This window comes from Pomacea canaliculata, linkage group LG2 (genome assembly GCF_003073045.1).
Source record: "Pomacea canaliculata isolate SZHN2017 linkage group LG2, ASM307304v1, whole genome shotgun sequence".
Classification (NCBI taxonomy): Eukaryota; Metazoa; Mollusca; class Gastropoda; order Architaenioglossa; family Ampullariidae; genus Pomacea; species Pomacea canaliculata.
In genome coordinates, this window is record NC_037591.1 from 35,661,265 (window position 1) to 35,949,622 (window position 288,358).

Here is a 288,358-nt window from a genome sequence, read left to right on the forward strand (position 1 = left end):
TAAGTCACAAGGGAGTAAGGATTGAGGACAGGAGACACTCACTAGGTCACCCTAGAGAGAAAACCACCATCTGTCAGATTCAATCTAATGTACTCTCGATGAAAATCTGGCATAGTGTGCATAAGAAAGCAAGAAGCCACGCAAGATCCCACCAAAGCCTTGGCTCCCTGGCATCTGCAGGTTTTAATCCCTGTCTGTTGGTTAAAATTGGGCTTCGCATCTCCTCCTCCAAGTCTACCATCACCCACCTCCACCGCCATCATCACCCCCACCACCACATCCGGGTTCCTGATCGTTAAGAACATCATTGACTGTGAGTTTTACCTCCATCCCTGTAACGTGGCAAAGTTAGATATTTGAGGGGAAAAGATCGAGTAGGCATCTGTCATATACATTTTAGAAAATTTTGACCACTGTCGGATATTCAAACACAAGGCTAGACTCAGATAAAATTTGTTTTGCAGGTTTGATAAACACACACTTTTAATGCTTAATTTAATCTGGCATCTAACAAAGGCTTTTCACATTTGTATTCTTATAAACGTGTGACATATCTTTTAGGTCCGTCCGTCTGTCTGTCATTTTTCCTTCTTCTTACTCCACTCTCTCTTTCTCCCTCTAAAAGATGAAAGGGAACTTCCTCATATATGCTAAAATCTCACATATTATCTCGCTAAGCACAAGATTTTTCTGGTTTACTTTAAAGAATATCATTTTTACTAAACACGTCATCATCGATGTTTGCAGGCCTGTGTCAGCTGCACCCTTGTTTACCAGCTCCAGAACCACGTGAGAGCTGATGATTAGAACGAGGCGATTTCCATCCTTAACAGAGCACTCATCTGAATGAAAATCCCGAAGTCTTGTGGCCAGAAACCCGGAATTTATAATGGCGTCTGATTACAGTTCTGTGTTTACCCTGGCCATCCTGTGTCACTACGAGGGGACCGGGAGGAACACTGGCGGTGGTGAGCAAGTCCCTCCAACAAAGCGAGCGTTTCCTTGCGGAAGAAGGCGTATGGATACATGCCAAAAACTCGTGAGTGCTACTTTTTTCTTGATTCTAAAAGTCTGGTTTTCCTTTTACCAACGGTATACGTACGAAAATAGATATTCTTTAATCCTGGCGACCACAAAACTTGCATTTTTTAATTTTAAACCACAGGTGTCAGATGCGGGCAATAAATCATCGCGGGAACAGAGAAGATTTTCAGTGAATTTTTTTCTTTTCTGGGTCCGTGCATGTTTTATCAGATAACTCATCTACCTCTCCTGAAGACTCTGTGGAGTGCACAGGATTTATATGACGGCCCTCTTTTCTGGGAAAGACCAAAAAAGGTGTAGACCGTGGTATTGCAGATCGATGCATTTAGTACTTGTTTTTAAAGTAGAACAGAGGTGATTTTAGCAGGTATCACATACACCTACATTTTACTAAATTAAAGTACATTTTTATTCACATTTCCTGCGGAAAGCTCATTGTAGCTTCAGTTAGAAAACTGAACACTTACTGTTACAGAGGAGGTCGCATATTGCAGGGTTCAAAACCACAAAACAATAGCAAGGATAACATTTTGCATGGCAACTCATCCTAATTTAGGCATCGTCACTTTAGACACTCCTTCCTCCATTTTGTCCCCGCTCAGCTCAGCTCTGGAAACTTTCAGAAGAGTTTCATTGAGTTTACTGACTCTGTCACCACTTAATTCCTAGAAAAGTGACTGACACGTACTCTGACCAAAGTCCAGCAGCCCTGGACACCATCAATCCATGAATTATTGACAGCAGAACTTGGTTGGAAAGAAAGGAGAGAGAAGAGGTTTTGTGGACAACATAGCCAAAGTCGGAGTTTCACCTCTTAGAACAATAGACTAAATTTGACTCGGTATTTCTTGGTTAAGAATATCACGATCTTAAAAATTTCCTTATTTTTTCTGCTCCTGCCTTTTTACCCACCCTGGAAAGAAAGTGCAATAATATATGTTTACACCTGAAAACCTATATGGCATAACTTCATCTCCATCACCAGCTCCATCTGCAGCTCTCTATCATGTCGTCCCTTTCTCTCGGTAATTTTTAACTTTCTGATATTTGTGAAAAAGGGCGTGGATGAATTTTTAACTACAATCTTGTCATGATCGAAAAGCGTCCCTTGGGAGTACAGATGATGAACATCGCAAGAAACGTGAAAAACTGATATTTTCTCACACAGAATCTTTTTGTTTCTACCGAGCTTCTGAAGGAGCTTGTATTCTTTGTCATTCAACACCGAGAGTGCTGTGGGGCATAAAGTGCCACCGGGGGTTTGAATACAAAGGATGAATTTTCCATTAATTCTTTTTGCGAAATCTTCTCCATGTGTAGTTTCTAGGTTGGAGTAAAGGTGCACGTCAACTCTTATTTACTAAAGAAATCTTATTATCTTAATATTTTCTTTTACTGTAGAAATTTCTGTCTTGTTTTTCTCTCTTTCTTTCTCCCGCTCGCCTTTCTTCCCTCTCTCTCCCTCCCTTTATTTTCTGTACATGGCTTAAATTTTATATCAGGTACATATTTTTTTTATCTTAACGACCTAACATAACCCTGTAAAAACCTTTCTTTCAATATTCGAACAAGTTACAAAAAAAAGAGTTTTTTACTTTTTTTCGAAAGAATAATCCGCTGGGATAATCTTTGATTTACTTGGTGCTGAAAGTTCACGTCTAGTGCGATTGGCGGCAAAGAAATCGAAATGGGTTTCTCCACAAGAATATTGGTCCCTCTTACGCCCTCGTTGGAGCCGCACGTCTATAATGTGTTAATGCAAAAGGAGGCGCGACACAGACTCGAAGGACTGCTGCACGTGTGACTGGACACACGTCATGACCACTGGGTCCATTGGCAGCAATCAGAAGGCGACGAAGCAGATTACGACTTTCGGAAGGACGGACGGAGGTGGTGCGAGGAGGGAGCGAAGGACAAAAATGCTCTGGACAAGCTGGTACCGGAGCGACAGCCAACTTCCGGTTCTCTTCGAACCTTTAGTCTCGTCTGAGACCATTCGAATGTATCCGACCATCGGCCGAGCGACGATACCAAGACCGATAACCGCGGTGGTCTTGCCAGTAGGGGGCGCCCCTGGACAGGCAGCATATTCAGCAAAGCGGAGTCTGCGAAGAAAATTGAGTTTACGGATGAGCGACCCCGCTGGCCTGCAGGGACGTGCAAGCGGGCCATGAGTAACATCATGAGTGGCCCAGCCCCGAGCCTTGCAAGGACCCGGTGAACTCTGCGACTGAGGTCTCGACTTCCCTTCATCCACCCTTCCTCACCTTCTTACCTTCCACTCCCTGCTTGGTATCTTACCTTCGATACGTAGGTTCAGGGTAAAAGCCCTTCTTAACCGAGCAAACACACTTTACTGAAGTTGCATGTGAAGGTCTCAGGAGACAAATGTTCGGAACATTTATTCTTTTTATTTATTGCTTGCCTATCCAATGGAATTTTGGACAACCTGCTAAGTTCGACTTTGTTTCTCAATACAATGAAACTTTGATGCAGCTCGGAGGCTTCACGCTCAAGCACTTTGCTGGGTTAAGAGAGGTCTTAAAAGCTGAGACAAAAGGGTGAAGAAGAGCAAAGCACGCTCCCAACACAACACCCATGTCCACCTGTGGTAATCGGAGTAAACTCTTGTTGTCTGTCGGCGTCTTTATTTACGAACTATCGACAGGTAACTGTCCCTCCCAGCTCAAGATACATTACCTTTTTATAGGTTATTCGCCACAGAACTTCATAATTAATTTTTTTCTGTCTAACATCCACACGACAAATAAAAAAAATAGCAATGGCTTGCCTGACACCACCTCAACCTGCATGTTGTGAAACCATTATTAATATTCGTGTTATTTACCTTACATCCTTTAAGAACAGAAAAAACACGCGACATTCTTTAAAGGTTGCACAGCAAGTAACACAGAGTTCAAGTGCAACTGGAACTGCTTTTAATTACGAGCATAGCAAGCAAAAAAACACTTTAATTGTGATTTCAAACATATTTAAGATGCTTTAAAAGTTTTAACCGAATCGGGTATGAAATTGAGCCTAACATTTCTGACAATTTAATCGAACATGGCACTGATCTTAGTTTGTCACAAAATAGCAGTTTATTAACGGGCAATGGGGTAGAGTAGCAGCAAATATATATATATATCTCAATTTTTTACTTCTGACGAAGTACCCAGTGCGAGAGTATCGAGGGTGCAATGAAACATTCTCATAACAATGATAAATCTTTATTGAAATCACAGAAAACGATTTTTTTCCTATTTGCAAAACACAGGTATTCCATGCTCGAATCGTGCAAACAGAACTAGAATCAGTTCCTGTCAGTGGGGAAACTATGTATCTACTCAAAAGGTATACCCCGGATGGACGAAAAAGAGTTCTGCGCTTTGTTTAACCTTCAAACCTGTTTAAAGCTTTTTTCTCTCAAATCCCTTGCAACAATGTCCATCTGTTGGCGATTATAAACTACTTTCACTTATTTGACAGGCTTATCCTTCTCGATCAAATTATTTTATTGCTAAAATTATTTTGCTCTTATTCATTGGACTGCAAGAAAATTCTGCCATAAAAGATTTAATAAATATGGAGGTTTTTTCCTTTTTTTTGTGCCTCCTTCTTGGACTCCTGGAAGGTGAAGCACGGTACTGAAAACGTCTTCATCGACCAGTTTCAACAAGGAAATCTTCCTTCGTCCTTCTTTGAAGATTATGTTTGCTGCTTGTTTGACAAGATCATATTAGTCACGCATGACATGTCATGTTGAAGCGTGCAGGAAGCTCAGCATGTCATGCGGAAAGACTTTTAATATGAAACGTCCATTTTTAAAATAATTAGTAGACGGACGGCTGGTGAAATTTCATAAAGCAATTCCTGAATTTTTCACTACATTTTTTTTTTCAAGTAAACACTGTGCCCCTCACGTGAATGCATTTAAAAGCTATGAACTCTGGGATTTTCTTTAAAGAACGGTGGTCGTCTGCGTGAGTCCGGTTTGTTTCCCTTTGTTTGTGGCAGGAATGGATAGAAAATTAATGGAAAATTCCACTTGGGTGGAGTGCTTTGCCCTTGCTGTGGGCTTTTCCACGATTCGGCTGAAAGTTCTTGTAGTGATTTCACTACCTTGATCGCGTCCATCCTAATCAGTTCCCAAATTGAATGTGAGATTTGACAGCAGATAGATTTTCATTGGATTAGTCCGCGCATGGAGCCCAGGAGTTCTCTTAATCACTGGTTGTACCATTCCATAACAACAACAATCCGAGAATAGCGTGAGAGTTGTGGAAACTGATCATTTATGCTCTGCGTGTATTTATGCATTGATGGACGGACTGATGGATGGACATTTCGGGATTAGACATGTGAGAAAGTTCTTGTCGCCTGAACGGTTCGTGCAATTCTCTGCCCTAGTATGCCATTAATGCCATAACAATATTTCCCATAATGCCATCGCCAAATATGCCGTTTCGCTTAATTTCTCCTTTTTGTGTCTCTGATTCTTCCCTCTCACTGGTTTTTTTTTCACAATTCGCTCTTTCGCGAACACAGCCTCTCTCTCTCACACACAACCTCAACGACACTATGATCCATCTGAATGTCTTTTTCTGCCATCTTGGTCTAGTCTGAAAAAAATAGCAGACAAAAAAGTTGAGGATACGTGTTTTGTGTTTGTTGAACTTATCAAGAGACAATAGTTCGTCTGGTAGCTTCTTATCTGGACTATGATGAAAGACGTAGGGAATCATGGGAGGCAGGGTCTCTATTGTCTGGAGACTGGATGCTGGACATTGCGTTTTTCTGCCGAGAGCCAGGAGTCGGGTCTGTCCTGCTGACAGGTGTAGGAGTTTATGAAAAATGGCAGTCTCAGATCGTGTACAAGACGACGGACGAGGATGGAGAAACTTTGTCAGCTTCAGATTCTGTCTCATCTGCCTTCTACTCCAACCGCCACCGCTGTGCACGTCGTAGGAATAAACTATTACTGTTGTATGTATTCGTATATTCATCATCAGTCTCTCCACCCCTTTCCCCAACACATCCACCCACACGCAGATGTGCAACCTCATGACATATCATGTCTCATCGCCACAGCAGCCGTCAGAACTGACTAGCCCTTAAAGATCTATTAAGGCGAAATTATTTATAATCACTGGGTAAAGGTCGGTGATACGTTTCGTTGGCCATAATTTGGGTGAATGCCGCTATCATTACAGACATCACCATGAAGTCAAAGACTCAGGGTTAGGGTTAGGACGTGAGGATTGTCATCGACACATTTACGTTCTCTAGGTCAAAGCTAATGGGAGAGCTGGGACCATATGTTAATTAGATATGTCAGTTGAAAAACGTGATAAGAAAAGGGTTTCACCTTACTGGACCTTTCATTACCAAGCATCTGGGATTCTGATGAGCCGTGTCCGTAGCAGCGTGCAACCCCTCGTTAGTGCTCGGTGACACGACAGATACAAACCCAAGTCACTGCTAACAGTCACGATTCGTCCCCAGCGTGTTGAGGGGGTTCCTTTAGTTCAAGCACCGCCTCCTGAAACTCTGGACGTCACGTGCGTCACTCACTATCCCCGTCACCTTGGCTGTTCAGACGACTCGTTCCGAACACGTCACATGACTTTCTGGCATTGATGAAGAATCACACCCTCTCACAGACCATCTCACACATTGGCAGACTTGTTATAACAATGCTGGCAAAGTTGGGATGAGCACACATCACGCACATCCTTAACTGTTCTCGCTTTCTGTGCGTGACTTTATCACATCACACACTTCTAAGTGTTTGAATTGGATTGAAGTGGGTAAGCGAAGTGGTAAGAACAGAAGGCAGGTTCGATACCCTCCCAGAACATAGTATACCCCACCCCCACCACCACCCCAAAAAGAACAAAGAGAAAAGTCAGTGAAGCATAGAAACACGATGCTTATAAGGGAGAGAAGCGCGGTCTCGACAACTTCATTCCCCAACGACCGAAAGGTCATCAGAAAATCGTACCAATTTTTTTATCTTTTCCTTCAACCGACAAGGATCGTTAGATCACGTGTTAGTAAGTGTTTGAATCAGTGACGCACCTTTCTCGTATCCTTCACACCCACCTTCTCATCTGCAAGTCGCGTCACCCACCTTGGTGCAACTCTTTGCACCAGCATTACTTCCCTTGAATGGCTTCTCGCGTTACTCGCAGACCAAGGAATCCCATTCCCGAGAAGGAAGATTTGGCGTGCTGTATGATGCATATAATATTTTCACAGAAAGGATGTGATGAAGGAGACATGTAAGCCGCTATGTCCCTTGTCACTCCTGCCTGTCCTTCCATTGGCTCTTACAGTTCTGGACTTCTAGCTAGTCCTCGCAAGAAATGCGATGGAAAAAATCGAAATCCAATTTCGCCAACAAACGATTTCCGTTTTCAGTTGAAAACTTTTCCAAGTTAGGTTTTGATTTCATTTGCTGTTTTTTTTTTCAGCACATTGTCAGTGCCAGTCCAGCCTAATGTCAAGCCTTCAAGTACACGCGCTCGAACGAACACACCTGCATAAATTTGTGAATAAATAAGTATATATGTTTGCGGCTTATAACAGACACATGCATGTACTTACCACATACCAAACACACACACACACTTGCACACACTCTTTCTCACACATTCTTTCTCTCTCTAACCATCCCTCCTTCAAGAAAAGGCAGCAAAGCCGACTGTGCACACAGGAAACTCAACGCCCACAGAGCTCGTTCTGTCATATCATATCATGATACCATATTAACAAGAAATCCTACTGAGGAATCATTCGCAAGAGAAGTAATAATGCAAAGAATTTATAAAGAATCCCTACTTTTTTGGATTCTCTTTCCCCTGACTGGGTCGAACAGTATTAATCAGGGCTCGCTGGAAAATTGAAAAGACCTCCACTTCACGCTCACCCGCAGCAATACATTTTAAGAGGGAATTTTCATAAATTTCCCCCTTTTCTTTTTTTTCTTAACTTGTGAGAGCGTTGTTTCGCCCATAATTTTGGTTTTAGTCGGAGCTGATGGGATGGTGGGAGCAGTCTGTCAGAAGGTCCGCATGACCATCGCTGTTTTAGGCACACTCGTCCCTGTCTTTCGTGTCCTCAGACTACAGATGCAGAATTGTGTTAGTTGTGAAAGCATTTGTTAGTCCAGAGCACAAAAAAGAGAGATGGATAACCACATCTATACATACATAATAGACATTTAAATGTTTTTGATATTTATATTTTCCCGCTTTATTTATCTCTCACTCGCTCGCTTGTTTACTTGTTCATTTGCTCATTCGTCCACTCACTTCACACCTCTAACCGTTGTGTATGCCTGTATGTGTACTCGCGTGTGTTGTATTTCTAAATAGTTCACTTAAATGCCGTCATGACATCCACTTCACAATTTATTTGTAAATATCATTCATCTAATTCTATTACCTGTTCTATTAGAAATGACAAACTGCGAAACTGGAAGATCGCCCCGATCCGAACGTTTGTCCCTTCCAGCCTAGATAGATGTCAGTGACGTCACCTATACCCGTGATGTTCTCAACGACACAAAAAATGGCCACCACCAAAGCAGACAAGATGAGTACTCTTCTCGGCTAAAAGTTCATGTACAGGGTTATCACATTTTGCTGATAGCTGTGATTAGTCTCCCCTAACTACAGGTTTCAAGCGCACTGACCCCCTTCGCCACACCGGAAGTACGTCATGCTTCTCGTGCCACGAGAGTCGCGTACCTTTCTGGACCTCTCTCCCAGACACTCTTGGCTTCTTGAAATGGCGAAGGAAGAAACAGACATTATCTGCTGCCTGCGGTTACAAGGAAGGATGATGGTCTCTGGCGTGCACTGAGAAGAAAAATTTACTACAAAGAATCATACTTCTGCCAGTCCAACAGTTATGTCTTGTCCAATGCCGGAAATTCCGTAGCCAGCGGAATGTGAGCCAAAGAGACTAAACACGACAGTTGGGATTTCTCTCCCACCATCGTTGTCCTGACGTGAGGTGCCATTCCAGCTGCAACGACCACAGTCTGCTAGGCCTTCATTGGTGTCTGGGTGAGAAAGCGGCGGAAAGACATCTTTCAGAAAGCGAATAAAGCAACTCTTGCTGCCTGGACTAAAGGCCGACTACCCTAACGGATTGAATGTGCTTGATTGAATGCTGTACCCTGAATGTGGTCCAGTTGTCTGCCCTGACTCTTGACGTTTCGGTCTTGGAGAACCAGACTGCTTCCAGCACAGAATGCAGAGTGTGAGAGAGAGATAGAGAGATCAATTTGGGCATGAGCATGCACGCACTTTCACTTAAATATTGGCGACTAGAAGCATCTGCATGAACGATGATCTGGATGTTGGATTGAATCTGAACCTATGATCAACTGGTGTGTATGTGCGTGCGTGTGTGTGATATATATATATATTTGTTTAACTAAATGCTTTCATAAATTAAATTTTCTCGAAGCAAAATATTCTCAGGTTGAAAAAATTCATTACAGCTGCCTCAGCTTCATAACTCGCTAATTATAAATAACTCCTCTCTCTCTCTCCCCCTCTCTCGACTTTTTTACCTGATAAATCGCTGTCAGGGAGAATGTACAAAAGTAGTACCTCTATGTGCCTTCAATTTAATATACATACATTTCTAAACAATTTCTGTAGAAATCAATGTCCTGAGTTTCGCTTTCAATTCTGATTTTTCCCTCGCATGCTGAAGATGTCACAAGAGAGTTTCAACTAATACTGTCTTCGATGTTGTGAAGCGCCAGCTTCTATGGTAGGCGTCGAGCTTGTTGATAAAAAAACCCTTGCTTGATATTTAAAAACAAAAAAAATCTGCTTAAATCGCTCGGCGAACACTTGAGACTGTCGTCTTGTGGATGTGTGGCTGATGGCGGGGTAGTTAACACAGCGAGTGACAAGGGCGGGGTACATTCTGTCAAGTAGACTTTCTCAAAGAAATTAGTCAGGATTGTCATTCTTGGGTAGATTGCCATCTTGAGTAAAATAGTTTGGGAACTAACCGATGAAAAACACTGGTTCGTGTTTCTGATATGAAAGGTTAATATTTCTACCACCCAGTAAAAGCTGTATTTGTATTAAAAGATACTGATTTTCTCGGCTAACTTAACGAATATTTTCTTGACGGTGCTCAGAACACTTAATATTTGATTGTTTTTCTGCGGTGTAAATAAGAGCGAGCTTTCATCACAATCAAAATTTTTTATTTATATTTTTCTGGGGGTGAGTATATCATATCAAAACATGACATTTTCCCGCCAGACCTAATTCTCTGTTCCCACTAGTTTAAAGAATTGTGAATTTTGTTGTTTGCACTTTTTCATTTCGTCTTGAACATGATGATAAGCATGAAGATCCGACAGATGACACTTTCATTCGATTATAGATGCAAAGGCAGTTCGTTCAATAATCGTCGTCTGCTGGCCTAGACGCAGACGATGAAAGAGTTGGTCACGGACTCGCTGTTTACCGACGACAGCGAACTTTGGTCCGTTTGGAGGAAGCGGACCGTCGCGCCTTTATTCCTCCCTCCATCCTCTCTCTCTCTCTTTCTCTGGAGCAGCCGCGATGACTCGTCGCCCACGCCATCAACCTAAAACAAAGGGAAACAATCTTCCAGACATGCTCGTCTGCAGACATATTGACGGTTGACGTGTACACCAGCTGTGTGATGTCCCTTGGTTCCTGTCAGCACCAACGACTATTTTTTCCAATCCCTGGACAGCGTCAAAATTTTTGAAAGTAATTGAATTAGTAGTCTATCTGATCAACAATCAACAGTAAATAGGTAAAAAAAAATCTGGCTACACTATGATGATCAGTTCAGAATGATCGTTTGTCCTCAATGAGTTTGACCGCCACCTCACCCATCCCAAACCAAGGACTGACCAAAAGTATTTGCATCAGCAGCTGTAACGGACAGGGAAGAAAGAAATACCTTAATGCTGATTCCGTTTACGAACTAACTGATTCAGACCAGGCGTAGTTACCAAGGAAATAAATTCAAGAACAACATACAGCTCTTAAGGTCAACAGAGAATACGAGAACACATGTTGAAGTGCCTAGAGGATTCTCCTCTCACAAAACTAAATGTTGTGATTCTGTTACTTTTCAAAAACTTTTTTTTTTACTTGCAACCTGTAGAACATACCTCATGCGAATATGTTTCTTCTCGTGCGTTCCTTTCCAGTCGCACACTGTTTACCATGGTGCCTTTGCTAGACTAAATAAATTATAAATATTTCTTAGCCAGAACTTGTGGGGTCTTGTTGAGTGTATGTGGGGAGGAGTATTTTCTTTCATTGCACCCCATTAACAAACATCGCAGTCACCAAAATATGTGGGCTGTTTTTGGCCTTCAAAGTCTCGAGCTGCTTATTTATAAACTAATTTCACTTACGGAAGCATGAGTATGTACTTCTATTTGTCCCATATGTAAACACGCGTTTCTCACTGTAGGCATACAGTTGGTACACAAGTAAACATGTTTCTTGTGGGTAAACAGACGTTTATCATTATCTGTATCATTTTATCCTGACCATCATGCATAATCACATTAATATAATCTCTGTATATCTCATTTAGAAATACCAATGAGAATAGATTCTTCAATCGTATTCGGCTTTTTAAAAAAAACCTGAAACCCTGCTTCAAGAAAAAAAGAACAAAACACGCCAAAAGCTGGCCACAACTGGACAAATACCAACTGAACACAAACGTTCGGAGAGTTTTCCAGCTGCAGTTCAAGAAGTCTCACTAAAAAAAAACAACTTGTTTGGGAGTGTGATTGGCACTTCTGCAAGTATTCTGAGCTTATCCCGGCAAGCTGAATTATGGGTTCTGATTCAGATCATCTCCTCATCCATGTTTATCTAGACCTGGGCTGACACCTAAGAGTAAATGGCGGTTTCGGGTCTGAATAGCCTTTTCCCCGCACACACTGCCATTAGACGTCAACCTCGTAAATAGTGGATTGAACTGAAAGATCAGACTAAGATGGCCGAGGGGAAAAAATCTCTAGTTCCAAAGCAGATTGACGGAAACAGAAATTGTCAACTTCTGCACGGACTCCACCTCGTGCTACGAAGATTAGTAATCGTAAACAGAAAATCAAAAGAGTACCGACTACCAAGGATTATTTTCAGGCATCTGTAGTCTGGCTTAAGGATCTGAAATAATTTTTCTTTTTTTACAATATATGCATAATGCAATCGTGATGTAACGGTTTATTGTAGACCAATTCGTGTGAGACCAAACTTGATATATTATGTGTTGTTTTGGATAAAAATGGAATGTTTGTACAACCAGACGGTTACAAAGGGTTAAAGAACTAAAACTTCTGGAGTTTTGCATGACCAGTGTATTCACAAAGTGCGAGCTTTCAGAGTTGATCGTCGGGGTTGTGAGATGTCTTGCGCTGCCGCGGTCTCTGAATCACACTTGTTATAACATCGACAACTCGATGTAATTATAACAGCAATAAGTAACTATAGTTTAGCCACCTGCGGGTGATCACAAGCGAAACTTTATCCCATCGACACCTCTTGATCCTGCTTCCCAGTCCACTATTCTTTGGAATAGGAAGTCCAAGCCCTTGTATTACTTACTCATGCCTGACTGCACGTGGAATTGACTTTTTGTAGAATGTAGTTGCGAAGGACGCGCACGGCTGCATTTTAACGACAGTTATCGGTTGGAAAGAAAGACACTACCAGACCACGAACCTGACCCTAATTCTAATAATATTACGGTGATCGTAGATCATGGGGTTGATAAAAAAAAAAAAAGAGTGCCTGAGTGTTGAATGTGGAGAAGAATGATTGAATTCACTAGACTCTTAAAGTCATCATGAGGTCTAGACTAAAAATTATTTGTATTACTCTCCATTGCAAGAATCAAAATTTGGTTTTGTTTTTATGTCATTTTATGCCAATTTATGTGAATTGTGTTGCACTGCTTTCCAACCTCCCGACCGTGTTTGTCATTCGCCGGAAGTTTCCATATTATGTATTTGATATATCTTTCAAATGTGTTTTAACTTAGATGAGAGTTAAAAACTGTTAAAAGGATGTTTCCTTTGTCCATAAAACAAATTTATCCCAAACTGGACAGCCAAAAAACACATTTTGTTGTTGTGTAATTTAATAAATTTAAATGAATAATTAAAATAAAAATAAATAAAAATAACAAAATAAAATCAAAAAAATAAATTTAATAAATTTAAGTTTAGGAAAATGCAGAATAGTGTATACATTTTCCTTTAATTAAACGTGAGACTGTCCTTATTTCATCTTCTAAAGACAAATACATTTACACTTTGATGGAATTTTCAAAATCTCAATTAAAATTGGGAGGTATATCTCAATATATAAAATTAATGGGAGTTTATGTGTTTTTGTATGTGTTAATATTATCGTGATCTTTATCCTTGCTGTCACGAAAGTAATTATTAATGTCATTATTGTATGTAGTTAATACAGTGACACTGGCATTTAATTAAAAAAATGTAACAGCAGAATATCTTCTTTTATAACCGGTGTATTACAAAAGTTTATATGCGATGAGACTACCACCACCAAGCCGCTCACATTTTCTTCTTCCCCTCGACAAACTTTCTTGAGGTGATTTTGAGCGTGCTTCTACTCTTTTCTACGAGATTGAAAACACTGTTTATGTCCATGCAAATATACCCGACATGCCACAACACTAGCTAAATAGCATTAAGCAGCTTCCGTCTGATTGAACTCACAAGCAAGCTATTACCCACCAAAGTTTTTTATGCTTTAGACATCTTTATATTTCTGCCGACCTTCTTACCTAACCACTCGTGGTTTCCTCATACTTTCCCACTCTCGCCTTGGCCGGAAAGGCGCAATTATCTGCAATAATCTGGATAAACGCCATTGCTTTTTCATGCGAAAGACGGCCATATGCCTGGTGTGTCCTGTTTTGATAAAGCAGCCAAATTCAATTTCCCTCGCCAGTGGAGTGAAATAATCTGGTCAGTCCAGTCCTTTCCTTGCCTCTCGCTTCTGTAAGACCGGTCTTCGTCTCCCCCATGATCGTTTTCCCCCATCCCGTCATCCTTGTTAAAATGTTGTCTCCCCCTGTGAACACTCCCTTTCCCCAACACACACATTCACTCACACTCCCCCACACACACACACCCGACTAATTCTTTTATGCCTGGAGACTACAAAGATTCAAGCACCCGCATAAATTTCACGTTTCAAAAATGCTTGTCGAGTCCTTACCCTGGAAGGAGCAACCGTTTTAACAAAGCAAAGATAAAGTTTTCAACTATTTTTTAAAAGCTGGTTTTTCCTTTTTTCTTCCGCTCCTTCCAGATGCCGTTCACAGCATCACCGAAGCGTTGTTGATACGAATCTTTTCTCTTTTATTTTTTTTTTAGGAGGTACAGCAGCCCGGAATGCCGCACAGGTATTGTTGTGTGGCCATATATGGTTACCAATTTTGTTCGTAAAAAGGACAAAAAAAAGTTTTCTCTCGTGCGAAGGTTTTTACTAATTTTGCTCGCCTTGTCTTGACATTCAAACTTATCCTTGTTGCGTGGTAAACTATCGCCATTGTTAGCTGCAAAACATTACAGAAACAACAATAATAAGGAATTGTTTAGGCAGGAAACATCAGAAATGTCCTCCTCCCACGCTGGGCTTGTGTTTCTCCGGTGATTTGTGTGACCGTGAATGCTTTCGTGTTTTTATCATTTGGCTTTTCTGTAAGGGCAAGGCGTGGGCAGGTGTTGAAAACAAAACTAATCGTGACATTGTGAAACAAGCCTACACATTACAAATCCACTGTAAATAAGAAATATGTCAGTACAAAAGTCTTGCACACCAGAAACTACGAACTATGCGACACAAACTTATCTGCTACAAGTAGAAATAAAACCATAGACAAAATTTCATCTGATAAGGAATTTGTAAACTACTTCGAAAAGTTAGGAAACATTCCTGATGACTACATCTTCCCTAACACTTGGCCTTTAGATGTATATACGGATGTAACTGCTGGTGTCTTGAATACAGATAAATCATCCTTCAGATGTGTATGCTAATTTTACAGTTTGCAAAAATTATTATTATTATTATTATTATTATTATTATTATTATTATTATTATTATTATTATTATTATTATTATTATTATTATTTTGTATTATTTTTATTATTTTTATTATTATTGCATCTGAGTTGTTTGTCTATTTGTGGCCAAATAAATATGTCAAATATCTCTCTCATCTCCCTGTCATTTTTCCACCTCTCGTGCATAAAATATTATTTTTATTCTGTCAGGACAATGCACGGTTGCGTGAGAGCTTGTGTCTTCACATTAGCTGCCTGTGGTGTTCAACAGAGGGATCTGGAATGGAAGAAATTAATTTTAATATAGGGCTTTAATTTTACTGTGACGGGGGGTAAAACAACAAGATAGTGATTTACACCTGCTGTGGGCAAAATGTATGTCCGTCCGTCCGTCCGTCTGTCCGTCCGTCCGTCCGTCCGTCCGTCCGTCCGTCCGTCCGTCCGTCCGTCCGTCCGTCCGTCCGTTCGTCCGTCCATCCCTCTGTGTTTTATTTATACTTGCCTCAAAGCTCTCCCATTAGTTGCAGCCATCGAGGACTGCATTAATGACATTATTTCAGGTAAAAACTTTAGGAAAATATGACCAGCGGCGCTCTAGTGACAAACTTCAGAAAAGTCAAGTTTGGTATTAGTCATGGATATCAAGATTTTCTTTACTTTATTCGACTACTATTACTCTTTCTTCGCTTTCTCCCTCTTATTCTCTCACACACACACTCTCTCTCTCTCCCTCTCCTTTCACACAATATCTTTCTTTCCGCTTGCTTTCTCTCTGTAGAGAATTTTTAAACCCTAGAAAGGGAAATGAAGGAGTAAGTGACAATGCCCTTATCACGACAGAAAGAAGTACTCCAACTGAATTTCGTGGCAAACTAGATTTTCTCGCTGGCCCCGGTGCTTTTCAAAGGAAAGAAGGAGGAGTTGTCAGATGCTTGGTTGAAACCGCGCTGTCTCCACACCATTATCGCCCATGCAGTGGTCCAGTTGCATCCAATGCATTAAAATCTGCATCCGTCACACAAACAAGACACAGGGACCACCCCCCGGTAGTGTACTCTTCTCGCACAATAACTGTCGAAGAAATCCACTAGCGACCAAAAAAAAATAGTAAAACAAAATAAATAAAACAGAAGAACAAGAAGAAATAAGGTCGACTAATATTCCATTTTGCAAATCTTTATGACAAACGAAAAGACAGCACCCAACCGATTATATTTGAATTTCTTTCAGCATCACACAGTGTTGCTGGGGACAGAGGGGATGCTACTGGAGGGGTCAGCCACGCTGTGGCCCCTAGTCAGCATCTGCTGGCATTCTCCTCACGAACTTGTGATAAAAAAAAAAGCGATCAATCCGCGCCTTGCCACAAAAAGTTCCTCGCCCTCTCACCTCTTCCCGCTCCCCTCTTTCCCTTTTCTTTCCGATAAAGCGCAATTACTAATCAATATTACAGAAAATGGGGAGCTGAGAAAATACCGATTTTTGCTCTGATATTCGCTGCGTCAGGGTCAACCAAAAAAACATAGTTTATTCTGACAACTGGAAAGAATGATATTTTTCGAACGATTTTGTATTCTTTAGTGTCACAGCTCTTGAACCTAGTTAAATCCGATAATGCGAGAGGAGTTCTTTCAGAAATAGTTGGTGATGGGACTGCTTGTGATTTGGCTGTTACCTCGGGCTTGATTCTGGTGTTCTTGTCTACATTAATGTCCACATTGCTGGTCGTAATATAATTCGTCTTTATTAATTATTTATTGGCGGCCCGGTGGCGCAACGGTTAGCGCTGTTAGCGCCTGTCACCAATACAGTGAAGGTTGGCTGCCCTGAGTTCATTTCTCGTCTCGGGCATGCTGTTCTTTCTCTGCACGTGGCATCTGTTTACAGGGCTGGCTGCCCTCCGCCAAGGACGGTCCCAAGCCCGGCTGAAAAAGGAGGAGGGTTGGGCGTGGGGCCAGCACCCCCACCCCGTAAAACAAATCCTTGCTACTAAAACATCGACAACAGTTAAGACTGTAGTCGATGGCCTATGCCCCAGGAGGGGCGAAGGGCCTTAAAAAAAAAAAAAAAAAAAAATTATTTATTACTATTTATGATAAAGGTTAAAAATCATTTAAAGTAATGTATACCTTCCTGTACGAGCGAAGAATCAAAGCACTTCACTGTCATTGTATTTCCAGCATACCCCACCTTGCTAAACTTTTGCTAGTTTTGTGTTTTAAAAGTATTGTCTCACCTGACCTAGTCTGGTCGGTGCAAAAGGAGATAAAAATGGATAAAAACATGTCTCTGCATCCCGCTTTCAAACTTCCTGTAAACCATCAAGACATTTTCTTACACAACTTTTTGTTTTCTTAACACAAAATTCGACAAACAAAGCAGGTAAAGCTGAAGATCGCTTGTTTGTTCTGTGGACAAGGGATGTCCTGATGATTTTTTTAGCTGTGACCTTTATATCCCCTACGTCATCATTGTACTTTCCCTTTCCACCAGTCCTTTAAACTAATTCCTTATTCGCTAAATTATTCTGTGCTGCTGCTCATTAAAACATCTCACTGTATTAAATCACATTTCTCACCAGGAACGTGCAGTCCACTGACAACACTTCAAAAGAAACAAAAAAGGTAGAAGCTAAGAAAATCGGAAAGAAAGGACATTTTCTAAAGCAAAGAAATCACTGCCATTTAGTTTTATGTTGCACGAACCACTAATTATCCCCGGTATTTCATCCCAGACCTCACGAATGCTGTGTTATGTCTGCTAAATAAATCATGAAATTACCCACAACAGGAAACTGAAGGCATTTACTTTTGCATCCTGCTTGGTGTTCTAACATCTAACAATTAATTTGCGTGGGTTTCAATATTTCATGCCACTTTAGCAGACGGGAAACAGGCAAATGTCGGGTCCCTAATAAAAGTGTTAAATTTAGTAACTGCCGCCATAGCTGGGTAATAGTGTTAATTTGGTGTTTATTGTAGTAGTCATTAGGGTCGCAGGCACATGGTAATAGGTTTAGTAGTAGTTCAGTGGTTCTTGGAGACTATTTACAATTATTCTCTCAACTAGTGAAGTCCATTAAGTAAATTGATTAATATACAGGTAATAAAGATATTTTAGGAAGGAGTGTAAATTTATATATATGTATATGTATAAAGAAATATTTGTTTTAATGAATCTAGATAAGTACGTATAAGGTAGACTTGGCTTTCATGATGATGATGATGATGAGGATGATGAGGATGATGAGGATGAGGATGTTTCGCCTTACATATGTAAAAAAAAAACATAAATACTGGTGCGGGAACACAGACCGGAAGTAGACTTTAAAAATAAACAATTGTCATTCACTCATAACACATTATTCCTGGGTCCTTTCGATGGTGTCTTTCTCTCTGATTTGTTGTAGCACATCTACTAAGTCGACGCGGTTTGGGCAGAGAGAACATTAATTATCCAGTTACTTGCCCTTCCTTTACCACCGTTTTTCGACGCCCGGGGCACCCATGACATCCGGGGTCATGCTGGCCACCCTCCTCCGCGAATGCTGGAATTAATATCTCGTAATAAAGACTTGGCATTCCCCAGTTGAAAAATAAAACAACACTCTGTTCACCTTTAGAAGGAGAGGAAGTTTGAAGACAGGACGAGTGACAAAAGTAAGTTATCTCCCCAAGCCCCTTAATAGCCCATCCCCCGAAATCAATGAGTGCCATTTGAATCCCTCATGGCGGGGATGTCTCCAGCCCTCCTCGTTTTGTGGTTTTTCCTTTCCCTCTATTTATTTGCATTCTAAAGATCGTAATTGACTCGCCATGCCCAGTAGGGGTTGGTGGCATTAAAGAGTTAATGACAAACTGCCGCTATGCATTCTTTCCTTGGGTTGACAAATTCGCATCATTATGATGCTCTGCTTCTCGTGGCGCCTCCCGCAGCCACCGTTGATTGAGATAAGAAACTTTCTTTCTGCTTTGGTGGAACTAACTTTCGTATCTCCCTGGCGATCTCCTCCGCCCAAGCCATAAAAGCCTTCGCTCTCGAAGAAAGTCTTTAATTCTTCGCATTCTTCTCTAGAAAAGCAAGACTCAACAACACAAACAGAAACCAAAAAAAATTAGAAACATGAGGACAGATAGGTAAAAGGGACAAAACTCTTTTTGTCAAGTCAAATGTGGAAATATCAAGTTATGTGGATTTTGTTTTTACAGATATGAACAACTGTCGCATATTATTCGGTCTAGTAGGCGTGTACAGGGGATGCTACTTGTAATAAAGGTTCTGGGAAATTGTAGAAATTAATCATGACAGGTCTGATATAGAATTCTGTTTCAGCAGACAAAAAGGAAATTTCCAGCAGAAACATTTACGCATGAAGGGAAATGCCGAGGACGAACTTCTATGGAACCCATCATCTCAGCGGGGTCCCTCTGTTACATCACACTGGGACTCTTTGTCTCGGAACGACAGCTCCTGTGTCTGATTTTTGATGTGGATGCTATTATAGAATTAATTTAATCCTTTCTTAATGTTGTGTAGAAAGCTTCGTACTTCCGCTGTGAAATGAGTGTGCATAAATAACTCTCCTTAATAAGCGGTCTTGCACAAACAGTTTTATTTATTCATATTTTTAATGTGTGTATGCGTGCGTGAGTGAGAGTGTATGAGTGTGTGAGAGAAAGGGAGTGAGAGAGTGAATTACAACATGGTTTAATTTACCAAAAAATCGCTTCAGGAAAGCTGTGTGTGTATTAACTCACGAGGTTGGGTGGAGGGGAAGGTACTTACACTCCCATGGTTCCCCGTGGTATGAAAGGAATCCAGCAGGTGTGTCAGATGTTGCTAGCAACCCGGTCTTACTTCTTCTCACTCCCTGAACTGTTTCCTCATCTAAGTTTCTACTGCGGTTGTCTTCGCCAATTGCCTGTTACAGGTCTAGTCACAGATGTTCTGCAAGTTGCTAGACAAGACAACAGACTATCGTCCTGGGGGATACTTTATGACCTAAAGTGATACAATTGATGAAATTGCAGTCACACGTGTACAGAATGGTGTTATTTTTTTTTTTTTTTTTTTTTGGTATTGTGTATGTGTTGACCAGGTTAAGAAGAAAAAAGGAATTTCATGAAAGTAAGGATACATAAAGAAATCTGGAGGTATAGGAGAAACCACACATCCAACCATCTGAACCAGTTAGGAAGTCTACTTGGACATTCTGAAGACTCTTTGACAGCTATACTTTTTCTGGAATAATTTACTTGTGTTCATCACAGGATTACTTATTCTTCGTCACCTTTGTTAAAATCAGGGCGAAGGGTCCAGCCTCGGTCACGGAATACAGGGCTTCAAACATCGATTTCTTCAGAAGTCCTTTTAGTGACGTCAGTCTGAAGTATGGCGACGCCCAGTTCATTTACTGTCTCAGCTCTTTAATTAGGTTTAGCCGTGACTTACCTACTTTCTAAAAGGTTTTAAAAATCTCTTTCTACGCATGTGGATGTCTAGAAGGCTTGTATGTCATTAACGGAGACGGATTATCTTCTCAGATCTCTGGAAAGTCGAATTCTTTCGGTGTTCGCGCTTCTCATTGACAATGTTACTCTCAAAGGAAGCCTTGGGAGCGCTGTTGGAAGCAAGTCCTATATGTTAAATTATCTTGTCGGATAATAGCCTCCAAGAGGACTTCACAGTTGGTCCCAAACAAACATACATTAGCCAATGGGTATATTGAAAATGGTTATATATTTGTATATGTGTTTTTCATTGTATTGTCCCAACAAGGACTGAAGCGTGAGTCCCTGGTATCTTGGTAATATCTAGCGAACCCTCTAGCGCCGTCACTAAGAAATCAAAGAAATGATCAAAGAAAAGTTAGGGATCTCTAAGGTACCTATCTACCTTCGAGGACAACAGCTATAGGCAACTAGAGACCCTTGAGATCCGAGCATGCTCCTAGAATAACTTTACCTCTAGTCCACGCGTGCGACCCCAGGAACAGAGCTCTAACCTTCTGTGCCTTTCCTCACAGGTCCTGATGGTTTATTTTCTGGCGCTGAACCACATAAAGATCCAGACCTTGACCTGAAAATCGATCAGCTCCTGATTAAGCGTTAATGCTGCCTCCTGCCAGACCGGAAACAGCTTGTACAGAGGAAACATTTATCACTCAGTCTTAACAAAACTGGCGCCCAAACAGCTTCTGGGGTTTAGTTCATCTGTCTGCCCTTGACCATCCAGAGCTAGGGCACTGGCTTTTTTAGCAATAAAATCCTTCAGTTCGTTACCCTGTCCATCACCAGCACAAAAGAAGACATTTAGGAGATCGATGAAAAAAAAAATCTCAGGTTAAAAAGACTGGTGCAAAAATGTAAATTAACAGGCTGGTGCAAAAATGTAGATTAACAGTTGAACGGTCAAAGGCGTAAAGAAGCAGAATGGTGAACGTGCATTAAACAAATAACAGCCTACCGATAAATCAGGGAAGGGGTGATGGGCTCAAAGGATTTTTCCACACATAAATATGTTCCAGTCATGGATAAAAGGGGGAGATAGCTTTCACTTTGCAAATATGTTTGGGTCCGAAGGGGACTATGAGGTTCATTCCAATCCACCTTCGCCAACCTCCGTCCTCCCACTTCCGTCACTCCTCCATAGTGCGTTGATCGTTTCACGTGTTTATCGAAATAAACTCTACACCGGGATATCAATGTTTACAAAGATGGGGGTCACTTTGTTTAACGGTGTTAAAGGAGTCGAGTTGCAAATGTTTAATGGTGTGTGTGTGTCCCATTTATTTGGTCCAGGCCAATGTTTGTTTGTAAGAGCAGTGTTTACTATATCAGTTTGTTATTTGACTACCCGGAGGGAAGAGAGAAGGACAAAACGACATTGCCTGTTAGGATGCAGATATCGGGATACAAACAAGAGCAGACAAAGGATTAGGGTATGGAATACAAGCATTATCTCCCCACCAGTCCACCTCTGTAACCTTTCATCACGAGACTTCAGGAACCAATGGAGCGTTGACTGACCAACCGCCAAGCTCATCACCAGGTATCCGCTGTCCTGAACAAGAACACAAGCGACTCAGACCGAAGCCAGCAGAAAATGAGAATCCACGAGACCTCCGTGTGGCCAGCCTCAGAAGCTGATGGGCTCGGGAATAGCCGCAGCATCACTGGTGACACGAGCAGCCGCAGCTGACAGTGATGGATGACAAACCTCCTTGCTCCTACCTTCACCTTTCTACCCGCCTTGTCATGCAATGGGATTACTTTTATGTCGTGAACTCTACAGCTACCTTGCTTGGGTCTGGGTTATTGGCAACATTAAAAAGACAGAAGTTAAACAATCTCGTTGTCTAGAATCTGTAAGTGGTTCACCGTGTTTAAAAGAAGCACAATATTCTTTTTCCTCCGCTTTTTCCTTCATGTGTCCTTTTCTGGTAGTCGGGTGGGCAGGGGCAATTATCTAGACACAACCCTGACTTCAGCTTCCTTCAACTAGACATCAGCTCGCGGCTATCATGCATCTAAATGATTCCTGGTCAGACCAAACTGACCCTCCTTCTCCTCTCCCCTCCTTCAACTCTCGCAGTTACTGTCAGCTCCAGCACTCCATGTCTAGTCTGGCACTATCTACTCTGCCACCCCCAATCTAGTCTGACACTTTAATGACTAATGACTGTTATGATGCTCAGTTAGGACAGCTTGGCACGTTTGACCATATCAGCTGTGCTTTTCATATTAACCTTAACCTCGTTTCTTGTTTATCACATGAAAAAAAGGAAACTAGAAAAAAGCTTCAGTTCGACTCGTGATCTACACCTTAACGATATACTAATGAGATACTAATTTCTAGCCAAGCGGTGACAAATATTACTGCCATTGTTTTCTTCTTTTGAAACTGAATGAAAACCTGACCCGTTGTTTTTTTCTGTCTCCCTGTGGAGGCCATTAATTCGGCGTCTGAGTCTGTCGTGACGGACATCGGGATTGATCAATTCCATGTTGACTGTTCCTCTGTCCCTCCTATTTCTCTTAGCATCCATTACCGGACTTGTTATTGCCCAGTCAACATACTTGTCAGCATGTTCTTCCTCGGAATGCCCGGATAATGAAACTGGACACGTTTCCTCCGCTTTCTAGAATGTCCATAGTTTTGCCGGCCACGCCGAGAGACGATCACTGACCATTGGAATATTGTTTCAGTCGGCCATCTTCTCGGGGTTTTCCTTTCTCCCGATGACATTATGCTACCCACCCCACCACCCTCGCGGATGCTGAGCTGTAGTCAGTGTGTCCTCCCATCCATCCATTCACTTCTGTGTCGGGTAGGGAGGTGGAGAAAGGGGAGTTAAAGAGTCTGGGACTGCACCACAAATAAGGCAATCCTCGGAGAGCGGGGGAGTTGTTGCTTTCCGTTGGGAGCCAGCCACCTTTTTTTTCATCCTTGGAGCCTGGGCTCCCACTGGACCCCCAATTATGTCAAGCTCACAGTGCTGGCAATCGCAGGAACTAGATTAATGAGCTTTCGCGGGCTGCGCGCGGGGTGGGGGCCAAGGGTTACGTGTGTCGAGTTCGAAAATGTCCGACAGAGACCAGCCGTCTCCTGCGCCGGTACGGGCAGCCATAAGATTGGTGGAGAAAATGTGTTTATTTTCAAGGGAAAGTTTTGTGGGTTTCTGGCTAACAGAGAACTTTCCATATTCATTCCTAGTTCTGCTTTGTTTTTGTCGGGTTTTTTTTTCTTTTTCAACCTACCCACTCTCCAAACCCGTTTTTTTAATTATTACAGTGTTATATTTTTTTAAGCTGTCATTGTTAAAAACATTCTTTGAAGATGCATGGTTTTAGTTTTTCTTATTTCTTGTCACTTTTGAGACGGAAATATAAACTAGGTGAAGATAGCTGGCAGGTCACTTGAGCCTCACCCCTACAAAACAAAAGTTTGATGTCTTCCTCATTACCGTAAATCTCAAAACAAAGGAAGAATGGAGGGACATAGTTTGGAAGGTTATGGTATTCGAGTTGCGAATCTGTGCTGAGATAAATAACAACATTTAGGTTTGTTTTAAGATCAGTGATTCTATTTTCAGTATACCTGTAAGCAAAGTTTCAATTTATGTCCCACCTATGTCCAAACGTTAAATCTCTTGTCACAAGGTAGTGTGAGGATCGGTTCTGGGTTCGGATCTCTCCTGGATGCGGTGTTTTTTGTTGTTGTTGGTTTTTTGTTTGTTTTTTTTTTTGTTTTTTTGTTTGTTTGGTTTTTTTTTGGTTTTTTGTTTTGTTTTTTGTTTTTTTTGTCACATCTGGGTTACATCGCTGACATTGGAGGGTTTAACCCAACGTTCGTAGTCATTAGCGTATTCTCCTTCGAAATTCATTCCACTGTGACGTCACGGATTTTATGCACGTTCGGGTGTCAGAGGTCAGCCGAATTAACAAATGGCGAGACTAAGTAAATGTTGACGAATAATTTGCTTGATACATAAAAACATTTACATGCATCGGATCCTAAACCCACGCGGTGCCTGGTTTTCATGGCTCCCTAGCGATTCGGTCTCCTCGCAGCAAATGACTTCGGTTGCCGCTACACTTACTCGTGTTTGTTCTGTCTCTCAACAGCCTCAGCTACTGGCGGCTAGAACTTCAACCAAAAAAATGGCTGCCTACAGCCATCACCATTCCCATCACTCCTCCCTCCGACAAAAAAAAAAAATCCCAAATCGTGTAACTGATCTGTTTCCTTCTTTCTTCACAGCCCGGATGATGACGCCAGTCAGTCCAACGACCAGGTTTTCATCGATTCCTGGACGTTTTGTAACTGAAGATGGTGACTGCAGGACGGACCATATTTATTATGACGACACGTCAAGTGTTTATCTGGCCATCCTGCTCGTGTGAACACATCGTTTGCACCTGCGTGGCGTGCATTTCAGGAAGTCTGATGCGTGTGACCCGGCTATTCGTTGGCTTTCAGGTACTCTTGGAGGCGGAGGAGGGATGAGTTGACTGGTATCGTGCATACTTTCACAAACTGGATATGCTGTGCCAAGTAATGGAAGTCGGCACTATCAACTCTCACAACGACAATGCTGGCTGAATAGATGGATGGATGACTGGATGGATGGATGGTCATCTCGTAATACACAGCTTACATTTTTGTCTGAAAAAGATAGTTTCTATAAATTTGGTTTGTTTTTTTTTATGCCTAGTGTGAAAAACGAAGGGATGGGAGTTGGGGAATAAGAGAGCCTAATAACCCACAGGAGAAAAGATGGTACATACAAGCATTTACTTTGCACTTTATGACATTTAGGGACAAATTTGGAATACGCCTGCCAGATCCGATTGTCCATCGTGTATTAGAAGCAACGTCCAATGCCAAACTTGCTTAGAAAGAAATTTTAGAAAGAAAATGAGGTTTAAAGTTGTATAGTAAAAGTTATCTTCCGGATTTCTTTTCCATTTGCAATGTTGGAGGAAGATTTAAAACAGTATCATTGAAGTTTATGGTTCACCACTGTTAACATTTCTTGGAAAAATGACATTATTCGATGTTACAGAACCGTTTAAATTTTAAATGTCATCCTTCTGGCGCTTCCTGCTCTACTCGTTTACTAACACTCATTTTACATTGTATGCATACTAAATGTATTCTACGATTGAAACCTTGGAATAAATTTTATGGAAAAGCCATAACTCCTATTTTTGTTGAATTTTTTTACCCCAGATGTCCCCTCAAATATAAAGTCGTATTGCGGATTTGTCTTGTAGATGACACATTTCTTTCTGATTACATAAAAATCTCTCTCTAGCCTTGGTTTTACTGAACGCTCGTATTTTAAAAAGAATGTCACGTGCTTAATATCCGATGACCCATCTTGTGACTCACCGGAACAGGATTACTCATCTATCAGAGAAAGTAAAGGCAGCGAAAGGGGAGGGTGTGGTCTGCGCCTCCTTGTGTCCGAGATATTTCTATAATTCACTTACCTTCAAGACTTTTACAGACAGCTGCCGAATGAATTTCTCTCTCCACCAATTATTATGATGACCAAATATCGTCCACCAAGTAGTAGTCAATGCCATGGGCCTTACCCTTAATGTGTGTGGAAGTTCCTGGGTTAAATATCGACAGGAGCACCTCGTATCATGGTAGTCTCCCTTTACTGACGACGCCGCCCATACAATGACACCATGTCTAGAATCGCTCTTCCCACTTAGTTCTCGATATTGTATATGCAGATCCTCATACTTTCCTCCCTCTCTATCTCTCTTAATTTCTCTTTTTTTTCTCTCTCTCTCTCTCTCTCTCTCTCTCGCAACTAAATATGACAACGTATGGTGGAATTACAAAACCCATCAAATTTTGCAACATTTTATATTTGACATATATATATACTCGCGCATGTCGTTGTATAACTGATTTTAACAGACCATCGGCCTACTTCAAGAGGGCAGGATAGCTAATATAACCAAAAAATGTATTCGCATGTATGTAAATGCTAAATATACACATATCTGTATAACATTATGCATAAGAAAACACAGAGAACCTGGTATTAATTCTTTAGAATACAATTGCCTAATATTTACATGATCAGTGTTAGACCTCCCATATCAGCATCAGCATCAAATTCTCCCAAACCAGAAAGCATCGCCTTAATTTCTGGGTGAGGTAGTCGGGCTGTAACCGTGATTATCCTACAAGCCCGCAGTGCCCCCTGGTGTTTGTTCAAAGTGTTTGATCAAACCTTAACGTCCCTTCCACAATTTGCGTCTCCATACACTCGGCGAGGAGACTCTATCTTTAGACGGGTACATGCTTTCCCGAACTTTCCACAATGACTCGGATTACCGCCAACGCTCACCGGCCATTGTGCTGAGAACTTTGGCGAGTAGACGCTCTCCAGAGGCACCCGGATTGATGCTGTGTCTTCCAGTGAGAGATGGCAAATGTGTTTTAAGATAGCATCTAACAGACCCGCGTGGACTCTGGTGGTTCTTCTACAAACACGCCGTAAAATCCGAGGCCTTTGCTTACACGAAGACTGGCGTTGACGGGAAAGAGTCCGGCTGTGCAATAATTAAGGCTCCGAGTGGTTTCAGAAGGTCCTGTGGATGAGTTGTCCTGTGTACAAAATAGTTCGGTGAGGTTTGCAAGAAGGTATTGAATTGTTAGTTTGAGTGTTACACACCCTTCGATGGATTTTCTAACCGTGGCACAGGTGTGTCTAGGAGTGAACTTTGACCGAGGTGCTTACTTGATCTTCGCTGATATTTGAGATTCTGGTTTTTATTATTCTGTCAATACTATTCTTGCGCCCGTACACACACACCCACACACGAACAAAATGACCTATGTTCACATGCAAAGATCTTCGTGCGTACCTATCATTTATTTTCGAATTGGTCTTCGCTGCTGACGTGGCATTACGCAACACCAACCAGCCTTTCCTTGAATAAATCCCAGTTTATTGTGGGTGTATGCAGCTGAATCGTGTAAACAAGCCATGACAAGCTGCGAAGATCATAACTTCGTATCCTTGACCCTTTGGCCACACAAGTTCTTACCAACCTTATTTTTCCCCAGACAATAACAATCTCCAAAAAACGGTTCCTAACGTTTTCTGAGGACAGTTCATGACTGTGCGTGTGCGTGTGCGTGTGCGTGTGTGCGTGTATGCGTGCGTGCATCTGCATGTTTTTGTACATATTAGGTTTGTAAAATGGATGGTCCTTCTGTTTGCGAGTTAGGGATGAGTAAGAGGTCAGATTTCTCTCTAGAACCTTCCATAACTTTTCTTGCATAATTCGCGTACTCCTGCAGTAAATCTAGAAGATTATTGGTTTCAGCCAAAGGCTCGCTATTTATCATGTTTGTCCTTCTCTTTCCCCCCACCTACCCACACACAAGCTTTTTCTCTCTCTTCCTCCTTGTTTCTTCGAGTTGGAGGACATCCAGCTGATGCGAGGACAAACGAGAAGAATGTTTTCTTGCGAAACATCTATCGCAAATGGCTTGAAACTTTTACACTTAATGGATAAGTTTCAGTGAAATTTAATTAGTAAAAAAACTTTGCATCAATAACTTATTTACAGCTTCATCTTTTTTACAGCCGTTTACAAAGAACATTCGTTTGTGCTTTCCTGTTTACATAGCGCGTCCTGTTCAAAAGTCTCAGTCAAAAGTTTGTATTTTAGCCCCCCACTTCCTGGGAAGGCCTGTCTGACTTCATAAATTAGAGTATTTTATATCTTTAACATTTGCCAGATTAGAAGTCTAGAACCAGGAAGATGCATTATGAAGGCTGGCGAGCAAGCACACGTTTATAGACACCTCCATGCACGGGTGAAAAGTGTCACGTGGTTTTAATGTTGTTAGTTGGGTTCTTGGCATCCTCGCGGTACACAGGACTGTAAGCATCATCTGCAATCTTCAGACCTGCACTCGTCGGTTCATGGCGAACTCTTCCGGGAAATGGCATCGATCTTCTGAGCTGTCTCCGGAATCTGGGAATGTTTAAAATAACGCCAAGGGGCTGCAGGATCGATTCCATTCATTTTTTTTTCTTTTTTTTTTTCCTTTTCTATGCCCTTCCGCGTATAAACATGTACAGCTACCCTACCCACCCAAACACACACACATACACACGTATACCTCACAGGAGAGCACACAAGCGGCAGGAGAGCACACCTGATATAAGTATTTCATTTCTCACAGCAGGTAGAGATAAACGTTCAGGAGATAAAACGAGGGATTACTTTGATTGTATCCTCTTCCACCATCATCATCCTCGTCGTTGTTAATTATCTGCACTACCGAAATCAGACGATCACGACACATAACTTTTACCCCCGCCTCGTCACAGGGAAATGCGCTCTGTGGATGATGATGATGGATGATGGATGATGATTGATGATGATGACTTATCGTCTGACACCCTTGGTTGTTATACAGCCACAATAAAGGCAGCGTGTATCAATCAGACAGCTGTAGAGGGACAAGTCTGTGAAACATTTGCAGCAAATTTTATAGTTTCATTCTAAACAAGCACTCGTCCTCCTGGGTCGAAGACAATAACATGTTAAAGGACAGGCACGCAGGAAAGATAACAGCTTCCATTTTTACTCTTTGCCCAAAGATCCCTCAAATGTCATCAATAACTATACATTGCATTTATAGACCTTAGTGAAGTTTTTCATTTCATTTCTCTACCCCATTTCTATGTGGAAAATGATCTTAAAGATAAGATATTAACTACTGTACAAAGTATTACAAAGTAGTTGAGACAAGAGTTGGATGTGGCAATGGTCAGACTGATTTTTTTACCTGCATGACGAGGATGTCCAATCATTTGTAGAATTAATCCACATTTTTATTTTTTCTGTTTGCTAAATAACATTTAGTTCTTGTGTCTCACATCTCTAGGGGGGGGGGGGCTACAACATTAGCTAGACCACCTAGCCAGTTCCAGTCTAATGGACATTTGTAAATTTAGAAAAATGAAATGTTTGATTGGAATGATGCCCAGAGAAATGGTTTTTCCGAGGTCAAAAGTCGAAATGATAAATTTGTACAAATACTTCAAGCTTTGCTGTCCATACGAGTGTCTTTTAGTAAAGAACAGTTGAATACAATTCTACATTCATACATTTAAAACACTGTGGAAATCATTTTTGTAAGCTTTTTGACACCCACGTCACACCTTGATTGAGTTGGTGCACCTGATCTTAAAAAAAAACATTCCCCCACCATCTCTCTCTCTCTGAGTCTTCCCACCTCACATCTCTTTACATTCTCACCCATCATTCCCTGCCTCTCTTCCCTACATTCCTTTAATGTGCCAATGAAGTTGAATGGTCTGTTGTAGAAGTTCGCCCTCCCTGTTCCCTCCTGCATCATAAGCGAACTCCTGCATGTACAGTCTCTGCACATCCTTCACAGTTTCTTTTTGGTGTCAACATTTTTTCTTCCAACAAACTGCATGCCGGGAAAAAACACACCACAATACCAGTCCAGAAAAATGTTTGAGCTCTTACACAAACGTCAGAATTTAATAAACTAAAAAACTTTTGAGAGCTCTTTCGCGGTGAAAACACTGAAGATCACTTTCCTTGAGAATATATTCTCTTGTCGGGCGTGCCTGCTCGGGCAGAAAATCAGGACCATGCAGACAGGTTTCTAATGTGTTCTGATAACTGCTTTGTTCAGGGTCGAATGGTGCATTATTCCGAAGTTTCTTTCAACAGTTTATGAAATTCAATTAACACACTTTACATGAAAATTTTCAAACTAATTTGCACCAGTTCAACTGTTCTTTTTTCTACATGGCTATGTATTTTCTAAATACCCCCCTGAGGAAACAAGTCAGTATTTTCACGCTACCTACTATAATTTATTGTGAACTGGTCTGGGATTCGACCACTAGACGTTCACCCAGTTAACTGAATGTGTTTCCGTTTGGTCAATGAACGGTCTCCTCTCATTTGTTCCTTATTCCTCTTCTTTAACTGTCCACTTGTGACGAGCGATTACGCGCGTGCGTGCTCGCGGACGGACTGGCGGGCGCCAGTAGATGCTATAACTTTTATTATTATTATTTATTTTAAAAGTTTCTCTCGTTAACTTAGGCGGATTTTGAAGTGGGCGTGAGGAATGTTACTTGTGGGAATTTGTTTTTAAGATTGAAAGATGGGGATGGGATAGGGGACTTTTCTTCTGTCTCTGATGACAGGGTATTTACAGAAGCAGCTATTATTGCATACCAATCACAAAGTTCCTTCTAAGAAAGGTGCCGAGACCTCAACACGATACCTCCATTTTTAGTTTCTTTACAAATCTGTTTACGCTCAAAGTTTTTCTTGTGTCAGTTCTTCTTCGACATACGGTCTTCACGATGTGCAGTAATAACAGTATAAGAGACCAGGCAATAATAGTGAATTCGCGCTCATTAAAAGAGTAAGGGTATCACTTTCCCGTTTCGAGATCAGGAAATAATTTTCTCTGCGCTCCGGAGAAGCCCCGGAAGCTGCGACAATCACGCCGCCCACGTGCGCGGGTGTGGGTCAGGGTGCATTCACGTGCTTATTTCCGTGGGTTTGAAATGCACGCTCATGCATGCCGGTGTGCAGGTGAGACTAAAGTCAAACTCCGTCATTAAGTGAAATTTGCCGCCACAACTTTACTTTCGCGCTCGGTAAACACGAGACGAACTCGAGTCGCGGAGAATAACAATGGATTTGGGGCACGCGTTCCAACTCGGTTAAAAAATGGAAGTATTTCAGAAAACAGCTAAATTGTTAGGGGATTACAACTTTCTTAAACCCATAGTAGATTATTCTGTTTTAGGTCGTTGTGTAAGTTTGTTAAAATAAATAATTTTTTGTAAAGTCTTGTCACAGCAAAGAGGTATGTGAAGGTAACACAGTGTGCGCGTGCGTGCACGTGCGAAAATTCTAGTTCAAAAACTGCACACGACTGAAGAAATCTTATCATGATGATGGACTAACTTTTTTTACATTGGACATCTTCTTAGAATTATTCAAAACAATCATAATCTCGGCATTCTTACTCTACAGGCAGAGGGCATGTCAGGAACAAAGACCATGAAAGAAATAAATCTTGTTATTATTATTATTTATTAAAACAAAAAAGTACATAACAATCATCATGTGATCATCAGAACAGTATGTTTTTTCACAAGGATTGAAAGAATACCTGCTTTGCGTAATTTTTGTCCACGTTACTTGAATCCGATACAGCACCAGCGGAATTTAGTCCCTTGTTTTATTCGTTCTCTTTCCGTCCACCATATCTTTCTCATGCAAAGCTCATCCATTTTTTGGTTACTGATTCCCGGGTGGGTTCGTACACTTTCTGCAGATAAAAAAATGAAAAGAAAATTGGCAAACAGGATGTGAGTACTTGAATGATGATCCTGTAGTGTCTGGGAATGTGATGTTCAAGTATGTTTAAATGAATGATACCAGTATGAGTGACATTAACAATAATAAACTGCTTATTTCACATCGTTGCATGTTCTGTTAGTAATGATAACAATGCATGGATAATTGTTTGGTAAGTATTTCTAAAAATGAGTTGATGTGCGTTATGTGAGAGTGGATGGTGGTCATAACGGAAGTTAAGAGTACGGACAGCATGGATAGATTAGGAACCCCTTTCAGATGAGTCAATTTTTGTATATATTTCATATAATTTGTATGTTTAATAAACTTTTTTCTTGGTACTTTGATTCACAGGTCGTCAAGTCTTTGGTTCGGAGAAGACCAGGGTTGAGGGTTTGAAAGCATCATGCCATTATAGTGACTGACTTGTGAACATTGTAACATCCCCTGCAGGATCATAACATCCTAGCGGTCACCCAGGTCCAGTGTTTCAAATGTTGACGAGAAAACTCCTGAACATTGTAACAATCAAAAATGGCTCACTTCTAAAAGGCTTGTCAATCAGTCCTTGAATAGCCCAGAATTGTCCGTTGGTGCTTTTAAAAATTGGCGTCCATTCAGTGTGTCCTGAATGTTCACTTCATTAAATCTTGTGTTTGGTTTGATGCACCTTGGCACTTTTTGGATTTTATTGCTAATGCCCAAATAGTAATCTCAACTAAGGAAATGGTGCCTAGTAGCTTGACCGGGGATTTTGATGGCATAGGATGCTTCTGGAGTAACACAACAAAAAGTACTGAAAGCAAACTGAAATTTCAAAAGTTGTCGCCCAATACGCTAATAAAAGTCTAAAACTACTCAAAAATGTTTTCGACGGAACAATTTAAATTTTTTTTTAAATTTAGAATATAATTATTATAGTGCTTGCGGAGTGTCTTTCAAAGTTCTTTCTCAAAGTATGGCATGGTGTGCTTGCTCCCTTCGTTTCCTTAATGCTCCCAATCCAATTTAAAGCCGCAAAGGTCGGAGAGTGCAACACATTTGATGGACTGGCTTTGTCACCACTTGTAGGGCAGTATCAATCGCAGGTCCAAGTCAGCAACAGCTGGAGTGTAGTAATCTCTGACTACACTCGAGATTTGGCGAGAGCCTCGCGCGGCAGACACGCGGTGGCGTCGCGGCGTCGCGGCGAGAACGACTGTTGATTGTTAGCTTTTGAGATCGTTGACAAGTCTTAGTCAAAGTCTACCCTGCTTGCTGTTGACAGCATGACCGGATGTCATTGATCTTGGAGGCGCTCTCCTCCCTGCACCAGGGCGAGGAGATGGCGGGGAATATTCTGGAACACAGATCGGCGTTCGGATCAGAACAGTAGTACACTGTCATCAACGCTCGTTGATGGCAGGTGCGAATAGATGCTGATAATTAATTAACGGATGGGTTCCGGAAGCTCAATTTTACAGGTTATGTTTATATCGACTATATCTACCGATATCTGCAAAATACTCAAACCATTTAGGTTGGTCTTTAAATAGGGCTTATTGCAAAGTATTTTTTTTCTTAGCGTCCAGCCGAGTATTTCGTCGCCCTCCTTATTTCTCTCTCTCTCTCCTGAATCTCAGACCGTGAGATTGAAGGTCCCATGGTCCAGTGATCGATAACCTTCTCTGTCCAGCAGTCGCTGATTGATAAAGGTCCTTCGGTGGTATGATGTCCGTTGATGATTGAAACAGCCAGGAGTAGCTCTCTTTAGGTATGGTCAGCCCCAGCAATCACACAGTATCTCTGGGGCTCTGAGTAAGAAGCTGACGGCTGAGTTTAGTATAAGACAGAGCGATATTTTACCCCATACAGGGCCCCGGAGTCGGAAGAGCCAATTAAAAGTCTGACAACATTAATGGCAATTAAAATAATGCCTCATACATAATTGTTGAGGATTTAGTCTTGTTTGAATTTAAGGAAGCATAACCTCAAGCCAGCAATAACCAGCCTATTATTCATTATTTTTATCGTCCATTAACATTTTCAGGCATTTGATTGGTTCTTTCGACTCCGGGGCCCGGTATGGGTTAACTGGTAAATTGACTTTTTACCACTCCGGACGGATTGTGTCTTTGCATGAAAAGGCTGATGCAGGGAGGGTCCGTCTAGACCTCTCATTCGATCGTAAGAGATATTTTTGGAGAGAGGGGGGAGCAGCAGTATTTTACAGCGTTTGCCACTAATGAGGCTGAAGGTTTATTGACAGTTTCCGAAGAGGAAATAAAATATAGGAGAGAAGACCTTTGTTTTCTCTAACGTCTTCGTTGGTGCCTCTAAGTTTCAGCAGGGAGAACAGAATTACATTTTAATTTTCCCTCTTTTTCTCTTTTTTGTTCTTTCTTTCTTTATCATCTATCTTGATTTTCTTTACTGAAAGTACGTGGCTATTATTCCCAGAGTTTTGGTTTTGTATTCAAATGTATTTTTCTTGTCAACGAAATATTCAGCCAACCAATAGAAAGTGTAGAGGCAAGTTTTAAAAAAATTAAATTATTGGGGCTCTGTAAATGTCACTCTCGTGTCCACTGCAACTGTCGGCGTAAGATGAAAGAACATCAAGACTTGCTTCAACATCGATATTGTCTGTCTAAATAACAAGAGCAATATTGTCGGGACAACAAAACACGATACACGGCCCCTGTGGCGAATAAATAGTTTGCTCCCCTGATCACCATCAGCTGAAACTCTTGGTCATGTTTTAGAAGACAAATCAAAAGAACGCTCGAAAAGGACATCATTGCTGTTAATTTAAAGATCAAAGCAGGATAGCTATTATGAAAGTAGTCAACTGAAGAATAGTGGAATAGAAATGTTTAAAAAGCATATTATTTACAATAAAACAGGATACAAAAATAAACAGCTTTTATAAAAAGTTTGATATAAAGATGTTGACAGGTAGTGAAGTTTTGAATACGTTTCTGACAGCCTGGAACTAATTTCAACAGTTAGGTGAGTGAAATCACTACGAAGGCTTTGATGGTGCTTGCATGTGCCAAACAAGCTGGAAGTTTCCAGAGCTTTGCTCAAGCTTCCACATGGCAGACGCGAGAGATTTCAGTTACTCCCTTGTGCGCGCGCAATGTTGCCTGTCCTCTTCCTGTATCATCTCTGATTACGAGGTAGTTATCTTCCAGCCTTAGCGAATGATTCCTTTCGAGAGATCTGACCATTTGAAGATCGAAATTCTCACCTGTGCTTTTTTTAAAAAAAAGGTGGTACCTCATCACCATCAATCCTCATCATCGTCTTCTTGTTCGTCGACATCTTATATTGGTTGTTTCCCCGATGGATACATGGTTACCCTTCCAGTGTTTTAGAGTTGGTCTATCAAACTGATGTTGCTAGTTTGACAAGCTGCACCCCAGCTTCCGGTCTGTATCGCATGTTCATGAAAATGGCGTCCATGGAATCCAGGGACTGACGTGGAGCGGTGAAGCAAGGGGAGAGAAGAGCATGTTTCCTCCCCATTCTGTTGATTGGACCAACGTTAGTTTGGAACTCGCAGCTGCTCCTCTCCCCATCGCTGAATTTTTAACACTGCAGGGCTCTACACTCCAAAGAAACTCGCTCCGAAATTGCACGGAAGAGTTTCTGATAAAATCTTCCAGGAACCCTAAAAAAAATTTTAAAAAAGGTGCAAGAACGAAAGTAAAGAAAGGCGCTGGACACTGCGAGGATGCTCCGGATTCGGTCTGTAGCCAAAAGACTCGTGCCAAAGAAATACACTTTGTTGAAGTAAAGGATGTTCTTTCATTAGCCGATCCTTGCCACTAGATTTGTCTTTGCTGCAAGAAGCAATTAGAAACACATCGCGTGCAAACGTGCGACATGTAGGGTAATGGAAGTGGACAGGTGGGACAGGAGCGTGACGCGTTTCGCGAAGACAAATAGCAAACAATTAACATTTTGTTTCTTTACATACACACCCGGAACGCAAGAGAAACACACTGTCTAGTCAGCTTGCCAGTTGTCGAGATACCTTCTCGACATCTTAGTGTAAGTCAGTCTTGTTACCAGCTGCCGTGAGGTTAATTAAACATTACCCAATTCACCGGATTTACTTTGAATATCTTTTTAAGCGAAGAATTCTTGCAGCTTTCCTCGTGTTTTAAATGCCTTCTGTTCTTTCTTATCTGCTGGTATGTCAATCAGATGAAGAGACTGGGTTTTAGAAGAATGGATGCAGAACGCGCATTTTTCAACTTTCTTATGTTTAAAACATTTTCAGGTAGTCCCTGACCTTCCAACCGCTGGGGAAGATGTGAAAGTCCTCTCGTACTTTGGATTCAGCTCTTCGGAAGGCGGTGACCATCCAGTTTATCTCGGTGACTTACCTTCCACCAGCCCTCTTCAGAGTCAGGTACCCACACCACAACTAGGTCGAGTGGAAGTGGGTCCCAAGAATATTGAACTGGATAATATCCATGTCTTTGGTTTTAGACATATTTGATTTGCGGGTATACCGTCCGTTGTGATAAAACTATGTGTGAATGAGATTGACAATTAAAATAGAGAAAAGTTCTATTGATTCCTCTTGCTGAGACAGCTGACGATGTGACATCAAAACATTGTCAACTCTTTCTGCCGTTGAGTTCATCCGATGTGTCATCAGAGATGCTAGAAAACTAAAGTTGCTGGCATTAACACTGGCATTGATGGCATGACAGTCTACGATGTTATAAATAATGTCAGCTGAAAATCGTGGCTGCAGAATTCAATCAAGACACTTTTTTTAAAGGTGAAAAAATAGCATCAGCGCGGATTTTTTTTAATTTTATGAACTTTCACATTTTATTCTAATCTCTGTTTAGAGACATTGTAATGAAATAAATCAGTCATTCTTGCAGAATCGCACACTCGGTGATGTTCGGTATGTTTAAGTTTCAGATTTTTTAGAGTTGTGGTTAATGATGATCTCTTTCTCTCTCTTCCTCTTCGTCATTTCTCTCACCTTGCATATACACCTTGCATATATATGAATAGGTGCTTGTGTTTGTGTGTGTGTGTGTGTGTGTGTCCGTTGCTTTCTCCACGTAGTCTAACACCAGGCCATTTGCGTCTTTCTTTTCTAGTAATTTAATTTCAGAGATGCTTAACACCCAAGGAAGTTTTCCAGACGCGTGGTCTGGAGACCCCCGCGCGGCCTTTCGTCTAAACTGAGTTGTGTTCCGAGTTTGGTCACGGCTCAAGAAGTTGCCCTTTAGTGGCAATTTCACTGTTTATCGTGACCTTTGCGTGAGGGCGAAGACAAAAGAGAAAAACTGTCTTGCATGGTCTCCATTTGCTGAGTTTGCTTCTCTTTAATCATAGGCATCAAAGACTCGCGATGCCACAGTCCTCCTTCTTTGATCATTGTCATCATAGTGTAGTCATCCTTCGACAAGTGCCTGATACTAGTGCCATGAAAGTTCAAAAAGAAGACAATTCGTAGGATAAAGATGTTCCAGGGTTTCATCAACAATTGTGTCTCCCTGAATCCAGACAGAGTGAAAGATTGGTTCATTAAGGTTGTTCTTATCCAGATAAATGTGGATGAGCCTTTGACGAAGTTTGCTAATGTTTTTAAATGTCTGTCATATATAACGACAGTAATTCAAATGCGGAAATAACATCAAAGTTATGGCGTGGGTCAGATAATAAATATTTCTATGACCCAGACAAGTCGCCGTCTTCGGCTTGCTGTCCTTCTGTGGTGTAATCACATGTTCATTTTTTTTTCCCCTCTTCATTTCGTTATCTACCCTTTTTCATATCTCCTTCGCTGGCTGTTGTGTCAAGTTTGAAGTTCTTCCCTGCAAGACACCCAACTATATGACATAAGGCAGCGCCCTCTGTGAGACACGTGGACTTCCGTCAGGGACTCAACAGTCTCTTCGGCGTTTGCAAGGTGACTGCGCATCCTCATGTCTCTCGCGACATTGAAGGCAATAACTTTTCTTTTTCTGTCTGCACACTGTCACTGACAGGAAAAACAGAGACACGACGACGGGGAACTTGGGGGCCTGTGTCAGAAGCCTGTACATCTCTCACAGCACTGCTGTCAGCGATGGGAGCCTTACAGGTAAAGAACCTCAGACAAAGCAGAGACAACGGAGACAAAGACCGACATCTCACGCGCGGGAACAGACAACTTACGATGCGCCTGCGCTGGATTAAGCTACGCATTCGTCTATTTTTCCATTTTTCCTTTCACCCGGGTAGTTCTAGAGCTACCTTTGTGTTCGGAACCCAACGATCGTCACACAGACCTAACGAGAGAGAGAGAGAGGAAAAGAATGGGTGGAGTCTGGGAGGGCTGGTGACCGTCAGTCATTTTCTTCGCTTTCTTTTTTGTTATAACAAAATGTCGGCACATCAAATGTTTCCCGTGCAAATAATGGTACGTTTGGGATTCATTCCTTTAGTTTTAATGCATTCCTTTCCAGTCATAAACTCCTTTAGAAAGGTTTTGTGTACAAAATATTTTGGAGGATATTGAAGTGGCTATAACTTTTTCTAGATGAACAACGGCAAAGCAAACACGACATACAAATGTAACCAACATTATTCGTTTTTCAGGAAACCAAAAACTCAAAACAGCCTCATAAAAGAAAGAAAGAGAGATGTAAGTGTGTTTCAGCAACGAACTGTTTTCAGCCCCAGGCCCACACGCCGCTAGTCACTATCAGTTAAAATACTTGCTTAATCTGTCGGTACAATCTGTCATAAACACACTCCAACCTGAAGGTTAGTTTATAGACATAACCGTCTCTGTAACAACATAACTTTGTATTTAAATATCCTGAGGCAACACTTTCAATGTCTGTAGAGGCTATTTTTATTCTTCTCTATTTAAATAAATACATATATCACTGCATATTTAAGGAGTAAGTTTCTTCGATATCAAGAAATCTCGTGTCTCCATATTACAAAACAGAGAAAGCAGAAGATTCTTGTGGTCAGCTCCAAATTTCCGAACAGCAGACGAGAGATTTGTCAGACTACTTGACTGCGTGCGTGGGCTCGACTGTCTGCTTCTATGGTCTCTGGACAAACAAGATAGACTGATTGATTGACGAAAGGGCTGATAAGTCAGTACTAGACCTTTCTCGGCACTAACAAGTTTGGATCCCTTTCGGATTTTTTTGCCACGACATAGTAATGTTTTTATTTACATATATTGAAGGGTAGGGTCGTGCATCATGTACTGTTTTGGTTGGGTGAGTGGGTGGGTTGGTTTGTTTGGTTGGTGGATTTGCTTGTTGGTTGGTGTGTTGGTGAGTTTGTTTGTTTGTTTGTTTGTTTGTTTGTTTGTTTGTTTGTTTGTTTGTTTGTTTGTTTGTTTGTTTGTTTGTTTGTTTGAGGGAATAGGAGGAGTGCGTTATCAGGGAAAAGGGGAGGAGAAGTGTTCCTACACTTACAAGAGGCTGAAATCTCGTACGACTAGCTACATCTCGCAGTCTTGCCGTGCACTCACCGCTCTTTCACGATGTTTCTTTTGCCGTTGCTGCAAACAGAATCCGGTTTTTCGGAAGAGTAATCAGACAAATCAGTTTACAAACGACTTGAGACAAAAACTGGGAAGCAATTTACAGCCACTCAATCTCTAGTTAATCTTTCATCCCGTTTCGTAACGTTCTGCGGTAAACTGTCCTTCAAACTGACCACTTGTTCTTTAATTCATTTGTCCTCTCTGAACTTCTAACTGATTAAGCCGTCTCCCTTCGGAAATACAAGAGGAGAAAAAAAATCTAACATGCCAGCGACAATTAAAGCAAACTTAGCTTCAGTTAATGCAAAATTAGGCACATCACATCTGGCCAGTTAAAAAAATATTTGATTATCTGTATTTACGGTCTTAGATAAGACGAATCTGGCTCGACTTGAAATGCTACAAAGTAGGGTAAAACCCTCATCAGCAGCTCGAGCCAGCTCAAGGTCTGAGTCAAAATTAACAGTAAATGGGTTCATGGGAAATGAAAAAATTCGTCTTCACCCAGAGGTCTTAATCATCTGCAGCTAGATAAGTGATTATTAACTTGCTTGTAAATAAGTGACCCATTAACCCTCATAGGCAAAAGTGATTGAACAAACTTATACCTAGTGCCCTGGGAAAGACCAAGCATCATTAAAAACTTTTTAGATTGCAGTACTTGATCTTTGACACTAGTGCCAGACAACTCCAGCACTGGCTGAAATGATCACGTAGAGGGCGCTCCTGTTGGTATTGTCGCCAGAATAAAGGAATGAAGAACATAACCTGGTGGCACAGATTTACTGCAATAACCTTAAACCCAGGAATTTACGGCACCTCAGGAAAGCCTTTTTCTCCATGGAACGGGTAGGCGGTGCCAGAAATCTCAAGACTATTATCTAAAGTATTGGGGGTGGAGGCATAACCTGGCAGCACAGATTTACTGCCATAACCTTAAACCTAGGAATTTCAGGCCACTTAGGAAAAGGCACTGTTCTGCATGGGGAGGGGTGGGGATGCAAGAAATCTCAAGACTGCCGGCTTTTTAGCCATCATCGTTTTAGCCGGTTAACGAGATCAAATCATGGGTGGAAGCAGACAGGTTCGACAACTCCCCGAGTCTTTCCTGACGTGCCGTGCATGTAAAATTCGAGCTTGGAAACAAAAGAGTGGTGGAGCTGGGGAAAATTGTTATACTACACAAGTGATTTCCAGGGGTTTTCAGCCCTTCGTGGATGTTATAGTGGACAGCTCCGAGTAATGGGACATGAACATTAGAAAAAAAAAGTGGGTGAAAGAAAGAAAGGTTGACGGGAAAGTATGCCAGGGAGAGAAAGAGTGAAGCGCGGGCGCTTAAAGGCGAAAGGCGAGGATATTGCCTTTCCATCACTGAACACATGCCAATCAGACACTCTCCCTTGTCCCTTTCTTCTCCTGTCTTTTGGGTCGTGGGTTTTGAAATTTGATCGCAGGAGACTAGAAAATTGAATTCCTCCGTGCGTTTTCGTCTGATGGCAGTTTACGTGCCTTGGTTTGAAAAAAATTTTAAAGGGAGACCAGACTTTTTTCAGGGCACGACATTGGCTGTACTTGGCCAATCAAAAAACGTCTTGTTACTGGGTTTTGGTTGAAGAGGACATCGGATGAAACACGTGGCTCCTGAAGCCGCGGTCACTTTGGCTGACGTGGATGCACATTTGGAGTTTTAATGCAAGGACAGAGTGGCCCAAGCTTAATTTAACTTAAGAAACGAAGTTATACTGCCGAGGAAGATAAACGACAGGGTGAGAACTGTAGAGGACAGACGACTGTCAAACAGTTCAAACATGTCTTTGAGTTTGTTACAGTTTCCCTCAGCTCCATGTGTTCGGTTGCATGAAGGCTGTTTTGTACATAAAAGTCTGAAATGCAGCACTTCGCTTGACCCCGACAGGTAAACATTGCAAAGTTCATTGGCTTGCTCAATCCCAGAACTTGTCTCACTGGACTGCTGGCAGGTGTGTGCAAAGCTTCCGGTTTATTCACATTTCAGATTAAGGTCCAAAACAACTGTACCATTTCCTATGATAAAAGTCAGAACTGCATGCACCATTTTGATCACCAAGAATTCCATTTGCGGATCAGCCAAACGCCTTTTGGGCTCTGTCTGGTTGGCTGTCTGGGTGGCCGTCCAACCTTAACAGGGCAGCTTACAGCTTCAATGGGATCTTGCCGGTGTTCTATGTGTGTGTGGTGGTGCTGCATGCGTGCATGAGTGTGCGTGCCCATATCAAGGTAAGGGAGGGATATAAATGGGGTTTTTTTCTTCCATCGTCAACAATATCAGTATTCATTTCAAAGTAAACTGGAAAGTATCTGGCACCCACAACTCTTCCTCCACCTGACACTCTTGGCCTTTCCTGCACACTTTCTCATCATATATTGCTAGGGCTGTCATATCATCCAAACCATCCCCACTTTAACATCTCTTCGACTATTTTTTAACTTTACTAAAAGGAAAAGTTTTGTAAAGAACTTTTGCCTCCCAGCGAGCATCTCACTGGCAAAATCAAGTGGTCTTAGAAATCACAGGATCGAAATCTTACCTTCTACCAATGTTTCCTGCTCAGAAGGACAGGAGTAGACTATTCATGTACCTCAGACATCTTCATGCTCTGACAGTCTGCGACCGCTGCGGCTATTGTGAGAGATGAAGGCAAGCCAACAAAGCGTGATACCCAAGACGAGTTAATTTTGTGAGCTTCGTGTATCGTGTCTGATCGTGCTGCGGTGGGAGAATATCAGAGGTAAATATTCCTTTTTATCATTCCTTGAGAGCAGGAAGGGACCTTAAGTCTGCAGATACTGTTCATTTTTTAGTGATTATAAGGTCTGCAAGGCTCATAACAAATTTTCTAGAAGTATAAAACATTTTTTTCCTTTTCCGTTTATTCTTCTTCTTCTTTTTCTTTTTCTACGTCTGCTTCTTCGGTCCCCCTCTAACATTCAACTGGCATTTCTTTTCTCTCTTTCACGGCAGCCATCTGAATTTGTCTTCCACCACCTCTAAGGCCTGTGAAGATCCGAAAAGGATAAAAGTTCCACCTTCTCTTGTTTTTCAAAGTTATTGCTTGACAACTAACGATCGCATCGTTTCCACTAGCAAAAGTTGTTGTGGTAAAGAAACCCTCACCAGTTCCCCTTTCTAGTGTTACCTCTGCTGAAAATGAACTATTACTCATGCGATGAAAATAAAATATGGTGGTCACTAGTGTAACTAACTGCACGGGTCTAGCCGCCTCCTGCACTTTTTATAGTTTCCTGACCTGCAGGTGACCTGTACGCACCACCGTGACCCCGTGTTATAACCTAACTTGTTTATTGCCGACCTGTTTCACCAACGGATTTTCAATGATTCATAAGTGGATTGCTCCTCTCTCTCTCCTAAGTCTTGTGTAGAAGCCCGAAATAGCGATGCCCCTGGCATGTCTGTTTTATGTGTTGGCATGCGAGTCTGTCTTTTTTCCAAATCAAATCCAGATTTACTACTAGAATATACAGAGAACAAGACGAAAAAATGTGAGTGTTTACAGCCAGACCCGGATCAAGGTTAGGAAGATTAGCCAGGGCACATTCAAAACAAACTAGCGCTCGAGCTTGTTGAGTCACGTGAGCTGTTAGCAGATCATTGCAACTGTAAATTGATGGTTCCACCTGGCTTTAATGCTACATTCCATTCTCAGGCGTACTTTCTTTTACTTCACTATCTGTTAGACATTTCGTTAAATATGTTGCCTACATTAAAAAGTCTATCCTTTCATCTGCTAAATATTTTTCTTTAAAACAGATTTGAATTTATTTCTCAGGCTTCTTCCAGCTAAGCGTTAATTGGGACTGTTGCTTTGATGTTACAAAGAAAAGCAACTTGGTATCCGACACCAGCGAGCAAGCCACCTTTAATAATAATGATGATGATGATGATGATGATGATGATGATGATGATGATGATGATGATGATGATGATGATGATGATGATGATGATGATGATGATGATGATAATAATAATAATAATAAAGTTCGCTTGTATACCCTATGCCCTATGTACAAATTCAAAAAATTATTATTGATCTGCGCGATCTAGCTTGTTCGTGATGCTGCGCGTTATGTTGCTGTTGTTATGAGAAATGACGGAATGACAACAAACAAAATGAAGTACATATGTAGCAGACTGTGTAATTCACGTCAAAGGCCATATCCATACACAGCATGAACAAAACATGGCAGCCCAAATATCAAACAATCCGGAATACACTAAATAGCAAACGCAGTTCCAAGTAACACATCCAACGGACGGCACCGGTCGCACTGGAGCGACGAATGATTTTTTTTCCTTTACTTTCTGAACTGCATTGAAAACGCACCTCTGTCGTGAACATTACTCCTAACAACAATTCCCATAATGCTAGTCGTCACATCCTTCCTTTAGCAATATCAAGTTACTCTCAGCTCTTGTTCTTGTTATTTGGTTCCACTTTGTGTTTTCTGTATTTGATTTTATTCCTCGTTCAGTACGGTTGTTTATTCTTTTACAGCTCATATGTTATTTGTTTGTTTTCCTGTCCCTCGTATGATGTTCATGTTTCCTTCTTGTTCTTAAGCGCTAAAAGCATGCTCCTTAGGAGTGTGAGTATGCACTTCACAAATTTTGCATTTATTATTTTATTTTCTACGGACAAGCCGAATTAGGGGAGGTAACTATAGCTCACTAGTCCTAGGGCAGCAGGTACTTATCTCCCCTAATTCAACCTATAAGCATATTGTAAGTTTTCATACAAAAGTTTTTTTTAAAAATAACCCTTTCCCTCGTCCTAAAGTTCTGAAAGTGTCTTATCTCCATAAATAATTTCTAATAGTCTAACAGAAGTAAAATATTTTTAAATAATATATTAATAATATAAGAGCTGGAGCTCTTGTAAGTAGCCCCAGAGCTGTGTCAAAACTACTTTCTCTATGATCTTTGAGAGAAAAGACAAGTTTGGATCCCTTCTAGATTTTTTTATAATAATAATGTTTTTGTTTACATATATTGAAGAATAGCGCCATGCATCACATACTGTTTCTGTTGGGTGAGTTGGTGCGTTGGTTGGTTGTTGGATTTACTTGTTATTTGGTGGGTTGGTGAGTTTGTTTGGGGGAATAGGAGGCATGTATTATAAGGAAAAAGGGGCGGAGAAATGTTCCTACATTTAAAATACGATGAAATCTCGTACGATTAGCTACCAGGTGCTGTTCGGTTCTAGCAGCAGTCTTGCGATGCACGCACCTCTCTTTCACTATGTTTCTTTTGCCGGTTTTTCGGAAGAGTAATCAGACAAAGCAATTTACAAACGATTTGAGACAAAAAAATGGGAAGTAATTTACAGCCACTCAATCTCTAGTTAATCATTCATCGTGTTCCTAATGTTCTTATGCAAACAGTCCTTCAAACTGACTTGCTCTCCAATTCATTTGTCCTCTCTAAACTTCCAGCGGAATATTTGTCTTTGGTTTGAATTTTTTCCCCAGGCTTCTTTAAGCTAAAATCAAAGCGTTAATTGTGATGTTATAGAGAAACGAAACCTGGTATTCGACACCAGCGAGCAAGCCACCTTTGTTGTTTGTTGTTGTTGTTGTTGTTGTTGTTGTTGTTGTTGTTGTTGTTGTTGTTGTTGTTGTTGTTGTTGTTGTTGTTGTTTGATTTATATGGGGCATATTCACGCTTGAGACAAGCAAAGGAAATGAAGACACGCGGAGGACGGAAAAATAACCAACATTACTGATGACTAATAACAGGCAAATATAGAAAGAAGAATCGGGTAACAAGAACTGAAGGTATGGTGATTCTGCAGAGGAAGACGAGGAGGCAAGTAGCAAACAGACGAAGAAGGGGGTTGAAGAAGGACTTGCATTGTGTGACTGTTGTTAGGAGTCATGCTCAAGTAAGAGTGTGTTTTAGCGCACATTTAAAAGATTCATTATCTTAAGTGTTTCCTAATTAGGATTTATTTCACTTCTCTACTTTTCTATCCGTAAATACGATTTATTCTCTCTTTCTTTCTCTGTGTGTGTCTCTGTCTCTCTGTGCGTGCGCATCTTCGCCCTTTGTAGTGATTTTATATATATATACAGCAAACCTCTGCGCCAGTGTGTCCGTGTACTTGAGACTTCCTCCCTTCGAGAGAATTTTTCCACAATGCTGCCTTCATTACAAGTACCAGACACTTCAAAGACTCATCTTTCTCTTTAGTCAAGAGCCACTCTTACACAAAAATCCTCTGCAAAAGAGGAACACATTATAGTCTATTGCCATCACTTCGAAATCTCTTTGTCCTAGGAATCGCCAGGAAAGAGATTGATGCATCAGTTCTAGTTTCTCAAAATCCCTGTCTCTTGAAGTCTATGATACGAAAAACCTGCAAAAGTCTGTTGTTAAGGGCAACCTTTATACTGTCAGCTGGGAGATCTTGAGACTTCTTTTCAATCCCCAATGGCAATGTACATGGTTACTCGGTTTTCAGGCCCAGACGTTTTGTCTGCTTAACCGTTCCAGGATCAGAGAAGACCCTAAGACAGAAACGACATTTATTGCAGAGTAATCTCTCAGTGGACACATAAATTTGATGAAAGTAAGAAGTGAAGACTGAGTATGACTTTATCTCAATCGTTTAAGTGGCTATTGAGCTACGCTGAATGTTTCTTGACGCTGATTCTTTCTCAATAAACATCAAAACTGATATTCGTCAGAACTTATCCTCGGGCTGGATGAGTATGTGACTGTGTGAGTGGAACGTCAAAAACTGGAGAATAGATTGAGGGGCAGACGAACCCCTGACAGTGTTTCAATGGACAGGCATACAAAAAATAATGTATGTTTATTCAGCACCCACCTAATATTCGCTGCCAGTTTGTTGTTGTTTTTCTTTTCTTTTTTTTTTTCTTTTTTTTTTCTTTTTTTTTTTTTTGGCAGGGGCAGAGGTGTTGTAACGGGATTGCCTCCAGTCACACTATGTCTCTCAAGAAAGGGTTGGATCTGTATGGTTTTCTTTCAGAAAAGTGCATTGCCTGATCGTCTATCACATCCGTCATCATCCCTTGTGCCTGGGCCTGATGGCATGGTCCTATGTAAGTTCTCTGTTCAAGTGGTAAATGAAGGGGTGCAATGGGATATTTCAGTACAAGCTTCGCTCTTACCTTATGGGTGTGGGGTGGGCTTCACTGCTGGATGAGCGCTTCGTGGTCATGATTGTTTAGCGAGGTCCACCGTGACCCAAAAGGTCGCCATTTCTGCCAAACTTTTCAACCTGCTCCATCAGTAGAAGCATTTCTGTTGCACAAGTTTTCTTCTCTTTTGTGCGGATCAAGAATTACATGCACGCAGTGCGTGGGTGTGTGTGTGTGTTTGTTTGAGCGCGCGTGCGAATATTATAGGAAACTTCATTCGTTCTTCTCATCTCAGTTGTCCTTCTGTTTGCCATCGGTGAATTCTAAATGCGCTAATACACTTTTAGGGCTCAATGCTGGAAATAATAAATAATTTCAGAAATTAACGATGTAATGTCACAGCGAGTTGCTCGAGAGGATGTCACGTTTCTATTTCACTGGCCTTTAATTAAGCGATGTTTTGTTTGCTTCTTCCTTTGCTAATGATATTTTGCATTCAAACCACTTCTTCGATTCCAAACCTTTTTAAAATTACGACAGACTAGATTGTTACTGGTCAACTTTTTCCATCTGAGATTTCGCTAAATATTATTGTTGATCTGCCATGCGAAAAACTCGCCTGAAATGGAAAGAAAGAAAATGATTTCAAGTGCTATAATCAGATAATTATAGAATCGTGAGAGCAATCTTTTCTGATTCATTTAATCCGTATGACAAAGGTTCTATTTACATAACCATTTGACATCTCTCAAATGTTGCTGTTCAGTTCAGGGGAAGTAAAGACAACCTTTTTTGTAACCGGCAAACACGACGATCACGTCATCTGATAAAACGTGCAGAACACAGATAAAATAATTGTGGTTACACTGTAATAAGACTTCAGTTATTTTCTTGTAAAAATGAGTAATTCGTTGAGTGATTCTTGAGATTCTCTCTCCCTCTTTCTCTCTTCCTCTCTCACTCACTCACACACAGTACTCGCAGTGCTCAGGAAAGAAGGTTGCTACTTGTGTGGTCTCTGCAAATGCAGGTGCAATGAGGTCAACAGGTCATGCTGTGTTCTTGTGTGTGCAAACAGCAAATTTCTGTAATGGACTTGCTACTTATACAGACAATTACGATTGATTGAGTAATAATGAATGTACATTCACAACACTATGGTCATGGTCTGAGTACTAAGACACGTACATAACAGTATGAACACAACATAACCTGTTGACCCCTAAGCACTGAGAATTTTGAAGCTGGCTCGAGCACTAACTCAGATCGTGACACCGGCATCATCAACTGGCAGAGAAAAGAATAAAGTGCCTACCCCCTACTCTATGTGTTTAGTAATTAAAAGGAGTGGGTGATCAACCAAGTTTTCCCAGGTCATCCTGCTACATGGACATGTTTGGCTAAATTGAGGAGTTGAAGCAGCAATTTTATTGAATATTTTAAACAAATGATTATTGATTGTCACTGGCAAGAATGAAATTATATCATCAATAGCAGTGATATTTTTAATTTTCATAAGTCAATTAAATCTGCGCCAAACAGAGAGATGTATTTCAATTTAGATATTAATTGATTCACAAGAAATGCATTGGTGCGACTTCGATTTGGAATTCAGACATTATGTCACATGCCTTAAAATATTCTGACACTAATATAAGTAAGATCTGCCTTTATGTGTCACAGACATGAAGAGGAGGAATTTCATTTTATATTACGCTGTCCATGTTTGATAGATATGAGAAAAATTGTTATTTCGAAAATGTATAACAACAGACTGATTGACTTTTTTAAAAAATGAAATAATATTGTATAACCTTGGCAAGTTTTTATATTTAGAGACAAAGAAAAGGAATGCTACTCCACGCTAAAGCTATTTTTCATCTTTGTGTATTATATATTTTTCCAAATAGCTCGCCCTGATCCTTTTTATTGTGGCTTCCCTCAAGGCCCAGTTCTGTTTATTCTGTACATGAAACCAGTTTCATCTTGCATCCAGTCTCACAAGGTTTCTCATCAATCATATGCTGATGATGCGCAGCTGTACGACTCCACTCCACCGGCTGAGTCTCACTTTGCTACCAGCACCATAGAAGCTTGTATTAACCACATCAAAGACCGGATGGTAACAAACAAGCTTAAACTCAACGATGATAAAGCCCTCCTATATTCGAGAAGAAGAAATTCATCTTTATTCGTTTTTCAACCAAATCACATCAAGGCTGGCGAAAGGAACATCACCTTTGCGGCAGAAGCTACACAGGCCCTTGATGTGGATTTAAGTGAGATTCCGACAAAGAGATAGGGAAAAAAAAAGAAACTGAGAGGATCTAGAGGAGGGATCAGAAACAGACTGAAGGGTGTTGACATCCATTACCAGCCATCACCCTGTCCAATGTGTGCTTCCGTCAAAATAAACAGGACAAACTATCTGCGCTGTTTAAATTCGATGAGGACTACCGACATTGTGACCTCTTCTGTCTTACTGAAACATGGCTAAAAGATGAGGTAGCATTCAAACTAGAAGGATAGACACCGATTCGATTTGACAGAAATGCACAAGCAGCAAATAAGCAGATTCTAGGCCATTCTAGGGGGGGTTTGTGTTTGCTTGTAAGTGAGAGATGGGCCACGAACTATACAGTACGAGAACAGAATAGTATTCCACATTATGAGATATTGACACTGTCCTTCAGGTCAAATTATTTACCTCGTGAATTCGGCTAAATCACTGTGATTCTAAGCTATGTACCCGGCATAGACTTCTTTAGCTGAGCACATCGCAGACACATATACAATCGAGCGAAGGCTATATAGATCAGTAGACCAGCCAGTAGTTTTGCTCGGGGAATTTAACCTCTGTGATGTCAGTAAGCTGTTTCATTGTCTCCATCAATACATCACATGTCCCACCCACTTTGACCGAACCCTTGACAGGTGTTTTGTTAATATGCCGTTTCAAAGTGCCGCCCGTCGCTTGGCAGATCAGACCACAACATTGTACATCTGCTATCAATATATGAGTCGGCTCGCAAGAACAATCAATCTATTTCGACTGTATTATCCAACATTTTGCGAGTCGTAAAGCCCACAAAGCACCACTGCTGTAATTTTAAGGCAATGGATGCACCAGGTATTGTATGGACCTATACTAGTAGAGCGGACAGTATGCTGTATTTGTCTAATTCCCGACTCTTGTTCCTTTTACTGTACATGCTGCTAACAGCCACCTTTATCACACTTCTGATGCTATTATACTATTATACTATTAGCGCTTTCTTGTGAAACTTAAAACCCAAAATGTTTTATTCAGCAAGGTTGTGACAACTTTCGTTCTACACAAGGGAGGTAAGTCTATTTTGACTCTAGCATTGTCTCCCCTGACAAAAAAAAATAGTGAATAACATTCTGTTAGTACCAGCTCGTAGGTCTAGTGTTCTAATTTGTTTGTAATCTTTGTTGGCGGTTGCATATATATATATACCAAAATTTTTTAAGTGTTAAAATGTGTAATACCTGTTATTTTGTGCTTCAGTTGTCCAGAAATCATGGGTCGATCGTCAAAAGACAAACGTGATGTTTACTACCGCCTGGCGAAAGAAGAAGGCTGGAGAGCACGCAGTGCCTTTAAGCTGCTTCAGATAAACGATGACTTTAACATATTTGAAGGTAATGTGACAAGCCCTTGTGCTACTATCATTGTATAGCATATATGAAAATAACTGACTCGATTGTTCAAATGTCCGAAAGAAGCACCATAGAAAATCACCATAAAATTACTATAGAAATTCAACAGTATTGTTGACCGTCTTCAAAGAGAGAGAGAGAGAGCGATGTAATGTGCAGACAGAATGAGATTTTATAACAGATGCTGCAAAGCTTGAATCATTTATCACTATATAATATCTGTGAATTTGATATACAGCAGTATTTAATATTTTAAAGATTTGTTTTTTAAACATGCTTGTGATTATGCCCAGTTGAAAGCCTTCCTGTTATTTTCAGGCGTTAAGAGAGTGGTTGATCTGTGTGCTGCTCCAGGAAGCTGGAGTCAGGTGTTATCAAAAAAACTAAGGTAAATCACTGTCATAATTATCTGAGAAACTTCAAATGTAGATAGTATTAACATGCTGTTCTTGGATATTCACCACAACTCTTCAAGGGAAAGGCCTCAGTGAATAGCTAGATGCAGTTAGTATAAAGACTACCTTGAAAGTAAACTCTACAAATCTACAATAGCGACAACTGTAATTTACACACAAAAAATTCAGTTACAGAATACTTCATTCAGAATATATCTTTGTCTCCCTCATAGTTCTACGAAAAGATCATATATGAGTAAAAATACTATCTGCAGACACAAAGCTTGGAAAAGTGAGACACAAAGAATGAAATTGATTTCTCCCAAAGCTTACAAAATGCTTTAATACTTTACAGTTAAGTGATACAAAATTTTGACAAGGTTTTCTATGTTTGCTTATTGTCTTTTATCTACTGTTTACAATGTAAATCTGTATCAAAATGAGCAGCTGATGACCACCGCAGCATGGCGTTCAGTGACTCAAAATTTTTAAAAAATCTTTGGTTGGATGCTAAAAATGTGGTTAAAGGAGAAAGAAGTTGCTTAAGAGTATTTGTTCCCTCCCTTAACTGATCTTTTTCTCTTCACTACAATGCCCAACTTAAAAAAAAAAATACTGTGGTACAGTGCCAAGAGATCAGCTGAAGGCTGCATTGTGTATAGTGGCACACTTTTAGTTAATTTTGTACTGTAACTTTCATTTGTAATCATCAGTTTTCCCTTTATGTACTATTTAGTACAAAATACTAAATTATTTTCTTCAGTACATGAATAAAGACTAGATTTTTCTCTTTAGATTCTGATCATTCTATTCCTTTTTTATTCAGAGGGCAGGAAAACAAAGAAGCAGATGTCAAAATTGTGGCAGTGGACTTACAGGCTATGGCCCCTATCCCAGGTGTCATTCAGATACAAGGGGATATTACTAAGGTAAGAAAAGAGAGATGCATGTCTTGTAAATTTCACAAAATCCTCTCAGCTATCCTGCTGATTATAGAAACTAACATATACACAAACATACATAATGAGAGAAAACACACCATACTGCCATAGCTATCCTTTTGATTGTGTAAACTGGTAAATATAGCACCTGGCTGTCCTAGCTGCCCTGCTGATTGCATATAATTATATATATAGAATATGGTATTTCTAGCTATCCTGCCTATAAACTATTAGGTTACCCTCCCCTTCCTCCCTCCCACATGACTGAAGAAGATATCTTTGAGCAATTGCTTCAGCATTAAAGAAGAATGTCTCTGTTAGTTTATTAGGCATATAGTAGACATTGCTTGTGCCTGTTTGCATGACATTCCTTAGATGTTTATACATATTTATTGACTTTCTCTCATCCTTTTTTTCTATTTTGGGGTAGGGTATTTGCTGTTGCCTCAGGTGTAAAATGTATAAGTAATTAAATAACTAACAGACATGAAGATCATGCACTTCCAAATCAGATAAGCACAAACCATATAATTCATTAGTTTAAGGGAGGAGATGTTTCCCCTCATACTACTACACTGATAATTTACTTTGGTAATCATACCAAAATATATTTTTTAAAATTCTGTTCCACTTTTCCTTTCTAGTTTTCATACCTTAAAAATCGCTTTCCTTTAGTTTGCTATCAGCAAAATATATTTATGATCACTTTGCATTTGCAAAAAAATTTACTGTGCTACAACCCAAATCAAAGTAACAAAGACAACTGAGTTGACATCTTTGGACAGCAACATTCATAGTAAATGTGAATAGTATTTGAGGAAATATTTGCTATTCGGTAGACAGTTGAATGCACATTAGCCTTTTTATATTTAAAATGTGTTATCTAAAGGCATAAAAAAGTTTTCTTCTTTGTGTTCATGTTTATTAGACCATGTTGAAAATTATTATTTATAATTAAGTCAAATACATTTCAATGTCAGCACTTCCTTTCACTTTTTCTTTTTAAGTATCAGAAATGTTTATTTATTTAGTTTGGTATACAGCACGTTTACTTTTGCAATATATCTGCATTTGATCAGTGAGATTCTGTAACACAACCCAAAAGAAAGTAGCAGAGCATGCTAAACCCCGTATAGTAAGTTAAAAATTGTTTATATGACTTACTAGTGAGTACATAAAAGAATGTGGTCATTATTTGGCATATCCTCTCTCAGAAATCCACTGCAGAGGAAATTATTGGCCACTTTGAGGGTCAGCATGCAGACCTTGTCATTTGTGATGGTGCTCCAGATGGTAAGAATGTTCATCTTTCTTTTCTTAAATGTTTGCTGTTTGCGACCTTGTTTGCACTGATGTTTAGATCATTGGTGAGTTTTGAGAAGTGCTAGCAACGAATGCAGTCACTGTGGGACTTGTTTTCTCTTCCAGTGACTGGTCTTCATGACATTGATGAGTACATCCAAGCTCAGCTTCTCCTTGCTGTGAGTTGTGACCCTTTAATGCTCAGATTACCTGGGGAGTTCCATACATGCATCTCTCAAATGTCACAATCATATTTTGCAAATATTTTGAGAAATGCTTCTCTTGAAGATGTTTTTTGGAAAGAACAGTTATAAAAATGTATTTATACCTATTTGAAATATCTGACTGAGAAACCTATGATCACATACTTTACTTTCATGGGTCATGAGTCCTGAATCTTTAATGTATATTAACAGTGAGAGTATATAGCTCTTGGTGTGGTTGGTGAAGTAGGGAGATATTTTGACATTTCATGGGTTGTTTTTTTTTTTCAGGCTTTGAACATTACAACTCATGTCTTGAAGCATGGAGGCACATTTGTGGCTAAGGTAACCTTCAGCATACATTTTTTTCCATATCATTGAATTTTTCTGAAAACTGTGAAGGTGTTGTGTTGCTTAGTTTGAATTTATCAGCTTATGCCAATTTAAGCAAAATCATTATTTTACTTTCTTTGATCTTACTTCAACACACTAAATGAAAAACTTTTTTTTTTTCTTTTTTTTAATTCAATCCTGAATATTTCATTTTCTGTGTTTCACTTTTTCTTTCTACTTTTCATACCTTGAAAGTTTAGTCGTTTTTCTATAGTTTGCTATCAACACTAAATAAAAGTTGAGAATGTGTGACTACTTTTTTGTACATTTATATTTATTGAATGTTTAATTATTTGTCTTTTTTTTTTTTCTTCCAGATATTCCGTGGAAAAGATGTTACTTTACTGTACTCACAACTAAAGATATTCTTTCCTCTTGTTACTGTGTACAAACCACGTAGCAGCAGAAATTCTAGTATAGGTGGGTATGCAATATTCCGCTCAAAGGTATTTCGTTTGACTAAAAATCTGTCCAGATCAATTTGTGTATGGAAAATGAAGCTTAAAATGTTCTTATGTTCAGTTGTCTTTGTATCTTTGTTTTATTTATTTTTGAAAGAATAATAGTTTATGTAATTTTACGTATTGAAACCTTCTTCTGATGTTATCATCCTTAACAGATCTACTGTCTTCTGTATATGTATGTAGGTGTGTGAGTAGGTATATATACATGTCATGACATTAATGATTCAACTTGTCTATACAGAAGCTTTTGTGGTCTGTCAGAACTACAGCCCTCCACCTGGCTACATACCCAACATGTCTAACCCCCTACTGGATCATCATTATGGTACAATTTATGGTTTTATAAAATTAAAAAAAAAAAGCTTCGCATACTTATAATCTGACATATGTAACGTTCTAATAGCTGAATTTTTTTATAACGGTATAATATAAGCTTATAAGGTAATCGTATTTAATTATTCCACATTGTGTTCAGGATTCATTAGAGATTATTTCATGAAATTTAATGCAAGAAATGTTTTCTTTTGCATAAAACTTAATTTTATTTAAAACATAATACATATTTTTTTCTGCTGCAGATGTTGACTTTAATAGCTTAGAGGGACCCAATCGTGTGATCGTACCATTTCTGGCATGTGGTGATCTTAGTGGTTTTGACTCAGACAAAACATATCCATTAGAGGTAATATGATGTATGCATTATATATGTCATTACGAGTTCATCATTAGGTTAATTATATATTTGTAAATGAGTTCTTTAATGAACAAATCTCAAACCTTTATGCCCATCTATCCTTTTTTAACTCTCTGGCTCTTTAGTGACTATCAAGGCCAAACTGCCCACTTGGATCCCTCATATTCAATCATTTAATTTTAAGCAAAAAGGAACAAAATCCAAGCATTTAGCTAGGTGACTCACATTTGAGCAGTGTTACATCCCTTAACATAGGAAGACATTAATTTGAAGATTTGAATTTTTCCAGATGTACCTTTCTTTTCAAACATGATGGTTACACAAATGTACGCACAAAGATCACTGGCGGTTTTTCACCATTTTTTTAGCCTATTCCTGACACTAAAGTTGTTTTTCATTATATTATGTTTATTTATTTCTACATGTTGTGGGATCATTAAAATCCACTAAATACAGGATTAGACATTGGAGTAATCATCAATTGTGCTTAAGCCTTTTTTGATTATTGAAATTCTCCTTTTGGAATTATTACTTGATATAGCTAATTTTCTTTGGCTTTACTAGAATGTGCTATCTCACAGTGAGATGAGGTAGGATTGGTTTCTTTCTCCTACCTTTGAATTTAAGTTATAATTTTTGATTTATCCTCCTCTCATGTTTAGTGTTTTATGATTTTTTTAAAAATGCTTAAGATTTGTGCATACCTCCAAAATCAAGGCAGGGTCTTAATCTTTAGGCATTTTCTTTCATGTTTAATTTGCCGTTGTCAGTAACTATTTTTCTTTGATTTTTTTCTCTTTTTTTTAAAGCTTGTGAAAGGTCAAGAGTATTCTTACCATGAGCCCACACAGCTGCCAATCAACCCACCTTACAAAGAAGCATGCTACCTTCGGAAGAATGATTTACTGGCAAAACCAAAGGTTTCTGCAGAAGACAAAGACAAAAGTGCACCACAGCAAGTGAATGTAGAACAGGCATCATCCTCAGACTGTCAAAATGAAAATGATGCAACCAGTCCTTTGTGCTCAAGCTTACAGAAATCTTCACTGCATGCAGAGTAGTGAGGAAAAATATCCAATAAAGTCTTCTGCTGATAAAAAAAAATGGCATGCGCTGGTGTTTCAGGTTGAAAGTGATTTTTTTTTTAAATCTTGATGCACCATGTCCTCTAGGAGGCAGATAGCTGAGTGGTTAGAGCACTGGCGTCTGAACTGAGAGCGCGCTGGTTCAATGCTCAATTAGCGCAGCAAACTTTCCCCAGTCGACCCAGCTGGTGGGAATGGGTACCCAACCCCTTGGAGGTTGGGGAAGGTAAGGCAGTGAGGGAGAGGAGATGGGCACCACCCTCATGTAAAGCTAGCCCTGAGGTCTCTTAACCTCCCCCCCCCCTCCCCCGACCTGAATAGGTTAGAGCAGGGGTGGGCAATTAATTTTCCCAAGGGACCGAATGAGAAATTGGGATGGTTTTAGAGGGTCAGACTAATATAGTTAACTCAGTTTTACCCAATACTGTATATATATATATACTGGCGGGCGGGCCGGTCAGAGACAGGAGGCGGGCCTGATCCGGCCCGCGGGCCGGCCTTTGCCCAGGTCTGGGTTAGACCGTTAGAGGATGACCTGTACCTTTTTTATCATCTTCTCTTCCTCATCATGACTGTCTGTCATATCAATCTTCATTAGTACATTGGTCATCATTTTTTTAAAGGGATTGTAAAAAGAACAAAAACGACATAAGGGGCACATTTGTTTTGTCCCAAGCATCCAATAGTTTAATTTTCATTCCTTCATCCCTTGACTGATACCAGCTGTCGAACAGTCATGCAGGTCCACTGGCACTGGTTTGCGTCTGACATATGCGTATGTCGTAGATTATATGGAATTCGCGAAGAATTTTATAAAGGCGCTAAGCAAGAACCGGGAAGAGAACTCTTCCAGACAAAAAGTAGCCATTTGCTAGTGATTGCCTACCTTAGACCGCAAATGTGATTTGAATTTCGCTCCTGGTACGCTCGAGAGGTTTGTTTTCGGTGATGATCGACAGACTCGTGTGTGTATGTTATATGTTTAACTCCTAGTTAGAAGCGGGCGTATTGTAAAGAATAATATTTATTCAGCATGTCAATTTTTCATCGTTCGCATCTGCCTACCAACACGCTCAATGCATAGGGTAACTGTAATTACTAACACATTAACGTATTCGAAAAATAATTTTGAAATTATAAGTTGTTTTCTGTGTATGTTGCATTGCTGGCGCTACTCCGAGACACCAAAAAAAAAAACCCCACTATTTCCAAATTATTTCGTTTTCTTTTGTTTTCACAAAACTTTCCGTGGAAGAAAACTTGATGTGAACAATGCGTCTACCTGTTTACACAGTGTGAAAAAATATCCTACTGTTTTGATGTTAATTACTTTTGTTTTCAAAGCAGGAAAAATTATCACTTTGTGGGGAACTTAACAGGAAAAATAAGCGCATCCAGCTGGCTTTACGTAAACATTTTTGTTAGCAAATACTTGAGGAATGGTAAATGGTAAAGCTGAATTACTTGCGTATCATGACAGTCAACTCTCAAAACTTTATCAGCTTTGAACATCTCTTACATCCATATGCTGCTGACTGTACAATTTCTTTTTCTAGTACTTTGTGAGAAATGCAGCTCGGCAGACTACAACATTTATTTTATTTTCTCAGCATCTGTCTTAATCAAGGTACAGATCGATATGACTATCATTTTTTTGTTTTAGAAGTCTTTTTATTATTTGTGTATACCCAACAGGTGGCGTGTCACTCTATATAAGCAGTAATCTTATCTTCTTTTGCCATTTCTTGGGTAGAGACATGTTGAGATTGTCAAAGGTAGGAACTTTCCTTGTTTGCATTTCACATTGTGTTAAAACACAAGCTATTTAGGCATGTAGGTTATCATTTTCGTCTCTACCTCAAGTTTTGTTTGATAATTTGAAAACCACTGATTGCAGGCTTAAAACTACACACTGGGAGGCGATTGATAGACCCAAGAAAATGTAAACCATTTACGGGTGTATAAACTGTATATAAAAAACAAGTAAATGGCAACTTTTAATATGTACTGAGGCACTTGTTTTGTCTTACTCTTTAATGAAATGTATTAGTAAATAGGGAAATAACCTATAAAATCCTGGCCTGTCCATTGCTAAAGTGTGTAAACGATAATGATATGCTCTGATGATAAAATGTTGGAAGCTTTGAATAAATCACACTTGTGTGCCTTAATTCTTCCTGCTCTGAAGATTTAAGTTCATCTCCATACTTTTGGGGCCGCCCAAGAACACATCTCACTCGCACTTTATTCACAATTAAGCTTTGGTTGTTTTTCTTCTGTCATGTTTTTGGGGGATGGTATACAGGAGGGTTTTTAAAAATCGAAGGATTTATTCTCTATTATTATGTAGCCTTATAAGACATACCATACTATATTAATTTACAATGGCAAAAAATGTTTCATGATCTCTCTTAGATGCTGTGCATACTAACAGTTTTGATGAATGTTGCTGCACCTGCACTTGCAGCAGTATCTTCCAGTTGTGCTGCACTTCAAGATCCTACAGTGCAATATTTTGATCTTCGTCTTCCAAACATGGATGTGCCAAGCACTTCATTAACAACCTACATATGCAAAGCATTTGAGGCAAATCTTCAGCTACCTAATTTTTTAGATGCCTGTAGATTTACAATCAAGATGAAAAGTTTTGTTTTCATCTTTTCTGAACTGCAGAAATAATTTATATTTATTTGAATTTGCATAACTAAAAATAACTATAAATTCTGATTAGTTGTCCACTTAAGTGTAATGGATGTGCTCATCAGCATTGTTTATTTCAAACAAGTGTTAAGTGCAAGAAAATTTCAAACCATTATTTTCAACTTAAAAAATTTTTTGAAAGCATTAAACAGCATGGCTAACATAAGAGTTGATATTCCTTTTGCTCTCTGATGACCCTACGGTATTCCTATACCAGAACTACCACATATGTTTTAGTTACTGTGCTGCAAAATAGGGAAACTCTCCCCTTCCAGATCTGACACCTATCCACCATCAGATCCTTGAAACATGCAGTAAAAAACACATCTCTTCTATGAGCATTATTCCTAATAACACTTGGTGTGATATAGCCTTAGCTGCTGGCATGGTGTAAAACACTAACAAACCCAACAACAATCCACAATGCTAGTCCACCTTCTGTCCCTTTCTTTTACTTTTTCTCTATAAATCCACTTGTTTATTTATGCAGATTCACAAAACTCTCAATCCTTACTGCTTGTTCCAATTCCTCTTTGCATCTTCTGTGTTTGTCTTTTATTACTTGTCTGCGCAATTCTTAATCCTTCACATGCTGCCCATGTATCTTGTCTCAAGGGCTGAGAGCATGCTCGAGCCTTCATGACCATGATCGTGCACTATATAAATCATGTTTTTTATTATTATTATTTATAATGTAAAGTCAGGTGATTTGTCTGTGTCTTACTGAACAATATTCTACTTGTTCACAAAAAAGTAATGAATATAAATATCTTTGACAACCAAATTGAGACTGGACATGTAGCAGTTTTGTCTCTAATGAACGAAAATTGCAGATTCGTTGATATAAAAGCAATAAATTTTGACTCTGAACTAGGATTAAGTGAAGTTGTTGAAACCCTTTTCTCTTTCTTTAGATTCCTCTTCCAAAAGATCAAGAATACCATGCAGTAGCCTTTGAGCCTCTGATAGCAAACAAGGCTGTGATGCATCACATGATTCTCTTCAGCTGTTCTGGAATGGCAGATGAGGTATTTTAGTTCGCATAATTTATAGTTTTGCTTCATCTTAACCCTCTTAGTGTGATGAGCCACAGTCAGGCCCGTTCTTAGCCCCCGCGGGGCCGAGGCAAAGGGCATGTGCGGGGCCCTCACATAAATCCAGCAATAGCTCAATGCACGAACGTTCATGCGCGATAAATCCTCGGTGTCCAGCAGCCTTCTGTCTCCAAGCGTGTCCAGCGAGAATGTGATATGGCTGACTACACTTCCATATGCCTAGTTACCAATCAAAATCAAAAGCGCGGGGCCCATTGAAGCGCAGGGCCCTAGGCAGATGCCTCGTCCGCCTGCCCCTAAGCACGGCCCTGGCCACAGTCGTGGCTTTGCCAGGAAGCACGGGAAAGTTGATTTTCAATACTTTTATTGCAAAGTTCAAGTTTTCTCCTTTCCAAAAATATGTAGGTTTCTTAGTCTAATGTTTATTTCAGAGCAACAATAATAAAAAAAACAATTTTTACCCACTGTCATCTTCACAGTTTTCAGTTATGAGCCAGTCATTGTAATATATTTGTATGTGTTACTAAAAGGGTTTAATTGCGCCCCCTCCTGCAGCTCTGCATCCTGCCTTTCCTGCATTAATGTCAGTAAAATGATTTAAATGCACAGCACGAACTTACATTATTTGTTTTTTGTTCTGCTGATATGATGGAGCATAAGCTTGAAGGACTGAGTTCACACATCAGTGCAAACATGCTGAGACGTAATAAAAAAATACTGGAAATGAGTGCTTTTTAAGAAAAATTATCCCATGTTTGTTGTTGGTTTGTGGTTTTTTTTTTTTGTTGGTACAAGTAAGGATTAAGGTTCCATCCCCAAGTGTCCACATAGGCAGTGAACTGTAATAAAGTGTTTCACAATGTCCGGGGTATGGCATGTAGCCTGATCTTTTCTTCTACTTTTCACCTTGCCTGATTAGGCTGCTGAGTGGGTAAAGACACCACAAACCTTAGACTTTCAGCTCCTATGCCAAGTACACCACCAGTCTGCGGGGACAGTCTCCAGTTTGTTGTAAAGAAGCCTCACTAAGCATTCAAATATGGCTTGTGGTAGATATATAAGTTTTGATTTTTTTAAACAAATTACACAAACGGTATTTGGATTTTTGACAATTGCATGAATTTTGATAATGGAAGATTTATTCCTTAAATATCATTTACAGCTGAATTAGTTTGGCATACGTGTCGACCGCAATCGCTAGACAGTAGCGCCTGCGCCCTTTTAAATTTTAGATATGTGTTTTCAGATGTTTGAAAAACACCAGTGTGGAAGTAATGATAACCACTGCAGAACATGGATGGCACAATGGTCAATGGGTATTGAAGGGGTTATCTGCTCTCACAATCAAGCTGGTGTTCGCTTTGGAGGCAGTGAGAGTTCTCAACTTCTGCTACAGATCCATTGGAATAATGAAGCTCTCAAGTCTGGTCTTACTGGTAAATGGGACAAATTAGTTCTTGTTAAGAGTAAATCCATTAAATATGGATTATACATGGTCTATTATTATGTATACCTATTTTATACTTATGTATTTAAATGCTGTATTTTTTCCTGAATTAAGCTACTGTCTGCAGTATTTCAGTGTCATGTTATAAATATTATGAAAAAGTTGGGTAGCAAAATATAGTTGGAAAAATTAACCCTAATTCTTACCAAAACTAACTGTACTTTCAAACATAAACATGCAACCTATAAACATGTGTCTAACTCATCTAAACAAAAGCAGTTACAAGCTACAGAATTTGCATTATTGAAATCCTGGGTCAAGATTCAACACCTAATACTCAGATATTAAATGGCTTTTTTCAGAAGTCCATAATATTTTACAAGACTGCTGTTGCAATTAACATGCTGTTCTCAGATAACTCTGGCATGCGAGTATACTTCACCTCCAAGTTGCGTCCATACAACCTTGGCCATGTTCAGGTGGGTCAGCAAGATGTGGAAATCCCACCGGGTGCGTTGCGCCATGCTGTGAGTGGGGGCTGCAGTGGGCAGTGTACTCAACAGCTTCTGCCACACCCCATTCACCTGACATCGGCACACATCCACATGCATTACCTTGGTCAGTTCAGTATCTAACTTGTGTTTGACATGAACTCATTTAGCATAGACATTACTATTATGCAAATTACTAATTGAGCTCAACATTGCTTATTTTGGTCAAACTACCTGCCACTAGGTTTCCTTGTCCACCCTATCTACTCTGACCAGTTTTTACCACTGTGTTGGCCACTCTTACCTGCTTTGACCACTGATTGTGCTGATTTCTGCTTGCAGGTGCAGGAGGTTGGCTGGAAGTAGTCCACAGCAATGGTACAACAACACAAGTTTTGTTTGATGATAGCTACGATTACAACCACCCTGTTTTGCATGTCCTTGACAACATAGTAACTGTTCTACCTGGTAAGATACCTTTTTTTTTAAAAAGTTAATCTAAGAAAGTAGAACCTTATCTGCTCAGCCTTTACTTATTTTCCAATCATCCCTTTCATGTCCTGCTTTTATTCTTTACAGCATTTATTGCTTATCTGCAGAATATAGTTTTATTAAGCTATCAAGCAGATTTTTTTTTATTGCTCAAGATATCATGTTTCACCAACATTTGCTTTAGTACACTCGTGCCTAAACTATTAGTTAACCATGCTTAAAATTAAGTCTTATAGTTAAAAGAAATCAAAGAAAATTCTTCTTATCTTAAATAACATTTTCTTGAAACTAGGCGACTACCTGCGCTTGACGTGCCTTTTCAGCTCAAAGGATGGTGCCCAGAAGAGAACTCAGACTATTTACTTTGGTGAGGGATCTGATGTGAGTGCTCAAGTTATATATTCAGTCATGCCAATAAACGTAATTTTAATGCTACTCTTAATCCTCTCCAGATCTATTTCTATTCATAGGCTGCTCAATTGGGCACTGTCATTTTCTATATAACACCTACCACTATTGTCTCTATGGGCAGTGGTGGGGAAAGGCACATAACTCCATCACATATAGTTTGTTTGCATTATATTCTTTTCAGGGTGAGATGTGCTATGCATTTATTTCCTATTTTCCTCTGGTCCATGGATTTGATCAGTGCCTTCAATTTGATGTGCATGAAGTCAACTGTGCTCCAAATGGATGTAAGAAAATTTTTTATCTAAATCCATTTAAGCAAAACTCTTCATTAACTTCCTGCAGGTAAAAGTTTTTTCTTTTTTGCAGATTCTGAATATTTGTACTGCATTAGTCGGGGTCAGCAAGACATAATCTCTCATTTTCTACCCGCTGCTCAAGAGGCTTGCAACAACCATGAAACTGACATCTCTTGTGATCTTAAGAGCACTTGTGTACAAGCTATGAATTCTCTGTATGATCACAAATGTATGCAGGTAAGCTGCAACTTGTGCACAATTATTATTTCGAAGAACATTTTTTATCGGCTGCAGTATTTATCCAATATGTTTGACTGCATTGCAGGGTCGAATTGGTCACTACTTCAAGACTCGCATCCTGCCATCGTTACCCAGTTGGAAGCAGACTGCTGTTGTACAGGATCATTATATCAAGCAGTGCACTCAGTCGACCATAATGTAACATTTGATAAAGAACACATTTTTTTCCCATTCATTTATCACATCATGCAGTGTTGTCAACAAGCTATATGTACAAACACAATACACACAGAAAATATACATTTTTCTTTCAAAAATAAACTGAACATCAATTTGACAGAAATGCTGCCAACTCCAGAACATAATAGTACATTTACCGACATGATTTCTACCAGCCACACGCAACAGAAAGCATATCCAATTATCACTTACACTTTTAAAAAAAATCACAGGTCCAATAAAACAAATTCATGCTTGTGCGCTTTCAAATCCATCTTTCACACTTTCATTACTAAATGCCTAATACTGAATAGACTTTTTTTGCCACATACCATCTGAATCTACAAACAGCAGTATAACTAACATAGCAGTGTACCTTAAATCTAAGTACAAGGTCCCAATTGAGCATTTTACATTGTTTAAGGATTCCACAAACCATTTCCAACTAAGCGCTCTGTCTTACAGTTTCACTCTCTCCTCTCATTCTTTCTAAAAGTCATTTATGCAAGCTCACCAGTAACACTGCCTGAGATCATCAAAAACAAGCATTGCACGCTTGCACTAGATATACACATTAAATGTGGGGATGACCACAAATATTCACAACTTTACATCTGTCAACAAATCTTCAACACCATCACACTCATGACAATGCATCTCACACTATAGCTGCCTTTTTGGTTCAGTTTTGGTGTTCTGGCAGGGCATTTTCTCCCCTTCTCCTGTCTGTGGGGCACAAAGTACAGTCTACACACTACAATTTATTCCTGCCTGATATGAAATTGCATTGCAAAACAATGTAAGCATCCAATATACACAGCAGTGAAATTCACAACAGCACGAAGCAACTGTGACCCCCCCCTTTTATTTTTTTATCTTTTTTATCAAATCCCTTTTCAGGCTGGCAAAATCCATTTTGCCTACTTGCATTCTGCCATTCCACTAACATTTTGTTCTGTCACATGTTCATCACCATGGAAATCGACAGTTCCTACACCCTTCCTAAATAAAATATAATCCCAAGAAGTGGATTTGAACAGGTAAAACTTCGCCTTCATAATGAAACAAAACCAGAATGGCTTTTCTACCAACAGTTACAGACAAATAAGCTTGGACCAATGATCTTGGTTCTATCTGATATTCTTGTCAAGATTCACATAGCATTGGATCACCATCTTCCTACCACTGGGTAGCAAGTGTCGGCGATGGCACTGAAGAGTCCTTTACACAGTAGTGATGATAATGATGACATGGGCAAGGTCATGAATCTGCTCTACAAGACCTGTGCTGTGCCTTGCCACAACATCCATGGAAAAATCGCATGGCGGAAACACATGGACCACAAATGCAGCCTGCAAAACACAAATTAATTTTGAAATAATATGCTGACACAGTAAAACATGATAATGACCAACTTTATTAATCCCAGTGGCCAATTATACTCAGGAAGTGTACTCGGATACAAAAATAAACAAGTGATAAGGTTGTGAATCAGAGAAACTTAAAACACCCAATCTTATTTATATCTAGACTATTCTTAAGGCACCTACATCATTGCAAAGAACTGACAATTCATCTCTGGTTGGACTGCTGAGGGAACAAATGATTTCACATGCCTGTTACTTTGCGTACAGGCATAGCATACGAAGATCATTCAAAAGTTCTAAGCCTCACCCAGAAGGAGTTGCATAAACAAGACAGTTTTTCAACACAGTCCCCCTTGCATTAATGCAATTGGTCCAATGATGCTCAATCATTGCAATCCCTTCACAGAAGGTGGCATCCTGGACTATCAAAAACTCCTTCACAGTAAAATGGTGACCACATAGGTGGAATAGGAGTTTAGGAAACAGGTAAAAGTCAGAGCTACGTCTGGTGAGTAAAGGGGGATATGGTAGCAATTTAAAGCAACAGTTGGCTGCTTCACCTACTGCAACCTGACAGCGAACTAAAGCATGAGAACAACTGCCCTCAGCTTCCCTCTGAGTTTCAACTTGACTGCTTCCTTCAGTTGAGTTAATTATGTTGCATACATGAATAGTTTTTTTCCTTTTCCGGACAGTCTATCATGATTATGCCTCCAGAAGCCATCAACCTTGCCAACTAACGCTGCCTGCTTGAACTTCTTTAGGGGTGGAGAACCACAGTGTTTCCACTGTTTGCTTAGATTCAGGTTTCAAGTGATCAACTCAGGTTTCATCTTGTTACTAATCTGTGGTAGAAATTCTCAGGGTCAGCCTGGAACAGTCAGAAGTGTCCTGGAAATGTCAACCTTTTGCAGCTTCTGCTCTGGCAACAGCATTTTTTGGGACTCATCTTGCAGACAGCTTGCTCATCCCCAAGATCTCAGTTAAAACTGTGTGGATTGAACCAGAACTAATGCCTATGGAATTAGCTATCCGCTGGACAGTCATCTGTCATCTAAAACCTTACAGTGAATGGCATCAACTTGATCATCAGTGGTTTTGGACAACCTGGCCGAGTCTTTTGTGCTGACCTGCCCTTCTTAACTCAGCAGCCCACTTCTTTACAGTTGCATAGAAAGGGGAGTCCTCAGAAAGTGTCTGTACCATGTCCTTGTAGGTTTCCTTTGGTGTCGTATCTTTTGCAGATACTTTATGACTGCTTGGGCCTCTGTTTTGTCCATTTTTAGATTTGTCAGACTACCCTTCATCTTTGCACTGGCCTCACACGCACCACAAATGAAAATAAAAATATTAGTTTTATAGGAAGTGGTAGTGTGTTACCACAACAAAAATGTTCAGCTATGGTTCTTCTTTCTGGGTGAGGCTCAGAACTGTTTGAATGACCCTCGCATCGTTTACCCAAGTTCAATAAGACAAATGCTCCTTCTAGTACATGTTCTGGTATGGACAAAAATGCAGGATGCCTTTCTGACAATTTGCAATGACTGATAAAAATAGCTCAAAATGTTAGCTTGCAAGTAAATAATTCTTTTTTGCTGCTATGTTTAACGTGTCCTCTAAGTGAGATTTTCTCAGCCAGTGCCTGATTTGCACTGTAATTTTATAAAAGACATCACACTGTTCATCAATAAGGGAAGAAACTGCTGGTACCTTTAGGAATTGTTCTATGAATTACTTTATGAAATAATTAAAATAGTCAACCAATCAATATTTTGTTGAAGGTAGGCAATGAGTCAGCTGATCAAGAATCATGTTTGAGATGGGCCAGGGGATAGGGAATAGAAATATCCTCCCTTATCATCAAAGAGTAGTAATATTAGATTTGATGCAAGAAAAGAATAAAAAAAAAATCATAAGAAGAGTTGGACATGTGCAACAGTCATCTTCATTCCATATTTGTCACATCCGCCTATAACTGTTTTATGCCAGAAATCGCTTCTTTAAAATCATGAATGTTTATACTAAATTACGTTCTCCGAGCCTACCTGCTGTGATCCTGGTTGTGACACGTTTACAATGCCAGCAGCTAATTTGCTGCGAAGGTAGTCAATGAAGCCAATGGTCAGACTTTTAGTCTGTTCATTGACATCAAGTTGATCATGTCCACTGGGCACAGCCAGCAGCAAAGTGTAATCTCTCTCATTCTGAAACATTTTATAAGGCTTTTGTCTTACACACTAGCATAATAAACGTTATGCCTGAAACATGCATCTTCCTTTTTCTCTCCTACACATGCTCCCATCATTATGGTGAATCAAACTATATACATCTATGGGTAACTAGGCATGACAACTAAGGAGAGATTACCAGTTCACTTGAGTTTCTTAGTTCCCAAATAAAAGTTTCCAGCTCCCCAACAAAATTTCAACCAAAAATTGAAGTCAATCCTAACCAAACTCCACCACTATACTACCCTGACCATAAACTCAGCCCCTGAAGTTTGATGGTGCAAGATGTCCACACGCACATGTGTAAAATAACAACTTCATACTAAAAGTCCACCTTTCACATAACTGTCTATAAGCCAGTAAATGTGTATACATTTCTTTTTGTGACTGGAAATATTTTCATTTTCCAACACCACAGAGAAGCAGTATTTGGGCCAGGAGACTTACAATCATGCGCTTGGTCACCCCTTCAAGGTTTGGTGTTTCCAGGCGCATCCTTTGTGAGATACGTAGAGGTAAAGAGGCCCCAGAGATGAGCGGCTGTGGCAGAGCCTGATCTGGCAATTCCCGTGATCCTGACACAAAGTGCATCTGGACGTGACTCTGATCATTCTTCAGGGCCAACATGCCTGACCACACCAATGGGTAGCGCTGCAATCCATGTACAGAATGAGCAAACATTTAAGGCACTATTTCATAGGTTTTCTACAATAATAATAAATTCCAATTATCTTGAACTAAAACACTTCACATTCCTTGTATCATTTGTTTTATTAGTTATTGCCACAGATATTTTCCCAAATTTCATTTTTGTCTACTGAACCATAATTTTACTGAAGCATTAACTTCAATTATTACCCCAAGAATTGGTGGCAGCCTCAAAATGTGATGTCCAACCATTTCTGTCAGTAAACCTCGAGAAGGTGATGGTATTGGTGAAGGTGAACGCACCATTGGTAATGCAATGCCAGTTGGTAGGGGTCCTGATGGAGGAAGTTCTCCTTTCTTAATCAGTCGCTCTGCATCTTGATGTATCTGGCTTGCTGTAATAAAATTTTGGAAGGATCCTAGCACTGCATCTTTGCTACTGATAAATTGATGAGGATGCTGAGAGCCATATATCGTTCGGGGGTCAAATTGTACTCTACCAACACCCATGCCAAAAGGTGGTGGTGGTTGAAACACTTGCATGTCAGCAGCATACAAATGTGGTGGTCTTATTTCTCTATGAGCATTAGGTGGCCCACCTCCAGCTGGTGACACAAACGCAGATTCAAGTGACTGCCGCTCACCTACTTTACCACCTCGGTCCACATAATTGGGACCAGATGTCATGTTAAAAGGTGATGGTGAGGGTTTACTTCCTGAGCTGCCCCCACCTCGTATCTCTGATGATGAACTACGTGAGTCTGGGTCTGCCAGATTAAGAGGTACCTGCTGTATCAAGGATGTTGCAGAAGTAAGACCTAACATCTGACTTTCTCTGTGGGAAGAAAGTGGCGACATTTTGTGACTGCCATCTTGAACAACACGAGCAGCAAGCCCAGCTTCTTGCAAACTGCGCTCCATGCTTTGACTAGGCCTGCCTACACCTGGCTCATGTCCACTAGCAACCCACATCTCTTTCCTGGCTGCTTCCTTTGCTCTTGCAGCCTCTTGGCCTACTGCTGAGGTCCTGTTAGGTCCATCTTGAAGAGCACTGGTACGAACTAACTCCTGGACAAGTGCTACATTTCGGCCATGTTCCTGGGGCTCTCGGCCAGAGCCACTACCACGTGCAACCATGCTGCGCGCCACTTCATGTGCTGCATTGCGTGACATCAAAATCTGGCGCTGCTGATCTACCATGGATCCATGCATCATTATCACTTCATGGGAACTATGTGCAGCAGGCGGTTGTACTGGCCGCAAACTTCCATCATCTGAAAAATTCAGCATAATATAAAGACTTCAATAACTTTTCTGGTGTTTTATATATTTGTTCACTTTATCTTTTTCTTCTTTTTTATTTTTTTTTGTTTTTTGCTGCGCAATGAGCATTCTTCTGAATGGATACATGCGCATTACAAATAGACATCATCATCAATAACAAACCAGCATACTGTTACCTAATAAAGGTAGTGTAGGCAGAATGGGAGAAAAAAAAAGACTTATACAATCCTTGTCATAAAGTGAGGTAAGGAGATAAAGCATGTGCATCAACTAGCAAGCTGTCTTTATAATTTAATCCTTATTTTCCTAACAGTGGAAATACAAGTCTTTAAAACAGTCATCATGCCACTCTAACAGGTCTCAAAACCCATGTCTGGCCTCTCACCTTTGTGATATCTGACAACAAGAGTGGGGTCCTGATGAACTGGAGATGATGTGAGACAGTGAGCTTGGGTGGGTCCTCCTGGTCCAGGCAGTGAGTCCATGGGTCTTATTGGGTTTGGCAAACGCTCAATTACCTGTTTAATAGTAAAACTATGCTGCAGTGTTTTAAGGTAACATTATTTTAAGTTATGCTTTATTCTCAAACAAATCTTTGCATAACAGTGTGCTTTAATTCATAAAAGCTATTGTCACCAGGTAAAACTTGATTACAAGTTTCATGATGAAATGTAAAGAAACATTTAACAAAGAATCAGACAAGCAAGACTTCTTAAGACTGCACATCTTGTCTAAATCTTAGATTTAGTGTTCTACATTTTCGGTGTGAACAGTAAGATAAATTTAAAAAAAACTATGCCAAAGTTACACACACATATCTATATAAACAACTTTCAAGCATGCTGCCCACCTGCCCAACAGGACTAGCTGTCTTGGGAGACAATGAACGTGGCTGGCCTGCAACAACTCCTGAATATAACGTTCCTGCAGTAGAGGATGGAGGCATCTTCGACAAAGATTGATCCTGTAGAGAGCCTCGTCGCTGACCGAGCAGGTGACTTGTTATAGGAGGTGTCACTGATGTTGTGACATTTAACTGGCTGCTGGAGTTAACAATACTGGCAGCACTACTGACAAGTTTGGATGCCTCATGCTGTGCATGGGGTGAAGGGGGTGGCATTGGAGACAATGAGTGTGGGATAACTTGCACCCCATGATCCCCATGCACAACAACAAATCCATGAGGGGCAAGTCCTTGTCGCATTACAGCTGGTATCTGGTGCAGACTTGCAATGTGTCCCTGCAAGAGATGTTCTCGATCGTGACCTTGTGTCAAAAGTTCACTAGGAAGAGAAGGAGGTCGCATATCGCCCTGGTGTGGTGGCTGGCACCCAGGCCTCTCTCTCCCTGCATTTAGTACAGTTTGGCTGCTGTGGGCACTTGGGGGACGTCTGAGGGAAACTGGAGATGGGTTAGGGTCCATGTGTGGCATGACAGGTAATTGTACACTCTGAGGACGTTGGGGCTGCATGGATGACGTGGGTGACATCTGAGGAGGTGGTGGAGTGTTGATAGGTTGCTGCTGCCCTGCCAGCAAGCTAGCACTGGGCTGCATGCCACCAGGCCAGCTTTTGGTCATTCCTGGTGGCTGCTTTGGACTGCTCTGAGCATGAGGAGCTTGCACTAGAGCTGGCACAGGGGGCATGGTGGTTGGCGATGGAAGCCCAGTGTGTGGTCCATGTTTGTGTGTCACAATACCCCCAGCTGAAGAAACTGCTGAGCCATGTTGTCCTACTGTAATCACATTTACTGGTGCACCGGAGACTTTAGATGTTGTGTACCGCGGTTCTTGAGAGGCTGCTTGTGTAAACACTGATCCTGCAACTGAAGACATCTGCTCTCGTGAAACGGGGAAGGCAAACATTCCACTGCGACGACCATGTTCAGTCACTGCTGCTAGTGACACCACTGGCTGGGACATGGTAGTCAAGAGTGTCATGTGGGCCAGAGAAGCCTCTGCACTTCCCAGCCCACTTCTGCCAAAAGTCAATCCTGGCTGTGCTTGAGGTTGGTGATGCTGACTTGAGGGGGTGGTCATTTGTTCAAGGGGTTGACGAATTCCTTCTGGTTTCTTTGACCGCAAATTGAGTTCAGCCATTCCTTGAACTTGGCCTGGAGATGAAATGCCTGACTGAGAAACCTCCACAATTTGTGGTGACATTTTGCTGTGAGTAACTGAAGCAGTTGTAATAACAGACTGCCATGCCGCTGTGGATACAGGAGTTGTCTCCTGTTTAATCTGGGAACTCGACTTTCCACCTGTTGCAGCAGACTCTAGACTCTGAATGCTTCCTGGTGGAAAACAAGATGAATAGTTGTGGGGTAAATTTGAAGACAACTCTCCATAGCTAGCTGATCCAATGTGCACTTCCTGTTTGATTTTGCTAGCTTTTCCATGTAAACAAGTCTCCATGTCCAATTTAACTGCTTCTCCCAACAGAACAGAGCCTACTGACATATCTGTGCCTGACTTGCATGTCAATGCTGGCGGAATACCATATGATTCGGCTTTCATGTCAAGATCCATGGTTGGAAATTTTGATCCTGACATATTTTTGATACCATGAGAACTGTTCTGACCTGTTGAAAGACACAAATGCATTTAGTTATCCTTTCAGTAGCTGCTAATGCAAGTGCAAATCAAAATGTTTAGAATGTTTCCTGCTGTCATGGAAAACTGCAACCAGATTCAAAGATGCATTTTACACAATACTTTCTAAAAATACTTTCCTGCAAGTTAATTAAAAAATAGTAATCTAAGATCACTTGACAAAGAGCAAGCACACATTCTTCTATGCTTTTACTAGACTTTAAATGTCTGTTCATATGTCCAAAAAAACTAGCTGACACAATTTAAACACCAACAAGACATATTATGTCACTCCCAACCTAATCTTTTTGTCCTCTCCTACACTGACACAAAGACACACTCCTTGCTGCTCCACCAAACACAAGCATGTACACTTACCCATAACTGATGTTGAAGGTTTGGAGACAATGCTTGCAGGTGTCTCTGTTTCCTGCTTCCTGTCCCCACAATCAAAGATGCCTTTGGAAACTGCATCAATTATCTTGTCAACATTGCTCATTGAAGATGAGGAATCATCTGAGCCTTGCGCTTGTTCTTCTTGAAGGTCCTTAAATCCCAACTCTGGTGCCTGTGCACGTTGATGGAGATGGGTTGGTGGGCCCTGAAAAGATTCCTGGGTCCTAGCAGCCAGTGGCTCGTTAGATTCTGATATGCGCTTGTTCCTACCACGCACAAGACGCAAGATAGGGCTTGGTTCAGGTCTTTGTTCTTGTTCACTATCTTCAAACTCGTATATATTCTCTTTGGATATAGGCTTGGTAGATGACAACATGTTGGATGCCTTCCAATCTTCAAAACTAGTGTGTACAATATCAATCCCTTCACTTTCCCTTCCTCCTGAACGGCCTTTGTGCAGTGCATCCTCTCTTCGTTTGCCTCTTCCCATCTCTAATTTTTCAAGCTTAACCACTGGTGAGCTGAACTCTGTCATTTTGGGTGAGCCACGTCCTCTAGAAGCTGGTGGATTCTTTGGTGACTGGCCACCTCTAGCTCCTCGTGGTGAAGACCCCGACCTTGAACTGCGTGGAGATGGTATATTCATTCCTAGTCCTCTGTCCATAGCTATGTAATCTGTGGGCTTGCGAGTACGAGTAGATCGCTGTGACTTGTATGGACTTGTGACTGATGCAGAGTTCTGCTGTGCAGGAGATTTATCCTCAGAATCAGACCCAAACTGAAATTGGTTTTTACCACTTCGATCATCCATGCTGGTTGGTGTAACCTGGTCTTCAAGATTTATTACCAACTCAGCCTCACCATAAGAAGAGTCTAAATCAGTTTTCGACTCTGGACTGGCTAAATCATCTTTCACAATGCTCTGCTGCCAAGGAGGTATGACAGGTCCTGAGGCAGCAATAGGAACTGGTGCCTGAGGCTGCAAATCAGCCACTGGGGATGGAGGTGGTTGGTTTGATTTGTTCATTTTCTCCAATACTTCTCTGATCACACCTCCTCGCCCTCGCCTTCCTCTCCCCCGAGAAGAATTGTTGCGGCGACGTGGACTCTTCATAATCTGAGGCTGGTCTTCTTGAGCAGTGCAATGGAAGCTACTGACTGCTGATTCTACAACTAATCCAGTCTCCTCTTCATCCATTTGTGCATCAAAATCATAGGCATCAATAGGGTTCTTTCTTGTCTCAGATCCATCTATTCGTGGTAAATCAGGTTCTGGCGGTAAGTTAGATTCACCAAAGACATGGACTGCTGCAGACTCACCAAAGACATGGACTGCTGCAGACTCGCCAGATGTGTAAGCCTTGCTGTCATTTATAGGCATATCCTGCTGGTATTGGGATGGGATATTTAAGTCCTCTTTATGGGGAGGTTCCTTTGCAGCTTTGGGTTTATTTTGCCTCTTAGCTCTGCGCTGCCCTTTTTTGCTAGTTTCTGGGGTCACTTCTGGATGTGTTTCAGCTTCTTGTGGGACTTCCTGATGTTCTGTGACAGAAAGGGACTCTTCCTGTGCATCTGGTTGTGAAGAATTATGAGGTGCCTCAGATGCCTCTGGGATTTCAGATTCTGATGTCTCTGGCTTGCTCTGGATGGAGGTTGGGTCCAGCAGGGTTGCTGCTGCAGGAGATGTTAAGGTGGCTCCAGTGTTCATAACTTCAGAGACTTCTGAAGGTATTCCAGCCATCTGGATATTTTCTCCAACACCGTATGTGTACTGGCTTTCTTCTTCAAAACCAAGGAGGCACTCTACGGCACGGGCTGCTTCATCCGAAGCTGCCTGCATGGCTAGCTCATCTCTTTCCAATGGTGATACCAATGTGCCCTCCCCATCTTCGATCTGCTTCTGAGCCGATTGTAGGGTGTCTGTAATGGTGCTGGCTGCTTTCTCAGCATTATCGATTTCAGAAATAACTTTTGTTTCACTATTTTCTGTCTTGGTAACAACATCCACACTACTGTCTACAACAGCTGGCTCAGGTACCTGAGGTTTGGAGACAGAAGGCCCTGTAGGTTCCTTTTTGTTTACAACTGCAGATTTTGCTTCTAGCTTTAGAACTGTAGGTAGCTTGGAGTCTTGTGTGAGATGGGGTGAATGGGTGTCCCTGTTAGTTCTAGCCTCTGAAAAAAGAGGAGAGGAATCCTTTAGGATCTCATCCTCAAAAGAGTACCGTCTGTCTGGGAAAATAGCTTTCTTGTCAATCACATCTTGCAAGAGCACAGTTTCATCCCTCAGTGCATTGGTTGCCTCAAGGCTTGATTCCACAGCAGCAAGAGGATCAATTTCTTTGGAACTTTTTCTTTCAGATTTTTCTTTTTTCTTTTTCATTTTCTTTTTTACGCCCTTCTCTCCAGCATTCTGAATCTTGTCAGTATTCAAACTGTCAATGTCGGACTTCTCTCCTAATTCATCCAGTTCTGCTTTGAAGGCATATTCTGGTATATCAATCAGTGGTTTGGGCTTTTGGTCAATAGAGGAATCACTGGCAGTCAATGCTGGTGCCGACTCTGTATCTTTTGGAAATACTGGTGCATCCCATGAAGCTGGTTTTGGTTTATCTTCCTCTGCAATTGGAACAGAATTGTTATCAGCAGCATCTTTTCCATCTGCAAGAGTACCGTCATCTGAGACTGATGGACCTGTTTGCACAGAATCATTTGACTGATCCTTTGACTGTTTCTTGTCCTTTTCTTTATCATCCTTCTCTCTGGAGTCCTCAAGCTTAGGAACACTGTCTCTCTTCTTTGGAAGCACAGGTGCAGGATGACCCCAAAAACTGACAAATTCGTCTTCAGGTTCCATGTGTTCTGGAGCTGCTGGTTCTGAGTCCACCTCTGGTTCAGGTTCTTTGGTTTGTTCTGCTTCCAGTAAGCATGGTTCAAAACCAATTATAGGATGACTCTTTTCAGTGACTTCCTTCTTTTTCTTCTTTTTCCTCTTGGCTTTACACTTTCCAGTATCATCAATGCTAGAGTTCTCAGGTGATGCTTCTGACATCTTATCCTCCACTATTTCTTTAAGATTTTGTTGCTCTTCTCTTTCCATGTCCTCTGCTAGAGTTTGCAGTATAGGTTCACGCTGAGCTTCCTTTGCCAGTAAAGATGATGATGCACCTGTGTGTAGATCAGTCTTATTCTGCCCTTTCTTTTTACCTTTCTTCTCTTTCTTTTCTTTATCCAATTTTGTACCATCTTTCTTTGATTCAGGTACAGCAGTTTCTGTCACTGGCTTCTTGCCAGCTGTTTGTGGCGACATCTTAACTTCGCTGGCAGAAGTAGCAGCAGCCATTTTTTGAGTGGGTGGTTTGCTTCCTTCATTTTCTGGCATATCAGTTTTGCTAGACTTTCCATCTTTCTGACGAGGCTTTTTCTTTTCCTTTTCTGTTTTAATGGATTTGGTACCTTTCTCTGCCTTTACCACTTCCTTAATTACAGGCTCTTCCACAACTTCTTGTCTTGAGACAGCATGTGGCAGCTCTTTCTCACTGTCAGCCCTGCTGAGTGAGGTGTTGTCTAGTCCAGGTTTATGGCTGTCTACCCTTGGCTTCTTTTTCTTGATCACTGTCTTCTCCTTCTCTGATTTAGACTTAGTCTGCATGACCATATTCTCCTGATTTGGAACATCATTATCAACACTCTTCAGCTTGGCTCCTCCCTCCTTTTTCTTATTTTTGTCTTCTTCTTCAACCAATTTGTCTTTTATTCCTTCTTCTACAGAGATATTGCTGCTCTGATGTCCACTGTTTTCTGATGTTGATACAAGCATGCTGTTCTCTTCGTCAGCAATGGAATTCTTATTCTCATTTTTTACAACAGCTGCTTTTTCTTTCTTCTCTTTCTCAGAACCTTTGTTTTTCTTGTCGGATAGCTTTTCTTTTTTCTCAGTAAGGTTGTCCTTACTCTGGGATAGCTTTTGCTTCTTGGCTGGAACTTCATCTGTCTTTTTCTGTTTGACAATCTGCTTTTCATCTACCTTCTTCTTTCTTTTGGTCTTTTTCGAGGGTTCAGCATCCATTTTCTCCACTTCATCATTGGTGTCTTCGGTCATGCTGATATCTGAAGTAATTGAGAATGCAGTGACAGTGGGTTTAGTAAGGATATGTAGGTCAGGAGAATCAGAATCATTAGACTCTTCAATAGACTTGCTCTTTTTCGGTGGCTTCTTTGGCTTGACTTTCTTGTCTGGTTTTGCTGCCACTTTTGGCTTGGATGGTGGTCTCTCGGGCGAACTCTTTTTCCCATTGTCTTCTTCAGAGTCTGAAGACGAATCAAAAATCTGACGGAACTTTTTCTCCTGTGATGATTTTGGTTTTGCTTTGGAGATTCTTAACAAAGCCTCTTCATCTTCCTCAACATCATCATCATCAGATGAAGAAGACAATACAAAAGCTCGCTTCTTCTTTGCTGCTGATGGCAGAGGAGGCTGTTGCTTCTGATTTTGTTTGGGTTTTATTTCAATTCTAGAGCCAGAATCTGAGCTATGAGAGTCTGAATCTAGCGACAAATTTTCTTGGTCACTTTCTTCTGAAGAGCTGTCCTCAAGAATTGATCTGGATGACTTGCTCTTCTTAGCTGAGCCCCGACGTGACTTTAACTGTGTAAGCTTTTTCCGTGTATCTTCTGACACCTCCTTGACCTGCTGCACTTTGTTACAAGACCGTCGCTTAATGGTGTCATACATGGATGTATAGACAGGCTCTTCAAGCATGTGATATGGAAAGTCATCTATCTCTTCTGGTGGCTTCTTTTTGGACTTGGCTAATTCACTTTCCTTTTTCTTTTCTTTAGCATCTTTCCTCTGCTTTTCTTTTTCTTTCTCTTTTTTCTGTCTCTCCTTTTCTCTATCCCTTTCTTTTTCTTTCTCCTTTTCTTTATCTTTATCTTCCTCTTCCTTCTCTTTTTTTTCCTTATCCTTGCTTTTACTTTTAGAAGTGTTTTTAGAAAGCCCAGTTTTCTCATCTTTATTTTTGCTGGATTTGGAGTCTTTGCCTTCTTTGTTAGATTTAAAGGAGGCAGCTTTAGTTGAAGTGCTACACTGTTTTTGATCATCTGCTTGCACTTTCTGATCTTTAGGGGTGTTTAACTTCTCCTTCTTTGCTTCGGGGTTTTCAGCTTTGGGTTTTGCTTCATGTTTATTGTCGTGCTTGTCTCTTGATTTGTTTCTCTCTTTTTCCTTTTCATGGATCTCACTTATTTTCTTGTCCTTTTTGTCCTTTTCTTCTGCCTTCTTTTCATCTTGTTTACCAAGGTTTTTCTTCTCATCTTTGGTAGCCTCTCCCTTCTCTAGCACCTTTTTTTCAGAGCTAACTTTCCTGACAAAAGAATCATCTTTTTCTTTCTTTTCTCTCTTGTTTGCATCATGTCTGTCCTTTGACTTATTTTTCACTTCACTCTCCACACTAAGTTCACGAAGTTTATTTTTGCCCTCTACCTCACCACTAAGGTCTTTTAAAACTTCTTTCTTGCCTTCTTCCCTATGCTTAGATTTTGATTTATGACCATCTAATTCACTGCCCTTTCGATGACACTCTCCATCTTTGCCTTTATCTGCCACATCTTTTTCTTTGTTTTTTGCTTGGGATTCTGCAAGGTCAGAGCTCTTCCCATGAGACTCCTTGCCCTTGGCTTTGGTAGATTGTTCATTATCTTTTAATTTAACTGAATCCACATCTCTACTTTCTCCCTTTACATGGGCATCAGTTTCCTTTTCTTTATATTTATTGTGTGCATCTTTCTTGTCTTTACTTTTTACATGAGAGTCACCATCTTTATTTTTCACAGAAATATCAGAGTCCTTAATCTTTGAGTGTGTGTCAGCAGTTTCCTTGTTTTTGCTGCCATTGTCAGCATCCTTGGTTTTATTGTAAGAATCACTCTCTTTCCCTCTAGTGTGGGTTTCCCCTTCTTTGCTTCGGTTTTTGGAACCCGACTCCGGCCGAACCTTCTCAAGAGCCTTTTGGCTGGAATGGTAATCTTGCCTGCGTTCACTTTCTTTCTTCTCATCTTTTGATGAAGATTTTGTCACTTTCCTTTCTGTGTGAGAATTGGATGATGATGTCTTGGCATGAGAGGATTTCTTTTCTTTTGTCTCTAAATCTTTGTTCGAGGAGTCTGAATGAACTGAATTTTTATCAGAAGCATCATTACTTTTTTCTTTTAATGGCTGTTGTTTTGAATCTGACTTTACTGCCACTGCCTCTGGCTTGATATCAGGTGCAAAGAGGGGATCATGTTTCACACTCTGATCTACAGATTTGCTGTGATTTGTTCCCTTCATAGTCTTGTTTGATTTCTCAGTCTCTGGCCTTGACCTGCTCAATGTGCTATTAGCAGCAGAAGTTGTAGGAGTAGTGACTGTTGTGGCAGTGGAGGAAGTTGCGAAAATGGTGGTTGTTGTAGTGGTGGTGGTGGTAATAGTGGCAGAGGACAATGAAGTTGTAGGTGATGTAGAAGAGGTAGTGGGTGTGGATAAGATCACAGACTGATATGGCCCTGAGGATGGACTGACCAAAGATGCATTTGTAAGTGGAGGCTGCTTCCGTGTCATTTCAAACTCCTCCATCATCTGGAACACACCATCCCAGTGTTTATTACTTGCAGAGTCCTTCTCTGCATTTTTAACAGATGCTGTGTCAATTTCCTGGCCTTTCTGCTCTTGTACAAGCCCTGATGGCACAGGTGATAACCTTGACATGCTTGGTTCAGCTGCATGCAGATGATCTCCAGGTTTACCCAGGCTTGCAAGTGGTCTTGAACAAACTGTTGAAACCACTGAATGGGTTGTAACCAGAGTCTCTTTTTTAGGTAACAGGGAGGCACCTGAAGTGGGATTGTTAGCTGCAGCTGCAGGGGAATGTGTATTGACAGATACTGGTTCTACTACCCGTGGGCTCCTGCTTCCATTGGGATACCAAGCATTCTCAGGCCTAAGTGAGGGCAATGTCTGTTCCAAACTTAAAGGTAACCCCTGACTATCAGAAGCCTGGTGGTTACTAGAGAATGCAATAGGAATGGCTGATACAGTCTGACCTTGAGTCCGTAGATTCTGATTCTCAAAAGATAGGATTTTGGGACCATCTTGCAAGCTGCTGTACATTAGACTTGGTGCCATGAAACATCTGTCTTGTGAGGTTGCCACAAAGGTGCCCTGCTCACCAATATGCAACTGTGAAGATGGCGCAGCCACATCAGGCAGTCCATTTCCTGCAGCATATGGAGACCGCATGCCACCCACACCTGTGTATGTGATGTGTGTCAGCACTGGATGGCGTGGTGAAGCAGCTCCGAGGTTTGGGCTGCCTCCTGGCACTCCCAGGCTACCAAGACCAGGTGAATGGTGTGAGTGGTGAGGACTTGAAGTTGTCACCATCATCATCTGTTGACCTGCCGTTGTGGTAGTGGTGGTAGTTGGTAGATTCATTGATGCAGACGTGGTTACAGGTGGGTGAAAAACTGCAGAAGATGTGATGATAGAACTGTCTGAAATGGCAGATAAGGCTCTGCCAGACAGGCTAATTCCAGGAAATGTAGGCATCTCCTTCACGGCTGCTTTTGTGTGCATTGATAACATTGGCCTGCCTGTTATGTCTTGTGGCAAGGGAGAATCTTCCTTCATGTTCAGCTGGCCCAAGCGTTGAAAATCTTGATCCAGAATGCTTGGCTTGGACAGCAACTGCTGAACTATCACAGACGGCTCAGATTTGCGCTCTGGAACTAAGCAGCCTTGGCCCGACGTCTCCGTGTCCAAACGTTTTCTTATTCGGAATTTAGAATAAAGAGAAGACGAAAGACTGCTTGCTGAACCTGATAAGCCTGAGCCCCCTACTGTTGGGGAAGGAAGAAGAGAGAGATCTGATGCTTTGTTCATTGTGGTTAGTTGCATGATCTCATCTACCATGCGAATCCGATCTTCCAGTGATGGCTCACCAGATTTAGACATTTCATCTTCACTGGTATCAGACAAGCTGTCATCAACATCCATCAAAGATAAAAGACCTGGCTCATCTGGTTTTATACCAAGCCTGCTACTTTCATCATCACTCAGCTCTTTACTTGAAGGGGACAAAGGAGCTTGCTGTTGCCAATCATTCAAAGGAGAGGAAGGCTTAGGTGAACTTTTTTCTGTCAAACTTTCAGAGTTATTGGACTCCACATCTGGAGGGTCCTCACTTACTGCAGGACTGAAACAAGCCTCAGCCTCAGGACTTGGTCTGAATTTTGGGCTCCATGGTCTTTTTTCTGCAATAAACACTCCAGAGGAGTTTGTCAGGAAAGGCTTCACCCCTTTTTTAAGTTTTTCACGATCTGACACTGTTGTAGACACCCTGCTATTATATCCGGTTGTACTCTCCAATCTCTTCTGAAAGCTGTCAGAAACAGAAGTACTTTCACTCGCATTCTTCAAAGGCTTGATCACCTCCTTTGCAGAAGAAATGAAGTCTTTAGAATCAGCACTTTCTGCCTCCAAAGATGGCTTTCGACTTGACAGATTGTTACCACAACCACTGGATGTTTCTAGCAACACATTTCGGCTATCCTTGTCTTTGTTGAAAGTTCTATTTTCATCAACATACAAATCACTGACACTCCCACTGCCATCTTTACGGAAAGGATGCTTGTGCACAGATGAAGATACATCCCCGGTCACATCCTGCAAACCTACTTTCCTGCGTTTACTATCAGATGGACCATTGGAAGTGGTGTCCAACACAGAATCTCCGCCAACATTAGGTTTGTCCAATTCACCACCACCTGATCGTCCTTCACTTGCTTTCAAAGCATTTAGTTTTTCACGGTGTTTTTCTTTCAGCCGTGACTCCATTCTGGCAATTTGCTCCATCTGTTTACGGCAACTCTGCTTGGAATCAATCGTTTTCATCAGTTCTTCCATAGAAGCAGCATCACCTTGTTCAATGGCTTCTCTCACAGCTACAGACTTGGTGGTGCCACATATGCTGGTGCCAAAGTTGCCAATATTGGCATCATCATCAACACCAATGTCACTTGGGAGAACTCCCTCTTCTAACTGTTCCAGTTTGTCTAGCAAGGCCTGTTTCTTGCGCTGGAGGTTAAGTAGGTCAGCTTCACTTACAGAGCCATTTTCTGACTCTGGATGACTTCCAGAGGAACCAGGGCTGCTAAGTGTTCCCTCCAACCCTTTAAGCCGAAGTTTATCTGATTTCACAGGCTTGTTTAGTCCTTTGCTACTACCTAAACGACGATGCTGTTTACGATCAGTCTTTTGCTGGCGTTGGCGTTCTGCTGGAGTGAGTTTCAGTGTTAGGGTTCCAACACTCAAACCCTGATCCGACTTCCTCTTGTTAGTTGCTGAATCTTCATGGATACGTTTTCGCACATTGGACTTCTCTGGCAAACTCACTTCAGAAACAACCTTTGATGATGAAGATGAGGCTGCAGCAGTTGCAGCCTGATTGACCCACACACTTTTGAGCTTTGGTTTGGATTCTATCACAGAGTATGTGGGGGTGTAGTCATTATCATTGTCTTTCTCCCTCGTATAGTAGTTTCTGTAGACAGGTTCTTCTTCCTGAGTGGGTGTAGGAGGAGTCATGGAACCCAAGTCATTGTCAAAACCAACAATGTTACCATGGCCACCATCTGTGAACACTGGCGATCGTCTGCCACGAATCTCCCCAGCATCAGTACTACTCAGTCTGTCCACAATTTTGTCATCTTTATCCTTATCATACTTGTCTCTATAACCTTTCTCCTCTACCATGCGTGTCACAAAGCGTTCTGAACGGTAAGAGTTGTGTTCACTTCCAGGGCTGGAACTACGAGTCACAGAATAAATATCCACTTGTCGTTCTTTTCCATCGTAGCGGTCCAGTGAAACTTCTCGTGATGATCTGTGGGAACGATCTTCAAAGGATTGGTGGGAATCATCTCCACCACGGCGTGGTGAGCTTCCTCGTTCACGTCTTTCTCGCTGGCTATGACCATACTCGCGTAGCTCCTGTTCATAGTCATCCACATTCTTGAAAAATGCACCGGACTGGCTAAAGTCAGATGACTGGCGACTGAAATCAGAAACACATTTACAAAAATAAGGATGTGTCTTGTTCTGTTTTATACACATGAATATAACATGCATATTACATATCCATACTTCACCCATTATTCTGTATAACTCTTCTTTCTTTCATAAATTCGTGGCATATAAACAGAACTTATTTTTCACGAAGTAATATTAAGCACTTAATATTTATTAAACCTTTAAAATCTACTAAAAATGTTTTAGTTGTTCTGCTTATTGCTTATTCAATTTCTTCTCAAACTAAGCATCACATAGAACACTTGAATATTTGTGTCAACATCTTCAACGGTACATACAACAAGCTGAAAATTACTAATTATATTGCATGCAAGAAGTATGAAAACACTTCTGTTAAACTTCTGACAGTGCAAATTTCTAGCTACCTGCTTCTGCGGGCAGGTGAGAAGTCCTCTTGAAATGACCCATCTTCATAGTTCCTACTTCTGCCACGGCTTCTATTTCTGGAATAAGTTGTACCTTGGTTGTTAGATGTTGCAACTCGAGAACGGTTTCTGCAATAAAATACTTGAGTCAGAATCGAGAAAAAAACATCACCACATGTTTTGATGAATCTTAAAACATTAATATACTCCTGTGCATTTATGCTTTCTTCACCCTACCATCTCTACTCCTTTCTCCTGTTCATCTACAAAAGATTCACTCACAGTAATGCCCAGAGTTATTTTTAACTATCAGGATAATCCCAAGAAAGTACTCACTCATCGGAAAATCCCTCCTGAAACTCAAAGCTACGTTGTCGGAATTTATGCAAGCCTCTTTCATCTGGTCTGTCAGCTGATCTTAGTTGCCCAGTTTTCTCCATTTTGTCCAAAAAGTTGTTCTGGCATTCACGGCTAGCAAAGTCAATCTGCAATGAAAAAGACCAAATTTTCTCTTGCAATCCATTGATGCTCTCCAAAATATGTTTGGGTAACTTCTGAGATTCAAATTAAAATCAAGCTAACTATGCTAATCACTCAAGAAATCGGTAATCTGACTAGCCAAACTTGGCTGTACACTGTACACTAGCCAGCCAATATCTAAAAAAGGAGTTGAATTTTCTATACTTACACTGAACACCATGAAAAAAAGGAAAAATGTAATACAAAGAATATAGCCTTAGTGATTGTTGAATGCTAAATAGATCTGTCAAATTTGTACAAATTTCTCATTCATCAAGGTCCAACCCAAATCACTCTCACCAAGGTAAACATATTTAAGAACTCACTCTCTCCCTCATGTTAAAAAAACATAATTAAATTTCTTTTCCTGCAATGGAACTTTCTCTTACCATGATCTTCTTTTTGCCAAGTGTTCTGTTTCTCATCTCAGACACAGCGTACTGAGAATCATCAAGATTTGTGAAGAAAACTAGGGCTCGCCATTTTGACCGATCTATGAAAAGGTATGTTATCTCTCCATATCTTCTAAATACACGAAAAAGGAATTTTTCATGCAGTATCTCAGCCACATTGTCAATCCAAACACAGTTTGTTGGCATGCTCTTGCCAAATCCAAGCTGTAAACGAAAGACACATTATAAATCTACGAGGTGGAGTAGCACTACATTTACTGAACACAGGCTTATTAATGAAAATCTACCAAAACAAGGATCAGTTTCAGTTACTTTGTGTTGCATTTCCCTTCAATATCCAAAAATTAAAGGTCTCATAGCAATAATGATAACACAAAATAGCTCACACCTTACTTTCATTCCACACCATCTGCATTTCTTCATGATATTAAATAATACTAAAAGCAAATGGGCCTTCTAACCTTAATTTTGTTGGCTCCAATATGTTCTCCTTCCATTTCCCGCAGTGCACGTACAACACTAACAATATCAGTGTATTGCACAAAGGCATAAGCAGATGCTGCACCCTGTCGCTTGATGTCAACATCCTACAGGTACACAAGCACATGCAGCAAGTCAGCAGATCTGGCAAAACTACTAAACATTATAATTATCTGAAAATTTTTGAATACTTTTTAGGTCCTACATCCTGTCTCAAGAAATGCAGCATAATACTACTTCCCAACCACAAATATGAAAAACAAATTTATTTACATGTACACTCTCAATTTTATGGCAAAATGCATTTTTTGTCTTGGACATAGTGTGCTGTTGTTTCTTTAAACTTTGCCAATACCCCTTCTTCCTCGCTTTGTGTGATCGATAACTATGATTCCCACTGGTGTCTATGCTCAGTTAAAAAAATAAGAAAAAAGTTCTGCTTCTGTTCAACTATAAGTATTTTAATCTGGTCTTATTCCCAAAGATATTCATGAGAACTACCAAAGACCAAAAAAAAAAAAAAACATGAAGAGACTGGGATGCACATGTGCAATATGACTACTGGCAGTATTATATAAAAGAGGCAGATAAAATATGTGTATACTCACAATAATTTCACCAAAAACACTAAATTTATCAAGAAGATCTTGTACTGTTGTGTCCTTTTCAAGATTGCCTACAAACAGTGTGCGTGTGGCTTTAGGGTGATATTCATCCATGTCTGTCTCATTAGTTCGAATGTCACCATCTTCCACTTCTGTTTGTAAATATATAAAAAAAATATTTCTTCAATATATCTCCTTTTGTCTCAGTATGCAACACAACCAGCAGTCAAAACCTTTGATGAAAAACACCATATGACTGTTGTTTTAAGCATTATTCTTAAACTGATCTTATTTCTTTACACAGAGCACAAAAAATGCTGCATGCTATGGTTTACACAATGCAGCAATCTTATATGGATCAATATGGCAGAACAAAAGTATTGCGCTGGTTAATATTGCAACTACCAGTGAATAAATTTCTAATTTCTCTATTTGATGATAAAGTTGTATACTTAGTCACTACAGCTAAGCTTAACACCATCCATCTCTTTGCAAAGAAGTATGGCATGTTCATAGCCTTGATGCTTAAAAAACTGTGAAACTCTGTGCCAAAACTTGTGCTTTTTTTGGCTCTTAAAAATATCTTTCCTTACTACATTACTAATTTTTGTCAATGTTAATATTGTCATATTCCTAAAGGTAAAGATGAGTATTCTGAAAGTAAATATGAATAAAGAAACAAATTATCTGCTACATATTCCTAGTTTTTCAAGACAGGATAAAGTCTTGCTGATCACGGTTGAAACAAAAAATAGTACTTTTCTTAAATTTGTCAAGAACATTGTTGCTATTCAATTTCTCAAAACACCTAAAACTGTCCTATGGCAAAGACTGTTCTCGCTATTGGTATTACCAATAGAACACAAACATTGATCAGTACACACTGACCTAAAATTTAAAAGGTGTAGCCTTGACATATCATTATCTTATTCTTTCAGCTCAACGAAAATTACATTAGTTAATGTAAGTAACAAACTTACAAGTGGAAAAGAAAATTGTCTATACTTACTGACACCCTCATGAGATGAGACTTTTATTTTAGTGCCAAAAAAGAATTTCCCTTGTGATGCTTCCAAAGCCTTGGCAGCATCCTCGGGTCTGGTAAAAATAGCACACAGAGGGGAAAATCAATAGCTGATGGTAAGGAACTAGCAGGCAAAATTTGTTAAAGGGCAGTGGATGCTAAACAAGAAGGATGGCTACCACCAGTGAACAACAAATTTCTTTACTGTACTTATTGCCAAATGCGTGTAATTAAAAAACTACTTTATCTTCATTACATCTTATAAAGTGAAGTTTTTAACCTACAAAATCAACTCCAAAAATTCAAAATAGAGACTCACTTTCTGAAGCTCACAACAGCGTATCTGTCCCCATTTTCTGTTATGATCTGAACCGATGTCACTTTTCCATGTTTCTTATACTCATGAAACAAGCCATCTCGAAGACTTGAATCTGTATTTGAAGCAAAGAGCCAGTTACACAGAACTGTAGCATAATGCATTTCTTTACAAAAATGGTAATATTTAATAAATGGATCGCACCCTCATACTTCTTTAGAAAGTCTTTTTTTCAGAAAGTAACTTATTTTAATTGCAATGGTACATGTTTACTCTGAAAGTTTCTAAATATCACAAATGTGTTGGATGTTAGACATGAAAATAAATACTAAATTTTCCTTAATGACTGTCTGATATCTGGTTTTTTAGCATAACTAAAACTATAGGGGACATTTTATAAAGTCCTATCTCTAAATTGATAATTTTTCTCTGCAACCTTCATAAGCAAATGCATTTATGCATTTCCAAAGTAACATTTACATCAAGCATTGCACATTACACATCAAGATTTTTCTACACACCTACTTTCTCCACAGCTTAACGAAAACTTTATTTCACTGCATAAGGCATGCATGGAATGAATGTGTGGTCCTAAGTTTTCCCTACTTATAGATGGATGAATATGAAAAAGTTCCTTTGCTTGTCAATGCAAAAGAAGAAATCTACTTGCCACCAAAAGAAAAAAAACCCGTCTGCAGTGAACGAAGACAGTTTATCCCAAACACATTAATACCTACCACTTGATCGTGCAGGAAGACCAGTGATACAGATGCCAAGGGGTCTTCTGTCATGAGGATCATCATAATCTTTTGCTTTGTCTGCTTTGGGATCTTTAATCTCACTGGCCACCGTAGACTTCAGAGTTATAGCTGACTGTGGTCGGCCACTTCCTTGGCTGCTTTCATGGCTGAAATTTATCAGGAACTTTTGATAATTAGTCTCAATTTAATCAAAGTAACTTTAACACAAAGTAAAAGTAAAAGAGTGTCCAATCTAAATTACTATTAAATCTTCATTACAAAAACTATTTATATGAACAACTGATCTTTCAAAACGATTTTTTTTTTTTGGCCAGGTAGGGGGATGGGACCCACACAATTAGTTTCAATAATAATGAGGATATATATATATAGTGCTTTTCTAATGATTTGCTCAGAGCACTTTTCATAAATAATATACAGACTGAATGACCAGCAACCACAGACCTATATTTGCATATAACAGACAATCCTCACTTGTACAACAGATACCCAATCATACACAAAGTAAATTACAAACAAGCGTTATGCACAATCATGGTCAAGACGGGATCACAGTGAAGTTGTCATTCTGAAAAGTAAAGTTCAGGTGGTAAAAGAGTGATGAAGACTGATGGGTAATTCATTCCAAGTTTATAGGGTTTGGTAAGAGAAAGACCTCTATCCATACATCTTTGTAAGCAGGACTCAAAGAATCTTTGTGTCAGGAGATGAGTATAGAAGTCATACAGGCGTATAGATGGGAGTGAGTTCAGAGAGGTACTGAGAACCAGTGCCAGAAAAACCAGAGTAAGTTAAAGTGAAAAGTTTGTAGGCTATAAGATCCATGATAATGCATATATGTTCAGGTGGTCTGCAGATCAGGCAAGCAGCATTATTCTGGATCCTTTAAAGTCTGTCAAGAAGATACTTGTGAATTCCAGCTAAAAGAGAATTACAATAAAATCCTCAAGAGCACAAAGGCACAGATTAGAGTTTTAGTTGCATCAGCGGTGAGGCAAATGGTGCTAATCCTGAAAATTCAGAACTAATCTAGAATGACACCCAAGCTGCAGACAGAGGTGGAGAAGAGAATGGTTGAGTTGTTTACAGAAGAAAGTAAGGGAAAGAAGGATGACTCAGAAATTTCTTTGGACAAGTATCAGTTCAGAGTTTTAGAGTAATTTATCAATTGTTGCAGGTACCTCTGAGATTTAGAATGTGACTTGCTGCTCTCTGATGAATATGTGCGACTGCTTGAAGACCCTGATCTTGACCTTGGAGAACGAGATCGGCTTCTGCTTACAGAGCGAGACACAGAGACAGACTTTTTGTTACGCGTGCTGCTGGTGGTGGACTGTTCTGGAGAACTCCGCGACCTGTCAAAACGTTCCTTCTCTGCAGTTTCCACCTGTGTTCGTGGCACATCTCCATTACCTCGTTCAGACCCATGTCTGTGAAAGCCGCTTCTGCAACAAAGTTAGTCACCAAACATGTTAATGTGGTAATTTTAAGTAAAATATATACTTGAATTAAAATTGATACAAATTACATTCACAAAAATGAGTCAGTGGGCACACAGTAGTAGCTTGATTCCTAAAAAGTGCAAAACATATATATTTTGTATATAGTTGATGTAACCTTTTCCTCAAACTTTCATCTAAGTTGTAAGAGGAACATTTTTTGGATAAAGTAAAAGACTTCTGAAAAGTTGAATGAACTTAAATGCTCCACTTTCGACTTCAAAACATCATCAGTTACATAAGTGGCATCCAAGTTAAATTTTTATTCTGCAAGTTGTCCCTTAGCTATCCTTAACATGTCCTGTCAAGAGAGTTTCATCATACCACTGATGTTGTACCTGCATGCAGGACCAACAGATTGAGGCTGTCCTTTGTTTCAGCTAAGCGACTTTTGAATGCTATTGCGTGCAAATGTAGATCAAATGTAAGCCTCAACCATGATTGTATAAGAGTCTGTTTGGACTCATTGGAGAAGCAGATATGAATGTGTTGTGGTATTTTTGTTTTGTTAGTGTGCTTTCATACAGAGCTGCATCTAACTGCCCTCTGGAATAAATAAAGTCTTATCTTAATCCTTATGACATCACCTAATTTGACATCAGCCACTGCCATCTCCAAAATATGTATAGTCTTTAAGAAATTTTCTGTTCATCAAGATCGCTCTTTGTTTCTTCACCACTTATGTGCTTGAAGCTAAATGGTATACCTTTTATTTACAAAAATAAGATAAACCTTTCAAAACATTCATCTTTTCAGTGTATGACCTGCATATACTCAATCCATGCAGTTTCCAACATTCTACTGAACTGAATTTTAAATGTCCACATTGTTTTAAACAAAATACTGACATTAAATAAATACATATACTTTTTTTTATCAAATTAGTGGTTACCATAATGTATCAGCCAGGTAAACATTTTAAAAATGCTACAAACATAACCTAGACAACATTTCCTTAAAAAAAAAGTAATGCCTACCAATATTTAAAATTAGTTAGCATTGTCAAACTCAATCATCTCTGACACCTGTAAAATTTGCATGAGCCAAAGAAGGGATGTGAGGCAGACAGACAATTCCACTATCTTACTGTACTTCTATGCTACTTCAAAAAAACTGAAAAAATAATTTGGATAGGATGCAATATATGGTGCAAGCTTTACGACTAACCTCAAGGCAGACCATTTGCAATATTTAAGATCTTAAGGATAAGGCACAGAGGAACACAAACATGTCACCAGGGTTATCCACTGGCTCTCAACATCAGCCAGTCCTGTTTTTGACTCCTGGTTATATAAACTCCTGACATGCTTTGCTGCATGTTCCCTCTTTTTGTGTGTGTGTTAGAGAAATATGGTGATATGGAAATTTCAAGGTTGCTTTTTTCACATGGTGGTTTTTCAGCTAAAACTGGCTTATCAGTCATATCATAGCACAAACAGTTACAATAGTGTGATGACTACAGCTGCTCGCACTTGGTACCCTTCACAGATACAATGGTAAATGAACCTATTAAGTCCCAAATATGCCTAAATCAAAACCCAACAAGTGAAAGCATGTCTACTTTTCAGCTGCCAAGAATATGTACCTCATTATTATGGTATTACCAACACTAAAGAAAATGAAATTTTATGTATTTATGTTGCTTGTCAGTTAAAACTGCATTTTCATTTCATTGTTATCTCACGTACCAGTGCTGTGCTTGCCAACATTAAAGTGCTAACTCCATGGTGTTTATATAGGAACCAAACCAAGCAGCTATTAGGGTAAAATAGCTTAATCTACTAAGAAATGTGAAATCATGATTACATGAGATAAAAAATTATTTATATTGATTACATTTATAATATATAAGGTTTCGAACATCGTGCTTAATGGAATTAAATGGTTACTTCACTTTTTTACTGTACAATGCTCAGTCAAATCAAAATAGCTCCACCTCATCCCATCACCTAAAGAAAAAAGTGCCAATGTTGGGATTCTGACAGGATTAAGGTTCCAAAAGACATGGAATCCCTATTATGATACAACATACATATATATCATCTTTAAAGTATCCTGATTGTCAGCCATTAGATAAGTATTCTCACCAAAATCTTGTATATTAATATGAAGACTGCTAGAAGTTTCTTAACTCTTTGCTATAGTATATGTCACAGATGCTGGCTACACATCTTTATTACATGTTTTTAGGACAGTGTACTACTATACTTTGAAAGGTCTAGCTTTGACATTAGACAAAAGAGAATGCTATCCTAGGGAGTAACTGAAGCTATGAGCAAGAAAAGATGGCAATTCAGAATGCAGTATGTCACTGATAGTGGTAGCAATCAGTGCATACATTTTTACGAGCCAACACAATTCAATGTGACCGATGCAACACAGCCTCATGAAGGCAAGATACACTGACACAGGTGAACAATGGTGTCTATAAATGGACCTCAATGACCCAGAAGAAAAAACAAAGAACTTAAAAGAAATTGTGCAAAATAGGGTAAAATACAACATGGCACACAATCGCTCTCACATACATCCATATGCACATATGCATGCACCTACAGGCACAGACAGAGTAGATTCTGGGAAAATAGCACCCAAAAGACAATGCACATATGCATGCAGAGATGGTTAACAATTTACATTAGGAATGTTTCCAAAAGAACTACACATAATTAGAACATTTGCATAAGCTGATATGTCTTATTATTAAGTGACGATGGTCACATTTTTGCCAATTTCCGTGATTTAATTTTTTCAGCACAATCAAACTTTTATTCATGATGGCTGTTGAATTAGCATTATCATAATGAGCAAGCATTTTGAGCCACTTTCAACAAAACATTTTGCATCTTGAACACCTTTGATACTTGTGTGATATTCTGACACATTAGACAGCCACAGGGTAAAGAAAAACAGACATAAGACTCGCAGTGAGAGGACAAAGGACATTTCCTTGCTGGACTGCAGTGCTGATGTATCCCCAGAAATCACTTGAGATTACAAATACAAGAAATAGCGTGAACTACTTGGAGGCAATAAGAAGAATCAGAAGTTCAATCTCTTAAATTAATTTTTTTAAAAGGTTTTACAATGTAATATATGTCATTTCAAATTAGTATAGTCTGAACACATTTAAATCACAAGTCAACTGTCAACAAATGGGAAAGGACAAATAACAGTAGTCTAAAACCTCGTAATACACAAAATCTGGACCAAATCTTCTTCCCTCAGAATCATGTTTTCTATTTAGTTGTTCAGCAGACTGAAGACATGTATCTTTTTTATAGGCTACTATTCCTAAAATGTCTTTAGTCAATTCTACTACTGTACTTGCAACCAATGACCCTATTAATATTCAGTCTTTCTCTTCTACAAGTGATTGAAGGTCTGTGCAAATTCTGGTTACTTCTCATCCACAGCTATCGGATAAAAGATGACACCTGTATTTTTAAATAGAAACAAATGAGACAAGTGAGGACCAGGACTTAAAGTTTGGTATCTGGTTCACTAAGCCTAATCAGCACAAAAGGCTTTAGGTCTGTGATACTTACAGAGACCCATGCAGAATTATTGAAATTATTTCATCGGACAATCATTATCTACAGATAAATTTCATGTTTGTAATTGATATAAACAAATGTCTTGCGCTATGATTTAACAAAAAAGTTGTCCTGGGATAACCATCTGTGCTGAGATTTCATTGGGTTCCAACATCACATGGTAAAACAGAAATCCTGATGTTATGACAAAAACTTTCTCCAAAAAACAAGATTCTATTTCTATTTTGATGAGAAAGGGCAATAATTTTAAAAACAGAAACATTGTTCATGGTTATATGCTAACTTCAAGGCAAAGTTGTTCGATTTCATTCTGAAGAATGAGCATGTCACACCCTCAAAACATACAAAGACCTCTGACATGCTCAGTTCAGTAACATCACAGAGGATTCACTGTTAAAGCAATGCCTTGTTTACAAGGGTTTTATCTCTTGAATCACAAATTTATGTCAGTCTGCTTTTTTAAAAAACTACTAACATTTTAAATATTACGGTAGGAACCTGACAACTAATTTTAATATTTCATTAGTTTGTGAGCTCAATTTATATATGATTATCCTTCAGTGGGAAAGGGCAATGCTTGTTTTGTGTTGCTGCAAGCACCATAGACTGAACAATATAAGTGCTGATAGAGATTTCAATTATGCCATTTCTTGTTTGCAATAGAGTACCAAGTCTTATGCTGTTGATATGGAAACATAAGAAATGTGTCTGAAATGTCATGAATTCTGATGCAAACTGCTGTCACTTTCATGCTGAAGAAAAGTTAGCTCTTCCTATACACAACCGCAAATGCAAACATCTTAGCTACAGCTCAATTGCAAGCATACATCCATATCCAATTAAGTTAAATGTATAGAGGTACCACGGTGTTTGACCAAAATCCATTCTGGAAGGCTGATCCAGTTCTGAGCACTCTTCCTTTCACCCCTGCTTAAAAAATAGTAAATTAAATTGGTTCCAGCACTCACTAACAGCTAACGACTTTGTATTAACTACAGTATTTTAGAATATGCATATGCAAAAAGAAATGTTTTTTTCAAATGTGTTTGGTTAAAAATACAATTTAATCATTATAGTATTATAAATCTAAACTATGTTATTGCTTTTTACTTCTTTCAGTACATCAGGTGCTTTCAGTTTTGTCAATATTCTTGATATACTGAATGGCTAATTCAGATAGACATATACAATTTTCATACTTAGCTATATATTTTTTTCAATTCTATTGCTGTTATGTTTATCTCTTTGATTCACCTTTAGCACTAGAAATTTTCTTGGATGCAGTGACAACTCTGTGTGTGTGTGAACACAGCACCAGGGCAGGTCTTTAGTACTTGAAATCAATTTGCAAAGTCCAGCTTGTCCCCTTTGTTTCACCCTGAAGTGTAACGGGTAAGTGTGACTTCTCATGCAGGTTTTAGCATGATGGTTAAGTGCAGAGCAAGTGGTCTAGAACAGCGGGAAGGGGGAATTGTCATTTTATGCCTAGCCAGCAACTAAGGCTATATCAAGGCAAGGCAGTGATCTAGCAGTGAAACATAATTCATAAAAATATTAGCTTAGAATCAAAAAGTTCAAGTACATCGCAGTTGAAGTGCAGCGATACCACTGTACATGTGAGGCCTTGCAACATCCTGTCCATCTAAGGCTCTAAGCTATTTTACTTGCTTCAGAAGCCGAAACCAAACTGGACATTAAGTGTTTTAGAAATATGTAATATAGACTGTGGTCTGCTCTCCAATGATCAATATATTACCCAATTTTTCTTTTTTAAAAAGTGCACAAATCCATCTTTCTTTTAATTACACCAAACAAAAATTTGATCTTTTTTTAAACATCACACTAATAAGTATGATGCAAAAATGTCTTATGTCAATGTCTGCTATGGCGAAATAAATGATCATCCTGAAAAATGTAGCATTTCCATTTTCAATAATTTTATCATCAGAACTTTTGGTCTCGATGCACTGTTAAAAGTTATTCTGTGTATTATGAACACTTTATAACTATGCAGAACAGAATCTCAAAATGTATAAGCAATTATCCTCATGTTACACTGCACCTTTCACCTGAATGTAATTTTTAATGTCATTTTATTAATATAAAAATAGAACCTACCAACACGTAAAAACTTTTTAAAAGGCATTCTTTTATGGTTGAGAAACTTTTCTCTAGCTTTCCCAAAATTTCTAAGAAAATTATGCAAGTGCATTAATCTTACAAAATGTCAATGTCTAATATTCCTTTACTTCCTTTTACTTCAATGTAAGCAAGGATGAGCTCTACTTCAATCTACTCACCAGCAAGTTTCATCTTCAAAGAAGGTTCTTCTGTAAAGTTTTATGATAATTGACAGAAGAGGACATTGAAGTAACAGGAATTTCTTTTAAAATAGATCCAACAGATTTATAACTAAAAGTTCAAAAAGTATGCCTACTAACCAACATGAAAATGCAAATCTGTTTATTATGTCAACCCCATTATGTCTTCTTTGCTGATTGTGGAAAAATGTAGCACCTTTTAAGGCAGGCATCAGGAGATGGGAGCAGGCAAACAGGGAGAAAGAAAAATCATAAATAGCCAACCCACCCATCTGTCTGGAGCTCAACTGCATCCATGTGTCAAGAGGTCCATAATGGTTCGGAGGTCATGGTACTCCAAAATCTGCTAATCCAATGTAATCTTAGCTGAAATCCAGCAGTCATGGGCTTCAGCTAATCCATAAAAAAGGAAGTACTCCACAGAGTGCCATACCCAGCATTGCTCCTCCATGCATACAGACCTCAACAGATATACCACTGACAATACTTGATTTTCACTTGGTAAATTCCACTTGAGCATATGAAGCAACATTTTCCGATCTTGATTTTGTGATTCTGTACTCCATTAGCTGGGAAAAGAGATGAGTCCAGAAGAGCAGATGTAAATCCATCTTCCACTGCCTAGTAAAAAAATCTCCAGTGTAAAAATCTCCATCAAAGTGAAGAAGGGGAAGCAAGAAGACAATGCAGACTACTCCAAGATGAACTGTGCTCATCAAAAGAAAATGAAGCGTTTGTAGTAGCCCAAGCCCTGAGCTCACCATACTGCAAACAGGGTATTCCACAAAAGGAGCATTATATCCAGCCAAACACTGTTTCCTACTTGATGTAATCCGAGTGAAAGCTGACATGTCTTCTTGTGAAGTGAAATCCATAAAACAAAACCAGCAAAATGTATATAAAGATAAAAATCTGCGAGAAACATAAACTTTTGTCAAGTTTGTGTTGTACATGTTTTAAGTTAGCATGCCTGAAAGGTAGAGACAAAACCAGATATAAAAAAAATTATCGAGGAAAAAAAACTGGCGATTAAAATGTAGGGAAAATGAGGCATGAAGCCAGCTATGTACTCAAAAATGTAATATCCCCCAAAAACAAAATATTACATTTTAAGTACAAATGCACAGATTAGGGTTCACAGTGAGACAGTTATCCACATAAATAATACTCACATGGCTTGCTGCAATCAGACATTTTAGTCTGACAAACATCTAAGTTTATCAAGTCTAGAACACTTCATCCTTCCAGACAAACAGCTACTATAAGTATAAATGTAAAACTTCACATTTAGGGGGATGGAAACAATTTAGCATACACTGTAGCTACAAAATTATAAATCCTGTTACTACAGCCAGTAATACAATTCTTTTACCAAGAAATTACCATAAATGATTATTTTTCTTTTACAATAAGAAGTTACTGCTGTAATTAAGTTCTGAATATAAAGAAAAGCGGTGAAATTACTGTCTTATTCTTACATCTCACCTAATTGCTTTCCAAAAACAGAAAAGGCTGCTGTGGAAAGCTGATATGTTTTGCAATAATTTACAACATGCAACAAAATCATGACAAGTCTGTTGAAACTTACCCTGTTGCTGTCCATGAGCTAGAAAAAGCACCAGCATTATTTGTGCCACCACTAGCTGTACGGTTTACTGATGATGCTGTTGCAGTCCCATGATGAAAACCAGTGCTGCTGCTGTTGCTTGTGGTGGTGGAGGCAGGGGTGGCAGCTCCTCCTCCACTGCTTCCACCTCCAACATTGCCACCCCCACCTCCATTTCCTTGAGATCGAGATGGAGTAGAAGAGGTGGCATCCCAATAATCGGTGCGTAATACAGCATTTTCTAGAGTATGCTTGGAGGTATGAGCCTTGGAGGCTGACCGAATGTCCATGAATGCCACAGTGGCAGTGAGGGTGGTTTCATTGTCCTTTGCAGGCTGCAGCTTAACACTTTGTATCTTTCCATATCTGCAAAAGGAATCAACATCTCTTTTAAACATTATCTGCAGAAGACCTTTCACTGATTGTTGCATTCATATTAACAATGTTGTTAATCCTTCATAACCACAACTTGCTGTGATTGATGCTGATGTAGTGTTGACCAACATAAGCAAGCTGCAAAAGCTAGATTTTACAAGGCCATTAATCATCATGCATTAATCTTTTGATAGCGCAGTAAACATAACAGATCTTCCTTTTGGTGCATTTGGGCTTGCTATTTTAAAGCAAAGACAAAGTATCATATATCATTCTAAAATGGTTTAGGAAGAGTGTGGAAGCATTAGAAATTAGATGCTTGATATCTCAAAACAGTTATTTATTTAGATAGAACTTGTATAACTTGCACTCAATTGCTATAGGATTTTTTAAGGAACAGTGGAGCAGCGATTTTACTTTTCTGTGTGTATTTTTTCCTTACTTTCAATAGTCAAAACTTAAGTTATATGTCAGAAGTCTTAGAACAGTCATACAGTGAATTTTGATATTACCTGCACTCTCATTCATAATCAGGATATGTTGGGGGTTTTTTTTTTTTTTTTTTTTTTTGAGGAAGAATAGTATTTATTTTCCCTTGCCTTTACGACTAAATACTGTTTCCCCTTTAGGATCATAGTTTTATAAATTCCCAAACAGCCGACCACTGCAGCCATCTCCGTAACACATGGGTGGTGACCAGATTAAAGAAAATAAAAAATTGTCTTATCAGTTCAAATACATGTAGTAAAATGTGCACAATTAATGAGATGTTAAATCACTTTTGCATACGCTGGGTTTCTCTTTGGATATTTCACAAATGCATATCTCTGTAAAGCTACAAAAGGTAGAACTGTGCATCTATGCTGACTCTAAGCAACTGAATTATAAGTGTATGTTGGGTCTGCTTGTAATATGCCCCTAAACATCTTATGTCATAAATCTTTTTTTGTGCTTTTGTCATTGCTCTTGTGAAAAAAACGCATACATGGATACATACTTAATCATGTTTTCTGCAAACATCTGTAAAGTTACAGGTGTTAATGCTGTGATGGTTATTATATATTCTGCTTCTTAATTTGAAGAATATTACAGATAAAATCTTCACACTAAATAAATGCCTGAAAGGTTTTCTCAGAGCTTGCTAATATAAAATATGGCGTGGTGTAGCTGCGACTCTATGCTCCATTAGGGGTGACTAGGAAGAAGATATAAAATATGTTGACCCTATGACATCAAGTTAATAATATTTACATATGTTTATATATGCCTGTCTCTTTGAATGTTGTGTGATTTGTGTTACTACAATCCTGTAGCATGAGGACAGAGGCCAAAAACTAAGCCGGCCAACATTCACATATTTATTGTTTCAAGTAACTTGGGTTGTACTTGATAGAGTATTAAAAAAATAATTTCAGTATTCCTTCCAATTAAGCAGAATACTTTACAATGGTGCTCAGAAGGCAGTCCTTCATTCCCCAGATTCTGTAGGAATAAGACTGCGAAAATGTTATACGTCCAGCAGATTGTAACTGAAAGCCACACAACAGCTGTTAACCACACCCATCTCTATGCTTGGTTTCCTTTATTCAAAGATTGCTTTAGGATGCTCAACTTTTTGTGTAAGGTTGCAGTGTACACCTTTGCCTGGCTATTCAGATGTGCCCTGGGGGCTGTAGTCCCACTGATAATTTTTTACCTCTCAACATCTACATTAATAAAGCTTTCCTTATATAATTAGATCCTGCCAGGACAACTAAAAACATTTTTAACTCGATGCCCTAACCATATCTTTGTACAAGATGCTATGGTTTCTGACCTCAGTGTATTTTCTTTCTCAGTGACCAGGTGGATAACCAGGTGAGTGGGAGCGAATGAAGCAAATAAAACTACACCCATATCCTTCCACTATCAAAAGCATATTGCTAATTTCAAGATGATTGCACTATATATCTAAGCACTTTTTTTTTAAAAAGATAATCAAAGATTGCAAAACTCTTCCCACTAATGGTTTTGTAAATGATATAATATTACATCTTTTGCTCTTGTTCAAGTACAAACAGAAGCTGTTTGCCTCTTTTACCCACATATATACACATTACTGCCATGTGCTCACAAAATGAAACACCTTGTCTGCTTAACTAAAAGGTGTCAACAGCTCATTAACTAATTTTTTTTTACACTGCAAATTGTGATGTTATTCTCCTGCCACTGCCTGCATCAGGTGTATAATAGCATCATAGTAACTACCTATGGTTTTCACAAAGAAATGACCCTTTACTACAATGCTACTTTATACTGTAGGTGTCACTAATTACGTTCTGTGTATTAACACCACAAAGATTTTTTCCGTCTGCTCTTTAAATGGCACTGTTTTGTTTAAAAATCCACACTTAAATGGAAACATTGGTAACTGTTTGAAAAAGAGAAACTCTTAGGTGGCATAACATTTTTTTTCTAGAAACACTGTTTAATGGTTTTACTCAAGGTTATTGTTATTTCTCATGCATATGCTCAGTATCTGTTTAATTCAGGCAATGTCAATGGGCTGGTGTTTGCTACATCTGCTGACTGATTTGAATAAATGTTGACTGCTATCTCATACACTATACCTATATGCATTTACCTGAGGTGCACCTGAACAGTACATACAAATGAATTATTTCCAACTAGGTTCAGTCTCCAAAATTTTTTAATTTTACATTCCAACTGCTGATACTTTTTACAAATTTCTCCTCAGCCACTTATAATCTTGCAATATTTTCTTTTTCTGGCTTCTTTTAGAAAGACAACATCTGGATTTTAACTCTGACCTACAAAAAGTTTCCAAAAACACCAAGAAAATTGTGGCTAAAGAATGTTTTAACAAAGGCTTGAAAATTATGCTATATCAATACTGACAAAAAATTCGTGAGGCAACAGCTTAATTTGTAATACAAATCGGGTTCTCAGTGGTGAAATAAACTAAAAAGCAAAGTGTCGAAAACCGGCCCTAATTTAATCAAACAGTATTCTCCTATTGTAGGAGAAAAGCTGATGCCACATCGCTGTCACTGCATAGAATACCCAAGCCTGTGAACTCTGTCCAAAAAGTTGAAATGCTTGCGTATTGCGCATTTGAACCATATAGGTAACGTTCGAGTGTTGTATACACTGTCTTGGTGGAGTGGGGAACGACCTATAGGTGAAAAAAAAAAATCTAGGCTATAGTTTACGGCATGACTCATGCCGCACATGACAAGCCAGCTTGCCTACCCCTAGGCGTTGGCACCTCGCCAGAGAATTTGAACGAGCTGGCTGCAGACGAACGCTATCAATCGCGTTGCTATGACGACTAGATAATTAGAACCGCGAGTAGCCCCGTAAATAGATTATTTTCAGTGAGCTTGCTTGGGCAGATCGTGAGATGGCGAGGCCTCTCCCTGGCAGAATGCCGACACGCCAAGGGGGATTGAAAGGACTGGCGGAAAACTTCCAAAGAGTCCGCGCTGCCTTGGACTTGCCTGGCGGTGCGACTAGGTTTGTTCAGTGCAGAGCTGGGTTTTATGTAGCAAAGATAGCCACTCCGCGGCAAGTGATTCAAAACTACGGGTGCCATTTCTCAACAAACGACCATGACAGAACTAGCCGGTTTCAAAATGGCAGGCGAAAGGCGACGTGAACACAAAAAAAACACACACACACATACTAGTATTTTACACAGCACTGACAGTAACGTTCTTAAATAATATTTTCATACACTAATTTTACTTACGACAATGTATACTCTTTAGTTTCTTTGTTATAAAAACTATTTAAGTTTATTGATATTACAAATCACGGTCTCGAGCAGGTGCTAAAACTCGTGATGCAATTTTTTCGTCTGCTTCTGCTTTTCGACTGGCTAGCTCTAACTGTATGTTCATCTCCGGGCATTGCCAAAATGTGACTGAACACGGAAGGTGATAATTTACACTGGAAACTAATGCTTCGAACTTAGCAAAAAATGCACGAGACCTGCCGCTGAGGGTTTAGTTTAACCTTTCAGCAAAAACAGCTAATCTAAATCTAAGTCTATGGATGGCTTACTGAAGCAACAGAAACCGGGACCACCACATGCCCATGTCATGTGTACAACAATGTGTTATGTGGAATACTGCTAACGGTAGGCTGAAATCGGTTGCACCTCCATAATATGCTGTAGAAAGCATGTAAACGTCGATGCTAACTTGTTTTTAAATATCTTTCCGCAAAGTCGCACATTATTAAGAGTACACGGGGACACAAAATCCCTAGCTTTTTAAGCCCTTCTAAAAGTATTTTGCAAAGAGAGACGAAATTACTAAGCTCTGTAAAGGCTTACTTATCACGAAATACTTCGTAACTCTGTGCAAGAATGCATTCGGTTTGTTTGATATGTGCGTTTTTCCCTAAATCTGCATGCCAGCAAGACGAATGCGTGTAGTTTTTTCACATCGATCGCTGAGCTGCACACGCTGGAAGCTACTCATCACAAGGTCGAAGTGTGGATGAAACTTTCCACGACCGCTTCCCCAAATCCCCCCTCCCCACTTCTATACTTTGGGGGTGGGGAGGTGAGCGGTGACGAGCAGCAAAGTAAAATGGGCGAGAAACTCGCTCTGCTAATCAATAGTGCGGCACGCGGACTTCTAGTCGGCTTGCCTCTTCTGACGAGCTACGCCTGCGTGGTATCCATCCCGTAAAGTGGAAAAAAAATGGATTAGGTCCGGGTGCATTTTGTTGCAGTCTCATTCACCTTTTCCCAACCAAATAGTTTATTTCCTCGCTTTTTACCGAATGCGTTTCTCGTGGTGTGAAGACAAAAAAAATATGCATTCACCATGCTCGCGTTGAAACCAGTTAAATCCAACACGAAACGATGTTGTGTAGTTGGGAGGATGAGGTAGCGAAAAACAGCCATTATGAACAAAAATCAATTAATTGCGTTTGAACGTTGAGCAGTTATATCAAATCACCATCGGCATATCAACAAAACATTTCTTTTACAGTAATCCTAATCGCACGCAACCAACAAAACACTGAAGCATATTTCATATTTTTAGTCAACATGGAGTTTTTAAAAAATTCTGACAATCTTTAAACAGTGAAATTACTGGAATAGAAAACAATCTGTCATGTAGAAATTTTTACACTTTTGGGTGCACCAAAGCTTGATTGCAATATGTCAGCTGACTACAGGCTTGGTCAACTAGTAAACAACACAAAGAAGTGATTTGGTGTCTCCAAATCACTGGTTCTCACACATGCCTGTTCTTTTTTTTTTTTATGAAAATGCTTGCACTTCAGGCCATGTACAAAAAAAGATAAGGAGCTTAAACTGGAGTTAACTGATGCATTTAAAGACAGGAAGAATTTTTTTTAGGTACAATGTAATTCATGGTATTAAAGTTTCTGGACAAAAATCAACAATTTGTCCACACTTTCAGCATAAAAATCCAAGCTGGAGGAAAGAAAAACATTTTTAGGTACCTTGAGGAAGAAGATCCAGAAACAATAGCAACAATTTAACAGCCCCTTCTACACAAGATCAGACAACAAGAGCTAGTACCAACAGACTGGAAACTTGGCCACCTGGTCAAGTTACCAAAAAAAGGAGACCTCTCTCAGGGCAACAGCTGGTGGGGGGGGGGGATCATGCTGCTGTCCATCCCCAGTGAAGTCCTATCAAGAGTTATTCTAAAGAGACTGAAGAAGGCACCAGACAAGAGACTGAGACCAGAACAAGCAGGGTTTCACCAGGATAGGTCACGCACTGACCACACTGCAACCCACTGTATCATCATTAAGCAGTCTATTGAGTGGCAGCCCTCCCTCTCAATAACTTTTGTGGACTTTGAGAAGGCATTTTACAGTGCAGACAGGGGCGTCTGGAGGCTGATGATCCACTATGGCATTCCACCTCAGCTCATAAACATTATTCAGGTGTTGTACGAAGACTCGTTCTGAAAAGTTATCCACAACAGCAAACTCACTAAACTTTTCATAATGAAGACCAGCGTAAAAGAGGGTTGCATATTATCACCAACAACCTTCCTGATGGTCATAGACTGGATTATGCGCAAGACAAAAACACCAGTATCCAGTGGACTTTCAGCAAACAGCTAGGGGACCTGGACTTCGCAGATGACATTAGTCTCCTGTCTCATCGGCAACAACATGCACAAACCAAACTAAGTAACCTAGAAAAGGAAGCAGAGAAGACTGGCTTAAAGGTCAACAAAAAGAAGACTGAAGTGATGAGAATCAACAACAAATAGGAACTTCCAATCCAACTTCAAGGAGAGAACATCATGGAAACAGACCGCTTCATGTATCTGCGGAGCATTGTCAACAAGGATGGTGGGGCAGACAATGGCATCAACAAGGCCAGCCATGCTTTCAACAGCCTACACCCCATCTGGAACTCCCGAGCGTTATCCTTCCACAATAAGACCTGCATCTTCAGCACCAATGTGAAGGTAGTCCTACCGAATGGTTCTGGAGAGTGACAAACACCATCAACAACAAGCTCCAGACCTTTACCAACCAATACCTACACCATATTCTGGGAATAAGATTGCCCGAAAAGATCTGCAACAGCAGCCTGTGGAAAAAAACCAACCAGAATGCCACTAGCCAAGACATCAAAAAGCACTAATGGGGGTGGACAGAACACAACCGGGTCTGCTGGCAAGGTGTTGTTGCGGCCCTATGCTCTTTGAGGAGGAACAAGGACTAAAATAAACTGAGGAAGAAGTCCAAACCAAAATAAGTTTTGAGTCACATCAGCTGCTTCATTTTGACTTGGCACCAAAGACTGTGAAGCCATGGCTGTCTCAATGAATGAATGTTATTTCTATTTCCTTACGTTTCTTATATTTTTCAAGGAACAGAAATCCTGTGATGGTCTAAACAGAATTCTACTATGACAAGCTTGCATAAGAAATTGTAAACCTGATCCCAAGACAATTTCATCAGTGAACACTTATGTTCCACACTTGAGGTGATGACCACTAATGGATATGTTATGTGCTCAAAAACCCTTCCTTGCTAACTGAAAGGGATAGGAAATAAGAAAGCAAACATCTGACCAAAAGCTGTAGTATGTGGATTACAAAGACTAGGGCAGGAGGTGGATGTCTTCTATAATGTCAATGCTAACATCAAGCCATTTTGGAACCAACGAGCAATAATGGAATTGACAGTGTGGCCTAAACTTAAAGTGGTCTAAGAACTATAGTTGAGAACACTTAGCCAACAGCAACAGATGGAATATAAGGTGAAAGGGGTAGTGAGGGGAGTAGGGGTGATAAGTCAATTTGTTTTTAATGCTGTGCCAGCAACTAAGGCTATATCATGGCAACAAATAATAATCTTAACAAGTTTAGGGAAAAAACCTTAAGAGTGATATAGCCATAGGATTCTTTAAAAAGTCAACGCAAGAAATAAACAATATGTAAAAGAGTGGGTCAAGTGTAAAAAGGAGTGAAGCCCAAAAAGGCCACCAACAAACCAAAATGCCATAAGACAGTCATCAGGACATAAAAGTCCTTAAATCTGATGGTAAAGTCCTGTCCTCCTTAAAAATGTAAAGACTATGGGACAGACCTGAGCAAAGAAAACAAAGAATTTTCTGAAGAAAAAAAAACTGCCAACAAATAATCTGGAGCCCAGGACAAACAATCATAACATGTACCACACTAAAACTTCTCCTATACCATGGACAGACTGGAGGTGGTTCACCTCTTAAGAGGTGTCCTTGCGTTGCATATGTGTTACATCAAATCACTAGCTTAAACTCACTGTAACGTACTTGTTTCCAAAACTGATTAACCCTCTTTCCATTTATGTAAGTCATCTAAAAAAAGATTTGCCTTGAGTTGTTTACAGCTGAATGAAATGTTCTTCGGTGCAACCATGGGCAAATACTTTAGCAAATGAACTGAACCATTAACAGCAGTAGGACGCCATCAATTAATACAAGCAATCCTGCAAAGCTTGCAAATTGTAGGCTAGGTGTTATTAAATATTTAACAATATGATATGATCAGTCTTCCAAACTGCCTAATAGTTGCACAATTCACAAGATGTAAAAAACCTCTAGTAGCTAACCTTACTCTGACCAGACCACAATGATTTAAAAACAAATGATTTAAAACTATTCAATTTATACTTTTACAGTTACAGCCTCGCACAACAACTTTGTATTAGACCTGTCTAGTGCTGTACATCAGGTATAATGAAATTTGGTTTGTACTTTTAAAAAAAAAATTATCATGCACAATCTTAACGGTCCAACTGCTAAGCATTCTAAATAACTTTCAACATCTCAACACATTTCTTCATTTTTTTTAATGTAGGGTGCAACTTTTTGCCATTTGTTGCTTTTATATTGCAAAACTATATACGAGTTAAATATTCATGAAAAAATGACCATGCTTACAAGATTTTTTATATTGCAAGTGAAACTTAACTGAATTTTCTATTCATTATATAAATATGATTCATCAATGATGATAATGATCTGCACTTTTGACTCTTTTGTCTTATCAGATGGACAAATGTGGTATAAATGAAGTAAAAGGAAATCAGAAATGGGATGGCAAAACCTGATAAATGTGTACTGTAGGTAAGCTTTTAATGGCATTGTGCCATCTCGCTCTTCTTAGTGATAACTCTGATTTCTTAGCTAGGCTTTATATTTTGTTTTTAAATTTTCATATCTGAGAAGTGTCATTTCAGCTGAACAAATAACCTAAATGATGAAAACCTCAAATGACTTTTGCTGCGACATTACATGCAACTCTTTTCATGAACATTACTAGTAGTTTGTGCTGAGATTATGTTTGACTTCGTCAAATATGTAAATTGATATAGGTCACGTTTCACTCTAATAATCACACTGAGAAGATTTGAAATGGAAGATTTGTTAAATTAGTTTTTAAAAGGTTTCAGCACTACTACCAAAGGATATTTTAACAGTTAATTATAATGAAATGCTACAAGTCTAAGCTTTGAACAATAAACACTGTACATAGTGACCATCTTCATATTTTACACAAATCATACTGTTCGGTTTACAAACTAACTCCTATGTTTACTAATTTTACTGTCAAAATGTGTACTTTTGAGAAATCATTTGTCCTATCCATATGACACAAGACTGCATTCTGTCTTTGCATTACGCAGTGAACGGGAAAGAACACCTGATACAATTTAAAATGTGCAAGTTATTATGAGACTAAATCTGAAACCATCAGCCTGTGGCCATCAGAATAAACAACGCAGCTAATAGTAAATCTGCAGACTTCAGTCATGCATTTTCCTTTTAAACCAATAATCGTGTGATAAAACGTCTGCGACAATGAAAACGACATGTATTTAATTTTTGTACATTAACTTTAAAACTCTGTTAAATATGAATATATTTCTAGCTGTATGTCGAGTGACATTCTGCTTATCATAATGCGCGCACTAGGGACAAGGGGCGAATCTTGTGCAAAGCGGCCACGTTGTGGAAACAACTTAGTTTGATCAGACCTCGTCTTCAGTCGATCCTATGATCTGGTAACAAATTAACTTGAAACAATATAGCACTGCACACTGTGAATGAACCGTTTTAAAATCAGTGAAGTGTACCAGTTTCATGGCCTACGAAAAGAGCCCAACGCTAGCCAAGATCAGAAAAACTTCAAAGATGGCCGAAGCCGCTTGCTCGCAAGAAAAGACGTGCAACTCACCGTTGGAAATGTTGGTTGATAGACTCTTCAGTTGACTTTTCAGGCAAATTTCGCACTAGGAGATACCTTGTTTCTCGTACCATGTCTTCCTTAGCTACATGGCTTCGTAAAACGCCATGCGTATCAAATCTATGAGGAAACGCGCCTTGACCTAGTACTCATCACTGTGATAGCTTGCGAACGCTGAGAATAACCTGCGGGGGATGACGTCATGTTTAGATCCAACTGAGAGACCGCGCAAACGGCTATAGTCCGTTTCATGTCTGCGGCACATGCGGCTGCTGCAGTTAACGGTATCTAAGTGCTACGTTTCTCAAAACAAACCGCCGAGCAAAGTGTTACATTATTCAAGTATAAACAGATAATGTATAAATCGAGTTCATCCTTCTTGCCAAGACAGTGATTTTTAAATGTTCTCGATGAGCTTAATCGATGGCGTTGTTGTCATCAACCCCTTAGTGCGATTTTATCAAAGAAAAGTAAGTTTAGTTCTTTCTCTTCAAAAAATGTAGTCTGGGATGTAGATCACCACCTGATTCATGTTTGTTGCTTACTTCTCTGCATTGCAGTCAGCCACCACTTACTGCACTACCCTAATAAACCTGTCACGGGCTGTAGTTCTTGGCCTGCAGTCTAAATCACATATGACTACAGTTCTTATCTGTTACCAGGTGACTGGATAGTTACCACAATGTTCATCTTGATTTAGCTAGTTTTACTAATATAGTGAATATACTAATATGAAGTAAATAACAGCTTCCTCGTTTGAAAACTCTTCATCCCAGTCTACAAGGAAATATAGGACATATACTTCCTAAGAGGAAAAAAAAGGCTGAAACATACTAGAGTTAAACTTTAGAAAATACACTATATTGCATTAATGCATATCCTAATAAAACTATAAGTAAATGTAATATATCTCTGCAAAAGGAGTATGATTCCAGGTGCTGAATGCTGTTGGCTGCATCTATGATCATTTCTGCATATTTTTGATGTCAATGGGATTAAGGTTCTTTTTCAATGCTTATTAATTTCTATATCATCTGCCTTGCTCATTTTGCATCCTATAATTATAGTCAGTGTTGTCCTCTATCTGTTGCTGACATGCATGAATCATTACATAGTACACATTCATTTTTCAAATGGCAGAATTTTTTATGAATACCATAACTGATCTATAGTACTCACTTCTTCCTGTAATACTAGTAGACACACAGCCTCTGACATGGGAGTGGTCTATACGGTACTTCACCATAAGAATGACCTGCACTTCGCCACAAAACAGCAGCCTGCTTTTCAGAAAATGAGGATAAAATTTAGATCATGATAAACTCTTGAAAAAAATTATGCATGTCTACTTTGGTTTGATGCCAACTCAAAACCAGCAAAATGAACAAATAATTATTTAAACGGTAGTATTTTTCACATTTTATGTTCAGCCCAAGGTGGATTTCATGACAGTGGTCACACTGTTCATTTAGTTAATTCAACTGAAGCATTTGATTAGCCATCTGCATTCCTTTAGTTCCATCCCTAGCTCTGCAGATTGCTTTACAGCCTCTTTCACTTAGCACACTGGCAGACTATATTGATTCAATCCACTGTTGAGACTTGGATAATCAAAAAACCATTAATAATTGATGGTTTGTGGAGTTTCATCCTGACAGAACACATTTCCTTAGAAGTTCTTGCATATGTTTTTCTGCACAACTAAAGTTATTTTTTGAATACATATTTTTATGCCAGCTTCTCAGAAGTAGTTTGTTGGTTAGATGATTCAAGTGAAGCCATTTTAATAATGACAAAGTTCAGTAGAGGCAATTATTGCACTTTCAGTCTTGTCTGTTAGGGATTATTTGGTGACAGTGATTGAAACCTGTAAATTGTTCCCTCATACATTTTTTTTAAATTTTGCAAATAAGAAATGAACAACACATAGTCTTATAAATATGCTTGTTTATATAGCAGCATTAAGCCTAAAACTAGATTTTATTTTTTTTTATCACAAAAATGGATCTGGTGTTTCATAATACTTCCTCAGATATCTATAAAATGATTCTCTATTTTTCTTATTTTTGTTTCTGTCAAAAACTTCTGTGGCATTAAGTTTTAAGGACACTTTTTTCAAAAACATTTTTAATGTGCTTATAAGGGCATTTATGTATAAATACTTAAAGATGACCTATGCATTATGTGTGTGTATGCAAAAAGGAGAGAAAAAGGAAAAGAAGAAATGGGAGGGGAAAATACACTGCTACTAAGCAAGTTTTCTTTCCGAAAAAGATTACCTTTATGAGAGGTTAGTTTAGTTCAGGGCTTTCTGTTGCAAAATATCCATTAAGAACTACCTCATTTCAAGTAATCTCCAGCTTTGTGGCTAAAAAATATGTGCATAAAAATGAAATATGTTGTCAAAGAAGTTGCAGCAATACTAAAGCCCTTTAACTGTTTCAATTACTAGAAATAGTTCATTGATAATGTTAAAGAGTTAACAGTAATAATATAATCCATGGCAACAAAGCAAGAGCTCAGTTGGCACAAATCCTTTACTGATTTCAAACACAACTGCCTATCCTCCCATGTCTTTAATTTATGTTAATTTAGAATTTTAAAATTTTAGAATTCTAGTAACTCCGAAACTGCATTTTAATATCAAATTTTTAAAAACAATTACCTTTTTTCAATATCAATGTTAATGTCTGTTGTTTATAGTTACATTTCTAATTTTATAAGCAAACTGGTAGAAATAAACTTAAAACATTACCAACAATCAAGATTTTTGCCAAATATTTAACTTTTAATTGTAACAGTATTCATGCCATTAAATAACTCAAAACCCTGATATAAACAAACCCAACTACTGCAAACTATGAGTGTTGAAACATGTTAACATCTCTCTAAATCCATATTTTGTTGCACCAAGTTATCTATAAAAAGCGTCTGTCTACCCTAATACATTCCCTGTTACTTAAAATTTTTATTACTTCCAGGATCAAGAGGGTTGGGGTACAGGGGATAGGTACTGTGCTTGATAACTTCCCATGCTTGGGTCAAAAGTGGGGTGGGTGGGTGTACAAGTGTATACATCCAACTGCGTAGGTTTAATATCCAGTCCAGAACACACCGCAGAAAATGACTGAAATGTGTAATCCGGCTGATCGGGTATCCCAATGGTAGTTTTTTTTCATTTAGGACACAAAACAAAATATCTCGTACCATGTTGAACAAAATAATCCGCAAGAGTACTCTCACAACAGTCAGCGAAAGCATTCACCCACTCAAAATTAAGGAAACAGACTATAACGGATTAATCTCTGCTGCTTCGTCTTCGAAAGTCAAACGTTTTGTCTGGGTTTATGGCGTAACATCCACTACACTTGAAACGACTGATTTTTCTCTTCGTATAAACCATGGCTGGACTGATAATCACCGGCGGGCGAATAATCGATCCTGCAAGCGGAATGGACACTGTGGGCGACCTACTAATTCAAGATGGACGTATCGCGCAAGTAGGAAATCATAATGGCGGCGCTAGCGGCGACAGTGGTGGCGCGGGGGTCTCGAAAACTTTGCCCACAACCGTAGAAGCAAATGGCTGCATCGTGACCCCTGGCCTCATCGACTGCCACGTTCACGCATACGAGCACGTGACACCTCTGGGTCTGAATTTGGACGAGAGGTGCCTGTCACGTGGTGTAACAACGGCGGTCGATGCAGGCAGTGCAGGTACGCAGTATGGCAACGTGAAAAGGTGAAAACTTTACTTTTCCGAATAGAAACACCATCATACACGGTCTGTGTTCTCCCATTCTTTAAAAGTCAAAAATATCATCCTAAAATCTATTTAAACTCAGAATATATTATGGTATTAAGCATGTAGCCAAAGACATTTATACGGAAGATTTTTTTTTTCCAATGGTGATCATTCTGCAAATAGTCGACACCCAGGCTCGATGTTCTTATCAGCAGTACAGAAAAGCTGTACTGATTGCAATGAGCAAGAGCTGTATCGATTATTTCAAAAGATAAGTTCAAACTTCTATGCATTTAAATCCATACATTTTTACACATAAAACTTACATCGTTGCAGTTGCATCTATAGAAACATACACTATTAGCATACGACTGAAACAATTATGAAGTGTTAATTTCACGTGTGCAACTATTTTGATTTATTTTAAAAAAATAATATGCAGGTTTTTATAATTCGTGGATAACGGTTTTAAAACTACTCGTTTAGATATCGTTGGTTCACTATAGAAAGCCGCAGGCAACAGCTCTACCGCTGTTCCAAAAGTAAGCTGTAGCGTGCCAAATACGCATGCGCACGGAGTCGAGGTCAGACAACAGCAGAGGGTGGGTAGACGGTACGGCTGGCCATCTGCCAAGCGTGTGGCTTGGCTCAGTGCCAGTAATACGCCTTCAAACTGTAGTGTGAGCAAAGCTCGATGCCTAAAAACCAGCTGGCAAGGTGGCAGTGTAAGAAGTAGTGATATTTTTAGTTGCTGATTGGCAGGATCTGAATAGAGTTGATGCGAGTTTGAAAGGTGGCAGGCTGGCAGCGAAGCCATGTTTCTCGCTGCACCTATGTGTTGTTTGTTGCTCAGAAGTACATTTTGGTGCTCAGCGTTTTGTAAATATCATTAATAAAGAAATCAGTATTAAGTATATTATTGAGGTTGTTGAACCCTCTCCCTCTCTCTACTTATCCCATTTCCTGTCAGGAATCGTAAAGTATTTCAGAAAAGACATTTCTGACATTCATTCTCCCACACGCACAGACTTTTATTGGTCTTAGTTCGTAGCTACATGATTCGGTTAATAAAGTGCTCATCTGATTCAGTTCAGCATTAATTAATAATTTACTGAAATGGCAGGAAAGACAATTAATGGTGATATGAACGATTTTGAAGTATGCATGCATGTGACCTTCGCCCCAAGTGGCTGGTAGATCAGTTCCTGTCGGATTACACCAATAGGGAAATCATCATGGAAAGACATGGCGTTTGCACCTGCAATGAAAATGGGAAGCTCTCCACAGACCTGTGCTTTCAATGACCAGGTCAGAGGTGGCACTGTGTTCCCACACAAAATATACACAAGACAACTTGCACTTCCCCTGATGGCCAGACGGAAAACCAGACTAACCATGTAACATTTGCTCGAAAGTGAAGGAGTTTTCAAGATGTCCCAGTGAGAAGAGGTGCAGATGTTGCTTTAGAGCACCAGCTCCCAGTGGCACTCTTCAAGATTAAGCTGAAGTCCTTCATTGATCCACCAGACAGACCACACCACAAGTTCAATACTCAATACCTCAAGGAAAAGGAAACAAGGGAAATTTATAACTGTGAAGTCAAAAATAAGTATGAGACCATTTCAGGACTGACAGAAGAATCATTGGAAGAACACTGGTCAACACTCGAGAGCATTAGGAAGACAACCTGTACAGATGTTCTAGGGAAGAGGGGAAAAAAACAAGGAAAAGATGACTTCAGAGACCTGGGTGAAGAATGAATCAAGAAAAAGGCTGCAACAGAAGCTCAACCAGTGTCAAGACCAGCAAGAGAAGGAAGGTATCAGAGCTGAATATTGGAAAGCCAACCGCCAAGTGAAAAGGTCTGTCAGGGAGGACAAGAGACGCTTCACCCATGAACTGATAGAGGAAGCAGAGACATCAGCTATACAGGGAAACATGTTGTTCTGGCCTTGAACCAGGCTGGTTCATGACACTAAGCTAGCAGATAGCTCTTGATAACTGTGGCCAAAGCTTGATGTCATTTACATCTTGGTCCTCACTCAATAGGCGTAAAACACCAATCCACCTCCCCATCTCCGACCTCAAAAGAGACTAGTCAGCAGAAACATGAGAACAGAAGACACAAAAACTACAAAACCATGAACCTTTCACTGGCAATAACCTGTGGCTTTTGTACCCTGAATGTCAACAAACACAAAACAGCACCTAAATGTCAACAAGAGGATGCCAAGTCGTTATATCTTGTTCGTAAAATCCAATTTTAAGTTCAACGATCAGTCTCCAGAAAAAGATTTCAAACTTAGCATGGTCTCTTAGCAGTTTGAAAATAGAAAGAAGACTCAAATCATTCACAAACGAATCGTTACAGTCGTAACTAAAAGGGCACTCAAAGCTTCATGGGAAGTGATAATTATAAATGCATCATGACTCATACTAATATTCAAAAAAATGTTGAAAATACTTTTTTTTTATTTTTGGTTTAAGGATCAAGGTTGTCTTGTGACATTAAGGTCATTGAGGAACGAGGTGTTAAAGTCTTCACTTATCTCGAGGCCAGCTTCTTGTAAGGGTGGTGCAAATTTCTTTCTCTCACTGTCTCATCTTCCCTAACCCTTAGTGGCGTCACACAGGGAAGATTCGGACGCCGTTGCTCTAACCAATAGACGAAAGCTAATGAATGTAATTAAAAAAGCAAAGTCTAGTAGCATACCAGATAGAACAACGTGTATCTACCAAAGTTTGAGTGTATATGACTGTGACGAATTGGTGCGAGGAGAAGAGTAGCCCATAGTTCACAGCCTCGGAATCTGGTAGGTTCCCGGGACACGAACTGTTCCTTTGCGCTGGGACTGGTAGCTCCACTCGGCTATCTTGCCCTGGTTATTGGAGATGAGCGGCGGGTGCGTCTCCTACTACGCACAACTGACGGCAAATACCACGAACACCACTGCTGGACTATTTCTCTTGTCGAAGATTCCTGCCGCTGCCCCACAACAGTTGCCCCTGGCAATGGACGGCAGCGACGATTCCAAACAGCAGCGATGATTTGTCAGCTGTCCTCTGAAGACGACCACAACTGGACCTGTGGCACGGTGGGGTCTACCAGCCGCTACCTCGCACTTCTTGCTGCCGGAACACAGTTGGCTCTTTTGCTTGTCACTTGGGAGAACCAGCCTCTTATTTGCACCGCACTCTCGTCTCTATACAACCAGACCGCAAGTGCCAGCAGGTAGTGATATACGTTTTAAACGGAACGAGCCTCCCTTTCTCAGACCTCCTGCCTTCGACTGAAAATCACAAAGTGAAATCTCTGCTAGAACACGAGGGAAAAGTCTCGACTACAGCTCTGCTCTAGCCCATACACTATTAGACCACGTGACCCTCTGATCCGCATCTAACTTGCTCTGACGCTATCGACCTTTGACTAAAGTGACCATATCCCCCTGCACTATACTCAGGTAAACCTAGGACATATCCACCGTCCCTCTTTCTCACGGTCAGCCACCTCAACCTCCGACTGTCGGGACACTCTCTAGCTCCCTCATTCAGCACCGGTGTCCAGTCGTTGTGGTTGTGGTCTTCAACCAGGCTGGTTCATGACAATGGCCAGTATGCTCGAAAGTGCCTTTCGTTGTTTTCATTGCTTGAGAGTGTCGTAAAGGTGGTCCAGCGCGTGTCTAAACGCTCGTGCGACTCGCAGCCTGCAGCCTCGAGATAGGCGCACAAAGTGTGCAAACTCTGCAGGGCGGTGCCAAACGTCTGTAGGTCGGCCTCAGAGGCCACGTACCGATCAAACACATCTTCCGTGACCCCCAGGGGCAGCTGCAGATCTTGGCAGACGTCTTGACTTCCGCACCGTTGGCTTCCATCACGAAGCTGGAGTGTCGGTAGTCGCTGACGATGGTTGTTCTTGTAATGCGATACCACTCCAGCCTCTCTAGGTGGAGGGAGTCGAGCGGCATCAGTTTCCCCACCGCCTTTGCTGCCCATGCTGTATTGTCACAGTGTCCTCCCGACGCCAATTCCACAAAGTGATGCTGCACCAGCGACCGGTAGTGGAGATGATGCCCTGGTCCATGGGCTGTGTGATAGGCGAGATGCTGAGTGGCATGTTGGTCAGCATCATGTCGTCGGCGTCGGCAGCGCATTTGTCCACCAGCAATGACGATGCGGCTATACTGTGACCTCATCGTTTGGTCAGTCTCTTTTAACCACGCCCGCCAGGTGTAAGGGGTCAGATAGGCGTTTTCGATGGCTTTGTATTGGAATAGAAATGCCCAGTTACTTATGCGCCGAGGGTATTTCTTTCCGATGGTTAAGGGAGTGAACTTTTTGCTGTCATCCATGTATCAGACTTGTAGCAGTGTCACATGTTCTTTGGGCACGACAACAGTGGTGTCATCAAGTAGAGTCCCCCGATACAATCCAGTTTCATCAGCATTAAAAAATGTCACTAGGGTGGAAATTGTTTTATATTGTCGGGGAAACCTCGGTAACCCATTTGTCTGTGCTGTTTGCATGCTTTTTATCAGGCTTATCCTCTTGCTGCCTCTTGAACTTGATTCCGTTTCGTTCTTTTCACCGCTCCAGCCAGCCGACCGCAGTCTGTTACACCAAGAGTTTCTGTGAAGCTGTTGACCTCTCCATCATCAAAAAGCTTCTGACCGGCAGCGGTAGACTTAGAGCTTAGCTGAACCAATGGAGGAGAGCTGCCTCGACATTATTTGTCTTTCTGGTCTGTCTGCGTATTTGTTTAGGGTTGATGTTTCTCCAGTCGTCGATGGTCTGGTCTTGTTCTTCGCTATCTGACTGGAATGCACGCCATAGATCGCAGCTTTCGCGTGTCGGTATTCTCTTTACCACGTCGACTCTTTCAGCCAACGAACGACAGGGCCTTCTGCTTACTTGATGTCACCATGATAGTTTTCACGTAGCTCTATTCACTTCTCTTCACATAATATTCATGTGATTTTGGGCAGCGCCCAGGGGATGATTCACAATGATACGCTGCTGCCATTTTTACAGCGACAGATGCCAAGTAGGATAAAAGTATGGGAGTCACAGTATGGGAGTCACTAGCAATGAAGCTTGTCACTGTCATGTGAAATCTCGACCACTGCAAGATCCCAGCGCCAGTGCTTGCAGCCGAACTATCCATTTAGACCTACTGATGTGCACGTGGGGGCATGATGTTGCCTTCTTATCGCCGTGCTTATAAACGAAACCCGTAGTCGTTGAGCTGAAAGGACACATGCCTCGATCTGCGCATCAACCGACATGCGCGCGCAAGTGAACTAGCGCCACTGGGCGGGGAACCAAGAAAAGTAACTCACATAGATGGTGCTGATGTAACAGAAGACAAGTGCATCAGTGGTAACAATAGACAAATGAGACTATGAGCTACAATTCCTCATTGAAAATAACAAACGTTGCATATAAAATGTGGCATGACTATGAATGTACATTTTTGTGCAGATAACAAAACAGTGGTTAATAATGAGTCGGGCAAATGAGGCTTTCTTTTTCCTCCATGTTCATTTTATTTCTGAAAAGCTTCACACGATCGAAGATAGTATCTATTATTTAAATGCATTCCTTTTTTAAGGCTGATTGCTTCATGTTTTAAACAAAGATGACATGCACCACTTAGGCCAAATATACAGTAATTTAAGTTTGATAAAACCAAGACAGATAAAGATAATGTTTTAAGCTATTATTTTACAAATATACACATAAATACACTCACCTAGAGACCACAGTTGCCAAACAGAGGTGAGGTTAATAGGATGAGTTATGGACAGGAAGCGTTAATGGGTTCTGTAATTGAAAACAGACGCAGACCGAAGCTCATACTCATGAACATCGGCGATTTACTCATGGGTAAAATTGCTAGAGAACTATAGGTGGCTACGTTAACCCAACAGGCAAACTCCCGATTCATGAGTCACTAAACAGGTAAAGTTATCTAACCTACTGACATAGCAGAAAATTCCAGAATAAGGGTGCGATTCAAGCGAAGTGAAATTGATTAAATCTGACCAGATCATGTTCCTCAAATGTTAGAGGACAAAAATACTTATTTTCATTTGGAAACAAAATAAGCAAGAGAAGATGGGGAACCTAACAGCATTATGTCCGTTGCGATATTTAGTGTATTTGTTTTTTTAATGATGTCTGCTACTCACAGATTATAAATCAATAATAATAAAAGATATGTACCAGGTTTCTGCACATTTCTATCTGTACAGTTTATTTGCATGCAGAAAGAGTCTGTGTTCGCTTCTGTTGAGCTAAATCAGTCCCCTCCGCGTTTACCCTGTATTACAGAAATTTATTCAAAGAGTCCCTCTTCGATTGATTACCGGCTGGTAAAACAATTCGGGTAGCCTGTCCTGAGTTCATGAATATTGGGTTTTATTCATTATCAGCGGGTAGCTGGATTACCCAGTTTCGGGTAACCACCATCATGAATACAAGCGGTTGATAATCAAGAGGTTTAATAATTCAAAGGTTTACGGTTTGTGTACAGATTGCAGAGTGCTTACTCAGGTTGTAGGTATTTGGCGGAGGTAAAGCAGACTACAAGTTAGAGGTACCTATGGTCGCAAAACATTTGTCCCATCTGCCCCAAACTGATCGATCTAGGATCAGTGAGTAGCAGATTCGCATACCTCTGAAGAAAATGCTCCTTTCTGTGTGAGTAGACGAGAAGAAATAGCAGGAAGATGATCGTGTCTCAGGTTCCCACCATTAATGTTCTAATCACGATCCCCATTAACAAAATTAGTGTAGCTCTATATCAGATTGATCATTAGACTAATGGTATTGGTGCTGGGGTTGACTTGTTGCCCGTGAATACTGGTCTGTCGTCGCTATTCTTTATCGTTATCTTCCACTGGCACATTGTCTATACCTGCCATGTCTGTATCACGCTGTGTCCTGATGATCAGAGAATGCTATATTTGTAACCTTTTAATATTGTGGAGTAAATGTGCACTTTATTTTAGCGATACATTGACACGTAAACACCTATGTAGATAAATAGCCATCTGCTGCTAAATTCACCCTCACGTGTATGTCTGCACCAGCAAGGTTCACTCAACCCACTGAACACACAACACGCTCGCCTCACTACAAACCCAAAAGAGAATAACACTTAGGTGGTTGCGGTATTTTACTGTTATTCTTCAGCACTAATTACATGTCTAACTTTGCGTGTTGCTGATGTTTTGTTGCAACAGGATGCAGCACCTTGCCTGGCCTGCGCAAGTTCATCGCCGAGGGCTCTGCCTGTCGTCTCTACGCCTTCCTGCACATCGCGGCTCATGGCTTGGCGTCGGCGGGCTGCGCAGGCTTGTGTAAGAACGCGGGAGGGGGAGGGGGAGGGGGAGGGACGGGCCTGGGTGGATGGGCTGGCTCAGAGAAGACTGGGGAGGAAGAGGGGAATGGGGGCTGCTAGCCATTTGTGTTCGACCCGGATACGGAGGGTTATGCGGAGGAATCTCCTTACCGGAGGCTCAGATATTAAACGTATGATTGAATAATTCATATTATTGTAATTGCGCATCTGGCGTTGCTGTGTCGCTCAATATAATGCCAGCACGGGCAAGAGAGAGAGAAAGCGCACATGCTCTTCTGCGCAGATAGCAATCCGAGTTCCACAAAGGGAGCAAGCAGTAAGGGATGCGGGTTCTGTTAAAGATATATGGCAACACGCTCTGCCCTTTGCATGTATTATTTCGAGGCTTTCGCTACAGTTTACGGGAAGGATTTCAAAAGAGCGCATCTCTTTGAGACAAAGGTGGATATATGAGAAGGAGTTATATGCTTTATCGCAACTTTGCTAAATCACGTCTATTTTCTGTGGCTAAATACAAATAAGTTATCTAGAATACACCTCGCGTATCAGAGATATTCGCCGAAGGTGGAATACTGCAACCAGGACCGTTCTTACCCCCCGCGGGGCCCGAGGCATAGGGTATGTGATAATGTGCGGGGCCCTTGACACCACGATCGCCACGGTTGTTATTTAATGAAATGTGCGGGGCCCTAGGCAGATGCCTCGTCTGCCTGCCCCTAAGCACGGCCCTGACTGCAACAAACTATGAGCAGATGTGAACTAGAAAGAACTATATTTAGCTTGTCACGGAAAAGGAATGTTTAATGTGATACCTAGTATAGGTGAAGTTACCTAACCGACCATCACAAACACTTGAACGCATAAGGGGCGGGGAAGGGAAGAGGAGAGTTCGGATACACGGGTCTGGTTCATGTCTTTAATTCTGACACGTGACCGTCCAACACACGTGACGTGTCGTCGGCAGCTTTGATGTTATGCGAATTGCAATAACAGCTGACATGCTGACACTCGATGATAAGATTCTGACGCGCTCTTTTGTTGGTTTTTTTTTTATTTGTTGTTGTTGTAAAGAGCGCTAAAATTCTAGTATTTATCGACAGAAATTTACTGATATTGAGTATGCAACACATGGCCCCTTCACACTTGGGTTCCTGTAGATCATTTTAACAAACACTGGTGGAGTAGTTTACCAGATTTGATTGCAACCCACCCTCCACCAAAAAATCGTAATAACGGCAATGTGTTTCCTTTAAGAACTGTTCAGATCCTTGCTGGCTAAGAAAAGAAAGAGGGATGGAGAACCCTGCCATGGCCTACGTGCTAAACAGCAGTGACATTTGCACAGAAGACGAATCGATACTGCGGGAACGATAAAAGCGCGGCTGCGGTTGCTATCTGCGAGCAGGGAGGGGAGGATGAGGGTGAAAACTGTGGAGAGCTGGCAAATGCACGGCAGCCCATTTCTGGGCACAAGATGAAAGCCATTGCTTCATCGATTTTGTCGTTCGCCATTCTATCCGATAGAGGGAAGAACCGCAAGTTGTGCCATTTGCGACACTAAAGCGTGCCTGTAGATAGTTTGCAACCAGCCAGTCAAAACCGGTTTCAGGCACAAAGAAGCAATGGCTGGTTACGGCTAGTACGCCTGACAAACAGGAGCGGTTTTTTTTTTAAAACCCACTCTTTTCATTCCTTCCCCCCTCCTTTTAACTGTCGCGGCCACGCTGTTCCATTTACATTTAGCTGTGAGGTTATAGTCCTTGTTGTTTTTATTATACGTGGCAGTATCAGATAAAAATCTTTATTTAGTTAACTGCGTTTGGGAAAACGTAAACGAAGCTGTATGCAGATTTGTGCCCATCCAAACAAGACAAAGTTGACATGAATAATACGCGGACGTGAGACAAGACGTTGGCAAGAATAGGCGCGCTTGTGAACTGTCCTCGCGATCCGTCATTAGGTCCGTTCCTGTAAGGGCCGTGTTAGTAGCTTGAAACAGACTATAGCCCTTGAAGCGCCTCCCTTCCCTTGCCCTCTACCCCCTCTTCCCCTTCAGCCTCGTTGTGGCCCAGCCAGAAGTGAACATGTGGCAGCCATACTTTCTCGCGTGGCTTAGTCATCCTAGCGCGACTCAACCCCCCAAGACCCTGATGGTACAAGTTTGTTTCATGCTGAACAGTAATGCATTCGCTTCAGTGTTTTGATAATGTGTTAAAAACAGCATCAACCCTTAGCATTCATGAACACGTGTCTTTATCTTTAAAAATAAAACTCATTTGTTTCGGCGAAAACAAAAATGAGACTATAGCGGAAGTGCCTTCACTGAGCTGCGATCTGTCACAGCAAAACTTTGCGGATGCATTCTGAGCTGTCAACATTGTTCTCCCCTCTCCGGGGGGAAAAGCGATTTATATAAAAAAAAGGGGAAGTGTTTTAGAATTGCAGATCCGCCGAATTGCCGACTTGTGGTATAAGCTGGTGTCACTTAAAACACTGACAATATCACCTCTGGTGAGAAAGACCAGGGATTTTACGATTGCAATTTTTTTCTTCCCGGCAGACGCTTTGGCAGCGAGGTGGCGCAACGATTAGCTCCTGCCACAAATACAGTAAAGGTTGGCTGTCCTGGGTTCAGCTCTCGTCTTGAGCATGCTATTCTTTCTCTGCATTTGGCTTCTGTTTACAGGGCTGGCTGCCTTGACGTGATATAGCCTTAGTTGCTGGCTCGGGGTAAAACACCAATTTCCCCTCCCCACCTTCACGGCATACGCTTACAGCAAGGCCTGTATTTGTGCTTGGGAAGGGTGGAGATATTTCCCAAGCGTTCTGCTCAACCTCTAAACGACATCCCCCGCTGTTGGCCCTGCCAAGATCTCGTGCTGTGGTTCGATCGAAACAGCCAGCAGGAGAGAGAGAAGAAGAAGACAAAAAAAAAAAAACTACAGTGCGTGCGCTGAGCCCTTATCAGCATGCATTGTCAGCACAATGAACCTGTTCAACTGTTTCTGTGCAAAGTCTGCAGCTCACATGGCGCTTGCCAGCTGCAAGCAAAAACAACCTTGAAAGCAAAGCAACTTGTCTGACCACCCTGACTAGAAATTGTCATGGCGGGGCCCAGCCCTTTCCCCACCATCTGCTATCACCTCACAGCTGTGGCGCCACTGCCGGCCGGTCACCATATGCGCGCTGCAGCAAGACAAGCGATGCGCTGGCACACACAACGGATCGACTGTCGGGCTGCAACGACTGGCTAATACAGTCGGGAGCATGGTGTTGCAGGGGTATTGCATCAGATTGGGTGTCAACTGACGCTATCAATAAGTGACAAATGTCATGACACAAGACAAGATCCGCAAATAGGAAGGGGAGAAAAAAAGATTGTGCGTAGAAGTAGCTGGGAAAGCTCGTTCGAGCGACATATGCGCAGGTCCATAAATGTTGCACTACGTCAGGCATGTCATTGCGATCTCAAAAGGCTTGGCTAGCTGCAAACCCGTCTGACAGGAGCCAGTGAACATGTCCTGCCACGTCGAGTGTTTTAGTGCAAGTCTCATAAACAGAATGTTTTAGTCACTGCCATTGTTTCATGAGTGATGTCGATTGTGAAACCATGTCGAGGATCTGTAGCCGATAGAACGGAGAAGTTTTATTGACACAGCTGCTGCCCATTATCAATAAAATGAAGCGGACTTCCCGGTTTTCTCGGAATTCTTATTTTCTTTTCCCTAAAAAAAAAAAACCCTCATCCGTTAACTCTTTTCACAATCAGTTCTATATGCTGAGGATATAAAACCAGCTTGGTTCACCTTTAACAGATACCAAACGCTACAACTCCCCGCTGATAGGATATATGTAAACCTCTCCCCTTTATTCGTATAACAGGCGTGTGCATGTGTACATCAAGTTTTGCTTTCATACAACCAGATGTTTCGGGAGTCCGCTGACTCTACAATCCCGGCCTTTCCCTCCCTCCACCCCACCAAGCAAGGAAGAGTTTTGTTTGAAGTCATCCCAGCCACGCACAGGAACGTTGGCACGACGCGCGTGGCCGTTTGGCCGGTTGCCAGGGGGTCGGTTACTGTTTTGCCTCATGTCTTGGCATCTTGCCAACGTACACAAAAAATAGTGCACACAGTCCGTGCGTCCTTGCTTTATTGCATGTAGCAAGTCGCATGGGGAATGAGACGCCGTGTCGTCCCCTGAGGCCCAGTCTGCATATTTTTGACCTCGAGCCACCATAACAAACATCTACTGTGAACTATAAACCTTTGCACTGCTGGAGGGGTGGGTGGGTTGTCAGAAAGGTTAAACAAAGTGCTCTTTGATAGCTGCAGAGCAAGGGTTAGTATGCACGCATTACATCTGCAATTTCCACAGTTAAGATGGATCATATGGGAGAAAGAATTGTTGTCAAATGATGGGAACTATGAAGACAATCATCTAGTAAAACATGTGGTTAAAATACACACAGAATACAGATGGAAGACACCTTTCAAAGCATAGAAAACCAAGACCTTCCATCCTTCTGCACGTACAAACGTAGCCCTAGTATCCTCCCCCAAGATGTGTAGCAGTTTCTTTGAGATTTAGAGCTAGTAATGGTGAAGACATAAGGTCCTTAGTAGTAATAATGCTCTGCACCAGACTCTTTATATTCTAAGATTGGTTAATAATCCTGGTAGTGTTACTGAAGAGTTGATGGATTTAGTAGCTTTGCGCAGCATCAGCGTTGCCGTCGAAGATGGATGAATGTATAATTTGTTTTAAAAAGTGTGCTCGATCGTGTAATTCTCTCTCACACACAAACTTAAAAATATGGCGAAACTATTTCAGACATCTCGATGTATGCAGTACGTATGCCAAAAGCTGATTTATTATCGTGTCTGTCTGCTTCTCGAACATACTGTGTGCATTACGTACATTTCTCTCTTCCGCAGTGAATGGAGGAGAGTGTGATTCTCTAAACCAGCTGGATGTCGAACAGTGTGTTGAGGCCATTAAAAATAATCCGGATCTGGTGGTGGGAGTGAAGGTGCGCATTACGGCTAGTGTTGCAGACGATGGACGTAATGAACAAGAAAGCTACAGGTGAAACGTTCCTTCATAAAAAGCCAAAACCAAAAGAACACGTCGGTGCGACCAGACAAAATGGAAGCACTGACGGAAGGGACGTAATTTTAATTACTTCCCTTTTCACGTCGTTTGTACCCTGTATACCCCAGCCAAATCTTCAGTTTGTCTTTCAACGGTGACATTTAATGGAAATTTTACTATTATTTTATACGGAGATGTCAACAAATCACTTTGTTCAGCTTAAAAGTCTTAGTGTCTTTTTATGGAAAGATTTAACCTAAGGGTTCAGTTTGGTTGATTTTTTGAGCATTAGAAAGCAAATTTTTGGCTGTAATAGGAGAGCACTTCAGGCTGCCCAAAATGCTGCAGTGCCTCTTATGGTGCATCACAGTTTTTCTACCATACCCAAGGTCAAGACTGAAGGTGGGTATCCGTTTTTGTTGACAGCACCATACAGCCAACATTTGATTGTTAGGGCTTGGCAAAATTGTTATTTTTTTTCTTTCTCCACTCTCAGTATAGTTGCTTTGTTCAGTCAATGTTATTTTTGATAATAAAATCATAATAACATTAAGTGAAATGACCATCATCACAAGCGACCTTGAGATTTAGATTATAGTCTTTTTATTGGTTAAACTAAAACTAAAATTATTTGAAGATTTGTCGAACTGCCACTACTGAAGTGGATGTGGTTAGTTAAGTGTAACTCATTTAACATTGAACTACAATTAAGTTAAACTAGTGAAATAATTAAAATGTGATATATATATGATGTTTTTCAACATTTGTGTAACCTGGCAATTATGCTTAGGAATGAAAAACTGTGAATTGGAGGAACTGACCAGGTAAGTAGGAACATAATGTACGAAGTTACAGAGCTGTCCCAAAATTGCATTGACATATATTTTTAAAGCATTGTTATTTATGCATAAATTTGTTAATGTGTCTAGAATGAAGTATGATGTCTTGCAGGATTTCTTAGCTGCCCTGGAGATATGATCAAAGGAGATATTCATACTCATACCTACCACAACCATCCAGGAGGCATTGTTGATTCCTCTGGCAGAGTGATTCAAGATGTACTGGATGCTAGGAAGCGTGGAGTTCTCTTTGATGTTGGACATGGTGCAGGTGTGTTAAACACAAGGAATATCCTGTTATTGATTGACAAAGAACTAATGCAAATTGACTTTACAAGCACATTTTGCTTTGTTTATTTTAATCTCACTCAAAGGAATAAAGTCCTTGTAAACATCAGTTGTAGAATTGCCACAGTCCATCCTAGACAGTGAGCGGCTACTATCATCTGTGCTGATGTGATCAGGTGATAATTTTTCACTTCAGGAAAGAGCACAACTGGTTAATACACCACCTATATGCAAGCTGTACCTGGTGTCTTTCCTGGTGTTTTTTTGTGGGAATGTAGAAGAATGACTTTCAGAAAGAAAGACTCCCTGCCAGAGACAGATACATATATATTCTCATACAATTTACTGACTGATAGCTTCCATGACTTATATTAATTGGTATCTCCAGGTTCCTTTTCTTGGGATTCCTTGGAGGCTTGTGCTAGAGATGGTTTCTGGCCAGATCTAATCAGCACTGATTTGCATGTTGAAAGCATGAATGGTCCAGCCTATGATTTGACCAGTGTTATGACCAAACTGCTGCATGCTGGTATGCCCTTGGTTGATGTCATCTCTGCAGTGACATCAAAACCAGCAGCTGCCATTGGAAAGAGCAACATCATTGGATCTCTGAAAGTATGTGATTATTCCCAACTCCTTTTTTCTGTCATATTTCCTGACAGTTTCAACAAAACAAATCTTTTTTTAAAAACTTGAATCTCAGCTTATTTTAAGCATGAAATAAGTAATACAAAATCTGACAACAGATAGGACACGAGCAAAAGCTATGGACCATTAATTGAGGAATACAAGATCTTACCAGTGCAGCTTGCTGATAATTTATTTTCAGTTGTTTTTATAAGCTTTTCAAGGTTATCCTCATATGTCCACAGGTTGGCATGGAGGCAGATGTAACTATTCTACGCATAGAAGAATGCAGTATAGAGCTAGAGGACACAGTAGGACAGACAAGAAAAGTCACCAAGAGAATAGTGCCAGTGAGGGTGTTTCGTGCAGGGAAAGAGTATCCCATTAGAGAGTACTGTGAATATCCCAATCTCAAAAGCAAAGCAGAATGTTTAAACAGAGCTAAGCAGTATGCAAAATTAGCCCCAACTTTTGTCAGAAAATAGTGATATTTTTAAACTGTAAAATGAGGCATTTCACAATGGTTTATTTTTTTCAATTTACTGATGTGTATTCAGAATACTTTATTCTTGATCAATATGTCCTCAGTCAGGCTTGAAAAGTGTCATATATTGTTTTGTGTGATCTGGGACAAGTGGGCAGGTATTAACAGTTTTACTGGAGAAAATCAGTGAATATTTATCAGTTAAATGCCTGATGTATATTCAGACTTTTGTTTAATAGCAAGTGCTTGCATTTGTAACGTATTAAAGGTGATCATATATGACAGTTTATGCATATAATTAGTTGGAAATTGTTGTGCAGGAGGCAAGTAGTGCAGTTTTTCTGCTAAACATGTTTGAACTACAAAGAAATTGCTTAAAACATCATTTAAATTTTGTCTGGCAGAATCATGCTCAAATAGTGTTGCAAGAAACTGCAGAAACTGAAAAAGGTTCTAAAGTTGTCAGTGAATAAAGTCCCTTTGCAGCAACTAATATAAGCAGTTCTAAAAGTCAAGGCTGTTTCCAATGTTTCAGGACCTGTTAAGAACCCATACTCTACACCCATTGTCAGATATATAAATTATTAGTAAATCATGATTCATGCTCTAGAGTAGCACACTTATCTTGCAAAGTTAAAAAAATACATTATTCTTTTATATCTGCAGTTTCCATCAACCATTTTTTTTAACTTAGAGATTTCCTTAAAAATAGTGTGAACATCTATCTTTTCTTATACAAAACACCTCAGTAGTATTTTAGCAACTCACAAGAGGAATAAAGAAAGAGACAACGAGTATAACTCCATGCTGATGTTTGCATGCACAACACTACAATAGTTAAATGCTTATTTTCTAGTAAACATAAATTTGTTGAAGTTACAGTGTAATGGTTGCAGATGTCTATAGGCTTTCCTGACATACTGGATATACCTTGCAAGCACATAGGGTTTTCAGTGTGAACAAGTGTCTGGAGAATTAACATCTGATGTGAATCTTCCTTTGAAAGAATAGTGTGAACAGATGTATAAGTATATTTTGGAAAATAATTGAACCTAAGGGGTAGAGTCTTCATTTAAAAGTCCAGCATGAACCAGTGTTTAGCCACACATTTGAGAATAAACAACAACCATTAATACACAGTTGCAAGCAACTCTCTGCCAAGTTTAAAACACATACATGCACAAAGTATACCCAGCAGATCAGAAATGTCCAGCTGCGATCATTACCACATTACAGCACTGTTCTATCTTAACAAAAAGCAGAAATCATAGATATAAAGAAACTAAAATAAAATTAACATTTTGCATCTTTAAAAGCAGTTCTGAATCTCTGACAATAAAGTTCACTTCAACTGATTGCTTTATCACCCACACTTGAAAAAAAAAACTGTCCCCATCAGTCCATTATTTTTAAAAAGTTTAATTATGCCTTTTTGATTATGTACACAAAATTGCATAAAATTATAAAAAATATGCATTCATGTGTAAATTCATGTGTGCATGCATGCACACACATATGCCTGCATACAAGCATGTATGCATGCACACAGATCTTAATTCATAGATCAGCAAAATGCCTTGTCAATAAAACCATTAACTCATCAGTAGAAGGAAGGCACATGAAACGAGGATTCCAAGGCACGCCTTTGGTAAAATATGCTGCAAAGGTCCTCATGAACAACATGAGGTACAACTGGTTAACATGAACACTTTTATAAACAATTCTTCCACTCTGTCTCACTTACACACACACACAGCACAGTACAGCATGTAAAATATTTCTACATTCTACATGTGAGGCATACTCATGATGGGAATCTTCTAGATTAAAGAAGATATTCTGACCTTATTAATTCACTTGTTTAAAAGCACAACTCTTTCACGTAAAAATTTCTGGCACAATCCAGACTTGAAGACTTGAAAGCAATAAAATGGGACTCTGAACTTTGTAATTACACAAACAGTGCAGTCCTGTCTGTGCTTTGGAAGTAAAAGTTTTAAGGCACAATGGTCTACTCTTGTGCAACATATTTAAGATTTTTGTGATTTATTTCAAGATTCAGATTCATCTGGATTTTGAGATCCTGTCTCCATCTATATGCTAAATGATATGAAATGCAATGAGGCAAAGAACTAAAAGTTCTTTATCTGGAAAAATAATTCAGATCTTTCTATGATTATATTTCATCACTTTCTTACAACATGAGCTGTTTGATTTCCTTTGATTCTTAGAATTAGTGCCAGTAATTACAATGGTCTGAGTGATGGTTTATCTTCATCAAGCGTGTCAAAATCATCATCTAGCATCATTGGAAGCACAGGATTCAAGGACAAGGAATGTGAACTATGCTGGAGTTCTCTAAGGCTATGCTCCAAAATATTGTTCTCAATCTGTGGCTCACCCTCATCATCAAAATCATAGTAATCCCACACTGGTGTTTCTGGCCGAGATGATGGTGGAAATGGAGAAAGTTCTAGTGTTGGAGAGCAGCGTGGTGTTGGCGGGCTTGAAGAGGATTGTATCTTCTGAAATGATGCATTGTTAGCACCCTCTAGTGCATATGTTTCTTTTTGCAGCTCTGGAACCTTTCTGAGTTTTGTGACACTTTCATTTGATTGACTTGCTACTACGTGTCTATTCTTAGCTGTCTCTCTGAGACTTTTGCTCTCACTGTCATCTTCAGTTTGCTGAGACACCACACTACTGGCGCCACAACTCTCTTCTGAATTTGGAAAGTTTAACCTAAAATTAGGAACCTTGTCTGGAATTACTTTTTTGCGCACATGCTCAGATACATCACTTCTTGAGAGATCTGCATTATACTCCTCAGAAGATAAAGAAGTCTTCATATCTGAAAATCTTTCCTGTGCCTGCGGTGTCACACTTACATCCTCCAAACCTATCTTTCTAAGACACTCACTTGGAATAATTTTCTTTTTAGATCCATTGCATGGATAGGTTTGTACAGCAGATATACTGACAGAAGATCTTTCTTCCACTGCCAAAGTTGTGATCACAGTATTTGGTGTATTAGCTTTCTTGCCATATTCCTCATCTGATGATGGCATGTCAAGCGTTGTGCTTGAAGATCCTCCAGATCCAACGCCAGCACTGATCACCACTTCTGTCAAATCTTGACCCTTTTCTTTAACTCCAGCGTCATCATCATCATCTGAATCAAGACATAGTGCAAGATGTGACCTGAGAAAATCATCACCACTTATTGACACAACCTCCTCTAGATCAGTCTCTCGTGCATTCTGAACTGAGAGGGGAAACAGGTCTTTATCTGGTGCAAGTCTGCTGGGTCTGGTGTGAGTGTCAGTCCTGTTATTGCTCACCTCCAGCTGCAAGTCTCTGGCACTGTACACACGCATGTTGTTGGGAATAGTGATATTCATGCATGGAATGAGGGGGTATTTTTCACGGATAGGTTTGCGTACAGCCACCCGTAAAGGCATGTGGACCATGGCCATCAGGAAGGTGCGGTGTGAGTGTTTCTGAGTCATGCACACTTCGAACTGCAAACTGCGTTCTTTCACAATGTCAGGTGTCACCCCTGTGTACAGCAGTGGATTAGAGAATCTGTGACCAAAAAAGAAAAAAGGTTTTCTTTGTGAAACAGATTATGTGATATGTGCCTGCATATAGGTGGTGTCTAATATTATTTCCAAAATTAGTTTCTGAATGCAAATAATAATAACAATCCAAGTTTTCAACCAGAAAAAAATGCATGCTCGTGTTTCACTTTTGTAAATCTGCTGGATACCTGTTAAAAATCATGGCACACATGGATGCACATGAACAAACTTGCTTCATTGGCACTAACTGGGAGGGGGGTTGATTTGATGGCTTAAAAAATTGATTCCTTCTTTCCCTCCACCTATAGACCAATCTTGATCAATTCTGGATATGAATTGTGATTCTCTAAAGGGGGTAAAATATGCAAGAACTAGCTTATGTTACAAGCTGCAAATATGAGGACAGGATTCAGGACTGGGGAACATTTAGCAATGTGACAATGTCACACTTTATCAAAGCTAACACTGAGCACAATGGCTGAACTTGTATCCAGCAAAATATAAATATAGATTATCCTGGTGAGGTGCACATATACATCCCTATCACTTACTTGAAGGAGGATGGTGTAAATATGTGCTGGATGCCTGTCTTTGGGGTTTCAGACTGTCTCCCACTGGAGGAATCCACTACAACATCCTCTGTCTGCCTATTAGTCTTCTTAGCCTGGTCTGGGATCATGTAGGTTCTCACAAATATTGAGTAGATCATCGAGATCTGGGCTGATATGACCAAAAGGCAAGAACCAATAGTTGAGTCATGTGTGAAATTTAAGGCACAAATCTTTTGGGGTTTTCTTTTTCCTTGCCAATACTTAAAGTATTCAACTCTCATGAATGTGATAATGTGAAAATCCTTCTATGCCATCTACTGACCTACAGACAGAAATGCTGTTTGCTGTTATTGTATAAAAAGATGTGTTAAAAGAATTATTCAGGAATTATTCTGTACTTACGTGGAGGCAATAGAAGGTCGCTGATCTGCCACACCCGAATTTTCAAGATTCCTCTATGGTATTCGAAGGACAAATGCAGGTAGCCCATAGCTAACAACAAAAGAATGTAGAGTCAGTAAAATGGCTCCTAAGACTTTTCCAGGAAGGCAGAAAATATTGAAAGGTGTGATTTCCTCCCAAACTTACCAATTCTCCAAAAGTCTTTACAGGTCATTTATTGGTATATCCCTCCAGGTTAATATTTAGCATTATATTAGTACTTTAGTTGTAAACTGTAGTAGTATAAGCTTGCTTTTTTTCCTCTCACAGTTTGGGACTGAACTCGCACTGAAACTAGTGCTGTTTTTTAGGTCTGTGACAAAACTTTTTAACACAATAAATGACATAAGTCAACTGTCTGATATGAGACTATCAAAAAGCAGGGACATACAATTAACTATTTGTGCAGCTAAAAACACCAGGAAGCCTAACTCTTGCTAAAAAAATGGATGGAGGACTTTGAAAATTCTTCAGTTGCTTGATTAAAATTATCTGCCTCATCCTCTCTGCTAACATTGAAAAAAACCCAGCTTGTCTGACTTGAACATTTTTAAGTCATGCATGAGATTAAGGCACAAACCTTTTTGAGTTTTCTTTTTCCTTGCCAATCCTTAAAGTACTTAACTCTCAAAAATGTGAAAGTGTGAAAATCCTACACCACCATCTACTGACCTACAGAGAGAAATGCTGTTTGCTGTTACTCAAAGAATTTCATGTACCAACTTATTTTCCTACTACTGAGGTCTCTGACATCCAAGTGGGACCCAGCACGCACTGCAAAAACTGAGTAGTGATCACAGCGACATGCTTACTCGCTGGTGCTGGCACTTCTGGCAAGTGGTCAGAGTCTCCTGGCACTGGACAGTGACTCATCTTCTGCTCATTGTTGTTCTTTTGATCTTGCTCCAACTCTCCTCTGCACCCTCCCAGTTCCATAACTGAGAAGAGAAGAACAATGAAACTATTCAACAGAAACTGGTCAATCTTCAAGTAATTAAAGTTTGAAGACTGAAAATGAAGGAATGCATTCTGAAAGTATGCCTTGTTAGAAGACATTTTTTTTTAGTTTGGTTTATACTTTACTATGTTGTTTCCACCTTAAGGTCTTTTTTTGTCTTAAACACAAAATCATTGACCATTTCTTTCAACTGTTCTGAAATATGGATTTTTTTAGGTGTTTTATTTTTAATTATTAATCAACCAATATGCTAATCAGCTTGTCGTTAAAAGAAATGTTATCCTTTTCAAGGTGATTGCAAATGGAGCAAATGACATACTTAGATGAGTTTGTGCTAAATTATCTTTTTGTTATAAGACATGGAACCTGTAACTGAATTCTATTTATAAACATATGCATCTCATATTAACATTCTACATTAATAGGCTGGCCTACTTTAATAGTCTATGAAGGAACATGTATGCAAACAGATTAAATAACACAGGTGATCATAAAGTAAGGTCATGTATATTTAGCATTACTGCAGCCAGAAACACTGGTCTATTATAGTGAACTTTATCTACTCAACATTAGCATTTTAGTTGTGTTATCATGCAGGCGGAAGTAACTGAAAGGAAATTCTTATGCTCTCCTCCCTTAAACACTCCTAGGGAAAAGATAACTACATCTGCCTAATTCCCTGATGTGAATGCATTTCTTTTAATCTCAGTCCTTACTATAAACTCCATAAATAATATTTTCTCTGCCTCCTCTCTGGCTGACTGTGGCCATTTCACCACCAACTTCGGCCATCTTTCTCAATTTTCTGCCACCTGTAACTTTTCTATAACCTGCTAAAAAACAACTCTGTTCCCTCTTACACTTTTGCCCTCAGCACAAAGAAGGATTAAGTCACAATGGTACACAGGCTGTACGCTACACAACACCAGCTTACAACGTTCACCATATGAACATATCTTTCTTTGATATTAAACTTCTGTGAACAGCATCTTGTCCCAAAACCTCACGCTGTTAAGAAGGGGGAACTAATAATTGATTAAATCAGGTAAGTCCTAGTTGAGAAGCTGCAGGTATTCGTTACTAATTAAAGCCTTGGTTGGCAAATCCTGGCTACGTGTTTTTCAAAAACGCGATTTAAAAAAATGCGCTTGAATTACTAGGCAACATACTGGATATCCTGAAATGTACACTGAAGTACGGAATTTGTGTTGCTTGACTTCATAAGTGCTTATAAGAAACTGCAATTAATACCATGACACACGATGTCGTCTGTTTCACAATGAGGTATACACTTGTCATTCCAGTTGTTGTTAAGAGCTGTTGTAGGTTTTTAAGATGAGTTTGGGTTTTCCCCTCCTTCCCCTTACCTCCATCATACTGTCACTGTCCTAGTACATTCCACTGCGCCGGAGTCAGTCGTGAGGGCCAACACTACTACTGCCACTGCTGCAAAGAGATGGACACGTTTGGGGTACCCGTGTCGGTGAGCGCTAGAACTTCACGAACAGGTGGCAAGTAGTCTTTGCAGTCTGCCGATCGCCGGTATACCTGCTGAAGCTACAGTCGCGATGCCACACGCTGACACACAGCATACGACACGTTGTGCGCACCCTAAAATATGGCCCCAGCTATGCCCATTCACCGACAGCACCTTACAAAGCCAAAAGGTGGCTGTAGTATATCCGATAGGTGCACCTCACTTGACTCTATGGCAGTTTTAAGTGATCATATCACGGCGTACAGGACTTGTCAAACAGTATGCGCGCGCATGTGTGTGACAGACGACTAACGCGATGACTCCATGATCAGCAATATATATATAAAAAAAAACAAACTGGTGTAAGTTATTTTATTGTGATTTTTTCCGTTTTTATTTGGAAGAATACGGTAGAGGGGACTCGCGTCTCCTGTCCGGAGCAGCTATACACGGTGTACGTCGTTGAGCTTCAACCTAAGACGATGGCGAAATGTTGACACGGACCCCTCCTCGCCACAACTCCCGTCCGCACATTGTTTCGCTGGTCTCGATAGTCAATCCGTGTGCATGTGTGCGTACGTTCGCTTGTATGAGACGAGTACGTGTGTGTCTGCGCGTGTGAAGCTTATAGTTTTTGTGTGCGTGTGTGATTAAAAACGTGCCTTCTAGGGTACGCCATTAACTTGCTTACTCTTTCACTCCCTCACATGCCCCCAAATGCCCCGATAAGCCTGGAATCCCGAGATTAAGAACGTTCACTCGATCCTACACCTGCCCGCGGGTCTGTTGATACACGAGACTCGAATAGTTTTTCCAAAGACCCTTGAACTTCATGTGAAGCACGAAGGTTACCAATTAACCCTCGACTGACTGTCCTGCTCTCAGCCGCGCCCTATAGTTAACCCGAAGACACACGTGTGCACCCTTAATTGCTAGCTCGTTATAGCACAAGATGTATTTTTATTGTTTTTGTTTTTTTTAAACACCTAGGCTTGGTCATTTGAGAGTCAAGTTAAGCAATTAGCGACAACAGCTAAGTTGCTAGCCCGGTACGTCAGACCACAGACACTATAATTATTGTCCTTATAGTCAGACCGAACACAGCAGAATCAATCCACAGCACTGTCTTTCGTGTGATACAATTAACCGTGGGATGAAACGGCCCGGAGTGCAAGATCGCGAACTGGTTTGAAAGTGGAGGATCCGGACAGTCAGGTAGGACTGCTGCGAGGGGGATGGGTGGTGGAATTGGTGTTTTACGCCGATCCAGCAACCATAAGGCAAAGCAGCCGCACACAGAGAAAGAACTGCGCTCCCAAGACGAGATCTGAACCCACGACAGCCTATTGTGCTGTCTGCACTCACTGTATTGGTGACAAGCGCTTATAACCGTTGTGCCAACGGACCGCCTCACTGCTGATCGAGAGGATCGTAATGTCAAGGGTTTAAACCTCGTTCTAGGGTACTATTCTCCGCATATGGGACACCTGTTCATAGGGTTTGACGCCGGAGGTTTACTCCATGTACCCGACCCGTTTTCCTTTACCTTCATCGCTTCTGTGCTTCCCGGATCCCCCCAAGTGCAGAACACTATAGGGTAGAAGCATATTAAAATAAAATAATATAGAAGCATATTAAAATAAAACACCAACCAACCATATATAGTCAGCCGCACAAGCTGCTTATCACTAGAGTTACAATCAAATAACAGTAGCAGCAGCAATGATATGGCGAATTAGAAGGCTATATATGGGGTTTGACAGTACGAGTGCAGATCGAAGTCATCGATCCCCAAGCCTCGCCGGGCCAACGACGATTCAATGTCGCCGTAAATATGGATTAACAATGAAAGGTCACGTACATTGAAGATACATAGATTTACCCCGTGTGTGTGTATATATATGGCTTGTGATGTAATCCTTGGGCACCTCTCAAACCCGCGCCAAAAATAGTACAACATATAATCATTGGCCGTATCCACATACACCTAAGCTTGTAATGTTCTAAATTGATGGAAGATTTTTATTCTCAAACTAGCGGGAAAATTGTTGTAAATTTGTTGAAGATAAATAATCAACAATAGAAGGGGGTGGGTGTAAGTAAACACGTACTATACTGAAGAGCGAGGCTACAATAAACAAAGCGGGCTGCATGCGAATACACGGGCTTACGTGACAACGGTACCCGACTACATGACGAACTAAACGCCAACGACAACCTACGTAATGGATGCCAACGACAGTAACAGCGGCGGAGTCTTCGTTCATGCGTGTACGTGTACGTCAGTGTGCACCTCTGTGCACATGCTTATATATATATGCCTCACGTTTCCTTTGTGACAGGAAATGAACTTACCTGCTTTAAAAGCTGTCAGACACATTCTGAACAAATCACAACGCTACGAAAAAACCACCTCCGGAGTTGGTTGTCGGTGCGGCAGTCAAGAACACGACTTGCACTGCACTACAGACCGCCGCACGACACAAAAGGGCGGCGGTTGGCTACAGGTGTTCCCGCGAATGGGGTGGCGCGGCAAGAGAACGCGTTCACATCTCCAGTGCTATATAGTAGCACATATACGCGTCTTAGTACAACAATCAAAGGCAGCCAGTCGTATCAAGCAGGAAAATGTTGTCTGCCGTGTTCACGCTAACACTGACGGGCTGCATGATTTCCGTCAACTCATTACCGAAAAGGTGAGCACCGCGCACCTGTCCCAGAAGCAAGCATATAGCCCCGCCCACCGGGCAGAAAGACCTCAGTGCTGCCCAGGGCCGCTGAGAGCCCTGGGTAGACGGCCTTTCCGGGTATAGTAACCGCAAATTATTTTCCCAGTATATATGTTTACATTTCGATTGACCAAGGTCTGGGCCCCATTCACAGCCGCGGGTCTGGGTACAGCATCCCCCCTCCCCTTCTCTCGTCAGGCCTGGTGCTGTCCCCAGAACAGTTTTCGATGAAGGTTTATGCTGGACAGCTGCCAGAGGTTCGCACAACAGGTGACAAACAAAGCTGCTTGCGCTACAGGTGCGAATGATACTGCGTGCGCACACGCATAATAATGCAAGATCACAATTATGGAAACACGATCAGGTCGTGTTTACAATTTACCGACACCACACCGAATGACTATGTGAGGTTTTTTTTTTTTTTGTAAATCCGTCGCGGAGCGGCATTCAGCTGTGACTGCCCCGCACCGTAAGAGGCCTAACATGGAACCATCATAGGACGTTGGCCCCGATGAAATTTTGCTCCAAGAAAAAATGTACTTATTGATGCCAAATTAATCAACACCACGAAAGTACAACTCGCGAATGCTGAGGACCAACTACATATCCTTAGAAACTCGCGTATGCAAAGAATCGCAAAGAAGAGGTCGCATGAGTGTGTGTGTACACGAAGTTCGTGGTGTAATGCATATCATGAGATAACGTTTCGTCGCCATTCGCCCGGCGCAACGTCAAATCACTTGATAATAATTTACCTCCCTTCGAGGAAAAAAACAAAGACTGTAAGGTAGGCGCACTTGCCTCCCATATCCCTTCCAATTTAAAGGTAAGTAAAAAACCCTTTGTGACAAGCCATACGTTAGTTTATGAATATTGAAAGCTACATCATTAAACAAGCAATAGTTTATATGATGATTTTTGTCTATATAAGCACAAACTTTTGTATGAATTGTTTAAGGTAAATAAAAAGCTAAAGGTCCCCCCCCCCCTTTTTTGGTTAGGTCATTGAGGGGTGAGATGCTAAAGACCACACCTTTCTTGGGGCCAGCTTCATGTGAGGCCACTGCTCCTCGATCTCCTTCTCCCTGCTTACCTTTCCTACACCATGTTTGGAGTCAGGTACTCATTTCTGATAGCTAGGTCAACAAGTGAAAGTTTGCTGCACCACATAGGCATCAAACCGGCATGCATCCAGGTTTGGACGCCTAACAACTTATTAATCTACTTCCCCAGTTTAAAGTATATTTTCATGTGTTTTAAGTATGAAAGTGCAGCGATTTTTCACCAGATTGGGCATTTAAAGAGGTGAGAGTGATGATTTAAGAGCATTGCTCTTAAGCATATATAATATTATGCTTAGGGAAAGAGATAGCCAAGTGGTTAGATCGCTGGGTTCCAAACTGAGATGTGCACTGGTTTGATACCCAAGTAGTGCAGCAAACTTCCCCAAGTTGACCCAGCTGGCAGGAATGGGTACTTGACTCTATAGAGGGTTGAGGAAGGTAAGGCAGTGAGGGAGAGGAGATGGGCACTGCCCTCACATTAAGCTGGCCTTGACAAAAGGGAGATCTCTAACACCTCACTCCCAACAACTTGAAAATGTTAGAGGACAGCCTTTACCTTTTTTAAGTATGAAAGTGAATTCATATTTGCTAATTCTTCTTCACTTTTATTACTTTAGATTTAGGAAGAACAAAATCAAAGAAATGAGTGCTATGAATAAAAACCACACACACACAGTGTGTGCATAAACATTTTAAAACTTACACTCACTCATTTTGTTAATAATCTTTCTGCCTTCGTTTGATGCCACATCGCTGCATGTTTTGCCATCCCAGTTCTTGATATTCACTTTCCCACCATGTTTTATCAGCAACTGGAGACATTCCAGATGTCCTTGTTCAGCAGCCAAATGCAGTGCAGTATTACCATGTAGACTGTCCTGAGTATTCGGACACCCTTTAATAAAAATTTTCACAGTTTTCAATATATAGATATAAATCAAAGTTTATATACAATTGTGTATAATTAACACTCAAAAATATGTTAAGACATTATTACACTTTAGATTTGTAGATACATGTAATACTTTATACTGTATTACACACATATATATATAATGAGCCTGTGACAAAAGTTTGACCCATTAAATGGGTCAGGGGGGGGGGGTAAAATTAATTTTAATATTCTTGTTTTTCTGTCTATATTTCACAAAGCTATGTGTCATGAAGTGTCCATAAATGTAGTTAAAAAATAACTGCTCATCTGGTTTTTATGCAATTGCATTTTTAGTGTGATATTCAGGCGTCTGATGGGCATCATGTATGGACAAAAAAGTACAGCAATTACTCAGGACTACTACCAAGGAAAACCCACAGGACTGGTTCATTAATACTGTTTATTCATACATTTCAAAATGAAATACTTAGTAGCATTGGAAGCATATTTAACAAAAAATTTATTTTTGTCCCATCAGACACCAAACTTTATATTTTTCTCTCAAGTGCTCCACTCTGCTGGAAACACCAAAAAGACAGCAGATGCCTATCAAAATTATACAGCACTATTTATATTGTATGTTTTTCACATAATAAAAGTGTTATATTCCAAGAAAAAAGAAATAGAGCAGATTTGTCCCATGACTCCCATTGGGCTTATTATCTGAAACTAGTTTTACAAAACCAAAGTAATCTACTGTATGTGTTAATGTATGGATGTGGCTGATAACATCTGATTTGCATGGGATATCTGAAGTTACTTAAGAATCACACAATGCAAGAAGACAACATCAGATATAAACAAAACAAGTATGACATGATTTTATTAAAAATCAACATAACCATTTTCCAGTGAAAAAGAGTTGATTATTTTGTCCCCGTGAGACCAGACAATGTACAGTTTGAAGCTGAGTATATTGCCACCTGTAGGCAAATGTAAATTTCCACATCTGAGAGCAACTAAAGACACAACAGTGCAGCAATCACAAAGGCAATAATAAAGCGAGTAACTCTTCTAACATTCAAGAGCACTGAGTTAAAGCTTTGATGAGAATCCTAGGTGCTTGAACTTAACTGCAAATCACAAAGAAATAAAATAAAGTTTAACACAGTTGTGAGAAGTTTATCTGCTCAGCCTTTGGAAAATCACATATTTGGACATGTCACTCTCCACCATCACCTCACCAACCACGTTTCGCAAAAAACTGAAAACCCATCTGTTTCTTTCAAACCAGTCTTAAACTACCAAGAAACACTTCTGTCTATATTTTTTACTTTTTCTGGTGTTTTATATATTTGTTCACTTTATTTTTTTCTTCTTTTGTTTTTTTTCTGCGCAATGAGCATTCTTCGGAATGGATACCTGCGCATTACAAATTGACTTATTATTATTATGCCGGGTAAACAAACACACACACCAATATGATTAATAAATAATAATAAATGCAAAATTTGTAAAGCATATACTCACACTCCTAAGGAGCATGCTCTTAGTGCTTAAGAACAAGAACGAAACATGGACAGTATACAAGGGACAGGAAAACAAACAACATATGAACTATAAAAGAATAAACAACCGTACTAAACGAAGAATAAAATAAATACAGAAAACACAAAGAGAAAACAAATAACAAGGATAAGAGCTGAGAGTAACATGATATTGCAAAAGAATGGGTGTGGAAAAGGACTAGCATTATGCGAAAGGTTGTTAGGAGTAAGAGGTGAGAGGTGCATTTTCCGATTACAAGATTCAGGACAGAAAGACACATTTAAAAAGCATTAAAATTCAAAACAAGTGACTGTTAACATAATATCAGAATGACTACCAGCAAAACAACCCCCAGACCCAGCCCTTTAATGAACACTGTATTGTGTTGCTAATTGTGATTAAGAACCTGCACCACCCGCTGCACCCCCTTCCACAAAACCTAGTAGGTGTCACCTCTGCTTCACTCACTACCTCCACATCTGGTCAATCTGTTAGTCTCATAAAAGGGATGAAGTGGTTGGTCACCCAGTGGCTCTTCATCATGTCACTGCGTGTGGTGCTCCACAAAATGGACAGAGTGACTGCAGAGGACTGGTGATCTGTGCTTGGGAAAATCACCCCGTTGTTCAGTTCGTAGGAAGTTGTACAGGGTACTTAGATGCCACTGGAGCACCAAAAACATTGGCTGCTGCCCAGAAGCTCCAAATGTTCATAGTTGATCCCCTTTTAGAGGATGCCAAAACATCCTTTATGAAGAGGTCCTTATCTCAGAAACCGGAGCCCCCTAACAAAGCCAGTGTACAAAAACTCTACCATTGTTACGCCTGTCACAGCAATAATTTTTGTTTACTAATAGTTCTCGAAGAAGAAATATCCAGTCGTTAACATGTACAAGTTCATGCAGCCATAGTGAGAATGCTGACTATCAGTAGCAAATGAGTAAATTTAATGAGGATCAATAAGTTGTATTGTATCTATTTCTGACGGCCATCTTAATCTTATGGTTGTCATCACTACAAAGTAGAAAAAAGTTAAGGATACAGTGCGAAACACTTACCACATCGCATGTAAAGCACTGCAAGTCGTTATGCGACATCACGTTGCCAAGGTTATGCGAGTATCAAACGTTGAAACGGAACAGTTTCATGACAAGAAAATGGGATCAAACGGTAGTCACGATTGGACAAAGTCTTCCAGTTTCAAGCAAAATTTATGTATTGGTGTCAATCTCTTCGTGTTTCTGTTAACAAATATTTAATAAAATTAGCGATCGGACAACTATTTTTTCCACACGACTTCCGTCGTCTATTAGACAAAAGGGATTATCTCGGTGATCAAAGTTTCCGTGATTTCGGGACAAAGTACCATGAATCCCTTTGGTATGAATTTATTTTTTGCAGGAATATGTTGGCAAATACTTTGTATGTGGAAATTGTAGAATTTTGTTAGGTGAAAAGCTTCACTCCAGCCCGAATGTTTGAAACTTCGGAATGTGAGTAGAAATTACGTCAAACGTGACGCAACCTCAACCGGCCATTTTTTTTTTTGTTTCGTTGGCGATTATATCCGATTCCCGCATTCAAACACACAAAACATGCAAACAAACACACACAGAATGGAAGTATTATCATATGTATCTCCTGAAATCTTTATTCATCCATTGATCGATGTAGATTCAGTTTCAACAATGCAAAAATAAAGATGTAAGCAATCTATGTCCGCGATTGACTGCATGCCAGAGGCATAAACATATATACATAATACATGGATAGAGCTGAATAAATAGAAAAAAATTAGACACTTACCTCCATGAGACAACAGATGATATAAAACATCTCTGTCTCCACTGCAGGCAGCCTCCTGCACCGGAGTCCACTGCAAAATTCCCACGGAATTAACGTCCATGCCCATTTTCAGTGCCGCTAAAACCCCATTCAGGTCTCTGTATCGGACAAACTCATGCAGTTTTGTGTCCATTTTGAATAATATTTTGTATAATTATGACAACTATTACTTATTTAAACTTTCATCTTAACTTTCTTATTCTTATTTTCTGGGTTATTTAATTGTCCCCACTGCGAGTTGTAACTACAGACGCCATACCCTTGCTTAACTTAAAATCAACTTCCGGTTGAAGATAAACGTGGAGAGTTGTGGGATACCTATGGCGGTGTAAATGTGAAATCCGAGGTTCCCCGCGCTGCTTGTGATTATAACTTAATCTCTGTACTGCATTGACATTTTGCTAACTATTGAAAGTGAGAAGGACATTTCCATCAATGTTTAAGTATATTGTTATGGGATTACGAGGTTTCTTTGTGCTTGCAGCGAAGATATGGAGTTTCGTGTGCTATATTTTCAGGCGACAGGTTCGGTCGGTAAGTCGTCGATACTGCTTGATTTTATAAAGTGTTTTATAGACTCAAGTTTGAATAAACTTCACAGCTATAAAATTAATATGAGAATCGAATCCCGGAGATCCAATCTTGTCCATGATGGAATAGTGAATTTGAATTTTAAACTCGAGTTTCTAGTGTTGTCACTTTTCTGGTTTATGAACAGTGCTATGTCTTTAGGTATAAAGTAGTCATCTCTGCAGACTAATGTTGCAGTATGTTCGTATTATTTTAACAATTTGTTGCAGCAGTTAAGAGCTCACGTTATCATTGTGAAAGAAAAACAGCGGTTTGATTAGCAGAACCGTCGAATACTAGGAACAATGCGATAAATAAAGTTACCCCCATGCAAAACTTTGCTTGTTAGCAGAAAGAACGGTTCAGTTGAAAACTTAATGTCTTGAAAGTTTGTAAAACAATTGACAGAGAACAAGCATGAAGTGTGTTTTTATGTTTAATTATGAATTTGACCCAAGTGACATCAACAGTGATTGTCGATACAAAGGAAGAGTGTAAACCAAACAGCACAAAAAATGCATCTTTGTTTCATTATGATCAATCGTGAACAGATGGTAAGATATAATAAAAATATTTCTAATGTCATACATGAAGGCCACATCAAAACTATTTTTCTGTTTGAAATTCTACTTATTTTTTAGACCCGACCCCATCCCAAGCCTTTGTTCTTTTTGATAAAACGCTTCTTAAGGTGGAAAAATCAATGCTCCAAAAATAATACATCGACACATTAGTGAAAATACCTCTTATCTGTTCACCAAGAGAAGCTTACTTGATAGCTGACCTAAAAATATTTGCATCATAAATCTGACCAGTTTGGTCTTTTGCTTTTGTAAAGATTTTACAAATGTTTATGAATTCTTAAGAAACACAGTAATTGAAAAAAAGTTGACCTAAAAACATAAATAAAACTGTAAAAAAATAAAGTAAAATTTTTTACCTTTTTTGGGGAAGGGGCAGAATAAAGAGAAAACCCTAAAACAATGTATATATCTTAATGAAAAACAGTATCTTTTATAGTATATTAATGCTGAAAAAGGGTTAAATGCAGAATTTTATCTTTAACACTTTTCATACTGTGTACAGATTTCCATCAGTTTTGATACACTTGAAACTGTTATTCTGAGTTCATTTCTTAATAAAATGAAGAATATCTTTAAATGTATTGAACTTTTTTGCATAAATGTACTCTCTCAGTTTCTTTCTGAGTATAAAGGGGCCTGTAGAAATCTACTGTATCGTGATGAAGTTTTAGTATATCAGTGTGTGGGCATCACCTTCTGTTGAGCATCTCAATTATCTACTTAAAGTCAAAATTATCTACTTAAAAATGAGCCTTCTTTATCTGGTAAAGCTGTAGTTTTTCCACTGTGTGTAAACACTTACAGCTTGTAGAATCCCAGCCTGCCTGGCACTGCTATCCTTTGAGTCACCATAATCTGCTTTTTCATAATTAGGTACACAAAAATTATGCTTTGCCGCTATGAAAAGGATTGGAAATATTTGGAGTCTGTGAAATATATGTGTATAATTAAATAGTTCCCAGAGTAGATAATGTAGCAGCAAAATTTTTTCTCCTAATGCACAATTTTCTGTCTATGGTTGTGCAGTTAAAGTACATTACCCTATACTAACAATAATAATCATGACTATATAATAGATCCTCTTGGTTGAGAAGTTCATGGCATTTACAAAGTATCTACACACATGCTAAATGCACACAGATGCTTGCACATGCACAAATAAAAACCCAAGCTAGCCAAAGCTTTTAATTTGTTCATCCTTTGGAAATCCATGAAAGGATAATGTTGGATATTTGTAGGCTTAAACTGTATACTGTAGCACACCACAATGTCAATGATAATTTTTTCATTGTATGAACTGATATAATCAAAGAACAATATGTATAAATAATCTGCCAACATCAACCCTAAAGTGGTCTACCATCAACTTAGAGTCAAGGTCACATCCAGACATTCCCCACCACTGCTTTATAATTTACTGGACTGAAATTATCTGTATGATCACTTTCTAGTTTTAGCATTCCTTCCCACACACACAATTTTTTTTTAAGGAGATCCATCTTCATTTCCAGCTTCTTTATGGGAGCACGTGTCTTTCATTCTGGCATCATTATTGCAGCTACACTTAGTTTCTTACTAACTTCTTGTAACATATGGTTATTCATATTTTATCACAAATAACGTTGCAGGATTTTCTGTGGCAGTAATAGTGTAAGACTGGTAAACTCCTCAACCCATCTTCAGTTTTCATGACAACCTGGGTCATTGTATACCATAAACAAAGAACTCTTTAGGTTTTAATATATATATATGAAGACCTTGCTGTGTCATGTTAGTAGAAAGAAAGCAAATTGTTCTTGTTTGTTTTGGCAGGTGGTACAACATCAGACTGTGAAATACGAAATAGTGCCTTTGTCTCCACTTTCCAAGCACAGGCTGAGTATGTTTCATTGTTTTTTTCCTTTATTTTCTTTTTTTCAAATCTGTAAAAGTTTATAATTTAACATGGGAAGAAATTATGGCTATTTTGTACTCTTACATCAAAAGAGAAGGTTCACTTTCATGAACATTATAAGAAACTGTGTGAAAACATTGCAAATAGTATATAAAAAGGCTTTCCGTCTAATTATTTACCTATCATCAAGTAATAACATGAATGAGTTTTATTTTATGATCACATATTAATCAAATGTAATTTTTTTTAACAGGATTAGCTACCAAATTTAAAGTGGGTTTTTTTCTGTGTTATTCTTTGGTAGCACAAGATTAGGATGTTATGAGTATCAGTATTATTAAGAGATTGACTGCTTTTAGTGCCTGAGAGGCAGCTTGAGAAACGAAAAAAAGTGTATTCATAATCAGAGAAAAAAGTGAGAAGTGAGTTTTCTTGGGACCATTGAATTTGTTCTAATATCTGCAAAGAATGTGCCATGTAAACTGTGACGACCCATTAAAGTGCAGGTGTGTCCTCACAGTTTTGGGACATTATTTAAGAGTTGCATTGGACAGTCAATTTAATACTTTGAGATCAGCATCCTGGCACACAGTCTGGCTATGAGGCCTGTTGGGTCAGTTTCCTTCTTGCTGGCCTTAGATTTCAGGAGAGGAAGTATAGGTGTTGGTACATGCATGGAAGTGGTGAATTCATTGTGCCTACAAACAGTTCTTTGAGTTCAGAGATTGATTCATACACTGCTGAGGTCTGTCTATCTGTTGTGAAAAGAAACATCAAAGAGCAATTAATTGTCCAAGATACAATGCCAGTGAATTGAACATGAAATTTTATGTAGTTGAAAGTCATCATTGAACTCTTTTCTGAATTTAACTGATGGTGAACAAAGGGATAAACATTGCTTATTTTTTCAACCTTCCTTTAGAAGTAATGCATTGTGGTCAAGAATGGATTACAGCAGTCGACAGGCAGTCATTTTTTTTCTGTCAAGAATATCATTGCCTAGGCTTTTGTCACAATTGAGTGTTTTCAGGGATTTAGGTTTAAGAGCAGTATAATTTCAAGTACAGCTCTTGTTTATATACTGGACTTTGCTGTTAATAAACTGATTATATATGAGAAGGTTAAAAAGTGATGGCAGGATAGCAGTCTTTATGAGGTTATGCTTACATGTCTTTCAGCTTCTGGCTGAAGGGTAAATTATTGTGCTGAAAAAAGTTGGCAATGTTGAGTTGCCATAGGCCTCCTGAACCCTTCAGAAAGTTGATAAGTAAGCAAACATGAAGATGATAAGTCAAGGACACTCAAAGCACACATATGCTGCTCAATGTTGCAAGATGCTGGGTTGGGGAGTGGATGGGATGATATGATAAATATTCTGCTGGACATGCAGGAACAAATCTGCAGTAATTTGAACATTGGTTTGAAATATGAACATAATGATGCGACATAAAAAGTAACAGTATGAACAATTATTTCCTGGTATGCAGTAAGGACTGAACTGTCTGACACAATCTTTAGTAACAGAGAAGATTTACTTAAATTTAAAAACTGCATATTTTCATTTGCACATCACCAAAAGATATGATAGAAGTGCAGCTATACCGATAACAAAGGTAAATTTGACCAATGTCCCTTGAGTTATGATTTGAATGTAAGACTTTGATTAACTATGTTTTTGTTTTCCTCCTAACAGGTATGATGAAAAAGAAAACTTTAGTCTTGGATTTAGATGAAACTCTTATTCATTCACACCATGATGGAGTTCTACGACAGGTTAAGCCAGGCACTCCACCAGACTTTGTTCTTAAGGTAGCATCTCATTGTTTTACCAATGTAGACAGAACACAATTATGAAATTGGTTGCTTTTTTATAGGCATTTGTGGATATCTTTATATTTAAAAAATTATTTTAAGGCTTTGTTTTAGTGACTGTAAGATGTCCCTGATGTTTGAGTAGTCTAAATCTTCTTCAGTTGAAATCAAAGGTGCTACTTTCGACAGTCAGAGAGGGAAGGTAAAAAAAAAAAACCTGGGTCATGAATGATAAAAAGAGAGGGAAAAAACCCAACCCCAGAACAATTTCTAAAGACAAAACAGTGAGCTGTAAGATCAAAAAGAAGATAAAGGCAGCTAAAGAGAATTGGATCAAGGACCAGTGCCAGACTATAGTGTAGGACAAGGTGACAACAGAACATCCTTACCAAATACAACCATGACAGGTTAACAGTAGACTTAAGTGATTGAAGACAGCAGTGGCCACTTTCTCCTAGAAAACACTGCTGAACTTATTTGTGGACTGAATAATTCAGTGACCTGTAATGCTGGGTACCTTCGTTGACCACAGATGCTAACATCATTCAAAACAACTATGTTAGAATCAGCAAGCCTGCAGACCTACTATACAGGAAGATGTCGAGAGAATGGTATGCAGTTGGAAAAAAGTCACCTGGTGTTCACAACATCTCAGTTGAGCAGAGTGGGGAAGAAACAATGCAGGTCTTTACTGCTGTATGTCAAAGATTCTGGAAACACTACAAAACAATAAGCCTAATCAGCCACCCAGGCAAAGTGATGCTGAAAATAATCCAGAATCACATCAACACCACTGAGGAGGAACTATCAGCAAAAGGCTGAATTCAGACTAGGCAAGAGTGCAGTTGAGGAAATCTTCAGCTGTTGCATTCGAACAGAAAAACATCTACAGCACCCACAGGATTGCTTCCACAACTCCATCAACTTTTAAAAATGGCATTTGACATAGCTTAGCACAAGACCTATGACATTTAATGTGAAAATTCAACATCGATGGTCTTACTGAAGCACTATGTAAAAGTTCAATGAACACAGTACTACTCAACTGACCAGCCTTCAAGGGAAAGAGGTCAGTGAAGAGGAGGACAGAAAAAAATTGGCATGCAAGCATGAAGGATGGGACTGGGTGTTCCATGTAGGACCTTCCCACCGCTGCTCAAAACAGGCTTAAGTGCCAAGCCTTGTCAGCTGCTATATCTATCCAGTTGTTTCTCTCAATGACAAGAACTGGTGGACCAGCACAACCATTTGTCAACTGGTACCAGGCAAGGGATGAACAAACGCATGATAGACAACTTATAAACAACTCTTTCAGAACTATTTTGATAATATTATTCATGAAAGCTAAAAAACACGAATGTTTTCACTGACTGAACAAGAATTATGGAAACTAATGAAAGGAGAACAACTCCATAATTTTTTAACTTGAATTTAATAGGAATACTGTTTTGTTTTATTTTAATTATATTGTATCAGTGGTATTTTGGAAAAAAAGCAAAGCCTTCACACACAGGATGTTTGCTATCAGAACTAGTTAATGGTAAATATTTTAAACAAATTATTTATGTTGAAATAGTAATTATAACCAAAGATGACAGGAAAAGCTAAGGAACACAACCACTGTTCTATGCATATTCAAATTGCTGTCTGTGCTAGGCATATAACTAAGATTAAAATTTTTTTTAAAGAATCCCATCACCTCATTTATTTTCCAGTACAGAAGCCTATGTCTTTATTAAGAAAAATATGTTGCTGAAAAGGGAAACCATACTGAGTACACTGAAGCCAAAAATAATAAGCTTCCATAAAGTTTAACTCACCATTTTGAGTATTCTAAGACTATCAAGAGATGCATAAAATTATTGGGGAAAGTTTAATCTTTTCTTGCTGATAATGGCATCTCTGTGTGTTTCAGGTTACCATAGACAGACATCCTGTAAGATTTTTTGTCCACAAAAGACCACATGTGGATTATTTTTTGGAAATAGTAAGTATTGTGTAACTAACATGGATTCAAAGTAAATGCTTTTTTATTGTACTATAGTTTCTGAGATATACCTCTCAAGGATTTTTTAAGACCTTTTTTTATATTATCAATATCTGATGACAGTTGTAGCCTGAAGAGTTGATTCTGGAAGGGGTTTGGTTTAAAGTTACCCAGAGCATGCTTCTTTCCCTTGACCCTTCCTCCAAATCAAATTGGAAAGGTACAAAGGAGATTATATTTCATTTCAGATAGACGTACATTGTCAGAATATTAATGGCTGACATTTAAAAAAAAAGGTGATCAAAAGGAAACAAAGAAAATAACTTAAGAGATGAGCTATAAAAAGTGGAAAAAAATATGCAAAGGAAATAAACTTGAGAAGCCTTATGAACAAGCAAGCATGAGAGACAGAGCATGCTCTTAAGGTTTTGTGGGGGTGGTGGTGGTGGTGGTGTGTGTGTGTGAGAGAGCAGGAATCAGAAAATTTATATAGTAAAATCAATGACTTTTCAAAATGCATTAGAACATCTTTATTAAGACATGCTACAGTCTTCCAAAATCAGGTGGGAAATCGACTATATCTGCAAAACATAATGAAGTACAATCGACTGATGTACGCTAATAAAGAGACAACCACGTTCAAACAGTCTCCTTCAAAATCTGCTTAATATATTTTACATAATTTCCACAGAAAGTTTTTATATAAAGCCAGAAGCAGAGGGGGCAAGAGGTGGTACTCATAATAGAGATGATGTTTATATTTACAAAGTACATTCATGAAAAGGTTTTTGGGATGTATCTAAGATAGAATTGCCGTAGGGAAGGTCTTATTGAGTAGATTCCACTGTACTGGGGCTGCTTTTATATGTGTTATTAAATTTGCTGTTACTGTTAACTTTTTTTTCTTAAGTTCAATGGAACAATAATCTGCATTGTGAGAAATATGTGGATTTAATGAATTAAAGCCCCTTGTCCTGTCTCTTGGATATCAGCAGTCCTTTTTCGTTTGTCACAGGTAAGCCATTGGTATGAGCTAGTCGTTTTTACAGCCAGCATGGAGATTTATGGGGCAGCAGTCGCTGACAAGTTAGATGCAAATCGTGGCATCCTCAAGCGTAGATACTACAGACAGGTTCGTTCACAAAACTAAAATAACCTATTATACAGTTTGTTAAAGGAAGTTTATTAATGCTACATAATTATACACCCCACTCCCCTCTGTTCAGTCTGCTGAGCTCCACTCCCTTCTACTTGTACTCAATACCTGAGCTCAAACACCTCATTTCTACAGCTTGCTTTTCTGCAATGTCTTCTCAGTGCCACACAGTTCTCATGTGTGACAGAGCGGTCCGGTGGCGCAACGGTTAGCGCCTGTCACCAATACAGTGAAGGTTGGCTGCCCTGAGTTCATTTCTCGTCTCGGGCACGCTGTTTTTTCTCTGCACGTGGCATCTGTTTACAGGGCTGGCTGCTTGCTGTAATATAGCCTTAGTTGCTGACACGGGGTAAAACACCAGTTCCCCCCCCCCCTCTCATGTGTGACTACTCTTAATCAATGAGCAGTCACAAAGGAATTAGACAAATTCCTCAGAATGCTCCAGGGCCATTCTAAAGAGACACAGTCGGATTGGATAGCTTCTGTCATACTCAGTTTCGCTATAATAGCTATAAATTCCTACTCAAAGCTGATAAAAATGTATGCTTGAATCTTTTCTTTTGTGCATATGTGTGTGTTCACACAAATCAAATATTAGTCAGATAGGCTTCTTAGAATTTGAATTATTTAGTGCATTTCTAACTTTGGTTTTTCTGACCATTTTATATTCCATTCTTGTGCTTTAGCTTATAAATTACTTCGGTAACGTATTATTTTTTTTTCTTGTTAAGATTCATTCTTAACTCTTATTCATTCATGATCTGGATTGCATTAGCTGAACCTTAATTGTTATTGTGCACAGACAAAAAAAGACCAATCTTCAAAATAGCAAGATATGAAAGTAGGTTTATAAGCTGTCATTTTTAGTAAGGGACAACTTGCCCAATCTCCCCATATTTCCTGATCTGGTAAATTATTTCGCTTAGAACAGAATATCTTGAAATAATTCTTTTCTCTGCTGCAGCATTGCAATCTTGATTGTGGCAGCTATACAAAGGATTTATCTGCTATATGTCCAGACCTTTCTAGCATATTCATCCTAGATAATTCCCCGGTGGCTTATCGACAGTTTCCTGGTAAGGCTGCTCTTACGTAGGTCAATATATACATATATATTTTTTTTTAAAGAAAGTTTAGCAAAAGTGGAAGTTTTTTACTTTTTTTCATATGCATGCACACTGTGTTGTGTTTGTAAAGATATACTTGCATCCTAAAAGTCTTTATTTGTCATATGCTAACTTTTTCATTGTTCCACATCCATAAAATGCAAGGGGTATTAAGACTCCAACAAAGTTATTAGAGGTTTTTAGATTACCTTCTCCCGCTGATTGATGTGAAAAAACTGTTCTTTTTATGACTGATATATTTTAATGGTTGTAAAACTGTGTCACTGATATTTGATAACGAGTAATGACAAAGTATCTTCTTTCGTGTGTTTGGTTTATTACACAGTGCAATGAGACCTCTGACCTAACCTTTTTATTTAAGTTTTCAGACCCCTCATGCTAAATTGTTTATTTTTCATGCCCTTTGGCAGATATCGTTATATCATTTAGAGCTCTTTTATGTGATTTATGCATGTTTCTAGAAGTGGAAAATACTTCCATAATATCTCTTTCATGTGCTTTCTTTACCTCATGTGTTCTTCTTATATGATATGCTGAATGCAGGCATACACACAGAAACATGGAAATCAAATGATCAGACACAGATATCAAATGATTCTATTATTATTTAACTGCCTGTATAATGCAATTGAGCCATAGAATAGCTTGTTCAGTATGGATGCATAGATGCAATTGAGCTATAGAACTATGAAGATGTTCACATTCACAGGTGTGAACTATAGGGGAAGCATTAAAACAAGTGCCCTGGTCTTAGAACTTGTGTTTGGATCATGGAAATGATGCTTGCTTGAAGTATGTTCTGAAACTAAAAGCTGCCTCTGCTACTAGGATATTTATAATGATGGTCATGATAATGACATTTTTTATGTATGTGTTTGTGTGCAGACAATGCCATTCCTATCAAGTCCTGGTTTAGTGATGCCCGTGATATCTCTCTTCTCTGTCTCCTGCCGATGTTAGATGCTTTGCGGTTTTGCAATGATGTACGATCAGTACTTGGACGCAATTTGCATTTACACAGGACTTGGTAGCATCAGAGATGAACACTGAGAATGAGAAGACCTGCAGGAGTACCACCTAAACCATCACCACCTCTTGTGCTACATTAAGACGTTCACTACAACCTCCCCTACATAGCTGTGCACATCACCACAAGAGCCTACTCTACTTAGTTCTTGTACATAAAAACATCAAACAGGTGCAAACCAGCATCAAGTCATTGTATTGTGGCTGTGATGTGCACACAGTTTTGGGCTAAATGGAGGGAGGAAAGGAAGGAAAGAAATCTAGCAACATGATTTTCATGTTTCAGGAAAAGAAAATTTGCATGCATTCTTTATGTAAGGTAATCGGAATTTTGCATAAAGTATGTATAAAAATTTGCTAGCACATATGTAGGTTTACATGTGTACACAAATACAAATGCATGCAAACATGTTGAAATCAGTCACAACAGAGAAGTTTAGTTACCAATCCAGGTAAGAAGACAGGAGAAAAAGTCAGCAGCTCACAGTTGCACCATAGAAATAGATTTATGACAGTGTTGAAAGGGTAATACCTGTGAGTCACAGCTGCTCCTTGCAGGAGTGTTATGAATACATAGCCTCAACCATGCAGAGAAGAGGAACATGCAGCATAGTACAGAGCCTCCACCTGGTTCAGTAAAATATATAGAGGATTCTTGCACTTCAGGAACCAGAAATATCATTTGTGTGAACTTTGTGAAAGAGATTTGATTTTATTATTATAGGTTCACGCAACAAGTTTTCAATAGCTCGTAAATGCTTTTGATAGCTAGATAATGTGGACTGGTCATTGAGGTTTGGAACCAAGTGTGTTAGAATTGCATGCAGAGTGTAGCATAGTGAAGTGGTTTGACAGTATGTTTCTTAATCCTCACAAACCATTGTGTCTTACTTAAGACTGAGGTTGAACACAAAGTGTGAAATGGAAGTATTGCCATTTGTTGTTTGTGTCGGGAGTGTGTGTGTGCACGCGAGCATGCATGCTCATGCATGTGTACATTGCAGACGGAGTGAGTGTATATGTGGTTGGATGCATATGCTGTTTTTCAGTTATTTTCTTGAAAAAAATTTAGTCATGTACAGAATGTTATAAACTCAAATGACATTTATCATGTTTTAAGAGAGTATGTGTGTCAAAAATGTCATAATGCCTTTAGCTGAACAACAGAATTTATAAAATGTCCCTATTCAGTAATAAACTGTCAGGAATTAGTTTTATGTCTTTTAATTTTTTTTTTTTAAAGACATTGCTGATGGTGAATTTTTTATAGGTTTACCTTAACTGTTCAAGTTTTTTGACAGTCATTTGTCAGCTGCCCGATTTTGGACTATTAAATTTTTTTTCCTTGTAGAAGATTGCAGATTTGTTAAAGGATGTTTTCACGTGTTTGGTTTGTTTTTAAATTTTACCTTGATAGATCAGCTGTATCTACTCCATAACCACATCTGCAATAGTGTGCTATTATTTTTAAATTCAAGAGTGCACTGGTCTGATAAATTACACATCAACATTTATGTCATGTCCTGAATGGGCTACAGTTTTAGAGGAACATGCCATGCCACAGATAAACTAAACAAGGCAAACAACAACAAAAGAAAATGAACTGATATCACAAGTTTTTATTCCAAGTTCGTAAAAACAAGATTATAATTTAAATTGTTCGTGTGTATTGGCAATTAGTTGTAAATTGTTGGATCTAGTTGATTCATGGTTATTCATTTCATTGTGATGAAAATTGTTCAGTAACTCATAAAAAGAAATCAAAAGCTGAAAACTGTTCTTCCCACTCCCCAAATATAGAATTTGCTTTTGTTTGAGGTATCAGAATTTGGTCACACATAGTAGTCTTTTCAAACAAAAAGTTATTTTGAAGAACTTGAAATTTTTGCTTTTTGTTTTGCGTTTGTTTGTGGGAGTCTGGAAGATGTGAAGCTTTTAAAGGCCATTAGTGGACTTAGAGAACCTTTGACGATCATAAATGGTGAACATTTCTGCAGTTGCAGCTCACCACAAGTAAAGTACTTGTGACTTGACAGCTAAGGTGAAGTGTGAAAAGACTGTGACAACAAACTCTCACCTGATACACCTAAAAAGCAGAGATGCTGTTGTGTTTGTTTGATTGTTGTTGATGGATGTTACTCAACGTTACTGTTGGTACAGGGAAAATCAGCTGTGTATTTTGCAACTTCTCCTAAAAAATAATTTTTGTTTTGTTTCCTTCAAAAAAAAAGGAAATTGTTCAAACACTAGTTAGTGCTATTCTGCTTTTGAGCAACAAACAAATCTGGCATGTATGTTGATCCCTAAGTGACAATGGGAGTTTTACATCTTAAAGCATATAGCAGGCTAAATTTGGCTGATTGTTGCAGTGAGGTTTCCCCACTTTTCTGAGAATGCTGGGAAAAACTTGAGTTTATAGTTTTCATGGAAATGTGGAATATAAGATTATAGTGCTTGTGAAGAACTACAGTGGTGTGGGCTGTTAAAAGACTGTTGAGGCTGAAGCCCAAAATGTGAATACATGTGTCTGAAATTCTGAAGGAGTTTATAATAACTGGGACAAGCAGGAAGCTTCTTCCAACTAAGTTTGTTGCATCCTTCATTATGTGAGTCCCAACAGTAGGGGACAGTGCCTCCACACGGTAATATAAGTTGTTGGTCTATTGTTATAAACGGAAATGGTTTGTTTTATGTGTAGTAGTTGTATAGTGGTAGTACTTTCAGTTTTCTCTAATGACATTGGTGGGCTTTTGCAGTATAATAGCAGTAGTATGTGCATGCCTGTGAGAGAGAAGTAAGTGCATTCTGAACAAAGGAACAGATATGAATTGTATGCAATGATTTAAAATACCTAATTATTTTGTACCATATTCTTGAAAAAATGATGAACCTGAGTGTAGTGCCATCAGAATTGAGAGCATCAGTCAGTGCACACACTTGTTATTTCACATTAAGAGAATGTGGGATACAACAATAACTGGGGATATAAGTATAGAAGAGGCTTTATTTCAAGTCTAACAGCCTTGTCTTACAAGTTGCAAAAAATGTGTTGATTTGATGCCTTGCAACAAACATGACATATAGGCTATATTGCAAAATTCTTACATCATTTCCTTGGGTTATAGGTGAATACTAGAAACAGACAGGTGGTTTTTTTTTCAGCAGACTTTTTTGGTATGAGTGGCTTATATTGGTGTTCACTATTGTGCAAGGAAGCAAGAAAATCTCTTTGTGTAGATTTTAACGCTGTTCTGAGATGGTGAAGATTCAAAAAGAATTGTGGAAGAAAGGAGAAAAGTAAATTTTGGAAACAAGTATTTTTTTGTTTTTAGATGGAGTTAAATCACCTAAGCCAGAAAATCCATGGCATTTATTTAGTTGTCAGTTTAAATTAAAACTAGATGCTTACATTACATTTCTGTCATCAAGACAACATGGAGATCTTCGTAAAATCTATAGATGGGTATGTGACAGAGTGACACTCTTTTCATATTATTTCCTAAACAGTAGTAGTTAAAAATTTCCCCCATCCCCAGCTAACTGGAATATATAAATCTTTGATGATAGGTATTTATGTTGATGTCATTTACTATGCCTACAAATTAAGCGATGTGCTACACAATGGTTCTCTAGAGATTTAATCATAAAAAAAATTATTTGCTTCTTGTGTTGAGAAGAAATAGCAATTTAGCCTATGTTCTTGCTATGATTTCTGGACAGTATAAACCTTTTTGCTACTGTTTGGGTGATATTGCTGAAGCATGAGTATAAAATTAAAAAAAAACCTTTCTAGTCTACAATGTACAGAGTCCCAAATGAAAAAGAAAAGAAGGTATCAAATGTAGCTGTCTTTGTGTTGCACTTTCTGCCCTTGTTTTTACAAGAATGGGTGTCTTTTTTTGCTTTTATCATCTCTTCTAGCATTTTCGATAATTAAGCCATGGACAATTTTTATATGTAATTTGAAACTATTTTTCAGCAGAAATTTGTTTTTAGAGTTGTTCATCTTTGCAGCATCTGCCTTCAGACCTATTAGTATGATTTAATGTTAAGAAATGATTGAGACAGTAATTTTTAACTTATTCCTAAGTTGACCAGGAATGAGGTGAAAGGTATACACCAAAAGAACATTTATATAAAACTTATGAATGCATGTGGTTTAGGTGTTATTTAGGTAACATATGTTTTAAAAAAAATGTAATCCCTCTATAACTTCCAATGCTTAATTTGGTCATCATTTTGTTTGTGTGTGTGTGTGGGGGAGAGGGAGCACTTCGTCTGATTGCATCTGAACATAACAGGCAGGCAGCATGTTGTTGTATTCATTAAGCTTTAAATTTTAAAAATTTTAATTTAAAAAATTTTTGAATGTCTGGTAGTCAAAAGATTTTTGGCTGTGAGCGGTCAGTAGAGTTTATGTTACTTTGACTGTCCTATATATCTGCTAAGTAGACATAGTTATTGGCATATGACAATGGAAATACAAAATGAATGAAGACTGATTGAAAGATGAGTTTTATTTATGATAGAGTTTAGGATTTTTTTTCTGTTTTCAGAGCAGTGCAGTTCACGTTGCTGATTAGTGTTCAGTTATGGTGTGAGCGTACATACTTTGTGAGGTTCCTGGAATAGGCACAAAATAGTTCACCAGTCCATGCAATATATGTTATGAAATTTCCAACTTCACCTCTTGGCCATATCACAGATTCCGAGTCCAATGCAAATTTACCTCAGCAGCTTGCCAAAGGATAATATATATAATTTATTGGTTCTTTACAGGATCTGTCAGCCATTAGATATACTGTATTTACTGATTTTGCTGCTAATGGTCACCAGTATAATGAAGCCATGCAACAGCAACCATCATCCCCTTGGCAAGAAAACTAGGTGCTGCTTTTGTTTTGTCATAGTTACGCTGACAACAAAGCAAAATTTCTCAGAAAAATACATCATGTTCTGGCAAGACAGCCTGTCATGTTGATTAGGTGCAGAGTGGATTATACCAGCATGCAGATTTTTATTTCATGCTTTTGCAAGATTTTGTGACGTGCACATTTAAATTTTCATCATTTCCATATTTTAAACTATGTGTAACACTATAGCTACACTTAAAATTATTACTTTAAAATGTAAACAGATGTAGTCTATATTTATGTGTTGCTATTAAGTTTTAACTTGTTAAACTTTGTGGTTGAACCTTTGGAGGTATGCTAGAGAGACTGATCAATAATCTTCATTTTCAAAGCACAAAATCAAGCATAAAATCGTAGTTGACACCACCGAAGAACCTAGGCATATTTTATAAAAGAATTTGTGCACACTTTTTTATGCACTTGTGAGAAATGGTAAATAGTTGCCTTGAATAAAGCCAAGAATTCATTACAGACATTTGAGGGTGTTAATATATATTGCGATAACTATGCCGCTTAACTAACTTTTAAAGGACCGTGATTAAAATCAGTGTAGAATTCTGTATAGATCTTACTCATTAATAACAGGCTGATCTAAGTGACTTTTGGTCATTGCCCGGATATGAAACAGGAGTTAGTATAAGAGCAAAATCCCTGGGATTATTATGTCAAGGCTTATAGTGAGAAAATTTTGAAGCTTAGTTGCCTTATGGTATTTTTGAAGACAGACTTTTTTTTCACATGTGTAGTGTCCCCTCAAAAAAAAAAAACAACAAACCCCCAGCAAACCCCAACAAAGTTTCATTTCTAGTTCAGTTAAGACTTTCGGCTATTTTTAAAATGTTTATGTTAGGCAGGCACTCTTGCATTTGCTAAAGAAGAACTGATCCTGCGCAATCTTCTTTACAGAGTGAGATCCATGTCCAGTTTCTGTACTATATTACTGAAGCCAAATGTCCGTTTTAGTGCTGCATGGTGAGCTTTCATGGTCAATGGGTATGGGAATTTTTCTCAAATGGTATGGATGACAGCTTTGTCTGGTCAGTTCTCTTTAACATTGTACGCAAGTCTTGGTCTTAGTTTTGTGTACGTGCTCAACTGTGCTTTCTTCCGCAGACTAGTTCTTTTTGTGTTTTTTTGTTTTTTAATAGCATTTCCAGCACTTGAGTCTAAGATAGGTAATAGTGTTGTTATGGCCAGGTTTATCAAGATAGGATGTGTTCTTGGTTGCGGTTTCTCTGAGGCATGGTACAGAACATTTTTTATGAAAAAAATAGTAACACTTACCTCGGTACCTTGTGAGAATAACTTGTGTCCCATAATGAACCTCCTGATCATGAATTGAATCATTAGTTTCATATTCAAGGACAATTGAAGCAGCTATGTATGCACTCCAGAAACAAACTTTGGAATTTGTTCAAGGATACATGTGCACGTGCCCCATGTGCAGTGAGATATTTGTGAGCATGACCATACCTGTGTACCTATGTGCATGCATTTTGAGGTAGTGTTTCAGTTATGTTCAAAATTTTGTGAGTTTTTCACAAAAGAAGTTAAAACGTATCTTTTTAAAAGGTTAGAAAATGATATCAGATGATTATTTTGAGTGTGTAGGGTATATGCATGTTGTTGCCTCATATTTTATGTCACAAGGAACAGACTGCATGTGAGTATTGAATTAAGAAAATGTACAGGACATTATTGTGAGTAACTGGACCTTTTAGCCTTTGTTTCAACATAAGTTCACTTCCAAAAGTGGAAGTATGATGCAGCTTTCTTTTTATCCAGGAAGAGCAACATTGTTTCTCTGTAATTTTAAGACTGCTGTTTGCACATCCTACAGTAGTTTGAGACAGAATGTCAGTGACTGTTGTGCACTCTCAGTTCTATAAATACAAAGACAGACCTGAAAGGAATAAAGAGACGATACCACACTCCTACCTTTGGGGTTTACAAAGAAAACTGCTTGGAAAATGTGGTACAGAATTCCAAAAACTTTGTTGGTATTTTGTATAAAATAGTTTAAAATGGTTGATAATCACATTTCACCAGTGAAGTTGTTGAACATAGCGGTACTGCATTTTCAGTGTGTTCTTCAGAGGAAATGTAATACATAGAACCAATAATTTTTGAAAATTCTTAAATAATTGATCAGGTGTGATGTGAATCATTCACAGGAATACTCAAATTTCAAGGTCTAAATATTGAAAGCTAGTCTACTTTATTGTTTGAAAACAAATATTCAATAATAATTTATGGTGGAGATGGATGTATTTCATGAATGTTAAACACTTTCAACAGTTACATAATTTTCTACACTTTGGAAAATGATTAATTATAAATATTTTCTCCAGTGTTTTATAGTGGGCAAAGAACTTTTTAGTCACTATTTTTATCTTTCGACCTAAGCCATTTAGGATTTTGGGGGTGCAATGTCTTTATCAAAATAAAACTTAATTAATGCAGTATTTATGCAGACGTTACATACAGTGCATATAAGTACATTTATATAAGTACATTTGTTACATGCAGCCATAGACAATTCATACAAATTACAATTTAAACAGCTTTATTTTTTTAAAAAAAAACAACAACTCCCATTTAAAACAGAAGTGTCAAGACTGGGGAGATATGCACCTAGCAATACAAGATTTAAAAAAATAAGAAAAAAATGGTTTATTGTTAACTAGGACTGGGGTAAAGGCTAAATAGATGAAAGTATTTTGATTTCATTACTTATTATCTACACTTACTATGTCCATTATTTTTCTCAGGCTCACTAGTATTTGCTTGGATATTTTATATGTTGCCTTAAGGCTGTTTTTTTTTATATATAGTTCCCAAGTATCGCTTACAATTATCTATTATCTCTTCCTAGTTTCCCCTCCCATCCACTAAATAAGTGATAAATAGAAAACTGTAGTAGGATTTAGAATTTTTGTCACTTAAAATTTCATATGAGTAATTTTATTTCGTCTTACAGTTTTTCGATATAATCAAGACCTATATCATTATATGAAACACAAGGAAAGCATGAATGGTTTTTGTGTGTGCATGTGTGTTAAATAACCCTGTCAGCTAATTTATGAAAATTATTTTCTAGACCCCAGGGTAAAGAATGCCTTTCACTGTAGAAAGATTCCTCAAATTCCCCCAAAACCTTCCATCTCATCAATAATGTATGTATGGTGAACATTTATAAGATTTTAAAGAGGTACCGAAATATTTATCACAGTGCACATAAGGGATAAACAATGTGATTCACACCTGTATTGAGAATTGTGCAAAAAGATTCAAAGACATAAACAAGTGCTAGTTGGACACCAAAATTTAGACAACACGGTGCTGTTACACCTGTTCCATTTAATGCAAGCAAGAAAGGGCACCTTGGCTGAACAACCAGCCCAAATGTGAGACAGTGCAAACCTTCAAGAGGATACCTCTTTCCTGACAACCCTGATAAACAACATGCAAATGGCTGAAAATGCACCGCGTGCTTTACAAAATATGCGAACTAACAAGGTGAAAAGAGCACAGTGAAAGAATAAAAGATTCAAGTCTTTCAATGATTACTATGTTAGTAAAATTGTTCAAAAATAGATTTCAGTGTTAGGATGTGGAAGAATAGATAACCTATACAAAGGCATAAACACATGCAAATGATGAATGTTGATTGCATTTACATCCTAATTTGAATAAAACTGAGAAAGTCTGACATGCCTATCTTTATCTAAAGTAAAATCTGACATAAATCATTATTCACTAATGATCCAAAATTTGGGATTGAGTATAACAAGTATACTGTATCCTACTTTCTCATCTGGTCATTATGCACACCAAGCACTACACGTTTTTACCTGTAAAATTAAAAACAGAATTACAAATGAAAAAAACATGTTTACATTGCTTACACATGCCTAAAGCAAAGAAAGTTTGTATACAACCATTTCATCATTTATGCATTCCAGTCATGTTTATGGTGATTTTTTTTGGGGGACACAAGGAAAAGGGTATAACTCACTTAAATGCAGATTACTATGTCCACATTTTATGGGATTTCAACTTAGCACATTAAGAACAAAGAAGATAATTACAAAATCTTCCTTGCATCTGATCTCTCAATATGTTGAGGACCTCAGCACACCACAAACAAGATGAATAAAAGTACCTACAAAGCTGGTCAAAAACAAGGTCATGGCAAATCAGGAGGGAAAGGAAATAAAAATAAATCTGCAAATGACAGCAACAGTCTCTGTTAGAGATCATTAAATCTTGGAATTTGTCGGAACCCTGCCTTTGGCCATTTATCTTTGTGTAAACTACTTTAACGACGTTTTCATGGTGCAAAAAACTTGGTAAAATAATTTCAAACATCAACACTATAAATTCAATGAAAACAAGAACATGCCCTTTACTTTCTGTACAGTTATTTTGCAACCCTAAAGCAAGTTATATCCGTATTTGCACAGCTCGCTATCTGGGCAAAAGCTATCTAGCTATCCAGCCCTCCCTATGGATTCTAAAATGTTGCAACTGTCTTCAAGCTTAACTCTAGTTATGTTTAAGGTTTATCCAACTGAACATTTTTCTCAACAAATTCTCCAGATTTGAACTACATTACCTTGGTGAGATAGAAGCATTTGAACACCAATATTCTTGTCTGCTTTTTATAAACATGATAAAATGCCTAGTTACCATATAAAAATCCAGCGTGGGCATCTAAACATAACAGATGGCAAATTTAGGAATCTAGGAACGTCATCAATGATCAATAGAAAGCAGAGCTACATTTAGGCAGGATGTAACCAAAAGATACCTTCTCTGCTTCTAAACTATTTCTTGTACTCTTTACCAATGCTACCTCATCATCCGAAATGTGAAAAACTTCTAAACAGCAACATTAAATTACAGATATTCATTATTTTCAGACAAATCTTCATGTGTACTAAACATAACTTCTTTCAACAACCTAAGACTAAATTATTAAAGCTAACAAAAAACCTGATGCCAAAAAGTTTTAGGCCCCAAAATGATTTGACTGTGTTGAAAACATTCATTTTTATTTTCTCACACACAATTGTTGTGTTCCTATGAAAACTTAGGTCGTTTAAAGAACAGTTTAATTAAATTATTGACCTGCAGTATCTCTTGCTCCCATGCATTTATCATTTTACTAATAACAACAGCATGTGAAAAACTGCTCTCTGGATTTCTAATAAATATTCCAGACACTTGCACTACTCGAAGCCTTCTAGAAGACGGTTGTTTACAGGTATGCTACAATGCCTCAGGCCCTACTTGAGCACGTATAAGAGATGCATTGACAAGCTAAAATCTAATTTAACCTAATATCACAAAACAGTTTCTCAGAACAGATTCATAGCCCCCCTGCATTCAAAAAGTCACATTAAGTCTTGGCATCTAAAATGTTCATTTCACCAATAGGAAAATGCTTGCCAGGGTTACCTTCATAGCTGGTGAACAACACTAGCACGTTGATCTAGCAATCGGGTAAGCCAAAATGAACAACTATGGCATTTGAAGGAAAGTAGAACGTTCCAAACATGAAGAAATGGAGATCTCAAACTTAACAGAGAAAAAAAGCAAACTCTATCAACTGTTATTGTAGCTTTTGAGACATTTGCAATGCTTTATAACCAGTTGGAAACTGACAACAGTGGAAACAACAAACATTTTTTGGAAATAGGCTTTAAACCTCCTCTCTTCCAAAAAAAGCAAAAACAGACTACAAGCAGAAAATTACTGATTCCTATGAAACTATAACAACATTAAGAAAGAGTTCTTCCAAATACGTTTGCATTGAATGCATTTAGTATACCTTTGGTAATGCATCACAGAATGATGTGCAACCAGCCAGCCAGTCAAATGTCCCATTTGCTACAAAATACTCCTCAAAGCAAAGCCTCTTCCCTTAACAAGTTTACTACAAGCTGAAGAAACATGAACTGCACTGACTAGAACCACCCATCTATCAATAAATGGAGCACAGTACACCTAAAATGAATAAACCCTATAGGTTTCTTATAAAGCAGATGCAGATTTATAAAGGAGAATAAGATAGTTAAAACAGTAAAGAACACTTTCAAAACAAACAAGACTAAAGCTATAAAGTATACAACCGATTCTAACCTTCATTACAGATGCGAGCAAGAACAGTATACAAACTTTGATAGAAGTGAATTTTTGTCCAATAAATTGGCCTACTGCAATATGGCCAGGTCTCTTCAGGTCCCGCTAAAAAGTCCCAAATTAGGGCTGTCATAAAAAATTAGCACTTGTTCAAATGTCTGAAGTCTTCACATTCTCTATCACAGTCTATGCAGGTTTTAAAAAAAAAAAATCACTTTCAAACATGATCAGTGCTAACTAATGATAACAAGTCTTATGGAACACAAGCAACAATTATCACAATCATGAGTGTCATCTAATGAACCTGTGACAGTTTAGGATAACATTTATCATGTCTGAGTTTTGTTCTGCTGACTTTAACTAAACAAAGTAACAAATTATTAAATGGGAACTGGCACTAGGTCATGAAAGGAACCTAAAACTGTCCCGGTCCGATAAATAAATATAAGAACCTCAGTGGGCATGATATGTATACTTCTTTTTTTTTTTTTTTTAGTACACTTATAGCAAGAGCCCATATTCACTGGGATAAATACCAAATGGATGGCTGCATGTTGAAGTGAAACAGACTTACAACATGCTACTTGTATATATTTACAATTTTACAGCACATTTGTTAAGCAACATGAAACTATCAGTGAACAAGCTTGTTTACTCTGCACACTGTGCTTTTTCTTTTCTATCCCAGTCCACGACCTCACAATTTTGAAATCACAGTCAAATGCAATTTATGTTTTCCAAGTTCACAATTCCTTGTGTGATGGAACATTTGGTATAACTTAAAAATCACAAGCTTTTATTCCAACAAACTTGCTAATAATAAGTTTTTATTTCTCTTTCTGGTTGGTTTGTTTCTGGGGATGGGGAAGAGTTAAGCATTCCTAGTCCATATAATAACAAATCAGTCCTGGTACCTCAGAAATGCAATAGTTTATAAGACTGTTTCTCTTCCACATTTAGAAGATAGCCCTGACACTCCTTATATACTATTACATTTCTTAAGAGTGCTATATCATTAGGTTTGATGACATTTTATACCAATATGTTTTGCATACAGGGAAAAATGGGTAACAATGTGTAAACATGAACTCATTAAATAAAGAATGGAGCTCTCATCTTTCTTTGATCACAAAATGCCAAAAGAACTTGTCTTTTGTATGAAGATGTATCCTCTTTTACAAAACAGATCAAAAGCAAAAAAAGCTAATGGCAAAAATGACTCCATTAATTAAAGCTTTCATGATATATGCCAGCTATGGTGTGCAAACCTCAAAGATGAGAAAATAAAATGCTGCCTACAAAAATCAACTTCTTGTGAAGAGCTCTGAATTTTTTTAAAATCACAGTTAATAAAAAAACCCCACAAAAATTAAGAAAAATGTACAGAGTTAAGCTTACATAAAAGTTATTCAAAGAAAGTTTGAATGTTCTCAAGTGCACACCAAACAGCAAGACAGTGAGATTCAAAGATTTATATATATAAAAAAAGAACTTGCATGGTGCTCAGTACAGATCTATACACCAACAGCAGGTTGATCTGATGTCTACTATTTCATAAAATATCAATAAATGTGCATGGACAGAGAGAAATAATGTGAAAAACCCTCTTCTGAGGGCTACAACATATATAGAAATTTCTGCTTAACATGTAACTATGGCAGTTTATTTTAAAATGTCTAGATGTTTTCTCAAGATTTATCCTGTTGTCTTGAACACACAAGTTCTTTTTTTAAAGTAGTGGCACTTCTGGTTCATTATAATTTCTGGATTATAGTTCGCAGAAACAGCGCACTGCTTTTATTGAAAACTTATGCCACATACTAATCTTATTGGATTTTCCTTTTGTGATAAACTCTTACTTGTCAAGATTCTGTAAGTCATGTGAGGTAGATTTTTGCAGTTGATGAACCTAAATTATGCCGATGCTGTCAAGGGAAGTTGCAGCTGATAGGAAAAATAAAGAGTTGAAGTCAGAAACTTAACAGGATTAGATGAAAAATACACAAAAATAAATCAGGGAAAAAAGTAAACACTGAACACTTTAATACATTTATAAAAAATTTGAAAGAATAATTTAACAGGTATGTACCAAGAAATTCTAAACTGCTACAGTGGCACATCAATCAACCAAGAATATACTTTAGTAATACATATACCTTTATAGAAATTTTGATTGCTATTAAAGTTGAACTTCTCTGGCTTACGCAAACTGTATGATGCACACTACGATAAGCAATAAATCTTTAAACATAATCTGCAGTTATAGTTACATCTTGAAGATCTCAGAATTCTTGGCTAGATTTTGCAATAGGTGCATTTGCAATGGCTGCTCACAATGTATATGTGAACATATCAAGAGTTATATTTCTGCATAACAGGAGGATGTGGTGAAACTTCCATAGTGTTTATGTTTTGAAGTAGTTGTTAAAATACTAGCAAAACTTAGATGATATTTTGTTCTTATTTTATACAAAACATTCTATTAATTAAAATGTGTGTACTTGTGCAGGTTAGTCTTTCAGACTATTTGCAAACTGTTTATGAAAGACTTTACAGAACACAGTGACATCCCTAGAGACAGTCAATAGTAAATTGTTAAAACAATAATAAATCTGAACAGGTTTATCACAGCGTTTGATGGATTAACCCATCACAGGAAAAATGGGTGCAAGTCATGGATATACAACAAAAAGGTGCGGCTTTACAGTTACCATCTACCTTAATGAGAAATGTCTCAACAATCACAAGACCATCTAAATTCCACATCAAGTAGGCTATGATAAAGAAAAACAAGTGTTATACAGATTTTGTTGTGTAGTTTTCGTCTGTTTGGTTACCAATTTAAAAAAAAAAAAAAAATCTACTCTGTCAGAAAGAATACAAATCATTTTTGCTTTCCTGTTACAATATTAGGTTTCCCGAAAGTCTATGGCACCTGCGGAAAATTGTTGCACTTTCTCTCTAAACAAGTAGTCATAAGAAATTATTTCCCTCTTGAACACAACGAAGATGAGTCACTCAAATTTTATACTCATCTCCAGTGCACAAATAAAAATTATTCATTTCCAACAAGGAGGGCTATTTAAACTGCTATTTCATGTTTTTATCATGTTAAGCAATCAAAACTTTTTTGTTCAAAAATACAAAAAAAAAACAAACAAAAAAAAAAAAAACAACAACAAACAAAAAATAGAAACTTTTTTTTTAAAAGTCAAGTGCTGTTCAAACAATGTGCATGCATCCACGACAACAAAGTCTTGTCCTTACAAAGAAAATAGGAAAATAGAAATAAATATCTAAGCTCTGTAGATATACTGCAGCAGAGATCTGCTTTAACTAAAAATACTTCTGTTCTAAATGTATTGTCTCATCATCATCATCATCATCATCATCATCATCTCAGGATTATGCCTCAGAAATATCTGCAACAGGTTGAAACAACACCTGAAAAATTGCATTCTACTAATTCTGCACAAGAAAGAGATAGAAAGAAATAGAACATCTTTTTTTGCTAGTCTTTTCTAAATTAAAAAAAAAAAGTCTGTAAAACGGTTTTATATTTCAGTCAGTAATGAACTCTTGTAAAATCTTGTCAATAACCTTTGTTTTTGAAAAAAGGATATGCATCATCATTTCTTTTAGGCCTAAATGTATAGAAAGGAAACCACAGTGATATACAGTACTTAGAAAAGTGAAATCATAAAGTCGTAATTTTTAAACTCTCCTTAGAACTTGTCATGCATGCCACCAGAATGGATGTATATACTGCTGAAAAAAAAACAACAACAACCCAGCAGCAGTATTGGTATGCCATGCATGTTTCATGAATAAGAAGTGTTTGTGCTGTCTATGTTGCTGCCTCCCGCTGACAATTCAGCATCGGCTGGTGGGCTTGCTTCGCATGATTGTTGGCTTTCGTCCGGTTGTGGGGAGCTGGAAACATGATACAATACAATTCAGTTAGCACAATTAGATACTAAAGTTTCAAATTTTATTTATGGTTTAACAAGAAAATAATGCTATTAACATTTGGGAAATGAAACTGTGTTCCTTGTGAGATTATGATTGTCAGAGCAAAAAACAGCAGCAGCAAAAAGATCCTTTCAAACATGATAAAAAGGGAACACCTATTCAGGGCAATAGCTGTAAAAGCTCCTCTAACTAAACTACAGGTTAATGAAATCTAGATTTTTACATTATTTCTATTATCTTTACTACAACAGCAGAAATGGTCATGCATTTTATTGAAATGCTCCATATAGAGAAAAAATATGCTTTTTTAAATCTTGGTTGGAGGTGGGGTGGGGTAGTGGAACAAGAGTAGGAGAGAACCAAACAGTTTCAAATCTGAACTAAAATGTTTCTAGAACTAAAGCAAATTTCAGTTATAAATGGATTACTTTTTCCATTCTAATAGAAAATTATTTTTCAAAACTATCTTTGGTGCCTACACATGAACAATTCTCCATAAGAGGGAGGGGGAATTGCTGTTCTATGCTGAGCCAGCAGCTAAGGCTATTCCATGGCAAGGCAGCTAGCCCTGTAAACAGATGTCACAAGTAGAGAAAGAACAGCATGCTTGAGACAAAGGATGAACCCAGGACAGCCAACCCTCACTATTTTGGTGATAGGCAGGAATCATTGTGCCAGCATACCACCCAATAGTCCATTAGAGGGAGTGGGGTTGTCAAAATATAAATATTAAAATGTTGAAACAAAATAAAGATTCTTTAAAAATAAAAAATAAAATATTAATGTAAAAAAAAAGGTTTTCAAGTGAAAACACTCCTGTAAAAATACACATACGGTACTTTTACCCTTTTGTTTTACTCAGTAGTCTTAATACACTACTCACAGGTAAATTAGCCAAGAATACTAAGGAGTAAGCTGCTAATTAAACACATCATAACATACTGGTCGCTGATGTAAGAGTAATACATTCAAGAAAGGCCCAAAGATAAAGAGAAAAAAGGCTTATGAAGACTATCTCTATGGTAAAGATATCCATTAAGCATATTTTTCTTCCTTGGGGTATGAAAGACTTATAAACCATTGATCACAAACATCCTGAATGTGAAAAGAGTACAAATGTACAAATCTGCTGTCCCTTATCTCCTATGTCAACCTTCGCAAACTCTCAATTGCTCTTAAATTTACTTGCCATGAACTATCACTTCTACATTTTTTGCTTGAAAGGGATACGGACAGCACAATGGTTAAAGTGTTGATACCAAAAGATGCAGTCATCTGGTTCAACACAAATGCAGTGCAGCAGACTTTCTTCAGTTGACTCTGCTGTAGAATGGGCACTCAACCTCTTAAAAATGGTTGGTAATGGTATTACAGGAAAGGAAATTAACACCTTCCTCACAAAAATGCCTGCCATGAGAAATGTTCTGTCTCTAACACCTTGCTCACATGATTACCTTTACCTTTATACTCTACAATCAAGAAGGCTGAGTACTCCATTATCAGTCATGAAGCAAAATTTTATCCAGTTTTGTTACATGACTTTCTTCAGAAATGTGTTCTTTTCTTATTAGCATTATGCAGTATCTGGATTCATGGAAAATGCTAAATTGGACATAAATCATTGGCACAGCTATTTTGAATCATGTCTGTAGAAAACTTTGGGTTATCAGAACGATTATTTCTTACAATCTCTTACATCTAAAAAACAACTTATAAAGGCCCCTATGTTTGCGGACTCCTCCATGAAAGAAAATGAACTGTGTCGTGTAAGCAGATCCACTGGACAAAAATAAATGTGTCAAGTGATGCTGACGTAGGGTCAGCAGCTTTGCCACAGTTCAGAGACATTGCTTGACAATACAATATGGCAGTCTAGTTAAGCTGCATTAGACCTGTACTTTAGATACAACTGTAAGTAAATGATCACCTTGCTCAAACATGATTCAGAATACTAGTATCTATCACTTAAAACTAACGCGCCATTTGACTTGCCTTTCCCATTAAATGATTGAGAAACAGCATCATCGCACAATGGAATTGTTCAGCACATTTTGATTGATGTTTGTTTTCCTCCAGATATAAATATACAAAGAAGTGCACATGAAAAGTATGATTGATGCACATGAACTGAGACCAAATTAATACACCCAAGCAAGATAGCTTCCTTGAAACTGGTTCAAGTTCTAATGGGACTGAAATTTAGAACCTCAATTCAGTTAATTATTTTTTTAAAATAAAAATGAGTGACAACATAAACATAACAGCCACAAACAACTATTAATAATAATGATCATAATAACCAGGAGACTTGATGAGTGCTGTACAACAGCCAAAGCTTGGCTTACTGCACTTTACAAAAAAGACAAACAAGACATGTGCATAGGTCAATACCTACTGAAACACGCATACTTGTGTGCATGAGCGCACACACACAGAGTGTAGGCAATCAAACACCATTAAGAAAAGTTCCACTGCAGAAAGTAAACGAAACAAGTCAGGCAAGCATAATGGACATTTAACTTTAAAAATACACACAGAGAGAAAAAAAGAGGGAGTAGACACATTTGCCATATCTCATAACAGCAGAACACTTTTTGCTCTTCTTTCTGTGTGTGTTTGCACACACATTCTTTCATTTTGGTGATTCAGCAAATACAGTTGTATCACTGGAAGGCACCCCCTTAAGGTTGAGATGAGAACTGAACCCACTACAAATGCTTCTTAAGGTCTTGTGAACAGATTTATCTGGGTGCATTTATGGATATATTTACCTTTTTTTTACCTTACCACACAATATTTACTACATTCTTACAACACAAAAAAGAGGGACAAAAAGAGAATGAGAAATGAGAGAAGGGTAGGGAGACAGACTTTGTTAGTAGATTGACAAAGCAAAATACTTTGACAAGAACATTGCAATGACAACACAGTTTATAACACTATACTATAGTATGAAATAATTGGAAGAAAACATTAAGAAGCATCACACGATATTTTTTGAAAAATGTGAACAGAAAGCAGAAGCACAAGTTAAGCTTGCAAGCCAAGATTCACTCATTAATGAACAAAAAAAAACCAAAAAACAACCTCCCCCCCACCCACCCAAAAAAAAACCCAAAAAAGAAAAACAAACCACACAAACAAAAAAGAAAATTTTAAAAATCCAAATGCAAATGTGCACACATTACTGATGACACTTCAAGATGCCAACAATATGATAAACATATTCTTCATGGGATCCACCACCAAACCTGGTGAAATTGATGTTTTATGTCAAGCCAGTAACTAAGGCTATATCATGGCAAAACAGCCACCTAACCAGGAAATCTAGAAATAAGGTTTCCATGACGCACCCATATGTAGGTAATATTCTGGATGTTAAAGCAATGAAAGTGAAGATAAGTGGACAAACGAAAATCACCAGACAATTTTCTTCCAGATGGCCAAAGTTTTCCTAAGTTTGAAAAAAAAAAACCCAACAACCCACCAAAGCCAACAACCAATTCTAAAAATTACCAAGAACATGAAGCTGATCTTTCACATTTTCAAACATAAGTAGTTGCATTTCTAAAATGGCATATACAGGAAGTGTCACCAATAATGCATGCAAACATTTCACACATGATATACCATACACATGTATGCTTCTGCAAAGACTTTAATTTATACAAATTCTGGTCAATTCCTGATCAAACAATGGGAAATGAAGATTAGATTTGTAGCTAGGAAGAGAAGGATGGAGTGCCTGCACATATAATGCCCATTTTAACTGACAGAAACATTTGTACATGCATGCATCTATATATCAGCATGCCTTGAAGAGAGAAAATAGCATCTGCTGCTACTGAAAAACTACCACTGATGCTTTCACCATGACTTTTGCAAAGAAACAGCAGGCAGCAAGCAGGAGAGAGGAAAGCGGTGTCTGTACCTGTGATCAGCCTAGACAAGGATCTGTGCCATTTTCCTGCAAACACATCACATCATGCAACATGCACCTGGATCTGCTCATGCACATTTACAATCATGACCAGAGCTTTACTAGCAACAAGACACTAGTCAAGGTCATTCATCCACCATCCAGGTTTAGAGATGCATAATGTGCATAAAGTGCCTGTCTGCTAAGTGTGCCATTTCTGATATTTAAAAATACTACACACAAAAATAAACAAAGGTTCAAGAAAAAAAATATGAGATCAAGTGTGAAGAGTATTAAATCCTTTGCTGACATTCAGTGCACAAATGCGTGGGCCCAGTTTATAATTCCAAATGTACAGAGTGGTCAGGATGCTACAATGTAATGACTGTGCAACAACTGATGTTAAAACTAAAGAACCCACAGCACACTTTAAGGATTATTTGCCATGCATTTTATCCCTTTAGAAAAATTAAAAATCTAATCAAATATGCTTTGTTTTACTTGAAAGCAACAGAAAATTAGTCTGCTGAGTACCATGTTGGAGAAGTCTGTTGTATAAAAACAGTTTCCTATATTTAATGATTGCATAAAGGTGCTTATTTTTTATATTAAATTTGTTTAAATTTTGACATTCTTTTTCTATATCACTGCTTTGTGAGACCCTTTTTTTAAATCATATCTGATCACAGATTTCAGATCTATTCACTTATGCTATTTCAACCAGATTTATTTTACTAGAATAGTGGGGGGGGGGGGAAATTGGTGTTTTACGCTGTGCCAGCAACTGAGGCTATATTACGGCAAGCAGTCAGCCCTGTAAACAGATGCCACGTGCAGAGAAAGAACAGCGTGCCAGAGACGAGAAATGAACTCTGGGCAGCCAACCTTCAGTGTATTGGTGACAGGCGCTAACCGTTGCGCCATCGGACCGCTTTTTACTAGAAGGGAACAAAATTGTCGTGCAAAATAACTTCACAGACATTTTCTTCGTTTTTGTGTGTGAATTATTGTAGTTTTATTAGCATTTCTGTTTGAAAACAATAAGCTTTTTTAATTGAACTGTACAACATATTTTTGTATATATGGAGGTATGGTGAGTGCTTGATAAGCTATTGCTGTGATTGGGCTTAAAAGATGAAGATTGAAAGATGGTGATATGAACAGCTAAATCTTTGTCTGATGATTATTCTAAGGTTGTACATACAACTCTTGTATCAACAATGCACGAATATATCTTCATTCTGAAAGTAATGTTCCATTCAGCCATGGACTAGTGCTGACTGGAATCTACTGCATGTAATTTATTTGTGGTATATTATTATATATCTTGGGCAATAGGAGCTATTTAATTCTTAACAGTTTTAGATTTTTTGAACAAGAGGCAAGTAAATGTGATTTTTTTTAAACTATACATCTTCTACCAATAACTTATTGATGGGGTTGTGTTATATTCAAAGCTAGAAATACTATAACCTTTAAATGCCAGCAAAACCATTTTAACAGAATTATGGTGTCTGAGAAAATATTCTTTCATGTAGCCCCACATCATTGCTAAACACTTTTGTGTGTGGTTGGGTAAAATCCAAAATATGGATAGTGCAAATGATAGTAAGAAAAACTACCAATGAAACAACAGGGTCATTGACTTAACTCTGTGCTAAAAGCCTGATACAGAAAAGACATAAATAACAATATGCCTAATTATAAAAGTAATCTGCAATAACAAATAATTTGTACATACAATAGACAATCAGATTCACAAAAATCCATTTAACACAAGCATGGATGGTCAGTAATACACTATCATTAATTTACTGAACCAAATGTAGGCATACAAAAATGCAGAGGACAAAAAATGGGAAACACTGCATAGTTTGGGCACTACATGTTCACGGTTTGTGCAGAACATCTCAAAAAAGTTGTGAACAAATACACAAAAATTTCAGTCACAACACGGGCTGTAATAAACCTACCCTAATGATATGCAATAGATTCCATAGCTCTCTGAGTGCCCATGAGAGAAAACAAATGTAAAGGTTAGTCATGAGAAATGCGACACCTTTCTTCAAGGACTGTTTTAATGAAAATGTATCATCAGTGTATGTTACAAATGTATCTTTGAATAACCTATGCTACTGTCATGCTCAGTCTTGATAAAATATAGTAAAATTTAGAAAGGGAGACCATCTTGTTCTATACCCATTTCCTCTCTGACTTTCTCCTATACCAGTGGTTCTCAAAGACACGTCAGGTAGTCCACGGCTGACAGTCATCAAAGTGATGTTTAAATCGCCAGATATGCTAGTCTAGTATTGGTCTCATGTGTTTTAATTTTATTGATGGATAAATGCTCATTCACATAAAACGCTTGCTTTATGTCTTTATATCACAGCGTGAGCATTGCATCATTTAACTATCTGTTATCCTGAGTGATGAGTGCACTTCCTTATTTTTTATTTTTTATGTGTACTTTGCGAAGTATATAATTTTACGTAAACTTATTACTTTACTACTGTCACAAAAGTACATTTTTTTTTAATTGTAATGAAATGCTGCAATTTAAATTTGAAATTCACGGTACAGAGCCTTGGTGGTCTGCCATACTTTTTACTTTAGTAAAATGGTCTGTGGTCCGAGATACTTTGAGAACCACTGTCCTATACCACTCCCCATATGTGGGTATCCCTCTCCTTCTGCCAACAACTTATCTGGTGTCCATAAACTAGTTCTCACTTCACCAATATCAATGAACAATTTAATATAAAATTTCTTACGATGGCTTATAATAAAATCACAAAGCTGAATCACATTCCAAGAATATATGCAGGTCATGACCTCAGAACAGCCATGGGTTTCCACAGCTACAGAAGAGAGTTACATACACTAATGGATAATTTGAGCAAACATGTCAGCGTGCAAGTGTGTTGATATAAAAAAAGATACAGAATGCCTGATTACTAATTAGCTATCTTGGAATGTGACCTTCATATTAAAAAAAAAAATCACTTAGGTGCACATGAAATTGTTCAGCTTAAAGAGATTATAAAAGTAAACAAGAAGTAAGAGGAGGCAAAATCAAATTCAGATTCAGAAATGAAAAAGAAATCATTTTTTTCTACATTAAATGATCCCAACACAACACTTTCTTGGAAATCCACACATACACACACAAATGTTTAAGACACTAGAACACAGAATATAGATTAATCAGACAGTCTAGTTCTGTAGGCAGTGAAAATTCATGAAGGTTTTGGCAATAACTTGAATAGCTTTTAAAAACACCGTCTCCACAATGAGTAATATCCCCAAGTGTTACTTCAGTGTTTTCTAAATGTTCAGTATTAGGATGCTCAAGATTCTTGATTTTTATTTCCCCTTCTCCATCACTGTCTTCATCTGCCGTGCTTTGATCATCAACTGTTCAACTCCGTTTGGAAGTGGTTCACCTATAGTTATGCTAGAGCTCCCTTTTCACACTGATCATACTTGTTTAAAAATTATTGATTTCTACCATTTTATATTAAGAAGATTCAAAAAATGAAAAATATAACAGACCCTCAATATATTCCTTAGCACTGCTCATCAGCATCTTTCCCTTGAATAATCTGTTTCAGATTCATGCATTCATAGACTAGTACAGGGTTCCCAGGGATCAGGGATGGTGCCAAAAAAGGACCTTAAAAGGACCTTAAAAGGACCTTTCATGCATTCGAAAGGACCTAAGTGACAGTCATCAATGCTTAAGTTTTTCTCTTGTGTGGTCGGAAAGATGTATTATTTATGAATCTGTGGTCTTCTCTATGTTTCTCAAATACATGTATTTCTAGTAATAATAATCAAAGAGTTAATTTTGATGCCTGTCTGCCATATTTAGATTAGATAACTTAAAAAGTGTCCTTAGCGCGCTGATAACATACACCGTTAATGTTCCAAGTTTTCTAGAAATCTAAGTAATAATAATTGCAAAACCTGAAAGCCATTCTTTGGTGTAATACAAAAGTCAGTTCACGTGTCTCTCTCTCGCACACACACTCTAATGGGAAGAGAGAGATAGAAATAGAGCTATGCACAGTAGTACTAGAAGATCAAAGTTCAAGAAAGAGTAAGTTTCTAAAGAACTTTTGAAAAAAAGAGCGTTTTTTGCGAATACGGAAGGGCAACTAGTGTTGTACAGATGTGTAGACCAAACATTTTCTTGTGACTACAAGGAATGCCAAGGATTGGAGGATCAGATGAGGAATGAAAAGAGTGTGATCCTAATGCTAAACCAAAGATGGAATGAGTCGAAACTGTCAAGCATTACAGCCCATTTATTTTTAACCTTGAGATATTATTTAAGCATTCTTATTACACATACATGTAACACATGCAAACATATACATAAACAGCATGATATACTAATACACATAAGATTAAGATTACAAAATGACAAAGCAATCCATCTACTATAAGCAAAAGTTTCATTGATGAAATTCAATTCTTTGTCACCCCTACAGCTTTACCAATACTAAACAATACAATTTCTTTACACAACCTAATTTCCTCTAAATAGTTCTGGTTTTTTAACATGTTCCATAGCATACATGTACAGAATTGTGCAGGCTTATTTAAACTGAAATAAACATTAATTCTGAATGTCACAATTCAACACCTTTTAATTTCTTCCTGTAATCTATCAATGTCTGACTGAATCTTTGTTATCTCCTTCTTCTTGTCTTTGGCTAACAAACGCATGTTGTTAGATCTTTCAATAAGTGAAAACTTTTTTGCTCTTCAGCCTGGAAACTATGTCTGTCAGCCAGTTCCAGCAGGTGTCGTTCTTCGGCACTGGTGGTCTTTAGCCTTTTTGTGAGTATTACCAGCTCATCTCCTAATCTCTTTCTGTGGACCTGCTTTTCTTCTGTTTCCTTCTGCTGCTTCTGCTCAGAGAGGTAACGTTCATACCTGCCATAGGCACTAGAAGCGGATATCATCAGTGGTTTGGAGATCTCAACATTTTCCACCCTCCCACACTGTGAATATGATCAAGAATTACTCTGCGTGCTTTTAGTGCAGTCTGACTAAGATTGTCAGCTACTGTTTCTTTGTTGAATGAAAATCCTCTTTCCACTGTAGCTTGACCATGAGAGAGTAGGAGTAACTGTCTGACAACAGACCACAACACCTGAAACTCTGCTTTTCCAGCAAGGGCATCATAAAACCAACTATCCAGTCTTTGTGTCATAGGGTCAAAAGCCTTACTACCACACTCACCTGCAGAACTGTCAAGAAATTACGGAACTCTGACAATACCTTGTCACAAGTCACATCATCAAACCTTTTCACACCTTGGCAATACAACAAAACCTTTTTCATTTTTTGTATTGATTTGTCTTTTTCCCCCATGGTCTTTGGGTTTAAGAAAGTTATGTTTCTCACTAGGTGTACTTCAGTGGAGATTTATCCTGCAATTTTAGAACAACTGCTTTCAAAAAATCTCTGCATTCAGCTCTGAAGGCCATGAGAGTTCCATCGTTTACTGATGACTGTTTCTTAGCTACAGCCAGTAGTCTATCAACCCTGAAGCCAAGTTCGATCATGCTCAGATTGACATGGTTAGAAACTGTTGCATATATCAACCTGCACAAGTTGGAGGGCAGTTTCACATTTATTAAGTACATTTGACTTGATAAATTTGTGCATCAGATTTTTCATAATGTCATGTAAGTCTAAACAAAGGAAAGGAAGAAGAGGCTGATCAGCTTGGTATTTTCTCAAAAAAGGTTCAAGTATACTGGCAATTAAACTAAAGAAAGCCAGACGACATGAAAGCAAAGGGGTAGATAAGACTCCAGCTTTTACAATATCAAAAGATTTGTTCTTTGGCAATGTTATTTTTTTCTCCATTGCAGCTTTGACAAATTTTTCCAAGTATGGAAGCATAACAATTGCTTTTTCAGCAACAGAATTGTTTTCAAGCCATCGGTGAGCACAGAACTTGGCTGGAAAAGATGTGGAACCAGTTACTTTTATATAATCTTCTCTTCTGGCTGGGCTGTCTCTGAACAAGATATAAGCAGATGTAAGAAATGACTCAAGCTCCCATTGAGAAGCCTCGCACCCACGCCTAAATGCATTGTGCATAACATGGAGTCCACAGCTGCCCACATTTAACAAACCAACATTGTGATTGGTAATCATGTCGTTATTAATTTTCTCAAGAAGGTTTAGGTTTACAGAAGGTCCATCCATAGAAATTTGAAGTAAATTAGCTTGCTTGAAGTTTGATTCGCTAATTACCTTACTGAACTTTTGTTGAAGGTCTATGGCCGCGGAATGACCCAAAAATTCCGAGGTCAGGTAATGAGTCCTTACAGCATTGTCACTCCAGTAACGAACATGGAAATCCAGCTGTTTAGTTTGAGTCTTATGGTTAGAAGATTCATCAAACAAAAGAACATACTCAGGCGACGAATTTACACAGTCCAGAAGCAATTTCGAAAAGTGAGGAGCAAGCCCAAATGAAGTTAGATAACTGGCTTTTGTTTGACCGCACTTAAATTCTGCAGCTACTTGGCTGTCTGGGAACATAAGTCGAAACAGTTCAGCAGACTTTTCAGCAGATCTGAAACTGTAGTGTGATTCCACAATCTTGAGAGTCCACAGGATCTCTGCCTTCAATCGTTCATTGCTCATCACGAAACCTATTCAAAGAAAACATTTAAGTTACCATTATGTCTGTAAACATTATGTTCTGTCTGAATAAAAGACAGGTTTCAAAAAGCAATAATTAATGACATGATAATATAAATAATACTAAACTAAGTTAAAGTATAAAGATGGCAGCATAGTTGAAAATGAAAGTTATTTTCAGCTAACTGATTTAGCTTTAATGTTAAATTGTTTGATTTTAAAAATCCAAAAAATAATGTATTTGCTGGTAAAATAGGATAATAAGCATACATTATTAATTATACTTTCTTTTTAATCTTTCCTGATCAGATGCCAAAAATTCAGATCAATTTTCTGCAGCAAAGCTGTAGTAAGATTCGTGATTGTATAAAACTCTATTTGTAGTTCGAATCATGAGAAAATGAAAATCTCAACTTTTTAATTTAAATAATTCTTTGCTATTTACTGATCTTTAAGCTATTGGCTTCACCGTAAATTAGACGATAGGCTTAATAAAGAGTGGAAAAAAACCGCAAAATGTTATGCACGCTTTAATTTAATGTGTTTTTCTAAGTACCCACATCGTTAACTAAATGAATCGCTAAAGATAAATAATTGTCAACTTACTGGACACACTTGCAGAGCTGGTCGGTGCCGTCTGATTTTGAGCGGGCTGTGGATGTTCTCGATGACGAAAGTAATCAGTTACACAAAAGCGCGCATCTTTCAGAAATACTTTTATTTGCCTTTGGTGTCTTTCGGTAACCATGTGCTGTTTCAGAACACTTTCGCCCATTGATGAAAGATTCAGAGATATTTTGCAGGCAGCACATCGTGCCAAATGTTTATTGCTCGAGTCTTTTATTAACCAATCTTTATACTTGTCTTCCTTTAGCCACTTCTCCTGAAAAGAGCACTTCCCCGGCATCTTTCAAATTGTTAAGCAGACAAAGAAATGTGGTCGACACGACGAGAGTGAACTCGCGAAAGGCCGAAACGGACGTTCCCGCCGCGAGCGAGACTGGGTAGTCATGTGATTAAAATAGCAATGCAGCGAAAAATCGTCGGTATTTTGCGCCAAAGTCTACTCCGGAAATAAATTTGTTGTAATATTTTATCGATAAAAGGACTTAAAAGGGTCACAGAGAAAATGTAAGGACCTGTGTGAGAATTTGAAAGGACCGCATGGCAAATAAAAGGACTTAAAAGGCCTTTTGGCGAAAATTCAATATAAAAGGACTTAAAAGGACCTTGCAAGGACCTGGGAACCCTGTAGTATCACAATGCCCTTCACCTTTAGCAGACTTTATGTAAAGGTTATCATCTGGGTCATCAAAAAGAAATAAAAAACACAATACCTGTCAGGTGCATCTGGTGTTGCTCCAATGGCTGTTGCTCCCTCCTTGCCATCCAGAGACTTGCGCTGATAGTGACTCCTGAAAACAATACAAGGCAGCCTGAGTTAATAGATAAAACAAACGTGCTGCAGCAACTTCCTATATGATGCTACAAACTATTTACACTAATGATGTATACTGCTGTATCCATTTTCAATTTCAGGGGACTCATACACTAAACTAAATCTGGCAAGATCCAGTAAATAACCTGATCTTAAAATGATAAAACTAAATTTCAAGGTTAACATTAAATAAATGAATCAAATAAATTTGTTTGGTTCTTCTTGGACTATCTTTTAAAAACTGATGGTTTTTTTTTTGGCATATTATGTAGCTACTGAGTTCCTATAAACCTGCTCCTTCTTATGAAAGGAGCTTTCTGTGAACATGAGATGCTCTCACTCAGTCTGCTCCAGGCTATTTAAATCTTGAACACCTCATCATGGACATGGCAAATCTCAGTGAAACCTTCTGACCTGCATGTAGCTTTCAACAGTGTAAACTATGAGAATCTTCAGTAGTTTGAAGGTCACTGGTTTAAGACCTGCTTGGCCCATGGCTGGAAAACTCCCACCTACCTACCACCTGCTTTCCAGCAGAAAAGGGAAGCTAGTTAAGCAGGAAAAAGCCAAGTTGGCAGAGGTTTGGGTTCTACCTTTCATCCTCCCATGTTTCAGATACAGTGAACTCTCCCTTATGTTCATTATCCCACTGGTACTCTTTGCCTGTACTTCCACAGAAAAAGCACGGTTGGACATTTTGGACAGACCTACACAATGGGAGGATTTTGTGGTCAGGCTTTTATGGACTACCTTTGCTCTGTCAGTTTTCTATCAAATTTACAATCCCCCATCAGGATTGCAGTTAAGGGACATGTGTGTATCAGTGTGAAGGAAAGCATAGAAGTCAATGAGAGTAGTAGCCGAGAGTTTAATCCCTAAGAGTGCAAGTGAATGAGATTAGTATTCCTGCCATAACAGCGGTCCAAAATGTTTAATAAATATGTTGGTATTTGACAGATATGTTAGTGATTAATATGTGGGTGTTCTACATGTTAGCTCTTTCACACAGAAGTGCAGAGCCTGTATTAACATGAAATTTGGAGGAAAAAAACCCACTTACTCCAGAAGAATAATTTCCAAGCATGGTTGTATGTACCTTAGATGTATGTACCTTAAAGGAAGTGACTTTTACAGGAAGTTTCCTAAATTTTCTAAAACAACCCTCCTTTCACTGCAAGTCGACACATGCCAAGTGATTACAACAAAGGAAGCATTCAAGCTCATAGGAATACTTTATCGTCCAGCTAGCTTTAAAGTGAAGATGAAAGTGAAAACAGCATCGACAATTCTTCTGAAGAAGATTTAGACATTGAAAATAGCAACAATGACTCTCAATTGGTGCATGGTGAGCACACGGATGATGGCGAAGAGAGGGGTGAAGAGGAGATGGAAATCAGTGAAGACTGAGATCATCCTGCTTCTGAAATCAACAATAATAGCAACATCAACAAGATATTTCAGATTCAGATGGTGATTTCAACAGCAGCTGGTGCAAACTTCTCCAAGGATTTCTACCAAAATCCAATTTTATTGCTTTACCTGGCTTAAAGGGCTTGCTGAAACTACCTACCTGGTAAGACTGTAGACTTACTGATCTGTACCACTTGTTTATAGATCAAGATACGGTCAGATCCATAAAGCAACAAACAAATCTTTCGTCACCATGAGTAATGTCCATTCATTTCTACTTGATGTATGACCATTTAAATCAACCACCTGCAGAACAAGACTGTTAAATGGAAATGACCCACAGTTCCCCTAATGAAAAAAAAAAATTCAAACTTTTGTTGGATTTACCTCATTCTGTTCAACTTTCCAAAAAAGTACACTTTCAAGATTATTTCAGGTAGGAACAGTTGATTTTGGCTGATTTTATACTTTTCTTTCATGTCTATTTTGTCATTCTATTTTGTTTAGTTTTTTAAAGTACTTTTTGGGAAAGTAGGGTATTTTCATGCAAAAGGTATAAAAGAAAGAAGTCGTAAGTCAGTAGAAATTCAACCCCACAGCAAACACCTCCCACGTCCAAAGAATAAACACTCACGCACCGAGATATCACACTTTTATAAAAATAAATTACTGTAATTTTAATTAACTGAAACAATATGAATAGTGGTTATTTAGTGATAGGCTGTGCAATTTCTGCAAGGATCAATAAAGTATTATCATTCCTAAGTACATAAGCTGTAAAGGCAAGTCAGGGAATGCATTTCTCACCCTGACTAAATTAATAAGGATGTTCTGCAGTAAATCTGTACATCAAGTTTCCTCCTTACCCTAGAAGCCTACCTGTAACGCTGCTGAATGATGACTGACTGATTGCGTCCTTTCTTAAGACGCTCTGACTCTCTCCGTACACCCTGCATACTGCCACCCGGATTCTTCTTGCGTTTCTGAGCAGAGTAGCTGCGAAACTGATTTTGTATTAAAACTGCTGCTTGTGTCATCTTCTTGTAGTAGGCATACTGAAACAATGTAAGAATGCAAAAGTGGGAAGAAATAATCATTGCTACAAGCTTGGAAGACTCACCCATTCAACATTCATTCCTTGACTGGTACCAACTAACAAATGATTATTCTGGTTTGCTGGGACTGGCTGTTGGAGAGAACAACTGGACAAACAAAGCTGCTTAGGAATGTCTTGAGCAGTTGTGAGCAGGTCCTGCATGGAACAACTGGTCCAATCCTTAAGTTTTCCAGCTAATTTTTTAGAATCAGCTACCCTCCAAGGTACCCTGAAAGACTGATCATAAGCTATCTCTTGAGATCCTAAAAATATAGCGCTGTACGCCCTTTCTATATTTTCTATGTTTCTAAACCTTGAGCCAGGGAAGTCTCACCTGCTTATATCGCCTGTAATAGCTTTGGATCAGAACAGCTGCCTCAATTTCCTTCTGATGCTGCTGTTGTTGTTGCTTGTCACGGTAATGGCGATAAGCATTCTGAATTACCTTTGCTGCCTCATAAAGCTTCCGCTGTTCTTGATCTGCAACAATCACCACAAATGCTTGTTATCTAGGAGCTTGTGAATAGGTCTTCCTCAAAGTGAGAGGTGAGTGGAGTCTTCACAGAAGTGGAGAGTCAATGCCTGTCTGTACTCTACTGTCTATCATTTGTCCAGTCCTAACCTAATTTTGCAGAAGTATTCCTTTTGTTTAGGCGTAGGTCAGAAAGTTTATTAAGGTGGTGATTGTTGTAGGATTAAAGGTATGCAGGCAAGCTATGTTTGTAAGAAAAATAAAAAGTAATCAGGATGGAAAATACCAGTATTATAATAAACAATTTTCTATGTGACCTCACTACACCTTGTGAGTACCTGATAAAGTGAGCTGAGAGAAGTCTTTCTCCATGTAGGTAGCTGGGGCATTGAAGTACTCAGTAAACTCTGCAGTTGTAGGTGGGGGTGAGTCCAAAGCAAAGCTGTATGGACTGTATGGACTTGGCAGACATGTTGAGTCAGGACTCAAAGATGATGCTGGTGTTCCAAAGTCTGTGTATCTGTGGAATTCATTACAACAAAAATGTTAAAAAAAAACTCTTCCAGCTATACACACTGATACTGATTTATATTTTGGAGTTTAAAAACAATATATTGCACATGAACAAGCAAATAAGGTCAGGAAAATTTTACACAAGCTACTGGAATCACATTAACATTCTGAAATACTGGGTGATTCAATAGCTGTATTACATTTACCTATATTCATCAAAAGCCAGGCTATCAGTCATGGGGGTTGAAATACCAGAGTCATCCCCAAAGGATGAGGAAGAAGGACGAGGAGAACCCTGTGAGGGAACTGAGGAACTGTGAGATTCAGAGCGAGTTCTATTGATGCTTCCATCTTCTTCCTCCTCTGTTTTAGAAGGGGAAAGTTTGATACGTTCAGGTATTGCTGCAATGATCTGATTGGCCAGAGTCACCATCTGGTGCTTGGAGTCTTGTTGTGATCAGACAGAAAAATAGTTAAGTCAAAATCATTATCATACAAACATAAAAGCAAAATCACAGTGTTGGTATCCATAAAATGACTTATAAACCAGTATAATGGAAGGCATAACATACCATCTTGCTTGTCTTGCTCATCATCAGAAACATGTTCAACATCAATGAAAGGGCTATCACTTCTAACAGAGGTATCATCTGAAAGAGAGTATAATCAGTGCATTTATCTTGTACAAGTAGAAATTCTAGACTGAGAAGTCACAAAAGGACAAAACTTAAGAGTCAATAATGACGATGTTTCTTCAGCTACTGTATTTGGAAGGCTCTTATGTAAAGTATATCCCACTAGACATTGCTGAATGTGATAAAATAGCCAACCTTGCTTGCTAAGATCAGCAAAACTAGAGCAGTGTCATGACCACAGCACCTCCCCCACCCCATCCTTATTTGGATGCTAGCCTGTCACAGCAAATGTAGTTACCTGTGTACTTTAGAGTAAACTTGACCCAGCCCACAGATTTTGTCTCTGCAAAGTTCACAAATCTGTGGCTCTTGAAAAGATCATTAGTAGGGTCTTGCTATCAACTGTATTTGTCAAATAGCCTTTGTTCTCTGCCTGCTGACCTTATAGCAGTCAGCATTAAGCATAAAAATAGCCCAAATAAAAAAAACGTGTTTCTTGCATGACCACTGCTTATAAATACTGGACGCTGAAAATTATAGTCAATGCAGATCAGATTGACAGAGAATCTTTTCACACACATGCATATGATGCTTATATGTAAGAGAACAAGAATGCATCCAAGGTTACAACAGTTCCACGATCTCATAATAATAATGTATGTTACAAATGTTATTATCACAAAAAATTGCTTCCCACCTGCCCCACTTATCAACCTCTTTAAGCAGATGAATATGGCATCAAGTTCCAACATAAAAAATGCTTCATTAACAAGGACTGATTAAAATTCTTAAAATAAAAAAATGCACAAAATTCCTGTTGCATAAATACAGCAACTAAACACTGACCAGTATCCATTGGAAATTGGCCTGGGTCATGTGGCAAGAGGAAGGTGTGGTCTGCCCTGCCAGCTTTTCTCTTCACCCCTAGCATGTTGTCACTCTCCAAGAAAAAGTTGAATGATGGTGCTTTCTGCAAGTCAGGTACCAGCTCCTCAGACTTGGACTTTATGGGAAAGCGTGGCTCGGAAGATGTGTCTCGAGTGTGGTATGCTGGATGGTCCATTATATTAGCAGAATCAGTCTCATGTGTCAAAATGTCAACAGAGTAGCGTTTACTCAGACCATGTGGTGAAACTGACGATGTGCTTGGGCTGATTACCTGTCATTGGAAAGACCCAAAGTGTGTGACCTGTGCCTTCAACATCTAATTAAAAAAAAAAAATCCAAAAGCAGTCTTTATTTCTTACGTTATTTTTTTAAACTTGTTCTTTCTGCAACTCTTTTTCTGTTCCAAAGGCTGCTACACAATAATGTAATTATCTAGAAAAAAAACTGCTTCTCATTAGCCCCTCTTTACAGCTACTACTGCACCATCAACCCATACATAAACTTAAACTAATCCTGTTGAAGCATCATGCCTTTCTATTGTCACATGTCAGAAGAGTAGAAGTATTCATAAGACCATATTTTTGGTCTTGAGGGCAAGAATGCAAGAAAAGTGCGCCAACCCTACATTTTTACAATCTGTTGTGAAGACCTACTTGTTCACTCAGGCGTCGAACTAGCTTCCCATGATTCTGCATCGCTTGTGGTGGATGGTGTGGAGTGGTTGCCTGAGACATCTGCATGGTTGATGCTAGTTCCAGGTTATGAATTCCTGCCATTTCTGGAGGTTCTACTTTCACTATTTCTGGTGACATTGGCTGATGAACCATTTCAAGGTCTTGGTGACATGGGGAAGATGGTGCCTCTATGCTCTGACATCTGACCTGTGAATAAATAAAGATATCTTCAGCTTGCAGATCCCATAATCTCTGCTATAATCTTGCTAGAATGAGATGGGGAACAAAATATAGATGACAGACACAAATGTTGTTAATTCCACCACTCACATGTTGAATCACTTCTGATTACAAAGACTCAGTAACAACCAAGATCAAATAGTGATGCCTGCAAAAAAGCCAACCTTGGCTGGTGCTGGAGCAGGGGCCTTGAAGTGTGCTTGTTCCAGTTGCTCCAACTGGGTGGCAAGGTTGTGGTGACCTCTCTGGTGAGCCACAGCAAGTGGGAGGTGACCATCCTTGTTGCATACACGTAGCGGCCCTGAATTCCAATGATACAATGTCAAAGCTGCATCTGTTTGCCCTTTTGCACATGCCCACATCTGTAAACAGAAGAGTAAAATGAACTGCTGTTGCTCTTCTGAAAATAAAAAGATATTTTAGACTCCTTTATCCTCCTTTTCACTTTTTTTGGGAGTGTCATTCAAAATCTCTGTATCGTTACTCTGTACCTCTTTTGTCTCAGGTATTTCAATCCCTGTAAAGATAGAATCTGGCTTGTATTTCCTGGCAAATCAATATATTACGAGCATCAAAATCGTACTACTGCACAGATGCAGAGCTAATGATAAAAGGTTATGAAAAGGATGTGCTATAACATGATATGCAGGAATATTAAATAAGTTACCTTGTATTTAAAAAAAGAAAAAGCATGCATCTTTTCCCTGTGTTTTTCCCTCATTCAAGTGACCTGTTATGCTTGCAGGCATTAACTGGTGCACATCTTTATTATAAATTAGACAGGATAGCTAACTTCCCTCTGGTTGACTTCTATAGTTAACTTTTCCAGATATGATTTTGATTTTATTGTCCCCTTTTAGCCTATCACTTCATTTGAATCCAAATTATTCATATGCAGCATCAGTTTAGCAAAAATTGTGAAACACTTCTGCTTTTGACGTTCTCTTTCCTATCTTGACAGGCTGACAGCTCATATTTAATAACAATGGCACAAAATTTCAAGTCAAGCTACTACACAACTCATTCACTTGCTCCCTCCACCTTATCTCTTGCTCTCACATAGAATACTCTTTCAAGTTACGACGCCAAGTTTGCACTGCACTTCTTATGCCTAGTATTTTTTTGGGTGTAGCTACTAGCAACATCTTAGAACAGAGAAATAAACATTCTGGGGCAGTATACACCAAAGAAATATAATGACTAAGCCATTCCTGCCAAATTTGATGGGGATCAGATAAACAGCATATTTTTTAAAAATAATTATCAACTGTTGCCCACCACACTCTGATTATTTTATAGGATGATACATCATATCCTGCCACTGGATGCTGTATTATAAAAATTGACAATGTGTTCCATTTTTGTTAATCTTCATGTTCTTAAAGATATGATATCCACTGCAATTCACTTATAGGGTGAGGAGGTGTTGAAGATGCCAAGTTGTTCATTTTGAATAAACTGTATATATAGCATCCCACAAACATCTCCCGAAATTCACTTTTCATTTGGAGAAGCTGCAACAACTGAAGCCAAGAATTGAAAATGGCAAAAAACAGTAATATTTAAAATTAACGTAATTAATAAAATACGTGTGTTTGGCACTTTATTTGTAAATAATTTTGTTGTGAATTTCTACTTTGTGACCTACTTCCTGAACATGAGCTATCCTATGCTGTACAGTTACCATCTTTTCATTTGAATTTAGCACAAGAAAACAAAAGATGTTTCATAAAAATCACACCATGTAAATGTTTAACAAATGCTCTTTAAAACAGTGCATCACCGATGGTTGTCTTATTGTAGGTTAATAGGTATAAATGTTTAAACACTGGTCAAATGGTCAATCACAGCCATGTGAAATGGCCAAAGCGAGCCATAGCGAGATGCCCAAAATAAGTTAATGCTCAAACAAAAGAAAAATACAAAACTCCAGACTTCTGCACATCAATCTTATAATGTGAAAAATAGTGTTTACAAAACTGTCATCTCACCAATGGTGTACAGGCATGATTGTCAACACTGTGAGCATCAACTTCATACTCCAAAGCAGGACTTGGGTTGTTACTCCTGAGAAGAAAGTATGTGCATGAACAAACACATAGGGTTAACTATGATTTAATCTATCATCCAAACTCTATTATTTAAGTAATAGTATTTTTATAACTCAGCACATTTTGAATGGTGAATGAAAATCAGCATAATGATTAACTTAATAACAGACTATTAATCCTATAATATTTTGTTTGGTGCACTTTCACATTTGGAAGAATTTCATACAAACATGCCTTATAGTTTGATTGCAATCATCCAAGCCTGTTTTTTCCTTGAATTATCTTTACAAAAGATTATTTTAAAATATACCTCCATCTGATCAGTACACTGATTAATTTAGCCAGGCCAAGAGCGGACACTAGATGGAGTAGTGTTAGCCCACCATGGCCAACCTTGGGATACATTTGGTCCAGACACCATAACTGCTTGCTTAATCCTTCAACATGTGCCACCAGGTCAGACTCCTGTATGTCGCAACTCAACACCTGATCATCATAGTTAAAAAATTTCCTTGCAAGTGATATAAAAAAAAGGTTCAACATGATAAACCTATAAAATAATAAAGATCATTTTTTTTAAATTCAGATTTTGTTCTTACTATTTATAGAGACAGATAAAGTTGCACACTTTCTACAGATCACATAGAAAAAAGACTATTTTATATTCCCCGAAAACACAAGTTCTCTTTTTAATAAGTCTGGTGAATCATTTCTTCTTGGTACTGTACCAGATGATATGGAATTTTCAAAGTGTAATAAAATGTAACTGAACTTTTATTATACCTGAAATTATTTGCCAAGACACTGTCTTGCACAACTATGAAGCTGAAGTATTATAAATCAAACTACTTACTTGATCTGAGCAAAGAGATGGGGGTTTTTCTCCTGAAATGAAGCGACGCTTAAGCTCCCCGAGACGATCAAGTAGAAGCTGCATTAGATGTTGACCTGCCAATTTCAAAGGTCATTGACATTACCACGCATTTGATGTGTGTGTACATGTGTAAGCATACCTATGATACCTTCAGGTGCAGGTACACCTATGTTGGCTTCTTCAAGTGAAACATTTACATAACAGTAACAAATTATTACATTTAACTATGCAACACTCTATCCATGTATGTTCTAAAAGATTTCTTTATGCAGGAGAAATTTTCTGAAAATTTAAAAGCAATATGGAAGATATCACTTTAGATATTGTAAATTTCATTTTTTATCTCAAGTTTTGTAATGTTAGTGGAACTAAGCAGTTTAAGCACTGCAAGATGTACTCACAGCTCATGTCAAACCAGTCTGCATGTATATGTACTTCAATCTGTTGGTGGTGCTGTTGATGCTGCCCTATCTGCTGCTGTTGTTTTTGTTGTTGTTGCTGTATTTGTTGCTGCTGAGAAGCAGGTGAGCGAAACTCAAAAGTCTCGCTACTTGAGATGACGAAACCATTCTGTGCCACTTGCAACGTAACTTGCCCAGCTTCATGAGCTAAAAGCAGCCAAAGACACAAAAATAATTTTCTGTAAGTGAAAAAAATATAAAACCCCCAAGAAACACAACTCGGATATAAAATGTTAAGAAAAATGTTTGAAGTAAATCTGAAGGTATCCATGTTTCTTTGACTTCAGAATTATAAATTTTTGCACAAGAACATTCTTTCAATAAACTTATCAAATCATAATAATAATCAGGATGCTTGTATAGCGCACATGGCCAGACTCTGCGCATTATCAGGCCATGAATATGAACTACAGCAGATAGGGGTAAAGTGTTTGACAATAGCATTCTCTCACCACACACACACATGCAGAGACAATCTTAACCATGGACAACGAAGGACTATGAAAATGATGCTACAACAACAGGTATTTCAGAAAGAAGAAAATCTTTAACGCTCTCTTGAAACTTGGATCAGGCTGAATGATTTGGACTAAGAATATTCCAACAGGTTTGAAGATTTTTTTTTTCCTGTCCACCTTGTACCTGGAGCGAAGCAGCGCAGAACACCTGGCTGAATGAGAGTGGCAGCCACATGTTTGCTTCCAAAGATGCAAGTGTATGTAGCTGATGAGACGCACCAGGGACCTGCCACTAGTATCTTTGTGTTTCCCTGGAAGCATTGGGAAATGAAGAAATTACTTCCTTTATATTTGATTTAAAACATCTTTTAGCTTAATAATAAAACACCTGAAAACAATCCTTCAGCTGCCCTTGTATGTTAACAGTAAAGATGAAGCAGTGAACACATTAATGAAAGAAAATCTCTGGATTTGTGCTGCTGCTATGCCCTCTTCTAAGGCCTTCAGTTGCCAAAGTTAACAAAAAAGCTTCTAAAGTCTATTCTAATCACTTGTAGTAATAGGTTACAATACATACTCAGCACTTACAGGAGGATCAGTATTACATGAAGACTATGATCAACACAACGGACAATTTTTGTCTTAATTTAAAAGAAAAAGCCTACAGATTTCTCACTAACATTCCAAGTTTCAATGCATTTCTTTAGTTAATATAAATTAATCCACATTTAAAAGTTGTGAACAGCATCAATCTGCAGCTCACATCTACATAGAGAATGTGCTTCCACTATTATTATTAAAACATGGAAACAATGCATGAACTAACTACTATTAGTACTATTTGTAGCATCAACCTTTTCTGATGGCACCTAAGGGACCTTTTATTGTGCATGTGCTGAATGTCTAGAAAATATAATGGATCTGATGGGAAAATGGAATACTTGATTCCTTAAACACACACAATATTTGTACTAAAGCTTGTACTTGAGAGGGTTGATTGTCCTGGTCATCACTTAAAATAAAAAACAAAACAAACTATATTATAAACATACTGTCCCATTCTTTTTTTTTTTAATTTGGTGGAAAGACATGTTTTTACAAAGCTTTAGTCTTCAGCCTAATATAAAAATGGTAAAGGTAATCCCATTGCCTTGTCAGGCTGTTGTTGGGGGGTTTTATTTTTGAGACGTTAGAGACCTCACTTTTTGGGGGGGCCAGCTTTATGCAAGGGTCTTGCCCATCTCTTCTCCCTTGCTGCCTTACCTTTCTCAGCCCTCTACAGAGTAACGTACCCATTTCCACCAGCTGGACTAGGGGAAGTTTGCTGCGCTACTTCAGTACCGAAACAGTGTGCCTCAGTTTTGATGCCAGTGCTCTAACCGCTTGGCTATCCGCTTCCCCAAGCCCAATATATGTTTAAAGAGTTAAAAAAGAGCAATGCTCTTATATCATCACTCTCACCTCTGTAAAGGACCAGTCTGGTGAAAAATCGCTAATAACAGCTGTCTGTTCCAACAAGTTGTCACCAGCAGAATCTTCACCAAGAATATGATGTGATGGAAAGTTGCCCACAGTAAATAGGCTCCGAGTATTTTTCTGCTGAGCACCACAGAGGCCTGCCACATCACCAGCATTTTTAATATTAATATCTTTTGTCATAAGATGCTGGGCACTGCCACTGTGTACAAGAAGGGTATGTCTCTCTTCAGCTGTTGTGGCAACCTCCCACCTGGAAGGAAGAAGCAAGCTGGCACTACTAGACTGAGTTTCAACCTGTAAATGATTTGGAGACAGTTGAGCAGGTGTCACTGACTGCAGATAGCTGCCTGGGAGAACGTGACCATTTTCACTCACAGAAGGAATCTGTACACAGCTTGTGACCAAGGGATTACCCCCCGAGTCTGCATTAGTTTTGGTGTTGCCACTGCTGCTGCACACAAGGGTAGCAGAGGAAGTGAGAGACAAATGAGATGTGTCCAACTGGGTGCATGAGAGAGAAGCATTAGCACTGCGTTGGGGAGACAGAGATGTTGTTGCAGCTAAGTCAACTGCACACTCATCTAGATCTTGAAGATCAAGAAAAAGGTCCAGGTTGAGATCAGTGGAAGGGAGGGAAGAGAAGCTGCCATCCAAGGTATCACAGTTGTCGCTACTATCAGCAAGTCCCATGTCAATGCCACTGCCACTTGCACCCCTACAGTCTTCATCAACTTGCCCAGCATCACAACCGCTGGTATCACTGCTTGGAGCCAAGGGATTTGCCGCAAACAAAGGAATGTCTTTAGCAGGGGTGGGGTCAGGTTGGGAGGGCAAAGGAACAGTCTGAGGTGCTGAGGCACCTGGATTTCCTGAACCAAAAGTGATTACATTGGGTAGGCCACCAAGTACAGAATCCCTATTGTCTTTGACAATTAGGCTGCCAGCACACAGCTGCACCATGCCGGTGCCACTCTGATTCTGTGTCGGGACACTGCCACCTACATTGTTTAGTGAGGATGCTCTGGTCAAAACCTGCTGGTGCTGATGTGGTCGCTGCTCTTGGGGCAAATCACTTGAAACTTCAGACTTGAACAGCCCTGAAGGGGCTGTCACAGAAAACAATTTGTGGGGCAAAGAGTCAGAAGTTGTGGTAAGAGAGCTAGCAGTGGCAGGCTCTGCTATTACCACATGGGCCTGTTCTGGGCTTGTGATGCTGGCCAAAAGACTAACGGTGGCAGGGATTACAGTCTGTCCTTGTACCTGAGGGCTGTTTGTGATCGTTGTGCTCAGAGATTCTGTAGACACGGATCCAGGAGGATGTAAAGATGGCGATGCAGTCATCAAGTAAGCTGGTGAAAAGGTGGCAAGGGTCAGACTGCTGCTCGATGCTGTAGTGGTCATGTCTGCACTCTGTAACTGCTGGTAGTCATGTGTTACTACAGGAAAATGAAGGTCGTGCTGTGACTGAGTGGAAGATGTGGTTGTTGATGCTGCTGCAGGTTGTTGCAGTGGCTGCTGCTGTTGCAAGCTGTGGTGGTGGTGAACAAGAGTGCTGGGTGTGACCTGAAGATGAGGCGTTGTGGACACACAGCCTTGGAAATGTTGCCCACCTGGCTGGGGCAGACAGATCAACTCCAATTCTTGCTTAGAGCAATTGTGGGGGGTACACTGCACCTGTGGCTGAGCTAAAGGTGTTGATAGGGTTCTGCTGATGCCACCAACGCTACAGTGTGAAACCAATGTTGATGCTGCAGTAGCCATGGTGTTGCCACCACAGGGAAGTGGCTGATGATGAGTGGTGTCCATGGCAACAGGTTTTGCTGTATCATCTTCCTGAGCACCAACCAGCAGCTGAAAAATGGCCTCCAGCATTTCCTCCACCTGTTAAATCCCATCACAAACCACCAAACTAAGAGATAAACACTTTTATTTAACAGACTTATTAACTTACATTAAATAATTGTTTCTGGCAAACAGCAGTGTGCTTAAACCATCTTCTAGAAGAACCCACAAATTAAAGAAAAATTAAATTGCTATCCCCCCAACCAAAAACCAAACCGTAATAAAAATTAAAAGAAATTCTGTTTTTCTGTAATAATTATGAACACCACTATTAGCTAATAAAAATATTTTCTGCAATATTCTACAAACTTAAGTAATTTTCACCTTGTGGTCTTGATCAGGATGAAGTTCTCCTAGTCGACCAGATGCCACTATGACAGAAATAAGATATCTGAATTAAAAGAGGACAGCTAAGGTTAATTTATGCTCAACTTTTAAGCTTTTCGCGGCGCGTCGCCCAGCGGTGGGCGCACAAACGGCTCCTTAGGCTTGCGCGTCGCCCACCGGTGGTACACGCATTGTTGTATTTTTTAAAGACACGCACAACTCGTAAATGAACGAATACACAAGGGAGAAAACACGGGAACCTTTAGGACTCGTTCCTCCAACGATTGCTTCCCTTTAAAGGCTGAAAAATTCAACCAATCAGGTGTTACCTCGTGTTTTCTGCTAACACCGTATAGTTTGTTTACACGTGAGCGCCGCCATATTGTCATTCTTTTGGGTCGCTCGATTTGACGTGGATTTGTACTCAAACAACAGAAAATGAGAAGAAATCAGTGAGTAATATGAAATTCTAATGTATATTCTAATAAAATGTGATATTGTTTTTTACTTTATGCTTGTATATATCATGTAAAAAAATTTCCTTTAATTCGTGACGTGTGACATTCCGATCGGGTTGTGAAATCTAAACAGTTACTATCTTTGATGTGAGCTTACTACAAGAAATCAGAGCCTATAATTCTTGAAATTAACACCACGCAAATGTTTTTAAAATGCTCTTTTAAATGGCGTATCACATATGTTTGTCTTTTTTGTAGTTTAACAGATATAATTTTTTAACACGGGTGAAAATTCGAAAATTTCGTGAAAATTCAATTACACCTACCTAATTTGCTTTGGATTACCTAAAAATTTCGTGAAAATTTAATTACACCTACCTAATTTGCTTTGGATTACCTAATAAGTGACTGTTTATGCAGGATTCAAATGTAAACATTTTTGTTCCACACAGTTCGATCTCTTATTATTAGTTTCAATTGTTTTTCTATCTTTTACAGTTATTTTTTTATGATCTTTTGAAATTGGTCAATTTCCATGCGCTCAGGGTAATGTGACCTAGTAGAAGCCTTCCGCAGCGGATGAGTTAAAGCAAGTTTTCTTCATGGGAAGCCATGCACAGCCATCTGGTAAATGATTCTTGCCAAATTTTATTTCTTAAACAAAGATGGTGAAGGCTAACTGTAAATCAGAATTTTAAAGTGTAAAGATATAGACAAAAGCAGAAAGCAGATATTTTATTTTTAAAAGATCATTTGTGATTACTTTGGCAACTACCTAAATAACTGTATTACAAAACACTTTGTTGATCCCAAGTCTGATATAGATGACTAAGTTCTTTGACACGGTGAATTAAGCGTACAAAAAAACTAAACCCCATTTTCAAAAGAATGAGAAATCATGTAATATGTGTTTTACCAAAGCAGTTAACATCTTACACATTGGTCTGAGTTGGTCGACAAGTTCTTCTTTGGTCCATTCCTTCTTGCGCATATCCCCAGACAAAACAGGCAATAGGCTTGGTTTGGGGCTGTTTGGATGGTTTGGCACATTCAGGTAATGAACAAGCACCACATGGGGATTCTGACAGAAAACAACAAATCTGATAAATGATAAATACATCTTAGCTGCTATTAAATCTTAACAGTATGAGCCTGCCATTTTTCACCTGCTTATTGATTTAATAAGGCATTGTACAACAAAAATTGCTTTCTGAAACTAATACAGCGTTTGTCTTTTTATAATATTTTGGCATCCAAAACAGGAATTCATGTTTTAATTAAAGGCTATTACTTTCCAATATTTAAGCACCCATATATTACTACCATAATGTTCATGAATATTGTATAGTCATACAAATATAAATGTCAGAATGATGATAAAAATGTTGTCAGTAAATTTTCTCTCGCATGTTGATAAAAAGTCATGATTAAACAATGCTTACAGTATAAAATCGTGATAAAACCATCATGGATTTTCAAATCCTACTGACCCGATAAAATGAAAAAAAAAACACCCTGCAATTTAAAAATAAAAAGGAAAATTTGTGTACTTACTTGGAGAAGCCAATAGCATCTACGATGAAAGGTTGGGAGAATGGCAGAATGGACATATGATCCATAGATGCACTTGCAAGAGAGAAAAAAAAAGAAAAATAAAAGGGTAAATTCTGTCTCTATACCAAATGACTTGCCCTTAGTATCACTAGGCCATTACCACTACTCTTCAGTCATATGCATCTGCTACACAGCTAAAACCATTCAACAAGTTTGAAATCTGAGAATTCACAAGAGCCTTGTTACAAAAGAATTTGATCGCTTTAAGTCAGTTTGTTTTAAACAAAGTTAATGCAATTACACAGGACCAGTATTATCTGGAAAAGTTAAATAAGCATAACAGTGAAAAGTATTGATATTTCTACCAATGCTATTCTGTAAAGGTGTTTAATATTACATAGAAAAAAGAGAAGTGATGATCCTTGTATGCAGCCATATGCGTGTATGCTACATGTGCATATGGTCAGACTGGTGCAAAATTCAACAGAAAATCTTACCATCAACAACTCAAAAAAAAAAAAACAAAAAAAAAAAAAATCAAAATCAGTATATTTGTAAGCAGTCATTGTTTTAATGGCTCTAAACCTAGAGGCTGTGAACATAAAATGTGGAAACTTTCAGTCATTTCCAAATAAACAATTTTTTATAATATTTCTGTCAAATGTCAATAATTTTATCACCCATTGTATTGTTAATCAACTGCTTACCTCCACACCTTTCACCTTCAATTTCATATGGTCTTCTCGATTGGTCTTTCCATCCCGTCTCTTTTTCCAACAATAGCCATCTCGCCGGAACATCACTTTCTTGCGGTTGTACATCAAGAGAGATCCACTTGGTGGTCTGCATCATATGTATCACAAATTTGTAACATGAGTCAAATTTTTTTGTGACCCCCTACCCTTTTTATCAGAAAAATGGAAATCAGTCCTCATGGTAAATTTTTCTGCTATGATACATAAGGCATACCATGTACTCAATATTAATTAATGATCAATTCAATGAACTGCATAGTCATTCTCAACCACAAACAATACTAAGCCCAACAGTTTATGTCAAAAATATTAGGCTGCCCATATTAGATCTCTAAATAGTTTCTGAACATATTTGAACACAAAACAAAATTGCATTTATCCGTTGTTATATATATAGGGGTAGCAAAAACATGATAGGAAAGATAACTGTCTAATGTAAACAAACCTTATCCTGGGCTCTAAAAGCAGCCATTCTTTGTGGCGATCAAATGCGATGAGAATAGCAGCTATTTCCTGTATGAAAGAAAGGAGAATGAAAGAAAAGCTTTAACTTATAATAAAATTTTTTTTGTAAACCCCAAGAGATAAAGTTCGTATGTCTTAACATGTCCAAGGAAACCCCCATACTTTCACAACATTAATATATATATATTTTAAACTTTACCAATTTTCTACTAATGGTATGTAGACTTTTGTTGTGAAATATGGTTGCCTCTGACAAACAAGAAAAGAAATAACAATTTTTCCCATGGTATAAATTGAAAACTGCATGCATCTTAAATGTATCACATGCTTATTTTTACACAGCGCTGTCAGTTTGGTGATTATTTGGGTATGTTATAAATCTCTTTAATTTTCTCAGCAGCCTTCTCACTGCTATTTAACAGGGTTCCTAAATGCTTGGTTTGTATATGCCAATGAGTTTGCATCAATATGTGTAATTCACAGGAAATTCTTATCCCTGACATAAGAAATTATTGACACATCTCTATATTTAATGGTAAGCTACTCTTTCATTTTAGCTGAAAGATTAGATAGCCATTAATAAAACCATATAAAACTTCATAGTTTATAACAGAAAAATATAAAATTAGCTCAACCTCATTGGTATTCCAGCGAGTGAGACTGTGTGGAAATTCTGTAGCAGGCAAAATCTTCTGCAACTGGTCTGGTAATTCCACTTTTGATGCATCATCGTCTAAAACATAATAGGAGAAAATGAGTATTCCACTTTTGATGCATCATCATCTAAAATATAATAAGAGAAAATGAGTACTATCTGTATATCTGATATTCATTTAAGTTTTTGCTTAATAGATGTTCACCATTGAAGGTCTAAACTACCAAAATCACAATCACAGTTATATGTTGGTTCAGAGTCCTTTTTAAAGTTAGCTATTTAAATATTTTCAGTCACTAGCAACTCATTCATTCCACATGCCATTCACTTCATAAACTCCACTGGCCGTGCTCTTTAACTAGCCAGAGGCAGCCTGGGGTCACCAACTGAATCTGCTCTTGTTGGGAATGTGTGTGTTGGGGAGTGAGAATATGTGTGTGTAAGAGATACTATTTCAACATGTACATCTACATTATCTATTTTATATCATGTATATGTATATGCAATGGGGTTTGCTTCCACTTTCTACTTACGCCCGCAGTGGAATGTGCTTCCACTCACGGATTCTTCCCAAAAATAACGGTCCGGCTTTCTTACACACCACTCTTTCCCCCGTTACTCCCCTCATCATTTTTTTTTTTTAACCTCATCCATACACACATTCTGAAAACTTTCGTCACTCACACTCTTTCGTCATTCATGCTCTTTCGCCCCTGCACGCACGCTCAGTCCTCCCACTCTGACTACTATATATATATTATTGCTAGTACAAACATTATATTGAATTGCTCCAGGGGATTAATAAAGTTGTATTGCAAAGGAAGCAAGAGATCTCTATAAGAAGGGAATAATACACTGGAGAGAGATAAACAATGTCGACACCATAAAATATATGAAAGGATGAAACCTATAAAATGCTCACCTTGACTATTGTCTGGGGGTGGCTGACTGGTTGTCGGCCCCTCTATGTTGCTCATGGCGCTTCTTAATCCATAATGATTTTCTTTATCACTTCACTATGATAGCATACAATTGTAGGCTTCACCTAGGTGGGAAAACAAACAATTTAAAGGTAGTAGTATCCTGAAAAAGTTTGTCTCTGTCAAAACAACATGCACACAACACACACTGTATGGTATGGTTCACACATAGTCTATCACACATAATTAAAAAAAAAAGTTTCATCTATGGTCATTATCAGGGGTTGAATTCTATCATTTTAGATTTCAAGTGGCTTGCAAACATTGGATGACAGCAATATAAACTAATGAACACACACATATAGAAAAAAACAGCAATATCAAAGTTCCTAAAATATGTAAAACACTTATTTTAATTTCCCCAATTATGAATTACAAATCGACACCAAAAATATTTAACAACACTTATGATACTTCTGTCAATGTATTTCCTTATTTTAAGTTTCTCTGTACAATTTTGAAAGGGAGCATTTTGATTCTGTTAATTCAAGGGTGAAATAGGCCTTAACTGCAGACATTTACTTCTAAGTTGGTGAAATTTGATTATCTGTAAAAAATGTTGGTATCTTACTATGCACTTTTTGATGTTTACTTCTTTTATTCTCAGTGTTATGGACAACAAGTTTTAAACAATGACTATTTCTTCTGCACAGACGTATTTTGTAAATAATAAAGTATTTGCAGCCTTATGCTCAACTGTGGGTGGGAGTAGAATGGAATAAAAAGAAGAATGTAGAGAAAAAGAATCCAAAACACACAAATCTGTAACTTGATCTCATTTACTTTGCATAATAAAGGACGGTAAATGAATTATTGTTGAAAACTCGATACAATTTCTATATTCTTGAACAAAACACTAGGTTTACATTCTTAAAACTGGTATTTTAAACTGCCACATCAGTATCTTTATCTTAAAAAATTTAATTTAAGCAATAACTGTCAACTGCTATTTTCAGTTTTTGAATCTTGTCACCAAATTTACAAATTTCACCAAATCAAATCTTGTCACCGATTCCAGAGAAGCTGCTCTTCTGGGCGTGGTGCAAATTATGGCATCCGATGATATTGGACTGCATGCCAATTTACGTAATGTCTTTCACTACCAATAGCTAAGAAATTACAATTTTCAAACTGTAATGGAACAAATGATGTGGCAATATTTCAGTAAAGTGTCTTAATAATATAATATTCTTACTCTTTTTCGTTTATCCCCAGCAATACCGTTAGTAAATCTTGAATGTTTTGCCAGAAATGGCAACTGTTTACGATGCTGGCCAAAGCGCACCTAACTGCGTCATTGTTGTTGTAATCTAGAAAGATATAGTCTTTAGATTTATAGTAAACTATTAAAAATCCTAATATTTATTCAGAGAACTCTGCCAATAGCATGCATACGCTGTAGTGAGTGGAATAAGCGGTGTAAGTACACCTTACCTGTAAATGCCCACAGCAGACAAATTCTGAAGAGCGCATGCGCAATCGGAAATAGTTTTTTTTTTAAATCCACAGATAAGCGCATATTAACTTTCGAAACAAATTTTAGTATCAGAGGAGCAATCGAGGCAATCTTTTTAACTAAACCGAAAATATTATTCTATAAAATTGTTACAAAATCATGGTGTAAGTTACATCACATCCGCTTTTTTAGAAGCATGGCTGCGTCCTTGGAAAACGAAGACGATGTTCTTGTCAACGATTTATATGCATTACTGAATGTCGGAAAAGATGTAGGTATTGATCCTAATTAGTTGAGGGTTTTCTATAAAAATCAGTTATTTCAAAACTACGTTAACTTTGTCTTTAAAAAGTACATACCAGTATCTCTAATCATGCCGGTGTCCTGTAACGTTTGTCAAACTGAAAGCAGAGAAAGTTTTTGTACAGAATATGAGGGTGGTGCTCACTGTGTAATGAAAAGATTACAAAGATGTTTTTGTGCTTGTATAGCTGATTGTGCCTTTTTAGCTATTCGCTGAATGTTAAATCAGTTCTTCGTGTCGTTCGCCTTGATTACTCTTGGAGACCAGCTCTCGAGATGAAGCTGGCAGTCATCTGCAGAGCGTCCACAGGCCCTTACAGCTTGATGTCAACGGGCACCGGCAAGGCAAATACCACCACCTACAGGCAGAAAGTGTAGCCTCCGGTATGCGGTGGATTCAACTCAACTATTGTGCCCTGTCCTTATGGGGAAAATGGTCTGGTCTAGATAGATGACGGTAGCTGTCTGGTGGATTGCATGGTCTGTGCATCATCAGTGTTAAGATTGACCTTGGTTTCATCCCGCTTGTCTTCAGCCCCAAGGTTGCCTTCAATACCACAATGTGATGGCATCCATTGCAGTACCAGTTTCAGACAATATTCTCAGTGATGCTGTCAGCCTATTAGTGTTGACAGCCTCCAATACAGAAAAGACATCTACATAAAAAAAGAGAGAGAACCTGAGAATCTGAGCTTGCTCTATGTTAGACACTGCCTTCTACACAGATCAAGGCTTGGACTTTGGTTCTGTAGTTCTGTAGTTGAATAAGAGCTTGTTGGTATGGCTAATACTTGCTTTTGTTTATTAGGATATTCTTTTTCAAATGCCATCGGTGGCTGAGCCATCTGCATAAGCCCAAATCCTTAGGTTATGGTTTTAAGCTTTGCAAGTGCCAGTTTACATTGCAGTGTTTGACTTTGGCTGCTATGAAATGTAGAAACTGGTAGAGATGGCAATATGGTTCTCTGTCTCTTCCCAATGAGGAGGATTTTTAGAGGGGATCTGGTTCTGTATCTTAAGTTGCATGGTGAAATCGTAAGTCATACCCTTTCCAAAAAAAGAAAGCAGTAAACAATGTCAGAACTAGAGAACAATAGGCCATTCAGCCACCCATGTGAAGTTATGCTGCAAGTAATGAAGGATTGCATCAGCATCACCACCAAGGAAATGCTAGAGAAGAATAGGTTGACTTCAGACCAAGTATGAGGATGGCTGAACAGATCTTCATCTGTCACATCCTGATAGAGGAGCAGCTTCAGCATCATCTGGATCTCTATCACAGCTTCATCAGCTTTAAAAGGGCAGAGGTGTGACATTCATTGCTAAAATTCAACATAAAGAAGATAGTTTCAAGTCATCAAAGTGCCATATAAAAGGTCAACAAGCACAGTATAGCTGGATTACCAAATGGAAGCTTTCTTTTACATGACAGGTGGAAGACAAGGAACGACTGACTGGCTGACCGAGGTCTGATGGTGGTGTCGTGTGCCAGCAGTGTGAGTAGAAGGTTGCAGTGTTTGTGAGATCGTTGACAAGGATTAAGTGGTTCTCATGCTGCCAGGCTTTGTTTTTTCTTACTTGTCCTAGGTGCCCTATTCTCTTCTTGAAGACTTAACTGTTAAGTCTACGGCAATGAAGAATGGAGGTACTGTTCTAGTTCACTGTTCTTTCCAGAAACCTCTGCTGCATTCCAGTGTTGTGGTAATATGTATTGGTGTTATCTTTGATTTTGGTGGTATGTTGGTCAGTTGCTTTCTTTTCCCTTTCCTTGCTTTACAAGATGAGAGAATCTCCCATTGGTGAGGGTGGACTCCCTTGAGGTGTGGAGCATTGCACTGCACTTCTTTGGTGAATCCACACCATTTCTGTTGATTCAGTCTCCAAGTGTCATAATGATTGTTGTAGCATGGTGTTATGGTTTATCCAGTATGTGCCATGTAGCTCCATACCTCCATCTTCAGCACCTAGAGAAGCATTGGACAAGGGACTGAGGCTTGCCTAGCCTCAGAAATCTATACTTTGTTTATAAATGGTTGAGGTATTTACCATGTGTGCACACAAGCACATGCACACATATATAAGATTTTATCTATGGTTATAACCTGAACTAGTTTATTGGAATATTTTTATCTGTGTGCTGGTCATTTTAGGCAACAATAGAGGAGGTGAACCATGCCTTTCGAAGCCTCAGCAAAATATATCATCCTGATAAACACCAAGATGCAGCTAGAAAAAGGCGTGCTGAAGAATTTTTTAATAAACTGAAGAAGGCTCACGAAAGTAAGTAGTAGATCATCCCTCGTTTCCAAGATCATTTTTCTGAGCGTAAACCAGATTGGTAGATTGTTAAATCCTTGATTTATAAAATTTTTATAAAATCAGTTAATGATTGAAATGATGTTAAATGAAGCAGAAGACTTTAAATCACTCTAAGACAAAACTGTTTGCACGTATGTATCTCTTAACTGGAAATGCATTCTTAATTCTCACAAATTCCTTTTTTTTTTTTTTTTTTTTAAATTTACAGTTGGCTTGTGTTGTTAAGTAATAAGGATTCTCATTCTATCCTCTCATTGTTCAAACATTGTAGGAAGTTGAAGATGCTTCAAGTCTTTCCACTCATTCTGATGTAAAGTGAAATTTCATTATATCCATAACATTTGCTTTTGCATTATCTTACATCCTTCAGAGCTATATTTTTTATTTTTGAATGATGTGTTTAGTTAAGTAGGGGAGGACTAAAAAGGGGTATAGAGAGGGAACATTTATTTCTTTTGCACCATTTTTTTTTTCATATTATCTGGCCAAGGTGACACATATCTTTCTTTGATTTTTAGTACTGAGTGACCAGCACAAAAGAACTATATATGACACTTATGGAGAAAAGGGGCTGGAAACAGAAGGGCTTGAGGTAGGTTAAATTTGAACATAATTTCAAATGTTTTGTTAAATCTCCAGATTCCAAAAATTATTTTAAAAATCACCAAAGAACACAGGCTTAAAGTATGTTCTTACTGTTAATTTCAGCTTTTTTTGTCTACACATTGAGTGGTTAAAAAATGCCTCATTTTGTTTTCAGAAACAATAATAGATTTTTCTTGAAATGCCATAGATTATATCTCGGACCAAAACACCAGCAGAGATTATTGCAGAATATGAAAGACTTCAGAGAGAAAAAGAGGAGAGGCGATTACAGCAGCGAACCAATCCAAGGGTAGGTCCTTAGTATATTGTATGAAATCATACATACTGTCTGTCGGCCAACTGATAAATATTAGATTTTGAATGCCATTCTAAATGAAATTGCATGTTTCTGTCACAATAAGCATCTATAAATCATCTTGGTAGACCTTTTGTTGGAATATCTTTTTGCCTCATGTGTTTGGAATATTTTAAAATAAAAACATCCTATCTAATTTTTACTGTTCAGTAGTTACTCCACTTTTTGTTTTGAGCAAAGGCACAATTATAATATATGCCCTTAATGTTTTTCTTTAATATAGGGCACAATTAGTGTTGGGATCAATGCAACTGATATTTTTGAAGGCTATCCACAAGATGATGGGGATATTTACAGGTAAGTCTTATCCTTTTTTTATGAGGATGTCTGTAGTAAGTGTCATCCCTTTAACAGGTAGTCCTTAAGAAAGAGATTGTTGGGGCAGGAAGAACTGGTATTTACATGGGCATGATGTATATGTTTGTAGGCACAGTAGTTGATAAATGCAGGTGTGTTTGTCTCTATCATTCCTAATACTTTCCTTGGTTTTATTTTTATTTCACCTTGAGAAATGCAAACAGCTGACTAAAATTTATCAAGACTCCTATTGGTCGCAGTTTTACAGTTTTATGCTTGTTCAGTCACAATTTAGTAAAAGTGAAATCGTTTAGCAATGTTATCATTCACAGAATAAATTACCTGTTGATTTGAGCATGATCTCCAGTCAGTACATAGTCCTGCCATGTTCCAGCTGTGGTTTATTTACTTTGCAGCCCTACTCTGAATGTGGAAATCAACAGCATGAGTATGTATCAATCTGTTGAATGCCCTTTGACTGTCAAAGATACAGTCATTATTGGCGGAAATATTCAGACGCACAATGGAACAGGTTCTGGTGCATTCCTTGCAACGTGGCGAAGACTGACATCAGATAAGGGCTGGATGGAGGTATTATAATATCCTCACGTTTGATTTTCATTTAGGTGGTTTCATTTTTGTGTAAGATGAGTGATTAATTTCCATTGGGCTTTAGGGCTTTTGAAGGCTAAGCTGAATCTCACTACTTTAGTCTGCTTTCTTGCTAATTTCTTCACGTCTTGGAGAATTAGAACAGATGTATTAAACTTAACGTCTAACCATAGGTGTGCCTGTCATTCTTTGTCAGCGTTAAGTATTAATGAAAACGGTTACAGTCAAATCTCCCTACTATGCCACCCCGCTACTATGCCACTCTCGGTATTATGCCACTTTTGCTCGGTCCCGACTATAAATTCAATGTAAAAAAAATTTACTATGCCACCCCAGACTCTCGCTACTATGCCACTTTTGTGTGACTGTTAAAAGACACAAGTTGTAAAATTCCGCGCAGTGCTCGACTATTATACTGTATGGTAGTGTGGGACATCGCTGTTAGGTGGGATGGAACATAGCACGCACACAGGAAGGGTGGAGGGTGGCGATGTGGGGGGTGGGTGGTCGCTGGCCGGGTGACAGCCACATGACAGAGGGAAGGTGTGAGGGGGTCGACTAGCGACAGGACGCAGGTGCGCGGATGTGGTTGGGAGGGGTGGAGGATGAAGAGGTGAGGGGGAGAATGAGAGGAGACAGCGAGCGAAGCCGACGATTCTTGAGAGCTTTGGACCAGACCTGGGCAAAGGCCTCCTGTCTCTGACCGGCCCGTCCGCCACTATATATACTATACATACAGTATTAGGTAAAACTGAGTTAACTATATTAGTCCGACCCTCTAAAACCATCCCAATTTCTCATGCGGCCCCTTGGGAAAATTAATTGCCCACCCCTGCTTTGGACTGATGGGTAACTTGAACAAATAAAGCCATTTTTACGAACTATGCCACTCTCGCTACTATGCCACTTTTGCTCGGTCCCGGTAGGTGGCATAGTAGGGAGATTTGACTGTATTTATAAAGGTGATTAGTAAAATATAAGATGTTTTGCAAGGAAATAGCTATAATACTCTAGAAGTTCTTTTAACTCATTGCTTCATCATAAGAGAGGTGTTTTTCTTGTGGTTTTTTTTTTTAGAACTGTTTGTCAGTGGGTTCATGTCTATAATTTGCAGGTGGAAGCTGCAGCAGGAAATGGTGTTGGAGTCAGTTTAAAGGGATTTCGACAAATCACTAGAAGATGGTAAGTGTTGCCCAGAGTTCTTTCAGTTTTGAGTTTAGTCTGACATTAGGTTAGACATGAACTGTTTAGCTTCCATATGGGTACTATCATGATAAGGAAGTCCGTAGAAATTGGCTGTTCATGAGCGGATTTGGTCTGAAGATTACCACCTATTGTCTCTGCATAAGGGCAGAGGATTCTTTTTTTGTGGAGGCAGCTTAGTTTATGTCTGTTTCAGTTTTTTTTTTTTTTTGTTTTTGTTTTTGTTTGATAGGTTGCTTATTATTTTATTCCCATCTAGATGTGCATAACTGAAATGTAATTAAATTTTCCTTGTCTCTTCTTAAATAAACAATTTGTATTTTAAGTAATTTGATATGTGATTCTGTTGAGTTATTAACATTTGTCCAGCCGTTGAGTCCTGGCATTCAATAACATCTGGCCCTGTTTTTGACTGCCTGTGGCTCCTTGCCATCATAAAACAAACTATCCACTCTGTGATAACATGGATGTTCTCGAGCAAATTGCAGTTGAATGATGACAAAAACTGAGATGATTCTATCAGCCTTCAACTATAAACTATGAACTCCCTTGCTGGTTGCTTGACAAGATATAAAGAGCTCAGAATAACACTGCTCAGATTGTCTTTTGTCAGCTCTGAACTTACCATTATGTACCACTTCTCTGTGAGCTTCACGGGTTTCCAGTTTGAGCTTGTCTGGATGTGAAGTGTGCATGCTGTGCTTTCATCGCCTTCATGGTCTGGCCCCAGGACACCTAACGGTCTACCTGGTCACTTAAGTCTACTCAAGCAGGCCTCCCGCATGTGCCTACCTACAGACAAGACAAATTTGAGCATCGATCCTTTCCCATTTCTGGCCCCAGTGTCTGAAGTGCCTTGCCCTTATTGCTTTGAAGCTTTCATGACCTTTCTTTTGTGACTGCTTCCAGTAGCTGATCATGTCCTCCTTTTTTCTACCATCTCTCCCTCCTTCTCTTCTACTCCCTTTGTCTTCTGTAGTCTGCAAAAGTGCTGCTGTATCTCTTTCTTGTGCTACTCTCTTGTTTAAGTACATTAAGTTTATAAGTTCTACTATTATTAATTTTGTTATTTGTATTATTTATTTTTACAAGCCAGCATACTTAAAAATACAAACTATCTAAATGACTTTCTAGCTATGGGACATCTGCCATTGCACTTCATACCACACCTAAAGGATTCAAACCGGCATTATCTACAAGTAAGTATAAGTGTTCGTGGCATTGTATTGGTAATATGCAGAGAAGGTTCAGTGGTTATAATGTGAGATTCATAAGGTAACTTAAAAGCTTACCTGATCAAAGGAAAGTACAGAAATCTTACAACAATCATTGTGAGAAATTCTTGCTTTACAAATGCTTATCTTCAACTGGGGATGATCTCAATGAATGTCCTTCTCTAAAAAACAAAGGTCCGCAGTCATTGCTAGAAACAAATTGGTGTATTTACAGTGCTGGCCTACCAGTTCGACCGAGACATTCAGGGTCGGATTACCTACAATGCTGGTTTTCCATCTAGCATCAGCACAGCCATAGTCTACAGCAACCAGAAACACCATGCAGCTCTTTTGTTTCAGGTAATATTTTTCATTATGAAGATTGTGGCACTGTGACAAAAGGAATGGTTGAAATAATATAAAAGCAGTGTGCGTGTGTGCACGCAACCAGAATAATATAAATATTAACATTTTGAATAATGTTTTGGGACCTTTTGAAAGGGTGTGTACAATAAGAACATCAGTTGTCAGCTTGTAATTGTAGACATTGAACTGCCCATATAATAAAAGTATAGCCTATTAATAAATTGTGAAAGTGTCCTTTCTCTAGCTCCAAATTCATTGTAAATGAAAATGCAGCTTGTATAAGCAGCTACCGTAGTTGTGAATAATTTAATCGCCTCTTAATCTTGCCTCTAATTTATGTGGTAGTTAATGGCAGTACATTTCTATCACACTGTCAAGGAATGAGCTGTCCTCAGTTCAAATGAACAAGTGGGCAGATCAGATAAATAATAGTTTTGTATGTGAGTATATATGCTGCCAAATCTGATATCCCCAAAGAAAGAGAGAGTTTCATAATTATAAAGCTTTATAATTTGAAGCAGCTGATCATAGAATGATTCTTAAATTATTTTCATATTAAAGGGCTTCCTTTATAAGGCAAAATTGAAAGACATGAAATGTCTTGGCATCATTATCATGGCATTTTCTTCTTGTATCATTACTTGTGGTATGCTGTTGAGTTTTTTTTTATTACTAGCCACTTATTGATGAACAGTAATACATGATTCGTACATCATTATGTTCTTCAGAGTAAAACTTCTTTTGCCATCAGTGCTGTCCTTTTTTAAAATAATTAGGCTTTCTTGAAAGTTAAAACATGCATAGATGGTGAAATAATTGCTGAAATTAAAGTTCATATATTAGGGTATCATTTTAAAGTTTTCTTCAGGAAATGGGTTTTCTTCGAGCAAGTTTCATTATGGTCAAAATGTTTAAGCATATACCTGAGGCCTAATTCATAAAGTGAAGATGTCATTACCCGGGGATAAAATGGGGAAATCAGCAGTTACAACACTCTCCAGACCCCACAGATATTGCTTTGCCCCAGGGAATTTTTGTCATTCCTTAACATAGGTAATTGTTGTCCCCTAACCTCTCAATCATTGGGGAGTGAGTGCGCTTTTCGCAGGGCCAGCTTTTTGTGAGGGTGGTTTCCTCCTTTCTCTTGCTACCTTACCTTCCCCTGTGGAGTTAGGTACCCAATTCCTGACAACTTGGTCAACTTGAGGGAAGTTCATTGCATCAGTACTCTAACCTCTTGGCTATCTTCTTCCTCTTTATAAATATGGTCACAGGGGTAAAGCAACTTTCATTGGGTCTTAACTCAACTATAGAGATAAGTCCATGACAACAACTTTCAATAGTTTCATGAATTCAGCTTCTGCTTTATAATTATCTTACTAGCAAATGATTCTTTTATTTTCACGTCTATAGGTTGGGCTGGCTAATACCTACTTGTCTTTCAACTACATTCGCAAGTTTCAGGAAGATGATGCAAAACTGAGAGGGGCCATAAAGTAAGCATGAAATGTTCATGTTCACATGTTTTTTTGTTTTGTTTTGTTGTTTTTATGAGGCATGAGATAATCACAGAATCTTTCATTATAATTTAAAATGTACTTTACTTTATGTAATTGTTAAAATGAGGAAATATCAGAAATAACAATCGTTACTGGTTTACAAATGTGGCCCTATGCTTCTCGAGGAGTAACATGGACTAAACTAACTGGTTTATAAATAATTTTTGGATGCTTTAAAGACTTTAGTAGTGCTTTACATGAGGTTTATTTCCAAAACCCTGTACAATATCTTCTTTTTCTTATCATTGAACTAAACCTTGTCATTTGTTGGAGGGGAATTTGCATTTATGTTGACCTTTACCATTGTTGAAAAGAAACAGAGTCTGCCATAGTAATATGGAGGGTTTCATTGCTGCGTGCTTTACATTCCAGATTTGGGTTAACAGGAGGTGTAGTGGAGTATGGCTTTGAGAAGAAGATCACACAGTTTAGCAACTTAGGTGCTACGATGGTCATAGGCATTCCTTCAGGGGTTCACCTCAAAATTAGGTATGCTGTACTTAAATAATCTTGATGGATTTCGTTAGGTATGCTGTACTGAAACAAATAATCTTGATGGATTTCGTCTGGTGTTGACCTTTTTTTGAGCTCACCTTTAGTAGCTATTCATATCAATCATGAATTGTTTATAAAATCTGAATCTGGTGCATTCATAAAACTGTCCTATTTCAATTTTGTTTTTGTTGATTTGTTTGTTGCAACTAGACTACACAGAGGAAGCCAGACATTTCTGTTTCCCATCCACCTTTCAGAAACAATTTCTCCAAGTGCAATTTTGTATGGAACCTTTGTGCCCATAGCTGCCTTTTTCCTCATTAAAAAGCTTATTGTTGAGCCCTTCCTCAAGCAACAGAAAGAACAGTAAGTTTTTTCATAGTGTTTTTATTGTAGATGAGTTCCTGGCAGCTACAGAATAATTTATTTGGTGCACACTTTCAGACAAATCTGGTGTCACTTAAATTTTTAAGTTAACAAACATGAATGTCTGCCATAAGAGGGCTAAAGGATTTGGCAAAGTTCTTGTTGATACAATAGTTATTGGATAGAAGTTTCTGATGTTTCAGGGAATTGGAGAAGAAACGAGAAGAGCATGCTGATAAACTAGCAAAAAGAAAACAGGAAGCCAAGGCAGCTGTTAGTATGATTTCCAATCTTGCAACGTTTTACATTTCTTTGCATGAGCATATTAATTTGTCTTTCATGCTCAATAATGTAAAAAAAGAGAGATGATGTTTCCATTAAATTATAATTGACATTTGCATAAACAAAAAGCATCTCTGGAATACTTTAATGATAGTTTTATGTGTAAGCTTTCTTTTTGTATTAACAGACTGATCTGATGAAGGCAACAGTGGAAAGAAGCATTGAAGCAGAGGAGCGTAAGATGGGCCTAGTCATCATCAAAGCACTGTATGGCAAACTGCAGGGTTCAGATGATGGGTGGGACAAAGTTTTTTTTTTTGTATTGCTCATCAAAGTTTTAACTGGCTAATTTTATCTGTGTAGTACATTATGTATAGCTACACCAGACATACTCAAACCTGGACCTTGAAAGCTATAATTGCTAATGTTATTTTACTTTATTACAGTGAACTTATTGACAGAGAGTGTATAGATGTCACAATCCAGCTGCAAGCTCTTGTGAAGGATTCCAAGCTTATTGTTCCAGAGGCAGTATCAAAGGTGACCAGTCACAGTTTACCACACTAGTCATGACATTGAATATTTACAGATTTTATTTGTATTTGCCTACTCTAATAGTGAGAATAAGAATATTGCTTTCAAAGCACACTTTGTATGAAAATGTGCAGATCATGCATGTGACAGTACCTATCCTCAAAAAACACAAAAATCAATGATAATGGGGATAAAAGATTTTTGCATTTAAAAAAAATCAGTTGAAAATCAGCATCAACTAAATAAAAATTAAGCAAGTCAGATTCATGGAAGAATGTATTAGGATATGCAAATATTTAATGAGAATATCATAAATTCTAAATTTGAGTTGTATGGCAGTCTGGCCACATCTGACTTGTTCTTAAAAGCCTCAGTGATCTTTTATTTGACAGTTCAATATGAAACATCATTTTCATGGCTAAAATTGAATAAAATCATATCTGTGGCAGAAAAATGTTAATGTGAATTAGCTCTGTAAGTCATTTGAACCATTGTTGTGTGAAGCTCTACCAATATTTTTAAACTCCAGTATTGTAGTGCTGCCTGTTAGAAATAGTGTGCTTTGTATGATATTATTTTTTACATGGATTTCATATGCTTTAAAGCAGTGTTTCTTAACCGGGGTTCGATCGAACCCTAGGGGTTGGTGAGTCAGTCTCAGGGGTTCAGCTGAGCCTCCGCCACGGAGGTCAAGACACACCCGCAATTCGTGATGACACTAAAGAAGGGTTCGGTGAATGTGCATATGAAACTTGTGGGTTCGGTACCTCAAAAAAGGTTAAGAACCACTGCTTTAAAGGCAGACAAAGTGCTTGAGTGGCACATTGTGAGTATAAGAAAGCACACCTGTATGCGAAATATTGTTTTTTTCAGATGAATTAGCTTAGTTCATTGCAAGATACTAATTTTCAAATTTAAATAAAGTTCACTTTAAGAGATCAACACCTTTCAACATTGCTGTTCCCACATTTGTTTTGAAAAGAGGCCATGACTTTATTTCCTATGACAAAAGTAGATTGTTATGGCAACATCTCATTGCTCTGGCTACATCTTTTAATAATATCAGAAATGAGAGTTTAGGTCAATATAAGTGTGCTTTTACAAGAAAACTAATAATAAAGATAAATTAGGACTTTTTTAATGGTAAACTGGTGATAATGCTAAGTTCTCTTGTCAGCAATATACAATCTTAGTTTCATGTTTGACTCACTTTGATCTTTGGAAATCAAACAATCTGTATTAGATTTTTCACTGTGGTAGAAATCTATCTTTCCAGAAAGCCACACCCTGGAGATATTGAGAGTGAACAATGTCTGCATCTGTTGATATATTAAGCATGTTAATATATTCTGCATTTCTTTACAATGCAAGCAGTATACAAAAATTAATAAGCTGGAAATTATTAAAATAATCTAGCAACATGCAAGATTTACTCTGAACCCCCTTTTTAACCAGAAAATGTCGAATTTTTGATTAGGATGAGCAAAGTTCTGTTTGAGGGCCACAGGAAACTAATGGTTTGGGAGCGAATATTCGGGACAATGGAACTTTTTTCAACATGCTGAGCTATCCAGACTTATTTAATAATAAATCAGACCTACAGAGGGTTGACAGTTTGCCCTTTTAAGAACAGACTTGGATGTGGTAGGCATTTTTGTCTGATGTACGAGCAAAAGTTGTTTCCTGTTATAATTTTAATGCTTTATTATTTGCAGAGTGGCCTACCGGGATTTTATGACCCATGTATAGGTGAAGAGAAGTCTCTGTATATTCGTTATAAATTTCGAAACCGGTTACATCAAGCAACTGTTGGTGACATGGAGCCTATACGTTTGCCTCAGCAAAGTATGTACGTTTCTCTTGAATTAGTTTTTAGTTTTTTATGCTGCTCTTTTTGTTCATGTGTATTGAGCTCAATGCCAAGTGAGGAAATGCACAATTTAAGTGGTTTTTATTACTTCAGTTTGTGTAAGAGTCTAGTAATCCTAACAGACTGCTGTTCTTTATTACGATTCAAGAGCTGTTGAAATTTATGTATTTTTGGTTTGCAGGGCATTTAATGAAGGATGAACACAAGTCATGACAAGTGCTGTACTTAAAACTTGTGTGAATCATGAATGCTTGTAAGAATGTCTTCACATACATTCAGAAACAATGGCATTGTGCTTTGTGATCATTCTGCTTGGCAACAAGGAGAGAATGAATGCTAGGTTTCATTTTCCCTAAGGTGTGACAGTTTCTTTCACTTATTGAGAGTACTTAAACCGCGCCTTCTATTTTAATCAAAGCCAAAAGAGGAGTATACTAATGACAAATTTGTTGAAATTGTCACTTCAGAATACTAGAAAGATTCCCTTACTTAATTTCACATTACCTTCGAAAGTTTTGCAAAGCAAGAGATTAGGGAATATGTATGCACAGCAATCATTATTTGTCCAAAACCTGACGGTATTGGGAAAATTTAAAAGACAAGGGGATGTGTAGGCTATAGTGATATTTAACTTCATAATTTATGTTGCATAAGTGTTTATAACAGTCATTTCAAATTTATTTTGTGTGCTTGTGAATGTCTGACACAAGGCAGCAGCAGTGTGTGCTAGTGAATGAGTGTACATGGTGGTCTCTTGCACATGCAAATTCAAGAACAAGCCAGTGTTTTCCAGAACTTTGAACATCTTCATTGGTTTTGAAGGTGGATGTCAAGTAGAACACCCCTGTAAATGTTCTGTGTTCTGTGGCCTAATGTGTGTACAAGTAGAAATGATAGGGTTTTTTGGTGCATGTTTTATTTGGTTTGATAGAATGCTGTGTTTGGAACGTCCCCACCCCCTCCCCCCAAACACACACACTTCCCTGTTTTTGTGAAGGAGATATTTCTTCTTTAAGCCTAACAGTTTTTCAGTCACTTGTTTAGACAAGAACATTATGCTAAAAGTGTAAACATTGATGAAGTGAGAGGAAGAGGTATATAATTGCATCTGCTTAGAATGGCTATGGTAGAAAAATTGTACATTCAGAAAAGAGCTTTTTTATTTGAAGTGGATGACTGTTGTATTTAGAAGCAAACAAATTTTAAAGATGTTGTTTAATTAAACGTTACTCAAATTCATTCACAGAACTTTTCTTTCTTGAAATTGAATGTGAGAATCAGATGGACTGTCTAGCCTTCTAGTGAAACATTGCGGTGCACATCTTCTTTGACGGGCAACACGAGCGCAACATTTTGTTCTTTGTTATCAGGTTAAGTTCATTTTAATATAGAAATTAATATAGAAATGTGTACATAATTATGCTTAATTTTCAAGATTTAAGCCTTCAAAGATTGGCATTTTCCCGTCACTAGAAATTAATTACTTTCCTACACTGGAGAGTTCCGTTGCTCACAAGTAGTATTTCTAGTAGTAAGTGTTGCTCACTTCAACAAATCTATGCATGCCTTTAAGTTAAATGAAAAAACACTGCTCAGGTTTCTTGTACAAGAAGCAATATTTTTTTGGCCCACAAATTGAAACACCTGATTGTGGAATATAGCCCTACAGATTTGAACTTCATATAGAAGGTTTCACTGAAGTTTAAAAAAAAAAGTTAAAAGTTCCATACTGAATTCACTTGACAGAATAGTAAAATATAAAATTTAAGGGGCAACAATTTAGAAATACTGCCCTACATGGCTTCCTGTTTTCTTGACTAAACCAGCTGTGATTATGAGAAAAACACTAATATAATATTTCTTGTGCCTCTTTGTTATAAATATCACCGGAATATGTTTTTGTGATGCTCAATTTTCAGTGATATTCACTCAGCGCTCGTGCAAACCTTTAAATCTTTGTGAACAACAACAAAATAGAACTGGCTAGTTCTGGTCATCTGTTCCTCATCGCTAACTTCACTCTTCTTGATTTCTAATGAGTCGTATAACACAAAATACAAAATACCCATTCTACCTTTCATCCCCTCATTATATAACACATAAATAAGTGCCTTAAACAGTGATGATGTATCAAATATATTTTCATAAGACAGTTTCATTGAAGCTTTCATTTTGAAGCTTGTAATACAATTTCAGATGTTAAATATTTGCCATGAAAGTTTTCGTTACAGATATAAATATAGATATCTACCTAATGGAGTATGAGCAGCTCCATGACAGTTGTTCTTATAAGGTCTGGAAATACATTTTAGTAGCAAGGTCTTTTGCAACACTTTTGAACTCGAGCTTGGGCAGTTAGTAATGATTTCAATAGGTGAAAGAAATGTTGTGTACTTCATGTACACAATTTCCTTCTACAGAGAGTGACTTAAAACAAAACAGATAAGGTATTTCTCTATGCTTGATATGAACACATCATGAAAATGACAATGTTAAAATATAACCCGACTTCAAATTCACACAAAAATGTGCCTGATACCAATCTAGTAACGTTTGCTACGTCTCTGGTTATACCTTTTGTATAGAAATTTAATACGCTTTTTCAACCGATGGAATCTTGTAGGATAAAGGTATGCCAATTCCTTGCCCTGAAATTTCATTTGGCGGGATAAACGTTGCATCTCATTTCCCTTGAAACCAATCAGCCACGGAGGGCCTGTAATAAGGTCACTGGGTTTGACACTGCCATCTCCCAGAATGTCTGAAAGTAAAACAAAATATTGTAAGGCATTACAAATTCATAATACATGTAGCTGGATTCACTTTGTCAAATCTTCTATTTTAAAATTATTTCACAAGTATTCAATAAAGATACCTTTCCTACTCTCTCATCTATCCTTCAACATTTTAAATGACACTCCTAATACACTGAGAGAATTCTACTGTTACCAAATGAGTAGAGGCATATAAAAAAATTATTGTAAAATGATTCTTACCAATGTAATCATTCTGACCAAAGAGGGCTTTTTTCTTGCTCCAAGGATCTGAAAACTTGTACTTTGGAAGGGCTAAAATGGGTTCCAAATGCTCTCCTCGAGGCAACAACCCTTCAAGCAAAATTTTTTCACATCAACTGCATGCATGCAAATATGAACGTAACCATGAAGAGATGACATGATTTCTGGAAGAGAAACACACTAAGCCAACAAATAAATTCTGGTAAGGCAGAAGAAAACTTTCTTTTCAATCTTGTAAAATGCTACAACACCATTCTAAATAATAGGTATCAGTAAAATAACAATCCAAGTAATATTTGACTTCCTTGGGAAAAAGAAACCAAACTAGCTATGGAAATAAACACTGAACACCCTGGGTTTGGCATTTAAAACAAAAAAAAAAGGGGGGGGAGTGGACAGACAATTTACGCCAGCAACTAAAGATCTAGCAAGGCAAAGCTGCAGGCCTTGTAAAGATGTGCCACTTCTTAAGGCAGATTAGCGTGACCGAGACTAGATAGGAACCCGGGACACCCGATTCTCGCTAGATGAAAAGCGCCACCGGAACGCCCTTCAAAAGGGATCCCATGGGGATTTTAATCTTTCTCGCAGTCCTCAAGGAAAAACTTAGCACTACTATATCCAGTTAAACTTTTGAGTGTGTCCATGAGAAATTTGGATTAATTCAAACTGTAAATGATGTCTCGAAGTAATTCTTACCTCCAGTAAAATATTTTGTCTCGTAACCATATCGGCGAGGACCTGGAACTCGGTATGGTGAGGGGGGGTCGTAGCTCACTTTCGTTTTTTTCTCTGACTTCTCGTTTTGAGGTCTAGGTTTGGTTGAAAAGCTACGCATCAACAAACTGGCGTAATTCTGGTTAAACGGAACATGATTTGAAGAAACAAATTCATAACTGTTTAGTCCTTTGATCACATGTACTGTATCGTGTGCACGCTGAACTCCGTTTCCTCCGACAGATTCAAACAGTCGGAGCTGAGCGAACGCTTTGTAAAACTTAAACATTTTTTTTTTTTTTACTAAGCAAGAAAATTTACCAACAACTGTGGTAAAAGAATGATACAAACTGTTTCTCGCCCAGTCAAACCAAAGAAAGTTATAATTTCCACATAGGTCACGAATTCAACAAAACACCTTTACAAGAAACAGAGTGGCCGTTCTTAGCTCTACAAATTCATAAACTGGGAAAGACAGTAGCTTTTAAATAAAAGGCAACTTCTAAATAAAACTAAAAATCTTCAAGAATTTAATAATACTTAGGACAAATTAATAATACAAAATAGCTATGATTTTTTAAGCTTTAAATTTTCACAATTATTTCCCCACGTTTCAAGAAGGGAGGGAAACGAAACGGTTTATATTTTTAATATATTGGAGGCGGGGTAATGGTGTTTTAGGCCGTGCCAGCAACTAAGGCTATATCACGGCAAGGCAGCCAGCCCTGTAAACAGATGCCACGTGCAGAGAAAGAACAGTGTGCCAGAGAAGAGAGTTGAACCCAGGCGGTTAGGTATTGCTGACAGTAAAGAGACTGGACAAGAACTAAATGAGCGTTGTATAGATCCTTCAATGTCAGCCTTTCCCTTAGTGGCAGATAAACCAGGTAGAGCAGCGGTTCTCAACCTGTGGGGCGCGACCCCCTGGGGGGTCGCGACGTGCCTACAAGGGGGTCGCGAAGGTGGTCCTTTTTTAAAAGTTTCTTATACCGGTATTAGTGAAATTAGCTTAGATTGTGTAACTGAGTGGTGAAGGCGATCAAACTCCAAATCTCTTCTCCCTATTCAAGTACACTGTCTCGGCAATGCAGTGACTTCTCACTTCCAAAACTCAAAACACAATCCCCCTCTCAAACAATTAAGCCTTGATCAGGTGAAGAATGTAATTATTGCCCATCTAAACGGACTGCAAGAAAGGTTTCAGCATTACTTCGCTGAAATTGATGTGACTAAATACGATTGGATTCGTAATCCATTTCTGGCTGATCCTAGCACAAGCGGGTTGTCCACGGAAGAAGAAGAGCAGCTCATCGACCTTTCGAGTGACCAAACCCTGAAAATGGTCTTCCAAACAACACCAGTGCCAACATTATGGATTAGCGTCAACGGTGCTTTCTGAGAAAGCAATGAAAGTTCTGCTGCCATTTTCAACTTCGTACATGTGTGAGCAAGGATTTTCAGCATTGGCAGCACTGAAGTCTCAATACAGAAATCGTGTGGACGCAGAGGCTGAGCTGCGAATAGCAGTGGGTACGAACATCGCACACAGGTTCGCTTCTCTATTCAACAGCAAGCAGGCTCAACCTTCTCATTAATCAAAGTGAGTGTCCAATAAAATAATATTTATTAGCACCACAGAATTTGCTTTAGTAAAATTTCATTAACAGTTATACTTCTTGCAGATACGAACTTTGTTCTTCCGTTGTTGATTTCTACGACGCGGCGTTCGAGGTTAGCTAAGGCTTCCCCCCCCCCCTTCCACCGACCTCGCTGGCTAAGGGGGGTCGCGGACGTACCGGTGTTCGTCAGGGGGGTCGCCACAAGTAAAAGGTTGAGAACCGCTGAGGTAGAGGTACCCCATAGGCATAGGGCATATCTCGATCTACACTTTTAGGCGGTTAAGCAAATCGGTGTCTAGCGACCTTCCGACACCAAGTGCGTCCAGTTTGACGCAAACCATAGATTATATATATAGTCTATGCGCAAACACGATAGGACCGACTATAGCGACACCTCCCCAGCCCCTCTAGCCCTGCTGATCCACCTCACTACTATAGTAGGCTTGGGAATAAGATACTGCAAACTTAAAATTTGATTTCTTCATGTGTAATGCTTTGGTATTCTTTCCCCAGATATTTGCGTTATCGTAAAATGGGGGAGGGGGGAGAAGAGAGAGACAAGGCCTCGGCTGCGGGCCCCACCACCAGTTGGTACAACTTACCTTGTAGTGGTGTGGTGGCTTGCGCGCGCCTTGTCGATCCACAGAGCTATATGTTGGCAGGAGCTTTGTGCTAACCAAGGCGAACAGGTCTGTCAGGGGAGAGGCCAGACTAAAATGTTGCACCCTGGCCCTCCAGGTTGGGGGTTTTGCTTTGGGCTAACAACTCACTCATTTAAAAAAAAAAAAAAACTGTTACAGAAACCGCAACAGTACCACAACAAGGGCATGGTCGGGAAGATTCCTCTCTAGAAGAGCTTATGACGCACGCTGATGAAAGCCTTAGGGAAGCCAGCTCGCCGACTTATCTTTTGACCTCAGCAAGAATCGGGATAGGGACCTGGAACATCAGAGCCGTTTGTTTGCTTTTAACGCTGTGCCGGCAACTATAGGGCTTTATCAACAGAAAATAATCTTAACTTTAAAAGTTTATGGACAAAACCCTCCTAGTGATATAACGATAACATTCTTTAAAAGGCCAACGCAAAGAGTAAACTATGTAAAAGAGCGGGAAAAGTGTAAAAAGGAGTGGTGAAGCCCAAAAAGGCCACCAGCAAACAAAAACACCAAAAGACAGTTATCAGGACATAAGATAGTTCAGGACATAAAATTTCTTAAATATGATGGTAAAGTCCTATCCTCCTTAAAAATGAAAAGATTGCTGCCAATGCGACGGACCTGAACAAAGAAAACAAAGAATTTGCTGTAAAAAGAAAAAAAAAAAAACTGCCGGCGGATATTCTGTAGCTCAGGACAATCATAACATTAGACCATAGACAAACGGTGGTTGTTCACATTGTAAGAGGTGTCCTTGCGTGACAGGTGTGTCCTAACAAGGACCACCTTCTCTCGCTCACAGGATTGCATGAAGGAAAGCAGTCGGAAAGACAGGAAAGGGTGGCATATGTAATTAATTTTGGCCCAGTGTCCCAGTGGCGTTGCCATAGGGCCTGAAGATAGGTTTACAGTCTGATGATACTAGCGAGTGTAATTTGCCAGGAGACTGACATGCAGCCTTGGCAGCCTGGTCTGCTCGAACATTGCCTGAGATACCAGCATGGCCAGCCGAAATAAAATTAGTGTCCTTGTTACGATGAATGAGTGCTGCATGAACTTTATGAAACTGGACCACGAGAGGGTAGTCAAAATCATGGAACAAAGAGCTTGGAGGGCAGAATGAGAGTCCTGAAGCAGCCTGTTGCGGTTGGCAGGACGGAACTGCTGCCGCAGCAACAGGGGCACCAAGAGAGTAGAACTGCTGATGTCAACAGAGGCAAGAAAGACACTGATTACCTGGGAACCAGTCTCACCACAGCTCATGTCAGCAAGATTTAACGACAAAGGAAGGAAGATCACCATCATCCAATGCTATGCACCAACAAATGCAGCAGACGAAGAGAAAAAAGACTTCTACAGTTCCCTGCTGTCTCTGCTTAACCGCACACTAAGAAGAGATCAGAAGATCATCATGGGATACCTAAATGCCAAAGTGGGAGATGATAACACCAACAGGGAACTCATCATGAGACATGGCGTAGTGGTGTAGTTGCGGCCTTATGCTTTACTGGGGGCATAAAGAAATAATATCTTTATAAAAGAAACAGTGGTGATGTGTTATTTTTAGTCAGTTCCCAGTGTGGGAACTTTTCTATCAATCACATGATTTGAAGTATACATTCGTGATGTCAGTTTGTAACTCTTTTGTAATTACTGATATATGTTATTTCTGACACTTGGCTAAATCATTACTTAGCATTGTCTTTGCTTTTATAGTTTTAGTCGTTTATAAATAGAGCTTTTGTGATTTTGTGATTTTGTAATTATGCTCTTTTTGTCCTGTATTCATGTGTACAAATGATATTTATGTGCATTTTATTCCTTATCCCTTCAGTTCTTGGAGACATCTGTGATCATTCTGCATATTCATGACATTTTTATACTTATTTGTATAATTTGAAAGCACATTGCTGGACACTATTTCATTGTTATTTGATTTTTTCTCTCTGTATGTATCTTTCTTCTTTTTAACATCACTTCGTCTGTACATAATTCACAACAATAAATCTGAAAATAAAAGTTCAAAAACTAGAACAAAACTACAATTTTAAAGAGTGAAGTCATTTTATTGGGTAAACTGGGAAAAAAATAATTAAATGGGCAGAGAAGTATCAAACTACATCAAGCAAATGTACAGACTCCAACAACTGCATGATGTACTCTTGCATGGAACAGTGCAAGGCTACAAGTAGTAAATATGTAACCATGCTTTTAGACAAGGGAAATAGCACCTTTCCAGGCTAATTCATGAAGGAAATCAGCAAAGCGTCTTTGATATTAATAATAATTTTTTTTGCTCAGAGCACTTTACATACATAAATGCACCCATATAACAGACATGCTCACTGCTACTACAGACGCCACTCATACACCAAGTAAATACAGACATGTCATGCACGCTCAGGGTTACATTGAAGTCGTTCTGAAAAGATGTGTCTTAAGCTTGAACTTAAAGGAGTAAGAGAATCAGAGATACGAAGGCTGACAGGTAATCTATTCCAAGTTGATGGGGCTTGGTAAGAGAAAGACCTTTGTCCACATGTTTTGTGGGACTCCCAGAAGCTTGGTGTCAGAAGAGGTCGAGCGGGTTATAGATGAGAGTGAATTCAGAGAGGTACTGAGGACTGGTGCAAGAAACAGCCGAGTTAATCAAAGTAGAAAGTTTGTAGGCTATACGGTCTGTGATTGGCAGCCAGTAAAAAGAGCGAATGATAGGCGATATATGTACGTATCTAGATGGTCTACAGATAAGTCAAGCAGCGTTATTCTGGATCCTTTGAAATCTGTCCAGAAGATACTTGGGAATTCCAGCTAAAAGAGAATTACAATAGTCCATCCTTGATAGCACAAAGGCACAGATTAGAGTTTTAGTTGCATTGGAGATAGACAAATTGTACTGATCCAACAAAGTTCAAGGTAGACATTTCTGCAGACATGAGAAATATGCTGATGAAAAGTCAAATGCTGATCAAGAATGACACCCAAGCTGCGAACAAAGGAATATATGAGCCGTTTATAGCCAGAGACAAAGAAAGAAAAGGATGACTTAGAAATTTCTTTGGACAAGTAGCAGTTCAGTCTTATCATCGTTCAGTTGCAGTCTGTTCTGAAGCATTCAGGACTTTACATCATCTTTACATTTCTGTATCCCTGTCAGTAGTCCAGGATTATTCAGTTATTCCTCATAAAAAATAAAAATCTAATTGTATGAGTAGATATTTTTGTAACTGTTCTAGAACATTGCTTTCTACCTGGCAGACAATTAACTATTTTAAAATACTTGCATAATTCTCAAATTTATTGACATTTTTGCCGATGTTTTGACAAACTTTTGGACCAACGGAAAACTTCTCCGCATGTGGAGCACTCAAACAGTCTTTGCTCATGAATAGTTGAGATGTGATATTTTAGACTGCGTCTTGATGAAAACACTTTTTGACATTCTTCACAAGAAACCTCTACCTGCCCTTCTTCAACAGAATTTTCCTTCCGCTTCATGCATGTTAAATAATGAATTCGCAAACTTGCCTGACGAGTAAAGGACTTATTACAAAGATGACACACATGTTCTCTAACTGTACCTCCAATATTATGTTGTTCCCTTCTGTGGCGCCCAAGTGATCGATTACTTTTGTAAGACATGGGGCAGTCCTTACATTTGTAGACTCTGGCAAAAAGGTTCCTTTCCTGGTCACATACACTACTCTGGTGTAAGGAAAGTCCCTCTTGAGATGTGCAGCACCTGCCACACTGTGAACACTGAAAAACATGCTTGTCATGTGCAGTTGCAAGATGTTTAATATAATTATTTTTGCCTGCAACACTCACTTCACACAAGTAACACTGATGGTTTTTGTCAAAGCCTTGACATTCATTCAAAAATTTGATTTCTTCAGTATGTTTGTTCAGCTTTCTCGTCTTTTTTATTTTACATTTTGCTGCTTCCTCATTATGCGTCATATCCAAACTCTCACAAACAGAAAGCGGATTAACCTGCTCAGATCTGTGTATCTCTTCATTATTCTCAGTCAAACACAACTCATCATGCTGAGAAATTTGATTTGTACAAGATTCTTGATATTTAAAATGTGATTTATTCTCAGACAGAATATTTACTTCAGATTTTGATTTCCTTTTCTTTTCTTTGCCTTTTCCACTATTGGAACACTCACTCCAAGTTATGGTGTTTTCATCACCATTATGTACATCATCTGATGCACATTTACTTTCTGCCTCAGAGTGGCCTTTTTTGCCATCTGCACATATTTCATTCCTAGATGGATACACCTCCACCCCTCCATTCTGATCATCATCGAAATCTCCAGAGACATTCACATCACAAACATCCATGTCTATTGATTTATGTTTTCTTGTCTTTTTTTTAACAGCATGCCTCTGTTCTTGTTCACTGTCTGCACATAGTTCATTTTTGTTTAACCCTTTTAACTTGTATTTGTCTTTTCTTTGTTCTTTGCAAGCTGATGAATCCTCTGGTACATTTGTGTGTGCTTTGCTATCACTAGATATCTGTAGCATGCTGTTGCCCAAATCTCTAGATACGTGCACATCACAAATATCCATGTCTTGCGATCTAGGCCTTTTTTTCTTCCTTTTTTGCCTCTGTTCTTGATCACTGTGTGCATGTACTTCACTTTCATCAAACTCCTGTAACTTGGATTTCTTTTGTTCTTCTTCTATGGTCTGCTTGTTTTTAGATGAACCTTCATTTACATGATCCTCAGCTACATCTAAGTAAATTTCATATGATGACAGTAATTCGCGATTTTTCTTTTTCTCTCTTTTTCTCTGTTCAATGTCCAGACCCTGTGATGAAGCAAAAAGATCCATACTTGAAGTTGAAAAAGGCTGTGTTGATATCCTGTCCTTATCTTGAGAATTAATCATTAAGCTGTAGTTGCTACTTTGTAGTTCTGCTTCTAATCTGCAAGTAAAAGCACTGTTATAAAAACTGCAGTTTATGAAACATAAACATCAAAACTGTAATTAAAATACTTAAGAAACCAAATGAATATGAAGACTGAAATGCCCTGTATGATTGATTACTTAAGGATTGATTTAACAACAAAATCAATAATGACAGGCAATTATGTTATAATGTTTAAAATATTATTTTAAAACATTCCGTATGAGTGTCATGAACCAGCCTCGTTCAAGGCCAGAAAAACAGGGCCAAAGCTGGTAATAAAACTTTAAAGAGGGGCAGCGGTCGCCCTGGGGTGATACCAGACATTTAGTTGGACGAAAGGGATAAGAATATTTATCTCCCCCGGCATTAACTGAGCCTGGGAATTGTGGCCGCTTATGTAAGGTGTGCCGCAGTCATCGCTTTAGGGGTACGTCCATTAATAAGAAGACCGATATACTTAGCTCGGAGAGCAGTGTTTGTTTTCGTTGCCACCGACTGGACACCAGTGCTGAATGAGGGAGCTAGACGGGTGTCACGACAGTCGGAGGCTGATGTGGCCAACTGTGAGAAAGAGGTAGAGATAGAGAAAGAGATATAGCCAGGTATCACGAGTAAAGCGCAGGGGGATGTGGTCACTTTCATCAAAGGTTGACAGCGTCAGAGCAAGTTAAATGTGGTTAAGAGGGTCACGTGGTCTAATAGTATATAGGCTAGGACAGAGCGGTAGTTGAGACTTTTCCCTCGTGTTCCAGCAGAGATGTCGCAAACTGAGTGATTTTCAGTCGCAGGTAGCAGGTCTGAGAAAAGGAAGCCTGTTTCGTTTAGAATGTATCACTACCTGTTGGCACTTGTGGTTTGGTTGCATAGAGTGGAGAGAGTGTGGTGAAAATAAGAAGCTGGTTCTCCCAAACAACAAGCAAAGGAGCCAACCGTGTTCCTGCAGCAAGAAGTGTGAGGAAGCAGCTGGTAGATCCCACAGCGCCACTGACCCAGTTGTGGTGGTCTTCGGAGAACAGCAAACAAATCATCTCTACTGTTTAGAATCGTCGCTGCTGAGCAACTGTTGTGGAGCAGCAGCAGGGAACCTTCAAGAAGGCAAGGCATTTGCCGTTAGTTGTGCTCATCTTCAAGTAATCGAGGGAAAGGTGGCCAAGTGGTGCTAGCAGTTCCAGTGCAAAGGAACAGTTTGTGTTTTGGGACCCTATCAGATTCGGAGACTGTGAACTGTAGGTCAGGAACGGACCGTGTGTCCGGATGTATGTATATTGACGTAAGACCTAGTTATTTTCCAAATTTACTACTTTGTAACTCTCAATTTCCCAACCTGATGCCGGGTTGCTTTAAGTAGTTACATACATGTTCGGTTTCATATCAACCTAGTTTTCCTTTTCTTTTTTTAATAATAATAACATACGTTGTACAACTGTTTTGTCAGTTGTGTTTGCACAAGCGGGTGAAAGTGTTACCAGTGTGTATGCGTGTGGATGTGCAAATAGGCAGGTGAGGGGGTGTGAGAGGGAGAAAGTCAGGTGAAGTGTCCCCTTTCCCCTTGGGAGAGATAGGCCCATCCTTCTCCCTGCCTCATTTGTCACAGTAAGTTATCTATGAATCTGCACAATATATAAAGATTACAACACACACTCAGGTATTTTCCCCAAATAAACTAATTCATTAAATATAAAAATACAAATACATTTATTTACAATTTCACACAGCATGAATAAAGATTATATAATAGATAGTATGAAACAGACCAACTCAAGGACATCCACACACTCTGTGACATTAACCTGACAATAAAATAATAACATTGGTTATGCTTAGTGTCTGCTATCTACATATATTCCTCTTTACGCATCAGGTTGCACATAAGGCTTCAACCAGAGTCCGCCACCGATGTCAATCGGCTGAAACCAGCTCTAAGTGACCCCATGTCCAGCCCTTTCCTTTCATCTCCCTTTCCACTGCTCTTCTCACTTAGTGTCTGCAGATTCTAAAATTTAAATGCATGTTTTGTGTAGCTAGAAGATATTGACTCAGTAGAGAATCTTTTTTATTGCAATTTGTCATTTTATGAATCTGGTATCGCTGATGTAGAACTGAATATAAAAGAAACACAACTCTTTAATAAATAGATAGCTAGCCTACTGTTCAATATACAATGTTTTAAGTTTTTCTTTCACGAATGAAGCACTAATTTTCCATTTTGGCGGGTAAAAGGAAATATGAATGCGCATACCATTACCAAAGTAGTTCGAACCGCGGACCACTTTACTAAAATAAAAAAATATGGCGAACCACCAAGGCCTAATATCACTGTATCATTAATTTCAAATTTAAATTACCTCATTTGTTTCATTACAATTCAAAACTAGATGTACTTTTGTGACAGTAACAAGTTTACATAAAATTACATACTTCGCAAAGTTATTATTACGATTTTAATGCGATGAATGTAATTGTTTTTGATGAGATATTTAGGTGATAAATATCACTTTGCTGACATAAGATGACATCCGCGGACCACCTGACTTATGCGTGTGGCCCACATGTGGTCCGCGGACCACACTTTGAGAACCACTGCATTAGGGGACGTTGACACATCGGGTCTCGTAACAGGCACATTTAGAGAAGCAAGCATAAACGTTAAAAACAAACAAAACAAACAGTACAAAACATACCTCCGATGATAGCATCACTTTCCCATAGCGGAAGTGCGAAGATCCTTTTGAACAGAAAGGAGAACATTTCCGGTATGATCGACTTGAACAGAGGGGCATATGTCGTTAATGAACTGTTGATGTCCTGGATGATAGGGACTTTTTTTAATCGGTTAGGAAAAAATCCTGGATATCGAATAGCCGAAGAAGGTGAAGTGATTTTGCAATTTTATCTTTTCGATACTTGCGGGTAAAACGGTTTGGGATCACAGATCATAGAAGCATGAACGTATATCCCGTTCATGATAGAAGTGTGTGTTTATAGCATTGTAGAGGCACAAATACGTCTTTATTGTGTTTTTCTGTCATCAAGAGATAAAAAATTTCTTTGGTGGGAGATCTCATAAACAATAAATTACAAAACATCACTCTCGATCACCCGCACAATTACGCATTCAGCCCTTCAACGGCGATTGTCAGAGGCACACCATGATTAGTGCTACATGCTGTGGATATGGAAAATTTGCCAATGTTCTGGAATGCTAAGAACATATCTTTATAGATCTGTACAGATCTCTGGTAAGAAGAACTTCATTAAAGCACATTTTTAAGCGACCAGTTGAATACTTTTAGAATGTAAATATGTGTCTTACTCTGAGAGTCTTAGATACTTTAGACTCCACTCTGAAGAGAGAATTTAATCAGGGAACCTCTTAAAGCTTTTTCATGGATGCAATGACATAGATATGCATTTATTTTTCGTACCACCACAAAGTAACGTTTCTAGAAATTCAAATGGCAAAGTATTTATCAGGCATTCTATTACTAAATGCAAATGTTACTTTTCACTAAGAGTTACTGCAAATTGCCAAATAACTTTAAATGTACAACAAATTTGAACACCAAGAACTCTATAGATAACAGTCCAAAATTTGTAGAACTATTTTATAGTTTTGATGTTTAACAAAATATATTTTAATCTCATTAAAACTCAGACCCAAACAATATTTAAGTGATGTTAAGAGGAAATGTTAAATAGGCCTTAAATAGGCCAGGAAGCCTATGCAAAAGATACCCACTACTGTCAGGGACGCTGTTTTTAGATCTCGCTTTCACTCACAACACGCTCGCGTCCCCTTGCGTATCCTTTCAATCATTTATTACAAAGATTTGTCGTGGGAATGAAATAGAACTTTAAATCAATCAACATTAACTAAATATATACAAAGTCCGTAGGTCTTCCACACAGCGACCTGTATCTCCAACAGTTCTCTTAATGTCACTAAGACGACACACTTATGTCCATTTCAATATACTTCCATCTGTCGTATGTTTTTGAATAATTCATTAGAGTCTTAGTTACACCCCAAATTGCAAGGTCTAGGTAAAATCCTCTCTGCCCCTTGTCCAACAGTGGTGTAGTCTTGCCCACACTTGACTGATATCCACACTCACAAATGATTAGAGGAAACCACATACACGTTCCTATGCTTAATAACAATAATATAGGTGCTGACTGGGCACTTTGATCAACACATGATCCAAAGTGGGCACCACATATATATTCCTGGGGCTCAACACATGATCCAAAGTGGGCACCACATATATATTCCTGGGGCTCAACACATGACCCAAAGCTGGCACCACATATATATTCCTGGGGCTCAACACATGACCCAAAACTGGCACCACATATATATTCCTGGGGCTCAATGCAATCTTTAAAGAAAAACAAAAGACAGGGGCAACAACCCCCTGTTCCCAATAGACTGGTCCGTGACAACTACCTACTACTTTGTGGTGGGTGGGAGGCAATACAGATCCGGAAAACATATAATGGTGCATAAATACTTTTTTCTTTTTAACTTTTGTTTTTTACATAAATGTTACTCTCTTCATATAGTTTTTAGTTTGAAAGGTTCGTGTTAAATGTACATGCAGACATTTTATTATCTGTCCATCAAAACTGTAAAAATGTATAAATTTTGGAATGTTACCTAGCGATATTTGGTATGTGATAGAACTGGAATGATGTGTGAGAAGAAGGTGGTGAAGCTCAAGGGGATATGGGATAAGAGAAGCTGGTTCATGTTTTACTTTTATGTTGTTCACTCCTATAGGGCTTAGTTTGTTGATAATGTGTTAAAGAAAGGATATTGTTAATGTATTGCATAATCAATTTAAACAATATTTAATTGCCTGACTAAAATAAATAGTATTCATTCATTCACTCCCTCTTTCCTTCATGCAGATAGAAAACATACAAGGGCAAACTTTTATTTAAGTGCTAAGAGTATACGCTACACAAATCTTTCATTTATTATTATTATTTACTTTAAAGACTTGCACAGCTGAAATTAAAATCACGGATGCAAAATTACCAGCACAGTAAATTTTGAGGAAAATTCCATTCATGAAGTAGCTAAGTAGTAAAAACCTGCAGGAAATAACTGTCTGGAGACTTATTCAAAATGTAAGCTTTTCCAACATTAAGAACTATGCCAATATATCTGATGTACATTTGACTCTATCTTTTACATTTACATTGATCTTTATCAGTGTATTTTAACACTATAGACAACTCTTTTTTTAGTTTAAGCATAATAAGTACCATGTGCTCCCTTAATATGCTAAATACTGATGGTGAAGTATTAGCTTGAATTAACTGAAACAGAAATTTACAAGAGAGATCTTTTCTATTGTTATCAAAGATCTGGAAGGAAGTGTCAAACAGAATAACCTCTGCAACTGTAATGACAATATACACAGAGAGGTCATATAACATAAAAATTACATACACAGACTACATCAGATGATGATGAATAGTTGATTTTAGAAGAAGGGGGTGCAATGCTTTTGACATATTTTTTTACGAAACCTTCGTTGGCTCATACATAATGCATGTGCGCAAGGATACACACATATATGACAAACAGGACTGAATTGTGTCTATCCAATGCAACCTGGACCATCTGGTGCTTGGAGTGAGATGTTTCTTATGGTAGCCTTTGGCATGAAGTACATAGTCTGTTGCAACCTACATTTTGTTGTGTCATCATCTTATTTTATACACCACCTACTGTGACAGGCAAGGATAAACACTTTATAAGCTAACTTTATTGGAACTGTAGTGTGGGTTGGGCATTTGCAGTATTGCTCAGTTCTTCAGCAGGATTGAGCAAGCTGGGAGCAAATACTACATATCTTTCATCTTGACATATGATGTTCTGTAGATGTTTGCATGTTCTATTGCGTTAATCTATATGTGTTATTATTGTTATTATTTTACAAACTTACCATTTTTTTTTTTTAGCAAGTGTCTATCCAAGTTTTATTAGAATACCAGCCAGCCTACCAACAATAGACAAATACATGATAACAATTTGTAAATGTAGTTAAATCATCCTGTATTGAAGTAAAGAAAAACATAAAATGGCAGTGTATAGTTTAACATCTTTTTTACGAAAATACTGATTTGAAAATTCTTGATTAAAAACTGCAGCATAAAAGATGTAACATATATAATATACACACATAATCAAATGCTTGACTTTGACAATAAAGCCAGCAAATATATAATGTAGGCTTATAATACCAAAAACAGTTGCGGATCATAACATATGCTTTGAACTTTGTATAATTCAGTAAATTCTCTGAGACTGAAACTTATCAACAAATACCCAAATACTACACAAATACATAGCAAGGCCTACTATGGCACAGGTGCTCTATAAAGAATATACATAAATGTACTGCTAGTAATAATGCAAGAAAAGCTTGAACACCAGTTGATTTTCTGCATGTGTATATTATTTTAACTGGTAATACAATGTACATTACAATTGTTACAATGCAATGAAAATTTAATATAGTCTTTGCGATTTATGCTAATCAGATCTTAGCTTACCAGTAACAATACAGAAAGCTCTCTTCATTTTCTAAATGCTGCTTATTTTTAAAACCTGCATGATCTTGTATCTTAAAGTGATCTCTGCGCTTAATAGGTACAGAAAAATGGAAAGACTAAAATGTGTACAATATGCTTGTCTCTTGTTGGTGAAAAGTCAAACAGTTCTTTCGAACAACCTGTTTACTGTGGTCACTGCTTGCAATGCTGCAAGTATCCTGCAAAAACCTTCCCTGCCTGCAGCACACTCCCATCCCTGCATATGCTTAGTGGGCCATAGTTAAAACTGGTAAAGAATACTAGTTCCTGTCTTTTCATACAGATACATCTGCTGATTTTTCACAAGCTTTCTTCTATTTGTTTTTATATGAGAGCTAGGAAATCTGATCACACAACATATTGCAGTTTCTCAAGTCTGAACAGGTCGAAATATGACAAGGACAAGTTAGATTTAATTCCGTCAAGTAGTATGTAAAAATAAAAGTAGACTAGCTGAAATAGTCTAGTTTACCATACAAAACTGAATATTAAAAGTCCCCCCAAAATGAGTATGAAGTATCTAGGTATCTTATAAATAAATTGAATTGTGCTATTAATGTAGGTTTCAGTTGCCAGTGTAAACATATTTGAGAGAATTGTCACAGGTAAACTGCAATAGCAGATGACTGTTCATGTGGAAGTGTATTCTGGGGATCTTGATGACAGATGTTCCACTGTAATTATTTTCACATATATAGGCTGTACAGTAAAGCCCTGCCATACATGACCCATGCATACCAAGACTGCTTGTGTAAGCTGAAATTTAAGTAAAATAGTGAACCTCATCTTTCCTGAACACACACACACCTATCACATATTTCTTCTTACAAATAAGTCAACAAAGAACTCTGGTAATATACAAAAATTCAAGTCGTAAAAAATAGTGTAATAGTAACAAAAGAAGCACACAACCGTTACACTGACACGACTTGTCACAAGTGGCAATGCTGTGAAAAAAATGAGGAGTAAGAGGGGAACAGAGTAGAAATGGTTCCCAGAGTGAGATTTGGAAAAATGCAGCAAGACTTGAAGGTTTTGTGCACATTTAAAAAATATTTCTGTGTGTATATATATATACACAATTTTTATCTGTTTTTCTTGAACTTCTGCTGAGTGCATAAGTGAATTTAGGTGTATGTTTGCTGGGGTCTTAAAGTACATTGTATTAATTGTTATTTGATAGCATTTCAAGGCTTTTTAATGCACATTTGGATGTGCCATTATAAGCAAAGTGTTCTGTCAATGGTAGGACCATTCATCAAAGTGTGTATTTTAGTCTGAAAGGTTAGATCAATAATTTTTTTACTTTCTTTCTATCTTTGAAAGTAATATTAAATTTAGTTATGATAACATGGAAATGAAGAGACCTAGCCAGAAATCAGAAGCATAGTAACTGAACATATTAAAACTTATACGATGTAGATAGCAAGTTTCTGGACAAAATTTTTGGAAGTTGATGCAAGGATGGCACAAGTTTTAGACCTCACAGCAGGCCAGCATCATGTGCCAGTCCATAGAAGATGCTGTCCTTGTCATTTAGTAGTGTACTTGGCTTGTCAAATTCTTTCACTTGTCCATCAGCCAGTACTAAGACTCTGTACACAGTGAGAAGAGGTGAGGATTATAACTTTTCTGCAGTAATGTAAAATGAACAATGAATACCTAACACAAATGCCACTTTCACTTATTAAGTCCCACACGTAAGTTAAAGTTGTGAGTCTAAATTAGGCTTTAAAGAATGTAGTTATTATATGGTTATAATGAATTTTGACTGGAAAATATCAGAGATTAATGAACAAAATTTACCTGAAAGGATAAAAGTCTAGTTTAATTTTCATTTGCCAGGAAACATTCTTAATTGGTAAATTCATTAGTACTTTATGCAGTCGGGACTGAAGTGACAAGACATATGCTGTATAAGAAGCCTTCATCTGGAATACTTTATTTCAATTTAATTCCTCTTTGGGAAAAAAATACTCCAAGTGCCTTTCCATTTTCGTGCATCTTCCAAGTCTCTAATGTTGCAAGTTTGTACTTACCTATCATAGTCCATTATGGTGTTGAGTCTGTGTGCTATGGTTATTGTAGTGCAGTCTGCAAATTCTTTACGAATTGTACCCTGTATCAAGAGATCTGTCTCTAAATCAACAGCTGCAGTTGGTTCATCTAGAATCAAGATTTTTGTTCTGCGTAATAGTCCTCTTGCCAGACATAACAGCTGCCTCTGCCCCACACTAGATCATGACAGAAAACATTTCAGTGATTAAATGTGGGCATCTTTAATTATGTGTCAGATGGCAAACCTATATAATTACACCTGCTGGAAAAATTATGAAAATAAGTTGTAAATATGTATAATCTTGGCTGGTTAATAATAAATGCAAAATTTGTAAAGCGCATACTCACCCTCCTGTTGAGTATGCTCTTAGCGCTTAAGAACAACAATGAAACAAAGACAGCATACAAGGGACAGGAAAGCAAACAAATAACATATAAACTATAAAATAATAAACAACAGAACTAACAAAGAATAAAATCAAATACAGAAAACAAAAAGGAACCAAAGAACAAGAACAAGAACTGAGACTAACATATTGCAAAAGGAAGGGTGTGAAAAAGGACCAGCATTATGGGAAAGGTTGTTAGGAGTAATGTTTACGGAAGATAAATAAGTTGGGCAACAGAACACTGAACTCTTTGAAGGGAAGAAAGAGTGACCTCAAGACCACCAACTAAGAGTGTATTGCAGATATTGTCAGATAGATGGTAAACAATGAGATCAATGTTTATGAGTTAGACTGCACATAGCCTGATTCAAATTAAACCACAGAGCTTCTTAGCAGTAAAGTTGTCACTGTCCTTGAAGTGCACATTGAAATCATTGATAAGAAATGTCCTTCCTTGCAGAGTGTTCAAGAATGTCATGGAACTGATAAAAAAACATGAAACCATTTTTCTTACTGGGTGTTCTGTAAAAGCAATATTCTAGCATCATGAACAATTGCATAGGAATTTTAAATGAGCGTGACAAGTTGACATGTAGCATGCACTAGAAGAAATCACTGTGGAAATACAAACAGTAATTCGGAAATGGAATCAGCATTATAATAACCAGTAAACATAAGAAAACCATATCTGACAGGGACTGCTGTGACTGTGCAGCAACAAAATGATTAATAAGCTGTTCTGGCCGGCTGGTGAATAATAAAATCAATGCAAGTGATTAACAATTAGATCATAGAGGAACCCAATAGTCAGGTCCAATGGTACCACTGCCAGAGAGGTAAGAAAAAGAGGGCAAGAATCAAGGAACATATACACAGAATCACAAGAACATACAGTGAAAACAGAAATATGGTACCAATGATCTCATTTTGAAGAAACAGCAGTCCAGAATGGGGAAAAATAAGATAAAAAAGTGAAGCAGACAAATGCAACAGACTCGGAAGATCTAAACAAAGAGATCAATGGAAAAAAAAAAAAACCCAGCAAAAACCCACACGATGTAGAAAGGCATCACATCTGTTTAGGTAAAAGGACATCATTTTATTAATTCATAACAGTAACTGTGTGTGTACGTAACTTATTTTTTTGTAAAGAAAATGCAAAAAAGTTCTTTATGGATTAGCTTTTGCTTCTTCAGTCCCTTATACATTATTTTTTTTATCTTTAAATTGTCTTTTTCTTTTACCTGAGATGTCGCCCCTCTTCACCACAGTGATATTCTAGACCATCGGGTAACTCCCGCACAAAGCTTATCAGATGAGCATGATGAAGTGCATCCCACAGTTCTCGGTCACAAAACTGGCCAAAGGGGTCAAGGTTCATGCGTAAACTTCCAGAGAAGACAACTGGATCCTGGAAAGATTTCAAATCCCGACACTTTTTTTTTTAAAGTATTAAAAAAATCCTGTAGTGTAGAGAATACTGGCAGAGAATGTATTGTCATAAATGATGACATTTTTTAAGATTTTACTCATTTACGTTAAAGTTGTACCCTGAATAACCAGAATACCTCAAAAGTTCTTGCTAGAAATTCCAAAAGAAAGTGACAGCTTCTAAAGGACTTTGACCACAAGAGAAACGAAGCAAATGCTGCATAAAACATTTGCTGATTACCTGTGGCAGGATGGTAATTCTGGAGCGCAAGTCACACAATCCAAGAGAGCTTATATCAACCCCATCAATACTGATGGTTCCTGTTGTTGCCTCTATTAACCTGAAGAGTGCAAGGGTCAGTGAAGACTTGCCAGCACCCGTTCTTCCTACTATACCCACCTGCAAGTTACAAGTAACAAAATATTTTATTTCATCTATCAAGATGAAATAAAACACATAAAATGCAAAAAACATCTTGGTACGCCTATAAAGAAGAACAGCACAGACAGAAGTTATAGCATTATCACTCTTGAACATATTCAAAATAAAGACTTTTTTCAGACATGAACTCCTTGCCTACCTTTTCACCACCCCTGATATTGACATCAATATGCTTCAATACCAGGTCAAGTCCAGGCCTATACCGTGTAGAATAATTTGCCAATATGACATTTCCATGACTAGGCCAACCTAATCTTGGCCTTACTGATGTCACACGAGGAGCCTGGTAAAAAAAGGAATATTGGGTGAATATAAGTTTTTTCTGCAGCATTATTGTAAGGATTACATTATGGACTACTGTAATTGTTCTCAGCATATTGCTGTTTTGAAAGTAAGATTTTGTTTCTATAACTTAAAACTATTCTAGTGTGCATGATCTGTAAAGACAAGGGCCTGAGAATTCAGTAATCATATTTATCAAAACAATAGTGAATGATAAGCTTAGTTTTCTGACCTCAGTCTTAAGTTCCGAGTATTCTTGCACCCTTTCCACAGAGACAATGTTGGTCTCTAGATCACTTACAGTACGGACAAGCCACTTCAAGGCTTGCGTTATCTGAAAAACAAACCTGTCACTACAAATGGCAGTATAAATTTGTCAAAAACAGGTGACATCAGATGATTTTTTTCTTAAAAAGGAGCAAGAGTTGTGTGTGCATGCCTGGGTGTGAAAAGTTAGCATGTTTTGTTCACGCCCAAGTCAAGCTTCACCCAAGAATTGGGGTATATTTACTGATGACAACCTCTAGACATAATGCATTTACTGTACTGCTAAATATGGAACTACCTCAACCCCTCAAAGTGATGTCAGGGTTATTGTGTTTGAGTCTACAGTGATGATATGAAGTTTGTCAAACTTGTGGCATATCATTTCCTTGTGACAACTTTGAGGTTATGGTCAGTGAACTTTTGTTTGTAAAAGAATTTGTTTTTGTTTCTAGGCTTCACACTGAGATAGGTTTAGTCTTAAATCAGGACTGAACTGCATGAATAATTTTCTTTGACTGTGTTTTGGATATGTGGTAACTAACATGTGAGAGACTCTTTGGTTATGCAGGTAATTTTGATGATAATTTTGAGAGTTGAATAAGAAATAATCATTTTTATTTTGTTATGATAAATTTGGACAGAGCTTACATAGGCAGAATAGTCCTATTTTATTGTCTTTGTAAAAGAATATGGAAGTGTCTGGCTGTATGTGAAAGTGAAGTGTGTACAATTGCTGGGACAAACGTCATTGTTTTTCTGTGATAATGAAACTTTTAATGAATATTTGAAATTTCATTGCAGCAATTTAAAAATGATTCAGAGATAAATAAATCAAAACTAGTTCTACAGGAGCCAGAGTTTAGCAAGTCGATTATCTGGAATAACTGTCACATCAAACCTAACTGACCTGTAAGGCATAGGTGATCGATAAACCTGCCTGACCCCCTGTTATATCAGGTGTGACCAAGACAAACACACTGCTGGCAAAAACAATGCTGGTGCTGACCATTTCTATCCACACTCCAAGCCACCTGTAGAGATTGCATTGTCAGCAAAATATAGATCACTAAAGTTTGCATTCATCATTGATAGTGAGGTAGTACAAAAGTTATGTAAGGATAGTCTTAAATTTCTAAAGAACTACTCCACCTGGCTATTTCACAGTTCACACAGAAGAAGACTACAGCATGTTTTTAAACACTATCCCCTTTCAAGTGTAAAGTAGATCATTACAGTTGCAGTGGCTTTTACAGGTACTTCAGTTTTGCACAACCAGATTTCTGGAGTACAGACAGGATGCGAATCAACAGTGACGTTGGATGAAGATGATGCAGGATAAAACCCACTGGGTATTTAGCTTAGGACATGGGCTGGGTGAAAAATTTCTTAGGCTTAGTCTGTGTGAAGGTCACTGGGCTATAGGTGGCCATCCCTTAGTTACTGTACTTGTAAAAAATAGAATAGGAGGACTGCAGGACTATGCAAAATGGCTTCGACAATCACTGAAGGCTACATACATGCTGCAAATAACTTGTACTTTGGCATTAAGATTGTTTTTTTGTTGGGACATTGTGGGACTGGTAGAGGCCAAATGGCCAGGTTTTTGGGAGACGGCAACTGATGAAAATCACAGGCTCTGATACAGTGGAAAGGAAACCAGACATGAGCACGGCATAAGTTTCCTTGTAGTTGGAACTGTCATCAACTGTACACACACTTCCAGCATGCTGATTCCCATTTGTATCACTGCCAGGCCTCATAATGTCAGCATGTTCACATTCCAACTTCCATTTACAAAGACAGTGAAGTGGAGGAGTTTTGAAAACAGATGGAAAAGTTCATAAAGACAGTACCAAGAAAGGACATTCTCACTACCCTGAACATGGTACACTGTAATGTAGTCACCCTCGTTGTAAACATAAAAAGATGCTACTTTCAATAGCCCAAGAAGTGCTTGGGTTACAAAAAGAGGAAATGAAAACTGTGGATTACAGTTGTAATCCTAGATCTTTGTGATCAAAGGAGAGCCTTGAAAAAAGAGAAGAAAAACAGCCCTGAAACAGTTTCCATGTCTAAACCAGTGAACTATGATAAAAAAGGGGATAGAGGAAGATAATGAGAACTTGATCAAAGGCCAGCGTCAGAGCAGAGAGGAAGAAATGGCACGAGAAAACAGTGAAAAGGCCTATCAACTACTAAAGACTCTTACCAAGACAGATCAACACAAGATGTCAGTCATCAAAAACTGCAATGACCACCCTCTTTTGGATAGCACTGCTGTACTCAACAAATTGGGTAAGCAGCGCCAAAACACAGAACAAGCCCAATCAGTCAACCTAAGCAAAGTGATGCTGAAAGTAATCCAGAATAGCATCAACACCACTTCAGGCAGAAGCACAACTGAACAAATCTTCCACTGCTGCATCCAGATTGTAGAAAAAATCTACAGCACCAGCAGGATCTCTTCCACAACTACACTGACTTTTAAAAAAGAGCTGTTGCATGTGATGCAAGCATTCAACATTGAGAAGGGCCTCATGCAAGTCAATGAAACACTGTACAATAGCTTAGTGTACACAGTACTACTGGATAACCCAACAGAAGCTTTCTTTGACACAACAGTGGGCGACATCAAAGGTGCCCCCTTGTGCTGGTACCATTCAACATTTTTTTTGGAGACCTTCATGCAAGAAACCCTTGACAACTATCACACCTCCATTTCCATCAGTGGGAGGTCTATATGCAGTCTACATTTTGCAGATGACATCATCAATATAATGGTAGGCACCAATGGTTAACTACGAAATCTTACCAACAAACAGCAGAATATAGCATGGAGACTAGCACTGACAGGTCAATGGCAATGGGAAAGTAGACCTGCATGAATGGAGCATGGCTCAAAGAAGTGAGCAGCATTAAATACAGTGATACCTCGGTTCTCGAACGCCTTGACTTTCGACCAAATTGGTATTCGACCAGGAAATTCGAGAAAATTTTGTCTTGGAATTCGAACAAATATTTGGAACTCGAACATCCGAACGTCCGAGTTGAGCCGAATGGCGTTCATTCTGCCCAGCGCGCCTTGCTTGCGTCATCAGTGACAATAACCATCCCCCTTCCCTCCTCCCTCCACATTCATTCCCTCCTGCCATAAAGTTTGGTACAGGTACAGTAAATGAAACACAATTTACTGTACTGTACAGTACATTTTTGTTTTGTTTTTTTTATTTATTTTTGTTTTTGTTTTAATAAATACACTTTTATTTCTTATTTCTTGTTGAGACTCATGTTTTTCTACATATTATATACAAATTAGGCCAGTAAATAGGCATTTTCTGGGGCTTGGAACGAATTAATCCAGTTTCCATTATTTCCTTTGGGTTTCATTGCTTCGGTTCTCGAACAATTTGGTTCTCGACCGTCCTCCCGGAACGAATTATGTTCGAGAACCGAGGTATCACTGTACTTGGAATCCACCTTTTCTAAGACAGCAGCTTCATGGCAGACGTCTGCATAAGGATTGCGAAAGGTTAGGATGAATTTAGCACAGCATCACATTTGCTATTAATTACATGTTTTAAAAGTCCCTTGTACTTCCAATCTGTTGTTCAGATGTGAAAAGTGGACTCTGCTTGTTGATATGGAAAAGAGAATACAGGCATTCAAAAACAAGTGCCTGAGGAGTTGCTCTGGATCTCATACAAGAAATATAAAACAAATGACGTTGTGCAGAGCATAGTTGCTGCCATTGGAAGACACCAGGAACTCCTCACAACAGTCAAGCAGCGTAAGGGGTCTGGTTTGGGCATGTGATCCAGCACAACACACCATCTAAACTGTCTTTCAGGGTATCTTAAAAGGAGGGTTGATGCCAAAATGGATTGAAGAAGAACTGGCTTGCAAATATAAAGGAGTGGATTGGTCTTTAAGGACCGACTCAAGGGCTAACTGGTCAGTCTTGTCAACTGCTGTATACGACCAGTCCCAGTGGACCTGCATAACAATTTGTCAACTGGTACTAGTCAAGAGGTGAATAAATAATCATCTTCCTTACATCGTATGGCTGAACCTAGTCATGCTAATCTTCATAATAAATAATAGTTTAATTGTGATACAGTAGCAACAAATTCCCTTATGGATAAAGATACCTGTTAGCAGTGATGCCAGCAAAATAGAAGACCTGGTTTTTGTCTATTCTCTGCAGACACTCTCTAACAAAACGATTAGTGGCTCCAAAAGCCCGAATAACACTTGCTCCTGATAGCGTCTCACTAAAGTGGTTGTAGATTGGAGAACGTGTCACAGCCTCCAATCGTTTCAGTTGACGAGAAGTTGGCACAAAGAACCGCTGAAAGTTAAAAAAAAATTCTGGCTATAAACTTATTCTCAGTATTTAAGATTTTATCTTTTGCTAAGCCAATATATGTACACTTTCTTTTGGATCATGGGCAGGGAATGTCTGGCCTGCAGGCCACATGAGGCCTGCAAAATCATATGATCTGACCTTGCCAAGGCAACTACAGGTTAAGCGAATCACAAAAACAATATAAATTGTGAGGGACAAGTAAGGAATGTTGATCTCAGAATATCGAGGTTACGCATAAGTACATGATGGGATAGACACATGTACCTCTTGTCAGCAGCCTGACTCTGTGGACAGTCAGTGCTATAGGCAGGCTGGGAGTGTTAATGCAAAGTAGCAAAAAATACAGATTGAACAAATACAGCCGGCTAATTTTTAAGTTGATAATTCTGTATGGCGTGCAAATATATAATTAGTCTTTGGCAGAAAAAAGGTTCCCCACCCCTGTACATGCATGATTTACATTATGCACTAAAGGACAGGCATGCACCCATGCCTGAACAAATACACTTCTGCACACATCTATACTCTCCTTCACATATTCCAGTCCTGGAAAAATTGTCTCAGCCCACAAAAGAAAGAAAATGTTAATCTTTTCAATCAAATAAACAAACCAGAAGAATGTCTTACTTGTAGGGCATAGTATCCAACAGCCAAAGGAAAGATGACAGACATGAACAATGGAGTGGTGATGGAGATGACACACAGGGTGCTCAAAACGGAAAACACGCACATGACAAACATGAAGAAAATCTGAGGTAATGTGTTGTCTATTGTCTCAACATCACGTGCAAATCTGTAAACATGACAGTTTATAGCATAAAAGTCTTTTTTTAAAGTACCATCTTGATATCACTAACTTCATTTAAGCAAAAAAGTAATGCAGTATTGTAGTAGTACCACTGGATGGACAGAACCTCCTCCCTCTTTCTCTGCCCTGATCCCTCCCTCTGCCAAAAAAAGACTAATGTAACAACCAATCAAGGCAACTCTTGAATTAGGACAGAATGAAATTGAAGGAGCAAGGAATTTTGTAAAGATTTAAATAATCTTTCTAATATTTTTTTTCTTGGCTGTTATTACTATCGAGAGCGTCAGCAGGCATAGGTTTTTGACCTTGTGATTAGACTTTCCTTCAGCTAAATATATCCCAGTCTGCAAAGCTAGTGGGTTAGTAGTGGGCTACTTACCCACTGGGGCCCACTACTAACCCACTAGCTTTGCAGGCTGGGATGTTTGCCTTCAGAATCAGAGTTTATTCAATTTCTGCACACAACAAAACAACCTAAGCAACTGATGTATGTGCTAAGCTCCTGATAAAAACATTAGTTCAGTATTATCAGAAACAAACTTCAGTAGCATTACATAAAGCCCAATACAAAAAAACAAATATTAATATTAAAACAGGAAAAAAACTAATGACCTGTTTACAATTCTTCCTGATGGTGTGGTGTCAAAAAAGCTCATAGGAGACCTTAAGACCCGATCCAGCATTGCAGCATGCATATTTCCAGCTGCTTTTACCATTTGTGTGGCAGCAAGCCAAGCATAGAGACTGATGAATACAGCTAGAGAGAAAAACAAGCGAGGTGTAAAACACTTTACCATTAGGACATACAGTTTTACAGATGAAGAATGTCTTTTTTTACTTTTCAAGCTTAATTATCTCAATGATATTTGGCAAGCATCTTATTTTTTTTTTTACTTTTCTTTAAATAAGAAAACGCTGAGCATTATATGTATGTACAGAAACTACTCTTACCTTGTAATGCTCCAAACACCCCATAGAAAGTCAGATAATATTTGTTGGTTTTTTGGACATTCAAAGCTGTAGCATTAGAAGACAGAATAATGGGGTTCTCAGTCCATTCAGCGAGCCAGAAACTGGCATAGATATTGGTCACTTGGTACATTGCAAACAGCAGGAAGATGACCACACAAGACAGGCGTCCAATATGGTATGCATATGAACCAAATACAGTGATCTTCACCTAAATTAAAATACATCTGTGTGATAAAATAATGCTGTAACACGTCATTATGCATCAGAATTAGTTTTAATTTAAGCATAATGTTTTACTTATGACTCAGGCATATGCATCTACATTTGCATAAGATGTCTGATATGAAGATGATGACCAAAATGTCCTGCTGGGGATTTAGTTGTATATCTCAAACAACATATTCTGCGGACAGTTAAAAAAGGTTTAATTTATATGTAGTGTTGGTGACAAGACTTACACTGCCAGTAGCAGCCTGCTCCTCCTCTGTCAACTGTGTAGCAAAAGGAGAAATCATAATGGCGTCACTGGGAGAGTGAGGTGGGAGACTTTTACTTTCCTGAGATTGTAAGAACCTATTTTAAAATATAAGAACATGAAACAAATTGGAATTCGTTTGAAAATCATAAGAAAAAATATATCATATTATTTTAGGACATGTGGGTAAATTCTTTGTGTGCTTGTGTGTGTATGAAAGAAAGACATGGGTAGATGCAAGCACATGCACATTTGCTTATGCATGTCTGAATATTTCTGGATATTTGCTTAATATATCTCTAATGGAAATTGATGAGTATCTGAACTGGTGAAACTTGATATAATCAAAGAAGTTTGTTTATTATTTCTTTAAGATTTTTACATTTTATAAAATAAATCATTCAGAAATGATCAATCAATAATGTTGTTTTGCCTCTGTGATCCAAATGTCTAGCTCTTAACTCCCTTAGTCCTATCTATAAAAGTCAAGGATCTGTAAGAAGGACTGATTTTCTAAAGGTATTAACTTATAATATATATATAATAAAAGAAAATAAAATTCTGTCCAAGCAGATTGTTAACCTTTATATGAGAATGGTATAAATGCTATGTTTGGTTTGAAAAGGTGTTTCAACTTCAGAAGAATTGATGGTCAAAACACTTGCTCATCACCACTGCAGTGAGAATTAAAAAGTACTGGATTAAGTTGTCCACTTGGGAAACTGTGTGCAACACCTGTTCACAAGACTGGTCATTGGGTTTTCTCTAGGTACTGCAGTTATGTCCCTCCTCTAGCATGAAATCACCTCTAGAAGAAAAATCTTTTAAGCAATCAACCGACAAAAATACACCGACAAAAGGCAACCAGACGAATTTGTCTTATTATTAAGTTCAGGTAAGCATTTTGCTATGCCTTAATGTAGAATAGGCACCTGAAATCATTTGTGTCATCTGCAGTTCAGCTGCTCAATCACAGATTGTGTTTGCATGAGTGAGATGTTATAGGTGTGCATATGGATGGTCTAGAGCAGACCTGGGCAAAGGCCGGCCCGCCTCCTGTCTCTGACCGGCCCGCCCGCTGGCCTGCCCGCCAGTATATACTATATATACACTATTGGGTAAACTGAGTTAACTATATTAGTCCGTCCCTCTAAAACCATCCCAATTTCTCATGCGGCCCCTTGGGAAAATTAATTGCCCACCCCTGGTCTAGAGGTAAGATTGCATTTTTTATTTTTGCTTTTTTCTTTAGATTGTGTCACTTCATACTTTTTCCTTGTATCTAGAACTTATTTTGTAATCAGAACTTTTTATACACAGTAATGGAACATATTTCACGTTTCAATTGCCCTTTGGGATGAATAAAGTTGCTCATTGTCGTCATAAAAACAACACTGCTCAAGGAACATAGTTCAAAAGACATGAAAAGGGATTTTTGTAAAGATATGAGGCTATACAAAATGATGAACTATTGCATGACATGATGTCTACACGCAGATAATAAGGCTACTAGGCTAGAAGATAACAAAACCACTAATCACAGCTTTAAGAAAAAGGATTCACATACAGTGATAACAATTTTACCTTATGATGGGGAAGCAGCAAGATAGTCTAGCAGTTACAGCAGCAGAATCCATGCCCAAAGATTCAATACAATGTACACCCATCCCCAATGCCCCAGTAGACCCAGCAGTACAATGGGTACCTGACTCCTTAGAGCAGGGGTGGGCAATTAATTTCCCCAAGGGGCCACATGAGAAATTGGGATGGTTTAGAGGGCCGGACTAATATAGTTAACTCAGTTTTACCCAATACTAAGGTGACCAGACGTTTCGGGGGCGAAAGCGGGACACGTGCCAATGATGGTGTCGTCACCGTCAAAGAACGCAGAAAAAAGTGATTTTTAAAGACAACCGGGACATTTGATCGACTTGCCAGAAAGCCAGAAAGCAGGACATCGGGCGTCCCGCCCGATGAGCAGGCGGGACACGAGGTCAAAAGCGGGACGTCTGGTCACCTTACCCAATACTGTATATATAGTATAAATACTGGCGGGCGGGCCAGCTGGTCAGAGACAGGAGGCGGGCCGGATCCGGCCCACGGGCCAGCCTTTGCCCAGGTCTGCCTTAGAGGGTTGGGAAAGGGATAGGCACCGCCAGCTGAGAGATCAACTACTACTGTAAGCTTGCTATTCATCCAGGTTGGCAGTACTGTGACATCAATCACCAAGGAAGCATTGTGCTATAACCAGGAAGGTATCAACAAACTTGCAGGTGGCAATAACAACACCAGCGTTAAGTGGATGCTTTGTGTTCTATGTGTGCGAGTTGATGGCTGAGGTAGCAAGAAGTAGCAGCAGTGTGTATGGAAGTATAAATAGTAAATGGGACAATGTGAGAGGAGTTAATCTGAATGTGTAAGTACTTTGCTTATGAATGTTCTTTAAACACATACCTTGATTAACATCGTGTAAGTCCCCTAGAGCAGGAAAAGGCAGGGATGGGGGCCCGTGAGCTGACATTATTTTTAACTGAAGCTGGCATTGAGATAATTATATATCAGCTCCTGTATTTTTTATGTTAATGTGGATAGCCAGACTAGGGCACCCTCCTTCCACATGCTCAGTTCTCCAAGGCCAATATCAAGCACTTAAGGAAAAACTTGGAACTCGATAAATATCTTATAATACAATAACTGAGTTCTAACTCGTTTAACAACTATTTATAAACTGAGACCTTCTGCTTTCTCTGGCGAAGGCTGCATCATCACCAGAAGTTCCTCCCTCTGATGTACTGGTGACAGACTCCACATGCTCCATCATCTTGCATCGCAGTTGAAACACTGCACAGAGATCATGGTGTCTACCTGAGCATGCTTTACTGATCTGTAACTGCTAGACATGATTCTACTACATGTGTGACATGTAAAAGTCACAAAGCCGTCAGTTATGTTTTACAATACAGAACAAGAAATTTAGTTGTCTTTTACACCTTACTGCTTAAAATTGACATAAGATACTGTATTGAATAAAGCATTTGCATCTGCTTGAGAATGAAAATAACATATAGTTGAGAACAAGAATGAAGATAAAACTTCCTAATTCGCAAGGAATTATTTTCTATTTTGATACTGCAGTATGAAACTTCTTTATCACCAGATATGGATATTATTTCATAACAATGACAAATTAAAATCTGTGAAACATTTGAGTATTGTCGCTCAGTCAAAATAATATCAGGTGATTTTGTTCTGAATCAGGCCTTCCAACCATATCTATTGGCCTCTTTTATTTGGACTTACCTTCGGGATCATCTTCAGCGTCGGTGTCATCTGAAGTTGACAGCACAAAGTGTAGGTATTGTGCCAAGGGTCCATTACGTCTCATTAACTGCAGATATGATCCTGCCTCCACAATCCTTCCCTCTTGCAGCAACACGACTGTGTCTACTAGTGGTAGCCAGTGTACAGCATGTGTCACAAGTACACGGGTCTGGGGGGAGAATGTTTTCTCTTGTTACAGTTTCAGCCAAAATAGTCAAATTTGGTTCAAAATGTCTTAAAGGTCTTGTAGATTGTAATTTTTGTCAGTGTAAGATACTGTTTCCCCAAATGGAGAGACCTGCATACAAACATGAGGGCTGTATATCTTAATAATTAATAATAAACGATTAATAATTAATGGAGCACCAGTATGTGATATCAGTTTTCTTAGTTTTCAGAAGAAGCCTATCAGTCTGTAGGGGAAGCAGATAGCTGAGTGGTCAGAGTGCTGGCATTTGAACTAAAAGGTACACAGGATTGATACCCAAGCAGCGCAGAAAACTTATCCTAGTTGACCCAATTTGTGGGAATGGATACCCGACTCCATAGAGGGTTGGGGAAGGTAAGGCAGTGAGGAAGAGGAGATAAAGTTGGCCCCAAGAAGAGTGAAGTCTCTAACATCTCACCTCACAAGGATGTGATCAGGTTAGGGGAGGACATTTACCCTATCAGTATGTCCTTCCCCTCTAACTTTAGAAGTCTTCAAGGCCACAGTTGAAGGAAAATTTGCAGAGCTGTACCTGGTGAAATGTGATGTAGACACCCTCGATAGAAACATCAAAGAGGGGCTAATGTCAACAGCCCAGGAGGTTCTAGGGTGACATGGGTCACGAATGACATTCTAGATCTCTGACCAAAGGAAGGCCTTGTAGAGAGAGAAAAGAAAACCCAAAGCAGCTACCAAATAAAAAGAAATGAACTGTGCCATCAAGAGAGAAATAAAGGCATCTAGGGTAAACTGGATCGTGAGCCATTGCCAGGACATAGAGGATGGAATGACACGAGGTGACAGCAAAAAGGCCTACCGACTTCTAAAGGCCCTCACTAAGAGAGATCAGCACAAGACCTGTCATCAAAGACAGCAATGGCCACCTTCTCACAGAAAGAAATGCTGTACTCAACCAACAGCAAAAGTGGGAATGGCCAGACTAGATAGGATCTGGTATAGCCATAAGAAAAGCTAGGTTCACTACCAAGTGTAAGCTGTACAAATCCCTGGAAGTGCCGATTCTGCTCTACGAATGTGATATGTGGACCCTGCGCTCTGAGACAGAAAGAAGAATCCAGGCATTCGAGAACAAGTGCCTGAGGAGGTTGCTACGGATCTCATACAGAGAACATAGAACTAACGACTTTTGTACAAAACAAGATTGCCACGCTTGTAATTCACCAGTACCATTCACCAGACTTTCAACAGTCAAGGCGACGTAAGCTGGTCTTTAGCCATGTGACCCGGCACAACACCCTGTCAAAGAATGTCCTTCAAGGAACCTTAATTGGAAGGTAGCTGATGACGTGATGGCCAGAGAAATAGCTTACAAATATCAAAGACTGGACCAGTCGTCCTGTACAAGACCTGCTATCACCCACAATAGGCAAGAGTGGCGGCCATGTCAGCTGCCGCGTGTATCGATGTGCTTCCCACAATGATAGGTGCCGGTCAAGGGGCAAGTGACTGAGTTCTTTTACAATGCAGCTATCACGAATGGCCTGCATTTAAGTTTTTATTAAAATAAATAATGTTTTTCTTGTGTACGATTTGGGGGAAATGTATTTTATAAATTCTTTTATTATTATTATTACTTGTAATGTGGCACCTCTTATCTTCTGTTAAATTAGAATTATTCCTGACAAACCTTGTGCTTTAGAAGACCCTTGTCACTGATAACATTGCGGAATATATGTTTTCCTACATGACTGTCCACCGCGGAAAGTGGATCATCTATAAGATAAACATCTGCATCTGCATACACAGCACGTGCTAAGCTGACACGCTGCTTCTGACCTCCACTTAAGTTGATACCCTGCAAAAAGAAAACCAGTAAAATCATTTCTTTTGTGCTTATACTCTGCTCATGGAGAGCAAAATATTGACTGTTGTTGCTAGTATTCTTGTCAAAAGGAATGACTTATGTTTTGTTCATTGACATCTTCATTAATGTTTCTTGTTTTCTTTATCATGGTTTTGCTTTTTTTGTCTTTTATTCTGTTTTACAGGCATCTGTCTGAAATAAGATCTTTCACTACTAGATTTAATTGAGTTAAAATTTTTAAACATAATGGGACACGCAGAATGCAGAACAAAAGAACACATGAAGCAACCCCCAAAAAAACAGTGGCTCATTCACCAACCAGCAAACCACCACCACCCCCCGAAAAAAACATTTCATCTTTCATTACCCATTATCTTCTCACACAGACTTGGTTGCAGCATAAGGATATTAACATACCTTTTCTCCTATTTCAGTCAGCTCTCCACCAGGGAGTATGGAAATGTCAGCTGTAAGTGCACACGAACTCAAGACTTTTTTGAAACGTCTGGAATCAAATACTTGACCAAATAGGATGTTGTCCTTCAAAGAGGCATTCTGAATCCATGCTTGCTGAGGTACATAGGCAACATTTCCCTGTGGCCATAATAATGTTCTTTCATTTAGTAGCCAGCAAAAGTTAATAGTTTATTTTTGAAGTTGAACACACAATGTAAGTGGCTAAAGTCTAATGATATTTGGAAAGAATTCAACCAGATGCAGATCAGGTTTGCATTCTGCAGCATAGTGTCACACTGTATGGGTCATTCTGTGGTTTGGAAATGTGTTCCAGAAAACACTGTCGATTGTGGGGATCATCTTCACTCTCTTATTACTTCTGTGATTTAGAATGAATACAAGCTGCCTAATAAATCAAACAATTTTTGCAGTTGTTGCATTTATAGAACTTTAAAAGGGCAGTCAACTGTGGCATGCTGTTTACTACAATAATAACATCTGGCATACTGGGTAAACTGATGTTCATAAGTACTGGCTACTACAATCTGTGCTACTCTTTGGCATTGCATGTATCTATTGAAATTGTCTCACAAGGTTTGGAGCAGCAGACTGGCTGACCACAGCTGCCTGCCATTGTCTGAGTAATAAGAATTGCTGTAATAAATATGAGTTTTTTCTCTAACAAAAGCTTTCTTTTCTGTATTGCTTTATCAGAAAGTCCACAAACCAAATGATCTCTAAGTTCTTTCTGAGGAAATATATCAAACTCACAAGTGGATGCAGGTTTTCTAAGTTTAGCTGCAAAATCATTCACATTTTTGTGTTCAAACTGATTCCAGTTGTGAAATTTGTGGGTTTTTTTTTTGTTTTTGCTTTCTTGCAATCACCAATGTCTTGGGTGATACATTTCAACAACAGTGTCATATGTTTCTGTGTGAGGTTTGTCAGATGAGCATAATGACTACAGAAAGGAATTTCACTTGGCACTGATGACAGACAAAACATGCTCTCATATATCATCCCTAATATCATTTGCTTCAAAGTATATGGTGAAACATTCTACACAACAGTCAAAGTCTTTCACTGATAGATCGAACTAGCAGAGCACGTCTTTTTGGACCATGTTGATTGCATTGAAATGTGATGTCTGTGGATCGAGTCTCACAGGGCACATTCACGCCGAATTCTCACTTCCTCCCGAAAGAATTACGTAACCTGTGTGATCTAAAGGTACTTTTTAGGTAACTATACAAAGATCTAATCGCAAAAGTTGACTAGCTGTGCAACATGTAGAAACTTATATACTTATAAATTAGAATTTTATAAATACATATATAAAATTATAGTTTATAGATTTTCTTAATTCATAAAGAATTTAACCAGATGTAAATCAGAATGTCTGCCATTTGTAATTCCCCAAACGTAATACATCTGCTAAGGGGCATAATGCAGCAATGTTTGCCTGACCTTGACGACCACCTTGCCTCGGAGAGACTGGATTTCGCCCAGCATGGCTGCCAGAAGTGAGGACTTGCCACTTCCTACATTACCCACAACGGCAACTAGCTCCCCTTCTGAGATCTCAATATTGATACTGCAAGTCAGGTTGAATCCACATTATAACAATGCAAACATTGGAAGTATATTCAATAAAAATGGGGCTCTTGATGCACAAGTTAGATTTTAAAAGATGCTCGAATTTATTAATTTGTTCCAGTCGCTCTTTACCTTCTATTTTATATTTTCCTTTACAAATAATTGTAAATGTAAGTTATTGTGGTCACCTGCTCAAGGCTGAATGTACATTCTGACTGTCCCAACTGAAGTGACCTCTTTCAATTTGAATGGCTTTCTCTGAAAAAGGCAAGAAGCTTGAAAGTAAAGTGTGTATTGGGCTTCAAAACATAAGAATTTTAAGATACACTAAACACAAGATCAAATTATAGTAATGACTGCAAATCTTTACATATGATATAATTATTCATCATATAGTTTACTGCCAGCTAGTGTGTTGTCTCCTCGAGTATACAGTTAGATTAATGCAGAATTAAAAAAACTGTTGCCTAAAAGTATTTAAAAAATATCAATAACTACAGAACTGCTGAAAACAACCATTTCATTATGTAGCATTACTGTTAAAAAAATTCTTATGAGATGTACACTGTTAATCATAAGAAGTTCAATGAAATGAAACTTATTTAACAGGTTGAAATGTGGAAGGGCATACTATATCACCATATTGATGGAGAGTAGTAACTTAAAGCTGTTATTCTTTTATTTAAGATACATAAATTGTTATTAAGGGTTTTGAATAAACTGTTACTAAGGGTGAGTATAAATTGTCATCAAGATGTATAAACTGTTTTGAGGGTTTGTATAAATTGCTATTAGGATGTATAAATTGTTATTAAAGGTTTGTAAATGGAACTAAAACATGCAGTACACGCCTCATTTTCTGCAATACAGGTATTTTTTTAATTTTTAACTCATTTAATATGGGTGTATTGATGCAGTTGAGCTTTAACTATGAAGATGTTCACACTTGCAGGTGCAAACTGTATATGAAGAGTTAAAAGTAGAATAAATTGAGCATGAAATGTGAACATGTTTATGTTGTAACTTCTTTATTGTTACTAAAGCAGTAAGTTCCAGTAGGGTGTTTATTAGACGTAAAGAAAGTATCACTAATAATTATGATAATGATGTAGCAATCCCTATATTTTTGTTTCCACTATCCTTCTTACTACATGTGTTAATATTGTACCTTTCTCTTCCTGACAAAATAACATTTATCTGCTTTTTAAAATGTTTTCCTTAGACTGACCTGTCATAGAACTTTTGCTGACAAGACTGGGATCCAGTTCCTCTTGTTTAAGAAACTTCTCAATGCGTTTAATGGATACTAATGCCTACACACACACAAGTATGATTGCAGTGGGCACTGAAGAAAAGCATTATGTTACTATAGACTAAGTAGATGAAAGTTGCTTGATCAAACAGAAAATGATTTTCCACTTTATCTGATGCCAAAATTGCTCAAGAAAATTTTTTAAAGTCCACTATGTTCCAGAAAATGTACAAGGTTTTTGTAGCTGGTTGAATACATGGTCATTTCTGCCATCATGAAAAACTATTTAAATATAAATATATTCTTAAAATTAAATATATTATGTCATAAACTTCAGTACTGCAGATTTTTTAAAACAAATGACAAACCACCACTCCCCCTTCTCGGAAAAAACAAAACTAAACAATAAAACTTTGAAGCTTATCAGTAATACCTGAGCAGTAAAAGAGATCATTTCTGGAATGAATGAAATAGGAAACTGCAGGATGTTGAACAAAGATAGTGTGACAAATGCCTTGTTGGCATCAAGCCTTGCCTCTGGATCACTTAGTACGTAGGTGGCAAACGTGGCTAGAGTGACCTTCAAACAGTCAAAAAAAAAAAATACCCATGTCATTGACAAATCAGAAGATAATTACACATTATTTTCTCAAGTTCTTTATCCTTTGATAATAGAAAACTTGCACGTATATTCTTGTGACTTACTCACTGTCAGCCAGGTATAGTCTCAGTTATACTTACTAGATATGGTGCACATGTCCAGATGAAAATGCTGAATGCATTGAGATGTGCCACTTTACTTAAAACTTTGATTTCATCTCTGCGGATGTTGAGCACTTTTTCCTCAAATGATGTCTCCCATGCATACAGCTTTAGAACCTAAAGATAATATAAGGAATTCCTTTTTACAGGTAAGAAAACTGTGATAACTGTACTAAACCTAATGTGAAGAAGTTTTAAAACAAAATTATTTAATGAATATTCCACCAAATCCATTATATAGGAACAAGCTAATTCATGCATTTACAATAGGAATAAAAAGGTTTAATAAATAATTAAAATAGCTAATAACATTTTTAAAAATGATTCCATGTGAGTACTATAAAAATAATATGATGAGAAAATGACTTGGCATATAAATAGCATTAAGCAAGAACACTAGAACAAAATCAAACAGATTAACTGGCTGTAAGTCTGAAGAATAATTTTACCCCCACCCCCCCAAAAAAGAGCCAAACCCTTCAGCTATTTCAAGTAAAAGGCTAGACAATCAAACTTAGTTGTAAAGGATGTTTCTGACTGAAAAGAACTGGTTAACATGCTGACACTTAAACAGAGAAAAATATATATCGGCAGAACACCAAAGACATCTGTCTGGAACAGGCAAAGACGAATTGTTAGGACATAAAATGCAAAAGTTTTTGTAAGTCTAAGAAGCCCCCAAAGTGAATACAGGAATTAAAAAACAGATTCATAATGTTGCAGAGATAAGCAAGCAAACATAAAGGTAATACCTTGATGCCACTTAAGATTTCATGTATTAGTTTCACACGACGATCTTTCCACTGAAGATTCTGCTTCTGCAAGTTCTGTTGATGGAATGCCAGATAGCCATTAACTGGCACTAGAATTACAAGAAGCCCTACTCCAGCAAGCACTGACAATCCAAGAGTGTCCCATAGTAGATATACTGCTAACATTACCTGTAGCAAGGACAGATGGATAAGACAATACTGCCAGGAGTGTGTGCCTATGAAGCATGAAAGAAACACTTGGGTATGCTAAAGTTTCCATTGACATGTACATATCATGGTAGTGCAGATACAAAAAGTTCAGCATGTTAAATTCTAAATTGTTCAACACATCACCACAAATTTTTTTTAGCCATTCTCAGATATGTTTGACAGATTTATTTTTTGACAAATATGAGTAAATGGTGTAATGAACTATGTGTTGGCTGTTACACTGATTCATTTTCATGTTATTTACAGTTAGCTGTTGTTTCTTAGAATATTTGCATGACCATCCACACTTATTTTAGGAAAAAAAAAGTGCCTGTGAGGCTTGTTTAACTTCAGAAACTTTTTTTAAAAAAAGTTACTTCTAGCTATTATGCTTACATTTAACGGTGAGTAATGTATAAAGTGCCTAAATGAGTCTTGAATAAAATTTAGGTATTTCCAAAGGAAATTATGATGCTGTAGAGCTTTCGTAGAATAATTCTTTGGTCTTGACCTTTTGCTTTATGATAAATTAACTATTTTGTACTTTTATTTTCTTTTTTTCAGCTGAAAAATGTTTGGTGGATGTGTTAATATTCCTTCTGGCAATGTAGTTTCAATAACAGGGGAAACTTTTTTGTAAAATGTAGGACTTGTGTACTTGTGTATCTTCTGCAGTCAGTTTTCCCTTTGTCCACTCAACTCACTTGCAGTGGTATGGACCATACCATCCAAGTGTAGCTCATCATATCTTGAACACGCTGACAGTCCACTGCCATCAGGTTCACCACCTCTCCAACTGTTCCACCTTCCTGCTGACCTTTATTACTCAGCAGTAATGACTGCATCAGTAGCAGATGGCACAGAAAGGAAACCCTTCAAGGCATTGAGTCAAACAGCTTTCATGGTCTAACTACAGTTAATACACTAATACACTACAATTTTTTCGTAGAATTCTGTTGCAACTACTGCAAAAGAGCCATGGATAAAAATATTCACAAACTACATCAACAATGATTGCAAAAAAATGCACTGATCAAGCAAGTGTTTTTTGGTTATTGTAGCCTACATTATTTTATTTATTTTTTTACTATTTTATCTCTGTATATCTAGAACTATTTTTCATGCATAATAACTATTCATCTATGGGTGCTAAAATGTTAGCCATATCTCCTTTATGAAGCCCAGGTTGCCAAGTTACCACAATGAACCAAAAACCAATCAGTTAATTGCAAGTCATACACTTAAGTCTTATGAGCAGCTATGAAAAAGTCACTGTTGCTGTTTCAAGTGTAACGATCCTCCAGATATAAACCAACCTTTTTGTAAATGGTGGACATAAGGGCAATTTTCATGCGCATACCAGTTGTCATGGCAATGTGGTAGTGCTGATGATAAAAAGCAGTTTGTGTCCAGGATGCTGCCAACATGGCACTTGCAATAAAAAAACCCTTCCATGGCTGGTCATATGGTGTCTGGATGTGCTTGATAAAAAGTCTGTAACACATCCATGGTAGCAGTTTTCTTAAAAATGAGAGGGAAATTTTCATCAGTCATTTGACATCATATAATTATATGACAATAGATAGCTACTTGTACACAAAAGTATCTCTTCCAATGAGAACGAGTCACCATAAAATGATATGCAAAAACTTCAATCTAAATAAAACTGCACAGATATGGCAGTGTTAATGTTCTGACTAAACATGACTCACACATTGCTGAAATGCAGCAATATGAGCATTTCAAATAAACACTTACCACACTTACCCAAGCAAGAGTGGGCTTATGTACTGCAAAATGTCTGAGAAGAACTTGCACATGTAGGACAGCATGACATCAGTACAATAGGTTCTGATCAGGACATGTGTTAAGCTCCATCTAATATTTGGTCCTTGAACTGTGCCTGTATTTTGTGACTGATGCTGCATTTTGTCTACTGACCTGAAAGCATTTACATCAGTTTGTTATGACAATAATTATAAATTGTACATAAAGATTTACAAAATAGAGAAAAAATATATTTTAGAAATAAATCCAATCAAGCATATTTTTCATTTTGTACCATCATGTTTCAAGAAAGAATGAGTTAAAAAAAAAGGCTCATGACTCTACTGCTTGACAGGATTTACAAGTAACATGAAAGGGTATGAAGATGCAGTGTCATGTTTAAAAAAGTGCATGTTGTATATGATAAATATGAGTAACAGCATACGAAGAATTAAATTAGCAGGATCTAGATTATTATAAGAAGTTTTAAAAAGTCAAACTATTCTAAAGAACCATCTTGACCATACCCACTTGCTCTCTGAAAGCAGTAGGACTAAGACATACTGTATGCTGATCCAACCTGTAGTCTGAGCTTGGTCCATCACTCAGAAGGGGTACAATTTCTGTGGCATTTTCATTTACATCATCATGACTGTTGCTTCTCATTCTGGGTACATTTTTCTTGTCATCCATGATTGCATGACTTTCGCTTTTATACGGTACTGAAGGAAAAGAACTGTAGGAGTCCCTGAAATAAAAGGTGATTTATTATCTTATTTTTCCAAATGTTTGTTCAAAGAATAGATATTGGAGCGCTTGAAGTGAGAAAATAATTACGTCTTGCAATATGAGGGTTGGAAACAGGCATCAATCATCCTTGTAAAATACATGTATAAGTGTGCACCCCATTTTCTTTCTCAATAGCACACACATATACACACACAAATACACAAAGCACAGTCAAGACCCGACTTACTCCCTGAGGGATAAACACATGCAGCACACACACACACACACATCACCTACATGCATACACACACACCATAAAGGCTACAAAGACCTAACTGTTTATCCATTCAAAGACACATGCTGTGCATGCACATGCAAAACAGATAAAAAACCGATAAAGAGATAAAGGATAATTTACCCATTGGCAAAATGGTGGCTTTTGTGTGCTTTTGCAGTAATCAATGCCTCCTCAAAAGCTGGCACAACCGAGGTGCTCTCATCACGAGGATTCAGAGACCAAAGGTCATGAGCCTCTAGTGGTCTCTTAAAGCCAGAGACAATCAACCTGTAGTCCAGACATCCGCAAATATTGAACAGGGAAAAAAAAAATAAAACATCCATGTAGGTATTCTGATTCAGTTAAGATAATCCCAATGCATTTGGTCATAACCTACAGATAGTATTTGCAGTTTGCAAGTGCTTTTTTCCCCCCAATTTTCCAGTCAGAATATCTACTTGTCTAAAAGAGTGGAAACAAGTGCAATCTGCACAAACACACACATATATATATCACATAATATTTGTCACTGACAAATATGAAAACGTCACAAGCAAGATATTAGGGTGATGCATTTGGTGTAAATTGCGAACACATGCAGTCTAAGTGTTTATATGCTCATGCATATGTTCATTTATTGACATTACACACCTAGACTTGCAATCACATGAAACAACATACATGCATGCACACACACACCCATGCAACATTTTCCTGTGCTTACATATGTGGGCAAGATGCCACACTCACAATTCATTTTCTAAATAAAGTTTGCCTGAGAAGGTGAATAAACTGATTAAAACTTTTGCCCTGGACTGATTGCATAAAGCCACCATAAATTTTGAAGTGACTTCCTCTACCCTTGGACTATAGATCCATTTTCAGTTGCTACACTGTTTGCACTTACTTTGCCCTTGAACTGTACATATCATTGTGTGTGTGTGTGTGCATGCATGTTTGTGCATGAAAAGTATAGAAAGGCTGTTATGTAACCTCTGTGCTGCCTTTTGTTATCGTAAAGGGCAATGAGCATATTCAAGAAATTGCATGATACAAATGTACTATAATAACATTTTTAGTCACCAGAAAGTTTGAACTGTCTTACTTTGTCATCCATGAAAACGTAAGTTGTGAGAGAAATGTTGCCTTAATTTCCGGACAAGCCTGATGGGAAAAAATTTAATAAACAATATACAGTGATACCTCGGTTCTCGAACGCCTTGACTTTCGACCAAATCGGTATTCGACCAGGAAATTCGAGAAAATTTTGTCTTGGAATTCGAACAATATTTGGAACTCGACATCCAACGTCCGAGATGAGCCGAGTTGAGCCGAATGGCGTTCATTCGCCCAGCGCGCCTTCCTTGCGTCATCAGTGACAATAACCATCCCCTTCCCTCCTCCTCCACATTCATTCCTCCTGCCATAAAGTTTGGTACAGGTACAGTAATGAAACACAGTTTACTGTACTGTACATTTTTGTTTGTTTTTTGTTTTTGTTTTTGTTTTAATAAATACACTTTTATTTCTTATTTCTTGTTGAGACTCATGTTTTTCTACATATATATACAAATTAGGCCAGTAAATAGGCATTTTCTGGGCTTGGAACGAATTAATCCAGTTTCCATTATTTCCTATGGTTCATTGCTTCGGTTCTCGAACAATTTGGTTCTCGACCGTCCTCCCGGAACGAATTATGTTCGAGAACCGAGGTATCACTGTATATATATAAAGTCATTGCACCCCTTACCCAACTTTTCTACCTTAATCAAACACCGGCAGAAATTTGACAAATTAGCTTAACTGTTTGGCATTATACTTATATCTGACAACCACACCTACTTATGCTGCCTTACAGGTCTCTTTAGGGGACATAGTTTTGTAGTGAGGATAAATTGTTTGCCTGGGGCAAAATAAAGAACTCCAGGAAAAGCATCATTTCCAAAGTTATAAAGTGGTGCCCTGACTCCTCGGATACTATTTCATGTTTCTTTACCCCAGACCACCTTTACCACCGCTTTATAACTCTAGCTCCAGGACAAAACAACATCTGAGGGAGTCTGGACACCCTTTTCTAATTTTGGAAACAGGAAGCTTGTTTCTTAAGTTACCCATGTTGCCCAAGTGAAGTGATCTATCCTTGCTTCATAATACCACCACTAGAGTTGTAGATTTCTACCTTTTCCTCTTAGGTGTATCTCTTCTAGACTTTAATGAATCATTTTATCATTATAGAGCTCTCTGTCTCTGTTGACTAACAGCTAACGAACCTGGTAACTAGAAGATGTAATTGAGTTTCAGGATTCTGAGACTAATCAAAGAAGGACTTCAGTTCATATTCTTGCACAATTACAAACTGCAAAGAAAGCATATTTTTAATAACGAGTTCGAATAAGCTATGTTTAAGTGAAGCTCTCTTACTCCTGAGTGCCAGTTTCTGGGAACGTCTGCGAAGAAAGCCTGCAGGAAAAGTTGAATCAGTGTGAGGGCGTAGGACAGAAGAAATATTGAAAAACGAACTATATCTTCTTCTGGCATCTGAAAGTAAAGAAAATAATGCTGTAAGGTATTTGTGTGGTGCAGTTTTAGCTAAATTGTGCGTCTATAACAAAAGGAAAGGCAAAACTGTTTGAATATGCACAGAGAGAAATAAACTTGTTTCTTCAGATGTAAAAATTATTCCATCCTCAAAACTGTTCTCAATGTTAATAAGGCCATCACTTTCTAACACAAACACCATTATCTCACACACACACACATATATACCTTCACACACAAGTACACACTAAATAAAATATGCTGAAAGCCATTAAAAAGCACATTATTTTATTCATTGATACATCGAACAGAATGATTTGAAATAGTCAACATAAAATTTATAACAAAGTAAATAAATTCTGTTACAAACCTATCATAATTTGAACATCAAAGCTTAAAAAGATAATAAAATAAAAGAGAAAACGTCTATGGACGTAGGACATTATTTACTTTCAACATGATGTAAGAGTAGAGAGGCACAGCATCCAGAATAGATAACAGCAGCCAGTAGATGAACAACACGCCTGATGTAATTACACCTTACATCGCTCTATCTGCGTCAGTGCTGCTGCCAACAACTGAAAAAGGAATAAGACAAATAATCCAACATTACAACAGGTATAGCAGCTGAATGTTTGACAACATTAAAATCTTTAAAGGCCTATCATAAGGCTGACAACGAACAAATTAATTAAAGTTACACTTTGTTTTGACTGACGGACATTGTCACAACCTTTAATTCACACCTATTAAGTCTCTAACCCTTCTTCAGCACCATTGTAATATTATTCACGGCCAACAATGGTAGTGGCGCAAGAAGATGCTCAGCTTTCATATTTTTTGGCTCCTCAGTTTTTTTCTGAGGAGGCGCTACTCCCCTCTAACCTTGCCCCTCTGGTTCCTACTCCATTGCACGGTGACCACGTACCCTAGCTACTGTAGTATCAAATAATATATTATATATGGTTCGCTTGCTTGTCCCCTAGTTCCCTTCTATCCCCTCACCCACATTAACACATTTCCCTACATCTCCTGAGGGAAAGATAAAAACAAGAAATAACGTCAGCAATTTATTACCTCTGACACTAAAAAAATCGCTTATTTAATATGCGCATTAAAAAGCGTTTTCTTATTGTAACTCTAAGATGTCCAAGCGAGTGACGTTAATACAGAAAGAATAAAACCCTTATTTTTTTACCGGTTATTTTAGGTCTACAGATGGGAAACTGACGACCTTTTCGCAGACTTGACCTTAGTCGTAATTACTTTTTATCTTCCGCAAAGGCTTGTATAAATTTCATCCTAATCCTCTGTGTGCGCACGCTGTTGCATTCTAAGAAAATAAGCTAATATGTATACCTTGGTCTGTCACTCCCAGTGACTCTGTTCATTAATATATGTCGTACCCCTTGCAAATGTATACTCTCCCACCCCAACCACTGCGCATGTTGTTTTACGACCTCGTCTAAGTCACTTCCTGTCTCTTCCATCTCAAAACAACAGATTTTTTTTTTAAGAAAGATGAGCAAAATCGAATCATAGTATGAGCGCATTGGAGGCCATTGTTTGACCTGCTATGATCCTCGATCGTGATCTGCTGGACTACGAACTTGTATTACTGGACTGCTTTTTTTTTCCAGTTAACTACTAAAACGAGGCATGAGACTACAAAGCTTCCGATTTATTTACATTTCAGATTAATTACTAAAACGATGCATGAGACTACAAAGCTTCCGGTTTAGTCACAGTTCTTTTGTTTAGGCTCGCCGAGACTAACAGCGGAGAACTTCGCAAGAGACTAAGCGTTGGTCTCGGCAGACAGATGGCTGGACTGTGTTTCTCGATAGGTTCGTGGCTGCAGCTGATCTGTTGACAAACAGTCCTTGTTTCCACGACGCCATTTTCATCTCAGTCCTGTTTCTTGATTGTGTACATCGACGGCGAGATGAAACATGTGCAATGTGTCAAAACTTTTTGAGGACTTGAGGCAAACTGTCTTTTTTGACTTCCGGAAGTGTATCCTTAACATTCTTGATCTGTTCTTGCTAATGATTTATCCGATGACAAACAATTGCAGATTTAAACTAAATTTTCGACGGTCAAAATATGGGGGGCAGCCGTCCCCTCGAAACAGATGCTGAGGAGGCAAGAATGTGAAGGTCGCTCACTGTCGGCATGGAGTTGTTCACGACCCACCTCCTTCCAATGTTAAACATCTATACATTTTTATACGCATCACTGGAAATGTGCCGCCAGGCAGCACAGACAAATCTGGTTCTCCGTTTTCTTCTCTCTCTAGGCTCCCCCCCCCCCATAATTTTTACATTTATTTTAATTTCATAGACTTGTTGGATACTTTATTCGTTCAGTTGTTAGATATAACACTACACCCACCCCTGTTCCACGCGTTCCCCTTTTCTTTCCTGTCGTCTTGGTTAGTTTCTTCAATTTCTCCCTATCATGCTTATTATTGTTGTTATAACAATTAATATTATTTGTAAGAGCCATGGGGTTGCTAATAGAATTGGGATATGGCGCTATATAAATAGCTTTCACTATTATTATTTCTTTCCAGCGGTATGACGATAAGTAGTGAGAAATTGGGCAAAAAAAAGTCGATGCGCATGTTAATAGAATTCTTCTCTGCTGTGACAAGTCTACTTCACTGTATGTGTCGGTCAGGTCCGTTCTTAGTCCCCGCGGGGCCTGAGGCATAAGGCATGTGAGAGGCCCTCGACGCCACTATCATCACGGTTTTAATCAAAAGCGTGGGGCCCTAGACAGATGCCTCGTCTGTCTGCCCTCTAAGCAAGGCTCTGGTGTCGGTGCTGAAATACTGGCAAACGATTTTTATATCGCATATGTGGGACAAGCGCGCGCACGTTTATGTGTCAACGTGCATGAAGGTAACCTGCAGAGCTAGCCTACATGAGCATCTTCATCTTTCTTCCCGACAATAAAGAGTACATAACTTTTGTACGGTGAACAGACCAGGCGTAAATGTGGGAATAGGAAGTGAATTCCAAATCCAATATTTCAAGATGGCATTTGCATGGTGGATAAGGTCCATATTGTGTTTGCATAGGTTTATATAGATCCATCGTTCTTCTTTTCATGACGACATTCAAAATTAAAAGTACCACACTATGTAATGGAATATAATAAGGACAAGAAAATGTACTCACGTAAGTGGCGCCCTCCACAAAGCGAGCGATGTAGTGGGCGGTTGGGTAGGGAATGGTTTTTGACTGGAAGCCATATTCTGACAAGACAGCGATGATTGCACAAACTGTCAAGAGTACTGAAATAATCTGAAACAAGCGTTTACTTCGAGTATGTTTCTTATCCTTATCATCATTATAATCTTTAGTTGTAAAAAATTACTGTACATATATCCGCTGGAAAATTCTGATTTCAAATGTAAATTTAAACCGTAACTTCTGTAAGCTCCATCGTTTTCACTTCTAGTGTGGGTTTTTCTCAATCATAATAAGATTAATTTGTATAGCGCAATATCTCAGACAACATGGTTCACTGCACTGAACAGGATCCACGAAAAAGCGAATAAGTTGTATGTAGAACGAAGAACAATGCGAAAACTCACTGAGTTCTGGCAGTAAAAGGTGATCACTGCCTTAACGGTGATTAACGACAGCGACTCAAAAACAAAACAAAACAAAACAAAACAAAACAAAAAACAAATAAAAACAACAACAACAACAACAACAACACAAAAAAACCCCAAACAAAAAAACAAAAACAAAAAACAAACCAAGCGTCAGTGACAGGAGAAGATTGAGAGTGCACCGATAAGTATTGAATGTATCAAGAAATGTTAATTAAGAAATATTTAACAACGTTCTTTCATCCTATCTTCACCTTTGACATCGTTCATAAATGAGTAACTCCGTAATTACAAATGTAGTAAATGCGACATGATTGAAACTATTATTTTAAAAATAACTTAGCTGAATATATATCTATATATTGCTCATCTCGAGATTTTAAATACCTTTTCGATCCTTTTCATAATTGTCTACTTAAAGATACTGATAATATCATTTAAGATTGGACAAGGGAGTTGGTAGTTCTTCAAACGTAAATTCCCTATACGTATCAAGTTGCTCGTTTCCAACCGATTGTCGCCCACGATTCTTGGGCAAATATGAAATCTTTAGTTTTTTTTTCTCTTCTGGGGAGACCAAGTCGGAGTCTGCCAGAAACAAGTGCATTCACTGCCATGAAAATACATTGCACGAACACCCGTTCACGAAGTATTTTTAATTTATAGTAAAATGCTATTGTTTTTCCTCGAGACTTAGTGGTCCAGATTCTGCTATTTTTCTTACTGTTTTCGCTGCATTAAATGGAGTGTGGGGTAGAGGCAAGCCTGGTTTTCCAACGACGAGATAGGGTATGTAGAAGATACTCGCACACCACAGATACCCGTTGGGCACGAAGACCAGCACGCTGGACTGGAAGCAGGCCGTGAAGTGAGGCCAGGAGGAATTCAGCAAGAGGTCCAGATCCTACCCAACCAATTCAGACAAACTATCAGTCATAGACAATACAACATTATTATGATTATTATTATGATGATTATGATTATGATGGATAATTACATGTATTATAATACACAAGGAAAAGAAGAGTTCAGCAGAAAGATGCTTATACGTAAGAGAAGCTTTAAAATGTAATTTCGTTAATTTTTCGAGGTACGAAAAAGCCTGTCAAAATAACCAAGCTAATTATTCGATGTTCATCATTGTAGCGAATACGTTTAGCAGCAGCGTGGGTTGAAACCTGATCTCGTGTGAACATGGCTTTTTGTGTTGATGAGGCGTCGTCTCTGCCAGCAGTCTGTGTCTTGCTGGACCTGTCTTCGCCACCATTCGAACATGCAATGGTGCAAGGACTGGACATCTGGAGTTGTGTGCACTATGATTGTGTCTGCTGAGATTCGTCGAATGGCTTAACACACAGCTGTAGACTCCCCCATCGCCACAACTTTCTTACTGTTATTCTTTTGATGATGCTTTCATGCTTGTCTGCATCATTTTTGTCACCATGAATTTCAATTTGTTGCAATGTCTCTGTATATTTGTTTGTTAATAAGTTTGGTCTGTTTAAACGTGTGATTTTTTTTTATTCAGTCTGTATTTTGAAGTTACTTATTTTTTAAAGAGCATTGAGTCAACTCTGCGGTTGGGAAATGCACTATATAAATCAACAACAACAACAACAACAAAACAACAACAGCAACAACAACAACAACAACAACAACAACAACAACAACAACAACAACAACAACAACAACAACAACAACAACACTATGGCGAAAATGATATAAATATATTTCTCAAATTTTCATAGACTTTAAACGATCGCAGACGGTTAGTATCTCATTTTGTTGCTAATCTGTCAAGATAATCTTCTACTGTCAGTTCGTCCATTCATTCATTCCTCGATCCGTAGTAAACACTGATTAAAAATACCCAAAGTGTCAAAGAACATACTCAGCAGGTAGTCGTAAATTATACACGGGGAATTAAAATATTAAAAGGGTCATCGCTTTCGGTGAAAGTTATAAAAGAAAAATGAAATAATAAACATTCCAGAGCTTTTAGACCTAGCAGGGAGCGTTATAAAAAGGTCTATACATTTACATTGCATTTGCCTAATCTTAGGTTTCAATGTCAGCGACAAAGCGTGTTTTAGCCTGTTGTCATTCTTTTTTTTCAGCCGGTAAGACTACCCAGCGATAATGTTTTGGCCATAAATATGAGTGCCACAGGATAGCATTCTGTCAATGGCAGTCTTGAAGTTGTAAAGGCTCTTTCCTCACCTCACTCAGTAGGAATCTTATAATACATCTCTCCTTTGAGGGACATGCTTTGAGAATCTTTAAAGGCTAACCCATGTCAAAGATATTAAATACAAGTATTTAGTATCTTTTCCCGAGTGCCATTTCTTGGATTATGATCGGTGTTCGTTAATTTTGAAGTAATAATTTTACAAAATTGAAGTACATAGTTAAGCTATATTTGCGATATATAAAGCTTCAAACATAGGCGAACCGTTGAGGAGGACCTCAAGAGCAAAGGCATCACTTGACAGTCCCCAGAACAGCAGCAGCAGACAGAACCAGATGGAGGTCTCTTGTTGTTGCCTTACGTACCAGACGGCACAGAGAGGATGAATAGATAGTTAACTCCTAGCGTTATTTTGTCCGTTTGACACTTATTTTGTATTAAAAGCTGACAGTATTTAATGTACATTAGAGGGATTAACTTGCCAGTTACTTTTGATGTAAGAGGGTTGGGAAATGCAATCATTTAAATAAAAAATTCCTCCTACATATTTAATTTGTTTGATGGATAGAAAACGTCATGAATTTTATGTCTGTTTTGGGTAGGGCAGTCGAGAGCCAGCACAGACCCCAGGGGCAGAAGAGCGAGATGAACTTTCCAGGCTTCTTGCATTAAACTGTGATCGTGAATTAGTTTTTGCCAACTGTAGTAGTATGTTTACAAGTCGATTGTCTATACGGAACGAACGCCCTACGTCATCAGCTTCGCAAAGGCAAGAAAAACGTCCAAGTCAATTTTCAATGCATGCATGTTTACTCGGTCTTTTACCTTACCTGAGCTCGGTAAATCCGCTACCTGCAGGTAGACCATGTGTATGAAGTACACAGATGAACAACTGTTTGCCGATCTATCTACTAAATCATTGAGTATTTATTTTCTCATTAACAAAAGGTCTTTATAGACGCTGAGTAGGTTCTCCAAAATCTGCGGGAAGTCAATCCTTTACAAAATCGGTGGAGGAGTTGAAGAAAGTATCAAAGTTGATCAAAACGCAAGTAACATGGGCTAGGGGCTTAGTTGTTGATTTGAAGGCAGTCATGCAGTTGAAAATGTGTTTTTGATGGCTTCTATCCTGTCATAAATTTGTAATCTGAAAATAAAACCAGTCAGGCGTAAAACGATTTCAGAACGCCGACTGTGTGATGTCCCTTCATTGAACCGGCTCGGGGGGACTGCCCTCTGCCGTTTGCCTCTGTTTTGAAATGTTCATCTATTCCTGTACCAAGCAATTTCTACCTATAAACAATTTCGTCTATTGACAGTCTCTTCAGCCAATTTATCGCCTGGCAATTTTGTCTGAAATTTTGTTTTTGCTTTACTGGGAATGTCTCCACTTCTGTGCAAATTTAATTTATCCGGCTCTACGGAACATGAACTCGCACATTTCTATAATCTTTGGACAGAGTTTGGCGACAAACTTTCCTACTAGAAAGATCACTGATCTGCCAGTTCTCCCCAGTCTATAACCATTAGTAGAGATGGTAAACTCATGCTGTACAGCTTGTTGCACCAATCGACGAAATATTTTAGCAAGTCTGTTCTCATGTACATATGTATTATACATATTTTGATTTTTTTGGTGGTACTTTATGAGATAAATTTTCAGCACTTATCGGAACATCGTTCAGCGCAAAGAACATCAGCACACATGCCAGTTACATTTGAAGATATTTCAAGAAGAAATAATATTTATCTAAAATCTGATAAAACAAAAGTACAGTCTATGTTAACATATGATATTTTAGATAAATGATAAAGTGAAGGATAAAGTTTAAACCACCATAAAGCTTAGGAGGATTTCACAGCCAAGGCCCAAATAAGTTAAAGTACACTAAATTAATGATAAAAGAGGTTTAAAAATATAGTCTTCTTTAAAAGGGTATTAAATCAAAGGGATTTTTTAAAACATGCAAATGTATGTTGACATCAAACAAAATCTTTATACAATCAGCACAGCTTTGATTTTCGAATCTGAATGAATAATAATAAGTACAAATTAACAATAATATAATTAATAATAATAAGTATAAATAATTTGTAACGAAGCATGGATGTCAGCCTTACACAGATACATACACAATTATGGCAATCATTCATAATGTCTCATTACACCAACTTATTTTACTTTAGATTATTTTATAACTGCAAAAGGTCTGTCACTCAAAACTGCACAATATTGCTGAACCTGAAAAACTAATTTGATATTTAAATATATTTATTAAATTGACATCCTACACCCATAACGGCATCTGCCATGAAAAAACTGATGGTACTCTATAAATATTATTTTTTCAGAAAAGTACCAGAGCTACGATAATAAGTAGGAGAGCAGTGGAAACAGAGGAAACTTTGAAGAAAACGACAAATAAGATTTAACTGCTGTGAATAAAAATCATAATTATTCGATTAAAATTAATAATTTGAAAATAAAATACGAGGAATGCAGAAATAGTTTAGAAGCAATCAGGTAGCAACTGAATAATATCACAGAGAGAGAGAACAGCAAAGGTGACTTTAGAGAACAATCTGGAAGAACTAAAAGAAAGCAGATAGCTTTCTGAAAAAGCTCAACAAGTGCTTGACAGCTATATACTTATTTTTCTATTATCCTTTTATAACATCATTAGATACGGATCATAGTTATTTATTAATTTATAAGTAAATATAACAGTACACGTTTTTAAATTGTGGCATTGTGTTGTGATTTATGTTTTTGTTCTATCAATGCATAATATATAATAGTTTCTATAATTCTCATGGGAAGGGGTATGTGTGTTTGAGAGAAGTCTATGATGCTAACTTTCCCATAGTCTTAGGCAAATTAGGTTTCTGCTCGATGGATGAGAACGATGTAGACTAATCTGATGACAAATGCATTTTGTGCCATCCTGCATCTTGCCAGCTTCTGTCTTACTCATTAATGTTTCATCGTTGCCAGAACTTCTTTACTTTAAACTTGCAACTAGATGTTCATCCAAAACATTTCGAAATAAGTCTTTTCCTAGCTTTTCTTCACCTCGCCCTTGCTGCGAGATGCTGTTTTGTTGTGTCTGTATATTTGTTGCTTCGGTACATTAATGCGTGCTTTGGTCGAGTCTTTATTTGCGTATTTGTGTGTTTGTTTGTTATTATTTGTGTACAGCGCATTGAGTCTACTTTAAAGTTGGGAAATGCACTAACAACAACAACAACAACAACAACAACAACAACAACAACAACAACAACAACACCACGCAAGTAACACATGGTTGCAGAACTAGAAGCCCCAGCTGTCCAGAGTTTTTCCAAAAATTAGCACTATATTCGTTTCACTCCCTTATTCCTCATGCCCTCTAAACAGCACATTAAAGAAATTTTGATTAAGTACAGATTACTTTCTGTTCATTTCTCTCTCTGCCCTCCTCCCCACACACTATGTCTCCCACATACAAAGTCGCGCGCGCAAAGTGTGTGCATGTGTATACAGTGCTATACTGCTTGATATTCGCGAAATCAAGTCTCAGCAAACAAAGGGAGGACAAAGAAAGGTATTAAGATAAATAATGAGGCGTAAGCAGAACACGAAACAGGAAGTTGTTGAGAACGACACACAAACAAAATTTGTTAGAGGTAGCGCACGGGACGACTCTTTTTTCACCTTGGTGGTGCATTCTCCATGAGGTGCACATGGTCTTCAGAGAATCAGTGCCACTGATTGAGAGGTTAGTTGACAATAAAATCATTCACTCCTCTCTAGCTATGGGGGCGCTAGAAAAGGAGAATGAAATGTAGAGATGAGAGTGTTGACACATGTTCGAGGGGTTCTCACAACGTGTGATGACTGAGGGCAGTCTCTATGACGATCGTGTGGGCGTGGCTCCTGCGCTGCAGGAGGTGTAGCGGTGAACGCTGCCGTGACAAAGTTTCAACCTTTGGGTTATAGAAACGTGATAGAGGGGACAAATATTATATTGACCCTGGAAAGTATTTCTCCTGCTCCGCGAACTCCAGTCCTGTAAAAGTTCTCAGTTCAAAAACTATTGCGCCTGATCAAGTTTCTGACTGAGCATCCCTGAAAGTGCAAAGAGAGAGAAAAAAAAAAAACCGTTTTTTTTTTGTTTCTCCTTTTTTGGTAGAAAAACTGAAAAAAACTTTGCGAATACTAGATAAAAAAATTTCAAATTTAAGGTCGGTCGGTCGGTCGTTGGAGAGTGAAGTTTAAGAGACTTCCTTTTTCTCGGGGACAGCTTTGCATGAGGGTGGTGCTCATCTCCTCTCCCTCGTTACCTTACCTTCCCTAGCAATCTAAAGTCTAAAATGTCAAGTACCCATTCCTGCCAGCTGGGTCGACTGGAGGGAAGTTTGCTGCGCTACACGATTATTGAACCACTTCACTTTCCTTTAAATTTAAAGGTACCCACCAATGATTTTCTTACGATTCTTCTAATGGCAACAACAGATTTGAGGACCTCGGTGTCACTTGCTTCGGTAATACAAGGCTCCTAAACTAAACTAAGCATTACTGAAATCTAGATACATTTGAATAGCAGGAACAACGTGAAATGATAAAACATAAGATAATTAAGCGTGTCAAGACTAACATGAAAAAAAAAAAAACAACCAAAAAATGATGCACGCACTGATCTTGATTTTTGTTTACTCTGCCTTTTGGTTCACGTTGCCACGATTTCATGTAATCAGGAGAGTCCAATGCACAAGAAAATCGGAGCGAAAAAAAAAAAACAAAAAAGGAGAGACTAGTACTTCCATTCTTTCTTGTGGTGAAACCCTGCCAGGGTGTCATTAACATATGTCAGCCTTTGCCGTCTCCTCACCAAAGACCGTAAGCGGGTAGGTCAGACCACCCTCTTTCTCCCGAGGTACAAATGTCTTCAGATGGTCTTTTCATTAACTTGACCCCTTTTCTAGATCAGTGCCCCGTCACATGAGTCACAATATTCACCCAACCTCTAACCAGTTCTATCTTTTACATTCTCACCCCACTGAATACAATTTCAGCTTTTTCGTTCTGCAGAAATGCGTTAAAACTAACCCTGGCTCCAGTCCTCTTAGTCTCCGAGTAATGACTTTTCCAGTTTAAGAAGATCGCACTCACTTGACAGTCAGTAAAGATGTCGATGGAATGTAAGCCCACGTTTTCACCGCTTTACAGTAAAACCACCAACGTCATTCATTTTATTCAAATACACAAATGAAAACATAAGCAAGTACTTGATCTTCAAATAATGCACACAGCGACATGCAACGGTGAATATATAAACATCTACTACCAGTGCAACGTCAAATGCAAAAAAAAAAAAAAAATTGTTTACAGAAGAATCAGGAAAAAACCTAACACAAAATATTAATAGACAGCGCGATGTGTACGAAAAAAAGTTTTGCGTTAAGGACAGGATGATTTAAAAGAAAATCCAAAGCTCGGTGTATCGACCTAGGAAGAAAGAATTTTATTATTCACTGGTCCACCATTGCAGCAGGTTAATCCTGTTTCGTCCTCTCCCGCTATTAAAGTCTGCATGAAAGGATTGGAAAATTTTTATTTTGCTTTTGATAAAATTTATTTCCCTGGTATCGGGTTTCTAGAGAGCAAATCTAAGGTCAGAACTTTTTTTTATTCCTGTTGAATAGTTGTCTTGATGGTTTTTTTTAAGAAGAGAAATACAGTGGAAGAATGTCTAGACACAGTGCACATCTGTATATAGTGTAATCGCGAATTATTTTACTCCCACGCGTCCCTTTCATTTATAAGAATCGTTATCAGACTGCCAAAAGTATGAATATATCTTATGCACAGTTTGCATTTGTACTTCTAACTGTAAGAAGCTTTTATAGGGAGCAACTCTGGAAAGATGATGATTGTAATAAAAAAAAACCCACCACGTAATGAATATTTTCGACCCTTATAATACAATCGCATACACATTGTTTTCAGTTAGTGAATCTTCTGTACTTGGCTAAATAAACAGCGCTGTGGGCCACTTCCCATTAAAAATTCCGCACCATTTCACTCACGCCATTAATGATGAGTGCTGCTTGATCCCCATCGTGGGAACCAAGCTGTCTCTACCTGCAATCTCCGTAATGGGATAAGTTGATGGTGAAGTTGAAGTTGATGTTGAAGTTCAGTTTAGTTGTGTCCCCGCCCACACTTGTACAAGAAACAATGACCGCTTGGTGAAGCTCTTCTGTAGTCAGTGAAAAGTGGATGGGGTTCATCTCTATTAAAACTGTTTTCTCAGCCATGTGGCTTCGATTTTCTTTCCAGATCATTATTTTTATACAAATAGTTGTTTTGAGGGTGCGAGAAACCTCATCATCCAGAATCTACAGCAATACAGCTGTTCTTGTTATCATGATGTTACCATGAGTTCGTCTTTCAATAATCGTCGTCCTGTAAAAATCTGCTGGAAAGAAACTTTCCTCTAACAAAGCCGTTAGCAACTCAATTCAGTCTAAGAAACCGAAAAATCTTGCACTCTAAAAACTGACAAAATTGACAGCATCGAGGGTAGATTGCTGGAGTATGTTGACAGCTAGAAAGATATGTTCTGTGCGCTTGAATGAACACAAAGCGGTTTTTTTCACTAGCGAAGCAAGATGTTTGCCGTATAACAGCATTGAAGCTGGAGAGCAAGCAAACGACCCGTAAATATTTTTTCAGAACGTTTTCTGCCTTGTCAAGTAGGATGTCAGTTAACCTGCAGAAATGACTGGCTTGTTGACTAACCCTGGAGTACACATTCTCATTTGACAAAGGTCCCTGGTTTCACCCCCTGGACAAACCTTGTCGAAAAGAATCACCGTCACCATTGACACAACCTGCTTCGTCTTCACACGAGAAACACTGGGATAAAACTTAACTCTTTTATAAGCGAGGGGGTAAATCTAGAAAGTGGAGGACAAACATCACGAGAAAGAGATAAACACCATACATGCTCTTTGTGCTACTGGAAGGGACATGATGACAAGTTGGGCAGGTTGCAAAATCTGATAAAAGTGGATTCAGGACGAATGTCGATGAATTTTCCAGGAAATAAATAATAATTTAACAAAAGCAGAAAACGTAGGTTGCGATGTACAGCATGAAATATGGCAACAAAAACGACGCTTCAGGATGTAAGCCATGAGCTTAACATTTTCATTCCCACTGGCTCGAAAATCTCAACACTAAACCCTCTCCCCCCGTTATTCTCGCTTTGACATGGGCTGGCGCTGACGTCCCTAAATTTTTCTCATAAAAGGCTCCCTACTGAGATTTACCGCCTTAAAAAAATAAGCTCAATGCTGTGTGGGACTCCTATTACAAGTTAATCGTCAACTTAAACATTTCACACACAAATCTGTCTTGTTCGGCAGCATTGCAGACGGAGGAGCGTCCTAAAGTTTCTTTCCCATGGCAACTTTACAGAGCATGATACTTAAAAAAAAGATGACACTGACGATAATCCTCAAGTTATCCCAACTAGTCCTATTTTGTCAGACTGTACTACGCCCCTGCGTTATGTAAGGCTGACATGGTTAACATAGTTTTATATTATTTCTTCTAGGGATCGCATGGTTACATTATTCACAAAGCGTGACCATAGTTTTCTTACTCCAGTGTCCACGCCAGGACAGGTTTGACTATCCTGACGTCTGGTTGTGACAATGCTGGGCTGTGATCAGTGTATTTTGCAAGCAATCTCGCAAGCAGGGGGAAGCCCAGGCTTTACAAACCTTGCACCCTCCATCTAACCCCGAAAGACTCGGTTGCTCAGGAGCTCTTTGTATTGTTACAATGAACAAGCCGATTTCTTTTTTTCTCTTTTGATTCACACTGCGAGCTCTTGGGTCAAAGCAAAAAGCTATCCTCGAATTTATTAGAAGATTTTGCTGGCTAGCCCAATAGTGAATATGTTAGGATTATTCTGGTTTACTACTTAAATACAGTTATTCGTCTCTTACTGATGGAAATACGGCTCTTACATCTTTCACGTACTATTAGTAAGCCATGTAGAGAGAATTTCCTCGTGCTCAACGTGCTTTACTTGAAGGACTACAAACGAACCGGCAGTCATAAAACACACACACACACAGAGAACAAGCGTATAACATGGTAACAAACATGAACAAAGTACATGGATGTACATGAGGAACCGAAGTCGGTCAATGCAAATATTGCTGAAAAGGCATTAAATATGGGTCTGATCCAGCCACATGATTTATCTGGAAATTAACTAGAAACACAGAAGGTGAAATCGCTTTTGTGGGCTAATCTCTAACGCTTGTGGTCTTTGGTAGATGTAGACAGGGGAGTTTTTATCATCAACTACTGTTTACACTACTGTTATCTCGACGGCCCCAGGAAGTCATGGATCCAAAATAACAGCTGCGTCCTGCATAGCTATGAGAGGGTGTCAGAACTTTTTCTTAAGGTTAACAGTGTTAGCAGCTGTAACAACTGTAAATCGCTAAGACCAGCTACCAAGATGCATTTGCACCAGGCAGATTTTGCCTAAAGCAGAGTGAAGGGGAATATTTACAAACAGCTGCGATGGATTTCACAGACTTGCCCCCCCGGCAAGACAAAAACTTTGAGGTCGCTGAATGTGGGGATATACCGTTCCACATACCAGCAACATACAATGTCAGGGTGATCGGAAGTGTTTCGAGGTAACTGTTTGTTAGGTGTCTGACAAAGGCCAGCGCCAGGAACCACGCTGGAAAATTTCTAAACATTTTCTGCCTCGCCACCTAAGATGCCAATTAAGCGTCGTCACAGAGTGTGTTGCTGACAGGTCTGCACTTGAGTTTCGTCTTGTTATGGTGACCGCAAGGCCTGCCCCAGTGCACTAACAGATCCCCTACACCCGATGTTCACAAAGACCTTTGATGGACGTGCATGATACTTGCAGAGAGCCTTTAGTTCGTACTCTCTGTATGGTCTATGGATGCTGTCAAGTGCAGGCGAGAGCTCTGGCTCACTGGTACATGTCCAAACAAAATAAAGCCATCATGCAGTATTTCTTCCTCGCAATCTCTCTCTCCCTTGTATATATGGAATTAACACAGTTCCGTAAAGAAACCTAGCGTTGTAGACATTGTTTTCATGGATTTATTTTCTTCTTTTCTACTAACAGAGCATACAACTTATATGTACATTTCTCAAAAGATAAATTTCAACTGTAAAAAAACTCACAAAAAGGACTGTCTAAGCCTTTGCAAAATAGCAAACATGTCATTAAACCAGCCAATTGAACTTCAAGGAATTGAAAATCCCATTGATCATAATTTTTAAGAATGAGAAAAAGATTCCTACTCAAAAAGAAAAGAAATTATTAAGGCAGTCAATTGGATTTCCTCAGGGAATTTAAAATCCCCAAAATCATATTAAAAAAGTGTATCTCTGCTCACAAAAGTGGCAGAAAGTGCCAATTAGAAAGCCGAGTGAACTTTCGCACGGAAGTAAACTTCTCGTGAATTATGGTTTTCTAGAATGTTAAATGACTAGAATGTTGAATATTAATAACCAAGCATATTTTTAGAGCCTCATAATTGGCTTAGGGGCTGTGCAGACAATGCATTGTAACCCGGATCTCTGCACATGCCCACAAGAGAAACTAAAATGATAAAAAATACATCTGGAGACATGCTCTCCGAAAACATGATCCTTTCTTCCACTTTACTTAATGGAAATTTCAATAGATTTCTATTTATCTAATAATGTATTTTAATTCATCTATAATTTTTAAAATGTTCTTGCAAAATTATTCATAGCAACCAAGTCTGCTTTTAAGATAAATTCTTATCATTTAAAGTTGCGCAGTTATCGGCTTATATAAGCTTGTTTGAAGAGACTTAGAAAGGGACAGTACAAACGTGATTATTTTCAAATTCGAATAAAAGCAACATGGAAGGAACTTGTACAACAAAATGAGGACCGAATCTTTTTAGGTTTATGAAAGTGACGAATATAACAGATACCCATGCAGGAACCTTCTCTGTTTTCTTGAACATTTTTCTTTTACAATTTTCATAAACACTAACCGTCGTTAATTGCAAATAAAAATATCTTTATTAAATAATGATGAAAGAAGTGTTTCTCTGTTAAAAAACAAGAAGCAAAGCCAAAGGGAAAAAAAGCTGCACGCTAAGTCAGTGTACTCACCCACAGTTTAGAATCTCCACAGTAACTGGACATTGTGATCCTGGCTAAGTTAGCTCACTTGATGCTGAACACTTCTGGCTTGCAAATGCTTCCTTTCATCAGCAATCACTGGCTTAAAATGATTGCAGGGGCGGAGCTATGAGAAGGAGGGGAAAATTAAGCATAAACCGTTAAAAGCTGAGAGTGGTCAGGACAAGAGGTAGTGAATATGCTAAAGTATATAAAAGATTGGCTGTAGAAAGAAGGACTCTCACGAAAGCGTGAGGAAGGTGGTCGAATGGGATGTGGTGGGTGGAGAGGAAGTCTGGGGATAGGTTGGGGGAACAGATTTAGGAGGGGTTCGCCATGTGCGAAAAGGAGGAGCATCCAAACGCCGAGTTGTTGGCGTCTATAAGATCAGGCAGGCCAGGTACAATGTTTTTTTTTTCTAGCCACAGTCAGCTAACCCTGAGTGGATCTGTGGTTGAAAAACCAGCCATGAATGTCCAACATCATGGCACTCGCAAAGGGGCGAGGTCGTCTTTCTAGCTTTTCAGTGCAAATGTCTTGCTCTCCACCCCCACCTCCTACTCTGAACACGTTCCTCCGCCGTCGTCTCACTGTAGTTTGATCTTTCAACTTCCTCTTCATTCACCCGGCTCTTTTACCTCAATGCAGCCACTATTTTTCTTCACGCATGCATATATGCACACCTCGTCTGCTGCCTCTCACTCTCGCGAGAGAGAGAAAGAGAGCGAGCCGAGAACTCGAACATTCCCCTCTCATTTGGCCATGCTCAACCTCTACTACAGTGGGCCTCTAACGTACATACATTTAACATACACTAAATACACCTGCACGCACGCACACACATAATGCACACATTCTTTCTTTCTCCATGCATACACACCTCTTTCTCTCTGTATGTAAACGGAACATCTGAAATCCATCTCTAATAGCTTTTTAAGTGCCAATACCAGAATCACCTAAAGATAACTCTAGAATCTGATGCATATCAGATGTATATATGACACTGGCACTTTGTTATCATGTTGAATCTTTTTAAATCATCTATATAACAAATTTGAAGAGATGCGGAGACAGTATATCTACCATCATATAATGTGTTGCACACATATTTGTAAGCTACCAAATATTGCCATTGTAAAATACTTATATAAAAAAACAACACGGTTTTCTCAGGCAGTAGTCTTTACAAAGCAATCTGGGTCGAATCTCTCCGTATCTAGGACAGAAGAATATAAGCACATTCCTGCTCTGTACTTTTGAAAGTGCACAATCTTATCTCTATATCTCTCAAGGAATAATGAGTGGCAGAACAGTACATACGTTCTTTACGTAACAAGACAGTCTCTAGTTATCTTAAACTGAGAAAAATTTACAAGGGAAATATAAGTTTTAAGGGACTGGCTCATGGTGCGTTTAGGCCCAATCAAGTATAGAGGGATTGGCTTCTTTATCCAAGGCACTGGATTGTTTTCCGTTGATCCTCTAAGTAGGCCAACACACGTGCTTAGAAATTTGAACCGTCGTTAGATGATTACTCCAGAAAGAAACTTATTTCTACAGATGACCTGCCCATCACAGCTCTATATATAAAACGAGAATAAAAAAAATTATGAGTCTATTTCTTAGGATTTTTCATTGGGCCCATAGCTTTGGCAAGAGGGTACAAATCTCCTTTCTCACCTTCCTTCCTCCACCCAACCTAACGTCATAGCATTTGACCGGACTCCAAATACGACAACAAGGGTTTTTCTGGAAAAGTATTTCCACCTAAAAATGATTTGACGCTATCAGAGGAGAGGGATAATAGGGGGACGAAATACCGCAACGCCCAGCCATGCGAACAGGTGTCACATACAGAGAGCCAGAGCTTTATACTTCTCCCTACTGTGGTGAGAAAGATTGTTTTAACCACTCCAATACCGGGATATAACACCGCAGACGGAGCTTTACCTCTCCCCGTGACTACGGCCCCATGAGTAGTGACGTTGCCGCGAGGAGCGCACGAGGGCGTGAAAACACTGCTGACAGTCAGCTTGACTCCATCTTCGGAATGTCAGAATCTCTGCAGCACGAAATTTACAATGAAGAGTGTTCCGAACACCGGGGAAGAGACGGTCCGAGCAAACTGAAATGTTCAGACATTTGCTGATCATAAGAAGTTAATGACAATGACACAAAAAGTGCACTATCACTCAGAGACATTTGCTGATGTGACCTATTTGCTGAATTCTGAAAATACTCAGTGTACTTGGTGTGATTGGAATGTTACGTTTACTAAAGCTTAAGATGTTTTAAACGTTAAGAATGTGTTTTCTGGACAGTTCTAACGCAGGGAACACTATTCTTTGAAGGATGATGCAACTTATAATTTGTTTCTTTAATATTTCCACAAGTGGTAGCAAGAGGTTTGTTTCATTCTCTGAAATGTCAGTTTAGTACGAAGAGAAAGAGAAAAAGTTATATGAAAATATGCATAATGATATCAGAATAGTCAAAAGAGAGCCATAAGGTAAGATGCATGTAGATAACTATAGATGAAGTTGTCTTATAACAAAAAATGTAAAATTACAAATATGCCAGAACATTAAAGTTTGCTCCGCTATTGTGTAGTATTGTCAGTGATATAACGACATTAGCAACAGGATGAAGACAATCCACTATTTCTTCGAGGCAACAGCCCTTTTCTGTTGGTTTTAAAAAAAAATTTCTTCCTATTTTTGGGTCGCGAAAATTGTCTCAAATTGCATGAACGAGCGTCAGACTCTACATGGAGGGTGTATGTCTTCAAGTTCGCCGTGACGGAACTGGATGCTAGTACAAACATATCTTTCACTGTTTCTCGTCTTCTTCACCTTCCATTAACAAGAATTGCTAAAAAGAACATCAGCATTATCATTCTAAGTAAACATATTCCACAAGAGTTCAGTTTGTTTGCGGAAGGGCTGTGACTTTATAAGTAGGTCAGCTTGTTTTTCACTTCTCACAGTTTAATCCGTCTGAACCCTGACCTCATGACGGGACCGGAGGGAAGGAGATGAGGGGCACACGCGGTGCCGGTTGCCCAATTAATAATTCCTTGCTACTTGCTTTCTTCTGACCCGACAAGTACCCTCACCTCGCCGGATGGAATCCATTCTCTCCTTCCTTAAGCTGGAAAATTATGACCCATGAAGGGCAGGTCAACGAAATGCTGGAATTATTTATTAATCGTAGAAACAGATCTCTCGTTAAAACTACAACATCAGCAAAACTAAGAAATATTCTGCATTAAATAGTCCAGTGTAGAAATTAAGAGGTAGCTGAAAGGTTGCCGATTACTGGTTCAGTAAATTAGTTCAGAAATTCTTTCTTCTCGGTGACATCGTTAGCAATCAAAATGTGCTGATTTAAAAATGTTTTGTCAATATTTAATATCTTGCGATATAACCCACGTCTAATTAGTATTTACATTTTTTTCCAGAAAAGCACTTCGACTGACCAAAATACTAAGCACTAACACCCAGAAGCCACAACCAAAGCCTGAGGTTCGAACATATGCTCATGAGATTTTGCCCAGTCAGGCTAACTTACTTTAGTGTCGTCGCGGGAAGAATACTTGCACCCCGTTATCTGAACAGTTTTTGACTCAGACACAGGAAATTATTATCTAACAATAAATTCAGTTGCGTGCATATAATTTTTATATTATCTAATATCTCTTGTTTTAACTAATATCATTCATTGCAGTTTAAGTTTGTGTTCTATGAATGAACTCTTCATAAACGATGATTCAGGATTTTCTTCAGAATCCGATTTTAAGTCTTGATGTATAGCTGGATACATAGACCAGTCGACTCAGAGAAACATGTGACCGCTGTTCATAAATTTGTAGCTTGTAAATACAACCTTAGTCTTCGCCACCGGAAATTCAGTATCTGGACCCCCAAGACTTGTTCAAAGTGCCCCATCGTTAGTGCGCCTAAGTCCAAAGATTCCACCGAGTCAGCATTTCCTTTACAAATTTGATCTTTCACTAGCCGTACCGAGACCTACTGTTTGTTCGATAATAAGTGGTCCTGTACAAAAGAACTTTGTGGTAAAGCCGCCCATTCCTTGATTCCCCCTCTTCTAAGACCCTGGGTCCCACTTCAATCTTGTCCTGCCGTTCTGTGTCAGGCAGTTCGTCTCCATAATATTGCACGTCACCGCACTTCACCTGCTGCAATAAACTGTCGCAGATTGCAACGGATTGTGTAACCCCGCGACAGTCAGGCTGCATGTGATGGAGCGGTTGTCTCTATTATCTGCCAGACAACTGTCTACGAGTGTACAAAAAACGTTTTACCTCTTGACTGTCACCCAGTCCTTTGAGTATTCTCTCTTTATAACTGGCCCTTAATGGGCATCGACGTGAATGATTTTTTTGTGAGCGTGACACTTTTACATGAACTTTCAGATAAAGCGGATCATTGTTCACAAATTATCCCTACAAAAAATTATGTTAGAGGTAGTTTAAACTTGTCAGACGGAAAAAAGCAGTCCATTAACTTAGAGGAAAGGTGTAGGATGAAAATTTGAATGAGTTTGAATAAACTAGTTCTGCACACGTACTCGTACGGTCGAGTTATATTCTATGGTCTTCTCATGCGAATAATGACTAAATAGTGAGTGTGCGGAGTGAATGGGAGTAGCAAACAGAGACTTTTTTGAGATCCCTTCCGGTGTTGTCCCAGTTTCAGTGGTCCAGTCAATAAGCCGGAAGCTGCAAAACTGACGTGTAAAGTGTTTCTATTCAGAAATTTCACAAAAGCTATTTCATTCACGTCTTAAGACTCCATTCTCGCAGTGATCAAGTAAACACTTACCTAGCCATGTCTCAAAACAAAGTCTTGAAGTCGCTGTCAGCAGGTAACTGACTTACGTATATAGGGGACGGACCCCCCCCCCCCCAAAAAAAAAACAAAAACAAAAACAGAACAACAAAAAACAAAAACAAACCAAAAAACAAAAAAATAACAACCAAAAAAAAAAAAACCCAACAAAAACAAAAACAAACAAGCAAAAAACAAAAACCAAAACCAACAACAAAATTAACGTTATTGTGGTGAAACCAAGAACTCCAACAATGTTAGAAAGTAATCTGCTGTCAGTGAAGGTTCCGGGGACCATGAAGGGGGCAGCCACTCGTCACTGTGAGACAGGGTCACTCACAGGTCACTATGTGAAGGTGCAGCTGACAGGTTTGTGTATGAGGTGTGATGTGAGAGGACAAAGTTACAGATAGAACAACCTTCTTTCTCAGTGTCCAGGTGAAATTTACGCGGAATTCAGCTTTTTTGTTTTCATAGTTAAGGATAATAATTATTGCCAGACATGGTATTGTTGGTTTTTTTGGGGTGTGTGATGCGGGTCGGACATATTCATCACATAACATGTAGACGTCCCATTTTATCTTTTCTGTTATTCTTTCGTATGTTGACACATGAAAAAAGGGGAAACGAATAGCTGAGAGGTTAGAGAGAAATGGCGTCCAAACTCGGAGGCGCTCAAGCTCCACCTCAATCCCCCTTCTCACCCTTCAATAACCGAAAGGTTAGAGACGACATGCACCCGTTACCTTGCCAGAACATTCTATTTAATATTATGAAGAATTATAATGAAATATATAATTCATTTACTTCATGATCTGTCATTACGTTCTTTTTTGCTATATTATTAAGTATGGAATTCTCAGTTTATTCGTTCAACTTGGCAGCCTTCCCATGCGAGCACCGAGAGACCTTACCTCTAATCCATGGCCATCGTCTCGGTGATTGCATTCTTGTGTGTTCGTGTCATTTTTTCTGTTAGTTATGATAACTATAGGAGGAGGAGCGGATAGTCTCGTGAACGGCATCCCACCTCGAGCCACACAGTAGCCTGTTATAAACATTTGTGACACATCATCTCCTCCCATCATGCTGACAGTTTGACCTGTCTGTGGAGTGGGTACCTATTTAGGGGTGGGCAAAGTATGGTCCGCGGACGTCTTTGGACCGGCCTTTTCTGCAAAAATATGAAATGCACTTTTTTCATTTCTTTTCATTCAGCCTAGGTCAATTTAATTGAAATTTAATTTATCAAGTACAAGAAATCGGCAATCCGTAACATTATAACAAAGTACAAAGATAACAACATGGCTGACATGTCTGATGGAGTCGCTAAAGAGCATCGGGGACGGCCGTCTTCAAAGAAAGGGTTGGTTGTACAGGTTTTATTGTCAGAGAACCCTGATCCTTACAAAGTTTGTTAAAATACTTTCGGATGGGTGTTGTCAGAGCGCGTTAATATTTATGTGTATGACGGTGGTGTGTTGGATTCGTGTAGATGCGAGTGAGATATACTTCATGTATTCGATGCGGCGTCCCTCATATTTTTGTGATGTATATGTTTATACACAACTTTTCCATCAATGCACACATCATTTATGTGAATTTATTGATTTTGATACCATTTGAGGCCGAAATGAATAATAATGAAGCTGAAATTGAAACTGTAGCCCACTCTCTCCCCTCCCCCTCTCTTCCTCCCTCTCTCTTTCGTTCTTTCTGTTCTACAGATTAACAAACGAAAATTCATAGTACTTCATAATGCCCTTACAGTCTGTCCAGAGTCGAACACTAAGTAATATGAATACATTCCCCGCGCGTGATAAACATGGCAGATAAAAAGCCATACAGCTTAAAAAAAAACCCCCATAATTTATGAAGAAAGACCCAAAGCATGACATGGATGTTCATAGACCTTTAAAAAACTTGAAGCATCGCGTGAGTATTTGGAACCAGTTGAACTGTGAGTGAAAGACGAAACTTTGAAATACTAGAAACTTCTTTGTCACTTAATGTTACCTAGCTGGTATCTTGTCAACATCCTGTTCTTAGAAAAAAAATTCTTTTTGAAATCCTTTCAGGCCGCTACAAAACAGTAGAAGGAGTGTGGCAAGATAGGACAAACTGAAAGTAAAAAAAATTAAAAATAAAAAAAAAGAAAAGATTTGTCTTTCATACCTCACTTGCAAATGTAATTAAAAAAATTATTGGATTTCTTTTATTACTGGTTTTCTTATTTTCCGCACCTGAACAAGTATCCTCCCCCACCAACCAGTACAACCACTCACATTATTAGCGAGGCAAGCCCTCAAACGTCCCCATGTCACTTGTGCACTGCTCCAGATCCTGTACAGGTCGTCACCTTAAAATACTGATATGCCTAATCAGTATTAGCTCTAAGCTCTCCCGCTAACACTGTAAGAGTTCCGATATTCTAATACCGCATTAGAGTCTGGCTTCTTTCTTTGCATGTTGGTGCTTATATCAGCGAGCAGAACACTGGATACATGATCAGACTTTACGTAGTATCTTGTGGGAAAATACTTCGATGGCGAAGAACTATTTGACTTTTAGTCTTTACTAAAGTGAAAATAAAGTTTAGCTGTAATATGCTACCATTATTTAAGCCCTGTTCTACCATCAGTTGAACTAGGCAGTCGTCTTGGGTGCCCTCGCTGAGAAGAACCCATGAATGGTCTTTAAAAAAAATTCTGTAATGTGAAGGGAAGATTTCGTTCTCACAGCATTAAACCTCGCAGGACAGCTTATGGGTATTCAAACTAACTCCTCTAGTGTCAGCATTTCCAGAAGACTGGGTACGCAGATACTACTGGCCTTGTTCAAATGCGATGTTGTTTACGAGTTACTTGAATGTCGCGGTCCTGTTGCGGTGGGTGATTTCCAGGTGGAGAATGGGTCGGAATGTGTTATACCAGAGCCTGGACATTGATGGGTTTTAGCTCTGGCCATGTTGGCGTCTCGAAGAATGACCATTACAACGAACTATCATGCAGGATGGGAATGGCTCGGCCTAGATGCTAGAACTTGGTATAACTATACTTTTAGAAGAGGAAAACACAGCCGAGAGGAAAGTTCAGCAGGTTTCTTGTCTACCTCGGCTTGCGTTCAATGCGTGACTTTTCTGTAAAACCATTTATGCTAAAAATTTGCAATTCCTGTACTCATGTCTAAGTAAGATCTGGTAGGTGTATGCGTGTCAGTGCGTACTTGAGTACGTTTGTGTGCGCGAATTTATGTGTTATCCTCATTTAGCAAGAGAAGAACGTTTTGATTTCTGTTGCACGTTTGGCTCATTTGGTTATTTATTTAATGAAAGGGATGATTTGTAGTTTATTGGAAAAAAAATTTCTTAAGTCTTCCGTTGCTGGTTATTTAGATATACACATATCTGCTACCGACTTGTCCACATTCCGAATGGCTTTTATAATAGCAGCGATGATTGTCGCTGTTTAACTCACGTAATCAGCAGGGGGAGGCTTTCATGCTTGAACACTTTTTAAAGGGTACACATTATTTCAAGCGTGAATCGAATGCATCTTTAAAACACCGCAGATTTTTACCAGTGATTTACACACTATTAATGGTTCAAAAAAATTTGAGCTTAAAGTGAGAACCCATGATTATTTTCTGGACATTTTGTGAGGCTGATGAAACATTCATACCTTCACATGTCGTAATGAAACCACCTAAACCCCTTGCTTTGGAAGAGAGCAAGGAAGTTTATTCATCATCCATAAACCAGTAGTTACTCAAAAATAAAACCAGTAGAAAGATCCTTTCATTTGGAAGAACCACATTGGAGAGGGTGGAAGCGCGCGTGCGTAAGAGCTGCGCGCTCGTGCATGCTTGTCTGTGCAGATGATCACAGCAAATACTCTTCCACGTGTCTTGAAACCTCGACCCATGAACAGCACACACTACATGCTACCAAACCCTCTGCCACATCAATGCTGCTGGTCACCAACCTACCTCCAATGAGGGCCGGAGGGGGTAACTGATGCGCATGCGCGAGTGGCAATAACTGGATTTCATACATAATTTTTCCGTTTTAGAGAAGACTTAAGCGTTCTATTCTTGCGTTTGCCAGTAGCTTTTCTTTGTCGTGGCCCCGCTCGTCATCCAATAGTCGTGGAAGAAGCGCTGTTGGAGGGATCCAGGATGCTCCCAGAAGTGTCTACACAACTGCTTATGGCCGCGCTAGGAAGAATGTCGGCACTAGAATACACTGGACCAAGAAAGAGAACAAATCAAGAAAGTTTTCGGAGACAACCAGGATAGTTTGGGCTGCAGCTGTTATAAGAAAGGCTAGAGGAGTACATATACACGTACATGTGGTCATTGTGATGGTGTTCATGATGCTGTTGTCTCGGTGACAGTGGTGTTCACAGAAACCTGCAGTGCCAAACTATATTGGCAGCAATAAGAAAGGCTAGAGGAGTACAAATACACTTACATCTGGTCATTGTGATGGTGTTCATGATGCTGTTGTCTCGGTGACAGTGGTGTTCACAGAAACCTGCAGTGCCAAACTATTGGCAGCAGCAACCATACGTCTTCCGTACTTCAACGCTGACGTCCATGAACTCTACATGTTTCTGCAGGAGTAAAGTCTTTTACGCTAACGATATTTTTGTTCAGGAAAATTCATCTAAGCGTCACTTTCAGTTTGGAGTAGGTTTGTACAAGTGCTCTTTTTTTTTGTTTTGAATGACATTCTCTGGATCACTACTTGCTAAACGCTTTTGATCTACTTTTGCTTTTTTGTTTTATAAGAGACGATACAAACCAGATGTTTTCGTTATCGCACGCAGATTTCCAGGAAACTCAGGTGCGGAGAATTCTGTGTCAATACAATGTCTTCAGAAACCTTAAAAGCTGTATAGCGATAGAATCATCATAAATTTACACAAGCATCGCTAAAGTGAACTAAATCAAGCTACCAATATCTATTATGAGAATGAAGATTATAAGAATACCATCTTATGGGAATGGGGCATTATAAGGTTGGAGCAACATCTTTCTAAGAAAGTGAAAGAGTAGAAAGTACAAATAATGGTGTAAAGTTATGGTGGAAAGACAAAAGTAGAAAAAAAAAGTTTTTTCAGATTTTTTTAAAAGTAAAGATAGTTAGCACGCATGTAATCTGCTTTTTAAATTAATTTTTTTCTTCAAAATACAGTAAACACGCATATATTCCACTTTTTGTATTTAATTTTTTTCTTATTTTTTTCTCTTTTCCCTGTCCTTGTTATTTCCATGAGTTAAATAGATGTGATTCTGGCGACGACTTTTGCATGTCCTGAAAAAAGAGTTTCTTTTTCTTTTGAGCACCTCTTGATAAGAATCATCTCATATTCCTCCCAAACAGCTACCATCGAACCGTCAAGCATCTTACTGCACATTACTGCAACATGACAGATCTTTCCTTCTCCCTCTCCCTCTCTTAGTCTGTCTTTTCTCTAAGCCTGGTAGTAGTGTACTACACGACAAGATAAATCGTTTTATAAGTTATTGGCTGTAAAAGCGGTGAAAAATAGTTTCGCCATGTCTAAAGAACGTCACGTGGAAAGCTTACCTGCTGGGTGGTCAGAGGGGATAGGGAGACAAAAGCCTGAAACCAGCGACTTTCTGCTTTAGAATCAGGCTACAGCACCTCCTTACTGCGTCACCCAGTGTCTGCTGGTTTGTATGTCTATGTAATACTTAAGTGAATATATCAATAAAACAATAGATTTAATAGCGATCTCACACACATCATCAAACTATTCACCCTGACTTTGAAAATTTCCATTTTTGTCCATAGGTGATCAAAGAGGTTTGACAATAGTGGACAATCGTCCTTTGCTGGTATCCTTTTTATTAGTAGAGTAAACGCATTCTAAATTTCTTTGGAGAAAAGGATATGCGAGATTCAAGTATTTTTTTTGGCAGTTTTGGGTTTTTTTTTTCTCTTTCCTTTTGATTGTGATTAGCTGCGGGCGTAACCACAAATATTTCGTACTTCTCTCGCTCTCAATGTTTAAAAATCTTGTTTTAGCTTTCTAAAACAAAGCAGTGACTACATCGAGCTAAAGCACAGCCGATTAAAAATTTTACATAGGACGCAACTGGTGTATATCTGCATTGTTAATATCCGTCTGAGTTATAAATGGTTTGGTTGATCACTTTGTGAAACTGATTTCAGATGTATTAAGTAGCCTGGTAAGATTTACACACGAAAAACAATAGTTTTAAGCATTGATATTTTCCTTTGATATAAGCGTATATTTGGTGAAAGGACGTTTCCGGATGAATACTGTTCTATAGTCACTACTCTTTTTCTCCCTTTCTTGGAGCTATTTAAATTTGAAATGGTAATGCTTAAAAATATTTAAATAGTTTCTATTCACCGCACTTGTATATATAAAAAAATAGTTGTCATTCATTCGTACAAACGTTCTTCATTTATTAGTTTTCACTCTTATTCTCGCACTCAGCATGCCGACCGGCCAGACAGCAAAATCAATCCATCACCCACCCAGCATGTCTTTAGTCTGTCAGTAAGTCTCTCTGTCTCATCGCCTATCTGCCTACTTGTCGTCGGCTCAATTGTTCTTTTGTTATGAAGATTCAGCGGAGAGCTTTATCTGCGAAACTCCGACACCACGCTTCATTATAGATGTAACGAGGTCACTGTCCTGTGTCTTCATCTCCGTCCTGTCAAAGGATCGCCGAGAGGAGCATGACGTGTACAAGACAAACGTGAAAGAGATTTTTTATAAGGATCTTTTATGAGAAATTTCCTCCGATGGATTAATTCTCTTTCGACCGAAGCAAAGAAGAAATATGTTAATCCACGTAGACGGGGTAATCCGGCCTTTTCACATCGGAGAAAGACTTCATTTATTATGAATATTTATAGCACACGAGCACCTGTCGTGGCGTGTCAAGTTGGCGTGAAGCATGTGCTAAAATAATGTTTTCTTATATTTTATGTTCTTAATGGCAGTAAAGGTACATGCGATACAGTTGCTATCGCTTAGAGGGAAATTCTAGACATCGTTGATACGCCTCTTCAGCCAAAGAGGGGAGAAAAGAAACATTTTTCAGACTTAAGATGGCGCCCTCTTGTACGCTTTTCACACGAACAAAAAAGTTGTGTATTTTTAACTTTAATAAAAACAGTGCAGGTACTTTAAACTTGTGTTCTTTGTGCTGCACATTCCATGACAACAGAAATTTCAAGACATAAAATTGCTGACACAGACAAAGGATGAAAGTGAACAGCAGCCCTTGGAGATTAAGCGGGTCAACATACTAATGATATGCAAAAGAAACTAGATTAAAAAAAAAATGCAGCAGCTAGTGTAAAGACGTTTATTATTTCAACTCGCAAAGGCCTTGAATGCACTCTAAGTTATTTTTTTCCTTTCACCTGTCTCCTCTTGCATGCTTTGTGTTTATCTAACAGATACGCTGTGAAAGAAAAATGTGGCATCTTTCTTCTACAGTTGCTCTTAAAGAACTGCTTTATACACGGTAAAAAAATTATTCTACACTTCAGAAAAAATGCGTACTCTTCGTCCGCATTCATATAATTCTTTTCCACAGCTTATATATACAAAGGAGTCCATAAACGAGTCTACATTTGTCAGATGTATCTCTTGATCTCTCTCATTTTCTGTCACCATTCATAGTACAACCATCACGATGCACTTCACTACAGGGCACTACACTTTACTTGCCCCGATGGCAATAAAATCTTTCAATCAGCTACACACTGCAACCAGCACATACAAACACAAACCAGACCATCATAAAATCCTCTCCCTCCCTTTTTCACACACAGACGTGCGCGCGCGAACATACATTCAAGAACTGTATGGCTAATTACAATACATTATGTTCTTTGTCTTGTAAAAGGTGAGACGAAAACACACTTGGCTAGACTGCTTCTAAAAGACTAGGACTTCTAAAAGCTGTCTTCCCTCTCTGCTCACCCTGCTGCGATCGGAGTTTACAAAATTTGCTTTTATGGGAGTCTGAAGCACCTTTGCTACAAATTGTTCTTTAAAAGTAGATATTTGCTGCACGTGTGTCGAACCGGTACCTCTCAGTTCAGACAATAGCGCTCCAAACACTCGGCTATCCCTCTCCCATCGATGGTAGAAAAATATTTTTAAACCAAGGATATATTGTTTTCTAGTTTCAGCAGAGCACGGCTCAGTGACGTCCCGAGACCTAAAAGCACTAAAGTCGAGGTTTAATTCCTCGTGTGTCTTGACAAGCGGTAGGGTACCGCATCTTCTGCATGCCTGTGTCTGCTGAGATTTACATGCAAATGCTTTGTGTCAGAAACAATTTAATGTTTCTGTCTCCCTTAATGTTAACCAGTGCCTGGGTTATAGCCCTTTTTTCTGGGTCATGGACAATCTGATGCATGTCACTGTCGTATACGGACAACAAGAAGGGAACAAATCTAGTAATCCTACTCATTTAAAAAGTGAGTCTTGTTTTGTTACAGCTAGGAAAAAAATTGCTTCCAAGTTTCATGTTTATGCTTTTGCTCCTATGCATTGTTTCTTCATTAAGCTACTTTTAAAACCAGATGCCATGAACTGCACACAAAAGATTTTAACACACACAGCTTAAGCTGTGAAGTACAATCATTACATAGGAAAAAATATGTGATAGTAGAGGGACCTGTAATAAGTGTTTTATCAACAACTTATCTCAATACTTTGAAAGGAAAGTCATCAAAGACATTAAAAAGCAAGTAGCATTTGAGTGTATCTTCAGACTTTATAAAAAGGAAAGTCATTGCCCATAGACACTTTTGAGACAAAGATTACATTTATTTTACGATAGACATAGCAGTTCTAATGAGCCTACTCTACTTCGGAAGAGAGATCGAGAAAAACTCTTGTTCCCCACATCCTTTCATTTTCGTCGCCACGTCCGTTCCCACGCTGTTGGTAGATATTGGTAGAGAATTACTTTATGTTTCTTTACCCCAGGCTATCTTTATCCACTGCTTTTTAACTACGGCTTCAGGGGGACAAACAAATTCTGTGGGGTATGGATACTACTTTATAACTTATAACTACTTTATAACGGAAACGAGACGCAAGTCTCACCAATGCAACGACTTAACTTCGCCTTATGACTATGGCCCCAGATGTACTCTGTTACCCTGAAATGTCCACTTGAGGTTTTTGCAACCTACACTTACCCTGACGTATTAGTGTTTGTTTTTAATATGTTTCTTACCCAAAAAGCGAAGTTTGAAAAGATAATTTTAAGCTAAGCATTTTCGGACAAAAGGTGGATATTTCAATTGTTTTCACAATAAAAAAGACTCTAAACAACTCGCAAGTACATAAATCCTATAAAATTTTCTGATTTAGGAGAAGGGAGTATTGCGGGTCGCTGACATGTGATGTTTTGGACTGCTTGATTGCACGCGTGTGATTTTTTTATGGTTATGAGATCTTCATAAAAAGTAACACCCGACAGTTACAGCTCTTTGCTCTACCACGGTCTGATGATTTTCTGTTTTTAAAAGTCAGTTTCGTTAGCTATCGTCTGCAAATGGGATGTTCTGGAGAAAGACTCCTGTGTTTGTTTTGCTGTAAAACTAATTGCATCCCATATAATTTTTATTTATGAGGTTGTTTTCACTGTTATGATCTGTTCTTTGCGGCACGAAAGAGTGGGGGAGTTTCATCTTCTTATCAGAGCGCTTTTGACATCTTTCTTAGTTGCTGTATTAACTAGAGAACAAAGTGTGTTATTTTTTTTAACCAAACGCTGACAACGCTCAATGATCCCTCTTAGAAACTAACAAAGAAATATATAACAATGTAATTTAATCACGATTAAAATAATAGCACATTATTCTAGAAATACCGAGTAATTTCATTTTCTTACAAGTGTTTTGGAAATATTCAACAGAACACTATACAAAAATAAGTGGTTCACTGTATAAAGGACACGGCTAGCAAAAGCCCAGCCCGATCCTAAGCCAAATGAAAAAGACAAAAAAAAAAAAAAAAAAAGGCAAAAAAAAAAAAACCCACCAAAAAAAACTTACTCCCCGCCCCCCCCCCCAAAAAAAAAAAGAACACCCCAAAACAAACAACGACAGACAAGCATTGGAAAGAACGAGTAGACTCGAACCAGGTCAAATGAAGATATGGGGGAATAAATGGTTCCACCGACTGCAACATACACTAAACGTATAAGCCAGTTTGTAAAAAGATTTTCTCCATTTTCTCCTCAAAACTTGTCAGCGGTAGAGATAGGCTACGAAGAAGACTTGCTTTTTCCCTAAAACTGTGGGCTGTAGCCACCGAATTATAATTAGCGTAATTAATTTATATGCATTTAGGGGATATGCACGGAGGCAATTGTGAAGTTTTATGACATTATATGTTTTGATTAATTGTGCCAACTCAGGTTCCCACGTTCTGCGCTTTCTTTGTCAAGTTCCTAAACCACGGTTCGGCTTCTACATCAGAACAGCGTCGTGAAAAGGTCAGCAGATGTAAGGCAAGACAAACTGCTGCTGGAAATAAAATAAATCCCTTCCCGCTCTCACCTGCAAAACGCAGGTAGTGCAGTAGGCACTATAATATATTTCTGGATTAATCCCCTCCGTACTCTGCCCTCCCTGATAAGATATCTAGGTGAGAACAGAAAGGGCAGTTTTGTAACGCCCATACCAAAGTCACGGAGATGCTTGACCCTGTCTGACACGGGAACAGCAAATGTCTTCTATCTAGACCAGTCTGACACCTAGGAAACTTCTGGATCGCATCAAGAACGTACCTGTTTTTTTTTTAACGACGCTCTCTTTTTATAACCTTCACATGGCCATTGACACCACTAACTGTTGTATGTACATTTTGTATGCACACCAGGGAGCAGGTAGATTCCTAACCCAGGAAATCTGTTTGAGTAAAATCGCCATTTTCTGGAGTTATCCCGCAGAGGCATGTTCAGAGGTTGAGCATCTGTTAGCACGCCCCGTGGAAAACCTTGACATACTTCCTTCTAACATTGCCGTTTACTTTCCCCAGTAAAGCAGGAATCCGTTCGTTGCTGAGGGAATTTTTTTTTTTTTTTTTTTGTCCCAGTTTCTGGTCAGAATTAGCTTCGAACTAGTGGCTTACTGACCGAGTGCACTAATCGCACAATTGAATAAAAGACATGTGAAAATGTTAACCAGGATGCTAATATTCCACTAATATTATTACCAGTGCAGAGAGAAATGGAATGTGAGACTGTCAGTTTGGAAACTTAGGTTCAAGGCGAGGAGATCGGTGTTCCAGTATAACTTCATAGATTACACTCTTGTGAAAGTTGTTATTTGCAAAGTTAATATTGTGCGATGAATTGAAAAGGGCATGTAATTAAGACACACACTTACACACACTTACACACACACACACACACACTATTATAAGCCTAATTTGGCCATTAAAGTAAAACCCTGTTGTAAGTACTGCAGAATAACAAGAATCTACATCCATGCAGTGGCACAAAGTCTGTGGCGCCATTACTTCTCACAATATCTCCACCGCAGGCGACGAATGTGTCATCCGTTAAGGCTCTATAATTTGAAAATGCAAGCCTTTTACTAATGTTGATTAACTCTGACACATGGGTTTTTTGTCATTATATTGAAAAAAAAAACTGAGACTAGAATAAACTGATAACCATATGTTAAAAAATAAATTGTAATATAAGCATATCTTTGTAGCGGGTGTGCGTGCTACAGGAAGTGTGTGTGTGTGTGCACAAAAGCGTAAGATGTCTCATATGTCATGGAAAGGTTTCTCCATAGACGACAATCCACTTTAAACCCTTAAATTATCTGTGATGTTTAAAAAACTTTTATCAAACGCTCCCTCTGTTAAAAATCCATGTACAAAAGTGTGCAGCTGAGGTAAACGATTGTACTTTAAAGTAATGGCGGATACCATTCACATCAAAATGGAGAATTCGTTTGTGCAGAACTCAAAACTGTCACTTGTGATTAATGTTGAGATGCATTTCCTCCCTGTCACAAAAAGCCTTTCTCAAGCTTTCACCTTCTGGCGTTGTGTAAGCGACGGGAAACCCAGGTGGTTGTCGTCAGTCTATGGCCACCGCTGCACCTAATGTAGAGATAAATCTAGTGATAGAAAAGAAAAGGCATTGAAATCACTGCTGATTACTTTTGGTAAGCTTAAGAATATTTTTTTAGACTTGATCAACTCCAACGATAAAATCATCAAAGTGTACATGCAGAGAAAAATAGAACACAAACATGGAGAAAAGTATAGTATATAACTCCTAAGTGGACATTTAATAGTTAGGTAGAGTCTGGCTCACAATGTTCGTCTTTCAGTCTATCCAACTGCAGTGACTCAATGCTGTCACATTTAACACTGAAATGGTTTTGCTGTTGCCCATCGGCTTTTTACTGCATGTCACCTTAGATCTTCACGCCTACATAAACCCTAATGACAAATCAGACAAATGATGGCAACACTTTTTTTCTTACAGGAAAAGCTTCGTTTAGTGTTGCTTTGGAGACAAAATTAGTCCATCGTTGGTCGTTATGCATCAACAGTGAAAGTCCTTTCATTCAGAATCTGCTTCATTACCAACCAGGGGGTCCTAGATGTGGGAGAAGAGATCATCCATGAGGTGAGCGGCCATGCACCGCTGATGCATCTTCCATGTTTTTAAATATCGGCGTTACATCTCATCGACGCTTGGGCCCCTTCAGGGCAAAGACCGCATGTGCTATCTGTTATAGTGCTGTCAAGCAAGATTGAAGATTTATTTATCCCGGTTGAATGACTGCCTCGAGCCCACCAACGTGCTTAACTGTGTATATATATTCGTTGTCGATTTATGTGATGTAGTCGTTAAAAACAACTAGGGTGGAGTGGTTTTCTAATGATTGGGTAAATGTTAGTGCAAGATAATATTTTCCCAAATATGGGGGAATAGCTTTTTAGTTCACCTACACAAATCACCTTGCATAGGAAGAGGTCCAACTCGGGATGTTTTTTTTTTTGTCGACCCTGCTTGAGAAGTTCTGATGGGTCTTTGCGCTCGACACTTGCAGGACTTTCTCGGACCAGTCAGGTCCGCATGTACTCCTGTGTGGACACAGGTTTCTTCAGGTTTTTGGTCGTACTCGTACTAATGTGAACAAATAACCGAGGCACACGCCTTCAGACACCAACGTTCTCACGAGACTTATGAAAGAGGGGCAATCAGTGACTTCGTTTTGGAAACCTAGGTGTGACCAGTCACATGCACTCCTAGCTCTGCCCTTGATAAGCCAGACCTTTCGGTCGTGTATGACATCATCGATTTGTGTGTATCTGTGCTTGAAGATTGCTACGGGCGCAAAGAAATTATTTTGTTAGATTATGGAAATTAGTATCTTGTAACGAACTAAATTCAATCATTTAAAAAAAAGAGAATATTACATACATACATTTTACCATAAACCTAATCAACCACTTTAGTGCTAAGTCATCCAGACTCGTGTGGAAGCCACTAGCGTAGGAATAGGCTGATTCAGACCAGGTAGGACGACAGTTGAATAGATATTTAGGCGTTGCATCCTGACTTAAAATTATTATACAGCACCACTTCTAAAACTTCAATTGACTTTAAAAGGCGTTTGATAGAGACTAGCAGGAGGGTCTGAATGATAAAAAAACTAACATAGAAGAAGAGCCTATTTGAAGTAAATGAAGCGTTGTAAAATAGGCCAACGAACGCAGTCCTACTGGAAAACCAAACGGGACATGTCTTTCACATGACAGTGAGCGTCAGTCAAGTGTGACCCCTATCACATGTACTACTAAAAAATCTTTTTGGAGAACATTAAGCGAAAAACCTTCCGTGACCATCCCACTTCCATTTTCATCGGTGGGAGAGGTCGATGTGCAATCAACTCTTTGCAGACGACGTCGATCTTATAGCAATACAACAGACTGACATACAGTTCAAACGCATATGGAAAGGAGACTAACATTGACAAGAGCAAAGTCATAGTCAATGGCAACGGCAAAGTAGAAATCCTACAAGAACAGGGTGCAGCTCGAGAAGATAAACAGCTTTCAGTGCGTGAGAACCAAGAAGACAGCGCCATCCCAGACATCCACATTAGGATCATGACAACGACGATGGCTATTGTGATGAATCAGGCGCAGAAGTAATCCCCGGTACAGGGTATGGATGTGAGACGTGGAATGATTGCCGATGTGAGAGAATTCAGGCGGCTGGTCTGCATCTCGTACAGCGAACATGAAACAAATGATCATGTGGATCGCAGTCATTAGACTCGTAGGATACAAGAAGCTCCTTCTCGCAACAGTCAGGCGA

At 38.7% G+C, this 288,358-nt stretch overlaps 11 protein-coding genes across 41 annotated transcripts; 5 read left to right on the forward strand and 6 right to left on the reverse strand.

Moving 5' to 3' along the window:
* The first annotated feature begins 50,123 nt into the window (after window positions 1-50,123).
* On the forward strand, window positions 50,124-55,954 carry LOC112557430 (putative tRNA (cytidine(32)/guanosine(34)-2'-O)-methyltransferase). Of its 3 annotated transcripts, none has more exons than XM_025227273.1 (11): window positions 50,124-50,181; window positions 50,307-50,440; window positions 50,777-50,846; window positions 51,680-51,782; window positions 53,009-53,087; window positions 53,223-53,275; window positions 53,591-53,644; window positions 54,010-54,112; window positions 54,398-54,481; window positions 54,735-54,838; window positions 55,660-55,954. In XM_025227273.1, exons 2-11 carry the CDS (start codon window positions 50,320-50,322, stop codon window positions 55,909-55,911), a joined length of 1,023 nt encoding a protein of 340 aa, XP_025083058.1. In that variant the 5' UTR covers window positions 50,124-50,181; window positions 50,307-50,319; the 3' UTR covers window positions 55,912-55,954. The 3 variants fall into 3 exon arrangements, with proteins under 3 accessions (XP_025083058.1, XP_025083059.1, XP_025083060.1); XM_025227274.1 differs by having other exon boundaries at window positions 50,131-50,195; XM_025227275.1 differs by having other exon boundaries at window positions 50,167-50,199.
* Window positions 55,955-56,844: 890 nt separating this feature from the next.
* Window positions 56,845-63,534, forward strand: LOC112557427 (dopamine beta-hydroxylase-like). Of its 6 annotated transcripts, none has more exons than XM_025227270.1 (10): window positions 56,845-56,869; window positions 58,351-58,521; window positions 59,550-59,663; window positions 60,937-61,126; window positions 61,552-61,755; window positions 61,971-62,096; window positions 62,413-62,501; window positions 62,713-62,815; window positions 62,898-63,064; window positions 63,153-63,534. In XM_025227270.1, the coding sequence occupies exons 2-10, from the start codon at window positions 58,351-58,353 to the stop codon at window positions 63,267-63,269; spliced, it is 1,281 nt and encodes a 426-aa protein (XP_025083055.1). In that variant the 5' UTR covers window positions 56,845-56,869; the 3' UTR covers window positions 63,270-63,534. The 6 variants fall into 6 exon arrangements, 5 of the variants coding, with proteins under 5 accessions (XP_025083055.1, XP_025083053.1, XP_025083051.1 ...); XM_025227268.1 differs by lacking the exon at window positions 56,845-56,869 and adding an exon at window positions 56,997-57,020; XM_025227266.1 differs by lacking the exon at window positions 56,845-56,869 and adding an exon at window positions 57,063-57,562.
* LOC112557423 (protein split ends-like) lies at window positions 63,288-108,957 on the reverse strand. 4 transcript variants are annotated; one of them, XM_025227253.1, is made up of 19 exons: window positions 108,723-108,957; window positions 106,695-106,795; window positions 95,377-95,760; window positions 87,593-87,856; window positions 86,388-86,557; window positions 85,654-85,765; window positions 85,320-85,408; window positions 84,314-84,462; window positions 83,687-83,812; window positions 83,202-83,429; window positions 82,630-82,778; window positions 82,294-82,422; window positions 71,782-81,893; window positions 69,664-71,393; window positions 69,199-69,331; window positions 67,740-68,803; window positions 67,329-67,532; window positions 66,699-66,857; window positions 63,288-64,638 (listed from the first exon to the last, which is right to left on the reverse strand). In XM_025227253.1, exons 3-19 carry the CDS (start codon window positions 95,682-95,684, stop codon window positions 64,510-64,512), a joined length of 15,255 nt encoding a protein of 5,084 aa, XP_025083038.1. In that variant the 5' UTR covers window positions 95,685-95,760; window positions 106,695-106,795; window positions 108,723-108,957; the 3' UTR covers window positions 63,288-64,509. The 4 variants fall into 4 exon arrangements, with proteins under 4 accessions (XP_025083038.1, XP_025083037.1, XP_025083036.1 ...); XM_025227252.1 differs by having other exon boundaries at window positions 106,695-108,957; XM_025227251.1 differs by lacking the exons at window positions 106,695-106,795; window positions 108,723-108,957 and adding an exon at window positions 105,507-105,719.
* LOC112557429 (deacetylase Oant_2987-like) lies at window positions 108,829-124,244 on the forward strand. Its single transcript, XM_025227271.1, has 7 exons — window positions 108,829-109,232; window positions 116,505-116,621; window positions 121,561-121,711; window positions 122,034-122,119; window positions 122,669-122,827; window positions 123,233-123,459; window positions 123,717-124,244. Exons 1-7 carry the CDS (start codon window positions 108,917-108,919, stop codon window positions 123,954-123,956), a joined length of 1,296 nt encoding a protein of 431 aa, XP_025083056.1. The 5' UTR covers window positions 108,829-108,916; the 3' UTR covers window positions 123,957-124,244.
* Window positions 124,245-124,750: 506 nt separating this feature from the next.
* On the reverse strand, window positions 124,751-139,292 carry LOC112557426 (tonsoku-like protein). 6 transcript variants are annotated; one of them, XM_025227265.1, is made up of 7 exons: window positions 138,984-139,292; window positions 135,460-135,651; window positions 129,341-129,466; window positions 128,490-128,579; window positions 128,088-128,256; window positions 127,297-127,540; window positions 126,940-127,127 (listed from the first exon to the last, which is right to left on the reverse strand). In XM_025227265.1, exons 1-7 carry the CDS (start codon window positions 139,153-139,155, stop codon window positions 127,083-127,085), a joined length of 1,038 nt encoding a protein of 345 aa, XP_025083050.1. In that variant the 5' UTR covers window positions 139,156-139,292; the 3' UTR covers window positions 126,940-127,082. The 6 variants fall into 6 exon arrangements, with proteins under 6 accessions (XP_025083046.1, XP_025083045.1, XP_025083047.1 ...); XM_025227261.1 differs by having other exon boundaries at window positions 124,751-127,540; window positions 135,466-135,651; XM_025227260.1 differs by having other exon boundaries at window positions 124,751-127,540.
* LOC112557431 (CTD nuclear envelope phosphatase 1-like) lies at window positions 138,400-153,680 on the forward strand. 3 transcript variants are annotated; one of them, XM_025227278.1, is made up of 8 exons: window positions 138,400-138,557; window positions 139,507-139,556; window positions 141,989-142,055; window positions 143,764-143,879; window positions 145,798-145,869; window positions 146,885-147,001; window positions 147,990-148,101; window positions 149,038-153,680. In XM_025227278.1, exons 1-8 carry the CDS (start codon window positions 138,545-138,547, stop codon window positions 149,181-149,183), a joined length of 693 nt encoding a protein of 230 aa, XP_025083063.1. In that variant the 5' UTR covers window positions 138,400-138,544; the 3' UTR covers window positions 149,184-153,680. The 3 variants fall into 3 exon arrangements, with proteins under 3 accessions (XP_025083063.1, XP_025083062.1, XP_025083061.1); XM_025227277.1 differs by lacking the exon at window positions 138,400-138,557 and adding an exon at window positions 138,560-138,670; XM_025227276.1 differs by lacking the exon at window positions 138,400-138,557 and having other exon boundaries at window positions 139,314-139,556.
* A 2,960-nt stretch (window positions 153,681-156,640) lies between these two features.
* Window positions 156,641-196,001, reverse strand: LOC112557425 (calmodulin-binding transcription activator 1-like). Of its 5 annotated transcripts, none has more exons than XM_025227256.1 (25): window positions 195,961-196,001; window positions 194,469-194,591; window positions 193,527-193,624; window positions 192,872-192,939; window positions 192,379-192,514; window positions 191,672-191,743; window positions 191,054-191,198; window positions 189,657-189,703; window positions 187,473-189,371; window positions 186,196-186,322; window positions 185,494-185,700; window positions 185,072-185,166; window positions 184,529-184,704; window positions 184,159-184,234; window positions 182,332-182,529; window positions 181,907-182,134; window positions 181,212-181,524; window positions 180,303-180,380; window positions 179,937-180,177; window positions 179,556-179,737; window positions 179,080-179,225; window positions 178,529-178,704; window positions 176,139-176,216; window positions 170,103-170,133; window positions 156,641-164,171 (listed from the first exon to the last, which is right to left on the reverse strand). In XM_025227256.1, exons 2-25 carry the CDS (start codon window positions 194,521-194,523, stop codon window positions 164,112-164,114), a joined length of 4,932 nt encoding a protein of 1,643 aa, XP_025083041.1. In that variant the 5' UTR covers window positions 194,524-194,591; window positions 195,961-196,001; the 3' UTR covers window positions 156,641-164,111. The 5 variants fall into 5 exon arrangements, 4 of the variants coding, with proteins under 4 accessions (XP_025083041.1, XP_025083040.1, XP_025083043.1 ...); XM_025227258.1 differs by lacking the exon at window positions 170,103-170,133 and adding an exon at window positions 168,142-168,177 and having other exon boundaries at window positions 164,038-164,171; XR_003097953.1 differs by lacking the exon at window positions 170,103-170,133 and adding an exon at window positions 168,067-168,177 and having other exon boundaries at window positions 164,094-164,171.
* A 102-nt stretch (window positions 196,002-196,103) lies between these two features.
* LOC112557435 (dnaJ homolog subfamily C member 11-like) lies at window positions 196,104-209,608 on the forward strand. Of its 2 annotated transcripts, none has more exons than XM_025227291.1 (17): window positions 196,104-196,253; window positions 198,436-198,565; window positions 199,123-199,196; window positions 199,398-199,499; window positions 199,789-199,862; window positions 200,279-200,453; window positions 201,589-201,656; window positions 202,812-202,876; window positions 203,127-203,251; window positions 204,671-204,753; window positions 205,189-205,305; window positions 205,522-205,677; window positions 205,881-205,950; window positions 206,147-206,256; window positions 206,406-206,499; window positions 208,209-208,342; window positions 208,545-209,608. In XM_025227291.1, exons 1-17 carry the CDS (start codon window positions 196,179-196,181, stop codon window positions 208,561-208,563), a joined length of 1,671 nt encoding a protein of 556 aa, XP_025083076.1. In that variant the 5' UTR covers window positions 196,104-196,178; the 3' UTR covers window positions 208,564-209,608. The 2 variants fall into 2 exon arrangements, with proteins under 2 accessions (XP_025083076.1, XP_025083075.1); XM_025227290.1 differs by having other exon boundaries at window positions 208,209-208,338.
* An 874-nt stretch (window positions 209,609-210,482) lies between these two features.
* Window positions 210,483-212,529, reverse strand: LOC112557436 (39S ribosomal protein L51, mitochondrial-like). Its single transcript, XM_025227292.1, has 3 exons — window positions 212,080-212,529; window positions 211,360-211,470; window positions 210,483-211,124 (listed from the first exon to the last, which is right to left on the reverse strand). The coding sequence occupies exons 1-3, from the start codon at window positions 212,384-212,386 to the stop codon at window positions 210,907-210,909; spliced, it is 636 nt and encodes a 211-aa protein (XP_025083077.1). The 5' UTR covers window positions 212,387-212,529; the 3' UTR covers window positions 210,483-210,906.
* A 1,962-nt stretch (window positions 212,530-214,491) lies between these two features.
* On the reverse strand, window positions 214,492-222,025 carry LOC112557434 (zinc finger protein 37-like). Of its 3 annotated transcripts, XM_025227289.1 has the most exons (4): window positions 221,981-222,025; window positions 220,230-220,384; window positions 217,954-219,314; window positions 214,492-214,655 (listed from the first exon to the last, which is right to left on the reverse strand). In XM_025227289.1, the coding sequence occupies exons 2-4, from the start codon at window positions 220,325-220,327 to the stop codon at window positions 214,633-214,635; spliced, it is 1,482 nt and encodes a 493-aa protein (XP_025083074.1). In that variant the 5' UTR covers window positions 220,328-220,384; window positions 221,981-222,025; the 3' UTR covers window positions 214,492-214,632. The 3 variants fall into 3 exon arrangements, with proteins under 3 accessions (XP_025083074.1, XP_025083071.1, XP_025083073.1); XM_025227286.1 differs by lacking the exon at window positions 214,492-214,655 and having other exon boundaries at window positions 216,418-219,314; XM_025227288.1 differs by lacking the exons at window positions 214,492-214,655; window positions 220,230-220,384 and having other exon boundaries at window positions 216,418-219,314.
* A 2,195-nt stretch (window positions 222,026-224,220) lies between these two features.
* On the reverse strand, window positions 224,221-269,747 carry LOC112557432 (multidrug resistance-associated protein 1-like). Of its 7 annotated transcripts, XM_025227279.1 has the most exons (33): window positions 269,106-269,747; window positions 257,438-257,617; window positions 256,274-256,399; window positions 253,539-253,666; window positions 252,972-253,088; window positions 251,656-251,714; window positions 250,692-250,838; window positions 250,125-250,292; window positions 249,545-249,718; window positions 249,094-249,271; window positions 248,482-248,616; window positions 247,568-247,756; window positions 246,795-246,932; window positions 246,487-246,633; window positions 246,030-246,114; window positions 244,990-245,059; window positions 244,673-244,799; window positions 243,167-243,343; window positions 242,573-242,740; window positions 240,696-240,885; window positions 240,131-240,236; window positions 237,379-237,493; window positions 236,900-237,128; window positions 236,561-236,705; window positions 235,768-235,933; window positions 234,923-235,122; window positions 231,682-231,805; window positions 230,740-230,841; window positions 230,365-230,508; window positions 230,025-230,183; window positions 229,597-229,763; window positions 227,945-228,139; window positions 224,221-227,500 (listed from the first exon to the last, which is right to left on the reverse strand). In XM_025227279.1, exons 4-33 carry the CDS (start codon window positions 253,545-253,547, stop codon window positions 227,389-227,391), a joined length of 4,242 nt encoding a protein of 1,413 aa, XP_025083064.1. In that variant the 5' UTR covers window positions 253,548-253,666; window positions 256,274-256,399; window positions 257,438-257,617; window positions 269,106-269,747; the 3' UTR covers window positions 224,221-227,388. The 7 variants fall into 7 exon arrangements, with proteins under 7 accessions (XP_025083064.1, XP_025083065.1, XP_025083066.1 ...); XM_025227280.1 differs by lacking the exons at window positions 256,274-256,399; window positions 257,438-257,617; window positions 269,106-269,747 and adding an exon at window positions 254,448-254,702; XM_025227281.1 differs by lacking the exons at window positions 256,274-256,399; window positions 257,438-257,617; window positions 269,106-269,747 and adding an exon at window positions 254,287-254,437.
* Between the last annotated feature and the right edge of the window lie 18,611 nt (window positions 269,748-288,358).

Excerpts from the sequence above, each read along its gene's own strand:
- LOC112557430 (XM_025227273.1), top strand. The coding sequence starts at position 50,320 with ATGGGTCGATCGTCAAAAGACAAACGTGATGTTTACTACCGCCTGGCG. Across the intron at positions 53,088-53,222 it reads TTGTGATGGTGCTCCAGATG|TGACTGGTCTTCATGACATT; the intron begins GTAAGAATGTTC and ends TTTCTCTTCCAG. Across the intron at positions 53,276-53,590 it reads AAGCTCAGCTTCTCCTTGCT|GCTTTGAACATTACAACTCA; the intron begins GTGAGTTGTGAC and ends TTTTTTTTTCAG.
- LOC112557427 (XM_025227266.1), top strand. The coding sequence starts at position 57,461 with ATGCTGCTGACTGTACAATTTCTTTTTCTAGTACTTTGTGAGAAATGC. Across the intron at positions 58,522-59,549 it reads ACATATGCAAAGCATTTGAG|ATTCCTCTTCCAAAAGATCA; the intron begins GCAAATCTTCAG and ends CTCTTTCTTTAG. Across the intron at positions 63,065-63,152 it reads ATGATCACAAATGTATGCAG|GGTCGAATTGGTCACTACTT; the intron begins GTAAGCTGCAAC and ends ACTGCATTGCAG.
- LOC112557423 (XM_025227251.1), bottom strand. The coding sequence starts at position 105,589 with ATGGTACGAGAAACAAGGTATCTCCTAGTGCGAAATTTGCCTGAAAAG. Across the intron at positions 85,766-86,387 it reads TCTTCCTGCACGATCAAGTG|ATTCAAGTCTTCGAGATGGC; the intron begins GTAGGTATTAAT and ends CTTCAAATACAG. Across the intron at positions 67,533-67,739 it reads GGCTGCCACCAATTCTTGGG|CGCTACCCATTGGTGTGGTC; the intron begins GTAATAATTGAA and ends CATGGATTGCAG.
- LOC112557429 (XM_025227271.1), top strand. The coding sequence starts at position 108,917 with ATGGCTGGACTGATAATCACCGGCGGGCGAATAATCGATCCTGCAAGC. Across the intron at positions 122,120-122,668 it reads ACCCAAGGTCAAGACTGAAG|GATTTCTTAGCTGCCCTGGA; the intron begins GTGGGTATCCGT and ends GATGTCTTGCAG. Across the intron at positions 123,460-123,716 it reads ACATCATTGGATCTCTGAAA|GTTGGCATGGAGGCAGATGT; the intron begins GTATGTGATTAT and ends ATATGTCCACAG.
- LOC112557426 (XM_025227260.1), bottom strand. The coding sequence starts at position 139,155 with ATGGACACAAAACTGCATGAGTTTGTCCGATACAGAGACCTGAATGGG. Across the intron at positions 129,467-135,459 it reads TATTAACAAAATGAGTGAGT|TTATGGAACTGGGAGGGTGC; the intron begins GTAAGTTTTAAA and ends TTCTCTTCTCAG. Across the intron at positions 127,541-128,087 it reads TTTACACCATCCTCCTTCAA|ATTCTCTAATCCACTGCTGT; the intron begins GTAAGTGATAGG and ends TTTTGGTCACAG.
- LOC112557431 (XM_025227276.1), top strand. The coding sequence starts at position 139,458 with ATGTTTAAGTATATTGTTATGGGATTACGAGGTTTCTTTGTGCTTGCA. Across the intron at positions 143,880-145,797 it reads CACCAGACTTTGTTCTTAAG|GTTACCATAGACAGACATCC; the intron begins GTAGCATCTCAT and ends TGTGTGTTTCAG. Across the intron at positions 147,002-147,989 it reads AGCGTAGATACTACAGACAG|CATTGCAATCTTGATTGTGG; the intron begins GTTCGTTCACAA and ends TCTCTGCTGCAG.
- LOC112557425 (XM_025227255.1), bottom strand. The coding sequence starts at position 194,523 with ATGAGCAACATAGAGGGGCCGACAACCAGTCAGCCACCCCCAGACAAT. Across the intron at positions 192,515-192,871 it reads CTTTTAGAGCCCAGGATAAG|ACCACCAAGTGGATCTCTCT; the intron begins GTTTGTTTACAT and ends CATATGATGCAG. Across the intron at positions 180,381-181,211 it reads CCAATTTCCAATGGATACTG|ATGATACCTCTGTTAGAAGT; the intron begins GTCAGTGTTTAG and ends ACTCTCTTTCAG.
- LOC112557435 (XM_025227290.1), top strand. The coding sequence starts at position 196,179 with ATGGCTGCGTCCTTGGAAAACGAAGACGATGTTCTTGTCAACGATTTA. Across the intron at positions 199,863-200,278 it reads GATGATGGGGATATTTACAG|CCCTACTCTGAATGTGGAAA; the intron begins GTAAGTCTTATC and ends TTTACTTTGCAG. Across the intron at positions 202,877-203,126 it reads CAAACCGGCATTATCTACAA|TGCTGGCCTACCAGTTCGAC; the intron begins GTAAGTATAAGT and ends GTGTATTTACAG.
- LOC112557436 (XM_025227292.1), bottom strand. The coding sequence starts at position 212,386 with ATGTTTAAGTTTTACAAAGCGTTCGCTCAGCTCCGACTGTTTGAATCT. Across the intron at positions 211,471-212,079 it reads GACAAAATATTTTACTGGAG|GGTTGTTGCCTCGAGGAGAG; the intron begins GTAAGAATTACT and ends TTTTGCTTGAAG. Across the intron at positions 211,125-211,359 it reads TGGTCAGAATGATTACATTG|ACATTCTGGGAGATGGCAGT; the intron begins GTAAGAATCATT and ends TTTTACTTTCAG.
- LOC112557434 (XM_025227286.1), bottom strand. The coding sequence starts at position 220,327 with ATGATTTGTTTGCTGTTCTCCGAAGACCACCACAACTGGGTCAGTGGC. Across the intron at positions 219,315-220,229 it reads CTTCTTGCTGCAGGAACACG|ATTAGAAGCAGAACTACAAA; the intron begins GTTGGCTCCTTT and ends TTTTACTTGCAG.
- LOC112557432 (XM_025227279.1), bottom strand. Across the intron at positions 240,886-242,572 it reads AGGGTCTTCTAAAGCACAAG|ACCCGTGTACTTGTGACACA; the intron begins GTTTGTCAGGAA and ends TTCTCCCCCCAG. Across the intron at positions 235,934-236,560 it reads TCAGGAAGAATTGTAAACAG|ATTTGCACGTGATGTTGAGA; the intron begins GTCATTAGTTTT and ends TCATGTTTACAG.